The sequence below is a fragment of the Falco cherrug genome, chromosome Z (assembly GCF_023634085.1).
Source record: "Falco cherrug isolate bFalChe1 chromosome Z, bFalChe1.pri, whole genome shotgun sequence".
In the NCBI taxonomy this organism is placed as follows: Eukaryota; Metazoa; Chordata; class Aves; order Falconiformes; family Falconidae; genus Falco; species Falco cherrug.
In genome coordinates, this window is record NC_073720.1 from 73863825 (window position 1) to 74152182 (window position 288358).

General features: G+C 42.5%; 7 protein-coding genes across 11 annotated transcripts; 4 read left to right on the forward strand and 3 right to left on the reverse strand.

The window, feature by feature from the left end:
• The first annotated feature begins 33709 nt into the window (after positions 1-33709).
• LOC102048203 (thioredoxin) lies at positions 33710-42025 on the forward strand. Its single transcript, XM_055699433.1, has 5 exons — positions 33710-33912; positions 38706-38810; positions 39482-39541; positions 40235-40300; positions 41819-42025. The coding sequence occupies exons 1-5, from the start codon at positions 33889-33891 to the stop codon at positions 41879-41881; spliced, it is 318 nt and encodes a 105-aa protein (XP_055555408.1). The 5' UTR covers positions 33710-33888; the 3' UTR covers positions 41882-42025.
• An 8187-nt stretch (positions 42026-50212) lies between these two features.
• On the reverse strand, positions 50213-69371 carry PTGR1 (prostaglandin reductase 1). The gene is given in 14 exon segments (XM_055699434.1): positions 50213-50317; positions 51252-51391; positions 52415-52470; positions 52472-52515; positions 54081-54162; positions 54164-54222; positions 54501-54610; positions 61857-61860; positions 64590-64705; positions 64708-64751; positions 65978-66037; positions 66716-66761; positions 68721-68757; positions 68759-69371. Coding segments are annotated over 14 exon segments (972 nt in total). The 5' UTR covers positions 68828-69371.
• Positions 69372-78570: 9199 nt separating this feature from the next.
• SMC2 (structural maintenance of chromosomes 2) lies at positions 78571-99473 on the forward strand. Its single transcript, XM_055698320.1, has 24 exons — positions 78571-78799; positions 79681-79830; positions 80547-80669; positions 81582-81620; positions 81827-81937; positions 82105-82160; positions 82656-82890; positions 83592-83741; positions 84437-84670; positions 85522-85681; positions 87556-87673; positions 88504-88642; positions 88876-88995; positions 89319-89523; positions 90068-90203; positions 91232-91356; positions 92183-92376; positions 92673-92816; positions 93070-93264; positions 93809-94009; positions 94844-94960; positions 96365-96525; positions 97373-97520; positions 98481-99473. Exons 1-24 carry the CDS (start codon positions 78632-78634, stop codon positions 98640-98642), a joined length of 3591 nt encoding a protein of 1196 aa, XP_055554295.1. The 5' UTR covers positions 78571-78631; the 3' UTR covers positions 98643-99473.
• A 330-nt stretch (positions 99474-99803) lies between these two features.
• Positions 99804-171475, reverse strand: ECPAS (Ecm29 proteasome adaptor and scaffold). 3 transcript variants are annotated; one of them, XM_055698319.1, is made up of 49 exons: positions 171382-171475; positions 153984-154114; positions 150200-150316; positions 148473-148591; positions 147255-147407; positions 144991-145159; positions 144310-144449; positions 142779-142860; positions 142405-142524; positions 142146-142231; positions 141828-141906; positions 140670-140719; positions 140057-140123; positions 139830-139952; positions 138581-138684; positions 137460-137583; positions 135142-135222; positions 134169-134397; positions 133531-133622; positions 131646-131780; positions 129431-129596; positions 128846-129018; positions 128240-128341; positions 126044-126167; positions 124931-125076; positions 123798-123852; positions 122912-123026; positions 121909-121974; positions 121538-121655; positions 119080-119247; positions 118099-118178; positions 117225-117330; positions 115869-115916; positions 114718-114839; positions 113459-113609; positions 112619-112684; positions 110858-110947; positions 110285-110351; positions 109465-109556; positions 109309-109375; positions 108886-109077; positions 107732-107940; positions 107210-107253; positions 106460-106652; positions 105690-105834; positions 104925-105030; positions 104684-104772; positions 103475-103546; positions 99804-102653 (listed from the first exon to the last, which is right to left on the reverse strand). In XM_055698319.1, the coding sequence occupies exons 1-49, from the start codon at positions 171401-171403 to the stop codon at positions 102514-102516; spliced, it is 5535 nt and encodes a 1844-aa protein (XP_055554294.1). In that variant the 5' UTR covers positions 171404-171475; the 3' UTR covers positions 99804-102513. The 3 variants fall into 3 exon arrangements, with proteins under 3 accessions (XP_055554294.1, XP_055554293.1, XP_027664281.1); XM_055698318.1 differs by lacking the exon at positions 171382-171475 and adding an exon at positions 170970-171137; XM_027808480.2 differs by lacking the exon at positions 171382-171475 and adding an exon at positions 153273-153377.
• A 7557-nt stretch (positions 171476-179032) lies between these two features.
• DNAJC25 (DnaJ heat shock protein family (Hsp40) member C25) lies at positions 179033-186763 on the forward strand. Of its 3 annotated transcripts, XR_008730262.1 has the most exons (5): positions 179036-179374; positions 180789-180941; positions 182628-183098; positions 184215-185587; positions 185727-186763. XR_008730262.1 is itself a non-coding variant. In XM_055699298.1 (4 exons), exons 1-4 carry the CDS (start codon positions 179066-179068, stop codon positions 185847-185849), a joined length of 657 nt encoding a protein of 218 aa, XP_055555273.1. In that variant the 5' UTR covers positions 179033-179065; the 3' UTR covers positions 185850-186763. The 3 variants fall into 3 exon arrangements, 2 of the variants coding, with proteins under 2 accessions (XP_055555273.1, XP_055555272.1); XM_055699298.1 differs by lacking the exon at positions 184215-185587 and having other exon boundaries at positions 179033-179374; positions 183027-183098; XM_055699297.1 differs by lacking the exon at positions 184215-185587 and having other exon boundaries at positions 179039-179374.
• Positions 186764-189779: 3016 nt separating this feature from the next.
• GNG10 (G protein subunit gamma 10) lies at positions 189780-196093 on the forward strand. The gene is made up of 3 exons (XM_055699299.1): positions 189780-190051; positions 193360-193491; positions 195210-196093. The coding sequence occupies exons 1-2, from the start codon at positions 189971-189973 to the stop codon at positions 193483-193485; spliced, it is 207 nt and encodes a 68-aa protein (XP_055555274.1). The 5' UTR covers positions 189780-189970; the 3' UTR covers positions 193486-193491; positions 195210-196093.
• A 2044-nt stretch (positions 196094-198137) lies between these two features.
• Positions 198138-255309, reverse strand: SHOC1 (shortage in chiasmata 1). Its single transcript, XM_027808491.2, has 28 exons — positions 255265-255309; positions 251988-252117; positions 251340-251421; positions 245236-245426; positions 241141-241303; positions 239176-239278; positions 238561-238717; positions 237122-237229; positions 233426-233555; positions 232483-232577; positions 231224-231466; positions 229634-230089; positions 227146-227271; positions 224971-225147; positions 221157-221264; positions 219266-219453; positions 214085-214157; positions 212570-212639; positions 211848-212032; positions 211240-211345; positions 209375-209486; positions 208295-208413; positions 207211-207304; positions 206077-206208; positions 204587-204736; positions 203380-203527; positions 202579-203139; positions 198138-200233 (listed from the first exon to the last, which is right to left on the reverse strand). The coding sequence occupies exons 1-28, from the start codon at positions 255307-255309 to the stop codon at positions 200133-200135; spliced, it is 4353 nt and encodes a 1450-aa protein (XP_027664292.2). The 3' UTR covers positions 198138-200132.
• Positions 255310-288358: the final 33049 nt, after the last annotated feature.

Below are 288358 nucleotides of genomic sequence, written 5' to 3' on the forward strand. Positions count from 1 at the left end.
CATTACAGTACCCAGAGGCAAGCCAGGTGGAATATACAGCACCATTATTGATCTCTTTCTCCAAGGTTATTTCCACTCGTGCACATGAAGCAGAGCACTTCACATATCGATTCCATGTACAACAAGCTCCTCTCCCAAAACCAGGACTGCACTTCTATTACGCTTGCTTTCTAGGCTGATGTGTTGCTAGTGCCTGCCAATATCAAGGTCTGTGTGCTTGTCACCTCTCCTAGATGAGCTCAAAGCACTATAAAAGCTGATTCTTTTCACAACCTGATTGATAAGGTTCTTTGGTGCAAGCTGGTCCATCCTGCTGGACATTACTCACGTGAATGGACCAGCATGATCACTTTGTGCTACATGAAGCACCATACATGGCCTAGTGGATAGGACACTGAGTCTCTCCCAGCCAGTGGCAGTCTGTCTCACTGTAAGAAAGTCACTTCAAGTCTTCCTATTTTATGGGCCAGTTGAGCCCTTCCTTTTCCACCAAGGTGCTGCACATGAAAGCAGAGAGATGAGATTTAGGTCTTACCATCATTATTAATGGTAGCCCTTCTGCAGATGTCATCCACAGACCTCATTGCTAGCCCAGTGGACCAGCACTACCCTTAATCTTCCCAGTCAAGTCTCAGCTAAAGGTAAATCTTCTTCCTTCATATTGTTGTTTGCAAGCAACAGCTGCTGAGTAGATCATCCTGGAAATGTGAATCCCCTCTTTATCTCCAGAAGATTTGAGGCTATAACAACGTCAGCCAGCCCAGACCAGTGCCAGTGCTGGTTGCACCCAGAGCCTGCATGCATGGCTGCATGCACCAGAGCCTTCTGGGGAGGGATGGGTTGGCTCTGTGATGCTCCTCACCTGCATCACCTGGCAGGCCAGGAGCATGGTGAGGACTGATCATGTGCCGCTGCCCAGCACTCTTCTCTCCTTGATGATGATTTTACTGTATTTCATCCCAGCAACCTCAGGAAATCAGCCTGTCCTTATGCAACCAGGTGGCAAAGAACAACCACTGCACTTCCTCCTCATCCAAGCCCTGTGAACAAATCCAGGGCTTTCCCAGTTGGCCCTTGGCCATGCCTTCCCCTCCTTTCCCCTTCTTTCCCCTCCTAGCTGCTTCCTCAGCATAGTCCATTTATTTTGCTTTGTTTTCAATATCCTGGCTGTAATATTTAAGTTTCTGTTGGAAAAGGAGCCTCAAGATTTTTGCAGCCAAATCAGAAGTGAACTCATTTGGCATGAAACCAGCAGCCTCACTGGCAGGGAGGAGGCACAGTGTGCAGAGTGATTAAGCTGTGCAACTGCTGGTGCAGGCAGGGCTGGAAGCACACAGCGGCAGCCCTGTGGAACTGAGCACTCCTCCAGCTGCTGCTGCCTTGCCTTGCTGCCCCCTTCCTCTTGTACTCCCTGACCGTGCTTCTTAGTTTACAGATACAGGCAATGCTTGCAGCTGCCTGGGATGGAGGCTGGCCCTTGCATTTTCCAGGCAGATACCTAAAGCATGGACCAGAGGCGTATCCAGATCAGCTTGCAATAGGTGGGGAGAAGATGCTGCTCCCTCTCCCCCTGTTCCGCAGCAGACTGGGATATCCCTTTTCCCTGGCACCGGCTCCACTGGTATGACTCACAACGGATTTCTGCATCTGTGCTTGCACAGCTCCGAGCACAGGGCTGCTGCCTGATAGATATGGCCATGAGCAGAGTCCTGGGCTAGTACAGGAGGGAACAGGAGTCCAGTGATGTGCAGACACCCTGCCCACCTCGTGCATGCACGGTAGGCTGGTCTCAAATATTGCTGAGCACCAAGGGAATTATAAAGGGAATTACTGCTCTTGCCTGTTACTGGAAGGCTATAATGTCAACTGGGAGCTTCCAAGCCACACAGAGCATCAAAGCCAGGCTGCACGGCCATCCCCAGCTGATTCCCCAGGCAAACTCCAGGTTTGCAGCACCCTCTGCCAAAACCAAAACCTTGCATTGGGGCCTTGTCCTGGCTCTGCTGCTGCCTGTCCACTCCAGGAGAAGAGGGGTGTAGCCAAGCACTAATGGCAGGCACCAGGCATGGGAGCCCAGGAAGGGTCATCTCCCACCCCCTGGGAGAGAGGTGGGGGAAAAAATGCCTGCAGTTGTTACTGGCAGTGTCGAACAGGAGCAGCCCCAAAGCTCTGCCTGGGAACATCTCCAGACCCATGTGACCCAACACAGGGCATTTGAGGAATTCTGGTAAGGGGAGCACCCTGCAAATACCCTTTTGCCATGCTGGAAAAATGGGATGGCAAAATGGGAGACCATGTGGTATGACAACAACGGAAACATCAATAAAGCTGCAGTTCAGAAAGCACTTAAGTATATATTCATGTCATACAGCCATTAAGAGTACTTAGCTGCACCTATGCAGTTAAAAACAAGTTTAAGCGCTTTTCTGGACTGCAGCCTTAGTCATTATGGGATTATAATAAATACAAAAAACTGTGCCTGCCCTGCAGACACTGGTGAGATGGCTACTAAGTGCCTGGCACTGGGTATTTGCTGTCACCTGAATGCAGAAGGTTGATAAAAGAGGCAGATGCCCAGTCAGGTGTTGCTAGGCCAGATGTCTGATTTGATTTTATTAAATAGCTTGGTTAACAATGTGGGGTAAGGGATAAACAGCTCATTAATTAATCCTGCTGCTAATAAGCAGGGAGGTGCTGTAAGCACCTGTGGAAATAAATTACATAACAGAAGGATAATCATATTAAGGGAAATGACATGAAATTAAAGTTAGAAATGATAAGTCAGTGCTTCCTGAGCAAAAAACCCAAAACAAATGTGCCCCTGGGGAGGGAGGGAGGGAGGGAGGTGTGAAGGCATGCTGGTGTCCTAGCTATTCCCACCCTCACTGGGTGTGGGTTTCCTGCTTGGGAAGAAGCAACACTGGCAGAGTTCGAGGCATGAGAGAGAAGAGCAAAATAAAGACCAGCCCGCAGCACAGCAGTGGTGCAGCAACAGAGCCTGTGTGGGTTTTGGTTCATCTCTGTTTTGGTGCCAGCAAGGTTATGATTTCTGTCTGGCCAGCACCAGTGAGATAATGTTGCTGCCATTCCTGTGTGTGCTGGCATATGAAGCAAGTGGCTTCTGGCAGCTGGCTTCTGCACAGCAGGAGGAATTGGCTGGAGGTGCAGGGCTCTGAAATGGCAGATAAATAAGCAAAGATAAATACAGCCAGGCATGGGGAGCAGACCCTGCTTGTGCCACCAAAGATCATGCTGCACAGCACAACTCGGAAAGCCTGCTTCTGTTGAGAGCCTGGGCTCTAGCTTTTCCCTCCTGCTCAGAGTGCAACTTTGCAACCTAAATGTTCTGAAAGTATGGGGTGCTCCTGATGTCATGCCTGGCAGGACTGCCCAAGCCAGACACAAGTGGCTGTCATGTATAAATGCCATGTCTGAGAGGAGTCGCTCAGTGTGCCTCTGGGGATATATAAAGAAACAGGACTGAAGACAAGTGAAGCAGGTATTCCATTGCACCAAAAAGCATATGAGTTTTTTGGGATACCTGTTAGATAGGCTCTCTCTGAGAAAATCCTGGAATTCATCAGTTTACTTAGTGTAAAACTAGGTGTGATACAGCATGATGAACACATTGTACAGTCCAGAGAGCTTGCTCCAAAAAGTTTATTTTATTTCTGTTCTCAAGAAACTACCGGAGGGGGGGTGGGGCGGGGCGGGGCAGGGGGAGCAGCAGAGGGAAGGGCAGTTGAGTCTTTCAGGTTATTCACAGAAAGATGCAAAAGTAGTGAATGCAGACAGTCTGCCTGGGGGTATGTGACTCAGGCTACACTGACACTGGCACTTTGGAAACCACCAAACACTTAAGCACGGAGGATTAAAACAAGGAGCCATATCCATACACCTACGTTTGCAAGAAGAATTAATAACAGGGCCTTAGGGCAACAGAGATAAAGCTGAGCAGCAAAAGTGAATCATAGAATCATTTATGTTGGAAAAGACTTTTAAGGTCATTCAGTGCAACCATTAATCCAGGACTGCCAAGTCCACCACTAAACCATATCCTTAAGCACCGCATCTACATGTTTCCTAAACAACTCTGGGGATGATGATTCCACCACCTCCCTGGGCAGCCTGTTCTAATGCTTCAACACCCTTTCAGTGAAGATATTTTTCTTAATATCGAATCTAAACCTCCCCTGGTGCAACTTGAGGTTATTTCCTATTGTCCCGTCACTTGTTACTTGGGAGAGGAGACTGACCCCCACCTGCCTACAGCCTCCTGTCAGGCAGCTGTAGAGAGCAGTAAGATCCCCCCTGAGCTGCCTCTTCTCCAAGCTAAACAACCCCAGTTCCTTCAGCGGCTCCTCACCAGACCTGTGCCCCAGCCCCTTCCCCAGCCCCGCTGCCCGTCTCTGGACACGCTGCAGCCCCTCTACGTCCCCCTTGCAGAGAGGGGCCCGGACCTGAACACAGGGTTCGAGGGGCGGCCTCAGCAGTGCCCAGTGCAGGGGGACGGTCACTGCCCTGGTCCTGCTGGCCACACTGCTGGGGACACCAGCCAGGGTGCTGCTGGCCGCCTGGGCCCCCTGGGCACACTGCTGGCTCCTGCCCAGCCGGCCGTCACCCAGCACCCCCAGGCCCTTTCCCACCAGGCCCTTTCCAGCCGCTCTGCCCCAGCCTGTAGCGCTGCGTGGGGCTGGTGTGACCCAAGGGCAGGACCCGGCACTGAGCCCTGCTGAACCTCACACGACTGGCCTGGGCCCATCGCTCCAGCCTGCCCAGGTCCCTCTGCAGAGCCTCCTGCCCTCAGGCAGGTCAGCACTCCCCCCAGCTTGGTGTCATCTGCAAACTGACTGAGGGTGCACTCGATCCCCTCATCCAGATCATCGATAAAGATATTAAACAGCACTGGCCCCATTACCGAGCCCTGGGGAACACCACCTGTGACCAGATAGCAGCATGATGTAACTCTGTTCACCACCACCCTGCGGGTTCAGCCACCTAGCCAGCTTCTAATCCAGCATACAGCACACCCATCCCAGCCCCGAGCAGCCAGTGTCTCCAGGAGAATGCTGTGGGTGACTGTGTCAAAGGCTTGACTAAACTCAGGTAGACACCATCCACAGCCTTTCCCTCATCCACTAGCTGGGTCGCCTTGTCATAGAAGGAGATCAGGTTCGTCGGGCAGCACCTGCCTTTCATAACCCCATGCTCAGTAGGCCTGATCCCCCCGTTGTCCTGCATGTGTTGTGTGATGGCACTCGGGATGATCTGCTCCATAACCTTCCCCAGCAGCGAGGCCAGGCTGGGGTTCCCTGGATCCTCCTTCCTGGCCTTCTTGCAGATGGGTGTCACGTTTGCCAACCTGCAGCAACTGGGACCTCCCCAGTTAGCCAGGACTGTTGATAAATGATGGAAAGTGGTTTGGTGAGCAGTTCCACCAGCTCCCTCAGTACCCTCGAGTAGATTCCACCCAGCCCCATACACTTACGTGTGTCCAAATGGTGTAGCAGGTCGCCTGTCATTTCCCTTTGGATTATGGGGGCTTCATTCTGCTCCATGTCACTGTCTTCCAGCTCAGGGGGCTGGCACCTGGAGAACAACTGACCTGTACTATTAAAGACTGAGGCAGAGGTGGCGTTAATTACCTCAGCCTTTTCCTCATCCTTTGTCATTGTGTTTCTGCCTGCATCCAGTATATGATGGAGATTCTCCTTGGCCCTCCTTTTGTTTCTAATGTATTTATAGAAACATTTTTTTATTGTCTTTTACAGCAGCAGCCAGGTTAAGTTCTGGCTGTGCTTTGGCCCCTCTAACTTCCTCCTTGCATAACCCCATGACACCCTTGTAGTCCTCCAGAGTTGCCTGCCCCTTCTGCCAAAGGTCATAAACACTCTTTTTTTTCCTGAGTTCCAGCCAAACTTCTTTGTTCAGGTGCAGGTGAGGGTGCAGGTTTGCACAAGAGCTCTCCTTCACTGATGCCAGATTCAGGCTCCCAGTTTGACAGGAAAAGACTCAGCACCCCATCATTTTTTTGAGGTTTGAGATGTGCTCAGGCACACCATCTCCCTTAGCCCTGTTCTCATCACCAGTGGGTGTCTTTGGTCCCAAAAGCAGCTGCAGATATTTCTGGCAATTGGTGTTTGGAGTTGGACAAAGACCCTTCTGTGGGATTTAATGAAATTCAAATTAAACCCAGGATCAGATTCCATATGAGGCATCAGTGGGCTGGAGCAGGAAACAACACCCGCAGTGAATACCTGTCGAAGGACAACAAAGAGCACAACTGGATTTTCCACATTGCCCCACACCCCAAAAATTCCCATTGGACTTGGGCATCACTTCATCCAGAAAATATCTGCTATGAGAAAACCTTCATGGCTGATATATCCCATCACATGAACTATTTCACCACCTCAGTTGCGCACATGCACATGCACAGAGGCACAGTGTTTGCCGTGTGTGGGGAAGCAGCACCAGTGCTTGTGCTGGCTCTGTGTTTCCCTGCTCTGTACTGAGGCATGGATGGAGTTGCTGCAGGGGACAATCCAGATCAGCTGCTCATGATTAAAGTTACTTCTCCTAATTTAAAAACAGCCAAAGCCTGTTGGTGGGAGCTTTAGTCGTGCCCTGCCCATGCAGGCATGGTGAGGCAGGCATCTTCAGGGCTGCGAAGCACTGAGTCAGACCCAGAGCAGCTGGTGCCCTGCAGCCTTGCCCTGCTCTGCCCCACAGTAAGACCTCTTCCAGGGGCAGTGCTGCTCTGCACTGCAGCCATATGGAGAAGCAATGCCCAGCGCCTTGCCTTGACTGCCTCAGAGGACCTGTACAGGATGCATATCCCCATAGTGCTCATGCACAACCAGCCTCTCCAGGGAGGTGGTTTTGGGCCAAAAGTGAGTGCCATGCAGCCTGCAGGCATGCACCTGGCAGGGAGCGGGGCAAGTGGAACTCCAAGCAGACAACCTGATGGGCCTACAGAGGAAAGTCAAGAGCTTTCCCTGGGGGAACAAAGTTGCTGTCCCTCTGCAGGCTGATGCGGAGCTGCACTGACCCCTGTCTCGAACTAGCATGTGGCAGCTGACCCAAGGCTGGCCTCCAAGAGCAGTGCTGTGTCCTCTGTCGTGTCCTGTTGCCCCATGCTGGGACTACAGACCTCCTTGGTCCCCCCACACTCAAAGGTAGAGCCAGCTGCTGCAGCTGCAGTAGCAGCCCAGGCTTTTGCATAGGGGTGCCAGGAGCTCTGCCTCCTCTGCCATCTCCACCTAGATGTGCTGGTTAGATGGGATGGATACTGCTGCTGCTCTCTGTTACTGCCCAAACATTGCTGCAGCTGGGCTGGACTGACACTCTTCTGATGCCAGTACTATGCGTGGATGTCGCTCATTGCAGTGCCAGGCTGCAGGTCAGACCTGCAGATGGGCTTCAGCTTGGCCTGTTTGCAGACCACAGCTACATGTGATTAATTTCTGTAGCAAGGCTTGCAAGTACTGATGTCACCTACAGAGACGGGGAAACTAAAGTACAGGCACTGAGTAATGGGCCCAGCTGCGCACAGGAGATGGAGAGATACAGTCTAGGACTGGAGCTGGGACTTTCCAGCTCCTCTCCCGAGCTGTACTGCTGCCAGCCTATGACTGCCAAGCAGAGCTTGCACTCATCGGCTGCTGAGGCTCTCAGGGGTGTGGTGGGGTGTCTGAGGATGCAGAAGACAAGTCCCATGTCACCATTACCAGGGTACCCTCTGCTTCAAAGGCAAACAGAGGAGTATGCAAGAAACCCTGGGAGAGCCACATGGTCGATCACATAGGGGATCACCTGGATCCTAAAGGCAGCAAATAACTGAAAGCAGGGAGTAATAAGAAAGCTCTGCAATAAGTAGAAAAACCTGAGTTTTAGGATGCACTGGGTTTGGGCTTTCAGGCTAACCATTCCCTTGTGAAAGTTTCTAGAAAGTGGCAGGATTTCAGGTTCCCTCCTCCTCATTAGTCACTGCATCAGCAGCATTGGCCATCAGATCAATCTGTGAGACTGGTGCAACCAGACGGGAAGTACTGCAACTGCTTATCTGCTGCTGAAGAAGATACCTATTAGAATAGAAGAAGGAGAAAAAAACCTCAAAGGAAGCCAGCTGCATCAGAAGTTTGTTTCATGATGTTCAGGCTTGTCTGGAAAGATCCAGGTCAGACTTGACATATTCCTGCTTGCTGGGAGGAGGCACTCAGGCAGCAGCCAGCCTTGCCTCCACCTGCCCATCCTGGGGACAGAAAAAGTGGCAGGTGTAAGAAAAGGCTGTTGGCTCTGCTGTCATTTCCCATAGCCACAAAACCCCATTATTTGTCTAGTGGGGGTCCCAGCAGCCTGTGTTTTGCCTGCTGGTGCAGCTCCTGTCTCAGACCAGACTGGCAGCCCCATGACAGAGGCCTCCTCACCCTGTTCATGGAGTTTTTTGGTGGGAGATTGGACCCTGCATCCTTGCCAAGCAGTGCACTGCTGCCACACCACTGCAGAGAAGAGAGGTGTTCAATGGGCAGCTCCTCTGCCTTCCCCCCAAAAGCGGTGCTTGCACATCGGCACTGTTTGCAAATGGACTCCCCAGGGAGCTGCTAGGCTGCAGTTACAGCAGGTTGCATCAGCCCCCAGGTGTGAGCATGTTGCTTGCAGTTTTGCAGTGGGTACCAGCAAAGCAGCAACCCAAGGGCAAATGCCTAAACACCCTCTGCCTGCAGCGCAACCGGCTGACCCTGGAGAGGCCCAAAGAGGGACACCAGGGCTGGGCTGGGTCCTCCTGGACCAAAAGGGGACCCTGAGGAGCTTTACTACCTTGGATAAAACAGTCTTTTGAGAGTCCTTTTCTGAGGCATTTTTGCTCTGGCCTTGGTGAAAACGGTCTGACATATAGCTTCTGTTTTTTTCCTAGGACAGCCTGTTTTCAGTGCTCTTCCTTCAAAGTGTCCTGTGGGAGGAAGGAGTGCTTTTACCATATGAGCAAAGCAAGAGCACACATCTCCAGCTTGGCCAAAAGAGTCAGATGAAGATAGCACTGCTTCCCTGACAACCCTGTGATGTTTAGGCCGGGTTTTGATGCAGTCTGACTGACATGTCCAAATGAAATGCTCCTGTGCTGTGAGCTGCTCACATTCCTGGACTCTGCCTTCAGCCTCTCAATAGGGCAGTGACTCCCATGGGAGCCCAAAACTGCAGCCTGTACCCTGCCACTCTCTGCAGCATCCCCTTCACACACCCCTCCCTCGGTCTGTCCATGCCAGAGCCAAACCGCCCTTGCAGCACAACACATGGTTTCGCTTTCTCTGTGCTGCGCGCAGCTGTACATTTCTCCTCATCTCTGTAACATCTCATACACCTTTTTTTTGTTTGTTTGTTTTTTCCCCCTGCCTTTATCCTGTTTCTGCTTTTCTTTCCCCATAAGACCCAGCAAGTGTGCCCAGCTGGAACTTTTTTACATGTGGTATCAACACCTGTGCATTGCCACTAAATGCTTCAGGTGTTGCTGTTCAGGGCAATAACACAGCCCAGCAAGTTGGACCAGAGCTCACAAGACTCCTGCCAGCCCTGCTATCGGCTCAAGCACGTGCGTGGGCAAACCCCTCGTCCCCCATCAGTTTCTGTGTGGACCTTGGGCACCAGCTGCCTTTGACAGGCTGGCACAGACATATTCATACCGAAGTGTGGGTTGCGTAGGGACTTGCAGTGGGGGGAAGCCTTTTCTCTGTTGGCAGCAGGGTCCCAGCTGAATGCTAAAGCCTAATCCACACTCCCAGTCTGCAGCTCCATCCCTTCCACTGTCCCTGACAGTGCCTGCAGTGCTGGTGTTCCTCCATGGCTGCCATGACCAGAGCATACAAGCCCTTGTTGGGATGTGCCATCCTGTCCTCAAAAGCAGCTATAAACACACTTCTCCACTTTCTACTATATTTTTTCTGCAGATGCCAGAAGCCTTCAATACTCTAAAAGTTTCAGTGCCCCGGCCTGGCGCAGTGAGTCTCCCCCACCATGCTGGTCTCTGTGGGAAGGAAGATATAGCATAGGTCCCATGCCTTCCAAAATAATCTATGTTATCTATGTTTGCAACATCCCTCCTCTTTATCGTATCTGCCCATGGTCCCTCAGGGTGGTTTGTTTTTTTCCTGTTTGTCTTAATTTTGATTACACAGAAACAAGAAGAGCAGAAAGGAAGAGATTTGAGGAGGCAGTGAGAAGGGAAACATCTCTGATCTTCCCCTCCCCAGTGCTTACCTCTAAGCCCAAGCACGTCCAGTGCAACCCCTCCAGGGTCAGATCGTCTCAAGACCACCCAAGACTCAACATCCAAAGGCATTCTTGTGTCTTCACTTTTCACAGCTGAGCACCCACAATGGGAACCCTCATCCCCCGAGCCCCCTGCCCTAGACCACTGTCTGGACCATCTCCAGCCAGCACATACACACAGTATGAGACACCGTTTTTTCATGTCTTGTGCTGATAAAGGTGGGGTTTGTCTTCTTCCTTTTCTACTCTATGTGCCCAGTATCAGCTTGTCAGCCACCAGAAGGGAAAGAAGTTTCCCAGACTTGCTGCATGGATGCAAAGGAATTGTTTGCACAAATAAGTGTTTGCACTTGTGCTTTTTCAGAGTAATTCCTTCTATTTTCCAAACCTCTCTTCCAATTTGCCAAAATATTCAGTCCTACTCCTGTTCTCTCAGTGCCTCCCAGTTTAATGTCATCTGCTGAGGTCAGAAGCACATGCCATAGTCCAGCATCCAGTTCAATTATAAAAATACCAAGTGGGACCAAACTGAGAGAAAAACCAACCAAAAAATCCTAAACCTTGCTTGAAGCACCTCTGCAATGTGCAGATTGGCACTAGATGCAATCACCCAACAAAGTCTGCACCCACCTTGTAGCAATCTTATTCAAACGATGCTGTGGAGAACCTCACAGGAGATGTAAAAAGCCTTGGTAGTGCCAAGCAAAGTGCCAAGTATCCTGGTACTGCGTGTCAGCATCACCTCTTAACTTATTATAGGAGAAAATCAGGCTGGTGTAGTACAATATTATGACTGCTGTGCAGGTGCCATGATGCACTTTTTGAGCCTTCTGCCCTCTGCAAATTTTCAGTGGTAATCACAAATAGTAATTTGTATTTACTCAGCCTGGGACTGACTAAGCCAACTCTTGTATGGTTTGAAGATTAATTTTGTTAGGCCATAACAACCTGTAAGTGTCTAACAGCTGTGGGATTTTCCTCTCCTCGATCTTGTTGTTTGCTACTGCTATTTAACATCTAGCTCAAAAATCCAGCATGTGCCTCAAAATGAAGACTGATGCAAATACAACATTAATCAGTTTGGCCTTTCCAGCACCAACAGTTCCTGCCTTTTTTTTCACTTTGAGTCTCACAGGAGGCTACCACTATATTGACTGGGACTTGCAGTGGATCTGCTTGGACTGTAGTATTTGAAACCACATACGTACTAAAGATGAGAAAAAAAGACAGAAAAGAAAACACAAGCTTTGTTAGCCTTCTTGTGCTGGTGCTCACAAAATTTCCAGCACAAACAGGACAGGAGCATAATGACCATGATGCTGCATTTCTGGCAGAGAAGGTACTGTCATTGCACACTCCAGAAATAGCTGGCAAAACCATTTAATGAAGTAGGACAGGATGTGAACGCCAGGGTCAGAGGATGGCTCTGGGATTTGTCAGACATTCAGAAGTACTTCAAACATGTGGTACCACCAAAGTACACAAGTGGGATGGCTAAGACATTTGCAGAAAGGCCTTTTTGGCAGGTTAACAGCACTGCCGTGCTCAGCAAACTCCTCCTTAGCCAGAGTGGAAGGAAAGGTTCATATAGCCTTCACTCTTAGCTGGTTGTATTGGGTTTGCGTGACAAGGGTTTTGCTAGCAGCCGGGCTGCAGGGGTGGCTTCTGTGAGGAGGTCCCAGAAGCTGCCCCCGTGCCCCACAGAGCCAACACCAGCCGGCTGCAGGCCGGACCCGCCGCTGGCCGAGGCCGAGCCGGCAGCGAGGGCGGTGGCGCCTCGGGGGTGACAGCTGGGAAGGGGGAAAGTCGCTGTGCAAAGGCGCTCGCAGGCAGCGGGGAGCGAGAGCGTGAGCGCAGCCGCCCTGCAGGCACCCGGGCCGGGCCGGGCAGGGCAGGGGCAGGGGGGGCTCCAGGCGCCAGAGCAGAGGTTCCCCCCCAGCCCGTGGTGAAGCCCCCGGTGAGACGGGCTGTGCCCCCAGCCCCTGGAGCCCCCGGGGGAGCAGCCCCCCCCCCGCAGCCCGGGCAGGGCCCCACGCCGGGGCAGGGGGACGCCCCGAGGGGGCTGTGACCCGCGGGCAGCCCGCGCTGGGGCAGCTCCGGGCAGGGCCTGTGGCCCCGCGGGGACCCGGGCTGGAGCCGGCTGGGCCGGGGGGGCTGCGCCCCGCGGGGGGGCTCACGCTGGGGCAGGTCGCGGAGAGCTGCAGCCCCTGGGAAGGCCCCGTGCTGGAGAAGCTTGTGGAGGACTCTCCCATGGGAGAGAGACCCCAGGTTGGAGCAGGGACAGCGTGTGGGGAGCCTCCCCACGACAGGCATCAGGCTGAATCCAGTATATACACATTTTAAAGGTCCTTCACCCTAAATCGGCAATTACCAGGTTAAAACAGACAGTGGTAGCAGAGACACATTGGACTCTCCTTTCGTTCTTTTTCTGACAAAGGGCAGCACTGACATGAAAAGCTTGTGGGACCTTAACCGCCTGTCACCCCCTCAAGACCTTCAGAAGATGCTTTTCCTCCAGACTCCCCACTGTCAGAGGCAACGAGGTCCATCCTCAAAGCTCAGGCTGCAGGTGAGGGCTGGGATGCATCCTGATGAACCCTGCACCTGCCCGTTTCAAGGGGCATTGGTACAGTTATGGCAGCAAGTGAAAAGTTTGTCAGTGCTCCTTACAAACATGAATGACACATCAAAGCCACAGAAAACCTGCGGGCTGTAAAACAGCTCTGCGGTTTGCCTGATAAAGCTCTTCCTGAAGCTGTTAACTGTGCTTCTGGTCCTGTTGTTAGTAACAAAGCAGTGGAGGTGATGCATTCAAAAAATTAACTGTGTGTTTCATTTAAAAAGCCTTTGTCCCCATCAAGCTACATTTCTTAAGCCACTGATCCTCCAGAGGAGATGGTTTTCAAAGTCTATGCAAAGTCACCTCCCAGCTGCCTGGAGCTCTAGTCTAAGTGAGCTGTTAGCACTGATTATGACTGCTGGTCAATGTTGAAGACTACCTAAAACACCCTGCTAAAACATTTGGAGAGATGCTGTGCAATCAAGGCTACTTACCTGGAAAGCAGCAGTTTTATTTCTTTTAAAATATGCAGAGCACTGTCCCCAGGCAGCCCAGCTGTTCACCTCCTGTTGGAGCAGTGAGTGGTTCCTGGGACAACAACACTTGCTCCCAAAGCCTTCCAGGGTGCACCCCATGTTTCCCCCACACACACACAGAGCACACCTCCCACATGTGTACTTTCCACCTAACAGCATCATCACTCCTTTTCTGCTTCAAAGGTCCCAAGTATGGCTGGCTGAGCACCGAAAGGCAGCCCCCCATGGGGATGGGAGGGCAGCCCTGGGAAGAGGTGGGAGCCAATGGGCCCACAGATGTTTTTACTTTTGGCTCCCAAAGCCAGCTTAGGCCATGCAGCATACACAGACCTGACAAATTTAATTGAGACCCATGAATTTTAACCCCCTTAGTGCCCAGTACATCTCAGCAGAGGACTCCAAGTATTTGAGATGCATTTAAAACCAATAATGGGCACAAGCCAGCCAGTGTTTTCTGAGATGCCAGCCAGCAATTGCTCCCTGCCAGCCAGGTAAACTGCACAGTTAAACAAAAGTTTAACCCATGTGGCTGCACGGTGTGAGTAGGATGTGCTTTCAGCTGGCCGCTTTCCTGAAAACTCATCCCTGGGACTTTCAATGTGATGAACCACACTGCGAGAAAAAGGGTTTGCTCAGGAGCATACACAACAGAAGCACATGTCCAAAACCATTACCTGTAAAATAATAGAGATTCACAGAACTTGGTTGTTCTTCATACAAAGGCACTGCCTTGTTGTCTTGTGCCTGTACAAGTAGAGTAAGGTGACCCAGGCTTACAAGGAATTTGTCATTGAAGGATAAAGATGTGTTGCTACATTTGACAGACATTCAGATAACTATATAAAAATATAGTGATGGTGTAACTGTGGGTAATGGTGGCACTTTATTGCACTGTCAATTATCTGTAAAGTTAGCACAAAGTGAAATTTGTACAAAAGAAGAGAAAGAGGTTTGTCTTTTTTTTTTTTTTTTTTTGGTGGCAAAACAGCAAGAAATGCAGGTGAATATGGATGACAGGAGGGAGAAGAGAAATGTTCACCATCTTGGCTTTAACTTGGGGAGTTTCTACTGAGAAAAAAAGGAGGATGTTGAAAAGCATCCCAAATATTGAGTCTTACCTTTTCCTCCAGCCTCATGCCCTGTTTGCTCAATGCCCAGTTTGCTCGCCTGTACAGTCTTCTGGTTTTGTGGCTGCATCATGAAAAGACATTATTTTGCTTGCTGATTTTCATAATATGTGGCACTTTCCCTCCTCCATGCATGGCTGGGCTGGCCTTGCCTCCTCACAGGGATCTCAGCAAGGGCCCCGCACCTTAAACATAAAATGCAAAGAAGGGTATTTAATTTCTACCAAAAGCTGGGCACCTCCACTCAGACAACATCAACAGGGCCAGTGCTACAGGGAGCTCCAGTGTCACCACCCATCCCCGCTGGACCACTGCTCCCCTGCCAAAAGTGAATGGGATCAGCTGTAAGGATGAATTCTGGCACTGCGGTCCTGAAGACCGCCTGATGCATATGGCCACTGGGACCCAACAGCTGGCCTGAAGGCAATGAAGAGTGCTGCCCTTTACTGGCATCTTGGCAGATGCAAAAACAACAAGTGGAGTTTAAAAAGAAGAAAGCAAAGGACCTCAGGTGCAGTAAGCTGCTGAGATGCTGCTCCCAAGCAAGGGGATACTCTACCCACCAAAACCTAACGTAGAAAAGCTCCTGCAGAAGAGAGGTCTCCTCTCCACAGGGCGGGGTAGCTGTTTCTTTCTTAACGTGGAACCGTGGAACCGTGGCTTGAGCTGCACCTTTGGGCTGACTTAACCTGCCCCGTGCTGGGCAGTGGGAGCGCCAACAGGAGAGAGCAGCGTGCAGCCACCTCCAGCAGCACAAGGCTTAGGGGCCTTCACTTTTGCTGCCAAAGTCACAGGGGCTAAGCATCTCTGGCAGTCTGATGGGCTCCTTCTTAGTCTTTGCTAATTGCTCTTTTTTGTTTGGTTGGTTTTTTGTTCTTGTTCTTATTTTTTATGTCTCTGCTACAGGGCTTTCAAGTCTCCACTCTGAAGTGAATTTCAGCTGGGTGGTCACCAGGGAGTTTGCTGCCTGCAGACCCAGGTGGACCATCCTGTATCAGGCCTCCATGTCTGTTAGATCTTGAAGGCTTGGTGTTATAAATTAGCTTTCACTTTTGGTGCTGCAGCCTTGTGCTGAGGGGACAGCTGGCCAGGCTGCAGCCATTAGACAAGGCTGCTGCAGGTAAACTCCTCTTATGCTGTGCTTGGAGGAGTTGACTTCAGCTGATTTTTCATCTGCCTCTGCACCTCAGGCACAGGGAGAGGTCCCTGTGTGTGATCCACCCCGCATCTGTCTAGGCTGTACCAGGAATCGAGCCTTTTCCTGGGTGACAGCTGAAGCTGCAATGGCTAATCCAGCTGAGTAATGAAAGGATTATTTCCACAGCTGTCATGCAATTGCAATAGCATCCCCAAGGGTCTATAGAAACCCACAGAAATACCCACAACTGCAAGGCTGGTCCTGTACCCTACCCCTGGTCCAAGCACAAGCACAGTCTCATCCTGACCTGCTGAAGCACCATTGCACATCCCTGTCTGGAAGCACCACTGGCCACTGCTAGCAATAAGACTTCAAGGTAGCTGGACCTCTGATCTGGCTCAGCATGGCCATTTCTGTGCTCCTACCTCAGATAAGGGATTGCTGCAGACATCAAGTCATTCTTACAGCTCCATTTGAAATCTCCCCATTTTTCAGTATCTTTCTAGGAACTCCTGGAGACGGAGAAGCCACAGACAGTTTTCTAGGATAGATAATCTTGTGCCTTTAGTATTGCCCTATTTAATACTCCCAGTGCTTGATGTCATGGAAAATACATCTTTCTTGCTGAAGAACACATCAAAGAGCCAAGTATAAACAAAAATATCGACCCAGCACCTCTGTCTTCTGAGTCAGTTAGCGATTTTCCATCCTTTAGCTCTTTTCCACTCACAACTCCCCCATCTCTGTGTGACTCTGCATTTAAGGAGTCTTTCTCATTGTTCATTTCCTGCTTGCCAGAGATTTTGTTCATGAGTTCATCAGTCTTAATCAAAGAGCAGCTTTCCTAACTCCAGCTCTGCACTTGTAGTTGCTAGTGATCCTAGCTTTTCATTTGACTTGTACTGGATTGTTTGTAAATGCTGTTTTCTTTCCCTTTCGCAATGAAATTGGATTTCCAGGTAAGGAAGCCCCCTTACATCAATGCAGCACTAGAGGACATGGTGGAGTCTCAAAAGCCCTTCCTGGTCTCTCTTCAGCCAGCACCATGCTTAGTTTCACATTTTCTTTCATGTGAATTTGTGATGTGACTACATACAGGCACCCATACATACATATGCACATGCACATGCACATGTACACACACACACATATGCATATGCATGGTCAAATGAGGACAAGGGAAGATACCCACCTGAAGAGCGCCAGCCCTCCTGAGCCTGTAATTCAGCAGAATGCAACACCCCAGACCTGGAGACCTCGCAGCCCTGCGTCCCAGGCCTGACAGGCGTTGTCAGGACTACATCTTGCTGTGGTGTCAATGAGAAAGTGCAACACAGAAAGGCTGGTGCCAAAACCACAGAGGCTTCAGGGAGTCCTTCTTGTGATTGCAGGAACTCTAGGAAAAAAGTCCATCCAAGAAGCCAGGAGTTTGGCTTGCCAAACCCTGGGTACAGCCAGCTCCCAGCAGACAGGGCAGGTTGCCCCCAGTTCTAGGACACCTGGCAGGGAGCACCTCATCCCCAAAATCAAAGCGGCTGCAGGATGTACTATGGATGTGTGTGTCAGCACTGCAAATGTTTTACTGTAAAGCCCTCATAAAAGGGCTTCTTTAATACCTGAGCTGACTTCTTGGGCTGTCAGTCACAAGAGATTTCAGTGGTGTTATGGCAACCAAAACTGGAATAAGGGGAAGAAAGATCAACCTTATTTCCCTGCAGGTCTGTACTTTCCTGTGGTTGATGCAAGTTCCTCTGGTATCTCATCACACCTTACTTCACTGATCCTGACCTACATGTCAGGTGGGACACAATGTAAAAAAGGTCTGAATAATTTATTATTGACCCAGCATGGGAAAAAGTAAATAATGAACAGATTGTTATCGAGAAGCCTTTGAAGTAAAGGAAACAGAAATGTCTCACTGCAGATGAGACATTCTTTCTGCTGGTAAATGACGACCAGCTGTGACGACTGAAAAAGCCTTGTTCAGTCCAGTGTCCCAGCTCCAGGGCTGTCATGCAGTGTTGGTACAGTGGTATTTGTGGCACACACCACCACACACTGGATAACCGATGTGTGCAGAGAGTCACACGTGGAGGCACACCAAAGCACAGGGCATGCCCACTGGTGCAAGGAGGCCCTATGTGCAAAAAGCCTTGCCAAGTCCTATTGTCAAACTGGGACTCATTTTTTAGTGTTGACAGCTGGACAAAGTGCCTCGCTTGCAGCAGGAACTTTCCTGAGCATGGGTATCAGGATTTGTAGCATGGGGTCCCCATTAAAGAAAACATCCCCAGGAAACTTGCTAAACAAGAAAGAAAAGTGTTGAACTGGATCTGTTTTGCTGAGTCTGGATGATGCAAAGGTGCTTGAAGGGGACAAACACTTCTGAGTCATCTGATGAAATCATATACTCAGACTATCTCTTAACTCTTCTGGTGACTTAAACGGAAAATACTCAGTAGTTTTGTGAATTCCAGGCTTGAGCAGGCTGTTGGAAATACACTAATTGTCTGGTAGATGGGTGTGTGCTGTACATTGTTCCTGTGGATTTACTCAAGCCTTCTTTCTGACCTCTCTCACTTGCAAAGGAGGAGTGCCATTGCACTGACAATAAAGTTGAGCTGGTATAAAAGTGGGGTATGATCAGAGCCAGTCACCTGGGGTTTTGCAAAGCCTGGCTAGCGCAGAAAATTTTGTACCAGGACACCTTTTTGAGATATTGGGGCATTACCTTAGGATTATGCTACAGCTTGGTAAAGGCAAACTAATCCTGCAAATAGAATCATAGAATCATTTAGGTTAGTCCAACCATTAACCCAGTACTGCCAAGTCCATCACTAAACCATGTCCCTAAGCACCGCATCTACACATTTTTTGAACACCTCCAGAGATGGTGACTCCAGCACCTCCCTGGGCAGCCTGTTCCAATGCTTCACCACCCTTTCAGTGAAGTTATTTTTCTTAATGTCCAATCTCAACCTCCTCTGGTGCAGCTTGAGGCCCTTTCCTCCTGTTCTGTCACTTGTTATCTGGGAGAACAGATGGACACCCACCTGCCTACAGCCTCATTTCAGAGGTTCAGAGAGCAATAAGGTCCCCCCCGAGCCTCCTCTTCACAGACTAAACAACTCCAGTTCTCTCAGAAACTTGTGCCCCAGACCCTTCCCCAGCCCTGCTGCCCATGAGGGGCTCAAACCTCAACACAGGATTCGAGGTGCAGCCTCACAGTGCAGGGGGACAATTCCTGGTCCTGCTGGCCACACTGCTGGGGACACCAGCCAGGGTGCTGCTGGCCGCCTGGACCCCCTGGGCACACACCGCTGGCTCCTGCCCAGCCGGCCGTCACCCAGCACCCCCAGGCCCTTTCCCACCAGGCCCTTTCCAGCCGCTCTGCCCCAGCCTGTAGCGCTGCGTGGGGCTGGTGTGACCCAAGGGCAGGACCCGGCACTGAGCCCTGTTGCACCTCATACAAATACAGCAAGTTCCTGAAAAACCGTTGGTGTAGACTTAACAAAACCCTTAGGTCAGCAGTGTAGAAAGCAGGTAGAGGCTAGAGAGCCATCCTGCACACCCTCAGCCAGTGCCCAGGAGATCACTTCATCTCTTGAGGGCAGGTGGGCAATGCAGTCACATCAACAGCACTCATACATGTCCTGCACATCTTTGAATAAGCAGCATGGATTTTCCTAGGCAAACTTTTATGAGCCCTCCCCCCAGCACATGCTGTCACATGATTTTTTCTTATAACGCATTTCGTTTGCATTTTCCCTGCTTTGCTGTTTGCCTCTGTGCAGAAACAAGCCATGGGGTGAACCCATGCATTCATCCCTACAGCAAAGGCATGTCGCTGCCAGGAGTGGAGTCTTTTTATCCAGGCTACAGGGTGGTTTTGGGGTGGTATTGCATTGCAAGGGATAACATTCCACCAAGGTTTGTAGGAAGTAAAGCAATGGCTGTGGTGACTGCCAGGACTGTATCCACATGGGCAGGGCTTTCAAATTTGTGTCCTCAAGTGTAGAAGGATGTCTGTGTCCCTAACTACATATTACTCAGTTTTTCCCAGACCAGTATTTTATCTAAAGTGCATTTGCTAGCCATCTTTAGCCGGGCAGCTACATCAGCTTTTAGCACCCTTTTTCCCCCTCATGAAGAGTGCTCATCTCCCAGTGAACATGAAGGCTGCTGACTCAGAACAACCTGCTGGCTTCTGCCCTGGGAGCAGAGCTGAACTGCAGCAGGGAGGCACCCAGCAGAGCCCCGCCACAGACACTAGCCTGTGGGAGCAGAGACCCCCAACCCATCAGTCTCAGGGCATTCGTCAGAAACTGCTCTTGCTGCTTAGGATGAAAGGTAAGCAGAATTCCAGCTCCTCAGGGTTAATAACCAGCTGCAATAAAGACAACTAATGCTACAAAATAGTAAAACAACCATCAGTTAGGCTGAGAATGTCACTAACGGATATTTTTCCAGCCCTGCTTCAAAGCACAAAGATGGGCTTTCAGCAGAGCAATTAAAGCAATGCTCAGAGTGGAAATATCTCACATGCACCAAGTCCCTCTGGGTGGTTTGGCTGCAAATTGTACTTATGCTTAAGGTTCAAAGGATGTAAAAAGGGTTTAAATATTTGGAGAAGGGGGATGAGGGGAAAGTATGCATACTATCGAAAAATACCCTCTGGCTCTTCTTAAGAGGGACAACTCAGGGCACATGGTGCTATGGCATGCCGGAGAGGTGATGTCACCTAAAATCGATCCTCCAGAAGGAACAGATAAAACTACTTCATCCTCGTCTCTGTCCCGGGATGTTGCTTTTCTGTGTTACACCTCCATGAAAAAGGAGACTCCTCCAAGCAACCTGTAGCTGGTTTGGGGTCCCCTCACCTAACCAGCAGGTAGAGAGCACCAGGTGGACAACCCAGATTCCTGGGAGCACCTTGTGGTGCTGGGATGCTGTGCTGCACCATGTTCATCTGCTGCTGCGGGATCAGGCAGAGATCTGTTAATGCACAGCAAGCAACAAACAAAACATGTGATCAAGTGGAGGGAATGCCATTTTCTGGGGAAACCTCCAAGTCCTTGGGAGCTATGGCATCTTTCCTCCCGCAGCTGCTCTTTTGCTTCCACGCAGGTCAGACAAGAGCTGAGGGCTCCTGTGCAGTATTTAAAGCAGCAGTAGAGGAAGCTGACAGGGCAAATGCTTTTTTTCCCTGCTGTCCATCCACCTGCATTGAGCTGGGAGGGCCATGAGTGGTCCCCCCCTCTGCAGGAAGAGGTCAGGAGAGGGGACTCCAGCCCTGGTAATCAGCTTTGACCCCAGAGAGCAGCCCTGGCTGCCCACACTGCTCTGGGGGGGTGAAGGGGGAGGGCACTGTGCTGCAGTGCTCATCCTAGCAGCAGCAGCGGGAACCCTGATGTGGGGCGTCTGATCCAGGCACAGGCACAGGCACCTGGGGTTATTGCTCATCACACCAGCTGTACAAGGTACCCCAGTCCCGGTCAGCCCTCAGTGCAGCATGGGTCTGGCTCTCTCGTGAGCACTCAAGCCAAGCAAGACTGTTTTTGGGGCTATGGGATCAGATAAAGGGAAATGCAGGGTGAAATGCAGCACCTGGATCCAGGAGCAAATGCTGAAATTCCCCAAGGCTTGAGGGAATTTGCTCCAAGAGGTTTGTCTCCAGCTTTCCTCTTTTCTTTGCCAATAATCCCTGCCCCCCCCCCCCCCCCCCCCCAGCCAAAAGCAAGACAAGCATTTGTATGGACCCAGCTGTATTGCTTACAGAGAAAACCATTACTGGCAGCACCACAGACCTGCAAGGATCCTCTGTCTTCAGCAAGCACAGTGCAAGTGGTGTCTGAAGAAGCTTTCTAGCTGTCTCACTAGCTAGCTTTAGCAATAACCTGCCACAATCATGTCTTTCCTGGGGAGCAAATAAAATCCAGCTTTCAGCTCAAAGCAGATCAAAAGAATTTACTTCGGAGGAGGGTCTGGTTTGTAATTGCTATGGTTTAATTGCAGCAGAGCGGCCTGTCCAAATGCACCACATCCGAGGAGACCCTGCAGTTCTTCTCTGCCTAGGAGTCTATGGACTGAAGACAGCATGCTCAGATAAAATAGCACAGTTCCTGTGCTGTGGAGTGCTGGCAAGTGATGGGTTTATTACTTGTCATTATGGCAAATCCATTTATTCTACTTACTCCAAAAAATAACAAGCAACACAATGTTCTGTAATTTTGAAGTCAGTCTGGCGGTAGTTAAGCAACGGAAGACAGAGACTGAGTGACCTTTACTTGTAAAGTCCAACAATAATAGATCTTGGACATAAAAACCAAACTAAGCCACCCTCCCCAGACTGCAAGAATTTAAAGCATCACCAATTCATCCGGGTAAAGCAGTCCCGTTGACTGCAAGAGGATGCATTTTCAAGGGTCAGACTAACAAGCAAACTAAGTTTTGCGCATAATATTTAGTAACTTGAGTGTAAAGGAGATATAAGGGGTGAAAAAAGAGGCATTTCCATGGGCTGCTTCCCCTTCCTGAAGTTACTTGTCTGTCCTCCAGCCACTGAGCCTTGCAATAAAATGAAAAGGGAATCAAACTGCTCCTGGTTTTGATTCTTGCAAGACCAAAACTTCAGATACATTGGGATGTAAGTCGAGCACTAAATGCCCCAAATTATCCACTGATTCAGGTTTGTTGGAAACACATACTGGGCATCTAACGCAGTTCTTGTTTCACATCCCTGGAACTTACATCAAAGTCAGGCCCTACTCAGTAGAGATCACTCCTGGTACAGATATGCATAACAAAGAGGGGGTTCAATGTGCACTGGTAACGTTTTTGCCAATCCTTGTCCCTTTTGTTTAGTGGTAACTCAGTATACAGCAACTAAACAGTTAACATTAATATACCAAATGTAAAACACACCTTTCCTTTGGTGGAATAGAACACACCCTGTTCTATTCAAGTCACCAGATCCATGTCAGCTAATAAAGATGGCCAAGCAAATCCAAATCAAATACAGGCCATGATCTTTTATTATTGACAAAGGAGAGGGTTTCTGGTCAGCTGCTAGGAAGTTAATGTAGGATTAACTGGGTGTTTCTTGTTTCAAAGACCTGACCTTCTATCGCTGTTTGAATTTCCACCTTGGTATATGTCTGGGAAACGTGGTTGCTTCTTGCAATGAGGAAATCTCTTAATTGTGGCAAACAAGTAAAACAGGAAAGAAATCAGGAAATGGTAAGTCTCCTACTAGGAGTGGGGAAGCAGATTCTGTAAGACTGGGTGTGGACAAATCTTGTACTGGGGGAAGGTGGTATGTTTTCTCCAAAATACGCTTCACAGCAGCCTTTCATGGTCTCTGCATTTAGTGGGCACTTATTTCTACCTGTGCCAATGAGTAACTGAAGCCTCAGCTTCTCCAGGCCTGCATCTGGCTGTCTTGACAAAAACCTGCCTGCAGCTCAAACACACCTCTTTTGCCAATATTTCAATCCTGGGGGCCCAAAAAAGGCAGACCATGGGGGAAAAGGGCAGCTACCTTTTAGACAGATGTAGGCCAGAAACTCAAAAGTTTACACCCAGGGTCATGCATGATCTTGGGGTGTCCTGCTACAAGGGTGGTTAGTGTTAAACTCCAGGACCAAATAGACAAAGGCATCAGAGTAGGAATTTTCTTACCCAGTTTTTGATGAGACCACATCCCAGCAAATACCATTTTGCTCCTGAAGGCTTCAGCTACAGTGTTGAAGCATTACTAGTGTTTTGGTTTTAATCTATGTTAAAAAGAAGAAAAAAAAAAAAGAGGACTGAATTGTTTTTGCGTGGTCCTGAATGGCTTTATATTGTGTGAGAGCTGCAGAAATGAGAACCCTGAGCAGGTGTTAAAGACTGCCTGGCACCTTTCAGCCCAAGGTAATATACACCAGCTGGTTTCCAGCCTATATAACAGCCAAAAGCAACATGAGCTAGCCACAATAAAAGAAGAGGTATGAACAGAAAAAAGCAGGGTGCAGTTCAGTAGCCTTTGCCTCCTTCCCTGGTCATGCCCTGTTCAAAAAATGAAAGGCCAATGACCAGTCAATGTAAACTACGGCCAGAGGTCCTCTTGGAAACACCAGCTTAGTTTTGAGTCAACAGGCATCAGGCAATTCGCACCAAGTGGCCAGGGCTGGTCCAGAGATTGTTGAAGGCTGGAAATACTCCCAGGTATTGCGATCATTGGAGTTGGTTTTTATACTGGACATGTACCAGCCCAGGTCTGGGTGCCCTCGCAGTCTTGTTCTCTCCATTTCAGCTGCTTTAGCAAACTTCCTTTGACGTCCCTCAGCCAGCCAGCCACTGGCCTCTCTCTTCGGCAAAGCAAGCCTAACCTGGGCCCACAGATCCCAAAACCCAACAGCAGACCACAGCCTTGCTTTCTGCCCACACCTCCAGCTGCCTAATGAAGTGTGCTTGCAGTGACCCACCAGTTTCAGCACTTTGCTGAATTACAGCCTAAAACCAGTGTCCCAGACCACACTGTGCAAGCCTGGTGCCTAGAGCATTGCAAGGCTGGAGGAGCCTGGTTCCTCCCTCCTGGTGACTTGATTTTCATCAGGACATTAGGAGAAAATCTGCCACCACCATTTGGGAATGGGGCCAGCTTCCCACTGCATGAGCAGGGAGTCCCCACTGAACCAGTTTCTTTTTGCATACAATCCTCCCCCAAAAATAAAAGAGTTTGCTGCAATGACAGCATTCTCTCTGTAAGAGGCTGTTGACAAAAACTGGGCCTTTATTCCAATACTGAAAAGAGAAGTGAGTCAAGAGAGCCCTTAATCTTCTTAAGAGTTCAGAGGACTCCGAAACATTAATTGGCCTGTCTAGACCAACTCCGTGTCTGGACACTGTTATTGCAGTCTCTCTTGCAGATGTTGGAATTAGAGTGTGCAACCACACAAAAAACTTTAAATTTCCTTTCTTTACATTGCATCACCCTATTTCCTGCCTAAAGCCTTTTCTTCTTTCATTTCTTAACAAAAAAGAACAAACTTTTGCATTTCTATTAGTCTTTGTATTGCTAAGTTTCTGTGCTTTGTAGCTGCTGGGAAAAAGCTAGAGCTCTGATTGCATTAAAAGGAAAATACATAAATATGATGTTAAAGGGTTAGCCTAGGACAGAGTGTGCTCGGCTGGCACAGCTGCCATGCTGGTGTTGTGCAACACAAATGCAAGTGAGGAGCCCCTGCTAAGTTCCACAGCAAGATTAATGTTTACGACTTGAATTTGGGTCAAATCTGAAGAAAACCTCCAAATCTTAAAGCAGTTGTCACTTGTCACTGAGACAGGATCTCCCCCAGGCCATGGTGAGGGGGGATTCTTTTTGGAGCAAGGGATGCTTCATCTGTCCCTGTGGACTGGTGCTTGCCAGGTGCAATGCTGCAACACTGACAGGAAAAGCCAAGGTTTATCAGAAAGCTGATGACCATGCTAAAACCCACCAGCCCACATGGACTTCCAAGGCGGCCCCCCTGCAGAAATCCCTGCTGCACCAATGCCATCCACCAACACCAAACATGGGGTGGCCATGGAAGAAGTCAACGCCTATCCCTGCAGCAGGGCACTCACGCCCAGGTAGGGTGTCCAGCCCATTTGTCTCTGGTGGCAATAGCATTGCCCCCACCCAGAAGCATCTCTCATCAGGCACGGGGGGCCCTGAAGGCTGTTAACTGGTGTCACACTTCTCAGAAACTTCTCATAAGTCATTCCAGCATTGTCAGGAGAAGAAATTGCATGGCAATAAACCAGAATTGTTTGGTTCCTGTTAATTAGTCAGAAAGGTGGTAAACAGTAACTACACATGCGAATCATATGATGCATACAGGTGTTCAGGACCTGTTCTCAGCTGAACACTTTTTTTTTTCATTTGGAAATTTTTTTTTTTCATTCTGGAGGTGGGCTGTCTCATGAATCCTATAGGACACAACAACATACCTAAGGGGAGTCAGATGTGCAGCATGGGAAGGGAAAGCAGCAGCTGCACCTCCCTGCATCATTAATTGATGTCACATCCTTTGCCCTCCAGCAGGTCAGAGAGCTGGTACGACAGCTCTGCCCACAGCAGTGTTCACCTTTCCAACAAAGAAGAAAATGAAGGGGAAGTCCACACGTTCCCCTGCACCTTGACTAGGCATCCAGGTGCAGCTTGACTGGGCCCAGTAACCTGAAAGCCTCTGCCAGTCAGTGGCTGAGGTTCAGCCCGGTTATAGAGAGGGTGGAGAGTGACCTAGTGCTCCTCTCTCCATCAGGCACTGCCATAGCTAGGACGGGTCCCAGCAGAGAACGATGGCCTGCGCTATGCAGCTCCACACGTGGTGGGGAAAGCCAAACCAAAGCTTTGTCTTCTTAACACCCTGTGGGCTGCCCAGGAGGAGGCTCCCTGTCCTCCTCCACACCTATAAAGACACCTGATGCTGACCAATGCCTGAAACACATTGCCCACATTTGCATGACCTGCAGCCAGCTGTGCACTTCGGTACCTTCTGCGGGTGGTCACCTTGCCCCGCAAGCCCCACACACACATTCACCAAGCAGCTGTGAAATCCTTATGAAAGAGATGTCACCAGCCACCAGTATGAATGTGACACCATTTACAGCATATCTTCTGTCCAGATTTAGTAGTGGCTTGAGATGGCCGATGGATAAGTCAGACTAGAGGAGAGCCTCCCCCATCCTGGGACTCTGGCTGTGTCATTCCTCAAGCTTTCCTGTCATTGCATCAATCACAGCCACCTCCGAGCATGTGGAAGAGGCAAGTGAGCAGATGCATGTGTCATGAGGCAGCAAGTTAGTGTTGTTTCTTCCTGTCTGCTCTAGGGCATCTCAGCACAAGACAAGTCTTCAGCTTGTTTTGATCTGGCTAGCGATTTTGATTGCCCTGGTTTTCAAATGCTTTATTATAGGTACCTTCAAGCAGCCTAAGGTTTTCCAGGATGTGGTGGCCATCTTCCCACCCATCCCTGCACTCTAAAACTAGTCACAGTTGGACACTGCATAATTTGCACATCCAAAAATATAATTGCTTTGAAAACTGTCAGCTGGAGCGCTTCTGCAGTGTTAACAGGGGCTTTTCAGCATCACCTGCTCAGACACAGAAATGCAATTAAATATGTATTTTCAGAAACTGGAGCCTGTGCACATCTCACTTCAGTGAGGATTACATTTCCATTAATGAGCCTCTACAAAATCACAGACAGTATGTTTTTTAAACTTAGCTCCATGCCCACACACAACCATCCCCTGACCTGAGCCAGCATCAATAGTTGGAGTGCTCTTGGTTTTGGGTAAGGCAAAGAGACACCAGTGCTTTATGGATGTTTGAGTTTGCATGGCAAGGTTTTGCTAGCAGCCGGGCTGCAGGGGTGGCTTCTGTGAGGAGGTCCCAGAAGCTGCCCCCGTGCCCCACAGAGCCAACACCAGCCGGCTCCAGGCCGGACCCGCCGCTGGCCGAGGCCGAGCCGGCAGCGAGGGCGGTGGCGCCTCGGGGGTGACAGCTGGGAAGGGGGAAAGTCGCTGTGCAAAGGCGCTCGCAGGCAGCGGGGAGCGAGAGCGTGAGCGCAGCCGCCCTGCAGGCACCCGGGCCGGGCCGGGCAGGGCAGGGGCAGGGGGGGCTCCAGGCGCCAGAGCAGAGGTTCCCCCCCAGCCCGTGGTGAAGCCCCCGGTGAGACGGGCTGTGCCCCCAGCCCCTGGAGCCCCCGGGGGAGCAGCCCCCCCCCCCGCAGCCCGGGCAGGGCCCCACGCCGGGGCAGGGGGACGCCCCGAGGGGGCTGTGACCCGCGGGCAGCCCGCGCTGGGGCAGCTCCGGGCAGGGCCTGTGGCCCCGCGGGGACCCGGGCTGGAGCCGGCTGGGCCGGGGGGGCTGCGCCCCGCGGGGGGGCTCACGCTGGGGCAGGTCGCGGAGAGCTGCAGCCCCTGGGAAGGCCCCGTGCTGGAGAAGCTTGTGGAGGGACCCCGGAGCGGAGCAGGGGCGGTGTGAGGAGCCTCCCCCGGGGCAGCGTGTGAGGGACTGACCGCAGCCCCGCTCCCGGCCCCTGCACTGCTGGGGCGGGGGAGAAGGTGGAGGAAATGGGGAGTGAAGCTGAGCTGGGGAAGTAGGGAGGGGTGGGGGGAAAGTACTTTAAGGTTTGTTCCTATTTCTCACTATCCTAATCTGACTTTTGGCCGACAATAAATTAATTTCCAGAAGCTGCAGCTGTTTTGCCTATGACAGTAAAAGGTGAGCAATGTCCCTGTCCTTATCTTGACCTCCAGGCCTTTCACCATGTTTGCTCTCCCCTGTGCAGTTCAGCGGAGGAGTCATAGAGTGGGTTGGTGGGCGTGTGGCCTCCAGATAAGTCAGCCCACCGCACCCGGAAGCAAAACAAACACCAACATGCTTTTGTCCTCTAGTGCAGAAAACAAACGTGCACTTACTCCTTGTGGCTTACTTCCTCAAAGACATCTCCACATGTGCACCAACAAGCTTGTCCTAACATCCCAGTGTTTGCCTATGATCAGGCAAAACCAGCACATATTCTTCCCCAGACAAAAAGTTATAACCATACAAATGTCCTCAAGAAGGCAAAAATCTCTCCTTGCCCCCTCTCTAGGAGTCTCTTAGTGCAGCCCTGATGCCTCACTCAGCAGACACCCAGCACAAGCACAGCAACCACGAAGTGCAAGATTTCACCTTATGCTTTGGCCAGGCCTTGAACTCTTTCTCGCTTTGGATACTGCTGCGCTCCAGCACAAGCACTTTGCAATACTGCTGGGTGTTTACCCTCCTGCCCCACAAAAGGGTCTTGCTCTTTTGGGGGATGTGTGGTGCAGACAGATCCAGCAGCATCCCCTAGGAAAAACACAGGGGCCTTTAGAAAAAACACAGTGTCTCCTAAGCAAAATGCAGATCTGCTTGCTCCAGCCTGCCCTGCTCCCTGTTGAAGTGCAGAGGCTGTGAGGATGGAGGAGGTGACTGAAAATCACAGGCTGACTTGAGCTATTTAAGGCAATTACACAACCCGTCTAAGTCTCTCAGCTTGAGACCAGAATGCATGGATGAGTGTTCCCATGTTTGCAAATATCATGTCAGAAGTACCTTCCTCTCTGGAGACCCAGAGCGTGCCATAAACCCAAGTGAGCTCAGAGGTTTATTTAAAAACAAATGAACAGGTTAACTCTAATACAAGGCCCAAAAGTACCAGCTTCATCAGCTCAGGAGTGTTTTGAGATTCCCTTATCCAAAGAACTTACTAAAAATGGAGTGACAATGAGCAGGAATGAAAATGAGCACGCATTTTGTTCTTGGCTGTAGGAGGAACTGCTTGGTTAATCAATATCCCCGCTCGGTAAGGGGACATGAACTGTGGCCAAGATTCTCATTTTCCTTTTTCTTCCTCAGCTTCTCCTCTCATCTTTTAACCAGACGTGCTACACCAAACATTCAAAAGACTCTGGGTAATTAGGTTGGTAATACATAATCTTGGGAGAGAAAAGCATGTTTGCTCTGTGACTTATGCTGGCACAACACCAAGCACACCTATCTAATTATTAAATATTTATTGCATCCTTAATAGGTCAGTTACAAGAGCAAAATCTTCTAGAATAGCAGGCTGGAAGGAAAGGGAAAGTACAATTCAAGGCTGCTGCTTTTTTTCCGGTGTCAGGGCCAGGTGTAACACCCCTAATTTACATTGTAAGGCGCTGGCAAATAACGTGGCCGTCCTGTGATAAAATCTTATGCAGCTGTTCCTGGAGTTGTTGCCTCTAGCAGCTTGTTCATTTCTGCAACTGTCTGCACCATTGCTTAATACTGGACATGAGTGACCATCTGTGCCATGGCTGTAGTAATATTTTGCCTGTAGCTGTCCCTTTTACTGCATCACACATTTGAGAAGTCAGGTGACAGTGTTTTTGGGAGACAGAAGTTTGTCTTACTTATGTTCACGGGAGCTTGGAGGGGTTAACTTCTGAGAAGTTAGCACAGGCTGCTGGATCTGGGTCCCTGCTGTCTTTTCCTTTGTTCTTCCTCTTTTTCCCCCCTTATTTTTGGGTTTCCTCACTGTCCATCACAAGCCTGTAGGGAAATGGAACATGAGTGACCACTGTGTGCCAGAGCCCCAAGCCTGCAAGAACTGGCTTTCTGTTGGTGAACATTCAGCAGTGCCGCCCTTAGGATGTCTGGCTGCAGATCCCCAGCCCACCTTGAGTCTCACTGCTCGATGGTGTTTCCTCCAGCCACCAACATGCACTGGCTCACAAAGCAGAAAAGACAAAAATGAGCCCTGGAAAGCAGATCCATGTCTCCAGAGCCCAGCAGGTTTGTTTGCCCTCAACTGCCAACAGAGAGATGCTGCTGGAAAGCTGCTGGCAGAGGCACATGTGAGGTTACAGGAGCATCACACTCACCACATTCATACAGATGGATACCATGATTAAAGCCCTACCTAACTGGTTGTCCTGACAGGTATCACTGTTGCCCACCTTTCCCACCTCTCCTAGCAGCTTGGAAAGAACTGAAAACATAATTTGTCCAGCCTCTCAAAACTCCTATGGGCCTGACCCTGAGCACACTGAGGTTCACCACCCGCTATGGGCAATGCCCTTCCTCACTGCTCATGCATGTTACTCTCACCTAAAGAGGTGACAGAAATCAGCACAAGCTGAGTTTAAAAATACGGATGCCTTCTGTCACAGGAGCTTTAAAGATGATTAAAAGAGGTCAAATTTTCATGGTTTACCCAACCAGATGTTTGTGAGGGTCATGGTGGGCATGGGCTGGTCAAAATACAGACCTTTTTACTGGCCTGCATCTAAGTGGTGCTGATTAATTCAGCTGAGAGCACCTAAACTTAGACCTGCCAACTTCCTCTCCCACAGTCATTCCACACATCAAAGAAGTGTAGCAATTCATTCTTATAGTGCACGGATGGTATGAGCATTCTTCAATGTCTCCAGAGCTTTTGTAAGAGAAACTGTCTAAAGACTGATTTTTGCAGCATTTGCTGTATTTCTACCCTGTCCTTCCTCCAGCCACATTCTCTGACTTTAAGGAGCAAGCAAAACCACGTTCCTGAAGGGCAAAGACGTGTCTTTAAAAGTGCTTCCTGGTTCCTCCATGCGTTTGCCAAGAGCCTGTCTATTGGCTCACCGTCCTATCAAGTGACTCCTGCGTGTGACACAGCATACAGCAATCTGCTGAAGCACAAAATTAATTTCATTTCCAACCTCCCCACAGTCGACATGCATATTTTTAACAGCCACCTTCCCTCTCCAGCAGCTCAGGAGAGAGAAGTGTGTTGCATTTATGGCTGTGAGAAAGGCGGATGGGAGTGAGGGCACATGAGAAGAAAAAGCCTCCATAGTTGAGTGACTGTGTGCATGGTACAGCTCCAGCACTGTTGAGCTAAACTAGAGACACTCCATAGTTTACAAAAAATAATTAAAAAATTTTGAAAAAAATAAACTATGAGACACTCCATAGTTCACAAAAAATAATTAAAAAAACCACCAAAATAATAAGAAAACAGGGTGTGTGGGTGGTTGTTTTGTTTTCTTTTTCCAGCCAGAGGACCCAACTCCCCTCTCTGATTTCTACTATGTTCTGTCATGACAGTAAGTAGTACACTCTAAGGACCAAGTGCAGATCACATAAATTATATTACTGTCCAGTTATTTTAGGCATTCATACAACAATCGCACAGCAACTTTTCAGACTTCAAACTGCCACATGCCTAAGCTTGTACCTGACTGTAAGCACACCAGGAAGCAAATGGTCGTAGACGGGTTCTGAGGACAGGGGGCATGCAGGCACCTCTCCTTCTAGTTCATAGCATTTATCCATCCATGCTCACTTATAGGAAGCAGCACGAAGGAATTTACTATCTGTTATCTAGGTGAGCTGTTTCCTACTGTTTGCACTAGGTTTAGTGAGAGCTGGGAGATGCTGAGCTGAGCTGGGGTGCTTGGGAGCTGGGTTCTGAAAGTAGTCTGGGTTTCTCTTATCGTTTCATCCTGCCTGGCAGCAGGTTTCAAAGCATGGTGCCTTAGCTAATAAGGGTTTCCTGCTTTTCCTCTTCTGAGTCAGCCGCACCTCCCTCAAAGCAGCACCGGGCACATGCACCAAGCTGCCTGCCTCTGTCTGCCACAGGGGCACACAGACAACAGGAGCAATGGGGACCAGCTGGAAGAAAAAACAAAACCCAGCAGGAGCTACCAAGCTCTCATGGTGTTGCTTCTTACAGACTTCCTAGGTCCTCTGGTATTGCCACCAAAGGAAAAAGGGGATGCTCATGGCATGGGACAGGCAGGGGAAGGAGCATGGAGAGCAGGACCCAAAGTGCTTCAGGTAGGTAAAACCAGGGCTAGAAAGGACTAGGTGGGAGGTGACCCATGATGGCACACACAAAAGTTGCACCCACAAGCAGGAGGAAGAGCAAAGGGGATGGCACTGCAGAGTTGGAAAAGAGCCTAGTGGTTCTGCTGCTGTAGTAAGCCACACACTTTAATAAACTTCCAAAATAAAACCTGACATATTCTCATCACAAATTTCCAATGTATGAGATGTCCAGCACAAATCTCATGGGGCAACCGTTGAGGCTGTGAGGGATGTTACCATTTTTTCAGTGTCTACCACAAAGCAAAGCAACGGATCAAGGTACATCCTGTTGGGATAGATTGGTACCTGTACCCAAGCCAAACTATCTTTTATTTGCTTTTTTTCTTTCTTTTTTAACGAAGAAACATCTTTTTCTCCAAGATGTCCACTAGTCTTCCCATCCTCTCTGCTCAGCTACATCACAGAGCAAACCTTCCACAGGCTGGTAGCCTGGCTGTGAAAGCCTGCAGGAATGCTTCATTCAGGACATACCCAGCACCAAGTATTCCAAAACCTAACATCACCTTTCCTGTGTCCCGTGGAGTGGGAGCTGGAGTCAGTAGCCCCATACCCCAAAATGAAATCTTACCACCCCAACAACAGGAAAGGAGGGCTGTGACCACTCCATTTTGCACTCTTGCACGCTGGTGCAGCCAGTAGAACAACGGACTTCTCCAAAACAGGGAGAAATAAATGAGGTAAGTGGAAATTTAACTTTCTGTGACAGTCCCCTCAGCTGGGAAAGCTGAAAGAGTGTGTTTCTTAAGGGCTGTTTCTGATCCTGGCTGACTTCCTGCGAGAGGTGAGCCACACCAGATGGTCACGGTGTCTCTAGTCATCTACACTGGCTTCAGTGTTTGCCACCCGGCAAGGACCGCTCGTGTGGGCGAGCACTGCTGTGCTGCAAAGCCTGCAAAGCACAGAGAGGCAGAGCTGCTCTCCTGCCCTATCCCGCGCCTTTTTGTTGTTTGGGGTTTTTTTTTTGGGGGGTGGGGGGTGGGGGTGGGTTTTGTGGGGTTTTTTGTGGTGTTTTTTTTTTGTTTGTTTGTTTTTTGTAGACTGGGGGGAAGGAAGGAAAAAAAAGGCAAAGGCCCTCCCGCGCTGTATTCCTCCAACCTGGCCCTTCCCTGCCTTTTAGCTTTGCAACAGCCCTGCTGCCTGGGCGCCGTGGGCAGCGCCCCGCGCTCCGGCTGCCACGTCAGAGCCCGGCTCTGCGGCGGGGAAGGAGGAGGAGGAGGGGGAGGGGGAGGCGGGGAACCGTGCGAGCCCGGGGGACGGCGCCTCCGACACACTTCCTGCTCACCGTTACACAGCACTTTTCCCGGCGTCCACAGGCGGCTCGCTGCTGCTTCCCCCCGGCTGCCGGCAGGGACGCAAGGCGCGCCTTCCTCGCGTGCTCGGCCGGCCGGGCGGGGGCGGGGGGCGGGGCGGCGGGAGCTGCGCGGGGGGGGAGGGGCCTGCGGCCACGGCCTGGCCGCCCCGCCCCGCCCCGCCCCGCCGCTCACCGGCCCGCCGCCCCCGCCGTGCGCCCCGGCGCAGCCCGCGCGCCCGCCACCCCCCCTGCCGCGCGCGCCGCGGCGTCGCCCGCGCCCGGGGGAACTCGAGCGCCGCGCCATGGGGCGGGGAAGGCGCGGCAGGCGCATGCGCAGCGCGGCGCGGCGCGGCGGCGGGCATATAAGGGGGGCGCCGGGGCGGTGGCGGGAGGGCGCTGAGGCGGCTGGAAGGGGCGGAGGGCAGCGCGAGCGGAGCGCAGCAGAGCAGAGCAAGAGCGGCGCAGGGACAAGGGCCTCGGCCGCCTTCTTGCCGTTTCGCCGCCGACCCCGAGCCGTCGCCCCGCCGACCCTCCTCCCCAGCTCCGAGCCGTCGCCATGGTGAAGACCGTGGGCAGCCTGGTGAGTCCGTTAGGCGCGTGGCGGCCGCTGGCGCCGCGCGGACCGGCCGTACCCCCGCCCTGCCGGCGGCCTCCTCCGCCGGGGGGCCGCGGGGGCAGCGCGCTTCTGCCCTCGCCTTGGGCGTGGCGGCCGCTGTCCCCGGGCGGCGCGGCCTCGTCCTTCCGCCCAGGGAGCGGGCCGGGCCGGGCGGCGAGCGGAGCGTTCCCTCCGCGGCGCGGGGGGAGGGGGCGGGTCTGCTGGGCCGGCCGCTGGGGAGGCCCAGGCGAACAGGTGCCTCGCCTTGGGCCGCCGCGCAGCCCGGTGGGGCTTGGCCGGCGGAGGCGGGCGGGTGGGAGCCCCGCGGGGGTCGCCGTCAGTGTCCCGGGCTTGCCCGGGCGGCAGCCCGCCGGCCGCTGCGGGTGGGAACGGGGAAACGGAACGGAGGAGTCGCCTAGACCGGAGGGAGGGAACAAATAACTGTACGGCCTAACGCTTCAGATAGCCGGAATGAGCAGGGAGATGATGTGACTGCATAGCACGACACATTGTTGCTCGTCTCCACTTAAAATCGTAAGAAAATGTCATGGTTTGTTTCTCAGGCTGGTAACACTGCACCGCGGTACCCTCGTGTGGAAGTCCCAGCTTGCCTTAGGTGCTCTGAGTGTGAAGGGGGTTAGGCAATTTTCTTAGCAGAGATTGGCCTAAGTTGTGGTGTGTTTCTGGATAGACATTCATGGAAAACATGAATACAGCTTTGCTGACTTGAAAGGAATTACTAGAGCCTATTCCTGTACTTAAATAACCGGAGTTGCTGGCATAAGAAGCATTTCCCTCGTTATGTGCTGACTTGCTCAGTACACTATTGCAGCACCTCATTGTTTGGATGGCTCTATGAATACAAACACATCTGTGGCTTTGAGATACAGAGTAGTAATAAAACTTAAGCCAACACATGGAGAATACGCTGCTGGTGATGAAATAGTGCGTGGTCTTGTGCACAGCGGCTGATGCAGTTGTAGACAACAATAGAGTACTTGTTAGCTGTAAAGTTAGTCTTTTAAGTTTTGAACTTGAAATTCCCTTGAACTGCCAGATTAATCTGATTGTGAGGGGTTTGTAAGTAATGCTCTGTGGCATCCAACTCTGTCTTCTAGGCTATGCTCTTCTGCAGTCTGCTGTGTAAGTGAAAAAGCATGGCAGACTTCCCCCGTTAGACTGCTATGGTGTTAACATCAGATGCACGAGTATACTAATTCTTACGACCGCAGCTTAAATACCTGTGAATACAGAGAGCTCCTTAAAGTTAAGATGAACAAAATTTTTGCCTTATCATTCAGGTCCTGGAGATGGCACAGTGTGTGAGTTCACCTGAAATTCTTATTCCAGTCTGCATCTCTTCCTTTTCCCCTTTCTCTTATGGAGTGACAGAAGGGGTGAACTTTTGGAGTTAAGGTGTGAGATTTGTGATATAGGCTGGAACAGCTTAAAAATGGAGAGTCAATAAACCTGGCTTTGGAGGAAAAGCCTGCTCTAACTTACGTGGTCAGACTTCCACTGTCCTCCCAGCTATGAGCACTGATTAATAGTCTGCCACGGTTAAAGCATGGTTTTGTTGCTCATCCATGGAGAGACAACAATCATGCTGACAACAAGATTTTAACATCAGCAACATCCAGAGTATTCAAGTACAGTGCAACTGGGATTTCTGGATTAGTTCTGGTTTTCAGTAAAGTGGGTTTGTATTCTTACCTGATAGAAAGAGGAAGACCTCTTCCTCCACTACCTGCAGAAGATTCTGTGAGTGACAACTGTAGGGCAGTGTGAACATGGCTGCTAGCTAAATGTGGCCCATTTCCTAACACACCTGTTCAGAAACTTGACTAGCTTCTGAAGAGTGGCTGCTTTCAGGGTGCTTTACTGGTCCCTCTCAAGTCCCTGCTGGTAGACAGAAGGAGCAATACTTGAGCTGGTTTAAGTTTGTGGTCTTGAGATGGGTGACTCATGTAACTTGTAACAGGGTTTGAGTATGGGACATAATGCCTTTTATAGCAGAAGTTAATGGGGTATATGAGCTATTAAAAAGCTAGTGTTGCCAAAGTTTTTCTCTTCACACTAGCTGCCTCTGTTATTTGAGTCAAAGCAAATATTGTAAAATTGCAACTTGGGATGCAGGTGATAGTTTTAGAAGTGGTGTCTGCTAGAGAGTTCAGGCAGTTAGACCTGCAGTCTGTTTATGCTGGCTTCTGTATTTAAAAACTCTCAGACTACTAAATTATGTAGTAATGATTAGAAATCACCTGATTGGGTTAATCAAAGGTTCAAGGGTGACTTGATATGTGTTGGAAATCATGTTTACAACTAAGGTCCACACCATCTGGCAGATTTGATTAAAGCCATTTTACTTGTTGCTGAGAGCCGTAGACATCTTTCATTACTAGAGCCTTTTCTCTTACTTGGCCCTTGGAAACAGAGGCCCGCTACCAATGTGTTTGTTGCATTCGGTGTGCATTTTTCTGTTGGAGGACAATACAAGCAAAATGTCTATGCTCAGAGGGGTTGTAGTTAAATCTTAAAAAACCCAACCAGCTAACTGGTAAGAAGTGTTCCCCAGTAAGGTGCTACCTGAAGAAAATACTGGTTAACAAAGCTGTAAGATCTTCTAATAGTGTGGCCAAATGGTCTTGCGGTGGGAGGTTCCCCTTCTGTTAAGAAAGATGTTTGGTTTTTATAAGAAAACATGTCACTTCACAGTTAACACAAGTCAACTATGGAAGTTGATCGGACAGGTCAAGTAGCTTGTTTTGCCTCCACTACTGTCTTCGTTACTCCAGGGAAATTAAGTTATCTGGGAAAACTTTCAGGACTTGCCCCCTGGTTCAGTATTTCTTAACTTGCAATAGTAAGCACCTTTGGACCCTCTATTTCTTCTCAATCTCCCACAGAAATTTTAGCTGATACTAGAGATGACTTGCAAGGTAGCACCTGATTGTAGTCAGGACCAGGTCTCCAGTGATGTATGATGCATAAACAACTGTAGGTATCATGTCCTCCCACGTACTCCTCATTCTGTGGAATAGCAAACCTGAGGGGTTTTGCCATATGACACACACATCCCAAGGCTGAACTTTCTTTTGCAGAATATGGTAATTATGCAGCTGCACAGAAGACTTTAGGGTAAGAAGAGGATGGTCTCACTGGCAGGTGCAGCAAGTGGAATTGATAAAGAGCTGGTGATGTTACAGAGCAGACATGTGAGCAGCTATACCAGAAAACAAGCTGTAGGATGTGAAGGTGGGGAGGAGTGAGGCTTGACTGAGGAACTTGTGGTGTGAGCATCTAATGTGGGTTGCTGTGTACAGGGACATGGAACTTCAGTGGAAAAGGGGTACTTCAGGGACTGGGACCCGGGAATGCATACTATGTCAGCACAGGAGTTGGGGGAATGTGGGGAGACAGGAAAACTTACTGTTCCCATCTCTTTCAGACAGAGTAGTTGATGTGGAGTGTTAGCTACTGATCTTACAGCAGAGTAGTCTGTGTGAATATCCAAGGTGCAAGCATGGAAGAGCTCATCATGTGGAGGCTGAGCTTCTGAAGATAGCTACATTGGGAGGGAACATGTCTTACTAACAGGGAGACTTGGTGGTTTTGAAGTTACAGGAAGCTATAAAGACTTAAAGGTTAATATATACACTTATATATGTATATATCTATATAAATATTGCAGAAGCTGGCATTAGTTAACTCCTGCCCTACAAAACTAATGACAGTGTACATGTGGCCGTAACCGTGTTGCTTTCAGTTAGCTTCTAATGCTCTGGTCTGTGAAGCTGGGAGGAGTAAAGCAGCTACTTTTAATATGCATAATCTGAAATGAAGTTTGTATTTACAGCTTCCCTGAAGCTTGCATTGCCATGAGGACAAAATTGAATGTTGAAGTAGCTTGTACTTGCTTTGGAAAAGACACTGTCAGGAAGTAGCTGATTAGCATTTTCTGCTTCTGCCCAAGAAACTTGTCTTTTGCTAGCTTGCAAGTATTTATTGCTTTTATTGTCTTTCAGTTCTGCTAAAACATTCACTGTTGGACCAGAAAACATGGTTGATGGCATGTAAGGACCTCTAAATTACAAAGAACATTGTGTAAAAAAGATTGGTGTGACAAAGTGCAACAGATAGACTCAAAGCTCTAAATAAATATTGGGTGTTAGATGTGTAGCATTGCTTTGGCTGGTGATGTTCCATGTGGGTTCACTTGGCAAAATAAGTAAAATAACTATCCTGTGAGGTTGCTTTAGGAAACATGCTGCAGAGTAAACAATACAACATCATTTTGATTGGAAAAAGCATCAAAATGGGGGAGTGTTACAAAGGTTTGTGTCCTTTTCAAATCCTACAGAGGAAGGTCTGTCCCAGAAGAAAATGGCAGTCTTCCTGCTAAGCGAGAAATGAGAAAATGGATTATTGAAAACCATAAGGATCACATTCAGGGGGTAACACTAAAACAGTTGGCAGAGTTGAATATTGTAGGCTAGATTAATTTCTAGTTTGTTTCCACAATTCAGTGAGTTGCGGTGGCAGAGCATTGTGGTCTTTCCTAACTTAAGAGTCATAATACACTGGCTGATCTAGCACTGATGAAAACAGTTCATACTGAAGCACTTGCATGACAGTACAAATACCCCAGTTAAGCAAAGTGTTTAAAGAGAGCTACCAAAATGGTTAGTGTCAAGGCTGAGAGCAAGCTAGCTTTGTGATTAGTCTAAACCATTTTGGAAAGGAGGGGGAAAAGCATCAATATGTTCTTTTTCTTATAGGTTCAGTTTGAGGAAGAACTGAAATCTGCTGGTGACAAGCTTATAGTAGTTGATTTCTCAGCCACATGGTGTGGACCATGCAAAATGATCAAGCCCTTTTTCCATGTAAGTAGCCTTTCTGTTTTTATTGGTAACTGTATTGGAGTGCATAGAAACATTTTTTGTGCTGCTTGACAGTAACATGGAGGAAACTTCTTTTTGCCACATGTGATTGCCAGCCTTTTCTGGAAAAGGGAGAAGTCACAGAAGTACCTACTTTGAAACTGTCAAGTTTAATATACTAGCCTTTAATATAGCTTGGAGCTCCAAGGTGGTTTAACTTCTACTGTCCTAATGCTTACATGTATCTCAGGTCTATAGGGACGTAACAGTTGCATTGCCTTAAGGGGTGGGATATAGAATGGAAACAATGTTTATCCTTCTGTACACAGTTACTGTAATCACTCTAGCTGTGTTTAGGTGGCAATATAATCTAGTAAAATATGAGAGAGGCTGTAGCATTGTTTGGTGATCAGCTGAAGGCTGCAAGACAAGACCTTTTACCTATGTCTTTGGATATTTAAGTCTTCTCTGTGGGGAGTATGTTTGAACAAGTTTGAAGAGACTTCCAGGTACTGAACAAAAAAAATATTTTGCACTGGTCAGTAAAACAGCTGCTTTAAGCAGGCAAGTTTCACAGTGGGTAAGCAGCACCAGCTTTATAACTTATATGAATGTGTCTTTTAAAAGAAAGCTTTCCTGGAACACTAACTGCATAGTTTCTTGTTTTATTCTAGAGTTTGTCTGACAAGTATAGTGATGTGGTGTTCATTGAAATTGATGTGGACGATGCCCAGGTATGGTCCAGGGGGATGCTGAGAGAGGGCAGCTAATGAGTTTCACACAAGTGACAATGTATATTTTTTTTAATGTCCTTGCACATACTGAAACAAAATGAGATATTACTTCAGCTTTGAGAAGCAGAGGGGTTTAGCACTTACACTGGAATGAATTATTTTTTCTAGGGGACACCTGCATAGAACAAGCTGTCTTGGTTATTTGCGCACTTGAAGCCTTATGGCATGTGTTAGATAATTTGGGAAAACTGACCCTCTGCTTTGGGAGGAAGTGTTAGTCTAAGGCCTTAAGCTGCTTTGATGCAGTCTTCCCTAAAACTAGTGGCTCGCAACTGTCTGCTGGTTAGTCTGGTCTCTCCACTGCTCTCGGCACTGTTTCCCCTTTCATGTCTTGCATTAAGTGCAATAAAATGTCTGCTGTACAGCAGTTCAGCAGCGTCACATAGGTACTTGAGCAATGTCAGGTTGAAACACAAGAGTTGCCATAGGGCTCTGAGCCTTACAAAGAGTCCTGTCTGTTTTGATTCAGAAGTCAAGCTGTTCTTGCTAGTGCTGGACTACCAGAAGTGCTCTTGCTTCAATTTGAGCAGGATCAGCTTTGCCCTATCACCTAAACAAAAGGCAACTTAGTGAGTTCCAAATGCAGCATCCTTCAGACATGCACAGCTGAAGATTGTTTTCTGTCTCTTCCAGGATGTTGCTGCACACTGTGATGTGAAGTGCATGCCGACGTTCCAGTTCTACAAGAGTGGGAAGAAGGTAGGCTCTGCTCTTTTGGAGCTGGAGCAGGCAAGCTAAACACTTGAAGACTGGGAACGTGTAGCCTGCTTTCTGTTGATAACTTATCTGGGGCACCCCTGGCATTAAGACACTCCTGAGAGTGAGTTCATCTTGGTGCTGCAGCAAATGTAATGTGGACCAGCAGTTAACTGATGAAGTTGTTGTTCACAGGTGGTGAACTGAATTAGTGTTACAGGTCAGTCTTACAGGCAGAGCTTTGTGAGGTTAGTGGGGTTAGATGTCTGCCTAGCACCCTGCTTTTTGCTGATCTTGTTTAGTATTTGTTGTCTGGATGCAGCTCACATTCAAGCAGAGACATGACTGTATGTGCCTATGGAATCTCACCCAAACAGAAGTCTCTAACATGGTTGTATGTACACATGGCTGCAACAGCTGCTTGGATGCTTTTACACAGAGGCTGCATAACCTGTGAAGTGGTGGTCCTGTACCTGTCAGAGGATTCAACAGACATTGTGCCTGCTCTGCCAAGAGGTCAATGAGATGGCATGCAGACCATGCTCTGGCAGCATACTGTGCAGCCTGCCTGTGCAGAGTAGTTGTGAATTGCTTTCTGCCTGAACTAAAGAATTGCTGAATTGCTAAGAATTGATAAAATGTGTTCTCTCAGGCTTTTGAGTTTGCTGAGAAGGCTGAAGGTAGGCTTTTATAACATGAAACAATGCCTGAATGGAAGTTTCATGGCTGCAGGCAATGGAATTGTGCCTTGAGTGTCAGATGCTGGGTGACTTTAAGTTCAGTTTAATATGAGACCGAATCTTGATTAATAGTGAACCATTGACAGCTTTTGCAGGGTCAGCTTCCACAGCTTCATAATGTAATTGGAAAGAATTAAGGTTATGGTGTGACAGTGTGAAGGTGATATGCCTAACCCTGTTGTGTGGCTTTTTGTTTTGAGTGACCTTGGCAGTTCTGTGGACACATGACTATCAAGCAAGCAATTTCATGGCCCATAGTGTAGTCCAGCACTGTAGGTGCTGGAGCTGATGTTATTGAAACATTAATGTTGTCTTTCTCTTTCTGCTCTGTAAGCTGCAACAAGAATAGTTCTCACAGGAGAAGCCAGGCTCAGGGACAGGTGATTTGGAGCAATCCTTCCAGAACTTGATTGGTAGGGGACCTATGCAACTCAAAAGTAACTGTGAGCTACCTCTGCTGTGCGTTGACTTCCAGAGTGTCTTCAAGCCTGTATTTGAGTCTTACACAGCATTGGTTCAGGATCAGTTGTCCCTTTTACATGTAGAAGGCTCCAGCGGTGGTAGTTTGGAAGTGATTCTTGATAGCCTGCTGTCCCAGTTTCTGTAAGGGTTGAGTGGGAGATGAACAGGTGAAAATCTACAAAATGCTTCCTGTTCTGGGAGTGAAAAAATTTTAGTTGTAGCAGGGTTGAACAGATGTATGTGTTTGGATACTATGCAACTAATGTTATGAAGCACTGAATGCAGAATGCAACAGTTCTAAAAATCAATTTCTTTACAGGTGCAGGAGTTCTCTGGGGCCAATAAAGAAAAGCTGGAAGACACCATTAAAAATCTAGTCTAATCTACAGCTGTGGAGACATTGAAGCATGATTGCTTTGGCCTGTGACTTTTCTACTTAAAAGATCTAAACAAGGTAGCTAGGTTAAGTGGTGGAAACTATCCTCTTGATCTATGTAAATGAGTACAATAAAGTGTAAGTTCTTCACTTTTGGATATTACCCTGTGTTTGAATGAAAATGTGAGGAATGTTGTGATGTCACCAAGGTGTCAGGTTTTGCTGTGTTAAAGGCATACTGACTAGATACAAAGGCTTGTCAAATGCAACCTGATCTGTTGGTGTGTTATTGCTGTGGGTGGAAAATTGTGTTCCCTGGGATAGCAATGACAGATGCTTTAGGAGAAGTCTGCTGCCCTTTGACTCCTCAGGTGGTGGTGACCAGGCTATAATCTGAAGAGTGGCAGTCTGGCTTGCAGATACAGAAAGGGGAGTTTAGTTGTTGAAAAGTGGGTAGTCACAGGGTGGGATAAGTTCTTTCTTTTGTTACCTCTTCTTAACTAAAGATTCTTTCAAAATTTGTCAGGCTTCATTTTAGATTTCAAAGCTAAGGCTTGGCTTAACAGAACATAATACCAATCCTACCATGGAATTGTAAGGTAGGACTTGGAGCTGATGCCCTTTTACCCTTCCAGTGTTGCCTCGCCACTGGTATGCCTTCTGGTTCTATTAGTAGCAAAATACATTTAGTCTCTTGAGTTGGGCTGCTCTGTTCCTAGGCAGTAGTCTGGAACGTGTGACTGAAGAGGCAGAACACATAGTGTCTTAAGCCCAAGGTACTTCAATTTATGCGTTCTTGTCATTTTAATTTGACTGCACTATTGCATTCTGAGAACATACTGACTTCCACATGCTGGACAGTAAACTGGATTCTGCAGTCCCCAACACCTGCATAAGGTTGTCTAATGCTAACCTGCCAGCCCCTGTGCCATTCAGCTGCTCTTTCTGGTGTTGCTGAGAACTGCATTGTTTTTCCACCATATCAAAGTGGCTTTCTTGCTGGCTTGGGTCTTACCTGGGATAAGAACTCTGTAAATAAGGAAGCAGGGCTGTAGCTAGCAGCTATGCCTAGTGCTGTGGTTGTGGCGAAGGTGAGCTGCGCTTTTCCTTGAGTATCACTGATGAAGAAGCAAGACTTCCTGCTACATAGGCAGACGACGTGGAATGAACAAACCTCTTGTCTCTGTGGTAGGGAGTTCATGTATGACTCAGCCTAACACTCATTTCACCAGCATGCATGAATCTCCTGGCTCTTGAGGATTGGGGGCCTTTGCCAGCTTGCTATGCATGTTCTGCATTGGAAACAAGATTTTTCTTGTCCAAGAAGTGACCACACCCTTTAGCTGAGGATGAGCCATCAAGGATCTTGGATGTAAGCTCTGATTTGTTTGTAATCATGCAATGAGAAGGACATGCAAAATGTTTTCTGCGTAGCTCTAGCTGTTTGACTGGGAGTGCAGCAGGATGTTTAAAGGACTGTTCACACAGGTGAGAAACCACAACCCCAAGTGGTACTGTGGACAGGTTCATGGGGAGAGAATAAAATGAAGCTGGAGCAAGAATGCACCATTAACATTACAGCACCTGCAATAAGCATTGCTTTTAAAAGCAGTTTCTGGGTGGCCTACTTATTCTGTCTGGGTAGTAGCTGGGAGCAAGAAAGTGAAGTTAAGTAGGAGGCTCTAACACATCCAGTTTCATCTTTAAGAAATAATGAAGCTAGTAAGATGTGTTGCAATATACAGTATTTCTCCTGAGGTGAGGCCAGACCAGGTTGCTACTGATTACAGCAGGGAGAGATGCAGTTAATGGGAAATGCTCCTTGGGTGTTGAGTTTGACTTCGCACTTTGTTTACTCCCTTAATAAGATGCCACTCTGCAGTAGCCTGGAAAGATCCAGGTGACAAGTGACCATACGTTAAGGATAGGATTGGGAAAGATCAGAAAGGCTGGATTAACAGGATCTTGTGCTGAAACCAGGGGTGCAGAGCAGTTCTTTCAAGTGCAGTGACTGGTATCCTGTGCTGCAGTACCTTCCTGTTCCGAGAGCTGGCATGTAGGTATAGCGTGCCTGCAAATAACTTGCATAGCCTTGTTTGGAAGGAAATGTTCTTTAAGGCTAGGCTCTTTGAGGAACATACAGGGAGGATCTGTGTGTTAGGTAAGCTTTCCCTTCAAAGGAACTACCAAGTGTATTACCTTCAAATGTGTAGTTATGCCAGAACCCGAGTGTGTGAAGGTGGTCGTTGTCATTACAGGTCATTCAAAGCAAAGCCTAATGATTATACCTAGTTGAAGTGCAAGGAGTCCTAGTTCCTACAGCAACAGTGCCCCTGCTGGGAGAGAACACCATTTTGGGATGGGAACCGGCCCGAGTCTTGCAACAGGAAAGAACTTGGGGTTTCAGCAGTTAACAAAGCCTAGATATAGTAAATAGGTGCTCTGCCTGAAATGGAATGGGTGCAAGTAGCCTTGCTAAAAATTTGGGCTATATGCCCTGCCATGTGGCCCAGGTTATTAAGGAAAACCCTGGAGGGCTCTGTGTGTGTGCTTTTTGGGTTTTTTTGCTTGCTTGTTTTTCCTGTGAAGGACTGAGATCAGTATTGCAGTATGCCAGACAGTAGTGCAGCAGAGTCACTCTTGCTGAACTCTGCTGCTTGCATGAACAGAAACGACTGCTTTGACCCAGTAACCTGGAAGGATGCCTGCAAGAGGGAGGTGGTAGATGACCAACGGACATAATTGTTTGGAAACAACTTGATGTACATAGCAGAGAAGAAATAACATACAAAGGTTTCTTTGGGAGTAAGGGCTTCAGGAAGAAGTTCCCCCCTCAGGTAATGACTGCAGTCTCATTTGGCTGTGAAATGGTTGGGATCTGTCTTTTGCTGTCAAACCAGCAGAGCAAGATACTTCTGTCTGCAGGCCTGTAACATAGCTTGCTTTCTTATAGTGGGCTGGCCAACTGGAAGAGAAGTACTTCCTTGAGTACAGCAGTTGGAACACATGGTTAGAATAACTAGGCTTAATGAGAGAGGACTAATGATCATGAAGGGGAGGGCCAAGGAGTCACAGTGAGTGGATGAGGGAGCTGTGTGTGATTAGATTGCAGTGAAACAGTGACACTCCTTAACTCCATCTACATGTTCTGAAACTGCTGTCCTGCACTTGGGCAAGGATTCTCATAGCCACCTGTATATCTCTTCGATGTATTCTCTTGTAGCAGTCAGCCTAACTTCAATTCCCATTAACCATCTGTTTTCCATTCTTTCCTTAACCTGAATGAAGTTAGACTTGGATTCTCCCCTTGAATGATTCCAATTTAGAGTATTTATAACTGTAACATTTAAATTTTTACTCTTCATTCATCAAAACTAGCTGGATCTAGTAAGGCCATGAAACAACTGTTGTTTTACCAGTGCCAACAAATGGTGGCATAGCAGCTCTGTGCTATGCTTTGACAAGCAGCTTCAAGCCACTCAAGGAACAGGCTTGAGGAATAAGCTGGTGAAATCCTTGCTAAACTAACTCTGTAGTGCTGACCCCTTACCTCTGCTGAGGGGTGGGAGAGGTTGACTGATGTGTTGACTTTGGCTAGCTGCCAGGTGCCCACCAAGCCCCTCTTCACACTTACCCTCCTCAGCAGGACGGGGAGAAAATTACAGAAAAGCTTGTGGCTAAATAAAGATGGGGAGATCGCACAGCAATTACAGTTGCAGGCAAAAGAGACTCAACTTGGGGAAATTAATGTATTGCAATTAAACAGAGTAGGATAATAAGAAATAACAAATCTATAAACACCTTCCCCTGTGTCTCCCTTCTTCCCAGGCTTAGTTACATTCCTGGCTCTTCTACTTCTCCACACATTAGCAGCAAGGGGGGATGGGGGTTGCAGTGCATTCATAACATGTTGTCTCTGCTGCTCATCCCTCCTGACACTCTTCCCTTGCTCCAGTGTGGGGTATGGCCCTTTGGGAATGGGCTGTTCCAGTGTGGGTGCCCCATGGGTCCATAGGTCCTGCCAGGAGCTGGATCCTCTGGGCTGTCCATGGGCTGTAGCTTCCTTTGGACACATCCACCTGCTTTGATGTGGGGTCCTCCATGGGCTGCAGGTGGATATCTGCTCTGGTGCCTGGAGCACCTCCCTTTGTGCACTGACCTGGGTGTCTGCAGGGCTGTTGCTCTCATACTCCTTCCTGTCCCCCTGCTGCTTCTGTTTACTTTTTTCTTTTTTTTGGACCCTTTCTCAAATATATTATCACAGAGGGTTCAGCTTTGGCCAGCAGCTGGTGTCTCTTGGAGCTGGCTGTCACTGGCTCAGTCTGATGTGGTAGTAGTTTCTCATGGAATCTGACCCCCAGCACCACCCCACACCAAACCTTCCCATGTAAACCTGATACACTGACAAGAGGCAGTGCAGGACTGTGAGGGCACCAGACTTAGCAGTAGCCTAGCCATGGCACGGAGTCTCTGCTCTTCATCTGAAGCAATAACTTGTATACAGACTGCTACAGCTGTGGGTCTTCTGCAGTCAGAAGACCAAGCACAAAGCTAAGGCAGGAAGAAGAGTCTTATAAGGAGCTCTGGAGAGGCAGTGGGCACGGTACTCGGTTTAGCTGTGCTGAGGTTGAACCATACTGTGGCATCCTTATTTTCAATGGAGGTTTCACACAGACGAGAAGTGCACCCAGCCAGGTGCCTCCAGATCTGGTAAGGATCAACTGGATGAGTTAGAGGAACTTGCGGGGGAAAAAACTCTTCTGGAGATGTTGAGGAAGTGCATCCATGTGAAATGTGGTTTTTCTTCTGGAAAGGGAAAGATGGTCCAAGTTGGTAGATAAGAAGTGGTGAAGAATGCATGGGGGCTATGTGAAGCCTTAGCTCTAGCTGCAGCTGGTAAAGACAAATTTGTGACAGATGCAGGTCTCCAGAAGGTGGCGGTGACTGTCTACGTTTATACATACACTTAGACACACACTGGCTGTGGGGATGCCTTGTGCTTTTCCCTCTAACAGCACTGGTGTCATGGTAGTACCTCTAGGTAATGGGCTAGAGGAGAATGCATGGGGGGTGGGTTCCTGCTATCCATGTGGCACCATCTGCCTGGCCTCCTGGAACTTGAGCATCGAGGGTGGGGTGGATGTGGCAGAGGTGTGAACAGACTGTAGTGGAGTGGAGAAGCCAGATATTGGGTCCAACTGTATCCACAGAGGAAGAGTTTTAGACCAAGTTCATCTCCCTTCCACCTGAGTCAGTTGATGGCATTTCCTCGGGGAAGCAATCAAGTCTGGTTTTTCACTTCACATCTGTTTTTAGTTCCTCTGGGAGAGGAGCCTGGGGGAAGAGCAATGGCTGGCACCACGAACAGTCCTCGGAACTGTGAGGCCTGCCGATAAGGGAAATGCAGTGGTTAGTTTTAGCACCACCTAGCCCGATGGCCCCAGAGGCTTTCAGCTAACCAGGAAGCAGAGCCCGTGATCAGATAGTGATGAGGAGCTGAGGATATGGGCAGGAGGAGTCTCCCCATGCTGCAGGTAATAGCCAGCAGCAAGCTAAGCTGTGAGGGAGGGATGTATTTGGAGCTGATGCTGGGGGGGGCTGGGGTGTGAGCGATTAACAGCTGCAGTCAGGGGACATGGGAATAAGGTGAGGGCAAAGGATCTGAGGTATGTTTTGCTTGCTTCGATACAGGCTGCATCACAGGTACACCTCTGATGCTGGGGGGGGTTTAAAGTTGGGTTTGATTCAGCTGGGGAATGGGTCAAATGAGAATGGATGCTGTGGCTGGGCCATGTTGTCTTGACCCATCCTGTGGACACCTGTCCTGGATGACCATGAGAGAAGCTCAGCAGACATCAATGCACTCCAGGAATAGCTCCTTGGTATCAGCAACCCACAGCTCTTTGCAGCGATTTCCAGGGCTCCCTGAGGCCACCCTTGGTGTGGCAGGCCATGGAGAGCTCCTCAAGGCTGTTCCCCACTGTGTCCTGAGCTCAGGCAGGTTAATTCCACCAGCCCCAGAACAGGAGACAAAAATTGCAATATTTATTACTGGAACACCTCTAACCTAGAGCCTGTTTCATTTTGCACAAGCAAGCATAAGGCATCAAGTGGTTAAACCACTACTCTAGAAGTAATGATACGTATAAATAAAGAGCTATTTAGTCAACAGATGATGAAGCCTGCAGCTGTTTACGTTTAAGATTATGAAATAAACTCTTCCTCTTGCTCTCATACATTACATCCTCAATGAATTGGGACCCTAAACAGTCTCAGAAATCCCACTGTCAAGCCTACTTCCTAAGTAAGTGTAACGTACTTAGGTAGTGGAACAGATACAGCCACGTGGACTGAGGAAAAGCAGCACAAAAAGACCAGAGGTGGCTATCGGCACAGCCCCAGCTGCAGGCCCTGCAGCCTAGGCAGAGCCTTTTCACCTTTGCAGATGCATGCAATGGAGGACCGATGCAGTGCTGGGGACCTAGCCCCAGGCAACATCTTGCACACCTGACAGCCACTGGGGCCACCAAGAGCTCACTCTTTCCCGGAAAACCTTTAGGCTCAGCTGCAGAGTGATAATGTTAGAGGAAGGGTGTCGGCAGCCAGTATTTGCCACTCACAGGCCTTGTGCAACTGGCTGGAGGATTAGCTTCACCTCCACAGCACCACCAGTGCTCTGCCTAAAAGCACACATGATCATGTATTGGCAAAAAGGGCCTGTCCCAGCAATACATCGCTGCGCCTTTGCTTGCTTTTGCTGGGCGTTGGCACCTTGTTCAACTTCATTACACCGACTGTACTCGTAGAGTTAGCTGCTTCTCTAGAGGGGAAAAATACAGAGGGTTTTTGTGAACTTCATCCTTCCTTGTGCTACCAACACTCACTCCCATGACTGTCAAGGAAAAAAGAAAACAAACTATGTTTTTAATACTCCCTTTTTGTTTTCATCAACACTGTGGAAAAATTCAGCTGTCTCTCCATAGGCTTTAGAACTTAGAGAACAACCAGGCTCACAGTGAGAAACTACTGCAAGACCTCTAGACAGTGGCAGACAATAAGGGATATTACTGTCATTACTCACATGCTTCCAGTGTTTCCAGTGTGTAACAAAGAACTTGGATTTTCGGGAGGAAATAGCTACCTTCCCCAGTGAAGCTGAGAGGTTCAGGGTGGAGTTTGGTTTTACAAAAAAGTTATATTGTGAGCATAAAACAGCCTTGCAAAATCAGCTACAATTCATGAAGTATGAAATCTATACACAGTGAGGGGAGCTTACAGGTCAGTATTTTATGAGAAAGCAGGCCGAGCCGGGATTATTCTGACTGACATCTCTCTGCAACTCATTAAGGCCACTTGGGATCCCTCTTCACAGATTGATAATGAGACCTAAAAACTACCAAGAAGTCCGCCACAGTCGTTGAAGATGGATCACCTTCAATGCCTGTCTATATCCCCTGGTAACAGGTGCTTGTTCTGGCTTTTTCAAAAAATCTAAGGTATTTATTGTTGCTAATCTGTTTGTCTCCTTCGCTTGGTGCCGTGTGGGTCCTGGTCACCAATTTAGCATGGCTAGGGCAAGCATATTGATCTCACCTTCCAGGAAAGCCAGGGTGAACAGGATGGCAAAATCAACTCCAGAGTTGGACACCAGTGGCCAAATTACTCAAGGAAATAAGCAGCCTATCTATATCACCTGTACTGGGAGACCTGCTGGGATAAGTAAGTGCTTGTAATATTTTAGCCACTCTGTGTTAACCACAAGGTAGTGGAGGACATTCCACAAACAGGACTATAACACAAGGAAAGCATCCATTAACAGAGTTATTCTTTCTTCCCATAATCTCAGAATAACTGAGATATGTGCATTTCCTGATGAAAGGGGGGGGGGGGGGGGGAGGAAGCTGGGGACCCCCCAGGTGGTGGTAGCCTGTTCTTTGCTCCTCAATATTAGTTAAAAGTCCCTCTGGGCCAGGTTCTGGGCCAAACCAGTGGTTAAACATGAGTCATGAGATGTGCCATCTGCTGGCAAAGCCTTTAGAATTTTTTTCCTTTCTACAAGCCAACTTGTGGAAAGGTTCAAGCTACTATTAAATTTGTTACAGTTCTGATGAAGTTCAGCAGATTTAAGGCACTTTTTTGTGTAGCTTTGAGTAGCAGCTTTTAAGTTCTTCAAGAGCAAAGCAACGGGCATATACTTAACCCCTACTAGCCCAATTATTAACAGAAGTTATATCACCAAACATCCAGCAAAAAGACTGAAAAATACCTTTCAATCGGTGAGTTAAAAACACTTAACAGAATCGTATTCTCCGCCAGTCTCCCAGGAACATGTAATCTTCAGACATTTACAATGGCTTTTCCAAGACTTTCTCCCTTTAACATTCCAATGAAAGCCATTGGCACATTCTCAGATCCTTCAGTAACTTGTTCATGGCACTTTCACTTTGCCCTGTCAAAAGTAAGACAGGAAATTGCTGAGTTTTCATTCCCCAGATGCCTAGTTTTTACCATCTTCTGGGGACTAAATTGCAACCAGATTTTCTCCAGCTTGTACGTTTCATCTGAAACATGCAAGCTGGCATGCACCAGGGTAACTAAAACTAGGTAGGCTGTTGTGAGGATCAGCTTTTGTTGCACAGCTTTCTACTTGGAGTCATAACAAGGAGCAAAAGTCACTGCTATAAAAACACACCGAGACAGATACACTGCTACTTGGTCCCCGAAGAATGGATAGGTAGGGGATTATTGCCACAAAGCCAGACCTGTCTCTACCTGTAGGGAAGTATGGAACTGCAAACCCAAATGGTCACAAGCTGAGCCATCCCAAATCCCCATGTTTGTAAAAGCTAGAGCCTCTTAGCCTTTAGTGTTCACACCCACAAGCTTTTCACAGCCATGAATCAAGTGTTAAACTCAGCATCCATTTAGAAAAATAAAATTTCAGAAATTCCCCATTAAGTCCCTTTAAAGCCCAGCTCTCAATTCCATAAAAACATCCATTCTTGTCAGTAATTTCAGCACACCACTACAATGGAAATCCTTGCTCATACCACAAATAGAAGGAGACTTCTGAATGAGAAATAGAGGCACTGCTCTAAATATGACTCTTCATTGCCAGAGAAGTGTTTTGAATTACTCTGGAAGCATCTTTTTTCAAAGCCTACATGTCTTCAGGAATATATCTAAGTCCACGAGGCAAAGTACAAACAAAGCAGAAGGGATCAGGCATGTTCACTATGGTTTGAGTGACCCCAAAAGGCTCAAAAATTCAATCAGGTGGAAGCAAAGTATCACACTGGGACCTCACCTCAACAGTTAGGACAAGAGAACGCTTGCAAAGAGGCAAGCTGTGATGTGAGTACACCTTACATAAAACTACCCCTTCCTCCCTTATCTCCACAACCCATTTTAGCAGCGCTTTCAGACTTTCCTCCCAGCAGTTATTCCAGTGGGTCACAATAAACCCTTCCATTCAAAGGTCTTTGAAGATCACTGGAACCTGCATGGAAGGCCCTGCAAGAGAAAGGAACCATCACACCATCTGTAATATCAGTTTCATTTAAAATAAGACCCAATGTATAAAGTGATATTTTAGCCAGTAAAGACTGCTGAATCACTGTTCCAGCCAGAAGCAACTGCTGTTTTTTCCAAACAGAATTTCCAGAGCAAAAACCCAAGGATTCATGGACAGACAGCCACCCAGGGAAACAAAGGCCTGATCCATAAGGCTGTGGGACCAAACACCCAACAATTCTGAAAATAGTTTCATTTAGAAGTGGCCTGAGCTTCACCTGAGGGGCTTTAGCTGAATCCTGGAAATCCTATTTTGACAGCTTGTTTGATAGCCTGCCAAGTTCTCGTGCTCTTCCTAAATCTCAAAAAAAAGTTATACACATTAAAAAACAGCTCCCTCAATCATAAAAATGTGTGATAGACTCTCCACTCTCAAAAGCCTGTCCCATTTTCAAACTAATGTGGGAGTCCAAAGCCAGTCAGTTGTCAAAGAGAATTCAGACCTCCCATTCCTTCTAGAAGGCAAATCCGGAAAACTTGGTGTTATTGAAAGTCAATAATTCATCTCAGCCACACTTCCCAGCAGTTCCACCAGTAGCTGAAATCTTAGGGGAAAAAACCCCAAAGCCTAAGATGCCTCATCTAAAAACCCAAGGGAAATCCATCCTCTCATCTGAAAGTACATACTGCGTAAATGGCATCATGCCACACACCTGTCTTCTACTGATCTGTATCTGCTTAGAGCCCTGGGGAGTGCTGTTTTCAGTAGTTCAGTCTCCTTCATTTCTAATCAGCTGATGTTCTCCATCTGATATGAGTGTGCACAACGGAGGATGAGTGCATGCACACACAGGGAGTGTGGCCACACTCCCACTGTCCCAGAGCAGCGGCAGCGGTTAGTCACCCAAATGTACACACGTACATATATTCAAACGGCATATGGAAACAACCAATAAAATGTCAAGAGACACCTATTACGTCTTTCTTTCTGCCATCACTGAACAGGAAATAAATTTAGTCACAGGAAAGCAGGCACAGCGTCAGAGTACTGAGAGATGGCTCCACAGACTGCAATCCTTCCATTTCTTCCTCTGGTTGATAGCAGTACTGGCAAATTCTCCACCCACCTACAAGAACAAGAGCATATGCAGTGTTACAGACAATAAAGTGTGGCATTGACTGCCAGAACCTGCCAACCTTGCATTGTTGCACCAACAGGTTCAATCAAGAGGTGAAGAGGTGAGTTCCACTACTCCAAAGACTTGGTGGTTGCAGAAACACTTACACTTAGTCAACACCTGTGAGGGCTAGATCTCACTGTTCTAAAAATTAGTTATGGACACAGGGAATCAGTCTGAATTCCAAATCTGCTTCTTCACAAAGCTTGGATTGGAAGCATCGGGCAGGACTTGCCCTTAGTTCCCTTCTCCTAAGAAGCACCCACCACCTCTGCTTTTCCCCCACAGCGTTCTGCACTTTTACCTCTTCACACCATGCTGATGTCAAGTTTTTACTTAATGATTCTCTTCTTCCAAATAGAGATACGCTTGTGCTCAGAAGCTTTTAATAGAGAAAAGCTGTGAGAAAATTTACTGCTGTGGAGGGCTCTGCACAAAAATTGGAAGTGAGAAGGAAGGGAATGGATGTGATCATAAAACCTATTTAAGACCTTAGCAGCACAGGACATGAATTTTGGAAGGGTAAGGCAAAGCAACCAGGAGTTCCTGCTGCAGGGGCAAGCGCTTTGCCCTGGCACCTTGTGCTCACATTGATTGTCAGGACAAGGCAAGTGTCTTGCAATCCACACAGAACTACAGCGCCATTGCCCATGGGTTGTTGAAAGACCTATTAAAGGGGTGATGATGGATGCCCTTTAAACCAAGTAGCTAACCAGAGAATTTTAGGCCAGTGTCTCAGCTAATACCCCTGCGCTATATTGTCAGGTATAATGCATACATTAGTTGTACTAGAAAATTCAAAAAGCCAGCACTTGTGTACTGGCTTGAGGGTGAACTGACACTGTGTGACTGCATCCATACTGTTAAACTCTCTTAGCCTCCAAAACAGGATGATCACATTCAAACAGCCTGTTGAGAACAGCCCACAGTCCCCATAAACCCCAGCCGTACTTAGGAGAGCTCAGAAGCCACTCCTCCGATTTTACAAGTGTGCCTCGCAACTGTTGTGTTTACAGGTACTGGTGTAGCCACCTAGATCAGGTAAGGTGGGGCTGTCCACACTCAGCCCCTTCCAGCAACAGCAGAGAACTGCCTGTGGTCCAAGGTGGGGCCAGGAGTGGACTGGAGCTCTCTCTGTTCAGCATCAGGTAAATGTTCACTGTGACCCTCACCTCCATGGTCAAAGGATTATGACAGACCAGGGACTCATGACAGTATGTGTCATACTTTCCAGAGAGTGAAGGTGAGCTTCTCTCTCTCCATTCACAAACAAGGCCAACAGTCCAGCTTTGCCTTTGCACCTTTGTTCTGCTACTGCCCAAGTCAGCTGCAGAAGTAAGTGTGGGAAGTGAACAGGAGAGCAGCACACTTGTGGAGGCCATTTCTCAGCTAGATGGTACTCCATAATAAGTTCCTGGTGTAGTCTTCAATTAGATATATACAGTACTGAGTTCCTGCTATAGCTTAAGGAAAATGATGGTCTACTCAGGGCAGGACCCTCTCTCTGAACTCACATTGTCAAGGGAACAGTCAGAGCCATCAGAATCTTTATGCAGTGCTTCATCCAGAGATGTAACAGTCTTGTAATTAAAGGCTTATTCTTTTCAGATAAGCAACCTTGTCATCTGAGCTAGCACAGCCAACCACTTTGCAACCCTGCAAGGAAAGAGGAAAAACATTTCCAAATAACCCCTCACAACACAGGCTGACACTTGGAGAGTGCTGCACCCTTAGAGTACTCGCCACACAAGTTTCTGAGCTCTAGGAAACATTTTAACTAGCTTTGCTATGACATCAGCAGCTTGTCCCATCTCAAGACCTTACAGTAAGGCATGCCTTCAGGATGCTTACCCTTCTGATCACCCATGACCTTGTTCCCCTGTCTCCCAGGCGAGCCTTCTGAGGAGCAAGTATGAGCAATTCAAGCCACTCACCCCAGTTTTAGCAATCTGCCCCACCACAGGGCCCACAGCGCCAGCTGCAGCATTAACCAGCACCGTCTCTCCTGGCTTCATCTTGCAGACCTCCAGCAGACCAAAACATGCTGCGAAGAAAGGAATAAAAGTGAGGAATAAAAGATACCAGACACAGAGATGCAACTTGACCACACTGAATTAAAATATCGTCACAACCAGAACAAGATTCAGTTTTTCTGATTCTTTATAAAATAAAAAAAATAACCCAAACTTCTTAATCTGGCTTTTTTACAGTCATCCCAGAAAAAAACCCAGATACACTACTGGGAAACAGTATGTTATGGCAGAAGTCTGCTTTAGGTGAAAACAGTTTTCTAGCTGGAAGAGAAACACATAGAACTCTAAGGTGGCAAGTCAGTTACACACTGGAAAAGAGAGTAAATGCAAGCTAGACAGAGGTCAGTAGCCAGCTGGCATCTATCAGATTGAGGCAAAGATTAAATGATACTCATCACAAATCAAAGCTGGCAGAAAAAATGGTGGCAAAACCTTGCTGAACTGATGGACACGCTGCTCCTGGAGACTGGATGAACGGTAATCGGTTTTAGGAACCACTGAAGCTCAGCTCAGGCATGTTTCACTGATGGCATAAGTACTGAATGACATCAGGCTCTGCAAGCTTCCTGAAGCAATTTGATCAACTGGAACAGAATCCAAACAAACTTTTCTTCTAACTTCTAAATTCAAGCTTAGAGCTTCCCACGTGGTCCAAACTGAAAGGGTGAACTGAATCCATTTAGCAGCTGTCTGGGAAAAGATGCATGAAATTTGAGAAGTTCTACATCACACGCAATACTGCAATCATTTTGAAAGTCTTCCATGTCAACAAGACTGACCAAGTCCAGATCTCCTAATACAACCTACAGAGAAAGAGAGAAGAAACATAAGAAGATGACAGACACTGCAGCAGCAAGCAGGAATTCTGAAGCACTGCAGCTCTGTCTGCTGCAGTGCAATTTAAAGGACCTCTATTTTTGTCACAATACGACAGCTGTCTTTTGCCATTTGGGGGGCAATTCTGGAAATATGGTGACAGCAGAAGAGCCCAATCAGGAAAAGCAGACTACTCCAGGTGCCAGTGAAGTCTGAGTCTTTCTACTGAGGTTAATTCAGATTAAACTGGATTCTTTCCAGCCCCTCCTGGATTCTCTTCCTATCTTATTACAACTTCTGAAGCAGAATGATAACATAAAGTCGGTCATGGAGAGAAACCCTCTAAGACTGGATTTGAAGTTTTAGAAGACAGGCAGTCTTTATTACAGCGCTGGGAGCACGGGGGAATGTTTCCCCCAAGCGTGCTCTGCGAGTTACTCGAGGATACACGTTATACGCAGCAGAGTACCTGCACATTGCTAGTACATTACATACGCATTTCCATTCACACACAGGGCTGGTTACGAGTTTCTCGCCTCTAATGCGAACCGGCGTGCACCCTCCGATAGCGCTGCTGGAGTTTGTCACCACCTGCACGTGCTCCCCAGGCCGGGGTTTGCCCTCCCTCGGGGGGGCTCTTTGGGTCGGAGGTCACGATCTCCCACCACCACAGCTGCCTTTGTCCCACTTTCAACCAGCTTTCTGTGGGCTGCAGCGCTCCATCAGCCTGTCCCCTCTTGCAGCCAGACCTCCCTCCCTCCCTCGGAGGCTTCTTTCTGCAGAGCTTCAGATAACGGCACTCTTTTCGCCATCCACTGTCTTTCTCGTCCTTCCCCGGGCTCGCTCCCTTGATGGGAAGTCCCTTCATCTGTCACTTTTAACAGCTGTAGAGGGGGGGGGGGTGTCAGATTGCCCCAAACCTTGGGCACAGGTTTGTTTAACATGCAGCTAAACACTGAATCAGAGTTTTGTAATTCAGGAGTTCAGACATCTTGTCCCTCATATGGCAAAAGTCTTTCAACGTAATCCTGAGCAGATCGAAAGGTTAAGGCCTTTTGCTGAGCCAGCAACCTTCCCTTAACAGAATACTTTGGCATAAATGCATATACAGTGGTATCTACACAGTGGCATCATTCAGCTCCCCACCGCCACCACCACCTTTTTTCTTGAGGCTTTGAATTTTTTCAAAATCAAAAGCCTCACTTAGATCAGATAACTGTAATATTACGTCATGTTACAACATAGTTTTCCAGGGAGGTTCCATTTTATATAGCTACATGCTATGAACAATACTACAATGATTGTTATAACAATTACAGTTTGCAAGAGATTAGCTAGCCATCTTCTTATTAATCACCCACCTAATTCTTGAAGCAGCTCATCAAGCCAGATTCCTTCTGCTGTTGCCTATAATTCTCATCTGGCCTTTGCAAAACTTTGCATCTCCTCAAGATGTTTCTGGAGACCCTCAGTGTCATGTGGGATATGTGAACAGCAGTGTTCAGTGTCTACTTTTAAGTACTCACATACTCCATGTTCTTTGGCTAGTAATAAATTTAACACTATCTGATTCTCTAAAGTATTTTTGGTATTTGCTTGTACTTGTTTATCTATCAGTTTGAATGCTCTTCCTGTTGCTTTAGTTAGTGTTTCAACTTGCCGTGTTAAACTTTCTAGCAAGTATCTATTCTCCAGTGCCATCAAGCTCGGTAAAATCAAGTTCTCAAGTCCCCAGATCACTAGTACCAAAGTGGAGGGTCCATGCTATGGCTCTTCTGCATTTTGAGCTCTTTTAATTTTTCCTCAATATTTAGATTTGACTGATTTCTCTCTCCGTGTGGGGCACAAGGTCAGTAAACCTAAGGTTACTGGTCGAGTTATTTTTGTAAGCTCTGGTCTAATTGTCCAATATCCATCTCCACTTGCCCATACTAAAAGTCTTGGAGCAGAGAGTGCTAGGGAACAAGATTTTTGTTGATTTTGATTTTGCTTACAGGTATTCATTACGCAGAATCCCTCTTGAAATATCATGGTTTTGCTTTATTAATAACCTTAGTGCAGTTCCATTCCGGCAGGGTCACACTATACATGGTTTAAAACACCATTGAACATACGGGATGCACTTTATTGCCCTTCAGTTTGTTTAGACCATGTTTTGAGGACCTCTAAGTTTTCACATCCTGGCAGGCTGATTTTACTTCCTTTGTAGTCTTTTCTATACAGAATTTTAAGTTGCACTATATCAGTGCTTCCTGAAGCGATTCCTAAATCTAGGGGTTGTGAACTGAGCAGAGACTCACCAGTTCCTGGTGAAAACAGAGTTTTATTTCCTTTGATCAATGGATCTTGAAGGACTTTGCTTCCTTGCTGTTGACACTGGCCCCTTCTGTCAAGAAAATAAGATACCGCAGCTTTGCAGGCCTTGTCGGTGACATTATCTACCCATTCAAAATTGAACACTGCAAGGTACTGGGTCTCCCACAGCCTGAGGTACAGGAACGCAAGCAGTGATGCTAGTCAGATTTCTCATTCTTCCGAACCCTTGCACCAGTTTCCTAACCAAATTTTCCTGTATTTCACTTAGGCTTATTCTGATCAACAGCAGGATGAACAAAACTTGTTAGTAACTACTGAAATAGAAAACACTATACTGTGCTACAAATGCCTATACCTGTTGATTTAACAATTTATATATAATTCTCTGTTGTCTCATTGAACTTCATTCATTAATCCTGTTTCGTTATTTTATTCATTTGAGAGGGGCCAGCTGTTCTGCTGTCCATGATGGAGCTAGTTGAATTCTTAAATAATGTATCCAGGGTCCTTTGCCCCAAACCTTGACTGCTATACAGGTTGTTAAAAGCATTTGATGTGGTCCTTTCCACTTTTCTGTTAGAGGTTCCGCATTCCATGACTTGATATACACCTAATCTCCAGGCTGGAAAGGATGAGCCAGTGTATTGAGTTCTAAGGGTCTACTTGTTGTCACGTACTTCTGACGTTCCTGCAAAACATTCCCTAAAGACACTAATAAGTTTTCAAAGTTAATTCCCCCATTATATGAATATCACAAGGTGTATGTGAAGCCTGATAGGGCTGTCTATACAATTCCTATGGGCTCAAATTACCCTTCCCTTAAGGCTGGTTTCTTATTCTTAATAATGCCAGAGGCAGTGCCTGAACCCAAGTCATAGATGTTTCCCAACAAATTTTTCCTCGTTGTTGTTTAAGAGTACAGTGCATACGCTCCACTTTACTGCTAGATTGTGGTCTGTATGGAGTGGGGTAGTCCCAGGTTATGAACAAAATTTTACTCAACTGTTTTATGATTCCAGCCAATAAAATGGGACCCATTAGCTGATGACGTTCCTAAAGGTATACCAAACTGGTGAATAATTTCTTTTAACAGGATTTTAGCTACCTCCCTTGCCTTGTTGGTTCAACAAGGGAAAGCTTCAGGTCATCCAGTGAAGGTATTGAGTAAAACCAAAATGTATCAATATCCTTCTCTTCTGGGTAATTCAGTGAAATCTATTTGTCAATAGTCTCCAGGAGAATTTCCTACCTTAGTCCCCACAATGATCAGCTTACTAGTAGTATTTGGATTGTTTCTAAGACATATTTCACACCTCCCTGTAATGGATCTGATAATCTCTGCCATGGCTCTATTTATAATTGTCTTCCAGAGGTTTTTCACTAAATTTCGAGTTCCTCAGTGTATGTTCTTATGCATGTCCTGGGCTATCTCTCTCATTACTATAGGTGAAACAATTGTTCTGTGGCTGTAACTGCCCATTCCTTTACCCATTCTTTGGCCTGCAACTTAGTTACTAACTTACTATCCTTTTTATCATATTTTAACAGTGCATCTGGCAGGACTATTTCCTTTTCAGGTAATAGAGTTAGGATACCTTTTTCTGCAGCTGCCTTTGCAGCCATATCTGCCAATTGGTTTCCTAATTGCAGAGAAGTTTTACCTGCCTGATGTGTTTTGCAATGCATAATTGCAACTGCCACTGGTTTTTGAATGCTCTTTAATAATTCCTGGATCTGAGGTGCATGTTTGATCACAGTTCCTTGAGCAGATAATAGTCCTCTGTCTTTCTTAAATAGGTTCATGTGCATGAACGACTCCAAAGGCATACTATGAATCTGTCCGTACGTGGGCTCATTTCCCTTCGCTCAGGTCCAGTGCCCTGGTAAGGGCAATCATTTCGGCTTCCAGAGCAGAGACCTCTGGGGGTAAAGCTTGTGATTCTGTTACCTTGTCAATAGTAGTTACAGCATATCCAGGTAATTGCTTTCCCTCTTGGACATAGCTGCTGCCATCAGTATACAGCTCCCAATCTGGTTCTTCTAATGGAGCAGCCTTGAGACCTGGTCAGCTGGAGTAGGCTTCCTCTAATAGTCCGCAAACAATCACGTTCTGGGGTTCCTTCCGTGTGGTCAGCCAAAAGGAACACAGCAGGGTTAATAACTGAAGTAGTTTTAAGACGTATGTCATTTTGTTCTACTAATACCACTCGATATTTTAACATTCAGCTAGGGGCCAGCCAATGTCCTCCTTTTTGTTCTAATACCGTGATTACCACATGTGGTACATACACAGTAATCTTCTGCCCCACGGTGAACTTATGGGCCTCCTGAATCACTAGTACAGCTGCTGTTACTGCTTTAAGGCATCCAGGCCATCTCGAGATCACATAATCCAGCTGTTTGGAGAAATAAGCTACAGCTCACTGCTGAGGCCCTAAAAATCGCGCCAGAACTCCCCAGGCAATACCTTTTCCCTCATGGGTAAAAAGTTCAAAAACTCTTTGCTAATTCAGGTAATCCCAATGTGGGGGCCTCCACCAGAGCTCACTTCAGCCACTTGAAAACAGCTTTTCCATCCTCTTCTGTCCAGTCAGTATACCCACTGTGGGAAGTTTTCAACAGTTCCTGCAGAGGGGTCACGAACAATCCGTAATTTGCTGTCTGAAGGCGACACCACCTGCCCACGCTGAGAAATGCCCGTAACTCCTTGAGAGCTTTAGGCTCCAGGAGGTGGCAAACAGCCTCTTTCTGTCCAGATCCCAATTGACCTTTCAGGATTTCAAACCCCAAATACATAACTGAATCCTGGATAATTTGAGCCTTATCCTTTGACACTTGATATCCACTAATTCCCAAGGAACTAAAAGGTTTAGGGTCAGGGAAAGACTCGGTTCCCTAGTTTCTGCTGCAATCAGAGTATCGTCCACAGATTGTAGCACTGTTCCCTGATTGTTTTCTTTTCTCCAAATTTCTAACACTTTTGCCAATTGATTTCCAAAGATTGTTGGGCTATTTTTAAAGCCTTGTGGTAAAACTGTCCAAGTGTATTGCATTTTCCTTCTTCTTTCTGGGTTATCCCATTCAAAAGCAAAAAGCTCCTGATTTCCGATGTCCAGGGCAATACAGAGAAAGGTAGCCTTTAAATCTAAAACTGTAAACCATCCCTGTTCCCCTGTAAGGGTTGTTAACAATGTGTACAGATTTGCTACTACAGGGTAAATATCTTGAATTATTTGATTTATTGCTCTTAAATCCTGCACCAATTGGTAATCTTTACTGTTGGCCTTTTTGAATGGCAAAATAGGGCTGCTGTACGTCAACTTGCATTCCACCAACAAGTTGTACTTCAAGAATTTCTGAATTATCAGTACCAACCCATTCCTAACTTCTAGTTTTAGGGGATATAATTTAATTCTTACCAGGGATGATCCAGGCTTTAAGTCAATCCTTACTGCTTTTGCCCTTTTGTATTTTCCTAGGACCTCTCCAGCCCATGCAATAGGAATCACAGCATCTTCAGCCTCCCGGGCTATCTTGTTCCTTTCAGGGGACATATCCTGTAACAACAAAGCTGCTGCCTCAAGATATTTAGTTTCTAGAATTAAAATTTCTATTTCCCCCCTTTTAAATCAGATTTCTGCTTCCAGTCTTTCAAGTAGATCTCTCCTTAGTAATGGTTTTGGAGAATCTGGAAAATATAAAAACTGATGAGTAACCCACTGTTTTCCCAACTTCATTGTTAAAGGTTTAAAAACTGGCTATTTCACAGGTCCCTGGCGCACCAACAATGTTTATGTTCTTATGGCTTAGATCCCCTTCTAAAGTGTTCAGAACAGAGTAAGTAGCCCCAGTATCTACCAAAACCTCAATTTCTTGATTTCCCAGAAGCAGAGGTTCTTCTAGGAGAGACTCCTCCAGTTCCCCTCATTCCTGGCTTACTGGGAGCAAGGTTGCAGCGGGGGTCCGACTCTTAAGAGGACACTTCTGTTTCCAGTGTCCACCCCTTTTGCACCATGCGCACTGATTATCACCTAGCCAAGACCCAGGCCAGGGACTGCCTCTTGGTGGCCCACCCTGTCCAAGGCCCCTTCCTCTGATCCTAGTATTTTCCTCCAATACCACCACCAGTCTAGTATTTACTCTTTCCTTTCAACCGTCTCTATTTCTATATGCAATCCAAGCAACATGCAACAACCTTCCCCAATCTCGAGCATCATTTCCTTGTCATTTTTTAAATTTTCTTCTAATATCATCTGGGGACTGCCCCACAAATAGAGGGACTAATTGACTTTGTCCCTCTTCTGATTCAGGGTCAATATTTGTATATTTGCAGGTTACCTCCTTCATTCTATTCAGGAAATCTGTGGGGACTCTTTCCTATCTTGCCTAACCTCACGCAATTTAGACATGTTTATTGCCTTAGGCACAGCATTTCAAATTCCAAACAAAATCCATTTCTGATATTGAGTCAAAATTTGCCTGAGTCTGTTAATATTCTAGTTCCAGTTCAGATCAACAGAAGGCAAATGATGCTCCACAGTTCCTTGTAAGGTTCCTGAGTTAACCTGAGCTTCCACATGTATTCTAGCTGCTCGATGAGTCATCTCCTTCTCAGTACTACCAAACAAAACCTGCATTATCACTTCTATACTCTTCCAGTCTGGATCCTGTGTTTTAACCATCATTTCAAACACACTAGCCACTTTCTTGGAGTCATCCATGTAATTTCCAGAGGTTGCTTACTGGTTATCCAAGACTGTTATTGAAAATGGGACCCTGACTGTAATGGGTCCTTCACTTCCCACGGCCTGGCACAAGGGAGCCTGTGTAACTTCTGTTTGGCCCATGTTTGACCTGCTACTGGGCTAAAACCTTCTGCCCCCAGCCCTTATCCACTCTCCTGATCACTACCCATTAGTGTTTCCCTGCTTCGCCAGGCCCATCATCTCTAGGTCTAAAATGTCTCTCAGGAGCATTCATTGATTCAGTATCATCCTCCTCCTCTTGTTCATATAAACATCTCTGTCCTATCCAACAAGCAGAACAGCACCTTTCCAAAGACCTGTTCTTATCCTCTTCCAAAGCTAAGACAAAAGGATCACTGGGAGCTAAATTTATACCATGCTCTTTTTGCCATTCAGGGTGGTTCTTTAAAGTGAAAAACAAATCAGCATATATATGAAACTTCATCTGACTTCATTTCTCGCCTTAAAAACAGCATCAGCTATAACATTGTATTATACTTCCAAGTGCCGTTCATCGGCCATTTTTCCTTGTCATCCAGTTTATACAACGGCCACCACTGCCTACAGTATTTAAGTAGGTTGCTTTTAGTTAACATTTCCCCCAGAGCAATCCCCTGTTTGTTTCCAGTGTCCCAAAATATATCCCAATGGAGATTTCTGTAAAATACGCCTTTTAGACTGACGGGTGCCCATTTTCTTTTATTGTGCTTAAAATCTTATAACAATATACATGTATATAAATATATTCAGAGTGCGCTATATCAGACAGAAAAATATATATATATATATATACACTTATGTATGTCAGGCAGAAATTTTACCAGACAGATTATTTCCAGGAAAGCCCTCAATAACCCAGCTCAGCGGGGTTTTCAGCTCGCCTTATGGGCAGGTATCCCAGCCCAGAAATAATGCCTTACATCTTACCAGGGAACTTTGCTTTGGAGCCTTTGGTCCGGGGATCAGAGGTCTTCCCTGAGAATCCCTAACAACTGGTGCCAGCTGGAATTCCTGTGATCCCACAGATCCGCTGATGCTCAATAGCAGTGTCCCATCTGGGTCACCAGAAAATGAAACCATAGTGTTGTTCATGGAGAGAAACCCTCTAAGACTGGATTTGAAGTTTTAGAAGACAGGCAGTCTTTATTACAGCGCTGGGAGCACGGGGGAATGTTTCCCCCAAGCGTGCTCTGCGAGTTACTCGAGGATACACGTTATACGCAGCAGAGTACCTGCACATTGCTAGTACATTACATACGCATTTCCATTCACACACAGGGCTGGTTACGAGTTTCTCGCCTCTAATGCGAACCGGCGTGCACCCTCCGATAGCGCTGCTGGAGTTTGTCACCACCTGCACGTGCTCCCCAGGCCGGGGTTTGCCCTCCCTTGGGGGGGCTCTTTGGGTCGGAGGTCACGATCTCCCACCACCACAGCTGCCTTTGTCCCACTTTCAACCAGCTTTCTGTGGGTTGCAGCGCTCCATCAGCCTGTCCCCTCTTGCAGCCAGACCTCCCTCCCTCCCTCGGAGGCTTCTTTCTGCAGAGCTTCAGATAACGGCACTCTTTTCGCCATCCACTGTCTTTCTCGTCCTTCCCCGGGCTCGCTCCCTTGATGGGAAGTCCCTTCATCTGTCACTTTTAACAGCTGTAGAGGGGGGGGGGGGGTCAGATTGCCCCAAACCTTGGGCACAGGTTTGTTTAACATGCAGCTAAACACTGAATCAGAGTTTTGTAGTTCAGGAGTTCAGACATCTTGTCCCTCATATGGCAAAAGTCTTTCAACGTAATCCTGAGCAGATCGAAAGGTTAAGGCCTTTTGCTGAGCCAGCAACCTTCCCTTAACAGAATACTTTGGCATAAATGCATATACAGTGGTATCTACACAGTGGCATCAAGAGGCACCATAATCTCCAAGGCAAATCTCTGATCTAGAGGATGGGCCAAACTTCAGGCCCTTCACAGGGTAAAGGCATTCAGAAGCACACTTTTTTTTATCAGAGTGACCAGACAACACGCTGGTGGAATGAGATGAGGGGGGAAAGGTCATACAGGTAGGCAGAAACATCCTGCACAGCAAAATCCAGGGGATAGTTGCCTTTGCATCTCCAAACTCACCCTGGCATGCCAACCACCCCAACGGTCAGAGATTTGGGGAGTGATTCCAGCCAACTGGAAGGAAGGAGTTGTAGGTCTTTCCCATCAGAGATGAAATGAGTCCTCCAGCCACAACAAAGGCCCCCACGGTGAAAGCAGGATTCTTGCTCTTTACAATCTTGTTTAAAAGAAGAAACAAACAAAAAAAAAATAATAATACCTTGTCAGAGACAAGGTATTACTGGCTCTTTCCTCCTTTATTCCTGTTGCCCTGTGGTGCAGGGGAAAAGAAGTATTTCATGTCAGGACATCTAGCCCATACCTACAGATGCTGAAGGCTTCAGATGTCTTTTCTAGAATGTCCACAATCTCCCATCACCAGGGGGATATTTGACAAGATGATTCTAGACTCAGCCCTGCCCACAACAAATCCAATGCTCCCACATGGATGCTGACTTTTTTTTTACTAACACTGGTCTGGTATGAATTCAGGCTAGGTTTCTGTGAGTTAGAAGGCAGGAAAGGGGATGCGGGATTAAAGGGTGGAAAAGAAGGAAGTCACAGTTAGGTTGTAACAAGCAGTTCCCTTCTCAGACACCTGCACCTCATTTAAATGTTGAAGATTCTGAAGATGGAACCTCTTGAGGTAACAAAACCAGACGGAAAGCAGTATCTAAGAATAGGGAGAAGTTCATACTTGCCGTGTCTCTATTCCAGATGAAAATTCAACTCTCTTAGCCCAACAGGAAAACTACATCGGGAAGGGGTAGGTAAGCAGCTTTGAAATGGTGGAAACAGTTGGCCTTTGTTCAGAAGACTTGGTTGGTTGTTCATTTTTCCCAACTCTCAGTGTTACTGCAGGGAAACACAAGAGTCAAAGGCCACAGAGGTTTCTGGGAAGAAACCTGGAGGCAGCACAGCAGGGACAAGCTGAAAAAGGCAAACATCTGTGTAGCTAAATTACCACAACCTCAGGAAAGGATGGATTTAAGGTTAGATAACTGTTTGGCTAGAGCTGTATCTTAGGTGATGATGAGGTATTCTCAACTGGGGTAGGCAGCATGCATGGTTTAGGGCATGCAATTACTAGCACATCAGATTTTAAAATATGAAGCTGACATGGCAAGTAAAATAGTCAGACCTTCATACCTCTGCTTGTAAAAATTTCTCTTATTATTGCCAAAAATAACATATAGTTTGTATCAGAGGACTTAATGCTCTCCAAGAAGGCAAAAGAGGCTCTTAGGGAAAAACACATTCTAACCAATTACAGATAAGAATACAGAATTGCATGAGTATGTAAACTCAAGCCAAGAATAGTCAGTGCAGGCTGCAGATGTCTCAAATGTCAGTACATTCCTTTGAGATCTGCATGTGTATGGATAACAAGAACTGAAGCTCTTATCTGGCAAGCTGTGTGCCTATCATTATGCCCCCTTCCTTCATGTCTCTTTGACTGTAACACAGGCAGAGATGGTTTACTGTAAGCAACTTTAATGTTGTTCCAGATACACTATGAAGTAGTAGCTGACCTGGAAAGACAGCATAAATAGTGATCTTGAACAGATTGCAAAGAGCTTGCCATTGTAATGACATACCTGGATGCTTCCCCTAGCCAGCTACTTGAGCACCCTGTCTTGACCAAATACAAGGGTCACAGTAGCACTAATCTTCCCAGCATGGTCCACCACTACAAGAAGGCTGAGACTTCAAAGAACTATCTCTGACACCAATGTCCACCAGGCTTCTTCCTGTCTACCTGTGCTTGAACTACCACCTACCCATTAATATGGGCATATCAGCAATTTCCTACTCAGAATATGTATCCTCACATACAAGCAGCTACTGCAACAGGGCTGCAGTCTCATTTGACCCCATCGCACTCCAGTGGAAGAAACATGACAAGGAACAACAGCAGGGTCCAAGAAAAGTCTAGGGCTGCAGCCCTGTTATCCCAATGCCTGGCTAAATCTGGCACAGCTCCATACTGGGAGTCGTGTAATTTACACAAGTTTTATCAAAAGCAGACAAAGGCACCAGGGACTCTGGCATCAGGGGGTGCTCCCAGTACGTGTTGTTTTGAGGTTTAAGTGGGGGTTCAAATGAGGTATCTTAGCCAGCAATTTAAAAAGAAGAAAAATACCTCATGTAAGTATCAACACTGAGAAACACCTATTTAAGCAGCAACTCTGCAACAAAAGACAAGGCAAATTCCTGGGCATTAGCAGTGCAGTAAAGCATAGTTTCCACAAGTCAGTCTTTCAACAAAAGCAACAGGAATTCCTGACAGCTCAAAACCCCTATATTCATTCCATCATCCTTTAGGGAAAAAACTACCAGAAGCCACTACTATGTTCATCAGCTTTGTCTGGATCATTGCTGTGCTGTTACAGAAGACACTTTCTGTAGTGTCTCTTTAGGAGGCTAGCTTCTTCTCAACCCCATTTTTCTTTACCTGTCTCCTCTCTCCCCAGAAGGCTCAAGAGGCCAGCCCCTATAAGCAAATCACTAACTTACTTCGACCCATATATAAAATGCCTTCCCATGGTTCAGCCAGCAGAGGGCGGTAAGAAACCTTGCCACCGGTCAAATAAAACCACGACTGTGGCTGCTGTAACAAAGCATTAGGCTCTTTTCTAGGTAGCCTAATCCACCTTTACTGTCTCTAATACCACTACTTCTTGTGAAAGACATCGCTAAACAAATTTTAATTTAAATTCTCATTCACACAGCAGTTTCAGCTGTTCATCTCCACCTAAAAATACTTTCCATTGCCTGTGCTGCAGTGGTCTAGCTAATACAAGCTAGAAATATATTCAGATATAAATATTTTCCCATTATTCAGAGTAAGCAGGAAGCATAATCAAGGCAATGTAACATAACAAGAAAGGCCATCTCCTTTAACAGTGTTGCTCTAATATGAAGTTTTGCCTTTTCTTGTAGTAGGAATTAAAATGGGAAGGAGGAAATGACTCCATGCTTTTAAATACCCACAGGCATGAAATATTTAAGTGCATCTGAACACTATAGAAGTGTACATGCTACACAAACACTTGAAAGTATATATATGAAGAAATCACCTTTCAAACCTTTAAGTTGTAAACAGAACTAGTACTTCAATGCAATTTCTTTGGCACACCTGCTAAACTGGAGTAGATTTTGTAAAGGACAAGTGGTGGGGTGAGGTTCAAGACAGCATGGTATTGAATGCCCATGTGAAGTCAAAAATCAAGGTTCATTCTTTTATCAACAACTCTTGCATATAATAACTTACCATATTCCCTACCCTTTTCAAAAGAGAGGAACACAGGATGTGCATTTCTTTCTCTTTTTATTCATTCTCTCTTGCTGTCACAACAGGTCAAATATAACAGACAAGCACTGGGGTAAAAAAAATAGATGTTGAATATGGATAGCAGTCTTGACTCGTTGCTTCTTAAAATGAAAGACTGACTTCATTGCCAAAGCTTCCAAGATGCAGGCTCACTCCCACCCCAGTCATTCTCCTCTCCCCTGGCACTATCCTCAATACCTTCCCTATCAGCATGGAAAACTCCGATGAAAACCTACTCCCAGAGGCTGATATCTTGCCCAGCTTTCTCCAAAGGATGAAGTATATGAAAAGGATGAAGTATATGAAAAGCTTTCATCAGTGAAGCATGTTTGGGTTCTACTACAGTTACCTTGTTTCCTCTGTGTCATGGTTCACATCTCTCTTTCTAAATTAAACAAATTCTGTTTCCTTGTGGTGGTCAGTTTCAGGGGCCTATTGCTTCGGCAATTTTCTCCAGTAAGCTTTATTTGCAAACACATTCTAATGCCTTTGCTACCGAGCACCATGTGTGATTAGGCACTGTGAGACTGTGAAAAGCATGCTGCAGCTGCTGCTGCTTGAGTTAGAAGAGCTCAGACGCTGTTTCTAAGGGTATTATTGGAAGTCAAGTGCCTTAAAACCCAGCAAACCCATCAGCACACATGTTCCTAAGCATTCGCCTTTCTCTGCCTAAGGTGCATGGCTTGTCACAAGCTGTGCTAACCCATTTTTGAAAATCCAAGCCAGAGAAACATACAAACAGTTCTACAGACGGACAGCCGTTCCTCATCAATCAACAAACTCTGGAAAAAAACCCAGGTGGCACTCCTCTCACCTCCATCCTTTAGGTTTGACAGCTCTATCTTTTCCAAGGTCAAAGTCGCTGGTTTTGGGGAAACCCTCAAAATGCTTCTTCAGAACCCACACCTTGGCATTCACCATCCTGCACAGCAAACAGCACAGCCAAAGAGATGCCCAACAGTGCTGGGCTGCTCATGAGGGCTAGTTTAGATTTCACAAAGCAGAACGGTATCTTGATAACATGCCATCACACAAGACAGCCTTTGCTTGCATCCTGTGGCAGTATTGCCAGATCAAGAAAACATTTGAAAAGTCCTTTCATTGTCCAAACAACCCACAGCTTCCTATCACCTGCTGGACTGCCCTGCCTGCTGGCAGCAAGCCCTGGTGTGTGAAGTCAGCCCCAGGAAGATGTACAGCTCCCGCTCTAAAGAAACTGAAGAGGGAAAATTTACTAGTTTAAGGAGATTAAAAAAAAAACCTGGAAGGAAAAAAACCCAAACACTTAAACTTACTCTTGTGTCCCAGTTACATGGGATGAGTACTGAACCTGAACTTCGACAGGTTTTTTTACAGTGCAAGTGAGAAATACAAAGGAAAGAAAGACCTTTTTTTGTGACACCCTGCTGAAAGAAAACGCTTCTCCAGTTGCTAAGCTAAGGGCTTGGAGCTAGGAGCATATTGTCACCAGCATTTTCCATACAGGATGGAAACAAATTACTTGCATTTGTTTTACCCTTACAGACCCTTTTTCCTTCCTATAAGCAAGCACATGAATAAGGCCAAAGAAAAATAAGTTTATACTTAGAGCAGGCTGGTGGGAAACCATGCCTTCTGCTGACAAGGTCAGTCAATAACCTTCTGCATTTGACTCAGTGGCTGGAGTCCCCCAGCCACACAGACCTCCTAAAAGGTGAAGATATCTGCTTTTATCAACAGAGCAGGTACTGCCTTCAGTCCACTTCCCCAGGAGCAAGTGTAAACCCCTAGTAAACTTAGTACAGAGCACACCCAACGTGATTCACCTTTCTCCTATTAAGATCTGAGATCATCCACACAGAGCACTCAGCTCTGCCCAGCCATTTGCATAGGAATGCTCTACAATATGCCAAACCAAATACAACTAAAACCCACAGTTCTAGAAACCACAAAATACTGGAGTCTGGAGACTAAGATTATCTCCCAGAGCATCCATTCCTTCAAATCGTATTTTACCAGTCCAGCCCTAAAACTCTTATAGAGTTCTGCCACTGAAGAAAACATATATAATTAAAAATTAACATAAAATTCACAGGTCAGTCTGTTGCCTAAACTCCCTAATTACTGAACTCTGATTTAGTTAAACAAACCTGTGCCTAAGGTTTGGGGCAATCTGACCCTCTAAAGCTGTTAAAAGTGACAGATGAAGGGACTTCCCATCAAGGGAGCGAGCCCGGGGAAGGACGAGAAAGACAGTGGATGGCGAAAAGAGTGCCGTTATCTGAAGCTCTGCAGAAAGAAGCCTCCGAGGGAGGGAGGGAGGTCTGGCTGCAAGAGGAGACAGGCTGATGGAGCGCTGCAACCCACAGAAAGCTGGTTGGAAGTGGGACAAAGGCAGCTGTGGTGGTGGGAGATCGTGACCTCCGACCCAAAGAGCCCCCCTGAGGGAGGGCAAACCCCGGCCTGGGGAGCACGTGCAGGTGGTGACAAACTCCAGCAGCGCTATCGGAGGGTGCACGCCGGTTCGCATTAGAGGCGAGAAACTCGTAACCAGCCCTGTGTGTGAATGGAAATGCGTATGTAATGTACTAGCAATGTGCAGGTACTCTGCTGCGTATAACGTGTATCCTCGAGTAACTTGGTTACGTGTACATGTCAGGAGGAAGTATCTCCCATGCACCTAGTGCTGCGATAAACCAATGTCGGCTTTCTAAACTATCAACGGATTTGGAGAGTTTTCCTGGTTACGATTTTTGGAAAGAGAATTTGGTGACACAGGTGGGACTTGCTCTCTGGAATCTCAACGGACCAGAGGAGTCATAAGGACTCCAAGCACACACCAGAGTGTTTTCAAGGAGTGTCTCTAATTCCCTGGCCAGGTGAGTTGCTATGACAGCTCCCTCTAATATTAACAATATTGGTCATAAATCCTTAGGTTGCTTACAAGTAGGTTGTATTGGAGAGTGGGTAGAGTCCCACCAGAATATCTGAATACATGTTGTTAAGCTGTTGGTATTGTGGAGGCAGCCTGGGCTGCAGTGATCATGCACTGGTGAAGTTTTGCAATTCTGATAGGTCAGATGAAGACTAAATTCAGGATCCTGAATTTCAGGGAAGCAAAACTCCAGATGTTCAAGGAGTTAGTCAAGAGGACCCTCTGGGAAACTGCCCTCAGGGACAAGGCAAGCAGAAGAGAGCTGGCAATTCTTTAAGGATGTTTTCCACAGAGTGCAAGAGCTCTCAGTCTCCAGGTGTAAGAAATCAGGGAAGGATGGCAAGAGACCAGCAGGGCTGAGTCAACACCTACCGGTCAAACTAAAGGGCAAGAAGGAAATGCACAGGCAGTGGAAGCAGGGATAGGTATCCTGTGAAGAGTGTAGGGATGTTGCCCAGTTGTGTAGGGATGGGGGGAGGAAGGCCAAAGTGCAGCTGGAGCTGAACTTGTTAAGGGATGCAAGGGATAACAAGGAGGGCTTCTATCGGTGTGTCAGCCAGAAAAGGAAGGTCACAGAAAGCGTACCCCCTTTGACGAATGTGACTGGCAAGCTGGTAGAACAGATGAGGATAAGGCTGAGATGCTGAACGACTCTTCCGCCTCAGTCTTCGCTGGCAATCTCCCCCAAGGCAGGGACTGGGGGGAGCAAAGCCCCTCCCGCTGTAAGAGAAGATCAGGTTCGTGAGCACCCAAGGAACCTGAACATACATAAGTCTATGGGATCTGATGAGATACATCCCAGAGTCCTGAGGGAAGTGGCTGACGTAGTTGCCAAGCCACTCTCTATCATATTTGAAAAGTCATGGCAGTCAGGTAAGTCCCTGGTGACTGGAAAAAGGGAAACGCTGCACCCATTGTTAAAAAGGGTAGAAAGGATGACCCTGGGAACTACTGACCTCACCTCTGTGCCTGGGAAAATCGTGGAACAGACTTCCCTAGAAATCTGTGGTACGGCACGTGGAGGACAGGAAGGTGATGTGAGACAGCCAGCATGGCTTCACCAAGGGCAAGTCCAGCCTGATCAACCCAGTGGCCTTCTACGGTGGAGTGACTACATCAGTGGACAAGGGAAGAGCTACGGATGTCATCTATCCAGATTTCTGTAAGGCCCTTGACACAGTCCCCCACAACACCCTTCTCTCTAAATTGGTGAGAGATGGATTTGATTGGTGGACTGTTCAGTGGATGGCCACATCCAGAGGGTAGACAGCTTAATGTCTAGGTGGAGACTGGTGACAAGTGGTGTCCCTCAGGGTTCTGTACTGGGACTAGTACTGTTTAATTTCTTCAACAATGACAGACAGTGGGATCAAGTGCATGCTCAGCCAGTCTGCAGATGACACCAAGTTGAGTGGTGCGGCTGATGCCCCTGGGACAGGATGCCATCCAGAGGCACCTGGACAAGCTGGAGAAGTGGCCCCATGAGAAAGTCATCAGGTTCAACAAGACCAAGTGCAACAAGGTCCTGCATGTGGGTCAGGGCAACCCCTAGTATCAGCACAGGCTGGGGATGCAGGGACTGAGAGCAGGCCTGCAGAGAAGGGCTTGGGGGTACTGGTGGACGAAAAGCTGGGCATGAGCTGGCAATGTGTGTTTGCAGCCCAGAAAGCCAACTGTATCTTGGGCTGCATCACAAGCAACATGCCCAGCAGGTCAAGAGAGGAGATTCTGCCCCTCTACTCCATTCTGCTGAGATCGCATCTGGAGCACTTCCAGCTCAAGAGTCTTCAGCACAGGAAAGACACGGACCAGTTGGAGCAGGTCCAGAGGAGGGCCACAAAAGTGATCAGAGGGCTGGAGCACCACTCCTATGAGGAAAGGCTGGGAGACTTGGGGTGGTTCAGCCTGGAGAAGAGAAGACTCTGGGGAGACCTTATTGTGGCCTTTCAGTACTTACAGGGGGCTTATCAGAAAGATGAGGACAGGTGTTTCACTGATAGCACAAGGGGTAATGGTTTAAAAATAGAAGAGGGTAGATTCAGACCAGATATAAGGAAGAAAATTTTTACAATGAAAGTGGTGAAACACATTGCCCATAGAGGTGGCAGATGCCCCATCCCTGCAAGCATTCAGGGTCAGGTTGGAAGGGGCTCTGAGCAACCTGACCTAGCTGAAGATGTCCCAGCTAATTGCAGAGGGGGTTGGGCTACGTGACTTTAAAGGTCCCTTTCAACGCGAACTATTCTATGATCTTTCCCTCCTGCTTTCTTCCTTCCCTCCATCTATATGCTTGCTTGCTTGCTTGCTCCCTGGGAAAATGTTCTCCTGTGTCTCATATAGCCCATATCATCTACCATCAAGGCACCTGCAGGGCTTCTCTTTCAACCCTTTTCCTGTATGCCAAATGTGGTTTGAGAATTGCACCCTTGCAGACAACATTCACTTCAAATGAAAGGCATACACATATAGCTTGCACAGCATGGACCTTCCTCCCCTATAAAAGCAGAAACACGGTCCCTCGCTCAAATTCATATCCAGCACAGCACAAGAAAACTTGGGAGAATTAAAGCAAAGATTACATCCATCACAGCAGTTTAAAACACTGTATCTGCGGGATTGAAAAAAAAATATCCTCGAGCTCCCCACCACATCACATGTTCTTAGCCTGCCTGCCTTTCCTCCGGTGCTTTGTGAAGATCAGCACCTCTCCATGTGTGCAAGATGGAGAGCTGTCACAGTGAATCTCAGAGGGAAGCTTCACGGAAGCTTCGCGCATTTTTTACAGAGACAGCTCTTCTCCAGTGTTCCGGTTTCTCTGACTAAAGCTTTTCCCATGTGAGAACCCCAAGCACACACCAACCTGCCGCCCTTGTGTACTGAGGAAGATTGCCAGACTTTTAGGGTCCCACCTGTCCTCCAGAACCCTTCTTTCAAGGGCTGTAAACCCTAATGGGAATATCAGCTCAAGAGGGACAGGCTCCAGCAGATACAAACCTTCAACGCCACAAGGAGAATGAAGTATCATCTCACAAGGAGACTGCAGTATCACCACAAAAGAAATGACATCCAGTGAGTATTCAGCTTGTCTAGATTAGAAATTTACTTTAGCCTCAGTTACCTGACAGAAGGAAGGTCTGAATTTCTAAACTGCCTGCTTAATATTTTGTCTGGTATTTAACCTTTGTTCTTGGTGCCATTCTCAAACTGCAAGATTACTGAATTTCAATATGCTAATCAAGCTTTCAATAACTTACAGGATTTGCCAGTTCACCTGTGGTCCCAAATTTCCCAGGAAACTGAGTCATAACCTGCATTAGTTGATCTCGGATGCTACTGATTGGTGCAAAGAAAGTTGTACCTGCTTTAGGTTGAGACAGGCATGGTTTTTCACGGGAAGAACATTTAAGCAAATAAAGCTACACAGACACAGCAAAGAATCAGATAGGAACAGGTCACTGACACAATTTCTCGTAGTATCCTCACAGCCAAACGGGTGAGATGAATTGGTGCATAAGTAGGTTTGAAGGTACAGGATTGCAGGATTGTACTCAGTGGGACAAAGCCCAGTTGGCAGCCCATTATTAGTAACCTCCCTCAGCGGTCATGTTGGGCGCCATAATGTTTGATGCCCTTACAAAAGACCCGGACACTCATGACCTGGGAGGACAGAGACTTTTCCACCACCCTGAACTCAGACCCAGCTGCATCCAGAGCACTGTGCTGAGTTCTCAGCTCCCCAGTACGTGAAAGTCACTGACATACTTGAGTAAGCCCAGTCACCAAGATGATGAAGGGATTGGAAAATGTTACAGATCTGGAAAAACCTGAGAGAAATGGCTTTGTTTAGCCTCCAGAAACAAATGCTGTGGGAAGACTACAGCTGCTTAGTGTGCATAACTGGCTAGCTGAAAAGGGTCACATAGACATAGTCCAGCTGGCTGGACAAAAATGCACATCACTCTCAGCTTATCTGAAGTAAAGCAAAAATACACTGTCTTTGGCTGTTTTTGTTACACAATAACAGGAAGATTTCGGTGGGAAAAGAATGTTGCAGGTGGGAACAGAAAACTACAGAAGAGAAACTAGGGGCGGGCTTGGTATTTAGGCAACTAACCAATAATGAGCTTAACTTTTGTAATATGTATGAGCTAATTATAGCAAGGCATAAAAGGTGACTGTAAGGTACAATAAACGAAGTCTGCTGATCACTCATATTGAGTGACTGTGTCTTCCCTCCGTCGCAACAGCTTAGTAAGACAGTATAAAGAAAATAGAAACCAGCTCATCTGAGGGGGGTGTGCAGCGACAGGGTAAGAGATGATGAATGCAGTTTGGAAGACAGTCTTTTCCAATGATAATGGAAAGTTGTGGGATTCCCCCACCCACTCAAACCATGGCAGGTTCACATATTGGAACAGGTTGCCTGAAGAGATTATGGAATCTCCATTTTTCAAAATGTATACAACTTCACATGCCTGTGAGCAATCTGACCTATCTGGTCTGGCTTTGGTCACGTGTACAGACTACATGACTTCCCCAAATCCCTACCAACCTAAATTAATCTGTGACTATATAATGGCAACCAGCACTCTGAATTCATAATTAGCTCTTGGTACAACAGGTGCTTATTTCATAGGAAAAGCTGTGGGCATGAACTCCTTAAGAATGAAATCACTGTTAGGAACAAGTTACAATTTCATATTTATCATTATTTGTTTTACTTATTCTTTAATGCAGGTTTCTAGAAGATACTCTTCAAAATACCTACAGAAGCAGAAAACACTCATGGGAGACTTATTCAGGACATACATGCCCTAACTTCTTTCACCAGAACTGAGTTCCGAGAAGAAAAAAAGAACAGTTATCTCCCCTGAACCAAGAACCAACAGCACTATAGCATGATATAGCAAAAAACCCCACCAACATCAAAAAAACAACCCTTACAATACTTGTCTACCCAAAAGGCTTAGTGTTAAATCCCATAAAAGAAAAAGAATCAGGCATCGCTTTACCAAAATAGAACACCATCTTTCATGTATCTGCTGTGACTATGCTTTCAGACTTTGGAGATTCTAGTGAACACTGGTGAGTTCCAAATATGCCACCTCTTTCTGAACTGACTACATCATTAATTTTGCGCTTTACTAAAACAAAAAATTACTAAAATTTTCCAAATTCCTAAAATATTCCTTTCACAAACCAGTGAAGCTATACTATATATTTACCTTTGCAGAATGTGTACTTGCGGCTTCAGAGGTAGGAAAGGTATGAGATATATTTGGTATAACTCATATTATGGTATAATAATACTGCAAATTCTCCTAACTAGCTGCTAAAAAATACCCTGTCCTTCCTCAAACCACATACTATATTCATTCAACACGCTAAATGCATGCCGAGTAGCTGCAACACTTTTTTCTATTCCTTAAAATTTAACACAATCATTAAAATAGCACATCTTACCATTTTGCCAAAGGAAGCACCCAATTTTTAGGGCCTATGAGGTCAAAGCTATGACATAACCACTTAAGAAAGGATGAAATTACTCTCTCTTTCATGTCACATGCAAATAAGAGAACATACACTACTATAGCAGATAGTCTCACATCTGAAGCGTGTGGTGGTGGTTTTTTTTTTTTTTTTAATTTTCAATTTTCTTCTTTCAGGCTGCAGTTAGCCCGCATGGAAAAGGGGTAGCTGCAGCAGGTACAGCACTGACTACTCAGCTGCCAGCTCCATCAGCCACAAAATGAGAATCATTTCAGCCCTTTGAAGGGCAAACCGGTGCCATCTGCAGCGTAATCCAAGCAGCCACCTCTCACAGAAACTCATCAGGAGCTCGCCCTCAGGCAAGAAACATGTAAGCATGTTTGCCAGAGACTGCACATTTTTTGCCAATGAAAAATGATTCAAAAATAATTTGGGAAGATTTTCAATTCCCCAAATAAAAAGTGGCATTTAGTGGTGGCTGTATAGTTACGTGACATCAGTGTAATTGTTCCCCATACTTGGAACACGAATTTTCTCACTATGTGTCTCAGTAATGAACAGCTAACGGGACACCATCACGTGCTATTCCATCCTGGCTACAGAACCCCCAGCATTAGTGCTGTCACATTAGTCGCTTCAACAGACCAAGCTGCACGCAACGTAACTTCTGAAGTGTAAGAAATTCCCTATAATGCAGGAGCGCAGCCTGAATTACTTCAAAGGATTAAAATCACCTCAGACTATAGGCCAGGTAGTTCAGTGCAGCGAGTTTTACAGCAGCTCCCCAGATCTCGGGAGGTAACACGTCCAGCTGACAGGCCAGCACTGCCCTCCTGTAGGATCCCTGCCCGCTCTCACAGCGGTTACAGCCGCTTCAGGAGCGGGCGAGGGCACCCACCGAGCGGCTGTCCCCCCCCCGGCCGGCGCAGCTTCTTCCCGTGACATGCCCTCGCAGGTTCTGAACCGGTACGCTGTTGTGCTCGAATCAAACACCTCTGTAAAACACAGCAAGATAGCTGAACCGCCGCAGAGAGTTTTGAGGATGGGGGGAGCTGAAGTCCAAAACTGCACTTGCTTAATTTTAAGGTAATTTAAGGGCGGTACAAAGACGCGCCCCGCCGTGGCCTGGAGTTAGCGCTCAAACTCCTCTGCGCCGCGCGTAACCCCACGCTACCGCCCAGGCGCCTCCTCACCCGCTCTGACCGCGGGGGCCGCGGCCTCACAGCTGCGGCTCCGCCCCCGCCCCTCACGAAACCGACACCCGCCGTTTCCCCGACGGCCACAACCCCGCCCCCGCCGGGCGCGGCTGGAGAGGCCTTTCCACACCCGCCTGGCCCGGGCGTGCGCACTGTGCGTCCCGCCCGCGGAGCCGCCCTGCGGCCACGCTCAGGCCCCGCCTGCCGCGGATGGGGGGAGGCCCCCGCCCCTGCCCTCCCTCGGTGGGAGGGGCGCGCCGGGCGGCCGGGGGCGGGCGGGGCGGGGTAGCCGCGATCAGGCGCCGCCTCCTCTAACGGTCGCCGCCTTTTGGCGCCGAAATTAAACCGGCGCGGGCGGCTGTGAGCGGCTGTGAGTGGCGCGGGCGGCTGTGAGCGGTGAGGGGGGGGGGGGGTCCCGCCGAGGGGGGGGGGGTGTCCCGCCGAGGGGGGGGGGGGTCCCGCCGAGGGGGGGGGGGGGGGGGTCCCGCCGGCGGTAGAGGCGGCTTGGCAGGGGCTCCCGCGGGGCTGTGGGGAGTCACGTCGCCATCGGCGACAGCAGCGGGGCAGGCGCCGTAGCGGCGGGGGCTGGGGAGGGGGGGTGTGGGGGAGGGGCTGTGCTGACGGCGCTCCAGAGCGGAGGCTGTCGGTTTCCGGGGCTTCAGCCCCCCGGCGCGGCGGGGCCGAGCCGGTGGCAGTGCTGCAGGCTGGAGGGAGGGGTTCCCCCCTGCCCGGTGCCGGGAGAGCCTGGCCTTTCCCTGCCTCTCGCGGGCTGATGGGCGGACGGCCAGCTCTGCGAGGAGCCAGGGTTATGCCACAGCCATCGTGGAAGTGTTGTGATGAGCGTTGTGTGAAGTCACGTCGCTTAAAAATGCTGAAGGGCAGGTTATTGTTGGGGTGCTTCCTGAATCCGGGGTCTGCTTGGAATGTGCCGTTTATAAAGGCATAGTATTTTTGTTATAAAAGGCATGTGTTCTTTCAGCTTTTCTCACACATTGAGCTGTTTGTTTGGCATGATATGATTCGTTTGCAGCTGCTCTTTTTCTCCTTTTCTTCGAAATATCCAGATACCTTTGCTCATACTCATTGGAGGGATACTTTGCCTGGTCGCCTGGGAACATACAGAAGATGTACATCAAGAAAATTGTTCTTGAAGGATTTAAGTCATATGCTCAGAGGACAGAAATTCCTGACTTTGACCCATTATTCAATGCCATTACTGGCTTGAATGGCAGTGGCAAGTCCAACATCTTGGACTCAATCTGTTTCCTCTTGGGTATCAGCAGTCTGTCACAGGTAAAGAGAAGGGAGCGTTTAAGAAAGGGCTGTCTTGTGTCAGCAATGTTTCATCTTACTCTGTTGAGTAATTGCCACTGGAAGACCTGAAGTGGTGTTTCTGTCCAAAAAAAAGAAAAAAGAAAAAAAAAGGTTTTATTTATTTGGATTTTCATTATGTGAGACCTTTTCTGTCATTCTTGCTCATTCTTACATTAAGATTGAATTACAGTTTCTGCAATATACTACAGTAGCTCAAAGTATACAGCTTAAGTGGGTATTTTTAGTTTAATGTTTAAAAGGCAGCAGTCTCAACTGAAGATATTTTGCAGCTAAAGGCACTAACTTGTTTATTTGTAGCAAACTTTTTCACTTCTGAATTGGTTCTTAACATTTGGCCAACTGCTTCATCACAAAAAAAGAAAAAGCTGGTTTTCATGCAATACCTGCTATTTGAAAGATGATACATCTGCTTTACTTTTAGGAAAAAATTGTGGGCTTTGATGTTAATTTGAATCTGTCTTCAGGCGATTATTTTTTTTTTTATCCACCCCACCTCCCAGTTGTAGACAAATCCAGCAAACCTCCAAGAAACACTTTCTGATTAATTTCCCTGTGAACTGCATTATGAATAGTACATGCATTATGAATAATAAATGTTCTTGGTTTTTTTTTCTTTTAAACATCAGGTTTTGACAGGAATCTCGTACAGAAGCTCACTAAAACTACAGATTTTGCCAGTGGTTTTACAGCACTAGCACCATACAGGTCCCATATGTCAGTCTTAAATTGGCAGCTAGATTTGCATTTTTTTAATTAATTTCTCCAAAACCTACAGTAGTGCACTGAACCGGTGTAATTAATTGTTTTAAAAAAAATATTTGCCTGTTCTGTGGATTTAGGTGCGTGCTTCCAACTTACAAGACCTAGTTTATAAAAATGGGCAAGCTGGAGTTACTAAAGCAACTGTGTCTGTTACCTTTGATAATTCTGACAAGCAACTGAGTCCACTGGGATTTGAAGCTAATGATGAAATCATCGTCACTAGGCAGGTGAGTCTTAAGTATCTGTATTGCTTAGTACCCTATTTTTACCACGCTCAGCAGAGTGACTTTTCAAGATTTAAAAAACCCGTAGTTTTTAAAGTCCCTGAGTTTTTGCAGTTAAGGCAGTGCTTCTACGATGAAGTTAGTAATGCGAACTATAAAAGTAGATCCAGTGTACTAGATAATATTCACCTGATTTCCCATGTAATTCCGATTTTTTTTTTTTTGTTGAATGTATTATGTCAGTAATGTTTTCTGTGGACTTGCACAGAAACAATAATGAAATAATGTTTCTAAAGCAAGTTCCAATTTTCTGTTTCATGGCTTTTTCTTCTGCTTTAATATTTCCCTCTTAATATCTGAACTGTGTGTTAAATTTGGTCTCCAAGAACAAAAGAGCCTTTATATTTCTGATTTTCCGATGAAGATGTCTCATGATTTTTTTTTTTTTAAAAAAAAGTGAAAACTTGCGGACTTTGGAAATTTTCTTGTCCATATTGCCCTCGGTGATTGATCTTTCATGTTTGAGTTAGATACTTTAAATGTCTTCAGTCTCACAAGATCTGTTTGGATGTTCTGTATAGTAGGTGTATATGTGTGTATGCAAAGATAGAATATATGGGATTTGCTCCAATTTTGTATCCTGTTACAGTTTATATTCTCATAATGCCAAGTAATGTTCAAATCACTTGCAGTTTCTTCCATTTCTTTTCCTCCTTCAGATTGCCGTTGGTGGTAGAAATAAGTATCTTATCAATGGTGTGAATGCTACCAACACTCGTGTGCAAGATCTCTTCTGTTCTGTTGGACTTAATGTTAACAACCCTCACTTCCTCATTATGCAGGTATTGTGCGCATCCTTATACAATTCAAAAGGAATAGAAGTTGTGTTAAGTTTGAGGTGGGTAGATGGTGGAAGATCATTTAATTTCCTAATCGGAGAAAAGCAACTTCTTATCAAGTAAAAATCAAATGTCTGAAGTAGTTAAGGTTTCATAGTTTGACTCTAAAACATGTGTCTTGTAGCACAAGATGTTGTGTAGCCCTTATGTAGCAAGCTTTTTCTGAAACATGGTCTAATTTTATTTTCCTCTTTTGTCTCTGTAAGAAAGGTCTTGCATTTATTATTATGCTAAAAAGGCAGATTTTCTTTTCTAATATGTGTGTTCCGTGTCAGGCAATTTTATATATTAAGTTGACATACCTGCCGCCTTAAGCCACGGTTAAAAAAGAGAGAACTGACCGGCTGAAAAGACCCTTATCAACATCAACACAGGGAACAGACAATTCCTGAAATATTTGCAAGGAATGATAAAACAGAGCAGGATTACTGTCTCCAGTGGAACTGTCCCAACTTGGGGAGGGGGTGGGGGAAGGCAGGGAAGGGCAATTTTGTGCCTTTTCTGCTTCCTATTCCTTACATATGAGCTAACTTTCCAAAAAGCCAGTTTATGATTAATTCAACATCAGCAACTCAGTAAGACTCTAGAAGAAAACATGTATGTTACTCCTTTAAGATGTAATCAGGAATGTGGATGATAAGCCATTTCAAACATGCTGAGTGAGGTGACTTGTTTGAACTTCCAAGAGCAAAACAGCTGAGTAAACCAGATTATCCTTGAAGGCGGAAAAAAACCCTCATATTTGAACTTATTAATGCATAAAAATGAGTGGGGTTTTTTGTTTGGTGTTGACTTTTTTTTATTACTATTGCATGGTACACAGACATGATTCTTGTTTTATCTTGCTGTCACCAGGGTCGAATTACCAAAGTTTTAAATATGAAGCCACCAGAGGTAAGGAAGTTGTGGGAGTTTTTTGTATCAAGTTTTACGGATTCATTTTGAGTGACAGGTATCAATACTTTCGGGGTGGGGCAGGACACACAGACACACACACAAAAAAAGTGTCAGAGGGGGATGAGATGTTCAGCTCAGTTCTGAGTTGAACCTATCTAACATAAGAAGAAACGTCAAATTTTTGTTGCGTTGCTGTATTTCAGATTTTAGCTATGATTGAAGAAGCAGCTGGTACTAGGATGTATGAATCCAAGAAAATAGGTGTCCAGAAAACCATAATGAAGAAGGAAGCCAAACTGAAAGATATTGAAACGGTACTGTGTTGAAAGTATACTGTCTTTATTTATTGAAGTTAACTGAATAACTAGTGTAGTTTTTAACTTGTAGAATATTTAATTTCTGCACCTAGAAGTAGGTATTCATGCTTAGACATATGAGAGTTTTGCAAATTGGAATATAAATGTTTTGTTTTGTGTTTCAGGTCTTAAATGAGGAGATCACTCCAACTTTAGAGAGACTGAAAGAGGTATGGAAAAAGTTGAAGAGTGGTAGGGCCCTTAAAGTACTAAAAAATACTTTCAGCTACTTTGAACCAGTATATGGTGGCTAAAACAACAGCGTGTTTTCAAGCTTTATAGAATCTTTTAAGAAAGATAAAATTTTTCTTCTGTCCAAATACAGATGAAGTGACATTCAGGACTTCCAGGAAGTCCTAGAGGGTGATGTAGGGAAAAGCAAGAAAACAAGAGAACTAGGTAAAACTAGAAGATAAAAACGTATATTCGTTCTTAAAAAACCCCCTTGTGCCAAGTGGTATTTCTGCTGTACAATCAATTGTATGAGTAGTGTTTTATGTAAGATTTTCCTAAGCAGGCCTGCAGTGTACAATACTGAATATTGTAACATGGATAATCCTTACTCTTATCTAAAATAATAATGTTAGTAGAAGTACTCTATGAGATTTCTGTAACAGTCCTGTTTAATATTATTTTTCCATGAATATTTAGAGATTTTTTATTGTTGCCTTTTCAGGGACCGAACAGCATATCTAGAATACCAAAAAGTAGTACGAGCATTAGATCATTTAAGCCGCCTCTGTATAGCTTATGAGTTTGTTCTGGCTGAAAAGACAAAGACAGCCTCTGCTGAATTATTAAAGGAAATGAAGGGTAATATAGAGAAGCTTTGTGAATCAGTGGCTGAAAATGAAGAGAAGATAAGACAACTTAATGAAGAAATAGTGGGGATGGAAAAGAAAAGGGATGAGGTAAGTGAGAACAGTGTTGTGCTTTTCTGAATATCTGGCTACAAGGAGTTAGATGAGAAGTGAATTAATTTTATATAAAATATACCCTTGAATTTTTATCTTCTTCTGGTGTGTTGTTTAGATTATACACTGTTGTCATTCTTAGCTGTTGACTAAAAGACATCCATTTAAAGTTTTGTCTGAAATTGTTTACTTCCACTTGCTGTAGATGAGTAATAACTGAAGAATAGAAACTCTTTGCCTTCGTGTTTCCACTCTGTATTCAATGGTAAATTTTACCGAAGATTTTTTTTTTTCCTCCTTCTTTGTTGATGTATCAAAGAAACACACTTCAAGTGGAAAGTGCTTGTTCAACAAAAATCGGTACTGACTGATTTTTGGACACAGTAAGTTTGATATTTGGATGCAGTAAAATTGGTTAGATACAGGATGGCCCGTAGGGTGTTTGGATGCCTAATGTAGCTTTTGTGCAGGGACAGTGTCCCATGGTATGGAATGGTGTGGGTCTTCAAAATAACTCAACACCACTACTGGATAATGGAGGGAAAAGATGTTCTGACCTGTTTGCATTGGAGTCTTAACTGCCCACTTGGTCAGCTATTTATCTTCTCTACATACAGCTGTGAACAGAAGATGAAATATTGCAAATATTTCTACTAATTTCTTAGGCTAAATTAAATTTCCTTTATTTCTGATTGTAGGAAGTTGGTGGTAGGCTCTCTTCACTGGAAGATGCTCTTTCAAAAATTCAAAAAGTTGATACTAAAGCACAAAGTGCCCTTGATGTCAAGAAGCAAAACTTAAAAGTTGAAGAGATTAAGTACAAAGAGTTGATAAAAAGTTTGGAGGAGGTAAGAGCTCTGTATATGATTTTCTTTAATTCAGATTGAGGGGGACAACTTTTTTCTTACCTATTACGATAAGAGAAATCCTATGATTGGCAAGAATTACATCAGGAAAGCAGAAACAAATGGTAAGGGCATTATTTGTTTTGTGCAGCATAGGTAGTAGCATCACATTTGTTTCTAATGTAAAGCATGTACAAAGAAAGTGCAACTCTTCACAGCTGCCAACCTTCCATTAAGCTCGGGAGAGATCCCTGTAGCTTCAAAAGGATTATGCTCGCTGGACATGGGGTATTCTTTAATTTTGAGAAATTTCTACATTGCCTATTTCTGACGGTTGATGGGTTTTTTTTTTTATGCAAGAGGGTGAGAATGAATATCCGAAAGAACTGAAGAATACCTTCTAGATATTAGGAAGAAAGAGCTATGTCTCCTAGTTCTTGGGCTGTTGTCATCTCTTCCTTTATTTTGTCTTTCTGTAGATCTTCACTGCGCTCATGGGGCAAGTACACACTTGAAAGCATGCAAAGACAAATTATAAGATAACAAAATCTGACAAAGGGTCATAGAAATTTAGGTGATGAAACTAGTCACAGCTCCTTATCTAACTGGCATGAATGCAAAGTTGATGGGATGGATGGGACTCAGGTTCTTTCCCCTCCCCCCCCCCCCCCCCCCCCCCCCGATTTGTTTTGCTGAAGGAGTCTGAAGTACTAGTGTCAAAGGAGAAAGCGGTAAAGGAGGTACAGAAAGCACTAAATACTCTACAGGAAGCAAGTGAAAAAGATGCAGACGCTCTAGCTGCAGCACAACTGCATTTTAATGCAGTGTCTGCTGGCTTGTCCAGCAGTGACAGTGGTGAAGAAGCTACTCTTGCTGGGCAGATGATAACCTGCAAAAATGAAATCAGCAAAGCAGCAACAGAGGCTAAACAGGTAAGAATAAAAGCTCTGCCTGTCTTAGACCAGTCTTCCTGCTTCTTTTGAGAGTTGTCTGAAAACCAAATGACACGCACAAAGGTCAGTGAAAAGATGTGCAGAATTATCTCTACAAGTTATTTTACAAGTTAGCTTATACATTAAGGTGGCTCTTTGATGAAATAAGTCATTAGAAATAATAAAATCCTTGCATAAATAGGGAAAACCTGTAACACCACTGAGGAAGTACAGAAACTGACATTTGAGACGTAAAGTAGGACTCGCAGTACTGAAGTGACTGACAGTCTTGGGTAGGAATAAATTAAGACTGCTTTCGGTCATGTGCATTCATGCTATAGATATTTCTACGGTAAAACTTAATGGAATCACAACAAAGATGCCTGATACTGTAAATGGAAAGTTCAGAAGAAACTATTCTCTCCTCAGTTAAATTGTGTGCTAGTCACATAACTGAAACAGACACCACTTCTTTTGTCTTAAGATAAGAAACCTCTGCTGAGGTAGTTTTTACAGTGGAATTTAAATTTTCAGAGTTGAAAAGTCCACCTTGCTTGTCTCGTTAAGGAAAAAATCTTTTGGGGAAAATAACAAGGGCAGCTGTGTCCCACCTTATTTTTACCTTGTTTCTCCTCTGACTCTCTTCTTGTGCTAACATGACTTACCATATCCAAATACGTGATTTATGTTTTTATTTCCAAAACACCTGTGCCCTTACCTTCAAAATGCAAGGCTGCTTTTTGGCATTTCTGCAACCAGTGGAAACATGATATTAATGTAAGTGTTCTAAATCCACACCTGCAAGGATCTCTTTGAAGATCTTTGATTCCGTGTTTTCTTACTCCTTACAGGCTCAAATGAAGTTGAATTATGCATGCCAAGAATTAAAGACAAAACAAGCTAAAGTTAAAAAGATGGACGAAGGCTACAAGAAAGACCAAGAAGCGTTTGAAGCTGTCAAAAAAACAAAAGAAGTACTAGAGGACCAAATGAAGAAGCTGAACTATGAAGGTCTGTACAGACTTCTGGTACATACTTTTGGGGGAATCTGAAGAGGAATATAGAAGTGTGGTGGATTGACCCCAGCTAGAGGACAGGTAGACCAAAACTGTTTTATTGCTCCCCTCCTCAGCTGTACAGGGGAGAGAAAATATAACCAAAGGCTGGTGGGTTGAGATGAGGACAGGTTGATCACTCAGCAATTACTGTCACAGGCAAAATGGACTACTCGATTTGGGGAAATTAATTTAATTTATTACCAATCCTATCAGAGTAGGATAATGAGAAATAAACCCAAATCTTAAAAACACTTTCCTCTGACCTATCCCTTCTTCCTGGGCTCAGCTTTGCTCCCGATTTTCTCTGCCTCCTCCCCCCCACATGGTGCAGGGGGACAGGGAATGGGGGCTGCGGTCAGTCCCCTCACACGCCATCGCTGCCACTCCTTCTTCCCCAGGGGAGGCTCCTCACACTCTGCCCCTGCTCCAGCCTGGGGTTCCTCCCATGGGAGACAGTCTTCCACAAGCTTCTCCAGCGTGGGTCCTGCCCATGAGCTGGGGTCACAAGTCCTAGCCAGGAGCCTCACAGGCTTCCCCCAGGTCACAGCCTTCTACAGGGCATATTCACCCTGCTCTGGTGTGGGGCCTTCCATGGGCTGCAGGTGGATGGCTATCCACCTCCGTGTAAACCTCCATGGGCAGGCTGAGGGGCACAGCCTGCCTCACCACGGGCCTCACCACAGGCTTCACCATGGGCTGCAGGGAAACCTGTGCTGTGGTGCCTGGGGCACCTCCTGCCCCTCCTTCTGCACTGACCTGAGTGTCTGCAGAGTTGTTGCTTTCACATATTCTCACTCCTCTTTCCCAGATGCTTTTGTGCAGCAGTTTCTACCCCTTCAGGTTATCACAGAAGCACTGTCAGCACTTCTGATGGACTCAGCCTCAGCCAGCTGTGGGCCAGCTGGTACTGTTTCTGTCAGACACAGAAGCAACGGAAAATAAAAAGATAGTCTCTGCTTCTGATCAGCAGCTGATGTCCAGACACTTCTGCGAAGTAGGGCCTCAGTATGCGTAGCAGCTGTTCTGGAAGAAAAATGCCTTAATAATGAATGCTCCCTCCCCTCTTCCTCTCTCTTAACTTGTATTGTTATGCACACCTTCATATGGTATGGACTATTGTTTGGGTCAACTGTCCTGGCTATGTCCCCTCCCGACCTCTTGCCCAGCCCCAGCCTACTGCCCTTTGGAGCCAGGGTTGGAGAGACAGCTCTGATGCTGCGGGAGCACTGCTTGGTGTAGTCAGAACACTGGAGTGTTACCACCATCTTTCTACTAGAAGTACAAAGCACAGCATTATGAGGGCTGCTGGGGGGAACGTAAATTCCATCCTAGCCAGACTAAACACAAGAAGGAACTGAAAAACCAAGTATGCTGCTTTCATACACAAAGACATTTCTCTAGTTATAATAATAGTTTTTTGCAAAGTTTAGGCCAAATGCTTTAAAGTTTGTTGGCAAATTTAAATTTGATCTAAAACGTGGATGGAAAAGGTGACTAACCTGCCTATTCATTCATGGTTTTCTCTACCTTAAAGCACTTCTTAAAGTTCATTTCTCATTCCAGGTAACATTTGTTGCAGAAGCTATCAAAACTGTAAATTGATATTCCAGAATGACATTCAGAAGCACATTAGACTTTAAACTCTCTCTTTGGCATATTTGGTATTGTGATGCCATTATTTTGTCTAAACTGGAAATTTACAAAGAATTTTAGAAAGTGTTAAAGTATTCTCTACATCTATGTAGATACAGTGTAGCGTACCAGTTTTTAAGCTAATAGGTTTCTGTGCCCTGGGTATTTGTCTGCTGCTTGTGCTCAACTGTTCAGAAGAGAAAGAAGAAGCCCTTTTAGCAGAGAAAGTGGCATTGACTCGTGACATCAGCCGACTGAGAGAACACCATGAAAGCTTAATCGCAAAGTTTCCTCATCTACAGTTTGAATACAAGTAAGATCTCGGTGTCATCCTGAAAGACACTTCAAAGTGCTTTTTGGGGCATTTTATTTGGCTTATGGGACTTGCAGGATAATTCCAGCAATTGCTTAGCTGTTGCTTTCCTTTTAGTACCAGTGAATAATGACTATCTTAACTTGATGCAGTTGAAGGGGGGAGTGGGGCAGGGAAGTCAGGAAATGCTACTTGATTTAATGGGCAGCAGGGAAAGTGATACAGTCGTTCTTAAGTGACAGACATAAAAATCACTGGAATTTAAAAGTTTTGTATGATGGTGTTTGCAACTTCAGTAGCTGAAACCAAACAGAATAGAATAGAACCCAAATAGTAGAATCCAAAGGCCTAAACTGCAAAAATGCATAATCACTACTTTTCAGAGTCCTGCCTGAGGACTGTGAGTAGACTTGTGCTGTGGAGGTCAGCATTGTATCTGTTCCTGCCAATCAAATATATATACATACATACATATATATATATCCCTATATGTATTTGCTTACATAATAATCGGTCTGAACATATTCCTATAACTGTGCTAATAATAGAACCTGCAGTTAAAATAATTTTAAAATTGCGTGAACAAATTGTACCAAAATCAGAAGTGCCATATGTTTAATGTACCATATGTTTCTTTGTAACTGATATTTTATTGGGAGGTTTCTTGCCCTGAAGTACTTAATCTAATGATTTTCTGTGGGTTTTTTCCTGATAGAATTTAGAATGTCTTACACCTGTATAATAAGCAGTATGATTTATTAAATATAACTTTTTTTAAGATGTGTGGGACAGAAACAAATGTGATTATCATAACTTAAATTTATTTTAAGGCATCCAGAAAAAAATTGGAATGTGAATTCTGTGAAAGGCCCTGTTGTGCACCTTTTTACTGTGAAAGATCTATCCAAAGCAAAAGCCCTGGAAGCGGTGGCTGGAGGGAAACTCTATCAGATTGTTGTGGACACAGAGGTATATTTATTACTTCAGTACAGAGATTCAGTACAGATTGTGTGATTCAGGGTTAGCCAGCATGTGAATTCTTACTGAATTCTGTAAGAAGTGGTTGGGGCCCATGCATGTGTTTGAATTAGAGTAAGTGTCGTGCATATGTAGTGGCAACGATAGAGTCCTCTTGCAATGCCCTATTGCCTTACTTGACCTGAAGAGGTAACTGATTCTGTATACTTTGTCTCTCATTTGAGGTTACTGGCAAAAAGCTTTTAGAAAAGGGTGCACTAAAGTGTCGATCCACCATCATTCCACTGAACAAAATTTCAGCCAGGTGTGTTAAAGAAGAGAAAATCAAGTTGGCCGAAACCTTGGTATGTAAATAAATATACTGTTTACAATCTTTTGTTTGTGTACCTTTTTAGTTTTGTTTCTTTACTAAAAACATGAGCTTCTTAATGGTAGTACTGGTAAGAATTTCTAAAGGCTTTGAGGATTTCTTGATTTTTATTTTTTTCCTTTGTATCCTTTCAGCTACATGATGTTTCAATGGATATTCATTATTCCATTTTTAACTGAAATGCCTTTAAAATGTGATGATGTTTTTAGAAAGTGTTTTTATCAAGAGAAGACAGAAATTCAAGTTGAAAATTCTTACACCTTAAGGGATACTAATTGCATTTCATTTGATTTCTAGGCTGGTCATGGTAACGTGTATTTAGCCCTTTATCTGATTGAATATGAATCTGAACTGCAGAAAGCAATGGAGTATGTCTTTGGAACAACACTGGTCTGTAATAACATGGAAAATGCTAAGAGAGTGACCTTTGACAAAAGGATAATGATGAGAAGTATTACATTTGATGGAGACGTGTTTGACCCCCAGGGCACTCTGCGTGGAGGCAATTGCTGGTTTTATTTCTAGAATAATACTGTGTGTCTGTTGATTTGTTTACTTCTCTGCATGTTTTTCATAAAAACGAATGGTAACCTTTTTGTTTAGACTCGTAGTGAGGCTAATATCTCTTTGAGCAAAGATTTGTTGGTCTTGAGCTGAAGTAAGATTTGATTAGACTAAAAAAATGAATGGCAAACTATTTGCGTGAAGTAGTTTAGATTTTAAATACTTAAATCCTATTTGGCTACGTAATTCTCCTGGAAGAAGTGCTTTGAATTCAGGTACTTTTTGAAGTAATTCATGATTAGTTTCAGGTAACTGCATAAATTATGAAGTTAGTTGATTTCACAAGAAATGCACAGTCAGTCTGCAGAATTAAATACTTTAGCAGAGGAGGTAGTCTTTTTCCATTGAGAACTTAAGCTGCCTTTCTGTGCAAACAAATTTTTCTGCATCATTATTAACATTTAGAATATGCTGTTTGCCAGTGGTGTATCCACTAGTCTACTTCCAATTAGCTTGACTTGACTTTTTTTTTCACTGAACAGGTGGGTGCTTACAGTTTACATCAGTGTTGTCTAACCTTCAAGAAATGAAAAATGTTGCAGCAAAACTCAAGGAAAAGGAATCTGAACTTGGGACTGTAGAGGATGAGCTGGCAAGGTTGAAGAAGGTTGCTGAAAAGTAAGGTTTGCCTTACAAAATAAAATGTCTGTAACTTCTCTTACATGACTGAATAACTGTAATACAAAGGTTTTATTGGAGGGCGTAGGGCCTGTTGAGAATGTAATATGCAGAAAATTATTCTCTTCCTCTCTATTCCCCCGCCCCCCCCCACCAACAAAAAAACCCAGTTTAATTTGTAAGTACAGCAGTCAACAAAATTCAGTTTTTAGATAATACATGCAAGAAAACTTGTTTTTGGATACGACAGGGGGAAAAAAAAAAGGCATACAATGATGTCTACTTGAAATCACTTAAGTTTTCCAAAGTTTCATGAAGTCTGCTGAAGAATGAATCTGTGCCAGCCGTATTTTGTAACTCCCCATACAAAATTTCGGTTTGTGATAGTTCTTATTTTTCTCCCAAGAAAACACAAAGATACGAAAGGGGAGTATCTGAGTGATACTGTAAGTAATTTTAAGTTTATTTGATTTTCAGCTACCTAATTACTGAAGATCTTATTAAAAGACGGAATATAAAAATACGTTTAGTCAGTTCTATAAAAATCCCATAAAGAGACAGTGTTATGTAGCATGCTACCTACCACCTGGATTTATTTTTCAGATTGTTTTGAGTCATAATAGACTTCCACAAATATGACCAAAAGGAAGAAACGAGTTTTACCTTTAGGTATTTTTTTCTTTAATCATTCAGCCTAGCATTTGCCATGCTGCTGGTTCCAAAAAAATACAAGCTCTGAATTGTTGCCAAATTCCATGTGTTGCATTTGTTTGGTTTTGACATATTGTATTAGGGCTATGTAACCAGGAGTTACATATATAATAACTTAGATACCTACAAACTTCACAATTACTATTTAAGAAATTGTATCGGGCTTTCTTGCGTTTAAGCTCATTTGACCTACAGTTGTCACTGTTTCTGTCATTAGAAGGGGAATGTAAGTATTTATCTGCTCACTTTTCTATCTACTTATGTCAACTTTGAAACTGAAGTGCTGGGTACTTTTCATATCATTACTGTCTTCAAAGGTACCGGCAATTGAAACAGCAGTGGGAGATGAAGTCTGAGGAAGCAGAGCTGCTGAAAACAAAGCTTCATCAAAGTGCTTATCACAAACAAGAGGAGGAGCTGCTTGCCTTGAAGAAAACCATTGGTGACAAATGTGTTCCTTATCTTTTAATTGCAAAATAATTGTTGAGAATGAACTGGGTATTTAGCTGTTTGAGTAGCAGAATCCTTGCTTAAGAAAAAAACATTTTTTGCTTTGAAAATACTGTGTCTATATTTTGGAACATGTAACAAAATACAGAATCACAGTAGACTTGCATAAGGTTGGTCATTCCCTTGTAGTAAAGGTTATATCCTTAGGTGTTTGATATACTTTACAACAAAAGGAAAAACAGCTTTGCCAGGGAAGTTTTAAAATGGGTTTGATCCCATATTTGAATAATCTTTACTTTTTTTCCAAGCCATCTGTTTCTGTATGTATTTAAGGTTAGCAATATTGTTTGTGTAACTAAAAGTATTGGAAAGAAGTACTGTTCACATAGCTAAGGAAAACTGTAAAAGGAAGCAAATTAAGCAGTAAGTAAAACACCTAAAGAAAAAAGAGGGGCAGACGTGATGCATGTGTAGACATAGTATTCTAGGGATGAGGTGATAGCTTATGAGGTAGCAATCTGATTAATTACTTCTTGATCATGTGGTTTGGCATATACTTGCCCCTGTCAAAAAAAAAGAAAAAAGGCTTGTTTTTATTAATTTTAATGACTGGTTGTCTGTTTGGTGCCCTACCAATAATTGGTAACAACACATACTGTCTTAGGCTAATCACTGAAATAGCTGTCTTCAAGTGAAATAAATCCATCTTCACCGCTAACAGAAAGAAGCGGTTGTACATTTGCTAGATACTGGAGTTTATTATGTAAATTTAAAGATAAGAACTACGCTCAATCTCAGTACTGTACTTCTTGATTCAGTGGAGTGTGAAGAGACGTTAAAGAAAACTGAAGAGAGCCAAAAGAAAGCAGAAGATAAATATAAGGTATTAGAGAATAAAATGAAAAATGCAAAAGCGGAATGTGAAAAAGAACTAAAAAATGCCCAGCAGAAACTAGACGGTGCAAAGAAAAAGGCAGAGGCTTCAAGCAAAAAAATGAAAGAAAAGCAGCAGGTAAAACTTAATCTTTACTGCAACCACTTTTGACATTGAGAAAATTGCCAACAATCAGAAAGTTTGATTCTTCTTGAAGTTTTAATACTGTCAGGTTTGGAACTTAATTATATTTATTCCATGGTCCCTGACATCTGACATAGAAATTGCTGATGCTTCTTTTTTTTTTTTTTTGTGAGATTGCCCCCTTGCTGAAGAATGGGTACTGTTAATATTCTACAGCATTTACTATGTTACACTGAATCTTAATTCTTTCCAGTTAAATACAACTAATAAATTTGGAAACATCTCTCTAGGAAGTTGAAGCTCTAGTTCTGGAAATTGAAGAGCTAAAACAAGAACAGGCCTCCTATAAACAACAGATAGCAGCTGCAGATAAAGCAATCCAGTCCTACCACGAGGAAGTTAATGCTATGGCAGCTGAGGTATCCAAGATAAAGGTAAAAATGAACACTGTGTTTGATTATCTATTTTGATGTTACTGAATTAGAGCTTTAGGGGATCATGTCTTATAATGTGTGTGTTGTTGGATTGTCTTACTAGCACTCAATTGTGTCTAGCCTGGGTAGTTATTTTTTGGGTTTGTTACCACATGTGAATTTTTTTCTCCTTCCTTTCTGTGTCCTTCTAACAACTGTCTTAACACCAGCCTTTAAAAGAAGCTAATAAATGGCTGTTGGATTTGCTTTTCAGGAATCTCTAAAGAAATCGCAGGAGGAGCTGGCCAAGGAAAAGGAATTAATTGCGTTACAGGATGAAGCAATTAAAGCCAAGTCTGCAGAGAGAGCAAAATACACAGAACAACACAATGAATTACAGCTTAAGGCTAAAGCTTTAGAACACGACATCAGCAAACATCAACAAGAGGCTGCAGGTGCTGCTACCAAGGTATTTCGGAACTGTGCCTTTCCTTAATCTTGTGACCAAGAGTGGTCATTTCCCTTGCCACATGCAGAGGAAATAAGCCTTTTTATCTTAATAAGCACCGTCACATTTGCAGCTCTTGATGTGAAGAGTTTTATCCTAGGAAGAAGGGGTGGAAACTGTAAATTGTAAGACAGCTTATTTTATGGAATAATAGAGTAGATCACAGTGAGGAGGTGATCATTGAGAAGAACATTCTGACTGTATGGACAAATCAGATAACTAATTAAAGAAGCTAATCCCAAGATATAGGGACAGTGGCTTAGTCCAGATACAGAAGAGTGTGTTCCAAGGAAACATGATGGGTATATGTGAAAGCTTCCTTAAAATCCTGCTTCATCTATAGTGCTGGAAATCACATGAAGTATTTTAAAGGTATGCACCTGTGCAGTGTTGGGCTAGAAGAATTAATGTAATTTCAGGAGGTTGGTTGATAATTTTTTTTTAAATTCCTGTTTGAGAAGGTGAGTGGGGAGGAAAAAGCCTCAATGTATCTTCTTGTTTCCAGGTGACCAAAATGCTGAAAGAGCATGAGTGGATAGCTTCAGAGAAAACACTTTTTGGTCAGCCAAACACAGCCTATGACTTCAAAATTAACAATCCAAAAGCAGCAGGTCGGGAGATGCAGAAATTGCAGGCAAAGAAAGAGATGTTGGGAAGGAATGTGAACGTGAAAGCTATGACTATGCTTTCTGAGACAGAGGAAAGGGTAAACACTCCGTGGTTTAATGTATAAAGATTGGGCAGCTTGGGTATATGGTATTATGTATAACATAGCTTTGTCTTTTCATATGCTCTGTTTCTGAATATACTGAAAATAGAACTAAATCTTCATGAGATAGCAGGAAACCTTTTGTTAGGTCTTTTATGCTAATCTTATATCTTTCAACTAGTCACGTGTGCGTTAGTTTTCTAAGTTATGTGTAATCTTTACTTTGGATGATAAAAAGAATTAATTCCATTGTTCCCTACCCCAGTCCATCCTGAGTTAGCAGCAGCGTTAGGCAAGCTTTCTGGTATCCATTACAGTAGCTGAGAATTATATGCTTTATTAAAGGTTGCAGATCAGAACACTGTTCATCTTCAAGCATGATAGCTTGAAGGTGTTCCAGGGTTGTCTCAAATTCATCTGTATTTTGAGGCTATTCCAGGATTGTCTCAAAACTGTCCATTGAATGATGCTCCCAGCTTTTCTACTATTTTCATTAGAATTGGCTTGTTCTTCCTCTCAGCCTCCAGAAGCACCCTTTCTTCTGTGGAAAAGCAAATGAAACATGATTAACTTGAAATGGAAGTGCCACTTTTCAGAGTAATGTTGGTCTTCCCCCTTTGCTGATTGTTGAAAATCCTGATGCTTTAATTTGCAAATAATTTCCTAAAACTTAAGTCCTGTGTACAGCTAAATGAATTATTTGGATTTCAATCTTGCAGTTAATGGCTATTTCATAGTTAGAAAAAAGGTAAACAGTGAAACTGTTAAGATTGTGCTGAAATACATTTTGTGCCAAAATTCACTGAAACTGGTCTTTTCTCATTGCACCAGTACAATGACCTAATGAGGAAAAAAAGAATTGTAGAGAATGACAAGTTAAAAATTCTTGAAACTATTGAAGAGCTTGACCAGAAGAAAAATGAAGTTTTACAAATTGCTTGGGAAAAGGTATGTGACACTTGAAATCTGATCTTCACATTCTAGCAGAGGACCAGATTTAGATAGGATTACTGTTTTGTGTATTTCCATGGGGGGAAAAAAAAAGCCTGTTTCCAGAACTGATCTCCCTTGTATTTAAATTACAAAACAACCATTTCATTTCTCCTATTTCATCTCACTTTTGAGAAAAAGATAGGAATTCTCTGAGAATTGTAAAGATGTAATCAAACCTGCAAAACTACTTTTATCATTACTTTCTAGTGACCACAAAAATTTAAAGAAGGTCAAGCTACTGGCATGCTGAAATCACTGTCTCTCACATGGAAGTTCAACAAAACAGTAATGCGGTGTATTTTGCTTTTTGTTTGCTTAAACTAGTGTTTGACCAGAGTTAAAATCTTCAGGTTCTGTGTAGCCCCATACAATGGGGGCTGTGGACCTGGGCTACTACTGTGCCTGTCACTGATGGGGTAGGTAATACTGGAATAGAGCAACAACTGATTAATGTTTCTGTTATCTAAGCACTCTGCCTTCTTGCTAATTCTCTCATATCGTGAGCTATAACAAAATTATAAAACTTTCCCTTTCTATACAGAAAGCCTGACACATTGTTTTCTGCTGTACCAGGAGAACTTGTACTTTTTGGCCTTTGAAAAGATCAGTGATATCTAAGATTAAATTGCTCACAAATGAAGTATCAGTTTTAATTATTACTGCCCATACCGAAGGTATCGCTGACAAAATGGTACCTTTCCATTGCAAAATCTTGTTTGGCAGAAATTAGTGAATTGTGTTTAAAAGCATCATGGGTGGTGGAGAAAGTGCGTTCTCGGATACAAAGTGCGTTCTCAGATACATTCTTTGACCTAGGAAACTACGCTGAGTTTACAAAGTTGCATCCCATCCAATACCTAGGTATTGTTTAAGTAATCATGGGAAGAAAAAGAGGGGGGAAGATGCTAGTGTGTGCCTTTTGCAAGGTGCTTATATACTTTCAATAGTTCTTTAATTGGGAGAAATCACAGTTTACCAGTTAATAAATCTGAGACGGGGCATAACCTTTTCCCTGGCTGATAGCATAAAAAAGCCTTCTAATATTTCTTCCATTTAATCCTTCTAAAATGCTTGGTATAAGGTGTTGCATATATATATACACACACACACGTGTATTGGTGTTGCTTTTTTTTTTCAGTACAGAGAGAATTCTGTACTAATTCCATATGCTAGTATTTTCTCACCGTCCTCTGCGTGTTAATCTTCAAGACATAAGAAGTCATGGGGTTAAACAGGGCAAGAAGTCTAGAGCATAGTGAAGCTTACCCCACTAAGTTTTTAGCTGTTTGTGCTCTTGATGCAAAGCATGCACATACTTTTTTTTTTTTTTTTTTTTTTTTGTTGTGGTCTGACTTCTAGGTGAACAAAGACTTTGGTTCAATTTTCTCAATGCTTCTACCAGAAGCCAAAGCTATGCTAGTACCCTGTAAAACCCAGGATGTCTTGCATGGCCTGGAGTTCAGAGTTGCCTTAGGAAACACCTGGAAGGAAAACTTAACGGAGCTTAGCGGAGGACAAAGGTTGGTGAACTTTGTGTGGTTTTTTTTTTTTTTGTTTTCCATTGCAGTTGTGTATGTAATATGTCTAGCTAATTATAGCTCAGAAAAGCAAAAAATTAGTATTTTCCATAGTCAAAGTGGGGACTTCTGTCTCCTTCCAACCTGACTTAATATTGAAAGCATTATTAATTCAGCTCAGCTCAAAGAAGCATCCAACTTAGAAAGAATGCGTTACTTGGCATACAATATTGTATGCCAAGATAGATTTTACTCCGGAGAAGTGAGAAAAAATTAAGTAATGAGAAAACTGCAGTTAACTCTAGGTAGTACTGTGGTACTGTTGAATAAAATGCTCCAGCATTTGAGTTGTAGTTTCAAAAACCTATGCAGACAGATTCTGCCACGGTGTCAAAGGAGTGTCACGGGGACAGTTCTCTTCTCCAGTGATTACAGCTGCTGTGTAGGGGATGTGCTTCTTTGCAACTGCTAAGGGAAAAATCTAACAACTTGAAGAACAGAAATGGAATTTAGGAAGAGGCGAGACGGAGAACTTTCACAAGGACAGAATGCTTCAAGAGCTGTACATTAAAAAACAGCATTAAAAAATTCAGAATTGAGAATAGGTAAAGCAACAGTGTGATTTTAAATATCACCACAAATCTAACCTGAATCTGATAAAAGAGAAGTAACATACGTCACTTCAGGCTTCGCATTTTGAAATCAGAAGCTGTAGCAGAAGCTGTCATTTTGTCTCTTCAGAACTCACAGCAGAAATCTGCTTTTGAGGGAGAATTTTGTTACTACCAAATTGTTTTCAAGTCAAAGTCTCTCAAACGAGGGCAAAACATAACTTTCTTCTCTGTATTAGATCATTGGTGGCTCTGTCCTTGATCTTATCCATGCTTCTCTTCAAACCTGCCCCAATTTACATCTTGGATGAAGTGGATGCAGCTCTTGATCTCTCTCATACTCAGAATATTGGCCAGATGCTTCATGCTCATTTCAGACGTTCCCAGGTATGAACTTGAAACTACTGTGATCATCTGTTTATACACTTTAGTTATTTTCAGAGGCAGTCTGCCACTGAGGAGTCTCAGCTGTCTGAGTACTTTATTCCAGAGTTGTCTGTTGTATGGCTAGGTTATTTAAACTGCAAGTTACACTGACGATGTGGCAACTGTGAATCTTCTAAACATTGTGTTTTAATGTAAGCTGTTGCTGCAGTGGCTAAAAACTGTAACTTATATTATTCGTATTAATAGGGAAGAGTATCTGTGATGCAATCAATTTCAGGCATGACCCACACACTGTGATTTTTTTCTCCCACCCCCCAAGTTCTGTAACCTGAGCCTTAAAAATACTTTAATTTTTGACCCTGTTGAAGTAAGCCAGGCACTAGTCAAAAGAATCTCTGGATCACTGTGGCCTGTGCATGAAGAAAATCTGTAGGAGTGAAGAAACTTAGTTTCTGTTTGGTGGTAGGACATGACCTTTCCAAATTAATGAGAGGAGGGGAACATTTGTTAAGCAGTACTGTAATATAATTTGAGCAGTATCTTTAGACTATGAAAGACCCTGAATCCTTACAGAATCCATAGCAACACTTCTTTTCCAGTGATGGATGCACCATGAACTGGTATTCTGCGTTGTGGCCTGTATCCCAGGCCAAAGCGCTGGGATATGGACAGACCCATACATCGCTAGCTGCAGAAAATGTCTCACATGTGGGTGTATGTTAACCTGCTTAGTACATTCTGTTGCTCTTCATCTAAAGTTTAGAATACTTTTTGAGGAGTTATCTGATTAATATCAAGATATTAGCTGAATAAAGTAAAAGGAATTCCCTTTTGAGAGCCTTTTCCAATATTATTTAAAGTCTTTATTTGGATGGCAGTATTTACTTTAATGCTATAAATGCTATATATACTTCAATAATGTATATATATAAATAATACTAAATTCTGCTTTGTTTTTAGTTTATTGTGGTGTCCTTGAAGGATGGAATGTTTAGCAATGCCAATGTCCTCTACAAGACCAAGTTTGTGGATGGTGTATCCACTGTCACAAGACACAGTCAGCTTAAAGAAAGAAAGAATGCATCTGTCCTTGAGAAAGCCCAGAAAGTACCTAAAGAGTGACAAAAGAGGGGCTGCAGAACCAGGAAAGTTACTCACTGGCCCTTCATGTGCAGCAACAGCTGCTTAAGTGTTCTCTGTCTTTCTGTCTGTAGCTAGGCCAGGAAGACACTCTTAATTCTTTTTTAGAAGTACTTTAAATCTTGAAATACTCTTTTATGTCTCAGCCTTTAGTTCACATCTGTATCTTACATCAGTGCTGTAAATTATAAAAATTCTAAAAATTAACTTGGGATTCTAAAAATTAATTCTCAGTATTTAGCAGCATCTCAACATAAACCATCAGGTTGTGTTGTTTGCCTTTCTCACTTTTTCATTGAACAGCACCTACTCTGAATTAAGCACCATGTTGTATTTCTCAGTAATTTGATTTAATTATGTATTTTAAACATCAGAGGCAAGAGAATCTGTATTTCTATGACCATCTGTGCCTAAGGTCAGATAATGCTGATGTCTTTTTATAGTATGTATTTTTTTTTTTATACTTAATTTCCCTTGTCTTCCTTAAGTAGTGAACCCAAACAACATAATGTTATCCTGCTGCCCTTGCTAGTGGAAACCTGTCTGCAGCAGAAAGCAAACTTTAGTCACGCTGCCCGCATGGAGGATCTTCACTCACTGCAGCAACCTGCACTATGACAAAGGGATGCGGACCTACCACGAGCAGCAGCAAGGTTCTGTGTTTTGGGGGTGTATGGTGTGATAATGTTCACCTTTCCAGATGGCGGCCAACATGCACGAAGGAGGTATTCCCTCCTCCCCCCTGAGGCAATTTCAGAGATAAATGTAATTGAGGTTTGCGGTGGGAGGCAGGGAATGTGTCTGTCTGGAATAGTTTGGAAATGTTATGTTCTTAAATATCATTAAAGTAAATGTAAACTTTCAATCTCGTGGTCTCATCTTGCATATATATATACACATGCATATATATACATAATTGTATTCCATTTTCTGTATACATGTTCTGTAATTAACACTGCTGGGTTGCAAGAGACAAAGCTGTTGCTTAAAAGGCAACCTGACACAGTTCCTCCTAACCAGGTGTTGCAGTCCGCAGCACATGCATTCTGCCCGGACAGCTGATACCCACAGTTGGGATGGCCCAGTGCTCCACTTGAATACTGTAAAACACTTGCAGTGGGAGAAAAAACCACTACCAGTCACTTCAAAGAACAGGTCATGCAGCTTTATTTAGTTTTACCTTTTTGGTAAGCAAGAGGGTTTTTCTTTCAGTCAGACCATTCACATACTTTTGACAGCACAGATTGCAGTGAATTTGATGGAGATCTTGCAACGTTAGAAAACTTTTCTCAATATACATCCATTTAAGCAACAGCTTGTAAGTCAGAATGTGAGTGCTAGAGTCAAGTCTGCGCACTGCACTCCAGGTATACAAAGCATTGCAGCAGCACAAGAAATGCCCGCACTGGGCAAAGTACAGTGTGTTTTACATAGTGCAATCACATTTAGAGGAAAAACTCTAGGAAGGCCACATCTATTCATTATTTATTTTTTTTTTCTTAAATCCTGTCAAGTTTACAAATGTGAGGGGGGTAGAAATCAAACCTCTGACTGAATTAACTTTTGTACAGGTAGGTTTTGTGTATAGGCACGTGCTTTAGAGAGGAGCTCTGAATCTGTTCTGTAATCACGAGAAAGACATATTGCTTTGTGACTCAGAAAGTGTTATACCATCTCTAACCTTCCTAACACTCTTAGCCAGAGATGTTAATCCAGCTGTTTGTAGAGTTCCTAGAATATGCTCTTCCCTCTAGTGTAAATCCCCAATACAGAAATTCAGGTTGCTATTGATAGCAATTACAGTTATTCTACTTGCGGTCATCTGACCGTGTTAGGCATTGCCTCTGATTACTCCAGTCCACAGTGAAAACTCAGATTACCAGAGACATGGAGGCTCTTGCTTTTCTGTTACTGTCACTCACCAATACGAAAAAAAACCAAGTCAGACAATGAACTGCTACAGCAAAGCATAACTGGTAATACTCATCTAAAACAAAAAAAAAAGGAGCACTCATGACACTGTCATGGTAAGCAAATTTTTAAAGATACCGCAGGGTGATTTGCCCAGTAAAATTTTAAAACATACACTGTGCTCAATAGTTCAAACTACACATAAACAAAGAGCAGCTCCCTGCAACAAAGTGTAAATCAAAACGTTATAGCACCAGCTCCCAAGCACCAAGGAGTTGCCCACTGACCAGTTCTAGTGTACAATGCAATAGTGCTCGCTGAGGTTTCTGCTACAGGAGAGCCACAGTGGGACAGCTCTGCCCATTTCTTGCTGACGTGTTCTTAACAGGTGTGCACAAATTACATTCCTCCCTTCCCATGGAGAGCAAGTCAAGATGACGAGATTGTTACAGTACCAGAAAACACTGAATGGGAAATGGCACCTGAGGGAAAAGTAGGTACTGCATACCTGATTTTGAATAAATGGGCATGGAGGAAACGTGATGTTATCTGAGCAGTCCTCTCCCTGACAGATCGCATCTGGAAGGAGCTGCAGACTGTAAGAAAAGAAACAAGCCTTCCTATGCTGAAAGCCATTGCCCACACTAATGATTGTATTTCACCATCAGCAAAGCATTTATCCCCAAAAGCTGTACACGTACTGGTCAGATTATGGTGCAGTGCTATACTTTACACTGTTAAAAGTCTGTTGCTATAGTGGTCAGGTTTGTCTTTTATCTGAGGAGGGCAAAAAGGAAACAGGCAGCATGGCCACATCATCATATAGCAATTTTACTCCACATTAATGCAGGTATGATCTTTCTTCTTAAGTGCAAATAAAAAAGTATTTCTGAGAAACCAGCATGACTTGGGCTGCTGAGAAATGACAGGTGATTCAGTTTCTTACAAATACCGACAAGTTTAAATCATTACAGGTTTCCAAAGCAAGAACAGGGTTACGAACAGGAAGGGAATAAAACATTACCACTATTAGAAAGACATGTCATTGGAAACTTCAAACACTCTTCAAAAACATATCTAGAAAAGATTGTTCTCCTTTTTTTTTTTTTTTTTTTTTTTTTTCTTCCTGCAGCTGAGGAGTGTCCATGCAAAACAATTTTGAGAAGAGCAGTGTTCTGCCTGGGTACCAACTAGGCCCAACTTTGTCCCACACAGCTCAGTAAAGTGCTCTCTTGTGCATCCTTTCAGGAAAAAAATTCTCATTTAAGTTTGGGAGGCCGAGGTTGCTAGCTGGGGGAGGCATAGTCTCGGTCAATCCATGTTGAGGTCAGAGAAGGAGGAAGGAGTGAAGTTAACAGTACTCTGCCTTTCATAACTCACAGACAACGGGCTGCAAGGGAGGAGCATGCAGGAGAAGCAGTGGTGGGTATCAGAGGAAACCCTGCCCCTGGGAAGCCACAGAAGTTTAACACAGGCTTCATCAGGGAAAGCATTTCATTCTCTAAAGATAAAAGCACTAGCTCTGCTGCAGAGTCCTGAAGATTTACTGTTCAGACACCAGGTAACACATGACATAAGTGAAAATCAAATATGCTTTTCACTTCCTGTGCTGGTCATTTTTCAACAATTCCTTTGAAGTACAAAGGGGATCCGAGTAACATTCTTTTGCCGATGTAAAGAAAAAAAAAGCATCTTGCCCTCAACATTTTTTATGTTGCACATTTATAAACATTCTAGGGCAGATTGTTAGAGGTATTTACTGATAAAAGAACTAACCATCAGCTTAAAAGAGTAAAACCAACATTAATGGGGAAAAGAATAAGGCATTTTCTATTTTGGCCAGGAATGATGCATGCTACAGAATAATCTTCATTTTTCCACTTGGTTTTCAGACCACTGCACTTTTTCTTTTTGTTTTACATGGCACTTTGTGTTTTACAACTTAGTCAAGCTTTTCAAGTGTTTTCTTCAATATAAATGCCTTCTCTTGTAGCTCGGGTCTGCTGTCTGATGCCATTGTAGACAACGAATGAATGAGGTGCTCTCTGCTTTCTGGTGTCAGGCTTTCCCACTGTTGAGCTTCTGTGTAGAGACAGATAAGACACTTGACATAAATACCAGAATGCCAAAAAAACCCAAAAGGCCATCTCCATCCCCAGACAGGCTGAAAGAGTGACTGCTTCAGCATTTCACCTGCAGTCCACGCTGCTCTTCTAGGAGCAGGCAAATTCAACTGGACGCTTGGGTGCACGGTGCTGCCTCCTGCACAGGGAGTCAGGTCTGTTCAGACTAGGCTTACTGTCTTAGGACTGTAATGTGAAAACAAGGGCCTGAAAACCCAAATGTTTCCCATTTCACAACAGCTCCATGTAGTGTAAGATTTTTGCTGGAATACAGGAAACATGAAAAGCGTAACAGAAATCCAAAGGAAACGTTTACCACAGAACGACTGCGGAAATGCATGACCTTGAGACCTAACTAGACTAATTCTCTCAAGTTCCATGAGGTTTAAATCCTAAAGAATGAGGAACTAAACTTGGCACTGAAAGGGTAGAAACTACTCTTCTGCACAAACAGCAGCTCTCCCTTCTGCGGAGCTCGCACACAGAGCAGAATCTGACTACACGCTCAGTCCTGTGTGCTCTCCCTGGGACCCTCCTTGCTGGATGTTTTCCTCACCCAAGGAGTATCCAACAGTACTTCAGACCTTGAGTTTATCCACAGGTACTTCAAACCAAGTTTCCGGAGTCACCAAGCACAGAACTCCAAGTCCCAACCACCCTAAAACCACCCAGTGCTGCAAGCAGAAGGTAACACCATCTCTCCAGGGCTCCAGGCCACACAGCCAAGTGCCTTCTTTACCAAACAAGAGGCTCTCCCAGGTGGCAAGCAAAAAGTCTCACCTTGCAGTCTGGTGAGCAGCAGCTGTATCACAGACAAAGCTTCTGTTCTTATGGACGTGTAACTTTTGTTTTCTGAGGGATTTAAAAAACAAACAAACAAAAAAAACCCACAACCACACTGAGAACCAAAGGCACATTAACTGTACAAAGAGCAGTCACCACCGTAGTCTCCAGACCACTCCTGTCAGCACAGCTCACTGAAGCTCATTTGTGCCGGCAGTCTGCACTGCTCCCCAGTTAGACACAGCTGAATGGCAGCAAGTGACCAACTAGAGGCTGATGAGTCAGCTAAACCTTGTGCGTCTCCTCTGCCTCTACTGCAGTGCTTGCATGGGTTGAAAGGGAACAATGCTGGCCTAGCTGCAGCGTGATGACACACAACTTGTGCGCTAACAGCCTGTTCTTCTGGTGAGTTGTAATGGCTATAAACCATCCAAATTTTAACAAGTACCATTAAGTGAGGGTACTCTATGCCAAGAAGCACAAGCTTGACACAAAAAGTTATTTGGTCTCCTGAGGTAAAATCTTGCTTAGAGTCTCATTCCAGGAGGACTCATAGCTACAAAGAAGCTTTCTCCAAAGGGGTCTCTGGATTGGTAGCCACATGTGGGTATGAGGAGACTTGGGACACTGTTACAGTCACAGGACAAGCAGAAACACTACCAAAGTAATGAAGAGCCCCACAACCGTCAGCATTACATGGCAGCATTTACAGCCCCATGGGCACTTGGCCCAGGAAGAACACAAACTGCCTCAAAGCCTCGGAGCTTCATGCGCTAGCTGTCTGAGAAAATTTTGAGTCTTTCCAATGCATATGTATCCAAGAAGTCCGAACTGGAGCAGAAAGCTTGTGATTCATTAAATCAGTAACAGCTGGATTAGGTGGGGTCCATCTTCTGCATTCTGAAAATTACCATGCTTCCAATTTGCATACCTGAGAGGTTGCAGTTTGCTGTCTGCCTCTCCTTCCCCTTTCAGAACTCTTTTGCACCACACCAATTTACTTCTCTGTGCACAGCACCCTGCACAGTACTGTCCTGAACAGCTACTGCAACACCGGAATAACCACAGTGCAGTGCAAGGAAAAGCAAAATGTCATCTCTGAGAGCTTATGCTTATGCTGCACTCCCTATACCAGCCAACCCCCGCAGGAGGAATGTATTAATGAGCAATTAATTATCAACCACAAACCAGGAAAAGTCCATTTACCTAAAGAATGTGTGATAGACGAACAAGTTTCCAACAGTATTTCTGTCAAAGCCACAGGGTCTGACTGCTCCTCCTCAAACAGCATAAGCCTGCCAAATACAGAAACTCTGTCAGACATGCTGTATCACGGGCAGAAGTCAGCTTGACTTCCTCAAGAGAATCCAGCGTCATCTTCAATTTCATTAAACAGTTTGAAGCAACAAAGAAAAGACACAAAGTGGATTGCAGAAAGGAGAATTACCCTTGAAAGTATATATTCATGGCTTGTAGCACTCCAAGCTGCACTTTCCATGTGCTGAGTTTCAGACGGTCACACATTAACTTGCAAAACTCTTGGCGATAGCAACCTACAGAAAAATAAGAATGTAATTGTGTTACTGTGGGGAAAGGCAAAGGGAAACACTTCCTGTTCTGTCTCCCAGGTGTTCCTTGTGCTCCTCCTCCAAGTGACATCAAGCTAGTCACTGCATATGACCAAGTCAACATCCTGCAATGAGGGACTCTGAAAGTCTCCATCACATCAACACTCTCCTTACAACCACTGGAAGATAAACAGCTGCATTACACATTCTGGCATGCTAATAAAAGCAACGTATTTGGTTTTTTGGTGTTGGTGGTTGGTTTTTTTTCCCCCAGAACACCCAGTTCCTCCACCTTCTAACAGCTTTAATGCAGACATAAATGTGAGCAGCAAAACTAGGCTGCTTTTGACTAAGCAAGCCACCTCAGGCATTCTGCATGTCTCCATACACTCAGAACAGTTTGGTGAAGTGAATTTAAGACATTAAAGCAAGCTCCCCAAGGATGGGCTACTCCGTGGGAAAGATGTTGAGGCAACTTTCTCACTGAAGATCTTGCAAGCTGCAGGCAGCAAGAACCTGCAGCTCCTCAAAATCTTCCTTACTCCTCACACCATCTCCAGGTCCCTCCCTCCTTCCCTTCTTAATTTTAAGAGGAAACAGTTTGAGCTGAGAAAATTTGCTTCGCACACCATTAGCTGACTTACGCTGTGTCTCTGGGCTCCTTGGCCAAGCTTTGCCCAGGGTCTCGAAGGCACAGATCAGGTACTCCATCTGCAGCTCCTTCTCCCTCATGTCCTCATCCTCTTCATCATGCTTTGGTAAACTCAAGCCCATGCTCTCCAGAGAGTTCTGCAGAGACCACGGGGGGCAGTATGATTGACAGAAGGAGGATGGCAGGCTAGCCACACACTTCAGTGCATTTCAGTCTTCCCTTGCACTCTGTGCCCACCAGTCCTGTAACCTCTTGGTGCCTCCACACAGATGCAGCACAGGCTCCCCACAGCCACCGGCAGCTCTGGCGCTGCTGGCAGCCTGCAGAAGTGCACGGTAGGCTCTCTGGCCTTGCACCCAAACTATATTGCCTGTGCTATACCAGTCCCACTTGCAGAGCTGTGAAGCACTACTGATACTAAACAGAAGCACCCTAACACAGCTTCCTACAAGTCTCTTGCTGCCTGTAGAGCAGCCAGGAAATAACTTCCAATGCTGTATCAGAGCAGCACTGTACATCAGAGGAAGGGCTCTGCCTAGAGAACAGTTGGGCCAGTTCAGAATTTGGGCAGCACAGGTACAAGCCCTGATGGGGCTCACAAACAGTCTTTCAGTTGCACCAGGGATCTAGCTGAGTGTGGGGTATCCCTCACACCAGCAGCCTCCTGGGCAGAAACCTGGCATGTGTCCAGCATCAGATGGACTGTCACCACTTGGGTCTTTTGCACCGAAAGAGGGCAAACTCAAGAAACTGAACCGTCACCTTCTTTATCATGGGAAAGATGATCTCTGCCAGCTCCTGGAACCGGTCTTCGTTCGTTGCCTGCAGCACCCCAGCCACACAGCGCAATGCCACCATCTTATACTTTAGATTCTCTTTCCGACATTCTTTCAGGACAGCCTGGACAATATCATTGACAGTGGGCTGGCCAGGCACTGACTTCTGCAGCTCTGCACTGAAACATGGCACACAGAAACTGTCAGACCCACATTAATCCCTTCCCAAACACCACTCCTCTCCCAGACAGGAGGTAATTCCTGTGTCCAGGCACAGGGCTTCCTACCAACAGTTACAGCAGAAGTTACACTCCCATGCTCTTCTTCGCTCTTACCCTGTCTGTTCTCCCTGTTTCTTTCCTGTCTTCCCTCATATGTTTCCGACGTACTTTCCCCCTCACTCTTCTATTTACCTCTTCCTATCTTTTCCCCTTTAAGGTGTCCATCCTTCCCCTTAGGCTCTTCTTTCTTCTTTGCAATTCTGGCCTCTCAGCACCCTCTTCCTTGCCCTACGTTACCTCTGCAGGTCTGTCAGAAGCATCGCTTGCCCCTCCCAGCTCTCACCAGTGACCCACATGTTGACAAGCAGAATGGAGAGAGACTCCTCACATGCCGATACAAGGTCAGGATGGTGCTTTTCAGTCTCCCTAACACCAGACAGGCAACAACATTGTGCAACAACCTCCTTCTTTGAGATGTCACTTTCTGAGACTACCGCCTCTTTCAAGACACTTACTTGCATGCAGAGACGACACTGGCAATGGCCTTTAACAGCTCCTCCTGCAACAAGTAAAACAGATAGCACTGAGAAATGCTACACAGACAAATGGCACAGTCCTGCTGTACAAGCAAAACCTTTGTACTCTGCTGTGAGAGGTAGTGGGGAAATATGCCTATGACACCAGCCTAGAGAAGTGATGTCTGGCTCTTACCACTTCTGCTGTAGTGGACTTGGCTTTCCATCTGCAGTAAACTGGCAGCGGAAAGGAGCCTTGCAGCACCCCTGTGCAGCACAAGCTAGTACCCCTCAAGGCTAGAATATGGTGCAATGCAAGTAATCTAAGCAGGAACCCAACGACTAAAGCCACATGAACTCTATCTACTTATCCTCCATGTCATTTTTATATCTGCTAAATGCAGGGCATAAGGCAGACTTCCTACACATGCTGCTCTGCAGCACAGAACATCGCATTTCCTGGCCCAAGGGTGGTGTGCTGCTGTTCACTGTGATCCACAAGGTGCCAGTCTCTTTTTTTACCTTCCCAGTCCAGGTTCTCCCTGGCAGGCCTTGCAGCAGGGCAGAGATAACTATTCCCAGATGTGGCGGTACAAGGGAGCCTGTCTGTTTGGCAATTGATGCCATGGCAGCTGCTCCCTGGGCTTTCATCTTCCAGGACTGGGACTGCAGAGCCTTCTGGGTAATGGCTATCAACTCCTGCATATACAGCCTGATGCCACCCTGAGTACCTGTGTGGCAAACAGAGAAACACCATAATGCTGCCACAAACCCAACAAAAATCTGATCTTATTTAAAAAAAGAGGCAAAAAGAAAAAGCAATTACAGATTTATCTTTTTTTATTTTGGCTATGAAACATATCAGCATGGCCTACTTCAGGCAAAGGGGTTAAGAATTCCTCTCAGGCCGATTTGGTTCTGTTTCCCAGGTGCTTCCAAAGAAAATCTTTAGCATACATCTAACCAAGAGCTCATCTCAGTCCTTCCATATGGCAGACACCAGACATTGTGTTAGCCTGTTTATAAGGAATATAATTTGTGGGGTTGTTTGTTTGGGTTTTTTTTTAACGAGAACAGGTCACCAGTAAAACTTTTTGCAGCTCCTTTCTGAAGTTCCAGAAAAGTGATCTCGTCACTGAGGGACCAGATCCAAAATCAGGTCAGAGAAGGAGCCAGCAAAACCATTTCACCATGCACGCAGATTTTCCTCTACAGACAGACAGCATGGCAAAATAGCCCTTCTACAGCAGACTCATTCACTGAAGTTAAAGACACAGGCATCAGAGAGATCTCCACAGAAACCAAGGCCAAAGTCCCCAGTAACTTCAGAGTGTACAGCAGCCCATAAAGGCTTGCATAAAGATTTCCAAAGATGTCCAGCTATCTGCACCACAATCATGGCCACTACAGTGGCATTCAGTACCTCACAGTCTTAAAATACTTCTGACTGTGTCTGTGTATCCCCAGCTATTAACACCCCCGTTATTATTTTAAATACTCGTAAAGAAGCTAGCGTGCCAAAACTCACACAGGATATCTTTAGCAAGGAAGAAAATGTAAACAAGCTTCCCAAATTTTTTACCATGAGAACTCTATTTCCAAAATGGATTTCCAGAAAGCATGGTATTTCTCCCTCCCTGCTTCCCAGAAAGCTTTCAGCACTCAGCACAACTTACCAGGTACATTTTCCTGCCAAACTTCAGTCCACAGAGTAGAATTCTCTTTGTCTCCTTTCTCTTCATCAGGAAACTCATGCATGCCAAGAAAAGCCAATGGCAGCACATGTTTGGCATGGTTCTTCACTACGTCTGGACTGTAGCGTCCCATTGCATGCACAGTTAAAGCACAGCCTGTTCTGTACACTGGCTCTGAAGGAGCAAAACAATCACACATTATGACTGGGAAGCAGGATTTGCCTTCAACGGCTTGGTCTGCCTCTTGAGAAGCAAAGAAATGCAGTGTATTATATAACAATACATGGGAATTAGCCAGTGAAACCAAGCACCACAATATAGCAATGTTTCTTTACTAGCTTCTGCTATCAACAGGAACTTTTTCTGCACTGTATTCTGTAGCTGAACGCCCCCAAAGCAACATACCTTCCTTCTCCATGTACCAACTGCTGAGTTTGTGCAGCAGCTTCTCAGTGCTACTGTCCCTGGAAGTCTGTAACAGGGAAGAGACTCAATTCACTCAAAAACTTCAAAAAAACCCCAACAACAAAAAACCTAAAACAATCTCAACCCCCTACTCACCCGGACTAGATGCCCCATAGCAAAGGCAAAAGACTTCTGTACCACGCTGTTGCGATCAGTCAGGCCAGTAAGTAAAGCACTCATAAGTTTGCCTGTTGGAAGAGACTTTGCTTTATCAGAAGTATCATGTTTTCATTGCTGTGGCAAGAATTACAACAGCCTGCATTTCATTAGATTGCCTGATTTTATGCCTTCTTACTTGTCACATACTTGTGGGGTCCTTACGTTTAAACAAGTGCATAGCACAACACAGCAAGCCTCAGTGGAGGCTAGCGTTTTGCCAGCCTCAGCCTGCACACCACGACTGCTCATATTCCTGAAAGGAAGCACCCCAGCTAATCATGCTTTCAGCTTTATTTCTATCTTGCAACAGAAAGGTGACCTTCTTTCTACTATCAAATCACAGTAAATTGTAAAGAGAAGACTGAGACACAGGGAAGAGACGTCCCTGTTTCTGTTCCTCCCATAGCTCCAGTTCAAGGAACAAGTGCTTATGGACAGCACTGCACTGACACAGGCATTGTTAGCCCGCTCCAAGGGAGTCTAGCAATATTTCTGCCTGTTCTTGCCGGGTATTATTGAATTCCCTCAACTCCTTCCTCTGCCTCTTCCACCCTGATGAGGTATGTAACAGCCCCTGGACCTACCCCCTAGCATGCCAGTCTTACACGGACAAGACAACTTCAAACAGCTCTCCAAGGAAAATATGCATCTAAAGATCATTCCTGTGATAAAATCAAGGGCCAACAGGGAGGAAATACTACCTACAGAACATCAACAAAAAGCACTATTAAAACCTAACACTAGAAACAAACCTTACCTGAATAAGGTGTTAAGTCCTGAGGACACTGTGTGGTTAATGACACAATTACACTGGCACAGCCTCCCTGGAAGATTGCGGGGCGGGGGGGGGGGCGGGGAGGGAAACAAAAAGGTAACATACAAGAATATTAGCCCCTGGCTATTACTGTCAATACTTGCTGCGGGGCTACATGCACTTGTATGACATGATCTAGGCCCACCTAGCCTCTGCCCCGATATCCCAGGAGCCAAGGGCAGAAGCAGAAAACCAGTCTGTAACAAATGAGTAACAAGAATTGAATTAGGAAGCGAAAAAGTTACCGGGACCCACACTCAGGATAGATGGTTCTCAAAGACTTACAGCTATCAAGGGCAGCCTTCCCCACTGAAGTGTCACTGAGCCCAAGAGCCATATTGTGGCTAACAGGGGAGGTTAAGGCAGCACACGTTCAGAAAATCACAAGTATGACTCCAGTATGAATGAGCCCAAGCTGTCACTTTAAAAGAGACAGTCAAAAGAACCATATTTACATTGACACTGCTCTGTGTTCCGTCTCCATTTCCAAATAGACTATTAAAGTCACAGACATACCTTTGTGCCAAGGCCTACTCCACTTTTGATCAGTTCACACAGCCGAGGAACCAGCTCACCCAGGACAGACACATCCAAATACTGCAAGCCCTAGAGAAAGGCAAGGGATAGGGTGGGGGGAAGAAAGAAAGACAGAAAGAAAGCAAGAAAGTAAGTAAGAAAGGTAATGGTAGCTGACGTAAGCTGATCTACTTCCAGCTGAGGCATGCCTCAGTTCTGCAGGCTGGTCTCTTCAGGTGAGTCATGCAAGTTTGCTGCATGGTGGGAAAAAAGCACCACATACAGATTCTCCGGTCCCACTCCTGTGCTGAGCTGACCCCGCTAAAATTATCATTTGCTGGAAATGACATCCTCCTGCACTCCAACTGTTCTGAAAGCAACACACCAGCAAGAACTCCTTCTGGGGAAGTAAACAGATGCAAAGGTGTGCATGTCCAAGGACAAAAGCCAGTATTTCCCCAACTTCCTGAAACCCTGAAGCATTAACACATCCAAATGAGACAATGAAATTAAACTAGTCAAGACAGTTTTTGAACAACTCAAGACAAACAAGCGGTATAAATGACATAAAGGTACAAAAAGGATGTTACTGGTATTGTTTCTAATCTCCCATGAATAAAATACCACTGGGTGAAACAGAAAGCCTCATGTTACCAGCACTCTGTGAAGTGCTGCTGTAGGGGTAGGGGGAGATCCATCCTTGCAAATTCAAGCGTCACAAACAAACTGAAGGTAAGCCTCTCCTAGCTTCAGAAGTCCTATCATCTGTCACTTCCCCCTCCTGCACTGGTATGGTGAAGAGAATTAGATCATTATATATTGATTATATATTTATGATATATATATATATTTATGATATATTTTTTACATATATATATATATGGGGAAGGGAAGATTATATCATATAATCTCCCAGCCAGCCCCAGAATATACAGGAATAGAGAGAATGTTGCTCATAAGCCAGGACATCTTCATGCTACTCCGTCCTGTTTCTCTTCTCCTCCAGGAAGCACAGCCACCTCCTGCAGGTCTGGCAGAGGCAAGGCATGGCCTGGGAGGAGGGACAGCAGCAGCTGCTGCAGCCTGATGCGCGGTAGTGAGTACGCTTTTTCATGGAGCCTTCCATTCCTAGCTGCTTTACACACTATTTATAGAGAGCACTCCACCTGACACCAGAACACAGCTCCACATGCTGCTATGTACAAGAAGGCTTGCTGTTGATAATTTTCCATAAGCACAAGAAAGAAAGAATAGCTCTGGTGGCTATGCTTCTCCTAAAGCTCAATGCTCACACACCCAGCCTGCTCACATGCGCCTCGCTGTGTGCAGTGCCTGAGCAGAAAAGTGAGTTTTCTTTGGGAAGGGACAGGCTCTTACAGAGGGCAGAGCGCTCTGCCAAGACAGACGCTACAGCACAGTGTCTGTGCATCAGCAACTCCTCCTCCAGCAGCAGGAAACTATGGTGCCAAACACCAGCTCCTGACAGTGCTTGCAGTATGCCTTCTTTATCAGAGCAGACAGGTCTTGAGGTGGAGAAATAATCCCTCCAACTCCAAATGGAGCCAAGGTTATTCACAACTGATCTGAGGAGTAAGTTGTGGTGACAGGATGAAGGAAGTCAGAATGTGAAAAAGAAGGTGGACATCTCCATGGAAATGTGATGATAAAATGAACCCTGAAGAAGTATTCTGTAAAGTTCCCACTTCGATTCATCTCCTACAACATACCTTACACTGGAACCCTTCTGAATCAAGTACTTACCATGTTAATGGTTTCCATCATAGGAGATGACTTGACAGCACTAAGTCTGGCACTATCCATTGCAGCCTAAAAAAAAGGAAAAAAAAAAGGAAAAAACCAAAACCAAGTGTAAACTCAACATAAAAACAGCAAAAAGGACATAATCTGTAAGTTACCACCTCACGTATTCAACCCAAAATCCATTCCTGATGCACACAGGGGAGGGGGGGAGGAAAATTTCCTCTCTGACCTGCTGGTCACTCCTTTCTCATTGGCAAAGGACTGAGTTTGCAGAAGATGGAGTCCCTCCCCACAATGAAATTAGCTATATTTGCTTCTGAACAGTGGGTTTCAGTCACTTTCCTAGAAGACCACTACTGATTAATAAGTTTCTTTGAGACAGATTAATGGACACCGTGCTGACAACGTCCACCTCCAGCCCACAGTACTATGGCACACCTTCTAACTTGTGTTGTGAGCTTTGCAGTTATCCCCCTGTGTAAACCAGAAAGGTTTGACAGTACAGGTATACTGCAGATAATTATTAGAGACTCTCTTCACCTGTTTCACAGTTGTATATGGTGTTGACATTTAACAACGGGTCTTACTAAGATTGCTCTTCAATTTCTGAAATATGTGGTGGTCTAGTCAATAAAAAAACAGCCCTAACTCTTAAAAAAATCCCCACATTTATCCAGTCATATTCCAATGATGAAACTTTTTTTAATAACTTACTAGCTACTTCTCTCTGCATCTTTGAACACCTCTCAACCAAATCTGCTATTTTTCTGTTCACTGAATGAAGCTTAAATCTTTGTTATTTTTGTTCTGATGGTACTTTCTCATTATAATTGCACTTACCTTCTCCTGATCTGTTGCACAAAGACTCAAATAATTAAGGACCTGAGGCTCCAGCACACTCAAGGATTCCAGCAGGGCTGGGATAAGTTTTGGTGCATGAGGTTTCAGCATAGACCCAGCACTTTTACTGATCTTCACAAGAGTGTTAATGCTGGAAAAAGATCAAACGGAAGGTCAACAGAGAAGCACACAGACTTAGCTGAAAAACCTCTCTGGTGTACTGTAATCCAGTACCAACAAGGCCAATCCAAACCTGAGATACACCAAGATGAATCTACCTGCAAACACAAATCTGTGTACTTCTCTGCTTAAGCAAAACCATACCCTAGCCCTGAGCTTCCAACTGATGCTACGCTTTGCACAGAGGCTGTTTACTTTGGCCAGGGTATCACAAAGAGAATGGGCAAAGAGGCAGTACTATAGACAGACACAGGAAGAAATAACCCATCTTCATGTTTTAAAAAAGCTCTGGGCACAGTCACCCCAGAGGCATCCATTGTTTCTGCCCAAGAAAAATACTACAATCATCTGTTCAAATCTCACTTGTCAGCTTCAGACTGACCACATCTCTCAGGCTTCATTTTGACGAAGGGTTTTCAGATCTTCAAAAGGGATGAAAAATTCAAGGAATATTCACTATAATTTGTTAGAAGCTTTCTAACCTTCCTGGATAATCATGTTCAATAAAATAAAATTATTTTTTTGCAAACATCAACTACACTCCAGGTCTGAATTTTCCAGCTTTTCTGTCCTTCAAGCAAATGAAGGAATAAACAGGGTTACAAAGTGACAAGTCCCAACACATTAAGGGACATCCAATGGTTACAAGACATAAAATGTATTTGAACAGTGAGACTAAAGGCAGCCACCTCTGGGGTGTGAACTGTCCTTACTCACAACCAGTCATGAAGTGAGACCTGGCAGTTTCAAGAACTATGGTGGGATTTTCTGTTTACAGGTAGGTGAGGTATGCTAGTCCTGAAGGACAGCTTCATGCACAGCAAATCAGAAAACAACTTCCTGCTGGAAACTCAGTCTGGGCTTTTGCAGAGAGGCCAGATACTCCCAAAAAATAGGCAGAGTTCCCAGGGCGGGGGGTTTGAACTCTCTGAGAAGAGGACTCAGCAGGAAAGCTGTTTTGGGGAGAGATATGTCACTTCAAACACAAAGAACTTTCTGCAACTCAAGTGAACAAGCTGGGTCTCCCGGGGACAAATCATGACACAACTCCCAGGCAACACACATGATGCAAAACTAACCTGAGAGATCGGACTTCAGCAACTGTGCTTACTATTCCTTTGCCTAGGAGGCAAGGGAGCAATACAGCTATCGTCTTCTGACCTGCTGCTCCTTTAGAGGGATCACACATTTTCACACAGACCTGGGGACAGGTGAGAATCAGTGTTGCAGTTATATACAAAGCCCCTGCTCAAATTACATTAAAGCACATTCTCTGTCAGACAGAAGACAGGAGCAGCTGCTCACAGCCAAACCCAGGCTCTGTTAACACCTTCATTATCCTCTCCAGGAGGTACTTAAGCCCTAAGCCACATCCCTGAAAGGAGTTTCAGCTATGGTCAGCTTCCAGAAAAGACAAAAATTCAGACCCTAGCAGGCCTTGGTCTGCATCTGGATGAAGAGAAGGACCAAAGGACCTCTCAGTTGAGGGACAGCCTATCTCAGCCACACGGATTCAATCATTACATGAGGCAGAGCAGCAAATCTCAGATCAGAACAGATTCTGCAATTGCAACAAAATTTTTGGACCAGATCACAATTTTTGCCATTGAAATGTCATGCTGCATGCACTGTGAAGGCTGTGATTTTAAAGACAGCTCTTAAGACCTATTTCCATTTCCACTAATAAGACTTTTTGAGAGGAATACCAGACACAGTATTAAGCGGTATGTGTACTACACCCAAAGAATCTTGTGTTAGTAACAGCACTGGTAAGTGAAGTCCAGTCAGATCACTTTGTTTCACAGCAGTGAGGTTCCATAACTTAGTCAACTAGATCAGTTGAGCTTGATCAACTGTTAGAAGTTACAGGAAGTTTCCTTAAATCCCACCCCCAACTGGGAAAAAAAAAAAGGACATCGGGGGAAAAAAACCCCAGCACCCCAGTTCATTATATCCCTCCTTCGGTTGTATAGAACTTAACATTGCACTACCCTCAAGCAGCAGAACTTCACCAGCATCAACAAAAGTACAGAGCAGTATGTGGTCAAGCTATTATGATTGCTTTCAAGGGGGCTGCCCTGTTTATCACAACCCCTCCTTGTACTACAGATCTTTTCCAGACAACAGTCCATGGTGAACAGGTCAGTCCTGCAGATATGGTAGTGAACAATTACCTGACATCAAAAACACACACAATCTCCACACTCAAATGACAAAATTAGTGTTTTACCTTGCTTAAAGTTTTTAGGGCTAGTTCTGCTGCCTTTCGCACAGTCTCCTAAAAAAGAAATCAACAATCCATTGTTGCTATTTTTAAATCTTCTGTAGAATGATTCATATTAACTGGTAAGTATAACACTAGTACTGACAAGGTTATATTCATGGCCAATACTTAATATGATACCTTTCAAAGAAATTTTTGCTTTGGTCCATTGGAGTATCTGGTCTAGTCAAATACATAAACAAACCTGCCTGACACTGCCAGGTTCTCTGAGCTTCTGTTCACATTTGTGCCTGTGATAATATTTTATTGGTTGTCCTTTTCAAAACAAAAGGACACACCAACAAAAAACCCACAAAAAAAGCCAAACAAATATCAAAAACCCAAAACAAACCCCCAGAAAACAATGGAACTTTCTACTGCAAAAAGCAGTATACCATGCCCTGGGTTTGCTTTACCCACTCCTCAGTATAATGCCTGTTGCTTAGTGATGCTTTAGTGAACTGAATGTCTAGGACTAGAGAAAGATGGGACTAAAAGTAAACAGTAAAATCAGTGCAGCTCTAGTGGCACATGACACCACCACCAATTAGACTCTTTACCTGTATTGATGAATTAAGCTGTATCTACCAATACAGCTAGATAGCAGTTACTGGGTACTGAAACACAATCACCTGGACTGGTAATGTCTTAGGGTGTTCTTGGAAAAAATCTGGCCTGCCACAAGTACACTTTCCCAAACAATTTCAAGTAAAATTCAGGAATTAACCCCTTCCCAAAAGGCAGTCTGCAGGTGGTTGCTCTGTTCTGCAGGCTAATACAGCCTAAGGAAAAACTGCTCAGTTGGTTCCAGTTCCCAGGCACATTTCTGAACACACTAAATCTACTAGTATGGAAGCAACTTCCTGGTACACAGTACACTTTGGAAAACAGCTCAGCTTTTGCTTAAGCTTGACCAGGGAAGTCTGGATTCAGCAAAAATGCAGCTTGGAAAGACCTGACAATTCTGACTTTGTATATGCAAGATATTTAAGCACACAAGCAGCTCAAAATAAGTGTTTCTAAACTTGAGAGTTAAGCATATACTTAGGAATTCTTGTATATTCACGAAAAATGCTGAACCGTCAAGAATAAACACAGTACAAATGAAAACCAACACTTAAAAATGTGAGAAACATATACAAATAATTCCCAACGTGGCATGGAGATTTTAACTGCAAGAGGCTTTTAATTTCTAGTCTGATTAATACCCAAAATTCCCACTGGCTTCAACTTTACTTCTCACAGAATCTCTCTTTAAACACCTCAGAGCTTGATCACTGTATTTTCTGTTGAAGATTCCTGTTCAATTGTCAGTTCCATTACCTTAATGTCATCTTGCACTCTGAATAGGATTTCCCAGATCTCTGGAAGCTTGTCTATGATGTCATCCAAAGGTCTTCCTCTTAGCAAGTCATTCAGTGCCAGACAGCTGCAAACAAGGAATTTTCTTTCTTTCATATGGTGTACTTATTTGATATAGGTGTATATAGATACATTTATAAATGTAAGCAAGTGGTTAAAAAAAACCCTAGAATATTTCACATTCCTTATTTTCCTCAAATCCTCAACCTACTCTGTCATAAGAACATCTCCTTTAGCAGAGGAAAAAAGATGTTTAGCCAGTCAGGTGAAATCTGAAACAGGTGACAGCAAGTGAGAAAGCAATCTTCACCACAGCAGCCTATGCAAACATTCCAGTTACAAAATTGTTCCCGATTTCTTTTTTGTAAGTATAGGATAAGAACAAAACAAAATGGTCTAAAGTCTAGAACTGAAACTAAAATGGAAGTTTCCAATACAGCGTAACTACAAACCACTATAAACGAAAAGCTTTATTAAAAATACTATACCAACTGGCATCCTGCTGCCAAGTATGTATTTAGCCAGACTGCCAAGATTTTCTAACATTAAGCAATATTTCAGGTCCAAGAATATGCAAGAACTTTGCAACCACAAATCTCCTCCTTCAGAGAATGTTGTTTAGTATCATGCTCAGGCTACATGCAAAAAAAAAAATTCAGGCTCAACGAAGCAAACAAGATTGTACCACATTTCAAGTGCAGACTACAAGACTGGGCTCTATCCTGATGAAAGGATGTGTTCTCTTCCCCCCCTCAACTTCTTCAGGTTAACAAGTTTATGGTGAAAAAGAGAAAAGAAAGTCTGAAGAAAAATCTGTTACTTTTCCTAGCAATACCTGGATTCCCTGATCCTCCACAGACTGCTGGTTAGGTTACTGATCAAATCCTCAAGAATTTCCTTCATGTACTTATCAACCTATTATTAAAAAAAAGGAAAAATCATGAAACAAACATGGGTCATGCATCCTCATTCTGTATTTTGGGTGGGGGGCAGGGGGTGGGGTAGAAGAAAAAAAAAATCCTTTTGGACAACACAACTGCCTTCAGTCACAGCAGGTGAACTAATGCTTGCCAGAGCTTACCCAATGCAAACTTACTCTGACTTTGCTTTAGACACTTTCTCTGCACTGCTTCAGGGCTTAATGCTGTGACATAGATGACAAGAAAAGAGTTCTTTCCCAGCTGAACTGTTTAGAAGCAGCACAAAACACACATTTACAGGAGAAGCAGCTGCACTCTGATGAGGTATCAGAGCAGATGACTTCATCCTAAGATCAGCTTTGCTAGGAGAAAAGATCCGCAAACCCAGTTCCAGGCCTTTCACAGCAAAAGCAAGGCCACCTCACAAAAATCACTTATTTCTGAAATTTGTCTAGGAGAAATTTCCCTCAGACTGATGGAACAGCTTCTTCCCATGGGTTTCCTCCCACTTAAAAACTGAGGAACCATACTTAAGATGCTCTTGCTCTAGGAAGCACATCTTAGGCCACAAGGATTCCTGAAGAGCTTCTCATAAGCAATGTCAAAGCAATATCAAAGGGTGGAAAGACTCCCTTAAAGTAAAGTAAACCATGAACTCTTAACACTGGCTGTACAAACAAGGTCTGCGATATGCTTTCACATGTAAGGGGCAGTACAAAACCTGTGCACACACCCCAGCTCACACATGGATTCAAGCACCTCTTTCTCTGTAGGACAATACTTCCCCCCTTCCTGCACAGCCCCTCCTTTCACAAGATGCAACCGTCCCACAAGGATCTTTGAGATGCTGCTGGCTAGCAGCAAACCCACCGCTATGCACTTTGCTGTTCACTCACCATTGACTTGTCCATGACCAAGGCATTCCAAATACTGGTCATTGCCTGTCGAATGCCCAGGTTGGGGTCAAACTGGTAACGGTAGAGCCGGGGAAGAAGCTGGGGTAAAAATGGAGCTAACTGTTCTCCAGCCTTGGCAGCTATCACATTGAAACCAAAAGCTGCTCCCTGAAATGATGACAAAGGAGTATTTTTTGAAACAATCTAATCACTCACTCAGTTACTGCACCTGAGCACACCAGTCAGTGGCAAAGTTGATTGATACAGTTTGGATTTAGACTAAACCAAAAGGGCTAGAATGGTACCAGAATTACGTCCACCCATCAGCACTACAGTACCACAGTGTTCTCAAGCATACAAACACACTCAGCAAACATAATACTTCAAAACTTCTTTCTCTTCAACCTTCATTTCAAGATACTGATTGACTCCCTTTGCAAAAGTGGTGGTGAAGAATTAAAACTATCAAGACTTGAATATACTCTTCTGAAAGATTCTTTCTCCGTAAAACTGGTGAGGGTGGGCCACTGCTTCCCTACAACTCTGCTGTATTTAGAACAACTTAGTGCTGCGGGCATTTCGGGCGAGCGGGAGTCAGATTCAAATACTCACAGAGTTCAAGATCTGATCCGTTTATTGTACAAACCAGGTAGACTTTTATAAGGCATTCTATAAGCGTGCAATAATGTGGTTGGCTATTTTACAAGCGTATAATGATATGATTGGTTAACAATTGTTTACTGGGAAGATTTCTGTTTCTGCTTGTTCTGGCATGTAGGCTCCTTTCTGCCGTTTCCCAGCTCCTCTTATCACGTCCCGTTGGCCTTGGTTTTGTGCCAACATCTGCAATTTGTTCCTCTTTCTTCATCCCACTGTTCTGGTCGTAACCTCGTCTTATTTCTTCAGTATTTTTCCACTTGCTTCAGAGTTCAGTATAATCGTTCAATACAGCAAGAGCCCCAACAACTTAGGAACTGAGAAGCTAAGACAACTTTACCTTACCTCTACAACCTGAAACTTCTGTGGATTATCATTTTGCATCTGTTCATATTTACTTTTAAACGCAAGTACTCTTCCATACTCTTTTCCTTCTCCAACACTGTCAATCCCACTGTCAATTGTAACACAGTGGAACTGATGCTTGCCTGTGAAGTCCCTTGGGATTTGGGAGGACAGCCCAATAAGAAATTGTAGTGCAGTGACAGCCTTTAATGACTTCATGTCAGTGTCAAAAGCTGCCACTCAAAACCCCATGCTAGGGATTTCACAGTACAGGGATGTGCTGTCTGGGTTAGTCTAGAAAAGGAAGACTAATAATGACACTCTCAGTTAGGACCACTGCTGTGATGAGCAAGAGGCTGCAGAAAATAGAAGGAAAAGGGAGGCATCATCTGCAAGGCCCTGAAAGGCCTGCTCTGCCTAGCTCTTGTGTGGAGGCTTGGAGCAGAGACTTCCAGATGCCCCTTTCAACTTGCATGATTCTGAAAATTCCTGAAATGCTAAAGCTCAACCTACAGTTGCTGAGTGGATTTTCTTGACTCATCCTGACTGCTGCAATTCCACAAGGGTCAGGAACCTAACCATGCTCCTGTCCTTCTCAGTTCCCAGGCAAAGAGCGGGAAGTCTTGAGAAGCATGCTGATTTGTCACACTCTGGATGAAACTTAATGCTGGGGCTTGTTTTTTGCATTAGGTGGTGTTGCCAGACTTAAAATCTCAGGTAGCAAGGAGGAAAGAGCGTGAAAGGTGCAGTATAGTAGGTGCAGCTACTTGGTTCTTCTGCATGAAAGCACTCAAAAGGTGCTCTGCCTGCTCCCAGGGTCACAACCAGTTTTCCATGCTTATCTAAAGCCAGTGAACAAGTTCCCAAGTTAAGCTCTGAGAAGTACACCTGAATCTTCAAATTTATGATGTGACTTTTTTTGGCAGGATGTGGATCCCGTACTATTTTGGCTTTGCTAGAGTTCCTAGTAGCTTTAAAATACCAAGACCCAGTTAAAAACGGGTACTTCTGGCAGCAGTGATTTAACTGGTATATTGTCAACTGGCTTAGCAACAAGTTCCTAAACTTGTTGCTGAATACTTTTTGCTCTGCCTTTTTACATAACAAAAGTCACCTTCTCTAGCATCTGAAAACTCATCCTGTTTTGAAAATATTACCTCGCTGTTTGAACATGTCAAGACCTGGCCTCTAAGCACACTCAAAAGTAAAGGGAAAGGATCACAGTTGATTCAGAGAGTAATGTAGAACGATATGAACCCTACGATACCAATGTTTTGTTGTAAGAATTTCAAGCAATCCTAAATCTGTTTTTCAGGCTGATAAATTTCCATTGAACCTAACATCAAAGCCTTCACAAGCAGTTACCCACAGATCCCATAACCAGAGCTAGAGAAATGCAGTTATTGTTTCCAGAGTTCATGGTGGGAATGGAAGTGGTACGAAAGCAGCAAATTACCTTCCGAGAATTCCACATGGCATGATGGTTGGCCAGGTTCATGAATTTGTACACCAGGTCTGGTTGATTGAGATCACTAGCCAGAGAACAAAGCTCCTTGTAGGTAGACAGGCCTTGACTTTGGAAAACAGAAGTGAGATCAGTGTCACTATGTTTAGCTACACAAGTGCCATAATAGCTAAAACTATAGTCAAACCACAGACTAAAGCAGACAGAGATAAATGAATACCCTATCTGTATCACAAGAAAATAGTTAACGGTAACTTAAAGAACAAGAAGGAACAAAAAGCTCAGGAAGCCGTTTTATAAGCAAGGGAATACTCTTTCAGCACTGATTGTGCGTCTGTCACTGAGACTGCCAGTAAACTTACCCATCTGGGGTTTTGCTCAGGCCGCCCTGAAACACCACAGTTTCTCCAGTCATCTCATGTTTGGCTCTGGTAGAAAAGAGGTCCAGAATTAGCTTTACCAAACTCTACCCCTGAATGGACCACACTACAGAACGGAAAGTTAATTTGGTTTGCTTTATTAACTCAGTAATTTCCCATTCCTTCAGGTCAAATCCCACAAAAAACGTATAGGTGTGAAACCACACAAGCTGCAAGGAATCTCATTAACCCGTATCATGTGTAATATTAAGGAGATGCTGCAGAAAGTGAAGGTTCTGCTGTGCAGTCAAAAGGTAAAAAGTCAAAACGTGAAAGGATGGCTTTTTATTTCTGCTCACACACAACCCATATAATGGTTTGCAATTCTCTACTTCAAAATGAAAAAAATCCAATTTCCATTCATCTAATCTCTTTCAGTTTACCGTCGCTGGATGCCCATACTCCCAGCCTAGGTTTTTGTCATTCACAGTGGCCATACTCATACAAGATTAGACAGGAGTAGGCTGTTAGAAGAACATTTCCAGCACCCATGAACATAATTACTAGCCAGGAGTCCTGCAGGACCAGCATTGTTTGCAGTGAAGCAGACAAGCAACCATTAAACAAGAATTCCTCAGCAAAAGGTACATTTCAGGCACAAGCAAGTCCCTGCTTCTGCAACATTCACACTGTGCAGAGTTGCTGCAAGTGGCCATTGTCTTTTGCAATTACACAATGCAGCAAGTAGGAAATCTAACCCAACCCCAACTGATCTGAACTGCTTGAACAGGAAAGAACCATTATTTTGAAGCTTTGTTGAATGAAACAAAATCAGAGCAATTTCAGTTACTACAAACTAAGCTGAATTAAGAAATGTCCCAGTTTACCCACTGGGAATATACACATATTGGCTTGCCCCTGGCCACAAGACATCTCTTTCCACACGCAAGAGAGGTACACTTTTGTTGCCATCAGACACATAGCTCAGAGTACTCCCTCACTGTACCTTTTCCCAGTCATAAGTGTATCAACAAGTGTGGTGACTAGCTCTTGCTGATCCTGTTCACTTCCTAGTTCATATATCAGTCCAAGACCTTTTGAAGCAACATCTTGACTAAGCTCTGCAAGAAATTTTACAAAGTAAAATTAAATACAAGCATGTTATAAAGTAACATACAAATTTCAAAAATAAGTCCCAACCAAAAGATCTCTGTGCTGCAGTTCACAACTCTCTGTTTCAGACAAGATCTAGTCTGGCAAGACACCAGCTTTGAATTCTGAAACAGCTATTTGTTTTGAAAGCATACCGCCATCATTCCAGGTGACACCTTCATATTAATATTGTCAGTGCAGGTTTTAAAATAGCGGAGACAGTTCCAAGAGCCCTAAGTATTCTGACACACTGCTGGCCCCTGAAGTCCAGCAGAGTTAATAGTAATACTCTCTTCAACTTCAGTGAGCTTTGGATAGGCTGCCACATGCCACCCTTTCCACCAGCTGCAATGGGGAGAACTACCAGCCAAAATCCGGTAGCTTAAAGATGGCTTAGAGTTCCTGTCCATGCAGAACTCTGTTATGCATCCTGCTGCTCAAAGCAGTCCAGAAGCAGCACCACTGAACAGCTTCTGTCATTGCAGTCTGAAAGGGCAAATGCAGAAAAAGATTTGTGCATGGTTAGCAAAGAACAGAAAAAAGCTGTGCTTCTCATGACTACATGTGATGTCTAGAAAAGAAATCATTCCTATTACATCAGAAATAGGATGTTGCTACAGTCACCTTTTAAGGCTGACTGACAGAGAGAACGTAGGTGACTTTCTGCCTGCTCAAACATTCCCTCCATTCCGTTAAAAGACCACCAAAAGACACAACTCTTAAGATGCGATAGTACTTACCATCACTATCTGACAGAATTGAAACAAATGCACTTTGAATATCCTTGAGATGAGACTGTAAAGTGAGAAAAAAGGACATTATTTTTATCTCAGGTTTTGGATCCTTTGTCTGGTCTCAAGGCAAGTTCCTAACAGATAAACAGAGGCTACTGTACCAGTGAGGTTGCCTATTTGAGCTGCACCTATGACAAGAACTGCCCTCCTTTCCAGACAGGTAAGCAGCAGCTTTACTGACATTCACAGAAGGTAACAGTTATTAGTCCAGCATCTCCTTACAGCTATCATGCCATTAGTAAACAACTTTTATTTTCCTTATCTAATACAGAGGAGTAATGCAGCCAGATGGGGCTGTCTTTTGTGCAAGGACATCTTTACTTCATCCCCAAACTAGTGGATTTTGCCACCTCCCACAAGGTGCATTGTTTAGATCAGTGTAAATATGATCTTACATTTGCAAAGCACTTATTGTCCCAAAGCTCTTTATCATTACCTGGAGAGCAGAAAATGGTTACATGGTCCCATCACAGCCTGTAGTACCTCTATGCAGAGAGCAGACATTTTGGTTGGGAATGCTTTATTAAGTCCTTGCATGGGACCTTTCACATTCTCTCATTACAGACAAGCACCCTAAACATAAGGTTTCCATCAAAGCACATCAAAAATACAGAGCACATGAAGGACATCGTAACTGCTCTCAGGTACCAAAGTTGTGATAAACTCTGTGAAACCGGGTCCAGGAATTCCATCTAGTTCTCCCCCCTCTTCCCCAACTAGAGTGCCTTTTAATGTTTTCCAAAAATAAATCCTGAAAACTATACAGACACCAATCTCTCCTTCCCAAGGGAAGACGTACTATTACATGTTGCAACAGCTGTTCACACTAAGCTCACTCTGACTTCAGTGCAAGTCAGATGTTTACAAAGGTGCCAAACAGCCTTGTTCACCTGCCAGTTAGTATGTACCCCTAGTAACAGAAGATAAGGCACATCTCAAAAAGACCTCAATAAGGTCTCAATAAGTGCAGCACTGGGGGAAAAGAGTCAATGGAAGTGAAGGAGAAGGAAGGCACAGAAAGGAGGTGAGACAAAAACAGGGACAAGGAGCCAGTGTTGGGAAAGGAGCCTATTTCTTACCTTAATTGCTTTGTGTGTGCTCAGCTTCTTCACCATTGACAGAAGCCAGATGCAAGCTGCCTGCCTGACGTGTGGGTTGGGGCTGATAATGTGCTTGTTCAAAATAAGGTCTAGGACCCAGGGAACCACGTCATTCACTTTCAAACCTATATGGAAGAAAGAAAGGTGAAGGGGAGAGGGGGAACTTTGAGAATTTGCTGCACCTATTTTTTATTTCAATAATGTGCAGTGGCAATGCAAAACCTATTCAGGTCATAAGTACTCAGATGACACCTTAATCTCTGCTTACCTAGGAAAAGCCTTCACTGGAGTCACTGGGAAAGTATTTCTCCTAACAAACAGTGAACAGAATCCTCCTAACCCTTCCTGAAAGTGTTTTGGAGCCTGTGGCCAAGATGAGGTAGCACTCATACTGCGTGAGACCCACTGCACTACTGTTAGGACTCAAAATTTCTGGAGCAATGGCAGGATTTGGTTCCTATCCCATTCTGCACATGCTCAGCTTTGTGAACAACAGATATCTAAGACCACTCTTACAACATTAAAACACCTGTTTGCAGATCTAAGGCCAATAGGTGCCTGTTCTGAAACTAGCATTTTGTCATGCTTGTATTTCAGTGGGTACCAAATCTTAGTCTTCAAATAAAATTTCTGCATTTATTGCATGCAAATGTAATTTAATCATATCACTCCAAGTCGTTGGAAAAATACTTGTAATTTAGTTTTATAGTGCCGTTTCCCTGTGCAGGCTTCAAAATGCTATTTTAAAAGGTCTGTGTGTCTCAAACTTGAACTAATAAAACATGGCAGACCAAAATGAAAAAACCCGAAACAAATGCAGTGTCAACTGGCAGTGAATTAGATTTCATGAAGAAGCTATTTAAACAGCACATGAGACAGTCTTCTACCCTCCGAGTAAATGGACTTGAAGAGGTGAAACGACCCATATATAATCAGCACAGCAGAACATGGCACTGTGCTAACAGACAAAAAAGGCTCTTACTTCTACTGTTACAAATCAAACACCACAGAAAAAAGTTATGGAGCCCAGTGATTTTACACTGTATGATATTTTACATTCCTCAGCCTAGCCCCTGTATTAGGAAGGCCTACCTGAAGGAGGGATATATTCCTCCTCTGTGACTGTCCATGCATCACGTGCAGCCACTGAGCTGGTTCCTACAGCAGCACTGGTAATAGCTTCACCTACAGTGAACTGCAGTTCTATTTGTTTGGCCTGAAAAACACAACAGAGCCTCACTGACAGTACTAATTAAACACACCCGAAAACTTTTGGCACTTACTCCACAAAACCACAGTCCCTCTTCCAACCCCAACTCTCAACACCAATTTTCAGTAAGATCAATCCTTTGGTGAGCTTCTGAAACTATGTGGCACCTAAGACCCACTGAAATTCACGGAAACTGAGCAGATGTCGAACTCTCCAAGATATATGGTAAAAGCTAAAATTTCCATACTTATTTTTTAAAGTGTACCTCCTACAAACTATTTGCTAGTCTCTGCAAAAGTTCAAGTTAGTGAACAGAAAGAATTGGAGAGGCAGGATGAAAATAAAGTTAGAACAAGACTGCCAGTCATTAATGAAAATTACTGTGGCTTTGTTACATATGCAATAGTAAAAAGATTTTCCTGTAATTCCCCAAGAGATGCACAAACCTGTTTTTCACATTAAAAGAGTACACACAATGCTTTCCTTTGCTTCTTTGTTCTATTTTCACTATTCTCTAAGCTCTCAGGAACAGAATGTGCAGAACTGTGCCACTTTTTGTCATTATTTATGATGAATCTTGAGTCGTAAGAACTGATTTCCATACCTTCTGAGCACCTTCTAGATTGCTTTTCTTACTCTCTGGAAGCATGAAATGCTCAGGCATTTGAAGAAGCCCTTAGCTTCCTGCAATCTAAGATAAATTGTTTTGTTTTTTCAAGTACACATTTTAAAAAGGAAGCTGTTAATGTCCCTAAGCAGTTAAAGGAGGTAAAATTACGTTTCTAACTGCTGTTTCTATGTTCGTGTACGCAATGTTCTTACGATTACTGCTTGTTTGATCACATCAGATTGAAGGACTCAAGGTCTGTCTGATATATTCAATAGCTGCTTCTACAGCGCTGAACCCTATGTCAGTCTGAACAAGAAAGGAAGGTGAAGCAAGCTGTAAATGAAGAACACTAAAAAAAGTTCCCTGACTATTTGATTCTGCTGTCTGGCATACTGCAATATGTACATCAGCTCTGAAGTACTGCTAAAGAATGAAGTCTACTACACTGATGCATTTAGACTGACAGCAGATACATACACATTCCTATAAGGAAAGCTTCTAATTCAAGTCAGTTGTATCAGCTGAAGTAGTTCAGATGAAAAAAAAAGATTTATTTATGTTATCTACTTTTACGGTTCTTTTGAAGAACCAAGTACAGGCCTACAGTTTCACTACTATAAGCTCTTAAGATTTTATACATACAGATAGTTCTCCTGAAGGGGAACACATATTCACCTCAGAGACTGGGGCAGAGACCTCAACCGACAAGTTTTTGAACTGTGGCATAAAATGTTTCACAAACCCCAAGCCTACCTCTGCTCTCTATTTCAAGGCAGTTTTAAAAAACCCAGAGGCACAATTACAAAAAGACAGCTCACCTTGTAAACCTGGCCCTAAAGTATACAGAAAACATTCAACTAGAAATACTGTCCTGGTTGCAGCTGGGATAGAGATAATTTTCTTCTTAGTAGCTGGTGCAGTGCTGTGTTTTCCATTTGCTGTGAGAACAACATTGATAACACACTGATGGTGTTAGCAACAACTAAGTTGAGGACATTTTAACTTCTCAGGCTCTGCCAGTCAGAGGGCTGGAGGGACACAAGAAACTGGGAGGGGACACAGCCAGGGCAGGTGACCTGAACTAGACAAAGAGGTATTCCATACCACGGGGCATCACGCTTGGTGTATAAACTGCGGGGGCTGGCCAGGGCCTGCTGATTGTTGCCTGGGGACTGGTCAGGAGGTGGTAAGCAGCTGCTGTGCGTCACTTGCTTTCTTTTCATTCCTCTCCCCTTCTCCCTCCTTTCCATTATAATTATTATTATTGTGGGGTTTTTGTTTTATTTTATTTCAGTTATTCATTTGTTCTTACTTCAACTCTCGAGTTTTACATTCCTTTCCAATTCTCCTCCCCATCCCTCTGGGTGAGGGGGGAATGAGTGAGCAGCTGCATGGTACTTAGTTACCAGCTACGTTAAACCACGACAAATACTGCCATATAAAGAATAATAAATTGATAATGCCTCACCTCCACAGAATCCATTAAACCCTGCAGCAGTAGCTTCTGGTGGGGAAAATCTTCATCTCCCACTGGGAAGTAACCTAATGTTTGTATTGCTCGTTCCTTCATCTTAAATACAAACAAAAAACCAACACCATCACATAACCTTCCTCCTAACTCCAGAAGACACACTTTAAACCCACTCCTTCTCACCCCTGATGAAGTTTCACTTAAGGTACCAGAAGTTAGACATGCAAGTGACTTATTAGATCAAGCAGTGCGCCTCTCTTCCAAAACACAGATCAAAACAAATGTCCTGTTACCTTTGAGATTATTTCCAGGTAAAAGAAAATACTCACATTTTTCTTGAATTAAAATTACAACCATTCACAGTTTTCATCCCTTAAGCTCCTACTTACAACTGCAGAAAGCACAGACAATCAACAGCTAGACAACACTGGAAAAATCCTTAGCCTAATTCTGAAAACCCTTAGCATAACCCTGACTCACTGAAGCCAGCAATAAGCCTAATTCCTTTAAAAAACAAGGCTCAGTTTGGCAGGTAATACATAAACCTGGGGACAAAGCATTCCAGAAGTGAACAAGAATCATAACAATACTACAAAATCTTGCCTTATTTGTTTCCTTGCTGGAAGGGATGCGGGCCAATAAACTTTCAACAAGTTGCAGCTTTGTAAATCCTGTTCCTTCGCTGGGGATTGGCAATGGGCCGTTCCTGCCAATTTCCCCAAGAGCTGTACAAGCAGCCACCACAAGGAAGGGAGAGGAGCTGTCCAGAAAAGAACCTACAGGAAAAAGCAAAACAGGGTAGCTTGGATTTTATATTAGTATTTAACTGTAGGCAGGCAGGCACTTATATTTTAAATACTTTGCTTCTTGCATGGGTATCTATCTCCTTTACAGCTGGTAGAAAGCATTATGCTAGAACGCAAAGTGAAAGGAGATACACTGAGGAGCCTAGGCAGTGGCACCAGTCCTAATTGTGCAATGTTGGTATATGAGCTAAAAGTCCACCTAATTCTTGTTGAAAAGTGTTATATCCATACATCAGATGACATTTTTGAAGGCTGTAAATTCTATAACAGAAAGTGAACTCAGGATTACAGTATCTATGGGCTGAACACCTTAGAAAATTCCTCAGTCTGGGGTGGTTAAAAAAAAACCTGTTACATGCAGCAGTCTTAAGTAGGAAGTTACCTATTGTCTCTGTTGTCGACTTTATGAGTTGTTCTTGTTCCGGCATCACTGCAGTGTTTGGGTGTTCTATGTCATGTAGCTCCATTGTTCTGATTTTTCCTTTAGCCAAGTACCTTCCTACTGTAAATCCCAAAGCCAACAAGGATCCGTGTTGGACCTCCGGGCTCTACAGACAACACCAACAGTGCAGAAAACCTCATTGTCAAAGTAAGTAACCCTTTGCATGAAGTTTAAAAACATATATGGACAAGCCAGATGAGAAGGCATCCTGAATAATGCAGTACTAACACACAACGCAACAACAGAGAGTTTGATATTGCTAGTGATCTCTGACGGATGGAGTCCTTTAAGATAAATGAACAAGGCTTAAAAGAGGCTTAGGAAGACAGATTAAGAACTTATCACCAGCACTCACATTCCTGAAGCCTACCTTTTGGTAGCTAGGCAAAAAAACCGACCCCAACAATCACATTTAAAAAATCCAACTCACCTGATTTGTAAGTAAAGACTTATGAAGGTGAACTAAGTTAAAACTATGCTGTCTCTACTTAATAACTGGACCTTCTCAGATTGAGGGGACAAAATGTGCCCTTTGGTAAAAAGCAGTAAAGGGAAATTAAGTCTAGATTTGCATTGCTAAGAACAAGAACACACTTGGCCTATAAATACTGAAGGCAATGCCTCTACACAGTTTGGTAGGCCACAGACTGTGAAACCTAATTATTGCAATTAAATGTCAAGAACATTAATTTCTCCAATGCTGATTTAGTGTGGAGACTATCTAATGACGGTGCTCATTCCTACAGGTGAATTCTAGCAAAAAGATTTTGTGCAGAAATAAGGCTGTGAGACTTACATGTTACCTTAATTAAAAAAACACAAGGAAGGGGGCAGGAACTTAAAACTCAGATTAGTTAAGTCTACCTAGCTTTTATCACAACCCTGCAAAAAGTTGCATCAGTGCAACTGGGCTGCCAGGACAGAATCCTGAAACTAGCTTGCCCAGCAGGGACTGCTCCTTGTCGCGGTCTCACAGCTGCAAAGCCAGCTGAAGATGAGTCCTTCCCCTCTCTTCACTTCGGCTACTCATTTTCACTGCAGTGAGCCACTAGAGATCACCACCACCCACCCCTGGCTGTATTGATTCAACTGGTTTGGTACACTTGCAGCAAAACAGAGTTCTAACTGACTCAAACTCAAAAATGCATGGGAACACCCTGCTTTTTTTGTTTCGTGATTGACATCTCTCTTCATTCTCAGCCAGTTTCTGCAAAAGGTTTCACGTAAATCTTAACAATGACAGGGCTTTAGCTCCCAGACAGAGCTTTGAGAGAGTTAAAATAAATTGTGTTTGCTAATTACAGCAAAGTGATCAGCACCTCTAGTCAACATTTGAGCCTGCTACCTGCAATGTAATATGGTGGCCTGTTCAGTCCTTCAGAGAGACTGATATAAAAACGTCTTTGGGAAATGTAACCTAAAAATACTACTACTTTCCCTGCCTTTCAGGATTCAAGACACACCAGCACAGAAACCTGCCTGATTTGTTTTCAGGAGTCCTTCTCCATGCCTGTAGTGGCAAAATGCAGAGATGAGGATCACAGGGAGTGGAAGAGGGTGCCCGAGGAGAGAAGGCTGGCGAACCCACCATGCAGCGACACAGCAACAGAAGGCTGCTGAGCAGTCCATGTGGGGTGGGAGGGAAGAAGCCAGCCCTCACCTGGCAAGGGCTGCTGGCAGGACAAGACCCTGAGGCAATGAGGAGCCAGGAAGCGTTTATGGCTCAGGAGGGGATGGGGGAGTTAAACATTTCACAAATTAAACATTTTCTTAGTTCTGTGGGTTCCCTGTAGTTGCTCATGAATAAGGAACTGGTAAACTGAGGCAGTGTGATCTATTGCCACTCAATGGGATGAGGAATATTTAGCTGGCTAGAATTGGTTAAATATCTGACAGTGCTGGCTTTGCTTAGGAATTGCCTCCAGGAAACCTTCCTACTGACCTTAACAACAGCTTCAGGGATTAATTTATTTAAAGATCTGCTGAACTCACCTACAACAAAAATCCCTTCTCACAGGCCAACTGGAAGTCAGCTGGTTAATTTTACACTCAGATTAAGGCTAATACATCTTGGGCACACTATGAGATTCAGATTTCTTATTAGTTACATGACATGAGGAAATCAAAGAAGTAGCAGACAAAGGAAGGTAGTTACATGGTTGTCTTTTGTCATCTTGATCAGCTGCTCCAAGGAGGTCCTAAGCTCATCTCCAGACATGGTAGACAGCACGACAGAATAAAACAGGGCTGCAAGCTCACGCATTTCTTCTTTGTTTGTATTCATCAGGCTCTGCAGGAGTTTTTAAAAAGAAACATAATATATGGAAGCAGCTTCTTATACCACCTGTTCATAGAGAGCTTCAATATACAAGCACAACTGTCATGCAGCTACACATGTAGTACTTAACTCAGAAACCACTCTTTAAACTGACAGCATTATTATTTAGTAAGAAACAAAGTACTCAGTTCAGCAAAGCATTCATTACACACTCAGTGTTTAGGAGGATGGTTACCACTAGCCACAAGAGGGCTACCCATCAGTTCTGTGTTAAAACACGCTAATTGAATGCTTGGCCAAGTTTTGTCTTCAGACATGAGCTTCCACATTTTGCACCTATACTGAGCTAAAAAAAGCTCTAAAGAAACTATTTCTCCTGAGCTACTGGAGGCTTCCATTTCTTTTTATTAATCAACGGGGGAAAAAACCTGAGGTTAAACCAGTTAAATCCAATGGTGACAAAAAAAAGTGTCCAGGAAAGCACAGCTATCAATGCAATTTATGCACTTTATATTAGACGTTGTATTATTTAAATTGTTGAAAATTTGAATTTGGGAAGCCTCAGGTCATTTGTTAAGATACAATCTCACCTCTGTCATTAATTTGAGGTGTAATGCATCACATGTAAAAAATTCATACCCAAATTTGAATGGCTTGGGCCACCACAAAGGCGGCAAAAATGAGCCAAGCGAGAAATGAGATCTGGCAGGCATGAAAACGTAACTCTAACTTCATCTCAAAACTTGCATCAGATCATGTAGCCGACAAACTCCTGGAACTGTTCCTTCCACTTGGCAAAGTGATATCACACAACAGATGATTTACAACAGTATTTCTGGAACTAGGTAGTATCGGTTACCACTCCTGGAAGCTGAATTTTGCAAATGGACACCAGATCAAAGAAAAAGAAGGGTTTTCTGCAAATGATGAGCAATACTGAAAAGCAGAATGATTTTAAGTCCTTTCCTTTGAGGTTCATACCTGCATTTAACTGAGACATGATAAACTGTATACAGTCCGAAGCAGCACAGAAAGGAGCAGGAGAAATTACTAGAACATATTCTGATTTTTCTTTAACTTGACCAAGTATTTTTTTCTGCCAGATTCCCCCAATGAAATGAAAGGCAACCTGCAAGAGCTTAGCAAATCCTGGATGCCTGAAGCAAATCAAAAACATTAAGTTGCCTGAGAAAACAATCTAGGGAAAGGAGAATTCACTTTGGTTTATTCCCACGCAGACTTCAAATTATCCCTTTTTTTTTGTTCAAGGACAATAAAAAAAAAAACCAAGAAAACCCCAAAACTCCACAGAAAGGGCTCTAAAACAGAGATCTAGTTAATCTCATTTTCTGCAAAACCACTCACATCTTCCCACTGGAACATTCCCATTGTTAAACAATTCCTTGAAAAATGTGCAGAATTCTTTTTTCAATTTTCTTTTGCTGTGTAATGGATTTTCTTACCAAGGGGGAAAACTGACTGACTATACCAACAAGATCAATTACATAGATTACCCAAGAAGATGTAGGTCGATGAAGAAAATCAGTAACAGCAGACAAGCAAAAAATAATTTTCCCTATCCTGCTATATATAACACGTCATGAGGTGCTGTAAGTAGAAATACCAGATTTCAAATTCAGTGCATGCTTGGAAATAATACTCCATTCCACCATAGGAGAAAGCCAATTTTTTCTAATTCAAACCATCTACATCCCAAAAAACCAAAAAACAACAACAAAAAAATGGGGAAGTTTCAACATACCTTTATCCAATCCATTTTGTCTACAAATCTAGTGGCTAGTTTTTCTGGATACACTGAAACAACTTCTAGAAGACAATACATGACTGGCAAACCTAAGAAGTAATTAAAGAATCAGGTTATTAAACAACTGCAGTATTTACAACAACCTAACAATCAGTGATAAAAAGAGGTTAAGAAGTATGAGGCATTTCAAAGCACTCATTTGCAATTCACTAGGGATAACAAACAAAACAGAAGAACAGGGTACAGTATTTCTCAGAAATATTAGGAAAAACTAACAGAAGCAAACATTCTGGTAGCAATTTATTCTAAAGGTATTCCAGCACTTTAAGACTACGCTTGTCACAGATGCGCCATTATCAGAGTGAGGAAGACATAGCATTCACTGGTGAGGAAGCTGTTACAGGCAATGGCCTCACAATTTTAAAGCATTATGTCAAGCAATGCTGTAATTTTACTGTCCTGCTTTCTCCCACCTACACAGCAGCATATAAAGGAACAAGTTAAAACTTCTCACCATATTGTCAATGTCACAGTTCTGTGATTGCTACAGCCAAGTTCAAAGCATTGGGAGTGGCAACTCATTTCTAGTAATAGAAGACTTTTTCTTTAAGATGATGCTGCACACAGCTTCTTACCTCCAACACCGGCTAAGACCTGCTGAAGAAGGCCAATATATACATGTACAGGGTTGGTTTCTGCACTTTTTGAAGAGGAGGAGGAAGAGAAAGAGATGTGGTTGCCAGACATGAGGTTTCTTATGTAACGTCCAATGGCTGGAGCATGATCTTGCATATCTGCCAAGCTCTGCGAGGCTGGCACGACACCTGCACTGTGAGCAAGACACATCCGCAGATACAGAACTATCTAAGTAGAGAAGAGAAAAACACAGGATACCAAGTGCATGAGCGCTTGGAAAACCATGGAGAAGACCAAATAAAAGAGCATGGAATATGCTGTATTTAATGTAATCAAAACAAGACAGTTTCCTCTTTAAATCAAATCTAGACAAAGAGTCAGGAGACAGGAACAAATACAAAGCGTAACAAATCTTAGGACCAGTTAAGGCAATACACCTGCATAAGCAGACAACCCTACAGTGCTGGCAACACTCTCAAAAGATTAAATTATACACAGACTTCTGGTTTACCATCAGCGGATGCAACCTTGCAGACAATTCAGCCTGTATCGCGCACTAATTTGGCATGTATACGAATGCAATCCAACACACTGCTAATACAGACCTTGCATCACATCTGAATTTGTGTTTACACATCACTGAAGCCAGGGAGTCTGCTATGAAAAGAACAGCCTCAAGAAGCATAATGGGACTTCTGCACAGGATTGCCAGTTTCTCCCTCTGACAAGCTATTATATTAGGTACGCTGCAGAAAGCAGCCCTCTCAGGAACATTCCTCTCAATCCTCCATGACAATCCTGTTCAGACTGCCCTTCAAGGACAGACAGATACAAGATGGAGAGTTAATCCCAACATCTGTCTCTAAGAAGAATTTCAGGATGTAGGGCAACTTACGGTAAACGTTAGTTTCTTATACTGTCCTCTAAATAAATAACGGTACCATATCTGAGGAAGTAAATCCAGACAATTACCTCTGCAAATGTGGCAGGATTGAAAGGCAATGCTGCAGTTCCAGTCATATATTTAGCTGGAGTTTTCATTCGGTGAGAGGCCTGAAAAACAGAGTATATTAAGAGTGGAACATTCAGACCTATGAACAGCAGAGATGTTGGAAAGGTCAAGGAAATTTTGCTGATGCAATTATGTTTATCCTCCACTTAGCAACTGAAAATGTACAACAGTTCTATAACAAGAAGGGCACAGTGCACTTGAATAGTACAGTTTAGGTCCACCAACTTTATGTCCCTATCAACTCAGAACGCAGAAACTCTGAATTCACGAGAGGGAACGGCATGGGAGGCTGGACGAGGACAACATTCTTTCTTCCTCCCAGGAAAAAAAGAAGTGCTTTAGAACTGGAAACCAAAATACCTCATAAACTTCCAAACTCTAAGGCATCCGAGCTGACAGGCAACCAGGAAGCTTGGAGACAGCAGCTCAGCCTGGAGATGCTGCAGAGCAGCCAGGCTTCCCCAGTACCAAGAGTTGGGCAACTTGTGCTGTACCAGCCAAAACCAGGGAGCCTCCCAGACCCTACCACCTGCTAGGTAGAAGGCCGCTGCAGCAAATGAGTAACTCCTTTCCATGGGAATGTGAGGTTTGACAAGCAGGAGTATTCCAGCAGAAAACCATCCAAGCAGAAGGTTTCCAGTAACACCCACTACAAATACTGCAGAAAAGCATGTCTGTATTCTCTAGGTGATACGCACATCAGTGCTAGGGCTAGATTCAGCAAGGAAGCCTTGCATCTGAATAAACACACAAGGTAGTCGCACAGAAGTCAACAGATCCTCACATCTCAACATGCTCAGGTCTTTTGCTGCACTGTAACTGCAATGACATCCAGAAAAATTCATGAAAACCCGAATTAATGAACCAGAAGATGACCCTCTTGAATACATTCCCATCATATCATGCAGATCAGGTCCTACTCTTTCATGTACACTTTCTTGCAGAGGGAGACAAGGATCATGCTAATGCATGCAGGAAAGCCCTTTTGCATCTTGGTCTACTGTGCCAAGCAAAGCATACAAACTTCTTAAACATCTTCAACACTCGCAGAGTATTCGTATGTGAAAATTCACACTTCAAGACAACTAACCAAAGAAATGTACCTCTGAAGATTTTTTAACATGCCTTCAGGACATGTAAAGAAGATCTGAAAAGTGCTCAAAGAAAAAAAATTTTAAAATTCAGCCAGGAGTGAGGGAATCTTGTTTTTCTCAGCAGTGATTAGACTAGGCTGATCCATATGTATTTAGTGACATTACAGAAGTCAAGGAAAATTAAAAAATTAACTACAAGGGGACAGGCATTTAATAGTGTTACCTAAAACTCAATCTTTGTTTCTTAATTTTTCTGTATCAATTTGAATAACCAGTATTTTGGACAAAAGCAAGTTTTTTCATAAAGCTTCACATACTGTGTACACCAGCAGAGTACACCGTGTTTCACAAGAAATCTCTGTTCTGCTACAACAGAGCTCTTGCAAAGCCAGATGTGCTCCAACACGTTAAGACTCCTGATACTTTTAAAAAAACAAAAGTAGACTATCACAGGGAAAAGAAGTACCGTCAGTGACCCTCCACATCACCTTTATAGCTTATAAGCCTAGCGTAGCTACTACAGACATAGGTGTGTAATACAGACTACATTTTAACACTTCTTCAGATGATCTCTCAGTGCAAACAGTGAGGGTAAACTCAGTAGTACAGGTTTCAGTATATCATTCCACTAGACTCGTGAATGGTTATTTACATGGTCATTATTTCCACAGATTTCAATGAAGATAAATAATCAAGCCTTTAAGTCAACAAACCAGACTTCTTCTCTTGTTACAGCATCTCCTTTCCTAGCCAGGAATCTTTTTTGGTTTATGTGCAATATTAATTTTCATCAGCCCAGCTGGAGCGCCATCTTCCTATCCCTTCAAGAACATGTTTGTGAGCGAACTGTGAAACACACTGGATTATCACTCTTGAACACTGGATTCCCCAGTCCACACATCTTCTGCACCAACAGCACCAAAGCAAAATAATGCCTTTGTTAAAGGTCCTGCCTCCTTGTTACCTAACACTTGGATCTCTCGCAATTATGGCCAGCAGAAGGTAACAATGAATGCTAGCTAACCTTGCCAATGCAATACTATGTGTGGTCTTCACTGTGACTTTAGCTAACTTTATTCCGTGGGGGAGGTGAGGGAGATGGATACAGGGAAGGGAAGACCACACCTACTACAAGCCTGAGCATCAGGCATGTACTTTTATATACTGGGGCAGAAGCACTGTACCTTGTCTTGAATGTAGTGGACCATTTCAGGGAAGGCAGGCATCTGCTTCCCAGAACTCTCCTTTTCATTTTTACCAGGAAATGTTCTCAGCACCCGCTGGGCTTCTCCATGTACCTCCTCCCGCCTTTCAGAAGAAAAGATAAGACAGAGGTGTTATTTGCACAGAACAAATTACCTGTAATGGGCAATAAGGTATCTTGGGAAGCTGGGGGAGAGATAACACTTTTTAAGTAAGAAGTGGGTTTTTTTGAAAGGAAGGGAAAAAATGCTTGCATTAGAACTTCTAGTGATTTGTTTATTTTAGAAGGGTAAGAAAAAGGATAGTGATGAGTGGCCTCTACAAAAGAGGCTGGATAAGCCCACTTCTGCTCCTCTTACATCCTGCTAGTGTTCACTGGTTCCTGGTTACCACACCCTTCTTTTCCTATCTGCTCCTCCTCTCCATCACTTCTACATTCAAGCTTCAGCTGACACCCGTCAGGTTTATCACTATCTACTTAGCAGAAGGTCAACTCCTGAAACAGTGCTGACACTGCAACGACAGAAAAGTTTGTTGCAATTGATCTATTTAGCTTTCCTTAGTTACATAATAGCTAATCACATCAAAACCCAAGCAATTAAGTAAGCTGGAAAAAAATCCACCACTTAAATTGCAGTAACAGAAAATGGCAGATGAAACTACTACTGTAATTTAATGAGTCAACTACTCCTCAGCAGAGTGGCAGCTCTCACAGATGCATGTTCCTGACTCAAGCTAAAAACAGACTGATAGAATTTGCCAGGAAAAAATAATTTTTAGCCACTGTAAAGATTATTTCAGTTAATGCATTTTTGCTTCTCAACTGCAATTGATCATTAACATGAAGTGCTTTAGTGACAGTGGTTCATCTGAAACAAGAATCCAAGCCAAAGACTACCATAAGGCACAGCAACAGTCCTCTACAGAACACTGTCACAGAATGCCCCTGTGTAAAGGATAATTTCCAAATCATCATACTTGATTTTAGTAAGCAAGTTTTTATGTACATATGAACACACATACAGATGCACTTATATTTCATCCAAATATATACTGGATGCAAATGTGTGTGTGTGTGTGTGTGAAAATTAAAACAACTTACGGGTCTCCTGCAGCTAACAGGAGTAAGTATCTGGAAGGGATATGATCTGGAGGGAATACCGTGCTAGCAAATTTCACAGCCACTTGACGTACTTGAACTTCAGGCTTAGAGAAAAAAAGACACAAACATACTGTTGAGTTTTAAAATAAACATGCTAACGACCTGCATTCTCCCCTTTTAAATCATCAGTCATCTGCTTTGTCCTTTGGTATGAACATGACCCAAAGAATTTTGACATTTTGAGACACTGCTCTTGCTAACTCTTCATATTGCAGGAGACAGGGAAAACAAAAGCTAGCTTCTCATATAAACATATACAAGTGGAAAATAAAATGTTTGATACATGCACGTGTTTTTGAATCACAAATCAGGGCTATCACTAATTCTTAGACAGCTCAACTGCCCCAGCCAGGCAGTGCTGAAATGAAGAATGATATACATCATCGATCCACACAAAACAGATCTGCACTTAGGAGCAGCACAGCCAGAGGTGGAAAAGAAACGTTAGGTTAGGGTCGTCATTCTCTTTGCTGCATTCAGATAGTCTCAAAATGGTATTGCCTAGTGACTTAGATTGCTCAAGCACCCAGGCAAAAGAGTCATCAGCATGAAAATAGTCTCTTACACAGTTACTAGTGCAACCACTAGAAATACCTCTACAATCACCCTGAGAACCCATGCAAGCACAGAGTATGCAACACCTACTCTTTCCGAAAACCCAGACTTCTGGGGAATTCTGAACACAAGATGACACTCAGTAAGAGAGTTAGTGAAGTGTGGTTTCCTCTGGGTTGGTGTCTCAAGGCTGAGTTCCTGGGGAGGTTCTCAGGTGCCTTATAATGTTAGAAATCTCGCAGCACACTGAAAACCCCACTTAGCAGTGAATGACCCTTTCTACCAAGCTCTTGCTTTCACAAAGTATTTCACAAGATACAGTCCCTGAAGTAAGGATACTTCTCAAAAGTTTTCTTAGGAGACTATGAGAGACACACAGTGTAATCACAATGGCTTTGTTTCTTTGCAAACCAGAACACAAATAGAAAACTGCATTGTCTCTCTTCTTGCAGCCACAAATATTAAAAATATTTCATCTGAGCATACACAACCCCCCTTCTCCCAGATCAGCCAATACATTCAGTAAGAAAAGGGAGACCTGTTCCAAAAATACACCACAGGAAGTGTCAGGAAACAGAAAAACAACAAATAGCTCTTTTTTAAAGGTACTTAATTTTGACTCCACTGAAAATACCTTTATTAAGTATGAAGCTACAAGAATTTCCATCAGGGTACGCTGGGCTCCTTCCAAGTTACTGTATGCTCCAACCATCATAGACAAAGCCTCCTGAATGGCAAGCCTAGTATCAGCATCTTCCTGCAGTACAAAACCAAGAGTTTTCACTTTACAGCGTACAGTAACAAGAATTAAGCAAAACCAGCATAAAATTAATAATTTCCCAAAACACCATGAGCACCCACCTTGCATAAAGCTTCAAAGAACTGCTGTACCAGTGCTATATCCTTGGTAAACAGCTGAGGCATTCGGCTGAAACGAGATATTTTAATCCATGAAGTTTTTGGTTTTTTTACATTGAAATGCTTCACATTTCATTGGTCTTCCCCTCATCCCACATTTTAACTGCCAAACAAAGCAAAGTCAGCACAGAAAGTTTGCTCTATCTTATCCATTTCCACCATGGAGCAGTATACCCACACTTAAGACAGTTTGGGAAGTGAGGTATTCTACGGACAATCCTTCAGATCACCAGCATATCACCAAACATGTCACTTGTCTAGCTTTATGCCCTCTGCTTTTTGCTGTACATTCCTTAAATTGACGTCTTTAACAATCCAGAAAATGGAACATTTCTTAAATTCTGTGCATAATTCATGAGCAGCCACTAATCACTGTTAGAGAAACTATCGGCTAAAAACATTTCTTTTTGCATCTTTGGAGATGTCACCAGAAGAATGCTTTTCTCTGCACTGTATACTCAATTTGCAGGTGGCATAAAGCTTGCTGCTGATAAATCAACAGATTACTCTGGAAAAATTATGCAATGCTCCAGTGCTTAAACGGCGCTTCAGTTACCTGGAGAGCTTTCCAACCGCTGAATATGCCATTGACAGCAGTTTTGAATCCTTGAATGATAAAACAATAAATAAAATTCAGCAAAACCAGAAAAATATAATGGTGTATCTTTTATAATTAAATATTTACTTTAAATTCTGTCTTCAAAGCGCTTGAATAGGTTTTCATGGATAAAGAATCCTGGAACATAAGATAATCATACCCGAGAATAAAAGCATCAGGTAGGAACAGAGGGAGCAAGCTTTTCCAGCAGAAACACAAAATTGCATATGGTGACAAAATGTAAATCTTCCTTCTGGTCTCAGCTAATCACATTTTATTTCAAAAGAGACAGCTAAGTAGATTCAGCAAGTATACGAAACAGTAGCAAAGACACAGAAACCTTCTGCTGGCCCTGAACAGCAGCTTTACCCATAGGATGCTGTCTGCACAACAGATGCTACAGATGACCAATGCAGCACATTTATATGTGGGCTTACTTCCTCCTGAACATTCCTTTTTCATGCCCTTCCCAATGGCAGGGGAGGCCTATACTTTGGAACACCGACTCAGGCCAGAAGGTCACAACCAACAGTTCAAATGAACCAGCAAGAGGATCAAAGCTGCAGCAGGTGATCTGCAACATCAGCCCTTTGTCAGATATATGTAGGGGTACTGTGGGGAATTTGCCTTCTGAAACGGCAGCGGAAAGACTTCTTCAGGCCAGACTGGCATTTGCAGTTTTGTTTGTAACACTGTTCCCACAGCAATACCATCCCTGGACAGAGAGGATGGAAGGTATTACAAGCAGGCCTATACAGCTGCTTATCACAACAGGATGTATGCCTGGAGCTGAGGCCCCTGTATGCACCAGAGTAATGAGCAACAAGAGCAAGATGCTACTGTGCCCTCACTCTTCAGATTACCAACATGTCGATTTCATGAGACTTTGCAAAGTGTCCAAACACCTATCCATAGCTGTCAAACAAATAAAACAGTTTTCCTATATAGCCTTTTATAGCATTTATTTCTCTTCAACATTTCTTAATAGGTATCTTTTGATAGCCATCTCGGGCAACAACAAGAACACTTTATCAGTTTCCATCATAAAGGTATTTGTCTTTTGCTTGTATTCATATGAAGAATTATAGCTCTACAGCAAAGGATCTTTCAGCTTACCTCTTTGTATTCATTGATCAGCTTTGTAAGTCCGTTTAAAAGCATTGGGCCTAACGGCTTTATTTTACTTTCTGGACAACTGCAATTAGAGACAAGAATAAACAAAATACTATCTTTTGCATCCCTTTTAGGTATATACTGTCAGTTTCATTTTTTCCTCAACTTTAAGCTGAGAAATTACATTTTAATGTGTGCAAGCACACACACACAGATTTCAGGATTAAGGAAAAAAACCCTACTTTCTATGAGTTTTACATAGGTAGTAAACAGGCTTCCAGACAAATAGCTAAAAAACCACTGCGCTCTCTAAATACTTACATGATACAGATATGATGCACAAACTGCAAGGACAGATTTCTCAGTTTTGCATTTGTGTTTGCACCAAAAAGTCCATCATAAACCACCTGGCCAAAAGGAATAAAGAGCAGATCAGAAAGGTCTGGCTTCACTTTCAAAGGTTTTCTAATTCCCCTTCTTTAAACACTATCATCAGTAACAGCGCTTCCATCCCCTAAGTACTAAGGGAACTGTAATATCAAGCTCATTGGGAAGAGCAGCTTTGCAATGTAAACATTACCTGAATGTTAGCTGGGAATGTTTCTGCAGCTTGCCTGGATCGCAGAAGATGAGGAACTATCTTTAATTTAACACGGGTGCTGACTGACTCTCGTTTCATTTCTGGTTTCAGAACAGATCCCTGTCAGAAATAGAGTTCAAATAATACAGAGCATCACTGGACAACTACTTTTAAGTTAGCTAAATTACTTTCCATTGCAAATCAGAACACACTGGGACAGAGAAAGAAAATTTATTCAACAGCAAAAATGTTCAGTGAGAGCAGAAATCAAAGGAAGTGACAGATTTAAGAAATCTGTGTCTTCTCCAAATAAAATAAGGCAACTAAAATTAAAGCTTCACAAATTAAGCAGGTATGGCACTTTGAAGGCTTACCTCCTTGGTTTTCAGTGGTATATCCCCAAGATACACTTTATACATTTTGTTGATGATAGCAGGATTGTTCCAGTCAATTAAACTAAAGAAAAAAACATATTTAACACCAACATGTTGTGATTCTGACCTTCAATTACTTTTAAAAATATGTATTTCATAACGTTTCACATCAAATTCATATTCTTTGCTGAGTTTTAATAGATCTAGTTTGACTTCTAATCACTCCTCCCACATGAACATAATATATAATCATGAAGAATGTGATTACAAATTTCACATACAAATTATGACAATACAATTCCAAATAATTTGTGAGAAACCTACATGCTCCCTTCTCTCCCACTGAAACAAGACATATAAACAATGGTAGCCTACTGACTAAATACAGAATGGTCATCCATTAACAAGCTTCTCCATCCATTTAAACATCTAATACATAACCATCTAATGCCAGCTATTGATGAGACTGTTTGGAACTCACACATACATCCAAAAAACACCCCAGTGAAAACAAGAAGTTAAACATGCATGCTTCAAAAGAAGTGGAAGAGATAAAACTATCTCTTTTCTTTCAGATCTGTGAACAAGTGAGCTAGGAAGTAGCAGGGTTTTTCTCATAAAAGACATCGAACATTGCCTATTAACATGCATTTTGCCTACACATGTAATTTGCTCTCTGGGCAAAGAAAGAATACCAACAAAAAGGGAAAGATGAGACAAGCAGCAAAGGAGAGACTGCCTTCCTTAACCAGGCTGGCAACACCTACTAGAATCACCTCCACTGCCACAATGGAGGCACATGAATAGACTCGAATGGAGAAGATTTCCCATTGCGTATTTGACTCCAAGATAAATAGCCCTGTACTTGTAGTAATACAGAAGCCATCTGCACATTTCAAAGGCAGGTCTCTCTTGCTCCAAATCTCCTACATGAGCCAGCAAACCTTGTACGATCAATGACTCAGCAAATAGTACCACAGCTATTACTCTGGCCTCTTGATGGGTTAGACAGAAGCATTGTCTGTAGCTGACGAAAGGTGGACTGCAGATGAGCAAAAGGTTTAATAATGCAGAAAACGGTGGCTGCCAAGCTTCCTAGACTATAGTCCACTTCACAGTTACAGTCTCTTTACCTCCTTAATAAATCAAATGAAAGTATACTTTTCTGGGAAAGACAATATAGGTAAGCTGACCAGTTGTGAATCACTTATAATGCCTTACTGACAATCTATAGTCCACAGAAGGTAATTTGGAAACGAAGGAGTAAGAAAATGGCTCAAAAGCAGTACCAAAGATGATTGAAAACAGCTAAAGCTGCCAGCTTCACAGCCAGGTGATGCTCCCAGCTACAAGACTGTGAGCCACACCATTCCCAGCCCTGTGTGGATACACAGCAGCTTTGCAGGTATGCAGGGAGAGAGACTGCAGCCTTCTCTCTTTCAGAGCACAGTCTCTCTGGAGCACTACATTAATTGCAGCTAGCTCTCCTAGGAACACTAGCACCAACATTTCCAAACATCCAAATCTGTACCTTTGTTTGCTCTTTAGTTCAAGGTCTGCTGCGGTGGCAACACTGTGTCTTGTATCACTGGAGGCTACAACCAGGTGTATAACAGCTTCAAGTTCTGGCACTTGCTCAGCTTCAATGAACTTCACAATCCCCAGCTTACACTATTCAACAGTGGGGAAAGTAAAGGCAGTTACTTGACAAGAAAGCATTACGTTACAGCAATGGTAGCACTAGCAGTGCAGCTGTATGAAATGATGGCTTCTGCTTGGTAAGGAAAAGTTCATATACTCTCCATCTCTTCAGCTGTACCCTGCTCTTGCCTCTTGCAAAGCAGTCACCTGCAGCAAAGTATCAGCATTACAATTAGGGCTATTCTGCAACTTCTCTACTAAATAAGGATGATTCATCAACAGGAGAGAGTTTTGCAACCTTACTATCTTTAGGAGGAAAATGCAAGAGTAGGCTGCAGTCACAGTTGCCTCCTAACTAGCTCCAAGAACTGCTGGCACCTCCCACCCCATCTCACTATAACAAAGTTCCTTACGGCATCATGCAAAGTCCATCAATAAATTTATTCTGGGCAACAAAAGGCCTGATCAGAATTAGTTATGTATTCTCCCACCAGCCTTACATTCTTCTGCCTGTAGCGATCTCTGTTACCAACCCCAGTTCGTCAAGAACCAGCCCTGCAGTTTTAAGTACCTGTTCTAGCAGCTCTGGTGTCCACGGACTATCTCCAATTATCCTTTTAGCTGCATAAAAGCTCATCCCTGGAGGTGGCTGAGGGATTCCAGGACCTCCCACGCTACTTGATGAAGAGCCCTGGGCCGAGGGCACGTTTTGTCGACTCTGAGATTCGTTCAATACGAACCTAAGCAGGTGAGAAAGAAGTTTCTTTAGAGGCTTTACCAACCCATGTTGCCAGCTCTATTAGAAGCTGGAATGGAGGAATAAACATAATCTGTCCAACTTTACATATTCTTCCTGAATTAATCCCATGGCTCTGACATGACAGAATTTTACTTAGTTGAGACTCAGTTACCAGTTATCCCAGCATATTCTGCAAAAGCCGTAACAATCTCATTTTAACTGCCTGAAAACAAACCTGTTAGGAAAGGGAAGGGTTCACTGGCATTTCTGAAAAGAGTTCTCAGGTTACGAAGCAGAAAGAAAGATCTCTTTCGTATTAGAAGTGACTGCTCAAACAGTACTACATTTGATAAACTTGTACTACAGGCTTTAACAACACTTGGTATGATTTCTATACAAAATGCAAACCTAACAAGGGAAATAATGAAGCATATGCAACAATGAAGTGGCAGGAAACAATCCTTGATATAAAAAAAAAAAAAGAATAATGTATTGGGAAATGGCAATTTTAGTGCTGGGCAGGGAAGGAAAGCAAAAACCATGAAGGTTAAGTTTACAGATCATAGTCTTCTCAGAACCTGGCTAGTCTAGCTGCACTATGCACACCTCCATACTCCACAAAAGCCATTCCACTTCTCCCTGGATCCTTGGAAGCTGGTCAACACATTAAGGCATCAAAACTGTAGTGCAGAGACCAGCAAGAATTACTTTGCTCCAGACAGCTATAATCTGCACTGCATTCAGCACACAGGTAACAAAAGGAAGTAAACAGTCTCATCAATATGGATAAACATTCATTCCAAGTGTCACTAGTTAAAACATTAAAACACTAACTTGATGATGGGCTTTAAGCCCTACAGTTAGGTTTTAGGGTTGTTCTACTGCATGCAGACTGGCAATGATTGAGCAAATTCTACCAGGCATAAATTAGCTGTAAGTGGCTGTCTCACCGGAGATAGACATCCAGAGCCACACGCTAGCTGAAGACGCTCTCAGAGCACCTTCTGGAAAGAAAATGAAACCTTCACTCCTACCCTCATGGTCTCTGAGTATTTAAGAACTTGTCATGCTTGGCCAGAGTACAAAAGCACGGAAGGCAATGCAGTGTCACTGCAAACCCTGAGTACTTGAAACAACAGCCACAGCAGTGTGGGGGTGAAGCTAAAAGCATAAATCTGGGCAAACTAAAGAACGTGAGCTGTGAACAGAGGAGCAAGCTAGGCATTTTAAACTGTAAGACACAAGCCTCTACACACTCAAATGGTAAGGAACTGGCCCCTGAAATGCTTGATAGGAGCATGGCCTCCAGCAAAGCTACATGAGAAACATCAGATGTTCACTATTTCAAAAAGTCACTCTTTTAGGTTAATCCACTTGGGTGAAAAAAAATTAGATGCTCAGAAAAATCCTACGGGAATCAATGCACTGTCAAAAAACCCCCTGTTCTCCCCCTAGCAATACAAAGACACTAGAAAAGTTGGTGGAAAATAGATTTTGAGAACACATTGATTTTAGACACTGTAAGATTCCTAACAAGCAGTGATCAGTACATTCAAGTTGCTCTGTAAATCCTTCTTGCTCTCAGAAACAGTGCTCACACCAAGACATGTCATTACATTTAAAACATTTTTCAGCAGAAGACAGATGAAAGACAAATCTTGTTATTAAAGGTTCAATTCTGGAACTCAGAAGTTTTCAGATACTATGCTTGCTTAAGACCTTGGAGGAATAAGCCTTAAAACTCAACTGCAGGAAGATGAGCACATATTTTGATTTGGCTTCTATTTTAAAGATTTAGTTATTTAACAGATAGTTCACGTGTCTCATAGCTTCACTTTGATCCCAAAAGAGGTCAAGGACAGAACAGCGTAACACCTAATTAAGTAGAAAAAAAAGACATTTTATTAAATAAGGAAGATGGTGATCCCATTCTTAAAATTAGGGTCCTGCTCTGTGTCTTACTGAAACTCGTAACTGGCTTCATTCAAGCTAGGAAGTAGCAGCTTATTTTAAATGAGTTTCCCAAGGTACAACTCATGTTTCACACACAAAGAACACATCAATACTAGAGAAGACTTGGATTAACTGTTACTTACCCATAAGGCATAAGAAGAACATCCAACATGAAGTCCAAAAGCAGCTGTACAGTCTTTGGTTTTTCAGCAAGATTAAATGGGTAAGAGGCTGCTTTCAGTGGTTCGGCAGGGTATTTCATGTGAAAAAGGGTTGGTATTAGAAGATGCATTAGGCTGAAAAACAATTACATTTACTGCAACCATTTAAAAAAAACACATCTGTTTATTCTTAACATTCAAAAGAGAAACTTAACAACAAACATGGTCCTTAATAGCAAAAAAATGGTTAACAAAAGACAAACTGATTCACAATATGGTGGCCTCTATTTGCTACCTGATGCATTTAAAAATGGAAGGCAGAAGACAAACTAGGATTTGTTCTTAAAATAGAACATATATGTCTGCATGCATGCACACAGGCAACCATCTGCAGATGGTGTATATATTCACAGATGAATATACTGATTATATACCAGTATAGTAAAATTTCCCATCTCTTCACTCATGTACTTGCTTTTCACAGACAGGGCAAAACCATGGTCCCTGAGAAGACAATAAAGTATTTTCACACTGTTCTCATGAATGGAAGCAAGATTTTACTGCAAGACCTTTCAGTAAGGTCATTTCAAAATTAGCTTTACACTGTCATAGTGACATACAGTGAATGAAGATATGATTTTTATGCCATTTTCCAGTGCCAGCATGGTGGAAACTCATCTCAATGTAAGAATCAGGTCCATAATGAACAGTTTTCTCAAAGTTCTTTGTACACACCAGTTCCCAACTTCAGCCTTTTTTTTTTTTTTTTAATTACAACTTGGTGTTTCAAGTGAGTAAGTACTTTGGTTATCTCACAATTTAGAGTAGCCAGTCTGAGACATTTACTGCTGTTCCTGTTGCTGGACAGAGGATTTAGTGAAGGTCTGGCCTTAAGCGGGAAATGAGAAATTGATGAACAGTGATGGGGAATATGGACAGGCATATCTGTTACAACACAGACTTCTTATCATGCAGGGAGTCTGCTGCTGAAGATCCTGTATATTATTACAACATTAGACTATATGAATTCTTTGTACCACACAAACTACTGACTTGCTGATCCAAACTGCACCAGCCAAGAACATCCTAAACAATTAGGATATCACAGGGGGAGAAAAAAAATAATCTTTTAACAATTGATACAATTTATTTTATTGAAACAATACCAACAGAATTCACTCCAAGGATAAGTAGTTATACCTGTCTTGCTGCGGTTGAGGTTTCCCCTCCATTGCAGTGAGAAGAGTTGGAGCCAATTCACATTGTTTTTCCACAGGCAGACGAGGGTATCCCATCTTAACATAAATTATGGTAAAATTCTAAAGGAGTAGAAAAAGCACGTAGTATTGCAACAGTGCAAAAGAAATACCTGCTCTTTAAACTCTTTTTGTATGTTGTGTTACATAACTGGGTGTTGGAAACAACGTATGTTTTGGGAGACCAATTTCTTAATTCTAAGGCTCATCAGACTAACAGCTATTAAAGGGGAGTCTCAGCAAAACCCAGTCAGAAAACCTAAGAAAATTCAGAAAGGGTTTTCTGAGTAGGTCCTGCTAAACCTCCACTTTAAAAGGATGAAAACAACAGTGCAAAAACCTTCTCTAGCTTCTCTTATTTGCTGCTAATTACACCAAAACCAGCTTTACCTGAGCAACAGCTTCAACGAAAGCAAATGTAATGTTCCCTCTCATCTACTTCCGAAACAAAATAGAAAGCAGTATTGAATAAATAGAAAGTCAGCAGCATAGGCAAGGTTTCTCTTGAAAATGTGTTTCTGTACCATCATGAAAATGCAATCCAAACACAGCCCAGTGATAGGTCAACACTGCAGAGCCATACTGAATACTGGACTACCTAACTGTTGCCATGTTGATCCAAATTCAGCCAAGGACTGTAGAGATAAGAGTTACGCATTCAGTGACCTGGTTGAAACAAGTGTTGAAGTGGGAAGTATGATGCTTCTTTGCAGATGGCACTTGTTAAAATTGTATGAAGCCTCATGGCACAAAACAACATGCATCACTCAGATACATGAATGAAAACAAATTTTTGACATGCCCAGCCAAAAGCACAGTTTATCTTCAAACAAGATCTTATTTTTTTTACTGCTCTACAGAATGCATGCATTCTAGAAGCCCTCAGCTATTTCTAAAGGGTGAACTCCAGATAATCCACTTGCTTAAAGACAGTATTACATTTTTTCTATGTTACTGCTGCTTAAAATCTAAATATTTCTCCATCAGTTTCTAAGACACTATGTTTTCCATTTATGCTACTTAGGAACGAACAGTCAAATGAGAAGGACAAAAAAAAATGCCTCTGATTTTATCACTTTTTTCATGATGGTCATTTGCAATAGATCTACCACAGCTGAAATGAAAATTGTCTTCACAGACAAAAACTTTTTTAAACTATTTTCACTCTTTAAACTACACTGAAGGAATCCATCTAGTAAAGTTTCCCCATCTACAAAATAAGGGTTTTTTTCATCTTTTCTTCCTTGGCTAAGCTCCTGACCCTAAAAACACATAAAAATATGGGTTCTTAGGTGTTCAGAGAAATACAGATGTTTGAAATAAGACGGATCCTGCATGTATCAGGATAAGGGTTAGTTTGCAAAAGGGAGCTTCTAACAATGAATTGACCCTCTACAAATACAAGCAAGGGCAATTCACGCATTCATGAAATATCAAGCACAATTACCAGTACTTTGGACAGAATCAATAGTGCAGCTGCTTTATGAAACTAATTTTAACCCAAAACAGACTATCAAGTTTAGTTTAGTTTAAAAAAACCTCTTAAAACATCAACCTCATGACAATAACACACTTGCTAGGAACAATGACAGAGCTAAAAACAGAGTTTCAAAAAATATTCTGCTTGTTACAAGTAAATCAGTAACTGTTCTTGGAAGAACAGACACTTACAGTGACAAAGGACACTGCAGAGGGATCTTGATATTGAACTAGCAATGTCTCTACTGGAAGCTGAATTTTTGGACGACTTTTGATGCGTTTATTCAGATGAACCAGCAGCTCCATGACCTGACAGGAAGAAAACAAAAAACCTGAAAGAGTCACCATTAATTTTACTACATTGAACTTTGCACATCATCCCCAGTCCAGAAGGCAGGCCTATTATAAACAAATCAGGCCTGAGCTTCATGATTATTCAATCTCTAAGAAAATGGCATCCATCATTTATTGCATTATCTTGAAACCACTCTGACATGTCTCAAGTCACTAAGACAAACACATAAAAAGTCCCAAACCACACCACAACCAATAACCTCCATTAACAGAAATGTCAATAAGAAATGATTACTGAGGATGACTACACAGTTGGTTACCATCCCCTCAAAACTGAGCCTGCCTTGGAAACCCACACTGCTGCTCTGTCTTGGGGCTGTACAGTAACTCCAGTTCACAACATGGAACAAAAAAACCAATGAAAAAAATGCACCCATGATAAAGTTTTCAAGTAAGCGTATGAAGACAATGCTTGGAGTGGAACAATACTCAACTGAAACCCACCAGGCAAAAGAAGCCAAAAGGAGCCCTATGCATGTCAGGCAGGAGCAAGGCACAGCCCTGGCCTGGGCAGGCAGAGCCCCAGCAGAAACGTCAATGGGGCCAAACAGCAGCTCTGGGGGAATGGCCCTGGGCTCTGGCAGACTGTGAACTGAGCAGAGGCCAGACTGCATTGAAACAAGAGAAGTGCAGAGTGGTACATTCTCATGATGAGGACTCTCAAGTAGTCAAGCAGGGCCCAGAGAGTTTGTGCAGTCTCTATCCTTGGAAGTTTCTAGAGACTCATCTCTATAAACCCTTCACCATCCTTGCCAGAACTTGTAATGGCCCATTTTAAGCAGGAGGTTAGTCTGGAGAACTTCCAAGTCCCCTCCAAGATGAATTACCCATGATTCTACAATCCCATGGAATAGTTTCTCAGCATAGCATCAGCAAAGTGCCATTTGTAAATCCACTAAATGAGATACCATAATTGAATGGAGGAACTCAAAAAACTACAGACAGCATCCAGTATGGCACAATAGGTTCTTAGAAATCACACAAAACACCTGCATCTTGCCTACAAACCCTACCAGGTTCTCAAGTGACGCGATGCAAAAATGCAAGTAATATGAAGTGGTGTCAGCTCAACTTCAGTAAAACCAGACAGAGCCCGTCCTAGATGCATGTTGACTTCAAGCAACGGAAGTCAAAGAGCCATGGTGGGCATGCTGTCCTGTGTTTTTCATGGCTCATTACCTTGGTATGGTGAAAAAGCAGCTCAATTACTGTCACTGGACTTTGTCATGGAAACTGCAGAACCATATGCTTATTGAGCTGCATATGAGCTAAGACATCACCTTCATATCCACTCCAGGACTAAGTATCAAACAAAACAATGTCCAGCTATAATCTAGAGCAACTGCATAGCTGACCACAAGCATGGGATTGAGACCAGATAAGCCGGCAAGCTAAGTAATGCTGACAGCTACCAAATTTTGCTGCTGCAAAATTATTATAATAGCAGTCACAAATTACTATTATGTTAGAGAGGAAAAAATGTGTCTGCACACACTTTTTTGTGAAGGAAGAGAAACACACAACTACAACAGAGCTTGAGGAACCTGTTCAAGTTACCCACAGTGGCTGGTGAAAAAATACGTGGATGGATTTGGGTATGTGTGAGAGTTTAGCTCATGTCCTGCTTCTCTAATCATTAATATCAGATCAGTGCACTATGGAACTCATCCAGAAGTACTCATGTGACCTGAATCAGGCAAATGTCTGCACATCTGAGTATGACTGCTTCTTACGGTTTTGCTGGCTTCACATGGGTTGCATAAAGCGACACAGTATCCAGTCTGGCACAAATGCTGCCAGTGCATTGCTTGCTTCTTGGAACACATCTGAACCCACAGAGTGAACTCACCCCAGATTAGTTCTTTGTGTGACACTGCTAGGGTAACTGATTCGGTAAAAAAAAAAAATCCTAGAGTTGAATCTGTCAAAATGTCGCCTGAAGAGGGATTACCTTTTCAGAGTAAATGGACTAACAAGGTACAGGCATTGCAAGTTTATCCATATAGCTAGACTACATCCTAGATCTGAAAACATATGAGGACAATCGGGTTCAAATTACTGAATGCTGCAGTAATACTGACCTGACAGTCAAAAAATTAAGAGCACCCATGAGACCAACAAAGCAATATGTTAAGGCAGCAGGAAGAAAAATGGAATTTTAAGTTACCCTTTCCATGTTAGCAGTACAAGCTTGAGTGGAAAGTTAGTCTGGGGAGTCAGAGTGAAAAATGTGTAGTCAATCCATGTGGTGTACTGAATGAACTACACTGTGCTTCTGAAATTCAGTGAAAGGAAGTCCTTGAGCAATGGCATTGATCTACCTTCAGCAGCCTACTGGCAACACACAGATGTTCTTTTTTGCCCATATGCTATGAAAAGTCAACATTTTTGACTACATTGTCAATTCAATCAAGATGATTTAAGTTTTCAAATGACAATTAACTATGTTGGTACATTTTTTCGTTGTTGTTAGGTGTGGGTTTTTTTTTTAAGTCATTACAATAATTGCAGAGGAGACATGACATGGAACAGCAGACATCCGTCACTGCCTGTAGTCAGTCACTGGGTCAATAAGGAGTCTGTCCTTCTCTTTCCATTCTATTTCATCTACTTCATAAGTCATTGTTAGATTAGCTTTCCAATCACCTGAGTGCTCATGTGAGGAGACATACACTTTTGTTTTATTTCATTGCCTTAACATGATTTTGAGGCTGGAGTTGAAAAACAGGCACATTCTTTGTTGTCCAATAGGAAAAATTAGCGCTGGAAAGAAAGTCAGGCATTTGTGCTTAAAAGTCATTAGCATTTGAAAATGCATCATACTTCTTAAGACACCTACCCACATTAACAACAGAGTAACCTGTAACCGGGCTAGGACCAAACAGTTTTGGAGGTGGAATTTAATATGTACCTGAATGAATTCTGTGATAAAGCTGCCTTCTGTACCAGGGGACTGAATTCCTTCAGATAGATATCAAAGTCCATCTTCAAAATTGTTTGGTCCTTGCTCCTATTCCTGTTATCAGACAAGTGAACGACATCGATGAGCATGTCTTCATGAGTCTTTCACACACAGAAGCAAGCTTGCTCCATATGTGCCGTATGTAAGTCAGGGGAATGCACAACAGCCCTAACCTGGAAGCCACAGCAACCGCTGCTATGGCAGAAAGTCTTGGTCTCAGGCTAACTCACAGCTAGGTGGTCACAAGTGGAAACAAATGCAGCCTCCACAACCTGCAAAAGCCACACAGTTGCAAAAAACCTTGCTGATGCAAGCAGTAACTGTTTCCTTTAAGCCCTAATAGCTGTGATAAACCCATTCTCTATCAGGCTCACAACAACTTTTCCTCAAAAAGTCAATTTCTTCACTGAGAAGAACCAAGCACAGTAAACCATGATACACTGGGGCATTTCCTTCTCCCTGATCTGGAACATACTGTTACAGTAAATTGCCCAGAGAAGCAGCTGAGTCACTATCCCTGGAGGTATTTGGAGGGAGATGTGGTGCTTAGGAACATTGTTTAGTAATTGACTTGGTGGTCCTGGGTTGATGGTTGGACTCTAAGGTCTTAAAGCTCTTTTCCAACCTAAACTATTCTATGATTCAAAATGGCACTCTTACCTTTTTACGAACTCCTTCCTGTGTGCTGGACAGCTTGAGGAGAACAGGGGGTAGGAATTTGGAAATAATGTTCTGTAACTGCTCGTCTGTTTCTGCATGGCCAAGACGCAAGAACACACGCTCAAGCTGATCTGCAGTTTAAAAAAAAAAAAACAAACAACAAAAAACCAAGACAAAAACCTGGTTGAAACTTGAAATTGCTGTAGCAAGAAAACAACTTTTTCTCAACATTCCCTAACAGGCCTGTAAGAAATGCTGTACATGATTCTCAAAGTACTTCCATCTCAACAGCACTCAGCAGAGAGCCATCTTGTATTTTTACCGTTAACTGAGCCAACTGTTGATGGCAGAAACCAGTCTGATAGCTTTGAGTACTAGTCTCCACAATTACAGAGAGACCAGTCTTACCAAAGACAGGAGCAATTAAGATTTTCTTTGCTTCACACTGTGTTTCAAGTAGAGGCTAGAATATCTCCAAAAGTGAAACTCAAGGTTAGGATCTCAAGTCATTCCTGCCCTTTCTGCTTTGACAGCAAAGGTTTGCAGCTAACTTTTGAAAATATGCTTGCTGTGATCTGCATTCAGACCATGATGTTCTGTATTTCCTCTAGTTAATCAGAGGGTAAAAAGATCTGGCCAATTCTTGCTATTATTCTTGTTAAACCCAGAGTTCCGGTCATGCACAGCGATCCCATTGTTGTAGATATTGTGTCAACAGAACAAAAACACCAAGCACTTACAACAGAACCCAAGACTGTTAGTATTGCAGAAAGGGAAGTGTCTAGGCAAAGTACAAGTTATAAGCCAGGGGCAAGCCACATCATGGCAGTTGCCTACAAATAAACAGGCCACACACTTGAAAGCACCAGAAACAAGCTACAAAGTGAGAAATAAATCCTTTGAAAGCTTGAGACTATTGTTCCCAGACAAATTTGATACTCATGGGAGTATTCATAGGACATCTTGACACAGACTAATCTGTTCTGCCCACAACTTTCTGTTATGGCACTCAGGTCTTCCAGGAAATCTTTACAAAGCAGTACAAATGTTGACTGATTCAGTTACCGATTTGTTAAAATTTGTTGTTCTTTTTTTTCCAAAAGACAGCCAGTTACTGATTTGTTACAATTTGTTGATCTTTTTTCCCAAAAGACAGCATTGTCATCAATAGGAGTAAGATCATAAATGTGAAACTCTGGACATATTGCCATAACTTAAAACACAAAGCTCCTATTACAAAGCTGCTGGAGTGTTCTAACAAATTCCTCTAACAGCTTCCTCTAGCCAGCAGGTCACCTCCCCAAACCCAGGAAGGAACAGGGAAAAAAAAATATATTTTAACATCTGCAAAGAGGTAGAAGTTGCAATTCCTACAAGATCAAGAGGAGGAGTGGGGCATGGAGAAATTACATCTGCTTTCTCAGGAAACTAGCAGAAGATCATTTCAAGGAAACAGATGACACTAAAACCTTCTGTCAGCAGCTCAAGCACAAGGGTCTGATGACCATACATCTTTATAAAAAGAATGGGAGAGCCCCCATGTCAAATGCCAGCATGCAGCTGCCCCAACAGCTAAACCAGGCAAAGCAAAACGTCCCTGGCACAGCAGCACTCCCAGCCACCAGGCTGACAACAGTCCTTGTGCACAGGATCACGAGCATCTCTTCTCCATACTGCAGCACTGCGGGCCAGACCTACAGGCAGCAAGGCCCAGGGCTTCTGAAGGGACAACAGGTCTTCAGACATCCTACAAGGAGTAAATCATTCCCCCTAAAACTAAAGTGACCTGCTGCAAGCTGAGATTAGAGGGAGACCAAGGAGAAACCTCCTTCAGCAGAGTAGGATCACTAGGCTGGCTGTAAAAGAATACAGAGGCAACAGAGAAAAAAGCACTGGTAGAGGGCAGAGGGAATGATTGAGGTGAATGGATATGGTTGGAACCTCAGTGAAGAAAAAGGATGTTCAAATGCAAATACAGCTCTAGCCAGCAAACCTATCGCGACGTAGCTGTAAAAGCCTTTACTGTCCTGTTTTTTTAAAGTCTGTGCTATCCCTGCACTGAGTCCTCACAGCATCATTCCTCCTCTGCCAGCAGCAGATTAAACAGATCACTTCCAACATCTTATTTTCTGCTCAGCAAATATGACAGGCAGCTGAAAAGACAGAGGACTATGAAATTTTACTCTCAGGGAAATTGCAAGCCGAAATTCTGCAGCACCTACAATGCAAACTGACTTGCAAGTCAATCTCTTGCTTCAGACAGATTTCATTGAACAATCAGGCTTTCAGCTAGTTTACAATTTCACAACATTTATCTCATACTCCAATTTTTTTTTTAATTTAATCCTAACGATTTCTCTCTTCACTTTCCTCTTCAAGTCATGCCCCTGTTATCGATTTGTTAATAAGTAAAGATTGATTGACTTTATTTGATTGATTAATTGATTTTATAGAATTATTTTATAGAATAGAAATATAGAAGGATAAAAATATATTTTGAGGAAACTTATAATTGCTCAGTAAAAGCTGCTATGAGACCCTCTGTACATCCTGTACCAAGGCCAGAAGAATGGGCTGGAATTATTGTTGAAACTTAGGTAATAATTTAGGGTTTAAAAGGTTTCTTTGTATCTGACCAGTCTTCTGCATGTAGAAAGTGTATTGAGATGTCAGAATATGAGATTAATGGAAATTGGGAAGAGTCGACTGGAACAGCTTGTAGGTGACTGCCAAGAAACCGTGAACTTTAGTGAAAGGTAATTCCGGCAGGGGGAGATTGCGACCACCGACCCACATACCACCTACCCAAATCGTACCCCAGACCCATTTCTAGACCTTTCTAAGCTCTACTGCGCAGAATCGGATATAGGAGGAGCCTATGTTAATGATTTACTGGAAATATTATCATTATGTATGAATAGTTAATGAATATGTATGAATAAGTTCTCTATATGGTATTTGATTTTGAAACCTGGTGTGCGTTGATCGTGAGAGGACTCGCTCACGCACAATAAAGAAGTGTCTACTTATCTACATCACATTGGTGTCGATAAGTTCCTCATTCCGAGATTGCGGTAACAGTTTTGGCACCCCAGATGGGACCTCGCTGAAGGAGACCGGAGGAGTCGGGGACCTGATCGGTTCCAGCCGGCACCGAGGATTTCTCGGGGACACCCATCGATCCCCGATCTGTAAGGCTCTTCGCGACGTTCCCTGGATTTTTGGTAAGACACTTCTTTTTTTTAATTGTAGTAAGTGGGTTGGAGTCCCACTAAAGTAAGTAAGTAAGTGCACTAGAGGAAGTGGGTAGGAGTCCCACTATAATAAGTGTATGGTAAGGAGTGGGATGGAGACCCACCAGTGAGTCTGAGTCTCACTGAGTAAGTCTGCTTGTCAGACGCAGTGAAAGCTGCGCAGGGTTGGACTAAAAGGATCCTTGTGGAAGTGGAAGCCTAGGCGTCTGCCCGTAAGACATAAGCGAGAGCTATTGCAGGGTTGGACAAAAGTGGAAACAAGAGAAACTATATGCTATAGTGTTCTCTAAGGTAGTGCCTCTAACAAGAAGTTAGAAGAAGTTTTTGGGGGTTTTTGTTGTTTTTTGAGTTTGTGTATTAGGAAGAAAATTAAGAGGTATAATATTGTGTTATATGTTTGTTTAAAGTAACTGTGGGAAAGTGTGAGTGTGGCTGTAAGGGTGAGATGTGTAATTGAGAACGAAAGTGAGTGTGGAGTGTGGATCCGCGGATTGGAGTGACAGAGTTGAATAATTGTGTATTGTACTGTGAGTAATTACACCATGGCAACTAAATTAACTCGGTTGTTTAAAAGTAAAAGCATGGGTAATCTCGCTGTAAATGACAAAATCCCGAAAAATTCTTTGTTGGGATGTTTATTGGCACATTGGGGAAATTTACAGGATGATCTGCAAAAGAGCCAGATGATTGAGTATTGTAATAATTGGTGGCCTTTGTATATATTGGATGATCAGGAAAAGTGGCCCACGAATGGGACACTGAATTATAACACTATTTTGCAGTTAATGCTGTATTGTAAAACAGAAGGGAAATGGAATAAAATGCCAGATGTGGATTTGGTTTTTTTTTACTTAAGACAAAGAAAGGATTGGCAGGATGAATGTAAGCTAACTATTAGAGATAATTTGGTAATGGCTATAACTTCTGATAATAAGAAAGTGGAAAAAAATGTTCAAATTGTGAGATTGGGAGTAGATACAGGAGCAACATTTTTTTTATTAAATACCTGTAAAGGAAAAATTGGAACAAAAACAGGCCATTCCTGCAACCCCTGGATTTGAAATTTGGAAATAAGATAATTACACATGAATTTTTGTATGTACCAGAATGTCTGATACCCTTGTTAGGAAGATATTTGTTATCCAAATTAAATGCACAGATTGTTTTTGACGAAGGAGAGCTTTTCTTGAAAATACCGGAGTCAAAAACGGGAGAAATCCTGATGATACAAGAAGAGGTAAAGGAACAAGAAATTCCACCGGAGGTGGATTTGGCAGTGATCCCTACTGTATGGGAAACAAATATTCCTGGTAAATCAAAACTAGCAGAACCTGTTAAAATAGATTTGAAGGAAGGCGCAGGAACAGTGAGAATTAAACAATATCCAATCAAACCGGAAGTGAGACAGGAATTGAAGAAATTGAGTGATAAATTTTTGGAGTATAAAATTTTGGAAGAATGTGAATCTGAGTATAATACTCCTATTTTACCAGCCAGAAAACCTTCGGGTGAATATAGACTGGTACAAGACTTGAGAGCAGTAAATCAAATAGTTAAGGATATTTATCCTGTGGTAGCAAACCCTTATACACTGTTAACAGCATTGAGGGAGAACTATCAGTGGTTTACAGTGCTTGATTTAAAAGCTGCTTTCTTTTGTATACCTTTGGAAAAGGAAAGCAGAAAACTGTTTGCTTTTGAATGGGAAAATCCTCAAACTGGGCGAAAGATGCAGTTGACATGGACTAGATTACCCCAAGGATTTAAAAACAGTCCAACTATTTTTGGAAATCATTTAGCAAAGGAATTTGAAATCTGGAAACAGGATAAATCAAGACCTGGGCATTTACTTTTACAATATGTGGATGATATATTGATTGCTACAGAATAAAGATTTATCTGTGTACAGGTGACTATTGACCTTTTGAATTTCCTGGGACTAAATGGGTATAAGGTATCCAGGAAGAAAGCCCAAATAGCCTGCCAGACTGTGATACATCTCGGCTTTGAGATTTCAAAAGGACAACGACAATTAGGAAAAGATCGCAAAGAAGCTATTTGTGGTATACCTGAGCCGAGAAATATTCATGAACTCAGAGCATTTTGGGGAATGACTGGGTGGTGTCGCCTTTGGATCATGAACTATGGGCTAATAGCTAAACCGCTGTATGAGGCCCAAAAGAATTCCCCCTTTGTATGGGGCCCACAACAGCAAAAGGCTTTTGTAGAGTTAAAACACGCCTTAATGTCTTCACCTGCTTTGGGACTGCTGGATCTAACCAAAGATTTCCAGTTGTTTGTTCATGAAAGGCAACACCTTGCACTGGGAGTGTTAACCCAGAGGATAGGAAGCTGGAAACGACCAGTCGGATATTTCTCTAAACAACTGGACACAGTGAGTAGAGGGTGGCCAAACTGCCTTCGAGCAGTAGCAGCAACAGTGATGCTCATACAAGAAGCTCAAAAGTTAACTTTGGGAAGAACAATAACAGTCTATGTCCCACACATGGTGATAACTGTCCTAGAACAGAAGGGGGGACACTGGCTGTTCCCCAGCCGAATGATGAAGTACCAAGTGGCATTGACTGAACAGGATGATGTGATTCTAAAGACAACTAACCTGGTAAATCCTGCAGTGTTTTTAAGTTCCATACAGGAAGAAGGACGACTGGAACATGATTGCTTGGCTGCCATCGAGTATGTTTACTCCAGTCGTGAAGATCTGAAGGATGTGCCCTTGGAGCGACCAGACTGGGAATTGTATACTGATGGAAGCAGCTTTATGGGACAAGGAGTCCGATACGCCGGATATGCGGTAACAACAGAGACTACAGTTATAGAAGCAGGAGCATTGGCGAGTACCACATCAGCCCAAAAGGCGGAACTCATCGCTTTAATTCGAGCCTTAGAACTAAGCAAAGACAAGAGAGTAAATATTTGGACTGATTCAAAATATGCCTTTGGGGTAGTGCATGTCCATGGAGCTTTGTGGAAAGAGAGGGGGTTATTGTCCTCTCAAGGATCAAACATTAAGCATCAAACAGAAATTTTATGATTATGGCAAGCAGTTCAAAAGCCAGATCAAGTAGCAATCATGCACTGTAAGGCACACCAGATTGGGAATACAAAAATAATAGCTGGGAATAATTTAGCTGATAGAACAGCAAAAAAAAAAAAAAAAAGGTAGCAAAGAAACAAGCATTGCAAATGGCAATAATTCCTTCTAAAACAGTAACCCTTCCTAGGGAAAAACCGAGATATTCAGAGGAAGATGACAAATTGGGTCAGTTATTAAATGCTAAGAAAAACTTAGCTGGATGGTGCATAACTCCTAACGGACAGGTAGTAATTCCACCTCTTGTGATGAGAGAGATAATTCAAACGAGGCATCAAGAATGTCACTGGGGAGCAGAAGCTTTAGTAACATCTTTATGAAAGCAAGTAATATCAGTTAAGATGTTGGGAATAGCTAAAATGGTAACTGCAAAGTGTGAAGTATGTTTGAAAAATAATCCAGTGATTAAGAAAAAGGTTCAAAAGGGTAGGCTGAAGTCTGGTACAGAACCTGGAGATTATTGGCAAGTAGATTTTTCAGAGTTACCTAGACAAAATGGGTACCGGTACATCCTGGTAGGGGTTGATACTTTTACAGGATGGCCAGAAGCCCTTCCCTGTCGCACCACACAAGCAAAAAGAGGTTGTGAAGTGGTTAATACAAGAAATAATTCCGAGATTTGGAGTTCCTATTGGAATTTCCTCTGACAGAGGTCCACACTTTGTTGCTGAAGTAGTCCAAAGTGTTAGCAAAGTATTGGGTATTAATTGGGATTTGCATGCGTCTTGGAGACCGCAATTTAGTGGAAAAGTGGAGAGGATGAATCAAACTTTGAAACAACAAATAAGTAAAATTTGTCAAGAAACCAGTCTAAAGTGGCCTCAGGCACTTCCATTGGCATTATTATGAATCAGGGTACAGCCAAAGAGCGGAACCTCAGTCAGTCCTTATGAATTATTATATGGAAAACCATATGAGTCTCTAGAACCAAATCTAAACATACATGTAAAAGGAAAACAAGATGTGTATAACTATTTGCTTTTTCTAAGGAAAACTTTGGCTGCAATTTGGAGTGTAGTAATTTGGAATAGACCTATACCCCTGGAAGATTCAGTGCATAATTTCCAACCAGGAGACTATGTCTATGTGAAGACCTGGACCTCCGAACCTTTGCAGGAGCGCTGGAGAGGACCTTTCCAGATACTGTTAACCACTTTTACAGCTATCAAGATAGCAGAATCAGATGCTTGGATACATTATACTCGAGTGAAGAAAGCACCTACTCCATGGAAGACTGTCAATCATGACCCAGAGACTTTAAAATTGACACTGAAACATGTCTAATTTTTATATTGGATTTTATTTTGGTCGGTAGTGTTGGTGGGATCATGGGCCGGCTTGTGGACAGGAACAAAAGACAAATAGAAACAGAACAAGTAATTGACATTCCCAAACAAATGGCTGAGGAAAATTTGATGGTAGGATTGATTAAAGAATTTGCCAATTTACAAAATGTCACGCAGATCACTGCTTGTTTGCCAATACCGAGGGCAGTAGGTGAATCTATTCCATGGGGAATTTTAACCGTGAATCCGACCAATCTGGAATATAAAAATGAGACCACCTATTGTGAACAAAGGCCAGTAACTCAATGGTATGAACAAGTAAAGGTTATTAGAAAACAGTGGAAGTCGCCAGGTAAAGAAACAGATTGTAAAAAAAAAACCAAACTATTGAATTATGATTTTATAACAGGATCCCGACCTAGTGCCATAGCTTGAGTTCTTCTTCCTGGGGGTCCAAATCTCCAGTTAGGATGGTGTTCTTACGATGAACAACTTAAAACCAATGTGAGCAGAAGTATCATGAAATGGAAGTGTAACAAAACTGGCCAAGGTACCCAATTAGTAGAACAATGGGACTCTATATGGTCTATGCCCATATTTTCTCATTTTCAGTATATGGCAAGAACTTCTTGGTGTTTTACCTGGGATGGAAAAGTTTTTTCAGTATTACCCTGGGTCAATGATAGGTCAACTTCATCGGGAGAGAAGGAAAATAAAATAGTGCCATGGTGGAAATGGGAAAAAGTGTATGATTGCAGTAAAGCAGACTTAGTAATCCAAAGAATTCCTCCGTAGGCCACTGTTTTAAAATATGGTTGTTTTTGTCGAGGTCTTAAGAACACTCTCAATTTAACCAGCACTTTTATAGTTAGAAAAGGAACTTTGTTTAGTTGTAGTAAAACTACTATTTGCAGTCCAGGACATTTAGTTCGGGCATTGAGATGGAGCCTGGACCACTCATCTACCATTAGATGGTAAAGTGAAACAAATTATTTTAAGCATGCCAACATTGTGTCCGATTTGGAAGAAATCACCATTTAGAGGATCCCTAGAGAATATAGAACTGAAACGAATAAAGAGATCTGAGACAAATGATGATAATTGGAATGAACCATCTACAGGAGTGAAAATTGGCTGGGCACTTGAATCACTTTTAAATCCTATAGCATCATACAGGAACAGAGCATGGCTTTACAAGTTAACTGGTCAAGTGCAAAAATTAGCAAACGTTACTAAAAAGGGGTTTAAGGAATTGAACATACAATTACAGGCGACCTCTAGAATGACTTTACAAAATAGAATGGCATTAGATATGCTCTTACTTAAAGAACATGGAGTATGTGGATATCTCAAGGATAAACTGGACCACTGTTATATCCACATTCCAAATGTCACTCAGGATGTGGAACGTGATCTAGACCTATCAGGAAAAATTGAAAAAGAAAGTGAAACAATTCAAAAGGATATGTCAGAAGATTGGCTTGGAAAATTTTTAACAAATTAGGATGGAACTTGAGTGTTGACGGCGAGGGAAGTCAAGCGAGCAAACTCAATATGAGTGATAAAGCAAGCTTCGATTTATTACGGTGCGATTATGTCTTATATACAGTTCCAGTTAATTATGCCTACTAGTCATCTGCTGATTGCCTAAGCTCTAAAGGGTTACATTTTCATACATCCTCCCACTTGCGGTTTCTGCGGATAGCTAGCTACATATTTTTTTTCTCTCTTGTCTACGTGAATTCCTCAAAGTTATTTACAACATTAGGCACAACATCAGTCTGTTTTTCTCAGCTTCCTTATCAGCATGCCTCAGCACAGCTGCAAGGCCTGCTTCAGCTAACTTACACTAACTTTGTTTCACAAAGACCTTTAAGGGAGTCATGGCCGTGATCACACAGCCATTCTGCAACACTTGAGCTCTTGGATACAATCCATAATCAAAAATTTGTTTTTGTTACTGATTGTCTTTTTGATGATCATGCTAGTATATGCATGTTTGAAGAAGCAGTTTACCAATAGGATTGCAGTCAATCGTATGATTATGAGCGAAGTACCTACTAGTCCACCAAGGTATAGCCCACCACCAAAATATGTTGAAACAAATGATATGTAAATAATGTGAAAGTATTGAAATAATGATTTTCAACACTTTCAAAGGGGGGAAATGTTATCGATTTGTTAATAAGTTAAGATTGATTGACTTTATTTGATTGATTGATTTTATAGAGTTATTTTATAGAATAGAAATATAGAAGGATAAAAATATATTTTGAGGAAACTTATAATTGCTCAGTAAAAGCTGCTATGAGACCCTCTGTACATCCTGTACCAAGGCCAGAAGAATGGGCTGGAATTATTGTTGAAACTTAGGTAATAATTTAGGGTTTAAAAGGTTTCTTTGTATCTGATCAGTCTTCTGCATGTAGAAAGTGTATTGAGATGTCAGAATATGAGATTAATGGAAATTGGGAAGAGTCGACTGGAACAGCTTGTAGGTGCCTGCCAAGAAACCGTGAACTTTAGTAAAAGGTAATTCCGGCAGGGGGAGATCGCGACCACCAACTCACATACCACCTACCCAAATCGTACCCCAGACCCATTTCTAGACCTTTCTAAGCTCTACTGCGCAGAATCAGATATAGGAGGAGCCTATGTTAATGATTTACTGGAAATATTATGATTATGTATGAATAGTTAATGAATATGTATGAATAAGTTCTCTATATGGTATTTGATTTTGAAGCTTGGTGTGCGTTGATCGTGAGAGGACTCGCTCACGCACCCGGCCGTCAATAAAGAAGTGTCTGCTTATCTACATCACATTGGTGTCGATAAGTTCTTCATTCCGAGATTTCGGTAACACCCCCTCCCCCCAAGGACCTCCACAGTGTCTCATGACCCCAGCTGCATTAGGTGACTGCTTACACCATGCCAAGCAGCCCTAGTAACTCAAAAAATGAATGAAATTACCAAATCTTTCCCCTCAGACCCAGAACTCCAGAAGATCACTGCAGACCTACCATCCTCAAGCAAGCCAGCTGAGGAACCTTCCCAACAACATGTTCTTTCACATGGTAACAGATCAGGTTCAAGTGTGAGGAAACACGAGCGGTCATTTCCGAAGCCATCTGTTGTAGCCATGGGATGACACACGCCTTCCAAAAGCCACAGAAACCACTCTGCACATGCCCACAGGAAGCGCAGCAATGTGCTACATTTCCAGCATCTATGCCATTTCCAGCTTCCTCCGTTATTCTGTTGTTATAAGCAGCAACCAGAATTGTAATAATAATAAAAAAATATCAGGAGAAAAAAGGCTACCTACTTGTTTATGCTGCCTGTGACATATTTACTTTTCCCATTATCTCTGCTGCCTAGCCAGTTAATGCCATGCTGCCATCATGCATCCCTCCCTTAACCATAAGCATGACAGGACTCCAGAAAATTCAAGACTAGTCTCCTGGCTGCAGTCAAGAAACTGCTCAGGAGTTTGTCAGAGCACTCTCCTGTGCTGCCAATGCAGGCTGTATCCATAGCAGTGGGACAGGAAAACAGAGGTATAAACCCTCCCAAGTACCGCACGCTATTTTCTGCTCAGTTTTTATTCTACTAACAACTAAGACCATCTCTCAAGCTGACAGCATTCATTATGGGAAAGCATAAACCCCTGAGATTTAAAGCACCACACACAATGGTCCAAGAGAGGAGCCTGATGCTGTGTTCTACCTCCATGCGTGTTGCAGACTCGCTTGCTGGCGCAGGGCAAGCTCCTTCCCTTCCCTGCCTCTTCTCCTCACCTTCACCTAGCCTGCGCGCCCAGCCTGCACGCCCAGCCTGCACCAGTGAGCAGACCACCGTGTATCAGACATCAAACCAGACAAAGGGTTTGCTCACAACCCGTCTCACATTCCCATAGCACGCACTCCACAACTTTTTAAGAATGAAGCCAAACCCTTCTCCATCTAATTTTACTGCCCCTACTGCCGACTACAAAACCGCATAGTTGTAACTTCACGGGTAAATGATAGGTTATATGATAACAAAAATAAGTGAAGCAAGAGGTCTAACTTGCTTTGCTATATACACCATAGAAAAAAAAAATTACACAAGACACTTTAAATAAGGTTTAGCAACTGAAATTGACTACTACAGCAATCTTACCACAACCTGACAACAAGAGCACTGAATTTTAATCACAAAGCTTTACGCATCTCAGTCTTTATAGCCAATACCGAACTTAAAATGCAGTTCAAGCAATGACACACTTCCTAGTTGAGTAATACAGTTAAAGGTATTTTTAAAGTTTTTGGAAGCACTGAAGAAAGAAGTAATGGGAGGCGTGGCATTTAGTAAAGTACACCGTTATCCCCACCTATAAAGCCAATACTTACGAGACCTGAAATTTTACAAAGGCTTCTCCTTCCTCGGTCTCACATTAAACCCTCATCTCAAATTTAGGACTGTAATATTTCCTTGGTATTGGTTCCCACCTATAGCACCCTCTGCATTAGCTAATTATGTTTGTTTATAAAATTCCTTCCATAGTCAATCTACCACAGTTCAGCTCTGGTGAACATGGGGCTGGGGGAACAATATGCTGTCAGAGGCAAAGAACCAACTTTTAATGCAGTCCAGAGAATTTACAAATACAATTAAAAAAGGAGGGGGTGGGGTGGAATTACAGTGTAGGAATTTGCCAAAGAAAGTCAAAGTGAAAGGGAGAAAGGAGGAAAGGAAGGAGACTTCACTAGAAACAACTGGAAAACCCTGTGCCCAATCCTGCAGGATTCTACAAAAACCACTACAAGAGCAAACTTGCACTTCAGAAACAATGGAAAAGCGTAGGGCACACTGAGATCATTGCAAGCCCTCTAGATTTGCTCCATTGTGAAGAGCTCCTTGCTTTGCCAGGGAGTGTTGGAAGGAATAACGCAAGTAAGATTAAATCATTACTACCCTTCAGTGCATCACTGAATTCATCTTTTTGGGGATACTCTTACAAGTTTCCCTTCAGAAACATGAAAGCTGGAAGCAGTTTCTTGAAAAAAAGATGACTGCTATGCACACAGCTCATAAGCAGATTCTGGGCACCAGCCACAGTCCGTCAGACTTCCCCACAGTGTTAGAAATCACCTGAGAAATCATGTCTCGTTTAATATGTAGTCTTAGAAACATTTTATGTGTGACACAGCTATGACAGTCAACATTTTACTATGGATTTTAAAAAAAACCAACAAACCAACCAAGAATGAACTGCGTGAGTAGATTTACTTTTAAAATACATACAAGTAAGTCCATGCAAAATTTGTAACAGATATTCATGTATTTTGGTACAATCACAACTTCTTTCCATGCTGCTGTGTAGTATTTTCACACAGTATTTCATTTTTTTGTAGCATTTTCTTGCTGAGGGGGCAGCATTTACAAAAGGATGAACATAAATATGGAGAATTTAATAATGGGCATTGCATACAAAGACACATTTCCTTTCACTGTATGTAAATGAGCCAAAGTGGCAGGAAAACAAGATATATCTTTGTACCCTTGTTATCAGCAGCAGTGTCCAATTTGTGTCAACAGACATGGTTTATTTGGAATTTGAAATCCCCAAGTTACCATGGCAATGTAGCTACCTATCTGTCAGAAAATGCATGTTTCCCTTCTGGTTCTTTCCAGTCTCCATTTAAGACCACAAGGAGGAATATAGTTTTCAGTGCTTAAAGACCACACCTCATGCAAAAAGGAAAGATTTCAAAACACAGACAATGTGTACTGTGATTTTCTTGTAAAATTTGTAAGAACAAGGCTCTAACTTGTGCTTTATAAACTTCCAAGTCCTACAACACTGGCCATAAAAGGGTCACAGATTTCTAAGTCTTGTTATTTCAGAACTGATCTTGCAGTCTCCCAAGCCAAGAGCAAAAGCCAAACCTGCTCACTGAAACACACCCCTTCTTCCCATTCTGCTATTACAGTAGCTTGCCAAAGAGAACAACTGAGAGGAAGACACAGAAAGGATGAAGTAAATAAACAAACATCTTAACATTTTCCTTCCGTTAGCAAGGGTGTCTCCCTCTTTTTTATTAAAATCATGGAAGTGAACTCTTTGAATGTTTTGCCTTACTGATGTAGCTAGTTCACTACATGTCGTTCTATCTCAGAAATCTGCTCTCAGTTCAGCTAAGCACCATTTCACGTGCACAGGTTCTCCTCGTCTTTATGCAAGATAAAGAATTAGATCCCTCTGGCATTCATAAATACTGTGCACAGTATCTCAGCTGTTCTGCACAGATCCCTCAGCAATGTAAATTTGTCTAGTTGAGTATCAAGCAAAACACACATTGTTCTTACAAAAACTGACTCAAGAAACTACTGGGGCTAGGACATGTCAAGCTAACTGTACTTCATAATTTAACTGATCACCACAAAAGCATCCCAGGAACCAAAAGAGAGAGTCAAAGTCCTCAGCAAAACAGAGCAGAGAATGGGGCTAGCAAAATGCTGTGCACAACGCCAGAATTTATCTTCACTTTCCCATAAAGTGTTTGTTTGACAGATTAGTGGTAGCGCTACATTAAGCATTTCTAGAACTGTTTCAGTAAATTAAATTAATTAAATCAAGTAAATCCTCCCCCTCCATTACCTAAACTCTGTAGAAACATTTAATCACGCTAGCATCCCCCACATTTTCTCCAAAAGGCTCTATGCCAAATCAAGAGTACTGGACACAGGAGTTTTTCAACTTTGCTGCCTGGATGGCAGGGGTAGCTTTAGGGGCAAGTTTCAGCTAAAGCAAAGGCTCAAAGACACTCTTCAGTCCCTCCAGAGCTAAACAATTCTTTTTGCACTATTCTGCATGCAGAATAAAAAATAAAGTTCTCATCTACTGTGCCACTACTATAATAGGAGTCAAATTCTGGTTCAAATGGTATTACGCTTTGGGAGAAAATATATCTAGTATGATTACAGCAGCAAACAGTGAGTCAGGATTTGCTGATGCTATTCCTGGCTCTACGAGTAACCCATTGTGTGCTTACAGCCAAATCACTTAAGGGGGCATGTGTAAAAGTAGGCCAGTCACTGGGTTATTTCACAGGATCTGACCGGAAAAAGGCCGTGAAAGCCTGAGGGAAAGGGGATATATTCTCTTCTTTCATCCTATTCTTCCATTTTATAGGAAAGCTTATATAAAACCTTGAACAGCATACAGAAATCCAAATGTTTGCACTATGCCAGGCTTAGGCTCTCCATTCAAGTGGCTGACTATTCTTACGCAAAATTAACTTTCCTTTCCCTTGCATCTGAACTCTCACAGCTTCAGGGGCAATTTACCGATTTTGCCCCTGTGACATTTTAAACTGTCACATCTCCATTCTTACACTGCCTTCAAACAATCTGTCCTCTAAAATGGTAAGCAACCTTATACAGAATTTAAAGAAACAGTATGCGTTTGTGTTTGACTGGAGCTATAGATCAAAGCTTACTATAGTCATGTGTATATAAGGCAAGGAAAGCTGGTTTTCCAATCTAAAACTAGTAGTAACTATTCTTTTTATTTTGGGGCTACTCATGATCCTTAAAAGGAACAGACTTCTTTCCAAATATGCTCAAATTTAACTGTTTAAATGTATCAAAAGACAGTAGGCCCACACAGAGGCTGTTCAGTAATATCACGTAGAGAAGGAGAGGCAAACTTTTTCCATTAGCTTTAATTTTCATTTAAGACTACAAGCACTTGCTATTCAGTGACAGATGAGGTACCAGGGAAAAAAAAACCCCAACCAAAAAAATATCTATTCTTCCCCCACCCCAAGATTTCTGACCAAACCAATAAAAATCTCTCAATTCTGAAGGACACAGTGGTCAAATAACCTGAATGACATCATGTAATTATTAACCTGAATCTCAATCTAAGGACATTTGTCCTTTCAGTGCAGCTTAATACAAAGGGCTGCGTAGCAACCAGCACATGGCCAAGGACTAATTTTTTGCAGGATCAGATTTGGAAGCTGGGAAGCTAGATTACACATAGATAAAAGCCAAGGAGTTACAAGCAAGAGCTCTCACTGACTGGTTTCACCAAGGACAATAACATTAGCATTATAAAACTGACAATAGAATCTCTCAGATGACAGCGAGGTCTTTCACGGTCATGATTACAATTTATCCCACTTGTCAATGGCATAAATAGCTCGGCATTTGTGTCCTCTGACTCAAGCACTGGTGTAATTGAAAGATCCTTCTCATTCCACCATGAGCTCCTGGTTCTTTGGCGACATAAGGGCATCCCCACCATTTACTGTATGCCTGTTCTCCCTCGGCCTAGTTCCAGTAACATCTAACGAAGAGCAGAACGGGGATGTTACTTACACAGCAGCACACCTGCACCACCACCAACAAAAAAAGCCAAGTGACATATCACGCAGAAACGCCTTAGAGCTGAAAGCCCACAGCACAATCAAATATGCTACAAGTATGCCTTCTGTCCTTCCTCTCTGGTGGTTGCCAAGTACTATTTCAGGGCAACCAAGGGCCCTCTCGTTTGGCTGAGTCATACATTATCTTGCCATTAACTCCTCACTGTTGCCCAAGAACTAGCTCTGCTCCGAGACAGCAGGGAAAAGCAGGGGAAAAAAAAGGCGTTCTTCAAACTTTCATAGGCTTGTCCAAAGAGGAGCGGGTCGCTGACAGCACCGAGAAGGGACCTGGAGGTGACAGGCTGGCAGCGCGGTGCGGGCCCCCCGCGCGGCCGGGGATGCGCCCACGTAGCGGCGGCGCGGCACGGCACTGCGCCTGCAGCACGGAGCGGGGCCGCTAACGCCTCGCACACGGCATTTCCACACGCGTTCTGCGGCCAAGAGGCGGAGATCGAACAAAGGAGAGCGAGCGCTGCCGGGCGAGCGCCGCTGCCCGCCCTCCCCGGCGGCGGGGTGCGCCCCGCGGCCTCTGCCGGCCCCGCGGCCTCCCTCTCGGCCAGGAGCCGCCGCCGCCTCCCCGCCGAGGCAGCGGGGAGGCCCCGCAAGGTCATGCCGCCGGCCGGCGGAGCGGGCCCCGGCAGGCTACAGCGAGCCCTCCCTGCCCGCGGAGGGTCCGGGGCGGGGGAAGGCCGCCCGTGCCGCCGCAGCCCTCGGTTTCCGCTCCGCGACATGGCTCTCCGGGGCGGCCGCGGCCCCGCCGCCGTCACCGTCTCGCCGGGCCTGGAGGTAGGCCCGGTCGCAGGGGCCGAGGAGAGCCCCCGGTCCGCCCCGGCCCTGCCGCCGCCCCGCACCCTCCCGCCCTTCGCGGGGACGGCGCCCGATCGGGAGCCCCGCGGGCCGCGGCCACTTACTGAGCTCGTCCTGGGCAGCCGCGGCGGCCGCAGCCATGTTGCCAGCTGGGGAGGGAGAGGAGGCAGCGAGAGACGCGCCGCAGCCGCCTGGCCCCAGCCGTTCCCCGCCTCCCGCCCCTCTCCTCCGCCGGCGGCTCCACACAGGCACAGGGCCGGCCGGCTCCCCGCTCCTCCTCCTTCTTCCTCCTCTCCTTCTTCTTTCGCCCCCTCCTCCCCGCAGCTCTCCCCGAGGCCAACCGCCGCGAGAAACTGCGGAGCCCGGCAAGGCCCGCCCTCCCGTCACCGCCGTCTTATATTTAGAAAGAGCCACCCACGCCGCCGCCCGCCCCCGCCGCACACAGGCACCGGCCCGCCCGCCCGCGGCTCCCGGAGGGTCCCCAGGTGCGGGGCGGAGGGGGGGCAACACACTGACCCGTGTCCGCGCTGACCTCCATAGCGGCGGCGGCGCGGGCCGCGCTCACGGCAGGGGCAGACGAGGGAAGCGGCGCGCGGAGCCGCGGGCGGCGCGACTGCGCCCTCTACCGGCCGCCGGTGCCGCCAGCGGCCCGCGGGCTGCGAGCCCCGGCACGGCACGGCACGGCACGGCACGGCACGGCCCCGCCCGCAGCCCCGGCCGCTCCTCGCCTGCCAGCCCGGGCTGCGGCGGCCTCGGGCTCAGCACTCGATGCCCGTGGGCAGCAGCCGGCCCCGCCGCTGCCTCCCCCGAGCGCCTGCCCTCCCCTGCTGCCCCGGCTGTGGGTCAGCATGCGCGACACGTATTTAGGAATGACCTTTTTTCTCTTTTTTTACAGTTCAGTACTATTGCTGCTGAGCTACTGTATTCTAAAATCATTCGCTAAAGGGAGAAAGTTGCATTGTAAAATACTGGTTTGGGGTTGCTAAGACTGTGAGAGAAAGGCGTGACCACCACACAGCCTCCCGAGCTCAGGAGTGCCACATGCCAGGTCCGTAAGGAGCATGTGGGCAAGAGGTCAAAGCAAGGCATCCCCGGAGCACAACTGGCAGCAGGCAGCGCGACGCCTGCTTGCCAGCTTTTGTAATGCTGCCTGCAGATGGCATGGGGGCAGCTGGTGACCTCCCCCTGCAGCTCCAGGGCCAGCTCTTCTTGGCAGAAGTGAGCCCCAGGTAACACAGTACCATAGAACTAGCTTCCTTCTCAACTTAAAAAATAATCGTAAAAAAAGGTGGGTGGGTGGGTGTCATAAAACTGTGGGCAATTTTTGCTGTATTTGTTAAGCTCAAGATTTGTGGAGTTGACCGTTAGCCTCTGATGCTGACAGGCTGGACACTAACAAGTTGCAAAGAGGTAGAATTTTTCTGAGGAAGCAGCAGATCTGGGACTCACCCATCTGTCAAGGAAACGGTAAACACTTAATAATGCAAAAAGGAGACACACAGAGGAGGCCCCGAAGTATGACCTGCATACTCACTTTCAGCGGGAGAACAGCATGTGTTCTCTGATGAGCTGGGCATTTTTGTGGCACCTGCTTCCAGCATCAAGCATAAATCTGATTTTCCTGGGAAAGCTCCAAGATCAAGGCAACGTTCCTCCTGGTTACACCAAGGCAGAGGTGTAGCCCTCCTTTCCAAACCAAGCCCTTGGGTAGAACAGACCTAAAGGCAGCAGCCGTAGGGCCTCATCTGAGGATTTCAATGCTCTGCCCTTTGCCACCGCTGCCCAGGGCACGTGTACGGATATCCCTTGGCCAGTTGTGGATCCCCTGGGCAGCTGTACATCCCCTGGGCAGGTGTACATCCCTTGGCCAGTCGTGCATCCCTTGGCCAGCTGTGCATCCCTTGGCCAGCTATGCATCCCTGGGCAGCTCTGCATCCCTTCAGCAGTCGTGCATGCCCTGGGCAGCTATGCATCATCTGGGCAGCTTTGCATACCCTGGGCAGCTGTACATCCCTTGGCCAGCTGTGCATCCCCTGGGCAGCTGTGCATGCCCTGGGCAGCTGTGCATCCCCTGGGCAGCTTTGCATCCCTTGGGCAGTCGTGCATGCCCTGGGCAGCTATGCATCATCTGGGCAGCTTTGCATGCCCTGGGCAGCTGTGCATCCCTTGGCCAGCTGTGCATCCCCTGGGCAGCTGTACAACCCCTGGGCAGCTGTGCATCCCCTGGGCAGCTCTGCATCCCTTGGGCAGTCGTGCATGCCCTGGGCAGCTATGCATCATCTGGGCAGCTTTGCATGCCCTGGGCAGCTGTGCATCCCTTGGCCAGCTGTGCATCACCTGGGCAGCTGTACATCCCTTGGCCAGTCGTGCATCCCCTGGGCAGCTCTGCATCCCTTGGCCAGCTGTGCATCCCTTGAGCAGCTGTGCATGCCCTGGGCCAGTTGTGCATGCCCTGGGCAGCTGTACATCCCTTGAGAAGCTGTGCATCCCCTGAGCGGCTGTGCATCCCTTGGCCAGCTGTGCATCCCCTGGGCAGCTGTACATCCCTTGGCCAGTTGTGAATCCCCTGGGCAGCTATGCATCCCTTGGCCAGTCGTGCATCCTTTGGCCAGCTATACATCCCCTGGGCAGCTGTGCATCCCCTGGGCCGCTGTACATCCCTTGGCCAGTTGTGCATGCCCTGGGCAGCTGTGCATCCCTTGGCCAGTCGTGCATCCCCTGGGCGGCTGTGCATCCCTTGGCCAGCTGTGCATCCCCTGGGCAGCTGTGCATCCCTTGGCCAGTCGTGCCTCCCCTGGACAGCTGTGCATCCCCTTGGGTAGCTGTACATCCCTTGGCCAGCTGGCATCCCTTGGCCAGCTGTACATCCCCTGGGCAGCTGTACATCCCTTGGCCAGTCATACATCCCCTGGGCAGCTGTGCATCCCTTGGCCAGCTGTGCATTCCATGGGCAGCTGTGTATCCCCTGAGCAGCTGTGCATCCCTTGGCCAGTCGGGCATCCCTTGGCCAGCTGTGCATCCCCTGGGCAGCTGTGCATGCCCTGGGTAGCTGTACATCCCTATAGGCAGCTGTCCATCCCCTGGGCGGCTGTGCATCCCTTGGCCAGTCATGCATGCCCTGGCCAGCTGTGCATCCCCTGGGCAGCTGTACATCCCTTGGGCAGCTGTACATCCCTTGGCCAGCTGTGCATCCCTTGGCCAGCTGTGCATCTCCTGGGTAGCTGTGCATGCCCTGGGGAGCTCTGCATCCCCTGGGAAGCTGTACATTCCCTGGGCAGCTCTGCATGCCTTGGGCAGCTATAAATCCCTTGGCTAGCTGTGCATCCCCTGGGCAGCTGTACATCCCTTGGCCAGTCGTGCATCCCCTGGGCAGCTGTACATCTCTTGGCTAGCTGTGCATCCCCTGGGCAGCTGTGCATCCCTTGGCCAGTCGTGCATCACCTGGGCAGCTGTGCATCCCCCTGGGCAGCTGTACATCCCTTGGCCAGTCATGCATCCCTTGGCCAGCTGTACATCCCCTGGCCAGCTGTGCACCCATTGAGCAGTTGTGCATCCCTTGGGCAGCTGTGCATGCCCTGGGCTAGCTGTACATCCCTATAGGCAGCTGTGCATGCCCTGGGCAGCTGTGCATCCCTTGGCCAGCTGTGCATCCCCTGGGAAGCTGTACATCCCTTGGCCAGCTGTCCATCCCCTGGGCAGCTGTACATCCCTTGGCCAGTCGTACATCCCCTGGGCAGCTGTGCATCCCTTGGCCAGCTGTGCATCCCTTGAGCAGCTGTGTATCCCCTGGGCAGCTGTGCATGCCCTGGGCAGCTGTGCATCTCTTGGCCATCTGTGCATCCCTTGGCCAGCTGTGCATCCCTTGAGCAGCTGTGTATCCCCTGGGCAGCTGTGCATGCCCTGGGCAGCTGTGCATCTCTTGGCCATCTGTGCATCCCTTGGCCAGCTGTGCATCCCTTGAGCAGCTGTGTATCCCCTAGGCAGCTGTACGTCCCCTGGGCAGCTGTGCATCCCTTGGCCAGCTGTGCATGCCCTGGGGAGCTCTGCATCCCCTGGGAAGCTGTGCATCCCTTGGCCATCTGTGCATCCCTTGGCCAGCTGTACATCCCCTGGCCAGCTGTGCATGCCCTGGGCCAGCTGTGCATCCCTATAGGCAGCTGTACATCCCCTGGAAGGCTGTGCATCCCTTGGCCAGCCGTACAGCCCTTGGCCAGCTGTGCATCCCCTGTTCAGCTGTGCATCCCTTGGCCATTCGTGCATCCCCTCGGAAGCTGTGCATCTCCTGGGCAGCTGTGCATCTTCTGAGCAGCTGTGCAAGCAGCTGTGCATCCCTTGGCCAGTTGTGCGTCTCCTGGGCAGGTGTGTATCCCCTGGGCAGCTGTGCATCCCTTGGCCAGTTGTGCATCCCCTGGGCAGCTGTGCATCCCCTGGGCAGCTGTACATCCCTTGTCCAGCTGTGCATCCCCTGGGCAGATGTGCATTCCTTTAGCCAGTTGTGCATCCCCTTGGCAGCTGTACATGCCTTGGCCAGTTGTGCATCCCTTGTCCAGTTGTGCATCCCCTGGGCAGTTGTGCATCCCTTTGGCCAATCGTGCATCCCTTGGCCAGCTGTGCATGCCCTGGGCCAGCTGTGCATCCCTATAGGCAGCTGTACATCCCCTGGAAGGCTGTGCATCCCTTGGCCAGCCGTACAGCCCTTGGCCAGCTGTGCATCCCCTGAGCAGCTGTGCATCCCTTGGCCATTTGTGCATCCCCTCGGCAGCTGTGCATCTCCTGGGCAGCTGTGCATCTTCTGAGCAGCTGTGCAAGCAGCTGTGCATCCCCTGGGCAGCTGTACATCCCTTGTCCAGCTGTGCATCCCCTGGACGGCTGTGCATTCCTTAGCCAGTTGTGCATCCCCTTGGCAGCTGTACATGCCTTGGCCAGTTGTGCATCCCTTGGCCAGTTGTGCATCCCCTGGGCGGCTATGCATCCCTTTAGCCATTCGTGCATCCCTTGGAAGGCTGTGCATCCCCTGGCCAGCTGTGCATGCCCTGGGCCAGCTGTGCATCCCTATAGGCAGCTGTACATCCCCTGGAAGGCTGTGCATCCCTTGGCCAGCCGTACAGTCCTTGGCCAGCTGTGCATTCCCTGAGCAGCTGTGCATCCCTTGGCCATTCGTGCATCCCCTCGGCAGCTGTGCATGCCCTGGGCAGCTGTGCATCCCTTGGCCAGTTGTGTGTCTCCTGGGCAGGTGTGCATCCCCTGGGCAGCTGTGCATCCCTTGGCCACCTGTGCATCCCTTGGCCACCTGTGCATTCCAATGGCAGCTCTGCATCCCCTCGGCAGTTCTGCATCCCTTGGCTAGTTGTGCATCCCTTGGCCAGTTGTGCATCTCCTGGGCAGCTGTGCATCCCTTGGCCAGTTGTGCATCCCTTGGCCAGTTGTGCATCTCCTGGGCAGGTGTGCATCCCCTGGGCAACTGTACATCCCTTGGCCAGTCGTGCATGCCCTGGGCAGATGTGCATCCCCCGGGAAGCTGTGCATGCCCTGGCCAGCTGTGCATGCCCTGGGCGGCTGTGCATCCCTTGGCCAGCTGTGCATGCCCTGGGCAGCCGTGCATCCCCTGGCCAGCTGTGCATCCGCTGGGCAGCTGTGCATGCCCTGGGCGGCTATGCATCCCTTTGGCCAGTCATGCATCCCTTGGCCAGCCGTGCATCCCCTGGCCAGCTGTGCATCTGCTGGGCAGCTGTGCATGCCCTGGGCGGCTATGCATCCCTTTGGCCAGTCATGCATCCCTTGGCCAGCTGTGCATCCCCTGGCCAGCTGTGCATCCCCTGTGCCAGCTGTGCATCCCTATAGGCAGCTGTACATCCCCTGGAAGGCTGTGCATCCCTTGGCCAGCCGTACAGCCCTTGGCCAGCTGTGCATCCCCTGTTCAGCTGTGCATCCCTTGTCCATTCGTGCATCTCCACAGCAGCTGTGCATCTCCTGGGCAGCTGTGCATCTTCTGAGCAGCTGTGCAAGCAGCTGTGCATCCCTTGGCCAGTTGTGCGTCTCCTGGGCAGGTGTGCATCCCCTGGGCAGCTGTGCATCCCTTGGCCACCTGTGCATCCCTTGGCCACCTGTGCATTCCAACGGCAGCTCTGCATCCCTTGGCTAGTTGTGCATCCCTTGACCAGTTGTGCATCTCCTGGGCAGCTGTGCATCCCTTGGCCAGTTGTGCATCCCTGGGCCAGCTGTGCATCTCCTGGGTAGCTGTGCATCCCCTTGGCCAGTTGTGCATCCCTTGGCCAGTTGTGCATCTCCTGGGCAGGTGTGCATCCCCTGGGCAACTGTACATCCCTTGGCCAGTCGTGCATGCCCTGGGCAGATGTGCATCCCCCGGGAAGCTGTGTATGCCCTGGCCAGCTGTGCATGCCCTGGGCGGCTGTGCATCCCTTGGACAGCTGTGCATGCCCTGGGCAGCTGTGCATCCCCTGGGCAGCCGTGCATCCCCTGGCCAGCTGTGCATCCGCTGGGCAGCTGTGCATGCCCTGGGCGGCTATGCATCCCTTTGGCCAGTCATGCATCCCTTGGCCAGCTGTGCATCCCCTGGCCAGCTGTGCATCCCCTGTGCCAGCTGTGCATCCCTATAGGCAGTTGTACATCCCCTGGAATGCTGTGCATCCCTTGGCCAGCCGTACAGCCCTTGGCCAGCTGTGCATCCCCTGAGCAGCTGTGCATCCCTTGGCCATTCGTGCATCCCCTCAGCAGCTGTGCATCTCCTGGGCAGCTGTGCATCTTCTGAGCAGCTGTGCAAGCAGCTGTGCATCCCTTGGCCAGTTGTGCGTCTCCTGGGCAGGTGTGCATCCCCTGGGCAGCTGTGCATCCCTTGGCCACCTGTGCATCCCTTGGCCACCTGTGCATTCCAATGGCAGCTCTGCATCCCCTCGGCAGTTCTGCATCCCTTGGCTAGTTGTGCATCCCTTGGCCAGTTGTGCATCTCCTGGGCAGCTGTGCATCCCTTGGCTAGTTGTGCATCCCTTGGCCAGTTGTGCATCCCCTTGGCCAGTTGTGCATCCCTTGGCCAGTTGTGCATCCCTTGGCCAGTTGTGCATCTCCTGGGCAGGTGTGCATGCCCTGGGCAACTGTACATCCCTTGGCCAGTTGTGCATGCCCTGGGCAGATGTGCATCCCCCGGGAAGTCGTGCATGCCCTGGCCAGCTGTGCATCCCCTGGGCAGCTGTGCATCCCTTGGACAGCTGTGCATGCCCTGGGCAGCTGTGCATCCCCTGGGCAGCTGTGCATCCCCTGGGCAGCTGTGCATCCCCTGGGCAGCTGTGCATGCCCTGGGCGGCTGTGCATCCCTTTGGCCAGTCGTGCATCCCTTGGCCAGCTGTGCATCCCCTGGGCAGCTGTGCATGCCCTGGGCAGCCGTGCATCCCCTGGGCAGCTGTGCATCTTTTGGCCAGCTGTGCATCCCCTGGGCAGCTGTGCATGCCCTGGGCAGCTGTGCATCCCTTTGGCCAATCGTGCATCCCTTGGCCAGCTGTGCATCCCCTGGGCAGCTCTGCATGCCCTGGGCCAGCTGTGCATCCCTATAGGCAGCTGTACATCCCCTGGAAGGCTGTGCATCCCTTGGCTAGCCGTACAGCCCTTGGCCAGCTGTGCATCCCCTGAGCAGCTGTGCATCCCTTGGCCAGCTGTGCATCCCCCGGGCCCCTGTACACGCCCTGGGCAGCTGTACAGCATCCGGCGCCCTTGTACACCCCCCGGCAGCAGCAGCAGGGGCGCTTGCTAGCGTGGCTGTTGCGGCGCGGGTGATGCGTGTATGCCCTCTGGGGCTGCCGGTGGAGCCCGCCGATCCAACACCGCACAAAGCAGAGCGAAGCCCGCCGAGCCCTGCCAGGCGGAGCTGAGCGGAAGGGCGAGCCCCGGGGGCGCTTCCGAAGGTCCTTCCTTGGAAGGAAGAACAAGCCGGGCAGGCTGGAAGAAACCAGGCACAAGATCGGTGTGTCAAGCCCGGGCTCTACCGCCACCGCAGCCTTCTCTCGCGCTGCGGGCCGCGCTCTATCGCGACCGCTTTGTGCCGCGCGGCCGCTAGAGGGCCCCAGCGGCGCGCGCTGAGGCCGCCCCCCGCCCGCCGGCCTCGCCCCCTCCCGCCGCGCGCAGGCGCCTTCGCACGGGGCGGGCCGCGGGGCGGGGCGGAGGGGGGAGGGCGGCTGCGATCGTCAGCGCGATGGCGGCCGGCGGCGGCGCGGGGCCGGGGCGGCGCTGGCTGCTGAGCCTGTGGCTGTGCGCGGCCGTGCTGCCGCGGGCGGCGCGGGGCCTGACGGAGGGGCTGTACTGCGGGCGGCGCGTCTGCTACGAGGTGCTGGGCGTCAGCCGGCAGGCCAGCAAGGTGGAGATCGCCCGCGCCTACCGGCAGCTGGCCCGCAAGTACCACCCCGACCGCTACCGCGGAGAAGCGGCGGCGCCGGGCGGCGGCGGCCCGCAGGCGGCGCACGAGAAGTTCCTCCTCATCGCCACCGCCTACGAGACCCTCAAGGTGAGAGCGGGACCGCCGCCGCGGCCGGAGCCGCTCCGGTAAGAGACAGCGCCGTGGCGGGGGGCGGCGGCGGGCCGGGGGGCGCGGCGGGCGGGCGGGCGGGGCGCCTGACCCCGGCCGCGCGTCTGCCCGCGCCGCCGTTTCCCTCGGCGGTCCCGTTTCGGGGACGGAGGCGGCGCCCAGGCGGGTAGGTGCGGGGCGGGGGCCAGCGCCGGCCCGGGTGCTGCCCGCCCCTCTGCCGGTGCTGGAACCGCCCGTCTCGGCGTGCGGGCTGCGGGGCGACAGGCGGCGAGAGCGAAGCGGCCGTGTGCCGCGAGGAGAAGAGCCGCGGCTGGGGACGTGCGCCGGAAGGCCCGTGGTCCCCTCCGAGTTCTGCTCGACGGCTGCGGCTCGTCTGCTGCGTCCGGAGCGCGGCGAGGGAGGTCCAGCGCGGGGACCCTGCCCGGCCGGCGCCCGGCCGGCGGTGGCTGCCCCCGGTAGGACCGTCGGAGCCCCTCGGGTTGACACCTCCGTGTCTCTGCAGCTTCGGTTTGGCGTTCCTTTGTCAGCACTTCGCCGGCTTGCCTCCCTCCAGCAGTCAGGGAGGGGGAAAAACCAACCTTCTTCAAGAGCCAGTCCAAGACCGCAGGGAGGAAGGATGCAGTTTTCCTGAAAATCCCTTTGTAGCTAGAATTTGTTCTTCTGAAAGTGCCTTTGCATTTAAAACGAGCCAGTTTGGCTTTATCTTTGAGGCGTACCATTAAACAAAAAAGTGACAGTAGCGCATGGGATCTATAAAGGAGGCTTATCGGGCCAGATGTGTGGCTTGGCAAAGGTGGAACTCGGGAACTCGGCAGAAAGAAACCTGTAAGTGCGTTAAGGCTACAAGGGAGAGAAAAGGGAACTTTTTTGCGGGTAGGAAAGGAATGCAGTTGAGGCTGACAAAATTCGATTTCTCATCTCTTAATTACATGGGTGAAAATGAGAAAAACTCCAAGGAGCTGAGGACAATGAGATTTTGAAACAGACTTCCATTGGATAGATTCCACAGCCCTGTAAGCTAATTCTAAAACATTTGTAAAACAATCTCTTAATAGGTTCTTCATCAGAAAACCTTATTTATTCTCTGGTCCATGTGGATTCACATTCTGAAGTTAAAAATACGTAGATTTTAGCTGCCTGTCTTTATTTCAGTATTAAAGATCTTTGTGCAGTGTGTGCATGCATATGACCCCATATGGCAGATACATGTGAGAACAAACTAATTGAGAATATGAGAAAAGGACCAAAGATTTTTCTCTGTACTTCATACTCGTTTGGGCTATTGCCAATTTTATAGCAGAATGGCCATTAATAAGATGTAAAACACAGCTATAACAAGAGTAAGTGAAAGCAGGAATCTGAACCTGTGCATATTTTTCATCTCATCCTGCAGGATGAAGAAACACGTAAAGATTATGACTACATGTTGGATCATCCAGAAGAGTATTACAGGCATTATTACCACTACTACAGCAGGAGATTGGCACCTAAAGTGGATGTCAGAATAGTGATTCTTGTTATGGTGTGTGCCATCTCCGTGTTTCAGGTAAAATTTCATGTTTACATGACACTGCTTAATGAGTTTCTGCATGGAAGGGGAAGTATCTGCAGCTCTCATGATGTGCCAGGTATTAAACAGTGGCCATGAGGAGGCCCCTTCCCATCTGCTTTGGTAAACTTCTGTGTGGTCTCCATAACAAATCTGAAGTCAGGATAGACTGGGCAAGATTTTTGACTGTCCTTGGTACCTTGGACAAAAGTAGAGATTAGTTTCTTTTAACGGTAGGATATTTCATGGAGACCAGTGCAGCTTTTCTGAAGAAGTTCTTCATGGCAGGCTCAGAATAGCCTGTTCCTGAGCGCTAGCAGGACTAGCGCTCCCAATTAGCATGTGTCCGTTTGTCAAGCTGGATAAGTACTTTTTTAAAAAGAGATCAATTACATACTACATTCAAGACTCAATTCAGATGATAGGACTGAATATCAGGAGTTTACTAATGTGTGAATCTTACATTGCAGTGTATTTTGAACACCACAGTGAAGTCAGGAGAGAAGCGAATTGGGTTTAGCGAAGTTTGCTCTGAAGGTGGTAGATCCAAGGTCAAGAAAACAGCCTGCGTTTTGGATGAGAAAACTTGTGCTATTGCTGACAAATACTTAAGTGAAAGAAGATGCGTAACTCTTTTCTTTAGGATTCATTAGCTTACTTGTTCAAAATGTCATCAAAAGTACTCCAAAAATTTAAGACATGTAGATACAACTTATTCTGTAGTACAGGTAGCTCACTTTTTAGTGGGATATCTGAAGTTAAAACAAAAATGTGTTGATCAGAATGTCAGAGCTTGGAAGATTAAATTCCAGTGGCATATGCAGCCAAATACTTGATTTCTCTTCTGACTTGCATCCAGTGGCAGAGTTTCATTTCACCTCTTATTTCTTGTTTTGGCTGTAAGTGGAGGTGATCGCTTTTCTGCAGTCCAGTTGCCAGATGTTTGCAAATTCAGTGTAGATGCCTGTATAAACTGATCTGCCTCTCTTGCTTTCTGTTTTTTCTGCTTTTTGGCCTTTGTTAAGGTTGTATTATGTGTATATGCCTGCCCTTTGTCTTGGTGAACAGTGTGAAATACTGCTTTTTTAAAGAAGTTGTCCCATTAAGACACATTCATCCCAGGCACTGTATTTCTGGTTGGTTTGGGGGTTTTTTCCCCCTTGAAATTGAGAGGGTAGCTGGAGATTAGAGAGGGATGTTGAGAATCTTGTAAAGTGAATCCTGTCAGACTAATGAGATGTCATATTCTTAAGTCATGTTTAATTAATGTTTTAAACAAGTAAAAATTTTATACTGAAATGTTCACACACCAGCTACTTTATTTATAAATCCAAGGGGGCTTCTGAGAATGGGCAGCACCAGCCTAGCATTAACCTTCAGGAGATTACCATCTTCTTGTGAGCAAAACTGGTCTGAACAGTGTCTGCTTGTCCTTCTTTGTCACTGTATATGGCTGTGAGATATATATCTATATATCTGTTTTCCAGGTGCCTTACGAACTGTGGAGGAATAATTATAGCTTCTGCAATACTGCGGAAGTACTCTTACCTTCAGGTTTTACTCTTGCTGTAATGTGATTTTGGTTAGAGTTGTATAGCAGCATTTTCTTTTTTCCTGGCAAATCTCCAAGTAGGATTGTGTCTGTATAAAAACATGTTTTCTACTTTTACTCTTTAATTACAGTTCTTCAGCTGGTGGAGTAGTTACAACGAAGCTATCAACTACCTAGCTACAGTGCCAAAATACCGTATACAAGCTACTGAGATTGCCAGGCAACAAGGTTTACTCAACAAGACTAAAGAAAAAGGCAAGAACAGGCGCTCTAAAGAAGAAATTCGCGAAGAGGAGGAAGAAATCATCAAAGACATTATTAAAAATAAAATAGATATAAAAGGCGGTTATCAGAAGCCCAAGATACATGATATCCTTCTATTTCAGATCCTTCTTGCTCCTTTTTACTTGGGCAAATACTTAGTTTGGAACTGTTGGTGGATTTATTGTTTCTCTATTAAAGGGCAAGAATATGGTGTGGAAGAGAAGCTGTATATCATACGAAAGTACATGAAAATGTCTCCTTCTCAGTTTGACAGCCTAGAAGATCATCAAAAAGAGACCTTTCTTGAACGGCGACTGTGGATACGAGAAAAGTATGAGGTGGGTAGCTCTGGTGGAACAAGCTAATGTTTGTTATCCAGCACTTCCAGAGTAAAAATAGCTGTTTTGTGATACAGGGCTATGTGAAGCAATGCTCCAGTTTTAGCTGTTGCTTTCTAAATTGGAAACTGTTAAACAACCACTTGATGTGTTTTCTTTGACTTATTCTCATGGTCTGGTAGACAACAGCTCCTGACCATGCCCATGGATGTAGGAAGAGATTTGCTTGGTCAGGGGACGTCCATCTATGCATACATGATTTAGCTGAATCTGATGAAAGGCTTTCTTATAACAGTGTGGTACATGGCAAAGTTATTACAGTAGGTTGAAGACTGTTCTCCAAACAGTAAGAATTTGTAATGAGAATTACCTGGATCATCTGAAACTCCTATTTCATCAGTCTTCTAAACCATGAATTCCTAGGTTGTGGTTTTTAAACTGTCCCTTGACAGTTCTTTGGCCTTCAGTGAGCCAGGGACTGTTGTTGCTGTGCCGTGAGCCCATTCAAGTAAAGATGGCATATGAAATACCACTGGGCACAGCTGCGAACTCTTGCCACGGACAGCCCCTTGCTAAATAGTCAATGAGTGGGTTTTTTTAAGCTTCTGTGAGAGCAGTGAAAGAACATCAGCCACAGCACAGAATTTGGAGTCCACAAAGACTGGGGATGCTGAGGGGTGGCAGATGGACAAAACACTTTGATTGTTCCATAGAAGCTCATCTGTGGCCCATCTGGGTGGGAGGTTTCTACAAGAGAAACTGACAGTACGAACTTGGCCTGCTTAAGGGGAAGAGGAGACATTGCTGCTGCTCTGCATATGCTGTAAAAAGAAATGGAATGGTGGCAGGACTGCCTTTGCTGCTGGCAGACCACTGAAGATAGGAGAATGCTGCTTTAAAAGTAGGCAGGGGTGGATTAATCTAGAAGCTTGTAAAGGAATATAGTAAAATTCATGCTAATGTGAGGAAAGGGGTAGCCAACAGGTACATACACATGTTAAATTATGATGGGTTTGCTAGAAAAGAGTCTGGAAGTCCAAAGATGGAGTAATGTTACTAGTCAAAGCAGGTGTTATATGGAAAAAGTAGGATAGAGTGAATTTCTTTTTTTTGTAGAGAAAAAATGACATGATTTGGATTCCTTACTGTTTCTAACTACTGATGTTTTGGTCACTGAATATGAAGGAGCTGTGTTTGCCAGAAGTGAAGTCTGTTTAGCCCAAACGCATCTCCTGGGGTGGTCAGCAGTTGATTTTTAGTGAAGAATACATGAAATTTGCACCTATATAGCAATATTTATCCAGTATAATTAGCGGCTTTGGGACATCCTGAAAAGGAAGTGGTATCTTTGTAGGTAATTGCTTTAGTGAGTTTTCCTTTAATAAACTTACCTAGTCACTCCTTGAATGCATTAAAACTTCCATTGTCTGCTGTGCCATCTGGTCATGAGTTCAACAATACATGTAGAAGATAGGTTGGGGGTTTTTGAAGCCACCCAGACACCTGTGTGTTCTTGCATTATTGGAGGTGGGGAATAATTATACTTTATTCTCTTTCCTTGTGCTGCCTGTGCTCCTGTGTACCACTTCCATATCCTTACTTGAAACTTAACTATGTGTTTTCTAAGCTGAAAAATATGTTTAGGTGTTTCTCCCCAAAAGCTTCTTTGTTCTTTGATCATTAGAGGTGCCTATTTGCATGTTAATTAGTTTTCTAATGTCCTTTTAGCATGGGAAGGACCAAGAATTCAATACACATGTACATCATGAAGCTCCACAATATTCTGCCACCCCCCACCCTACCCTGTTACCTTCCTAATGACTCCTAAAACCTGTATGATCACTGAACATTGAGCGGTGTATTTATAAAGCCATCTATAGTATTTTTAAAATCTTGTTCATGCTTAGCAGAACCTTAGATTTAATTCCCTTCTTGGAAGAAGTCAGATGATGCTGAGATGACTTAAACCTGTACGGTGTTGAGATTTACACTGGCTGTATTATGTAAACTGCCTTCCAGACTAAAACTGCAGATACAGTTGCTTTTTTTAGATATTTAACTCTGCTGATAATTGTAGATTTCATTAAGACAACACCATTTCTTGACAGAATGTAGTTACTTGTCATTTGGTGCCCTGAATAACTAATGTAGAGATACTTAGTTGAGAAACTTAATTAGGAATAAAAAGTTCTGTAGCAGTATTTTGTCTAGGTGATGACTTTGAAAGAGGAAAACAACTTAAGTGAGGAGCTGAACAACTGCATTGAACAGTATGTGTGCGGGGAAGCTATTCTGAGCATTAGCGGTTCTTTACTGTAAATCTTACTTTGTTGAATGCATGAGCGTCTAGTTCTTTTAGCAGAAAAAGTTGTGGAGCTTGCAGCAACATCTTACAAAGAGATAATTCTGCTTTCAGCAGAATGCAGAGCATCTCGACCACAGCCAGTAGGCTCCTCCGTTGAAGATACTCCTACGCTTTGTTGGCCAAGGTCTGCTTCTATGTTGCAGTTCAGTCTTGTGTAAAAACAATAAGCTGGTGAATGGTTGAACTATGAATGCTTCATGTCCCCCTTGAGGTTCACTTAACTGTTTCTTCAGCCTTATTAAAAACTTTCATCTGTCTGTCAGATCTATAAACGAGAACAAGAGGAGGAGTTAAAGAAGAAGATGGCCATGGATCCCCGATGGAAGAGGTATCGGCGGTGGATGAAGAATGAAGGACCTGGAAGACTGACTTTTATTGATGATTGAAAGTTGCTGAACAAAGTGTGTGCTGATATTGAAAGTGATTTGCAAAACTTTTCACTACATCATTCAGAGTTTTGTCTGCTGTGGCTCAGCAGTGATCTAAAACTCAGGAATTATTAAATCAGGCCAAAAAATAATACAGGTTTACCATTTTTATAAATCAGACCTATTAAACAGGCTCAGCTAAATGTACATATGCCACTTACTTGGGGATCTCGGTGTGGAATTCATTATTCCAAACAATTATTTTCTCTACATATTTCATATTCATGATCAGTGGAACTGTAACTTTAGTCTTTCTGAAAATATTTCTAGATCAGTCCTTGAATGTCCCGGTTCTCCCTTCTAAACTGAAGCGTTCCTGCACATGGACACTTGAGCAAGGGCCATTTTCTGTTTTCCCCTCTCTCTTCCTCCCTACTTTTCAATCTAATGTCTAAGATGCCAAAATGTTTTTTGATGTAGACAATATGGGGATTATACCAGACTTCTTTTGCTATTTCTGCTGCGGTTGGAAATTAATTTTATTTTTTGTGGGAATAAATGATGCATGGTTGATCATCATTGTGATGCAAATAAGCCTTAATTCTTTGTTTTACAGAGTAATTAATGAAGTAGTATGTGTAGATCTTTTGCGTTTGGGTTTTCGTCTTGTGTGTTGGATTGTACCTGCTTGTTCAGAACAAGTATACCAGTGAGTATTAATCTACTAAATGTGACATTTCTTTCACCAAAGTATTGGTAAAAGGGAAAATGACCCTTTTGTTAAAAAGGGCAATTTTGATGCCTTATGTAAATAAAAAGTTTATATAATATACACACTGAATTTATTTTAACTTCTAAATCTAAAGTATTCTTTGTGTTTATCTCTTCTGATCAGACCTCAGAGTACTTGGAATAAATAATGCACAACACCATGATGTGGTTTCCTCTGTAACTCAGCCCAGGTCAGAGTTTCCATGATTTTCTGGTAAAAGGGATTCTGTTACCGTATTTCTATTCAGGAATTCTACTGGGGAGGTGACAGGTGGGGAGTGTAGCCAGTTTGGGCTGCTTTGTCATTTATCACATCTGTAAAAACAAGTTCCTCAAAAGTGTTTCTACTGAAAATGGTACCAGGTTAGCTTGGCTCCTGTTGAGATCATTCTGGGAGAAAAGCTCTTGAACTTACTATTCCTGCCAAAGCCGGTAATAACGAAAATAATCTAAAACTCCTATTTCATCAGTCTTCTAAACCATGAATTCCTAGGTTGTGGTTTTTAAACTGTCCCTTGACAGTTCTTTGGCCTTCAGTGAGCCAGGGACTGTTGTTGCTGTGCCGTGAGCCCATTCAAGTAAAGATGGCATATGAAATACCACTGGGCACAGCTGCGAACTCTTGCCACGGACAGCCCCTTGCTAAATAGTCAATGAGTGGGTTTTTTTAAGCTTCTGTGAGAGCAGTGAAAGAACATCAGCCACAGCACAGAATTTGGAGTCCACAAAGACTGGGGATGCTGAGGGGTGGCAGATGGACAAAACACTTTGATTGTTCCATAGAAGCTCATCTGTGGCCCATCTGGGTGGGAGGTTTCTACAAGAGAAACTGACAGTACGAACTTGGCCTGCTTAAGGGGAAGAGGAGATGTTTTAAAAGTTTTAAAATACTTTTTGATTAATATTTGAAGCAGGATGTTTCTGATGCTGCAAAGGTGACCTGTCCTCATTCTTTGAAGGAGGAGTTTCTATTCCTAAGCCCCTTCTGGTTAGCTTTTACTAGTTCTTGGAATGTCTCATTTTTCTGTTTAAAATAATACACATGCAAAAGTCTGTTAGAAGTATTATGCTAAATTACTTACATCTGTGTGCATTAGTAAAGTTGAAGAGTAACTGCTAGATCTGTCCTTCATCTCTGCTGTGTGAGATGAATTAATAAACTTAATTCACCTCATATTTAACGGTCAATTCAAATCTAAGACTTGTTAAAGAATATATCTTGCATAAGCTGTACTTACTTTCCTGAAGTAGGTTTGGGGACACTAGTGGTGTGGCAGGGACAGTGCAAAATGTTCACGTATTGCGAGACTCACAGCTTGGGTATATTGCTGCTTCATCCCCCAAGACAGCCAGCCTCCTGTAAAAGTGGAGGGGGGAAGACTGAAGTTGCTGTAATAGAAACAAAGGGAATAAAGGTAAGCACAAGTGAAATGGTACTGGTTATTAGGCGAGACAGTTATGTCTGGAAAGGAACCAGTCAAGTGCATGCAGGAGGATCCAAACCTGCAGTCACATTTCTCACAGGCTAACGGCTCTGCTGCGTTTGCCCTTGTGCCTCATTTTGCTCCATCCTTTCCCTTCCAAGCCAAGTGTTTGGGTTATGCAAATAAGAAGTCAAAACACAGACCTGTTTTCCCTTTTTGCCTGGGTTAGTTCTAATTAAGTTTAACTTCTTGACCTGACACTGTGGCAGGAAATTGGTGCAATGGAGGGGCGGTCCCTGGGGAGGACAGAACAGTGTCTTTCAGCAGCAATGGTGTCTTTGTCTTTTAAACTGTGGCCTGGTACCGAGTCAGTGGAAAAGGGAGAGTCAGCAGGTATTGTACAACCTGCTCAAAACGAGCTATTCTTAACATATGAGTCCTCTGAAAATAATTAGGCACAGGCATAAATTCGTGGGCTGCAGCAAAAATGTGCTGGGCAGTGACACTGCAGTCGCATCTCTCTGACAAAGGATGGAAAAAACTCGTGTCTTTACAAAGCTAGCAGCGTTGCAGTGACACCTCATTAGCTGAGCCTACTGACCATTCCTAGCCTAACATCTCATTGTACTTCTACGTCATGTCTGTCTGCTGGAAATAAGTTTTCAGGTCCTATTTTGTCTTGGAAATAAAGTTGACAAAGCAATTACATAGGAAAAAAAAACCAGGAATGAGACTGCTGACAGTTACAATGCTGTACCTAGTAAAGTCTACATTGAAGTGACGAGAGAGAAGTGTTTGCATGAACAAGTGTTGCTGGTACTGGGTAGCGGTGAGATCTTCGTGTGGAAAAGCGTGGCAAGGTAACAGGGTCTTGGAGAGGAACCGCGTTACGGGCCCATCAACTCTTTTCAAAGAACTGTATTTGTTAACATGTATGTACTTTCAAATATATAGTGTATCTAAGGTGAAACTATATGTTTCAGTCAATATGCAAAACGTATTTGGAGCCAGGGCCTTTCACGCTCAGCGCGGGTCTCTTCCATGACCTTGCCGAGCTTTGGCTGAGGCTGGAGCATCTGCGGCGGCTGCCTCTGTGTTCAGAGCAATCGTTTGAGGCGATGAGCTTCATCCCACTTTTTAACAGCCTGGCAAACCGATGGCTGGCAGAGCCCTGCCAGAAGGCGAAGGGACCCCAAAGGGGCTTACAGTCCCTAGCGAGACAGCCACGGACAGTGCGGGGGGACGCAGCAATGCTGGCAGCGGGGCAGTTTGAGCCTGACAGCTGCCTGGGCCAGAGCGCACTTTCTGTCGAACCTCTGCAGGCCATTTAGAACTCCCTTTTCGATTTTTTTATCCCCTCACTTGCTATCGCCCACATTTTTTTTATTTTTTTCTCCCTCTTCCTCCCTTTTTTTTATTTTTAACCCTCCTCCCTTCCCTTCCCCCCCCTTCCTTTTTTCCTCTTCTTCCTCTTTTTTTTTTTTTTTTTTTTTTTTTCCTTTCCTGCCCTATTTCAGCCAACGAGATTTTCTGGCCCCGGAGCAGCCGGAACCCCCAGCCAGGGCGGCTGCCGGGGCCCTGCGCCAGGGCGTGGCCGGTGGGGCGGGGCGGTGTTGGGGGGGGGGTGCCGGGTGTGGCGCGGGGCGGAGCCGGGGCGGGGCAGTGCTGGGCGGAGCCGGGGCGGGGCGGGGCAGTGCTGGGCGGAGCCAGGGCGGGGCGGTGCCGTGCGGGGCAGTGCTGGGCGGAGCCGGGGCTGTGCCGCGTGCGGGGCGGTGCCGGTGCTGCTCAGGGCGGCGCGGTCCCAGCCCCGGCCCCGGCCTCTCTCCGGGGCGGCTCCGCGGCGGCGGAGGGAGCCGCGCCGAGCCCAGCCCAGCCCAGCCCGGCCCGGCCCGGCCCGGCCCGGCCCGGCCTGTCTCCCTGCCTCCCTCCCTCCGCGGCCTCGGGATGTCGTCGGGCGGCAGCCTGAGCACCATGCAGCGGCTGGTGGAGCAGCTGAAGCTGGAGGCGGCCGTGGAGCGGATCAAGGTGAGCCCGGCGCGGGGGGCCGAGCTGGCCCTGCCGTGTCCTCCTTGCGCGTCCGCGGCGCCCGCCCTGCGGGAGGGGCGGGGGGTGCGTGTGCGCTGGGGGCTCCGAGCCGCGGCTGCCGGCGCGCGGGAGCCAGTGCCGTTCCCTGGTGGCAGGAGCCGTGATAAATAATGCAGCGGCGCCTCGCTGATCCTACGGAGGCAGGCGCGGCAGTGGGGACGGTCCCTCAGCTGCGCCAGCACGCGGCCCCGCCGCGGAGCACCGGCCGGGTCTGCGTGTGCGGGCGGGGGCGGGCAGGCGGCTTCTCCGCCTGCATGAGCCTCCTGCTTGCCGGCCTGCAGACAAGGGGCGGCCCTGGCATCTGCCAGCTCCTGAGCTTCGGGGTGGGGTTTTGTCCCCTTCTGGCAGGCCCCGCTCACCCTGCAGACCTGCGCGGGGCAGCTCTTGGTTCCCAGCAGGCGCCTGTGCGCGTGTCTCCGCAGCTGCTCTGCGCAAACAGCACTTTCCAGCCACGCACTAAATCCAGCATAGGCTGTCAAGTGACGAAGGTCAAATTAATTTGTGGCCTACATTTTCCTCTTCTCTCATCACTTCCACACATCCACCATCTTTCTCTGGCCAGTCACAAAACACGAGCTTCCTCAGCCTGACGACAGTGCCAGTATATTGAGCTGCAGGAACTTAGCTAATTGTTACAAAAATAATTTAGAATACCTTTTCTCATTGTTCCTGCCCGGGGTTGGTGAAATTTTGAAGTGCCCCATTGCAGGGTGAAACCACTGTGGCTTTTGGATGTCATCCCGATTGATTCATTAATGTTACTAAGGTTTTTTTAGCAAATACTGAATCAGCAGATGTTTGATCCACGGGGAGTGGCTGCAGTGTATCACTGCAGTGATGTGTGGGAATCTGTGAGAAACGGCACCATGCAGAGTAGAAATGTAGGCTGTTCTGGAAAGGGGGATATAATTTTAACGCAGAAACGATTGACCAAATATTTCTGTTTATACCACCAATGGTAGCCTGGATCTCTGTTCCTGCTCATTTCGGGGCTTATACCTTCTCCCTGCTCTTTTTTGTGGGTGGGGAGGAGGTCTAAAAAATATGGTTCGTAGTTTATTGGGGGTTGCTTTGTAGCAGTAACATATCCTGGAGCTGGACTTGGACCTGATGAGACCTCAAGTCTCGTCTTTCTTGCAGCATTGTGTGTCACAGTCTCTTTCCAGGTCTGCTGTTCTAGGAACCTGTTCAGGTCTTTTTCACAGGAGAAATAATGAATGATTAAAAACGTGTCCTGTAAAAGGTGTAATCTGGGTTTCTTGACATGCAGTGTAAAACCAGTAAGGAATGTATTCAGCTGAAGAAAACCCTTTTGTATCAGTTTTAGCAGGCACTGAGGTAGGAGAAAACATTGTTTTGGCTTTGAATAGACAGTGTGTTTTCAGACGGAACTGGATATGAAAGGATTTTTAAAAATACATACATCCCATACTACAGAGTTCCGATGGTGGTTTTGTTTACACTGCCAGCTGAAAAAGCAGACAGGAACAATATTTTCAGAAAGAGGAAACCAAGTAGGAAAGAAGTACCCACAGACATCTTGCACACAGGAGGCTGTCACAGCGAGTGTGTTTGTCCTGTGATGAAATACAGCAGGAACCCTTGTACTTTCTGTGTGAACTAGAGGAACAAAGAGTGTTAGAGGGGCACAGGTAGGGCTAAGAATAGGCAGATCTGTCCTGAAACAGCAGTCTGCTGCTATACAGATAATTCTAATACAGATGCCAAAAAACAGATCTGTAGCTTTCCAGGAGCACCAGGATATGCGTAACTGAGTACATGTTGGAAAGTTCAGCAGCAAAGTACAAGGGAGATGCAGTGAGGAACTACTTACTCTGCTGTGCATATAGACCAGTCTGTGCCCTGATTGCTCTCTGCTCATTTTCCATGCAGCCTTGGCCTGGTAGCATTATGTCTGCCTGAAAGCTGTGTGGTGCGTAGCTGGGTACCAGCAAGGGGTTGGCACTGTGGTTGAGGCAAAGGGTGCTACAGCTGCAGTGGGTCCAAGAGGCTAGGCAGGGCAGGAGACCTTTGCAAGCTTCCAGAAACATGTTCTTCTCAAGGAAGGGAGGGGTGATGCAGCTCTTTGACTAGCAGGGGTCCTTGGTGCAGATGTTTCTCCATGTAGTCCACTCAGGAGAACCTGGGAGGCTGTGGGAAAACACAGAAAAACTCTTAACTCCCTGAAATGCTGACAGCTGCTGATAAATTCAGGCAGTTACTAGGATGAGTGTCCTGGAGGAGAGCTGGGAGGCAGTGAACAGGACAGCAGTAAAATAGCAAATGAAAGCATGCGAGATTTCCCATGCACTTCCAGATGCTGCTAGATGGGATGGCCCAGAACCAAAATCCCATGGGGGTTCTAGGTAGCTCCTTTAATCAGGAGGCTGGGAAGCATGGATGGTCCTTCCGGCTTTTGTCTTGTTCCTCCACTGGCAGCATTGCAAAGTTGTGTAGGAAGAAAAATCAGTATTTCAGGAGCCCTGTAACGAAGTCAGAGGTGAGGTCACGGGGGAACTTGAATTCCCACCAATATGCCTGGTGTTTCCTTTTATAAAAAGAAGTGTAGCAGACAGCATGGATTTTCACAGTTCCTGTAGCTGTTACCAATGTGTGTCTGAGAAATTGGGAATTCCACTATGTTTTCCTTCAAAAATACAAGCACATGACTGACTTGCCATCCACAGGGAGAGCGGAGGAGTTCAGTGCTGGAGGCATCTTGCCTTTGGGTTCCTGGGCTTGTTCTGCAGCCCTGGGCTGTCCTTTTTGGGGACCAGAGTGTGGATGTGAAGCTCTCACTTCGCTGCGAGGCAAAGGTGGCGATTTGGCCTTAAAAAGCTTTTCATAGTCATCTTTTTGCTTTCATTCCTTACTATGCTCTGTGTTGCTTAGCAGTTTGGAAATTAAACTCCTTTTTATAAATGATTTGAGGATATTGGAGTTCAAATAGAAACCTGAAAGCAGTACAGCAGACTGGAAAATGTTGTAGTCATGGTCCTGTGCATTTTGATGGGGACAGATTCCATTGCACTTGCGTCTCAGTCCTCTGCACTTCTCTGGCTCGTCGCTGACATGGCATTTTGTGCATGTTTTGTTGGAGCTTTGTAAATGTGTGTCTTGGTGTTTCAGAATGCGAGCTGACTTGGCTGCTCTCCAGCTGTTTGATAATGGTTCTTGAAGAGGAAATGCCTAATAAATGCTTGTGAATTAATTAGTTTCCTCTCTGGATTTATTTTTTCTTTTTGCAGGTCTCTCAGGCAGCTGCCGAACTCCAGCAGTACTGTATGCAAAATGCCTGCAAAGATGCCTTGCTTGTCGGGGTTCCTGCAGGGAGCAATCCCTTTCGAGAACCCCGATCCTGTGCTCTACTCTGAAATCAGGTAATAAAGTCACAGATACCACAGTAATGACTCTGATTTTAAACTCAAGCCCTAGGAGGCACAAGGGCACATGGTGACAGCCATTTGAATACCTAGCTCTTGGCAGAAGACTTTGCCTGTTTCTTTTAGGTGTGGCAATTGAAGCATGTCTCTTTCCTACAGCTCTTTGTAGAGGTGTTTTGTTTATGGGTTAGAGGTTTTTGTTTGGTTGGTTTTTCTGTTCAAGCAGCTCTAGGGTCATTAGCAGCATCCAAAATAATAAAAATTGTAACACACAACTGTGTTTGACATAGACATAAAACCCAGTTATATAGCCAGCTTGAAGTAAGACAAAACTGTGTGAGTTGCATGGGTTCTGATAACTAACTCACAGCCTAAACATGAACATCGTTAAAATACATTTTGTCTTCGATGTCAGATTGCAGTTGATTTGGCTTTGTTTGTGCTTAGGCTTTTTCTGGTTTTACTGTTGGTACAGCACCAAAAGCGGTGGAAGCAAGAGAGGAGCTGAGGCAATCTGTAATCACATCCTTCAGTACCTTTTTCATCACAGGTCTAAAGGATGAGATGCTCCCTAAATGCTTGTCTGCCATAGTGCTCTGCATTGGTTGTAACTGAGTAACACCTGCAGGCTGGCAGGGTGACTGTCCAGCCCTTGCAGATCTTTGGGATTCAATTCCATGATTCCCATTCTTAGCTCTCCCGTCTTGTCACACAGATACCAGTGGTTGCAGCAGGAGGAAGAAAGGCCATGTGTAGTGGTAGTCCTAGGCAGGATCACACCATAACTTTTGCTGTAAAATCTTAGTTCTTCAGCATGACAAACAAATGTGAAAGTAGGATGTTCAGAAGGGGTTACTTTTCTTTGGAAGAAAAAAAAAAATGGTTCCTGCTAAAGAGCTGAAAAAACTAGAGAGAGAGGAAGAACCACTAAATTCTGTTCTTTCTTTGAGAGTGCTATCAAAGTGAAAATGATGTTATCTCTAAGGGCAGAATTTAAACAAGAATGTAAAGTACTTGTAAAATCTTCCCCTTCTTGCCACCAGGGTTCCTGAGCTTGCAGCTGTGCTTGTGCCTCATCAAAAAGCGTGGTTTTGATTGTGGCTACATAGGTTTTGACAAAACAGGGTTGAACTTGATGAGAGAGAACAACTGAGCATGAGTCCTCTTCTGGAAAAACTTTGAGGCAGGAAGGGGAAGCACAAGCAGAATATTTTCTTAATTTAGTTGCAACCCTTAATTCTTCCTGCAAATAAGATAAAATTTATAGTGACTGTTGCATGTGGTGTTCTGTTATTGAAGCAGCCTCTCTACTTTTTCTTTTTTTTGAGTATCTGTTTGTGTATGTATGTATTTCTAGGATTCAAGTTTGATTGCGTCATCCAGACAAGACACAAAATATTTTCTGAAATTAGTTTGATGGTTAATTTATGGTACTTTTAGAACTGCATAGGTCAGCCTGAAATGCCATTTAGTCATCTTTTGCTGATAAATCAATTATCTAGTTTATTATTACTTAGTCATCTTAGGATCAAAAAAAAGACAGCAAACTCAAAAAGCCAATTAAAAATTATATAGTATTCAAGGTTGCAACATCCAACAAAGAAAAGTGGCTGTTCATTTTTTCTCAGTGCAAAGGAGATTTGTATTATAATTTATAAGAGAAATCTATCACCTTAGGAAGACAGCATTTAATAAGCCTTTTTCTCCTCTTACAGGGAAGATCATCAGAGAGCGGCCTTCAAGCATGACATGAATAACAACTGCCTTTCCTTCACACTCTCTGTGTCCTGACTTTTATGTGGCTGTCTCCTAGATATTTATGTGTTTGTTCCATATCTGTACTTCACTATCTTTTGCTAATATTCTTAAAGTTTTTTAATATAACTCTTTTAATAATCGTCACCATTGTTACTACACTATGCTAACTATACAAGTATTAGTTGGGAAGTTTACATTTTAGAAAAGAAAAACACATGAATTTTTATCAAATTATTTACTCCTATCTTGGTAAACTGTTACACTGGAACGATAGTAAAAACTATTTGTTTTTTCCAAAATAAAACACCCAGAAAGTGAATCATTAAAAGCATAAAACTAAGTGTTGTTAGTACTGAAGTAGTGTTCTTAGGGGACATTTTGCTTCTGTAAGCAAGACCTGGAAGCAACTACTTCCCCCCCCGCCCCCCACCCACCCCTAGTGTATCTAACTCCATAGATAACACGTACTAGAAAGTGCTGGACATAGTGTGTGGCACAGGCTTGATTCCTAAGACAAGTTTCTTACAAGACTTCTAATCCATAATACTTCTCCTAATTTGTATTTGTAAAGGTACTGCCACGGTGGAATTTCCTTGACGTGCTTAAAATCTGACCAGACACTAAAAATTCATGAACACCCAAAGATAGTTGCATGCATAATTGTTAAGGTTTGCATTACACAAAACTTACTAAAATGTGCTTGGTCATTTGCTTTCAGTTTTTTATAGAGCACTTTTACAAGGATGACTTAACTTTTTTAATAGGTTTTTAATTTTGTCTACTTTCTATTGTTTGTATTAATCTTTTAGAAATTTGGAAATAAAAATTCCTTTCCCTGCTGGCTTTGAACTAATTTTTAAATTGTAATAAAGAGCAGATATTTTAAGGAAGAGGATGCTTTGATTCTGCAGTGGGAGGAGAGGCCTCAAGCCATTGGCTTTTTGGGAAGATTGTTGGATTTTTAGGAAGTGAGTTTTATTAATAGAACAAACCTATTGATAGCTATTTACCATTTTTTTTTTGGTAATGAGTAACAATGTTGCCAGGCTCACTTAAATGTTCTGAAAATAGAAGGAAGAACTTTCCAATCTAAGTATTTAATTTTCATTAACGTTAACTGCAATGGTGTAATGAGTGTCATCCAGGCAGTTCAGTCTTTGTAAAAAGATTTTCATGCTGCTGTCCTGCAGGAAAACACCAGAATGAGAATCATAACCCTGCCAATATGTATTGTGCCTCTAAATACAGAAGAGAATGTCTGTCCTTAAGGGCTCTTTTTTGCATGTGGCTTCCTTTCATTGTAGGCTATTTGAATAGGGCAGTTTTTGTTTTAGTACTCGACACATGCAGTCACTGTGGAAATCTAGAGGAAGCGTGGTTATTCTTCCTTGCAGAGGGGTGATCTGAGGCTCAGATTGAGGTGAGAGTGCTTGAGTCAGGGAGGGAGGGAGAGGGATGAGAGTATGCATCAAACGCAGCGTGTAGCTGCTGGCCACTGCCTCCCAGGCAAGCCCTTCAATATTTCTTTTACCTTCCACAATAAAACCTCCCCATGTCCCCACATCTGTTCCTCTCCCTAGGCCCACCTACTGCATACGCTTTCCTGCTTAGTGTCCTCACTTGGAGCTTGGGTTGTGGAGCGGCTGCTGAGCTGGCACAAGGAGCTGCCCAATTAGTGTGCAGGAGAGAGCAGCCAGTGCTAGCCAGTCAGCTGCTGTTGTCTCTTGGCTGCCCTGCCCAGCTCCATGTGGTGGTATCTTTGGTCTGGAGGACCATGGTCAGCACATGTCAGAGGAACAGCACTGTGAACACACTCCAGGTCCTGACTGCATCCACATCTTGCACCAGCAGCGGACAGAAAGACCTGTGCAGCAGTTTGAAGGATGGATTGGTGTACCTGTGAGGGTGGTGGTTATTTTGCAGTCTCATGGGAGGAAGACACAAATTCCAGTCTCTTTAGAGGAGCATGCTTGCTGCACCCCTTTGCTCTGAGGGCAGAGCTGCTGCGTAGAAGCAGGGGGAGGGATGACAGCCTGCCCTCCCGAGGCATGTTCTGTGACAAAAGTCGGGTGTCAGAACGAGCTCCGGAACAGGGTTGGTTGGCGTTAAGGCTCTTGGGTTCCTGCAGGGAATCAGTTTTATGAAGCTTGCCACTGCCCATTGTTTTGTGTTGGCTAAATGAAGCAGCCCGCATTTTAGCAGCTCAGCTTTTGCAGGTCCCCTTTTTTGATGTAACCAAGGAACCTGACAAACAAGCCTGGGCAGCTCTTTGCTTCCTGTAGGTGGCGGAACAGGGTGTCTCTTACCTGCCCAGTCAGCAAGACATCTTGTCTCCAGCTGCAGGTGTACCTGGGTTTGCAATGCCTTGCTGAACTGAACTCTGGGATGGCTTAGACAGGGGGGCAAGCATCCCATTTTGCTGCCCCCTGCAGTTGATTGGGCTACATCATCTTAGCTTCCTTTACCAAAGACCATCCCAGAGGGCTGTCTGCTGAGGTCTCAACTCTCCACACACCGCACAGAGGCCTTCATACCAGTGTCATGGCAGCAGGTCCCACAGGACACCCACAATAAAGCAAATTGAGTGCACACATCTGTACACTAAGTGCCTCATGTGACCCGCAAGGCCCCGTTTTCTCACTGTCGTCTCTCACAGTCTGTCGGCAAGGCTCTCATCCATCTATGGCTGCCACCTGCCGGGTCACTAAGCAGTTTACAGATTTGATCCAAGAACTGAGTGTCCCTGCCTGCTGACGGAGGACTGGTGATTAGTTTATGTATTTGTGCATTGTTTTGCCTGAGAATTAGCCACTTCCTAATTCATCTTAGTAATAGATGATTTTTTCTTTGGGGGGGGAAGTGCATCTTTGTAGAGCAAGGTAATTTTCCTCCACATTAAACATAGAAGGACATGGGGGGGAATGTAACATGATAAATTTGTCCAATATGTACTCATCTGTGAGAGATTGAGTCATACACAAATACAGTGCAAAACAACGGTGATTGCAAGCCCTTTTCCTTATTTTCCACTACATTGCAAATAACTGTTTACTGAGATTTTTTCTAACTAATGGAAACTTACTGCAGACAGCACTTGAATTCTCTTTACTTATTTAATGTAGGCAACATGCCTTTGTTTTCAAAGTGATCTATAGATTATCTGCGCTAGTCTTCCATGAGTGTTCATGTGGAAGTTCTGGTGTCTGCTTCTCCCTGCGGGAAGGGAGGACATAAATAATAGCTTGGCAGTGGCAGCTGTAATCTTCTCTACTGTGGTCATCTGTGACTGAGACTGTACCCAGAGCTGCACTCTTAAAAGAACAGATTCCTGGGCCTGGCAATTTGGGAGACAGTTCTGAAAAACAGAGCCAAACCCATGATGCAAGAGATGGAAAATGGTTAGGTCAAGTGACCACAAAAATGGGCTAGAAATAGTTAGCAAACTGCAATTTTTATGTAAGTCTTCCTTTCATTCTGGGCAAAATAGGGAAATGCTGGCTTGTTCACAATTCAACCAGAAGTCTTTTTATGTTACACTTAGAAGGTGTTTTCTAAAGTCTTGCAAACAATTTGGGTACAAATAATTTGGGGATATTACTGCGAACTAAACTTGCTATTAGTGCTGTCATCATAGCTCTTAAGAATTCTCAGCTAAAAACCAGCATTCCGTTTTCTCTGAGAGACCAAAGCTTTCTCCCCTGAGTGCTGGTTTTATTTATCCAAAGTGACTATGTGCTTAATGAAGGCTCAATATCAAGAAAGTATTTTACTGCAAACATAAACCATAAACTTGGTGGGGATTTTCTTTTTTTCTTTTTCCTCCCCCCTGCTCCCATTATTGCATCAAACTTAAAAAGGATTTGTGAGTCTGAAAACTGAATCATCTCAGCTGAAGGCTGCTGAACAGACACTGACATTCTGGAGCTGGCACACATGCCTGTGCTAACTGTGTATGCATTCCTGCAGCAGAATGGAGTTACTGTCTGTCATTGCTCCCACACGTTTCCAGTTTCATTGCCAAATCTTTTGATGCAAAGTGATGGTTTGGGTACTATTCTATCCTCACTCTTCTGTAGCTTGTAATTGAGATGGCGGGGGTTTTTTTTCCCTCCTCCACCTCTTACCCATTCAAGCTGTAATCTACAATACCTGGCAGCGCCTCCCAGATGACTCTCATCTCTCTACTTGTCAGTGCACTGTAGTAGGCTGAAAAATGTGGTTGCCAACAAACTGCCTCCTCCAGATTATGCAGAGAGCTAGGGTCACAGCTTAGTTCTCTGAATCAAATCTATTAGAATCCTAAATTTCAACATATCTTTCACGTCTTGTCTGCAAAATAAATAGGTTGTTTCTGTAGCTTGGTTATGATTAAAGGCAGTTCAGGAACTTATCACACAGTTTCTAAAGGAGCTGTCAGAAAGAATAAAATGGAACTGAACCCAGAGGACAAATACAAAGGGTAATAGCTGTAAGCGCAAGAAAGCTCTAAGGCAATGAGCAGCCTTGAGATTCTGGCAGATCTAGCCCATCTTCAAGTCTGGAAAGCTGCATGCTCAAGGAGCAAAAATAGGTGCCTTTAAAACTATGAGCTTCAGTGTCTGGCTTTTTTTCATTCACAATTTATTTTTTTGTGTAAAGAGGGATCAAGAACTTTAATATCATCCATGAGAACAAACATAGAAGCAGTAATTCTCCAGGTTCAAGCAACTAGTTTGCTTAGTAAAATTTTAAAAACATACAAAAGAATCCTGAATTAGTAAGGATTCCCAAACCCTAATTTCTCTCTAAAAATGAACAAAAAAAATTTAATCCAATCTATTTCCCTTCAAAAAGTTTAAGAATTTAAAAAATTATGTGTAGTATGCAGAAGCCCATTCCATTCAAAAGAATTTAAGACGTGTTTGTCCATCACTTCTTCCAGGGACTCTTTCATAGGTCAATTTCCTTTTTTTGAACTCTGGTGCTTCTGCAAATCCTGAATCTGGAAAAAAAGTGGAAAGAAAATATATGCATGATAAACAACAAATACAACATGTATGCAGACTTAACTATGTGTTTCTCAGAAGCAGTAACATATTTTAGTTTTAACCAGTATGCTCTGTATGAAAAGCACAAACTGTCATACGATTAAAAGTGTACAGATTAATATTAGCTACTACTGATCAGTTTTATGCATACTGTCCTGTAAAAATAATACAAAATAAATATACCCATATGCACTATACTTAACTACAATATTTCAGTAAATATTTTAATGCTTATTTATATTTCATTAATATTATACACATATTATTCAGTAATTGTGAAAGTTAATTCTTTTTAATGAAAGACACATTCCTGTTTCTAAGTTGTTTAAGAAAAGCTACTTACATTCTTAAGATTCAATTATTTTTACAATAACAGCTGCTTATTCAAAATAAGTGACTGTAAGAAAATTCTGTTTAGTCTTTACAAAAGCTATTGTAAGAAAACTTTAACACTGACCTAAAGATTTAATATCTTCCAGTGGAAATACTGCCTTGGCATATTTAGATTAATTGTTTGTGGTTTAACTAAAGTTTGATCTGAAGTCTGAAGAAATCCCTGGGGATCCCCATGTGTCTTTTTAACTTGAGTCTGTACACATTTCTTAAACTTGAGATTTCATATTTCTTAAATTTGGGACTTCAGAAGGCTTTCACTGTATTAAGGTATGTTTTTGCATTATCATGCACAACTATTTAGTATATTTATTTTTCCCCTGGCTAGTGAATAATAAAGTAAAGTAAGTCTATTCTTCCAAAATCTAAAACAAAAATCACTTTTCCTTTTTTGATTTGATTCAGATTTAAGTATACCTTTGCTCTACTGGGCAAGAATATTACAGAAAGCTTATCAGTCAGAGATTACAGTCTTTTCAGAATACTGTAGAATATGGTACTAGAAGAATCTGCCTTGATCTCTGCTGAAACTATTTTATATAGAACTTTATACAATCAGTGCCAGTTACAGGTTACTGAAATACTATTAACTACCCACCAACATTCCAGGTCTCAATTTTAATCTCAATGGAGAGGCAACAGGTCTGTTTATAGTTTTTGTATGAAGACTTTAATTTACATAGGCTGAAAAGTAAAAGCAGTTCACCATATCCAAATAATTTTTCCTCTCTTTACTTCCATAATTGTCTTAAGCAGCCCATGAAACATGATATCAATAAAGTTACTTGTGTTTTCTTGAATGAGTCTGATCTAAGTAGTGAAAGCATTTTAATGCTGCATTGACCTTGCTGTACCACCAAGAGATTTAACAGGCAGCAACAGAGAAAACATAAATTAAATCATCTGTACTAGGAATTAGGCACTTTATCTGGGAAGCTTAACCTTGGATTTTTAAAGAATGTGGTACCTTATCTATAAGGAAGCAGCAGAATTAAAAAAACACTACAATATATGATACAGCAATACTTAGTGTGACAGGGACTAGAGATACTTTCTTACTTTTAAGACTCCATGGGTACATGTTATGACTTATCAAAAAAAGGTCTCAAACTAACTGTATTTCAGAAAGAAAACCAGGGGTAAGAAAGAGAAAAAAGAAAAGCCTGAAGATTTTATATAAGGACTGGACACAGTGTCAGGGTAAACAAATTTTTGAAGTACAGACTATACCATCTGTTTGAAGAAATATGCTTTGGAATGATTTCAAGTGGAAAGTTTAGCCCTGGAGACATTAGCTAAAAAAAAAAAAAAAGTATATTCATATATTCCAAGAATAGGTTAACTGTATGAACAGTTGTCAGAGTGAAATTCTTACTCCATTAATACCAACAGCAATACAAAACTGTTAGTAGCATTTAAATTTCACTCTATGAATTTTCTAAATCTACTTTTTGTCCTTTAGAGAAAACGCTTTCTAGTCTTTTCTTCCCCCTTTTGTCCAAATCTATGTTTACAAAATAATCTTTCCCATAACTTTTAAAATAATTCTGGCATTTTTATTATGCACATTTCAGGCAGTCAAAGAGAGAAGAGGTTGATGCATACAATATTGGAGAACTACACTTTTCAATATTTTACCAAGGAAAAATAATGGCAATAACACAATTCTATTTTTAAAAATAAATATTCTTTATGTTCAAAATAGAAAATAAATGTTTAGGAAATTTTTATCACAGAAGAAATATATATGCAAGGAAGTTTTTTAGTAAAGGAAACATGCAACTATCAAGTTGGATTGGATTTAACAACTATTCGAAGAAAATATAAAATCTAGTCTTACAGATACTCCTGTTTCCAGTCAAGTTACAAATAGAATTTCAGCAAATTCTGCTTTCTTTGGACATACCTGTTCTATTTTTTTCCTTTGTCCATAAGAATGGTAGAATTTGTTTTTTCTTTCCTTTAGATTCTTTACTGATTTGATGAAAATTCAGACTTTGAAGCTCATCTAGGTCAACAAAGAAATCAGGAAGAAAACCATCAGGTGCAAATGAATCACATGGGCCTGTGGATGAAGAGTCATTCCATTGGGTCTGGTCAATCAGAATTTCTGGGCTCTTAAATGTTGTGTCTCTAAATTCTTCTAGAAAACTCATAGAGCTCTCCTGAGCTGCACAGTCACTAGATGTTGCAGAGAAATCCTCTTTTTCAAAGATTTTGGAAGAATGATCAGAGCTATAGCGTGTCCTGAAAGGCTGCCTTTGAACATGAACAGAATTCATAATGTCCAGATGAGCAAAATCTTCACAGTCCTGCGGCACAGCAAAGGAATTCTGCTTCCTCCTTGTAATTACTTCTGAAGAACATGACTTTTTTTGCATATAGCTTGGAAGATGAGAGTCAAAAAACCCCTGATGACGATTCAATGGAGGAGTTAAGGCTTCAGAACTCATATGAGATGTTCCTGATAGAGAAAAATTTGAACAATTCTGTTTGGAGAATGAAAAATTAGTTTATTTCTTTACATTTTACAGAAAAACAAGATGCCATTGAGCATTCTGATTGCAGTTGGTCTCCTCAAAATAACTGAACTTTCCATAATTAGAAGATAAAGATTCTAATACACTCAGATTTTTGCTAGCTTTCAAAGGAGACACATTTTCCTAGTAATTCAAGGTATTACCTGTGCTGTTTTGTGCCTTATCAAGCAGCAAAAGAGACTGATCATTTTGTTTATAATCCAGATAGAGTATGTTGAAGTCATTCTGGTTTTCTGGGTGTGATGCAGATTTCCCTGCTGTTTCCAGTGGAGCAGCAGCATTTAGGTTGTATGAAGACATCATCTCACTAAAATGCTGAAACAAACAAACACAAAAAGATACTTGAGAAGTGTTTATAGTACGTCTACACTGTCAAATAGGAAAAGTTAAACCAGCTGTTGGGACTCTAAGGTGTATATTTTTTTTGTTTCCTGGAAAGGAAAAAAGAAGACTTACCAGTAGAGAAAAAGAGACATGTACAGTAGTACAGTAGACAATGTGCCTGACACCTGTCCTAGATCTATAAACACAGTAATAGCCTTTCTCTTGAAACCCAGAAAAATCAATATCTTAACACTTTATTCTCTTTCATTAGTCCAGGACTGGAGGAAGTAGTGTCTGCAATGGATTGGCACATATCATACATCATAGAGGAATTAAGCCAACAAGATCTTTTTCTGTTTTTCAGTCACTAAACATGGCTTTATACACATGCAGTTATTACAGCAATATGTACAACGTGATACTCAGTGCCCAAATATGTGTTTGCTTGCTCCTTCACCTTAACTGAATGTTTCTGATGTTGAAGTTTGTCCTCCCGCTTTCTTGACTCACGAAAGCTGTGCATTTTTTATCTAATTAGCTGGCTATAATCAGTCTACAACTTTCCCAGACTTGGCCCAACTGAAACAGTAGGAGCACATAATTCTAACTGTAGGGGGGATACTTTAGCGAATGGAATTCTTCACCCTAACCTCTAGGGTTCTTCTTTATAAGTGGTGGGCTTATTACTGTGTAAGAAGGCAGCCTTCTTACTTGCTTGTATGCTGATACAATACTTGAGAGGATAAAGCTTGAAAAGGAAGCTGATCAAATGAGTATTTTTCCAGTCAAGGAAATGTTCTGATCATCTTCACATGAACATAACAGTAACTTGACAAAATCTGCTGAGAATCAGCAGGATCAACATTTTGTATATGAATTATGTGCTTTAGCATATAACTTAAATGATTACGCTTTAGCAAATAATTTTCAATGATACCAGCAAATGTGCATGTAGCATCAGATACACGCACCCCCCACCCCCCACCCCCTACCCCCCTATTACAACAGTGCAAAAAGATTGATCTAATACAGAAGTTAATTTTGGCCAACCTTTAAAGCTTTTTTTGGAACCTCTGGCAGAAATTCGTGAAGTTGATCAAAACTTGCAAGAAACAACCTGCTCAGTGAAGATCCCTTCTTTAACATTAACTGAGCAACCAGAGGGTTGATACAAGGAAAAGTAAGTAGGCGTTCTTCTGTCTGGAAATAGAAGTTATTTTGTTAGATTGATATCTGACAAACAACTTTTTCTTTTTTTCTGGTTCTACAGAATGACTCCCTATGAATAGGTCATACATTATGCCTTTCAAACAGTGCACTTATATAGGCTGAAGAAGACTTTCTGCTTTTTACTACAGATGTAATGGTGTATCATTTTTGCAAAAGAGTAAGTTCTGCATAATAGTTCGGTAACAGGGAAGCACAGTCTAAAGATGTTTCTATTCTAAAGGATGAAACCTGTGAATCATGTAACCTTGATTTGAGAACACATCACCAGATTTACAATTTACTTGCCATTTTGAAGAGAATTACCTAAGTCAAGATAAACTGACAAAGCTGGTTTTGTTTTGGAGAAGTTACATTTGTAAACAGCAATAAGACAGGTGGTAAAAGTAGGAGTTGCTAGGAGGAGGCAGAATGTCACACAGAGAGCAGCAATTTGAGAGCTGTAGCATTGTAAGAATGTCAGCTTCCAGTTCCTGACATTTATAAGGGCTGGCGCTCAACTGATGCCAGGATGTAATACCTTTGACAGAGACAAAATCAATGACTCCTCTAAGTTTTTTACCAGTATCTTTAATCTCTAAATTGGAAAAGCTACAATCCAGTATCCCACACTTGAAAGGCCATCCCAGTACGTGCTTTAAAATGCTTCTGAATTTTGCTGAAGGCAAAAAGTATCTTGGCTTTACAAGAGTTCAAAGCTTCCACATACAAGTAACAGATCTATATGTTTAATTTGAAAACCTTACTACACAAGTTAAAGAACATCATATATTTGACTGTGTGATTGATGGACCTGTTCCAGCATTTATTGTAAATATTCAGTATCAACTACCGTATGAGGGGTTAAACTACTTTCTATTATCTTGTATTAAAGCGAGTCTGTTAGCAATGCCATTTACTTCAGGAATAGATCAGCACTGATGTATTTGTCTTCCTGCCCAAGCAAGACATTGTATATTTTTATTTTACAATTTGGGTATTTTTTTTAACTTAGTGCATAGAACTGTAGAACTATACACATTGGCCAGCGGTTGTGGAGGATAAACCTCTCTATTGGTTAACTGTGAAAGCACAGATAAAGTCCAAATTGCATCTAATTGTGCTGGCAAGGATGATGGAAACATTATATATGTGTGTATATATTTTCATATGTATATATATAAATATGGATGTGTGTGTGTGTATATATGTATGTATATAAAATTAATGCTTATTTTAACAACATATTTTCAGAGAGTAACAACCCCCCTCTAGAACTTTAGGAGTCTGAGAAATTAGAGAAAAAATGTAGTTTAATGGAAAGATAAGCAAACCTCAGACGGCAAGACAGAAAGCCAGGATTTGTCCAACCACTCATGAGGACTGATATTAGATGCTATCAAAATGTTGTCAGCAATCTGACGAATTATCAGTGCTGTCTCTTTAATTCCTGGCGTAAGAACTACCTAGAAGTGAAACATAATATTTTGGTTAAAACTTATACTAAAGAATGTCTTAATTTGCTACAGAAATTAAATGAGAAAGCTTAAAGGTGACCCCAAACACAACAGCTGGTAATGTGGAGTAATTAAACCTGAACCATGATTATTATGCAGAGGAACTCCAACCTCTGACCACTAGCCTGGCCACAAATTACACTCCTTATTTATGCAAATCCTCTACAGGTGAAATGAGTTTCTCCTATAGTCTTTTATCTGTATCAAGTTTATGGGTACAATACGCGTTCATAAAAAGCCAGGTAATTCTGAGATGCCTAATGTAGTTTAAGAAGATGTGTAACACTTCGAAGGTGTGATTTCCACATGAATTACACTGCTTAGTACATGCAATGAAAAAAGTTCTGTCCTCTCTTTAACCTTCATTTAACAAGATAAATCTGAAACAAATTTTAATACACAAATAAGTAAAAAATGGCCTAAAAAGATGTCAATTCATCCAAAAGAAGTAAGTTACAGACATCAGCTTGGTAAGACAAGTGAAACTTCTGCCCAGTTTTTAATGCTGATTATTCTAGATACTGCATTTTCTGATTTATAATAAAAAAAGTTAAGGTATCTTGCCATATTAAAAAAGAAAAGCAAACTAGCTGACAGCAAACTACACTATTTTTTGTTCTACTACATTAGTAACATAATATTAATTTTAAATTTCAAATTAAGGCATAAGCAGGATTAATACACATTCTAATAATTTATAAAATTAAAGGTACAATCTCATTTCTTGACTCCTAGTCTTTCATAGAAACACTTCAGCTGCTATTCGATTCGGATTGAACTTGTGCTGGAGTCAATAGTCCTTTCACTGACCTCAGCAGCAGTGAAGTTTCCCTCTTATTTTAGTGATTTTGAGCTATTTCATTTTTTTGTTGTAGAATGCATACTTACTAAGCACTTCAGAAATAACATACAGTGAAGACTAAACCAGAAAGGTTGTTATCAAAAAATTACCTTCACTTCAAAATCTTCTGACTTTTGTGTAAGTTCAATTAGAGTGGCATAAATTAAGACAAGGTTAAGCAGAGTGTCTCCCCTGAGACTGTACCTATAAAACAGTTTCATTGGACTGTTAATATTTAATATGCATATATAATAATTCAAAAACATTTGTTCGATATGTTAATAGATGTCTGTTTCATTTCCTGGAATTCAGAATACCAGTACAGTTTCAGCATTAATATCTGTGAAGTTAGAACTAGGACACATTAAATGACTGCGTGCTGCAGGATGCACTGTGAAGAAGAAAATGCAGTCAGCCCACAGCAAAGCAAGCCTGGCCTGAAGCAAAAGGACTGGATCAGGGTCAGTCACTAGAGAAAAATCATATGGCGAGGAAAGGTGATGCATGGAAAACTTACCACTTGATCGTAGAAAAAAAATCTCACAGTAGGTAGTAAAGAAATGCTTATGAACTATATCAACAAAAGCTGTGCTTCCATAGAAAGGAGAGATGCTGATGGATTGGAAGAACACTTGAAGAATGTCTCCCTGTTGCAAATGATATACAGTGATGCTAACACAGTAGTTCATAACCATGTAGTTGTAGGGGTTAATTTACTTCAAACAGTTACAAAGAATAATTCCAGTGGCTAAATAACCTTAGTCTTGTGAAACTTCTGGACCTGCTGATTTGAAATACATCTCACATTAGTATTACCTGCCTCAAATCTTGCTATTTTATAACAACCATTTCTTTATCTCTTGTGTAAGACTAAAAAGCTCCTAAGACATAAAAAACCATCTTTTCTAACTTTTTTGGGGGTCTCCGGTGATCACTGTTACTTCTGTCATTCCATGGAGTTTTTTAGTAGGTGCATGATAATACTGTAACTAACTGAAAAGTTCAAAGTACAAGAGAAATATGAGCTTACAATATTTACATTGTTCTAAGATAAATGTGTTCCTACAGAGTAATTCTGTAAAGTAAAGTAAATAAAGTAAAAAGAACAAAGAGCATTAGCTTGTTCTAATAAGTAGCTTCCTTTAGTGATAAGTTTGTTTCAAAATACCAAGATAAAAGAATTTCATAACTTACTCTAAACTCAGTCCTCTGGAATAGAAAATGATCCAACAGCATGTATATTGAAGTGATAATGCCAGCAGCTTCAGTATCACATTGTCACAGGATTTTTCATAATTTAGGTCTTCTATACTCTACCATAAAATTAATATTAAAAGTAAAAAATAAATTAAAAAAAAAGCTCTGGTCTGTCACAAGCTTTTAATTTGCAATGCTGTATTATGTAGAAGTTAGAACAAACATAAATACAGCTAAATAATACAGGTATTAAAGACACATCTGAGAGTCAGGAAAACTAGGTGGTATTCCCAACTTTTATTTTATTTGACCTTTAAAAAGCTGATTCACAGCTTTGGGACTCTTTTCCCCTCCTGTAAAAAGGAAACACAACTACTAACTTTTTAGGATGTTCTTAAAGATTTTTGAGAATTTAATAATGGAAAATATTATTGTTAAACTCTGAAATTTTAGTTAACCTATAGAAATCATATTATACCTACAATGAATATATAAAATACATCCCTAATTGCAACAGCATTTGCAGCAACATGTAGGAACGTTTCTCGGTGTTGTGCTTGCAATATTATTTGATTAATTATCTATCTTTCAGTAGCAGTTCTACCTGTCATCTGTCTTGCTGCATACCAGAATTTGAGTATTATGGTATTGTCTAAACAATTACTTTTAATTAAAAGTAGGACAAATTATTCTCTAGACTAATTCATATAACTCTTTGAAATGGGAGCAGTTAACACGCACATGGTAAGAGAATATAGTCACAGATACATTTAATTGCTTATTATAATATTCCTTCATACAACCCTATTTTCAAGTATGCATCCTTTAACTATATTTGATACAATCCAATTACAGGTCAAATGTTACACTTCTGTGAAGAAATGTAGGTTTTAAGTCAGTCAAACTGGCACAAACAGAATTTTGGTGTTAATGAATTTGGAAATATTTTGTGATGTGAAACAATGCATGAATTAAACATGGTTATAAGGAAGAAAAGGTATGTTAGAAGGCTGTAAATATGGCCTAGAAGTGACCCAATGCATAACAGAATTTGGGTGTAGTAGTTTCATTTTGTACCTGCAAAAAGACAGCAGTACATTCATCTATTGTCAACACAACATATGGAGCTGTACTTCCAAAGAGACTTAAGGAGTAACTACTGCTTCTTTCAACAAAGGTAATGCTGTACCTGAAGAAGTCAAATCATTTTGTTAAATCTCAGTTAAGCAAAATAATATTTTCTTAAAGGAAATGAATAACACACATCTCAACACAATTTAATACACAGCCTGTTTGTATTTGTTCTTTCTCAAATTCTCAAGTTCACTTTAAGACACATTTGAAGAATGCACATCAGTGTAGCAGTGACTTAATGAAATATTAGTGGATAATTTAATTATGTTGCTAATTGCACCAAATATGACCTTGATATACAGCCTCTGAGTTCACCAAAAAAAAAAAGATGTAATACAGAAACTAAGGTAGATCAAACAACAGATACTCCTTTTGAATAATCAAATGTATACTGCATTTCTTCCTTTCATGACTGTGCAGCACAGGGAAAGAAAATGGAATGAAAACTCCCTGATGGACATTGGTATGATCCTAAATTTTTCTGAGTGGATGAGAAATGCCAACAGAACAGCCTCCTGTTAACAGCGGCGTTAGCAAAGACTCACTGAATGAACATCACATGCTTAGGGCTTTCAGGGAGTCTTGGCTGACTAAGGAGGGAAGCTGAGAAGAGACAATGATCACACTACTTGGCCTCATCCCTAGGAACACAAGAGACCTAAATCTGAATCTGTCAGCAGTAAGTCCTCTAGAAACTTGCATGGACAGGGTATTCAGACGTTAACAAAAGAGTGAACGGTAAGCTTTTCTGAAACTATATAGTGCGTTGCTCATCTATTCAATTACTTCACCAGTGCTAAAAGGAGCTAGTGAGAAAGTAGCAAAAAGCATTCTTGGCTATTTAGCTTATGGTCAGGCTCAAGAGAGAATACGGACAGGTCAGAATTTAAAAGTGCATGTCAAATAAATGTTCAAATTTTAAATGTCAAATATATATGGGGGGTTTTTTTCCATATTGAACTGTCATTAGACACAGTTCAAAATTGGCTTCAGAGCTCACTTGAGGATACAGCAAGGATCAAAACTGGCATGTCTCTTCAGCAACATGGTGAAATCAACCATCTGTGTTCTGGCACTAGGTTTAAAAGATGCTGCTGCTCTGTCCCCTATTTATATTTTTTTTCTCCCCATGATAACAGCCACTTTCATCAGGTATTTATTACAGTGAAAGCAAAATGCAAGAAAATTATGTCAAAGAAAATAATGCACATATGCAATTATTTACAAACATGAAAATTTTTGCACAAGTTAAAGAGTATTCAAATCCAGTGTATATTAGATCTGAATTTTAGAAAGAAAGTCGTTTTTGTTTTTAACTTAGCCTTTCCCAAAAGCTGTGATGCATCAGAAAATGTGTCTGTTTTATTGTTGTTTGGTTTGGGTTTTTTTGCATAGCTCCAGTAGTTAAAAACAAAAACTCCAAAAGCAATTTTTATGAAGAATTGAATACAAAGTCTTCCAAGCGCCAAGAAGCACTAAAGCAAAAAATGTTCTGGGGTAACATCACGATTTTCAGGTAAAAGTAAACAATTTAAAAAGTTGTTTTGATTAAAAGTGCCAACTCATTATTAAAATAAAGAAACTGGCCAATTCCATTCTGGTTGACAACTGTGTGAATCTATAGAATTAAGCTATCAGCTTCAGCAGAAAAATTATCTTCATGTCTCTTAAAATGCTAATAGTGTAATTGCAGTAATGTACCTTATAGTCAAGTAGATGGCTACTACATGGTATATTAGGACAAGATACATGTCCTGGAAAACTGAAAATAAATAGTCAATAAGATTAAATATATTATTTTCACTCACTTGGATTCCAAAACCTGAAGAATATCTGGCATATTAAGAAGACCTTCAGTTGTCAGAAATACGTATGGAATCTGTACTTCCAGAAGAAAGGAACCACAGTGATGCCCTGAAACATTTTGTGTATGTAAGATAATAGTTTCATAAGCAAAAATCTAAACATTTAAGTATTTAGCTAGATGTGTTTTAAAAATGCAGCTTTTATTAATCCCTAAATGTTTCCATTCCATGCCTTCCTGCTCCCCCCACCCCAAACTCTTCTGTATCTCTTTGAAATTAAGCTTTAATTTATATTCCTTTAGATCTACAGCAACATACACTTAGGATGGCGAAGGGTGGATACGGCTCGTAGTAACTGTAAACAACCTGTGATCTTGGCACAAGTCTTCTATCAACCAACATTTAGTACTACATCCTGGCCAAAACTAACCTCACACCCTAAGAAAAACGCCTTCCTGTCTTTCTGTATAGATAAACCAGCTCTGTTTGCTTAGCTTTAGCCTTCATAATTTGTTACTCATTCTCTTCCACAGACACATGAACGTAGCATTTTAGGAACCACAGAATGCTTTCCTTTCATATTGTTTGTTACAGTTCTGGAGGGCACTTACCCATTTGTATTGTTTCAGGGAGGGTGGTTTTAAAAGTCATGTAAGTAACATTGAGATTTTTGCACAGATCCTTCCAGCAAGAGTTTTCAGAATAATCATATTCCATTACTAATGAGAAGTGTGTCCAAGGGAAGTCAGCTCCAATTTGCTGATTATGTACAACCACACAGGAATATCTACTAAGGCTTAAAAAAACAACAAAGTATTAATAAAATTAAGTTCAGGTAGAACTACTCTGAGAAGAAAATAAACACGTTTTCACTCTGAAGAATTATCACTGTTTAAAGTCTGTTTATAGAAAAGTATTTACCCTTCCCAAATTTAAAACTATAATATCTCTAAAAATTAGTTTTTAAATTAAAAGCTGTACTTCCCCTCCTCCAGTTATCTACTTGAAGTATTCGTGTTTTCCTGCAATGTCATAATTTGCCATTATCTCTTTTATGCTCTTTCCTCCCCACCTTTTCCTAAAACATGCAAAACAAAACAAAAAGTTAAAAACATGCAATTGCATGTTTTCTAAAAGTTCCTCTGAGCTTCACAACTAAGCATTTTAGCGGAGTGTGAACAAAATTCTCCCCTCCCAGAGTGAAGATGTACAGCCATACTCTCAAATTTTTCCACCAGACTAAAATCCCATGGAAATGAACAAAAGTAATGAAAATTTCCTGTGTTAGTCCTGAGTAAAGACTTTGTTCTCAAAAATCAACAATTTAACTTACTTGCTTATGATATCTTTGCAACTTAAAACAGTTCTTTTTTTCTCAGAATTCAAATCCCTAGCTTTTAAACCTGCATAAAAAGAGTTGAAATATTAATCAAACAAATGAGTCTCTGCAGGTATGAATCTACGCACAGCAGTAAACAGCAAATGTGGAATAACACAGAATATTAAAATTTCATGTATTTTGTTGTCTGTCTTGATGAAATTCTACATAATTTCAGTTTGTATTGCACTGGTGGGTATACTGATTTAGAAACTTCTGTTTTGAACCCAAGGAAGAAGTGAACAAGTTTCATGTCTTACAAACTCACAACCTGATTACCTTAACATGAAAATTAAAAGGCTAGTGCAAGAGGAAGCATCTTTTCCCCTTTACAATTTAAATTCCTTTACACTTTCTGTACAGCTCAAGTTTCACAAGTATGAATGGAAGATATGGTTAAAAAGCGATATTTGCGTAACACAAATGACTCTTTTCAAAAGTTTAGTTAGTTGGATTGACCTGTGTTTACAACCAAGTCTTAAGATCTTAAAACAAATAAAATACTTTTCATTAAATATTATTGTTATTAAAAGCATTGTGAACATGCCTCTTCCCTTTCAAAACATTCTAAAAGACAGGCTTTCTTCTTTTAAGAGCACAGGAAATTTAACTTTACTTCTAAAGGCAAAAGAACGATACAGTACATGACACTGTTGATAAGGTTCAAGCAAGAAGGAGTTACAAAAATGGGTTTTAAAAAGCACTATGAAAGGAATCTGTGTCTTCCTCTAAACATAAGTACAGGCTCAAATAACAGTCTTCCTGAAACATGTTTGTTTTACAGCTGAATCTGTAATGTTGACCAAGCTTTTGTACAAAAAGTACAATTTTTTGTACTACAAAAATTACTCACAGGTAAAATCATGAACTGATGAAAGTGTTGCTTATATAAGTGGGGGCTGCGATACTGGAAACTTTTTTTTTTTCCTTGAGTTTAATAGATTGCTACAGCTTATGCTTACATATTTAGTAAATTAGCAAACAAAGTCATCAACAGATAGCTAAGGGAAATCATGATCTGTACCAAACTACTCATTTAAGGTCTTATGCCAGGGAACTTAGTTAAGACTTCTAAATGCTAACTGTTCTTAGTAAGTTTTCAAGGAAGAAAACTTTCGACCACCCATCAGCTAAAAACAATGAGACAGTCTGACCAAGACAATAGGCAATGGGCTACCCACATCTCCTTTGTGCTCTGTTAAATAAATCTTTCACCTGACAGATGAACTATCATTCTCTTGCAACAGACACCACACCAGAAATCTTAATCAGAGGAAAATAAAATTACAAGAAAGAAAGAAGGCTGATGGAAGATCTAGGAAACAAATCAGTGAGAAAAGTATGTAGAAAGGTTCCTGATGAGGAGAAAAGGGAGAAAAACCTGCAGAAAGCATACAACAGCAATGCAACAAAGCACAGAATAACAGCCACTTTTTCTTTCGAAGATGCACATAAAAATTATTTATTTACCTTCTACTCTAAATAAAGTCTGAATGAGAGCAGCTTTTTCCATCTCAGAGTCCATCCTTGTTATGATTAGTATCTGGAAGAAGGCAAGTAAAAGAAACTCTAGTATTGTAAAGAATTTGTTCTTTCAACCTGCATACATCTTTCTTTCTCCTTTGGCACAGAAAGCACAAGATTGACTAAGCAGGTGGCAAGAATGGAAACCTTGGGGTCTTCCAGAAGAGCAATCATAGAATCACGGAATCATAGAATATCTCAGGTTGGAAGGGACCTGTAAGGATCATTGAGTTCAACTCCCTGCTCTTCACAGGACTACCTAAAACCAAACCATCCAAAAGCATCATCCAGATGCTCTGCGAACTCTGACAGGCTTGGTGCCATGACCATTTCCCTGGGGACCCTGTTCCAGTGACCAGCCACCACCTCAGTGGAGAACCTTTTCCTGATGTCCAATCTGAACTTCCTCTGGTGCAGCTTCATCTCCTTTCCTCGTGTCCTATCACTGGTCACCAGAGGGAGATCAGCACCTCCCCTCTGCTGCTACCCTTGCAGAACCTGTAGGCTGGAATGAGGTCACCTGTCAGCCTTCTCTTTTCCAAGCTGAACAGATCAAGTGAGCTCAGTTGCTCCTCCTAAGTCTTGGCCTCGAGGCCTTTCACCACCTTGGCCATCTTCCTCTGCACACACTCTAATAGTCTGATGGCCTTCTTATATTGGGTGCCCAGAACTGCAGACACTGCTTGAAGTGAGGCTGCACCCGTGCACTGTAGGGTGGGACAATCACCTCCCTCGGCGAGCTAGCTGTGCTGTGCTTGACACATCCCAGGACATGGTTGGCCCTTTTGGCTGCCAAGGCACACTGTTGACTCATATTCAACTTGCCATCAACCCAGATCCCCAGATATCTTTCCGCCAGGCTCTTCTCCATCCTCTCCTCCCCACATTGGTATGTATAACCATGATTACCTGGTCCTAGGTGGAAAATCTGGCACTTGGTCTTGTTAACTTTCATATGGTTGGTGACTGCCCAGCTCTCTACCTTATCCACACCTCTCTGTGAGGCCTCTCTACCCTCAAGGGAGTCCACAGCTCCTTGCAGTTTAGTATTGTTGGCAAACACAATGTACACTTAATTCCTGTGTTCCAATCATTTATAAAAACATTAAAGAGCACTGGCCCTATAACTGAGTCCTGGGCAACCCCACTGGTGATTGGCTGCCAGCCTGATGTAACCACATTTACTATAAACCTTTGAGCTGACCCATGAGCCAGTTGCTTACCCAGCATATGATGAACTTGCCTGTGTGCTGGCTGTTTTACCCAGAAGGATACTGTGAGAGACAGTATCAAAAGCTTTATTAAAATTCAAAACCACTACATCTACTGGCTTCCCTTGGTCAACTAGATGGGTGACCTTGTCATAAAAGGAGAGTAAGTTGGTTAAGCAGGATGTTCCTCTTGTGAACCCATGCTGACTATTACCAATGACTGTGTTGTGTCTCAAGTGTTTTTCAATAACTCCCAAAATAACCTTCTCCATAATTTTATCATGCACTGAAGTGAGACTGACAGGCCTGCAATTGCCAGGGTCTTCCTTCTAGCCCTTCTTGAAAAATGGGACAACATTCGCCAGCTTCCAGTTCACTGGGATGTCTCCAGACTCCCAAGGTTGTCAAAAAATCATGAAGAAAGGTCCCGTGATGATATTGACTAGCTCTTTCACTACCCTGGGATGAATCCCATGGGGCTCCATAGATTTATGCCCATCCAGCTGGAGCAGCAAGTCTTGAACAAGTTCAGGGCTGGCTGAGAGTTTATCATTGCTCCAGTCACAGCCTTCCAGGCCAGGGCTCTGGGGGTCCCAGGGCCCATCATCGGTGTGAAAGATAGAGGTAAAAGACAACATTAAAAGTCTCTGCTTTGTCTACATCCCTGTTTGTGAGGGATTGGTCTGTGCAACAGACCAATGTTATCTCTGATTCTCCTTCTGCTGTTAGCATATTTAAAAAAGCCCCTTTTGTTGTCCTTCACAGTGCTGGCCAGCTTGAGCTCTAATTGAGCTTCGGCCATATGAATTGTCTCCCTACAGTGGCAGTGTCTCTGTAGTCCTCCCATCACCTGTCCTTGTTTCCAATGTCCATACACTTTCCTTTTCCACCTAACTCTTAGAACAAGATCCCTACTCAGCCAAGCCAGCCTTGTGCTCCAGTTGTTTCACTTCTGACACTTTGGAATTGCCTGCTGCAGCGCTTGTAAAATATGGCCCTTAAAAAACAACCAGTGTTCCTGCACCCCAATACTTTCAAAAGCAGATTCCCAAGGGATCTGCCTAACTAGCTCCTTCAGCAGCCCCAGGTCTGCTCTCCCCACATCCAGGGTAGAAGTTTTGCTCTGGTTTTTCTCCTACCAGCAATGATTAAACTCAGGTGTATGTGTGCATTATTGCATGAGTTGAAGAAACAATATTATAGGAAACATCAGTATTGGAATTCAGTTTTAGGAACAAAGCTGTTCTAGAAGAAATCTTAAACTGGAATATTTGAGTCAAAGTAAAAACGCTAATTAGAGATATTATCTAAAGACATTATACCACATTATTACTGTTGCACTAGACAGATTATTATGGTCACATTAGAGGCATTATCCCTATGGAGGCAAAACTTAAACTGAAGATATCTAAATTCCGCCTGCAAGATGGTGATGTACTGGAGGGAGGTCCAAGATGTACTGCTGAACTCATTAGAAAGATTTTCCAGACCATAGATGGAGTACACTGAAGTGTTCCTGCCAGAGATCGCTTATCTATGAGACTCATTAAATACTGCTTAAGATGAAAACATTGAGAAGGATTAGAATCTACCAAATTGACACAGTTTAAAAAAAACCACACTATCAGAGAAGGTGTTTACCTTGTCCAACATTTCAAGACTGAACTTGTGCTACATAATCAAAGTATGTAAAGAAGAATAGGCACACACATAGAGGATTTACACCATACTTTCAGACAGGATGATCTCTGAACCTTTATGTATAGACACTTTACATGGTGCACACAAGATAAGATTTTAAGGAAGCACATGGCACTGTCTAACTCTTAAATCTTACAGATGCAAGATAATTGTATAAGTAAAAATGAATAGTGTGTTAAAGCTTGTCAGAAAAGAACTTCTGGATATCAGTCAGCCTGACCAGCTCAAGACAAATTTCTGTTTCCATATGTTGGTGCACAGAACAACCATCTGAAAACCCACTGGCTCCTTTCAAAGCAGTTTTGGACAACTGCATTTTAAAATGCAGAACTGCTTTTTCACACATAATACAACAGTGTATTTATTACATGTTGTTGTGAGCTAGGTGACATTTTCTGTCTAATCATGAGTACAAAAGATAATGAAACAATGAGTAAAGTTCAGGTTATTCTATTCTGTTAGCAACTTCTTGCTTACAAAGAAAACATCAGATTATAATCCTGCATCAATAAAAATTTTGGCTAATAAAATTATAATCAGATTATTATATCTGACATCATATTAACTGATGCTGATGTGATGTGATAGAACAGGAAATGGCTTATTCAGTACAAATTTTACTTCTTATTAAAACCACAGTACTTCTGCCTATCCTGGCTCATTAAAACCTGTCTCTGAATGCTAGGGAAAAGTAAACAATTTCATAATTGTGAATAAAATCATATATATATTTGTACATTGTATGTGTATGTGTGCACGACCTTAAGTTTAAGTCAAGCAAACAAGTCAAAACTCAGGAGAGTTATAGTTAAAAATTTTACAAATCATATCTAGCTGAGTTCAGAAGAAAAGCAGAATTGTCACTGAGCTGACAGTAAGATGACAAAGTTGTCATATGTCTCCTAGTGCAGCATATTCCTAGTATCACAAAGCAAAATATGTAACTATTTAAGAAGATCATGCTGAAATCAGTTTAGAGCGTCTATGAAGGACAAACACCAAGACCATCAACACCACTTTGTTTTGGTTGCTTCATTTCCATTTTAAATTCTAAAAGGGTGTACAATAAGATATTATATTTTTCTTCTCAGGAAAATTTAATCAAAAGATGTTCAGAGCTCTTTGTGCAACTCTTAACAGAAACAAAAGGAGAGTGGTGAGGCACTGGAACAGGTTGCCTGGAGAAGCTGTGGATTCCTTACCCCTGGCAGTGTTCAAGGCCAGGCTGGATGGAGCTTTGAGCAACCTGGTGGAGTGGAAGTGTCCCTGCCCATGGCAGGGGGGTTGGAAGCAGATTATCTTTAAGGTCCCTTCCAACCCAAACCATTCTATGATTCTATAAGAAAGCTCCAGGAAGTGAAATATGGAAAGAAATTAAAACAGATGAAAGTAAGCTTGAAGATTCATCTTTTTTGGCTGTGTGTTCAGTAGCATAAATTCTATTCCAGTCAGGACACAAAATATTACATATTTTATCCCTTCTGTTTCATTGTACTATTAATTTATTCTGTAAATAAATAATAAATAGTCTGCAAAGGAAAATAATGTTTTTCACTGCATGGTATCACCCAAAATATTCACATAACCCGAAAAAAAATTATCTTTGGATACTTGAATCTCCCCTACAACTCTATCCTCCATGCCATAACTATCACTCATGGGTATTTGCTTCCTACATAATTATAATGGCAGGAGATTGGCCTGATACATGGGTTAAGCAGAGGTCGTCTATAGATAACAATACCCACACAGTCCATGATGTGTGAGCTTTGAGCCACACTGTACAAGTACAAAATACTGACTTGTGCTGTGATTCTCTTTGCACCAGAAGATTGAGGCCTTCAACTAAAAGGTTATTATACACTTCTCAGAAAGTGATGTGATACAATATACTTACCAGGGAGACAAAGCCACTTGCACAAGATGAAGGCCTGGCAGTGTTAAAACTCATATGCATGTTATTTCAGGCACGAACCAAGGGGAGATTTGATCAAACAGAAACCTGTTTGATCAAACCTATTTGCTGGTTTACAAAACCTGTTTGCTGGTGGAAGTCTTAAAACTTTGCTACCCTTATTTAACAGATACTGTGAGTTGGAAAGGTAATTATAAGCCTTTCTTCCATAAACCAACACTTGTTGAAAGATGGTTTTATAATTATTCACATAGTTTGGAGCAGTTTTGTTTGCTTAGAGAAATTGTTTATATTTTTAACCTTAACACTGTGTTCCTCCCCATAAATTTGCATCCAATTTAAGATTTGATGCTGAAGCTCTGTTATTTTGGGATTTGTTTCATGCTTTTTCTGGCTGCTGTACTGTACAATCTTCAACTGCCTCCAGACATTATTCAAACAGGATTCTAAGACGGTTTTATAGATGTCCTTTGCCTTGGACAAATAACCTGTTAATAAAGCAATAAAAGAAGTAATCGCAGTGACGAAAGATAATTGCCAAGGTTTGTGTTTAATCTACACGTAAGTTTAAAATTTATGTGACAGTATATTGTGCAAAAAAGATTAAAATTTACTGGCTTACCAATCTGGAAGGACACTGTTACTACTAATCAGGTACATAAGTGGCCTGTATAAAACTGCTATACCTCCAGTAGTATCTGCTATGTGACTCCAGCTAGAATTGTTGAACCTTGCTTTCTATAGCTGCAAATACCACCATCAGCACTGTTATATTTAACTAATCTATATAGTTTATACTAAATAACAACTTTCTTTTTATTCCCAAAGTCCAAAGCTTTATTTGTCCTGTGTTTTCTCTACTCTTCATGTTATTATAACTATCACCTCAGAATGATGCCTTTTGTATATAAATGGTGAACAATGCTGGGGTTTTTTGAAAATGCATGAAGAAAAAAATACATCCAAGATAACTATGTGATGAATCACATAGCAGAGCACAAAATCAGAACAATAGTGAGGACTACAGGGCCTACTTTTTGAAGATCTTTTTTACTTGTGCAGTTTCCTGTGTGAGGTGTTGCTGGGACCTGGAAGGACAAGAGCTGTGTAATTCTGAAATATCACCTAGGAGTGCTTTTGCTACAATAGAACAGAGGAGGAAGAACTGCACATTTGTCTCCCTCCCATCTTCCCACATTGTTTATAGTAATTACAGAAAAGAATTCTACTTAGTATTCTACTTATATATGCAATCTGTATTTTTCTTTCTACTCTTTTAATTGCTAGGAATATTTAAGCAGACAAAAAATAATTTCCCAACAGTTTGGTTTATGACCGATGTCTTCCATTTTACATCGATTTTAAGGAAACACCCTCCAATAAGTATAATTTAGAGCGACTGAAGTTAGATGCTCTGAACTGACTTATCTCCTATAAAGACAGAGGGAGCCTGACTTTCCCAGAACACTCATAAAAGTTGACTTCAGCTCCTTATGAATGTATTCCAATAGATCTATCTGAAAATTGACATTACACAACAATTAGAACTTGACAAGCAGGGCATTATCATTTCAGGCATAAAACTGGGTTACAATGAATTTTCATACTCCAAATCTGAATAGTACAAGACAAGAAAAGCTTCTGTGTGAGTCCAGTGCTAGGATTTGGACTGTAACTTCAAACTCCCTGCCTTGTGATGGGTTAGATAATATTTCAGATTTTTCTTAAAATGCTCTCTGTTTTAAGTACAAGGAGTCTAAGAATATAGGTGTTCCACACCCATTCCACACTTGCGGAAGGCAGACTGTAAACAACAAAGGACCTGCCATGTTGCTCAGTTTCCACACAGAGAATCCAAAAAGAATTTGTCATTCTGGGATACAAGGCAATACATTATATATGTGGAAGCTCATATGAATGCTTCTTAGGTAAATCCAAGTAATAAAATAAACAGTGGTATATTACTCATGAAGTGAGCATATATGCTACCAAAGTACAATCTGCAGTTAATTAATTTCTAATGATGGAACAGAAATAAGGAAGCAAAGGGGGCTGGATATCGTATTGAGGCTACTACACTGGAGATACACTAATGGCAAAGAACCACAGCCTACAAACATGAAAGACGGACTGCAGAATACACACAAAGCATTGGGTTTCTGGGTATCATTATTCACTATGAAAAACTAACCTACTCCTGTGTCCAAGCCACATGCTAACAGAAGATCTCGAACTGTCACCAGCAGATGCACCAGAGCAGCATGTCTGAACAGCATGATCTCCTTCTCATTTATTTTACCTTTACAAACAGAAGACACAGGTGTGGTCTGAATAAAATTTCAGAAATCACGCTATATATATGTAACCCATTTAAAAGATCCTGGTATCAGAATTTTCATTAAACACACACAGACATAACCTCCAAAGGTTGGATCTGGTGGTCTTGGCAAATAGCTTATGATATAGCATAACTTTTGCCATGTCATCTGACCCAGAACAAGTGGCACACAGGGAAGTGTTTTTCAAAGTGTAGGGATAGATAGTCCTTGCTGGAAGAAGGGTAACAATTCCCCTAGGTGTGTCATTAAACCCACACTGCCTTACTGATTTTAGTAAGGCAAACTTTAAATATACATGGAAACTGATAAATTTTCCATATTTTGGTCCATCATACAAGCCCAGCTGTTCATAATACTATTTCCTCATCTGACTAGTCAAATCACTAAATTTTTCAGCAGCGCTGTAACTCCATCTAACACATTTTCCAAACATTTCAGAACTCTTTCCAAGAAATCAAAATGGCAGATTATCTACTAATCAATAAGCAATTTTAAAGCAGTGACAACCTCAAATTGAGCTTTTCACAGAATCTTTCCAATAAATTTTAGACTATAAAAGCCACATTCTTTATGGCAAATGATTTGGACCCAGATAGTCATCACACATAAAATGAGAAAAAATTCCTATTGTCTTCCAATACTGATCCACTTAGAGTCTTAACTTCTGATATTACCTTCCCCCCACCTAATTAACCTCTCTGGATGAGAATCCTAACCTTCTTTGAGAAGATAAATTTGGAAGACATCTGCTTCTTCTTGGACCCACAGAGTAAATCAAACAATTTATTGTTGTTATTCTGTATTATGTACCTGTTATCAATAAATCTTGATGATTTGACTGAACAGGAAGGACTTACTAGTCTGAAGAAGTCATTTTTGAGAATTGCACAGAGGGAGTGGTGCAGTTTGTTATCTCAAGAAAGGAAATATGTCACTGCTGCAGAGTAAGGAGAATTAATAACAAAAAGCATACTTCAAGATGCTAAAAAATGGTTGAGCAAAAATAAAGAATAAGTGACTACAGCTGATGAAGAAATTAGTGAATGAGATGCATTATACAAGAAAAATATTAGCTAGTTCTGTGTACTGGTATCAACATAGCTTTTAATTCAAAAAGGAAAGTAAAGCCCTCAGGAAGGAAAAATCAAACTTATGAACACAGCATACAGAAGAATTAACTGGATACAGCATAGAAAACAAAGATCTTGCCACTCTTCTGTATCAGAGGACAGAAAGTGACTATCTCTGTCAGTGAAGGTACTGAAACTGAAGAACTATGTCCAGTTCTTGACACTACTCACCGTAAAAACTCAGTGACGAATACAGATTATTTAGAGTATAGCAAGACAGTAAGAAACCACGTTTTATGATGAAAGACTGGACATTTGATGAAGAAAGAAAAGACCAACAGGGGAATAATAACCTTCTAATAGATCAATACCATCACAGTAGGTGACTGTTCTCTGTGTTCGCTGGGGGATTAATGAGAAAATGCATCAGCATACTCTGGAGTAAAGCAGAATGAGGTTGGGTATTGTGAAACTATTTAAAACTAGGAAAGCATTAAAAGAGTAAAGTTAGTTACCTGGGAGGTTTTGGAATCTCCTACACAGTTAGAGAAATATTCATTAGGAATGGATTGGATATGTTAGAATCTTTCTCATTTCTAAGTTTCTATGGACCTTTCAGCAATAAAATTCCTATCTCCTTCTGCTTCTTTAATTGAGGACAAAATGCAAGACCTCCCTTGCACTTTTCTGTCTCTTCACTGCAGACAATAGTAGCTAAATCAACCTGACTTTTTTTTGTATTTCTAACCAAGAGCAAGATTTTACTGCTTTCCTTGAACTGTAGTCAAAGATCCACCTGCTTCATAGGTCAGTTCTGCGTTCCACAACAGCTGTTTTTGTATAACAAGGGACAGGTAAATATTATCCATTTCTCAGAAAACACTTGCCCTTAAAAGGAAGGTCCAGTAGATGACTATTTGCCTCATCAGTATTTCAGCCATTAAACATTTTCATTGATTTCACTGCTCTAATTTTAGTAATTGATAGTATACTGCACAGTTAATCTACAAGCAAAGAGGGCACTGAAGTTTGAATAAGCACACAACTCAGCCCAGCACATAAACTGCATTTGAAAGGATGTAAGTTTTCTTAAATTAATCTTGCATTAAAATGCAAACTCATATATTTTTCCTTGATCCTGAGTCAAAGTAGTAGTAGTAGTTCTCTGTTTACTTTTCTGAGCAACGTTTTCCTTTCTGTGATCCACTGATACAGATAGGGAGTTTCTCCCTCATGTTTGTGAAGATTATGTTTCCTTATATGTAAGCTCCCTCAAACTAAAAGAACTCTGCTGCTGAGTTTTCATATAGTAATTCTATAGACCACAGGCTGTCATTCTGTGGAGACCACTAAATTTGTGTTGCTTGCCTTCCCTCTTATTTGTAATTTCATTATCGTTAGTTTTGTTTTGAGAAAAATACATTCAGCACAGAAAGCAATAAAGTTGAGATAGCTGAAGTTTATCATGTAACTTATAGAACTGTAGAATCATAGAATCATTTATGTTGGAAAAGACCTTTACAATCACCAAGTCCAACATTAAACTAGCGCTGCCCAAGTCCACCACTAAACCGTGTCCTTAAGTGCAACATCTACAAGTCTTTTAAATACCCTCCAGAGATGGTGATTCCACCACCTCCCTGGGCAGCCTGTTCCAATGCTTCACCACCCTTTCAGTGAAGAAATTTTTCCTAATACCCAGTCTAGGCCTCCCCTGGTGCAACTTGAGGCCATTTCCTCTTGCCCTCTTGCCACTTGTTATTTGGGAGAAGAGACCATCACCCACCTCACTACAACCTCCCTTCAGGCAGTGATAGGGAGCAATAACATCTCCCGACCCTCCTTTTCTCCAAGCTAAACAAGCCCAGTTCCCTCAGCCTTGTGACATAATATAAAAATGTGGCAGGTAGTAGACAGCCTGCTACATTATGCTTACAACTAGCTCTCAACTATGAGCCATACAACTAAAAAAATAACCCAAAATACCCAACAACCTTCTGAGACTTCCTCAAACAGTCTGTATTTTGCTGTGAGGTTTTCCTGACCTTTTTTTTATCTATAGCCAAAAATCTTCATAATGGGTCACTGATTCTGCTGGCTTTTGTTTTGATTTTTCTGCTTTTATAGGGTTTTTACATGCCATGGAGGAGAGAAATGAAGCCAGAAAGAAACAAAATTAATAGGGATTTTTCTTCTAATTTCTAACATGGGCATAACGTTTTGCATCATGCAGGTGTGACAAACACTAGCTACTAAAAGGAACAAACCAACAAAAATATATAGACAGTTTTTAATTTTATAATTGAGCACGAAAATATTGTTTGGTATAAACCCAACATTTCTGAAGCATATCTAGAATATTTTTAAATGCAATTCAGCTAGAACAATTTTTGTATTACAATATTGAAGTTAATAAATGTAACGTTGAAGAACTAGGAAACACTATTTTAGAAATAAAAGAAGAAATTCATTACTGTAATTACAAAATAAACTGATGAAAGTTTTATCATCAATTTATCAAACATCTTGAACCTTGTATCACCAATTGAACCTGTATCAGTATTGAAGAAAACAAAGATTTTTTTGAAAAACATACCTTCTTTAAAACAATCGCATATCACTTTCTCTTGCTGTTTTAAGAAAAACCTTGTATGATCAAATTTAAGGCTGTCAAAGCGCCATTTTACAGCAGCAGGTTCACCCAGGTGTGTCAAATCTTTTAGAACAGGAGCGGCTGCTTCTTCCAAGAGGCAGTATGCCTGCCATTGGCTTTCTGGATAGCACAATAAAAAAACTTCATAATAATAATGTTTGGTTTCATATATTACTACTGGACAAGAATATTGAAAAGACCTATCAAAACACAAACAACACTGACTTCTTCAAGAAAGCTGTAACATTAACAGGAAAACAGTTGCTCCCCCTGGCAGCCTCCTGGGAGGTAGGATTAAGCTGATCTTCACAGCAGGCAACAATGTTATTCCATGCATTTCATAAAGTGATCAGACTCCATGTTGAAAAGTTAGGATTTTCTACTCTTGTGACACCTGCTAAGATTATACTATTATTCCGTTGCTTGACAGCTGCCTTCTACTTTGTAGTCTAAACGTAGACTTAGTTCCTTTATATCCACTTGTTACCAAAATTTCAACTTAAATGGCCCTTCTCCTTCTCTGGTATTTAACTTCTAGTATCTTTGTCTAGCTAGACTAATAAGTCAGTCTCTTCGTACTTTAATACTAACAGTTCTTAATAGCTTCGGAGTGGCTGTCCTACAGTTCTTTCCAAATTACAACTGAGTTTCTTGCTATTAGCATCCATGACAGAGCTGTCAATTGCTGAATGAGTTGAAAGAGATGTCTTTTTCCTCAGGTAAGAAGGTGAAACTCTTCTGTACCCATTTTATAAAATTACAGTTGAGTTGATCACATCAACAAGATCAAAACTCTATGATTCTTCATTTTCAAAGATCTACTTTTGCTTTTGAAAAGTATTTCCAACTGATCTATACAAATCATTTGATTAGCAGCTGACAACTCACTTGGTCAATGCATTATTTCATAACAGCAATTAATAACTTCAACTTTTTAAGCATTCTCAAAAAAGGCATACTATTATATCCAGTTTTTCAGCCTTTAAGGAAATAAGCCAGATGCTACTATAGTATTTTGGATGCCCATTGTATAATTTCATTCAGCTATTCCTGTATTACTGTATTAATTTTTTTAAGGTGTATGTTTCATCATGCATCTTCAATGTTCCACTGTTAAGTAATATGCTTGTGTGAATCTTTCTAATCTTTGTTTTAGATAGAGCTTGTTTTTGATAATGATTCCTTTCTTTCATGTGCAAGGTAACCATGGTGAAAAACACTTTACTTCAAAGACTCTAATGGCACATTCAGTCCCAACAAATATTACCTTTGCCAAATGCTGTTTTTTGTTTTGACTGCAGAAAAGCTTTATATTTTTTTCCAGTTGCATTAAAGGAGTCTTGCTTCAAAATTATTTAAAAGAATAAATAAAAAAATATGCTTATAGCTGTTATAGGAGTCCCATCTCAGATGGGAACATGAAAATACTGTTACACTCTTTCACTGGTTTCATGAGAGGCTTGCATTAAGCACATGGTTGGAGTGAATATATTTCCATGAAAAAACAAACTAACCTGTGCTAGGCCTACAACTTCCTAGCACTGGGCATGCTTAATTTGAAGCTGTAAACTATCCTGGATAAATATCTTCTAGGTTCTTTCTCACCACTTCTACTGCATGACAAAATTGTTGTCAGCACATGTTCTCTCATACAATGCCTTGAAAAGTACAACAGCAATAGTTCACAGGTTAAGGCTCAGTCATGTATGAGAAATCCATAGTGGATTACTACAGTGTTAAAGATATTTCCTACCAAAATGACTGTCAATCCCTTCCATCTCTAATTCTCTTATTTAATCTGTCAGAGGAAAAAATACAGAATAATAATTTGAGGGTACTGACTGGCATTAAGAGGTTTCGTATCCACTGATTTAGATCAGACATGACTCAAAGTCCGTACTTTTTAGTTTGCATGCTATTTGCTTTAGTTTTAAGACAGAATTCCACAGCCTGCTGTTACACCTGCATCAAAATAAATATCCTTCTATTTCGAATGTTTTCAGTCACAAGAAGCAGAGACTAAGCCTAATAATTTCCATATTTTTCTGAGTAGTACTATTTAACATAAAACTATATTGCAAAAATATATAAAACAAAGCATATCCAAAAACAGTATACCTGATGCTTGAATATCAATTGTGACACTGTCCTCATTCTCTCGTTCTTTTTCCTCTGTTCTTACAGTCTCAGAAACAGAACTGTCCTCTTTGTGAACATGCATATGCTGTTCTTCAGGTTCTAGCACTACATCATTAAACCACAAGTGAATATTTAGATACAAAAATCACAAAACCAGCTCAATGAATAAGAAAATAGTTCTATAAATCATTCTACATGCAAAAATATTTTCAGATTAAGTAGTTTCTATGACACATACATTTTCTTTTCATTAATTTCTTTACTGTTTTCATGCGCTTATATAGTATGGGAAAACCATCAAGACACAGAGAGAGATGAGGCCCTGTCAGCCTTCACAGCCCAAGAAGTCAGGCATTAGTTCCTCTTCCTTAGGGCAGAAATACAAAGCTGGGAAAATTAAGGAGCTGGTACTACAGCTCTATAGGAAAGCTCATATGTCTTTATGTGGAGGAAAAACCATATATGACAGGAAAGATGTTGCTGACTATAAGGAGCTCGAACTATGAAAAATAGTAAGTGTGAGTAGAAAAGGTTAGATAGTCTAAGTGACACAGAAAGAATATGGAAGTGGCAAATGGCAGAAAAAAAGCAAAGAGAAAATAAAAAATGCTTATTGAAAATAACTTTTTCTCCTGCCTTACAGCTATTTTTGCAACCTGTTAGTAATTCTAAGTCTCCTTCCCTTATTCCTTATGAATACTAATGCATGAGCTACAGCTTCTGCCTGCGAAGTTTCTTTTGGCAGCTCTACCTCTTAATTTCTGAGAGCAGTTCTGGCCAAATAGGTGTCTCCTAAATATTGCTGATTTTTTCTAGTTAAGAATGTCAGTCCCCTCAGAAAAAAATTTGGTCATACAGACACATAAAAAAAAGAAAAAAACAATTTTTATTCTAGTTAAGTTACAAAAAACGCTTTTCTGAAAACCTATACAAGCTTCAAAACTGGATCAATGAACTGTTTCTACTACTTCCCTCCTGTGTATTTTCTGAACTAAATATTATACACAATGATGTCTTTAAAATGTAAGCCAAACGACGAAGACAATAAAGAAAAAGCCCTACAAGCAGTGCTGGCATTTCTTACTTTCAGTTAGATTTAGAATGACCCTTAATAAATATTTTTCATTACTATAAAAGTATGCAGTAGTTCACACAATTTCTGCATCACTGTGGTAAGACCTATACATTTTAATGGGTTCTCTATATATCAGACGTAACTGATGTGCAACACTACGGTCTACCTGTAAACTGCTGTAACTTAAACCACAAGCCTATTTGTAAATGTTACAGCTTGTTTCAGTCAATACATTTGGATTCTTGTTAGGCAATGCAGTTCTAGGTGGTAGCATAAATCTTCATCTCAGGTTCCTTGATCTAATTTTAAATTGGAATTGTTGCTTTCTAAAGCCATGGAAGTGTTTTAGGCATGTGTAGCACTGTCAGTAACAGATACGAACTTTATCAAGAAATAACTTCCTCCACAAGATTACATATGCTTGCTATTTAACAAGTATTCCAATTCTATTCTATAAGGAATTACTGATGAAAGCTTTTATGTAAAAATTTTAACTTTTTTTTTTTTATGGGACATGTAACTGAAATACAGATAAAAGTTATTGTCAAAATTCTGCCATACAAGTCAAAAATTGAAAAACATTCTTTTGTTTATACAACTTTACCCTGAAAATGAATCTGGAAATATGTCACTGTCTCCCAATATTTTGCGTCATAAATATTTCTTTTTTAAAACAAACAAGGAATTTCTTCTACTTCTTTAACCTCTCTGCTATTTGGCATTTCTGCAATGTTCAGTGCATAGCCTGAGATTCTTTCATAAGTGTTGTCAACAACAAAAACAGGGCTATCAACAACTTTCTGTTTTCCTTAAGACCTGTTCTGCCTCATTGTCTGATGGGGTTTACACCAAGGTAACTGACTCAAATGTTTTTTTCTGGAGAAGAACTTTTAACGATTGTTCATTGTCTAGGCTATGGTAGTTCTACAAAAATAACTGTATTGATAATTACTATTTGATAACTACAATTGATAACTACTATTTCTCCAAACAGGCCAGGAGATCTGACTCAGAACATACAGATGGAAGAGAACTTCTGGAATAAGTACCATTTAGAGTTACTTTGTCAGAATAGGAATAGAGACATATTTATTCTATTAAAAACCACTTCCACCACCAAAAAGACCCTAAACCCAAAACCAAAGCACACACACACACCCCGCAACCAAACCAAACACACAAAATCCCCTAATGGATTTAATGGAAAAAACAAAAGGCAAGTACCTTAATTGAAAATGCAGCTACATTAAAGATCGTAAAAATATTAACGTTGCCTTCAAAGGACTTTCCCCCCCCCCCTCAATCTACTAGCACGAACCAGCATCTATTTTAACTGGTATAAGAGAACAGATTTAAACCTGGAAAAATGACAGAATGACTTGGTTCACATACCTTTTCCAGGACTACCTACATCACTTTCTTCCATTCTTTGGGTGAGTATATGTTTAAATCTCAGCATCATAAAGTTGCTCAGATCAGAATCATCATTGTTCCATTTTGTAGCAAGTGCAAATGATGCAGAATTTTGACTGTTGGATGAGTTGTTTTGTTTAGAAGACACATCTTTACAGCTGACTGACTCAGATGATTTGGGGTTCTTCTTTTCTTGGTTTAAGAAATCAACTGCCTTTTCTACCTTATTCTTTTTTATGCTACCTCCAGGAAGCCCTTCTTCCACAGATGTATTTGTACTGTCAATTTTGGCAGATGATGCAGGACTTACATGCAGGGCAATGTACTGCTTTTGAGTCTGTGGTGATGTGTGAAGATTAATTACTTTGTCCAATTGACGTCTTTCAGTAGAAAGATCCTCCTGGTTTATTAGGGAATTCTTCTCTTTAAGCCATCCTACAAAATAATATTTAATTTCTTCAGTGCACATAGATTTTTTTTTGTTTTCTTTCTCCTGGTTGGAATACTTCGGATAATTATAGAAAAAGCATTTCTTTATTCTTTCTGCCTTCCCAGATCATTATAATCCACTTTTAGAAAACTTTTACTGATTAGACCTAAGTAAAACTGTACAATGTTGAGAAACAGAAGGCCATGATACTGTTTGGAGAAGTTTTCACCATCTGCATGGTGCCTACTGGTGTCAAGATTTCTATGAAGTGGGATGGATGCAACACATTTAATCAGGAAGAAAGACTGAAAGATTAACAGATTTTTTTTAAAGAAAAAAAAAGAAGCAAAGTATGAATTAGTTCCCTCTAAAGATGTGCTTCACTAGAACTGCAATTTTTTGCATTGCTTCTGCGCATCCATGTTAAACACAGCACCTAAACACTTCACAATACGCAAAAAGCAGTTAAGTGGCAACATTCTTTTATGAGTGGTGCCTATTCATTTCACAATATATCATATTACTGTAAATTCTTAAGAGTTCTACAACTACAACTGATGCCTTGCAGCCAGGCCATAGTTATATAATGAAATCTAAATAACTTTTTGCATTTTCTATTGAAGCTTGGTTGTAAGTATTCATAATGGTCCATGAGAAATTCTGCAGCTTCTGAGTGGCTCATAATTTAAACCATAGCCAGCATAACTCCCCCCCCCCTCCGAATAGCATTATAAAATAAAGAATTTTCACTGTAACATACTCTCTCCACTGACCTTCTGCAGATAGGACTATATTAATGTCTGCTTTATTAAAATATTCCAGTACAAAATTACTATTTGTTAAGAAATTCTCCTGTATGAAACTGTTTCACTAAAATAGCATGACTGGTGGAGGTTACTTTTCATCTGCACATTAGCAAAAATGATAACTTGGTGTAGTTAAACACTTTTGTTCCTACAATTTGTTCTAAGTTTGTGAAAATACACTTTAATTGTAGTAGTTGCTACAAAACATTTTGTTCTTGAGAATAAGAAATCTTCCACTTCCTTCCTTCTTGGACGTATGTAACTGTCACTGTGTGATTCTCTGTTACTTATCTTTGACTTCTTATTACTTTCCTTAAAAAAGAAGATACTTACTTTCTAACTCATATGATGTAAATTGTGTGAATGTTTCTACTTCTGTAGGAAGCTCAATGTTTGCATTACTGGCATCCGTATTTAATTGCTCCAAAGTTTCTATGGAGACTGGATTTAAACCCAAATGAAGCCACCAGCCCTCCTCTAGTGAGCTAGACATTGGTGCTTCTACCTCAGCTAGTAGCATTTCCTTCAGTTCTGTAAGTGAATGATGCTGATATGCAAGTTTAACAGTCTGATGCTCTACAAAAACCAGAAATCAACATATAATATTAATAATATAGAAACATAAAACCAGAATGACATTTTGGAAATAAAAGCTCCTAAGTATTGATGACCTACTACACATATCCATTGTTTATACTTCCATTTGTAAAACAGTATCCTTTAATAAACTTCGGAGCAAAGCAGTTGCTGTTACCAGAACAAGTGTGCTTTTTATTGAGTGTATGAGTAGGGGAGGGGTAATTTTTTTCCAGATCTAATAATGTGTAGCTGGTAGCTGCATTACAAAAGTTACAAATTATCTTATCATCTGTGAGCTTACTTGTCATGCTTACAAAGACTCAACATAGTCCTTACCTGAAAAAAGTAAAGAACGTAAATAGTAATGAGCCTACCATACATTATTTTCAACTATAAATGAATGTACAAATGAATCAGACAACATAACAAGTCAATATACCTAAGTCAGTGAAGGCAAATAAAATGAAATGAAAGAACAGTGGTAATGTGTATTCTGGTGCTGTCAGAAATAACCTGCAGCTTATTTTGGTTTTGTGTATTTTGCTTCCTTATATGAACTCTGCTCTTGTCAAGTTATAACATTATTTTCCATTAACAGTACTTTTCTATCGATTGACACATATTTTGAAACATTAAGGAAAAATAGCAGACAGAAAAGAGTTCAACAGATTACCAAATTTCAGTTACCACAGTTACTGAATGTAACCAGTAGTTGTGAGCTGAACATTTTCATAATGAAACAAAACTCTTGCTTCATTTAATTTACCTCCATAGAAAGATACATGACGTATCAACTCCCATGTTGCCATACTGTGAATTTTTATATGTACTATATGAATCAGATAATCCAAACTTCAAAGGATTACATTAATTTGATAAACTTCATGGTTCAAAAGATGTGCTCTGCAATATAATGTCATCTTTTTTTGCTATATTTTGCTATATACATTTCTCCATGTACATGGAACTCTTCAACACCAATTAGAAATTGATCATCAATTAGAAATCCTTACCCACAAGTAAAAAAGAGTTCATATTATCCTGATACTTCTCTGATTGCCATACCAAAGATTCCAAGTATTCCCTAGAGGGTTCTGTAATCAAAATACTACAAAGAACATAAAATAAGACTTGGAGGTATGAAGTTTAACAGCATTATCTGTTGAATTTTGATTTATATAAAACTACCTTTTACAGATCTAATTTCTCTCTAAATTTTCCATTCATTCATTCATTTACTTATTAAAGTTTTTTCTTGTCCATATAGAGGGTCACATCATGCAGCACCACAGTGAACAGGGAAGACTGAGAAGAGCCACCAAGGCTGGTTCATGAAGTAAAGAAGCACTGAATGGGAATACTCTTTAGACTATGGTTCCCTCCCCAAAAAGATATTTAAATACTTCATCCACAAGCAAGAAAGACAGCAAGGCAAAAAATATTAGTCTCATACAAGATTAGAAGTAAAAGATGAAGCAATCCTGACCCCATGTCAGCATGAAAAGGCTTAAATTCCATTGTTGGGGGATATCCCCAAAACACAGGCAATACTTTCTTGTATCTCTTCTGGAGATTTAAGTAGGTAATAATTGTTCAACATCTGTGTCTGCCATATGTATAAATATATGCATATACACACATACATACTTGCTATATACGTAAATGTTTACTGTTGCCTACTCTAAAAAGAAGATTGGAATTTCAGGCTATTAAGTCCCCTAGAAGAAAGAGGTTTACAGTATCAACTGTCATTTCCTTTTGCAATTTCCCCTGAAAAGCCACATATATGGATTAGGCACTGTTCACTCTTTCATGCAAAATACAAAATATATACAGCTTTCTCAAAGAACATAACTACCAATTCACAAATAGACTAAAGTTATTTTTGCACTAATTTTGAGCATTTATGATTTAGACGATTTTTGACAAGATTTATTACTACAAAGTTTTTATTACCTGCTACCAGAAAGAGGAATAGGTTCTTCTTGAAGTCCTGTGCACAGAAAATTAACCCATGATCTTTGTTGTCTGCATGGAGGAGTTAAAGGTACTTCCATTTCATCTTTCCAATATGGAACATATTTAGCTAGAAATTGCACAAAGCCCCATGCAAAGTAAACAAAACCCCAAATTTAAATTACAAAGCAACTTGTGAATGAAACACACATGGTTTAGGAATTTTATACTAGTGAAATTTTGGACTAAAGTACAAAATACTTTCATGGGACAATTCACTATGTAATCAATAAACCCCAAATACTTCACATTTAATTTCCAGACAGTTTGGGGACAATAATGTGTAGATGACATTCCTTTATTCATTCTGTAATGTAGTTATGGCTACTCTTCCTATGTAAGATTAATTTATTATTAAATTACCTGGCACGATGACTGAGGTTTTGATATTGTGTTCACCCCTGTTGGGCTTCTTAGATAGTTTCCACATAAATGAAGTTAATTAGATGGGAGAGAGACTTTGAACAATACTATGGTGGTGGTAACATTCAGATGAAAGGACTCAAGGACTTCAGAAACAGTCAGGATTTTACAGACAAAATTACTCTTTCAAGCAGAATTAATACAGTAATTATTAGGGATGACCACTGAAATTAATTACTACACTAGTGTTTTTTGGTTTTTTTTAAAAGCAGTACACAAAGAAACTTGGCATGTTAAAAGCCCTCTGCAAGTCACTTTTCAAATCCTTTTTTTTTTTGCCAATCATATTAAATGCAGACATTTTAAAGGATTATTGCTTTTTATTCAAATCTAATACGCAGTTTGCAACTTCATTGACTTTGGTTTCATTCCACAAAAATTGGCGGTTTACATGATCACCTTGTTATTAATCTCTGGCATTATTCCATAATATTTCTCACTAAGCTTGACCAGAAAGTAGAGGTCACAAAAAACACAGTTCCTCCATGGTCTGTGAAAACTAACAGCCAGAAGAATTGTAAGTACGTAAGTGCCTCCATAAGGAAAACCACTTGGAACAATTTCCCTATTCATTCCAACAGGCAGTAAGCAGCTGCAGACATCATACACACATTGTTTGGTCAAGTGGCACACAGCAGGCTATGAATCAGCCACCTGCCCAGCTGCTTACAGCTGCTCCTTGTCTAACCTAACAAGCAGATTGTACGGCAGGAAGGGCAGGAAGGATAAAGGACAGTGTTAGAAAGTCAAAGAATATACAGCACACATTGGAGAAAAAAAAAGAGAGAGAAAAAAACCCCAAAGAAACCAAACTTAAGAAATAAAGGTGGTTGCAAAAGAAAGAAGCAGACTTCCAATCAGTATAATTTCTTTCCCATTTACTTAGAACTAAAAAAAGCCCAGTGAACTTCTGCTCACAGACAATTTTTGGTGATGAGAAACAAATTTATCACTTTTCTTTGAACAGGACAGGAGCTGATTGCAGGACAGCAAAAATCCCTGACACATCTAAAAAGAGCAATTATTTCTCTTTGAGCAATTCTGTTCATATTCAGTCTGTTCATATTCAGTCATAAACTGCCTACGCTCAGGGTGCCATTCCCCTTCTCAGAGCACTAATGACTGAGTGAATCCTCTTATCTGTCAACACTTTCATCAATAAACAACCCCCACAGCTGGCAGGAGAGGAATGCAAATGATGAAATGTTTACAGAAAAAGCCATTATTTTATGACTGTTTCTTCTCAGAGTTCAAGCAAACATATTTCACTTCTGGTAAGTCATAAATAGCAAAACTAATTAGAAGGAGAAGACTGCAGGGCTGAATTTTTTGCCAAATGCTGAAATTTGAACCCTAATACAGGAACTTCCATTAGCAAACAGTGTCTTAGCAGTGCATGTACAGGTTTGCAGGTCTCTATCATATAGATCTGAGTATATCCTACAAAAAAAAAAAAAAAAAAGAAAGAAAAAAAAGCATGGAAGTATGGAAGTTGTCTGTGCCCCAATGACTGAATCTTGCCTGACTTAATGGCAGAGCTGAGCCAGAAAACTGGCAATAAAGTTCAATGCTATCATTTTCTTTTTAAAACAATCCAAGTTGGTTTGACTACTCATCTACTCCAGAAGAATGGACAATATCCTAGATAAGATCACAGATACATAGAATCACTTGGGTTGGAAAAGACCTTTAAGATCATCAAATCCAATCATTAATCCAGGACCGCCAAGACCATCACATCACAGTCAGCTTGTTATTACTGTATATCGAGGAAGGTCTCAAATCTGTTCAGATTTGCTGCACTTAGGCTCCTCCTGCTTATCATACGCTTTAGAAGTAAAAAGCAGTCAGATACCTCACTAGATACAGTTAATCATGCTACGCAGTAATCTCCACATTGTTTTGGTGGGACAAGATATGGTGGGTGTGCCTTGAGCTTTCGTATCAGACACTGAGCTGACATGAGTGCTCCTACCAAAAGCCCACTACAATGCAGTATCAGGACTGTGATGCTATTAGCTTGAAGGAGACAACCATTAGTTAAGTTTACATCATACTGAAACTAAGACAAGAAGAGGAGTTTTGGTCTGGAGAAAACTCAAAATTTCTCAAGGATTTTAGTAATTGCTGGGTGGAAAACTATCAAGTGAACATGCACTGGAGGATAATACTTCTATTGTCCAATGCAATAATGGACAGATTTTTTCCAAGATAGGATACACACTAGGATGAGAGGTACGTGTTTATTCAAGTGTTACCACTCTGCCCAGATCACATCCATTTGTAAATGGCATTCTTTGTGCAGGCTTTTCTGCATGGAATTAAAGGTGAAAAATGTCACCAGCACAGCCGTTTTTCTGCCTCCCTTAGCCAGTCAACATTAAGCTGTGAAAACAGTAGGGCTGGCAAGAACATCCATTATTTTGAGAGGTTACACCTGAAACCTGAAGAAATTTTAACTGAGGTTGGATAGTTAGTTTGAACAGTCAGACACCAAACCTGTCTGGCATTGGTATGCATTGTAACCAGCATGTCTCACTGAGTTTTCAAGCTATTGAAGGTGGGTATGTATGAAGGATTTCTTTATGCTAATGTAGGAGAAGCCAGGATTCAATGCACACATTAGCAAATATTCAACACTTTCAGTTTATTTCTGCGGGGAAAAAAGCTGTGGTGACTATGTGAGTTAATGTCACAATCACAAAGCTGTACTGAACCATTTGCAAACCAAAAATGTCTGCATAGGAGTTCTGAATCTGTAGAAGTTATAAACTCAGTACTTCTCCCTGGTTTGTCCTCCACCACCCTCTTTTGAAAGCATTTACATAAGACACTAACAAACTTTAAACTGTGCTCTCTGACTCCACAATTTTAATCAATCTGTCTCAGCTTTCCTCTGCCCTCTCTGCATAGATAAATTGTTAGATAAAACCCTTAAATATCTAATCAAGTGCCAAAGATATAGACACCACTTGCAGCCAAAAGCAAAATGAAGGAACTGTAAAGTTGGTTGTGTTCAGCTTTTAAAACTGTTAAAAGGTGTATGGCATTTCTGCCTGCTGATGGTGCAGGTACAAAATAGCAGATTACACAAAGCAAATGTTCTTATCTTTTATCTATAAGGGGCATGTACTCCCAAGAACAAAATATGGGGACAATCACTTGAAGGCTTTATTTTAAGTATCACCCCTTGATTTACATACATCTTCCTACCTGACTCACAGAATTCCAACATTCCTTTGCTGTTACTGGCACAAACCTCTTGTGGCATGGGACAGTACTTGAAAATTTCTATTTTGTCTGTAATTTCTGCTTTCAGATCTGAAAACAGATTCAAAAAGGTGTCATAAATGAACCATTTATTGCTTTTTCTTGTGAGAGCAATTTTTTTCTTTCAATTTTTTAATGGAATCTCCATAATATATATTATGAAAAATTACAGTTACACTTAGTAACCCCAAATCCCATAGCTGATCTAAGCAGTATTCAGTCTTGTCCCTTAAAGGTGCCAGAAAAAAAATAAAATATAGTATAGTCACTATCTGAACTATTCAAGGTTCTTATGTGATCACATAATCACAGTGATGTGATTTCTGGAACTAGAAGGTAGCCTAAGTTTAGTTTATCAGGAGTTTGTGTAAAAAGATTTTCTTGCTACTAGAAAGGACTAAAACAGAACAAAAAAGAATAATAGGTTGACATCTATGTGCAAAATCCTCAAATCTCTGAGTGGACGTTGGTTCACTCAGCTTAGAACATGGCATGTAGGTTGTGGTGTACTAAATGTATCAGAGGAATGAACATTAAACTGCCTTAGTCAAGTATACACTTAAAATTTTTGTTCCTTTTTTCAATAAGAGACTGGATTGCTGCTGCCCTATCAGGAACAGAATTCAGCACACCTGCTTCATACTCAGGAGCAGGAATCTTCCTTCTTTGAGCTGCTTTCTGTCCACCAAATAAGTGGTTTTCCTCACTTGTTTGCCCAAACCAATGTAAACCGGTTTACTTAAATCAAAATTTAAAAATCTCAGGCACTGTATTTAACTACACAAAATACTGTCATAGATATCAATTCAATAGCCAGTTACTGTCATTGAAGTTGTACTTATCTGTAGTATAACAGCATTTAAGTAACTTTAATTCCTTTAAAGAAATTACTACTGTAATTTAGAATATTCCTATTATCCATGGAAATATTTAACCCTTTTTTCTAGAAATCTGCTTTCATGTTTGCAATTACAATGCAATATAAGCAATTTTTATTGTATGACTCCACTGCATATAATCCTCTTAAGGATGTATCTGAAAGTAAATCTAATTACTGATAAGAAAACATAACACTGAATTATTATATTAATGGTAGACTGGGTATCATGAATCATGGCTCATATTACATTTGTTTCCAAGATTACAACCCAACCACGGATTGAACCAAATGGGAAATAATTTATTTCCCCTTGTCTATTTAAGAAGACATTTCTAACACTAAGAAATCTGTGTTCAGCACACTTCATAATCTCATACAGAGAAATTCTTATTTATAGGCTGTGATGTAATTCGTAAGTGAACTGAGTATAAAGGACCTAGATTGTGTTAGATGTGTGCAAATGAAAGAAAAATCGGGTGGATTGAAGCAAACCAACTCTCACCTTCTTTGATCACTTGTTTGCACACGTCTTCATCAGCCGTGGTTTCTGGAGCTAAATTTAACAACTCTTTCAGTTCCAAGTATGATGGAATCTTAACAGAATCTGATCTGCCATTATTGTGTTTGCAGAATTCTAACTCAACAGGCAGCATGAAATACTGAAAAATATTAATCACACCAGAATTGTAAGTAATTTCGGTTTTAGAATTTTGGAAAATGCGAGCAAAAAAAAGATTTTATTTCAATTAAAAAAAGAATCCAAGCTAGCCCCCCAAATCCCAGAACATGTCTTGGTACTTTCCCATTTCCATGGACATGTCATGGCTTCCTGTTCTGGTTCATTTTTATTAGTGTAGCAAGTACCTACATAAAACTGCCAACACATCAGGTCCCAGGAGAAACAGCTGATCAGAGTGGAGATTCCCAACAGCAGCATCCAAAAAAGTAAAAACCCACAAATAATACCAGTGTTTTCTAACCTTGGTAATATGAAGGCTACAAATATTTGGCAAGTGTGAAAAGAATTCAGTAAAATGACTTGCAGATGAACAAACACTCATGCATAACGTAAATCAATCGCTAATATAATATCTAGCAAGGAACAACATGGTGATACCTCTTCATCTTTTACAGGTATGGCACAGAAGCTCTCTTTAATCCACTGCAATTCTTTTTTACGCTCTTCTATTTCCATTTCCTTTTGGAAAGTCAAACATTCCCTTTAAAAGACCATAAAATAATGCAAGTGACTTCTTTGTATTACTTTACACCTAAGACTGAAAGTCTTAATAGTAGCTTTGATAGCCAAATGCGTGGCAAAAGTTTTTTCCTAAATCTATGTTTTTCTAAGAAAGCAATTCCAAAGGATGCAGTAACAATCTGTGTAATTAACTGAAGTTACTTTTCAAGAAATAATACACTATATGCAGAGTTGAACCACTTAATAGTGGGACCTGCCTTAAAAAAGTTACAGAAAAACCACAAGCATATTAAAACTGTTCATCATCTCAACACGTATGTCCTGTCATGTAAAAATACTTTCTCCAAAAGCTGCTGACTTAATTTTCTTCTAATGTCAAGTTTTTATGCCATATACAAAATTTCTGCAATCTATAACATTCAGATTATTTACCTTTTGTCACCTTTAACTTCTGTTTTCAGGAATGATTCAGCTCCAAAGGTGGCAAAGTATGCTCTCTACTAATTAAAATGAAAACTAAAAGTATGTTGCCTGGTTTAACCAACACACTTCTAAAATGCCAAGTAAAACTCAGGAGTGAGCCTACTACTTGTCTTGTAAAGTAAGGATACAAGCAGAAAAGGGATGAAGATTTTTCAAGTAGAAAGAGACCATTTCATTAGGCTTGACCCTCAAGGCCATTACAGGCACTAAATCTATAATGACTTTTTCAGGGGGATAGGAATACTTTAGACTGAAGAGTATAAATTGTTCCACACCTAGCCTTGGGCTGCTCACTGAATTTTATCTGAAGTAGAAGTCTGCCTAATTGTATATCTTTGTCTAAATGAGTTTCCCTGTGTGCTCTACTAGGAGATTTGGACTCCCACGTTTACAAGGCTGGTGGCTTTGCGAGTAAACTGCAGATCAGCAGGTCAGAGTTATTTCTGTCACGGTTCACACTAGCATTTTTTTCTTTTGTGACTGGAATTTCTGAAAGTCACTACAGAACTTGGATCATGTTCTCTTTGCTGGATATTTACAGTATTTACACATGCACATAGTCTTATGTCCAAGGCTCACTGTGAGATCAGGGCTCATGTTTCAAAAAACCTGCAAACAACCCCACTCGTCTCTGCTCTGTTACTGTATAGGTACAGTTAAATCAGGTAAAATTGGCTTTGCCTTGCTTGTGATTCATGCAACCTATCAAGTGCAAAGGAAGCCATACAAGTCATCCAGAAATGGAGTAAATCAGCGCAAAATTTAGCCAGACTTTATGAATGTATGCATACAGATTACTACATTCACAAAATAGTAGGCACATTCTGAATATAACTTATACCTGTTCTAATATACCGGTTTGTTCAAATTCCTGACATAACATTAAATTAAATTAAATTAACCCAGTGGTATGAAAGTGAAGAAAACCGTAAGAATAATTAATATTTGAACTTAAAGAAATACAATTCAGTAGGATAAGATCATGTATTTGCTAACAGCGCGACTGAGAGGCGAGAAAGAAGGAACATGGAAGCATGTGTAAAATCCTGGCCTAAGTAAATTTAGTGGCATTTTACTGACAGGGTATCAGTCAGTCTGAGGAAGGACCAGGTTCCTTAAAGATGAACATTTTTTCAGTGTGTCAAAACTAAACTCCTAAGCACATTACACACTTACAGAATGTAAAAATGATTCAGCTTCATTTATCCAGTTTTCTTAAATAATGCATATAAATTTTACCCTACTCGTTTTATTGTAGGAAAGAAGAAAAGCTGAATTCTTTACCTGCTGCCAATATAAATTAGTTAAAAAGTTAACATGCAACAGATGTTAAAATGTTAATAACATTATATGCAGACTATTATTTATGTTTAATATTATACAACAATTTGTCGATACCGGAAAATACTCTCTTCTGTTAAATTCTGTCCTTCAGAACCTAAAAGGGGATCTTTCACTAAAATAAACTGTAGTCTGCTCAGAAGTTTAGATGAAGTAGGCAGTTTTTTATGAAAATTTTCAAGATTATCAATAAAAACAAGTTCCTCTTCCATATATAAATCTGAAGAAAAATAAAAAATGCATTAAAAAACAACATAAACATAAAAGGAGTTATCAGAATAAAGAGAATTATTGAGCAACTGTTGGAATGCTGTAAATGTCAGCAAAACAATAACTACTTTTTACTTTAAATATTTTAGGATTTCTAATCTTTAAATGCAACAAAGTCTAGACTTCCAATGGTTCACGTGCTAAGTTTGATTTTCTTTTGCTTTTTCCTTTGTCTCATGTAACACCTGTTCAAAAGAAACTGTTTGCATTGTAAAGTATCATAAAGGAACTTCTGAAGTAAGTTTTAGCTGAAAAATGTGGCTTGGTGCAATTTTTAAAGTAGAAAAGAAGCAATCTCTCTATACACATCTAAATCTAAATGCAGATTCTCTAATTTTGAAGCAACAAAAAAGTTATTCACAAAACGAGCAGACAAAAATATAGGTTACAAATTACTGTGATTTCCAGAAAGGTGAAATTATGGACCTTAATTTCTTTCGCATCTAGGCTACTACTCTCAATGAGACAGAACAGATGCAGTAATCATAACTCTATTTGATGTAATCCTTTATATTGGCAATATAATATACACATATATACACACACATTATACACAGAATTATATACAGAAGGGTTCTTCCTTATTTTTTACCAGTGCAGAAGTCTCCTCATTCCCACATCCCCCTTTCATTCCCTGTATGACTCGCTATCTGTAATCACCTTCCTTTCCTTCCTAGTGGCTGCAAATGATAGATAATGATTATGTTCCCCCCAAACTGTTTTACGCTGCTAACACAAACAGATACCCATAAAGAAACCTTTCAATTAAAAAATAAAGGCCTTGTTATAAAATGCCTGTTTAATGAGTTCAGGAGAGGTTACTAAAGCTTCTAGTAGCCTACAAAGCTTAAAGTACCTCCAACTGAAAAAAATGACTTCTTTTCTGATACAATTTACAAAATTCCTGATCTGTTCTTCCTTTTCTTCAGGCATCCGGGAAAAGTAGGAAGCACCTCAATAGTCAGGAAAACAGTAGTTGCAAAATTAGGTGCTAAGATCAATCAGAAAATAAAGATCGCTTCAATGGCATAGACTTGATCATGCTGTACTCAAATAATATCTCGTTTAATTTTTGTTAGTTCAAAGAAAGTAGGATAAATCCTAATGCTAAATCAGATCGAATAAGGCACAATTTCACCCTTAATTTGAATTTATTATCACAATTTAGCCATACTTTTTATTATTTTATTATTATATTCATTTGTATTGTATCTTTTTATTGTAAGGGGCTCCAGTACTTAAAGAATATGAAAAAATGAGGGTTTTTTTTCCAATTAATATCATTAATCTGATATGTTTCGAATATTTTCATTAGTGCATTTCTTTGTTAATTTTAATGTGTTTTAACCTGTTACTCCCCACCTCAGGAAAGCATGCCTATGCAAGAATGCATGCTCTGAAGTACCCTCCTGAAGCAGACAGAAGGAATCACATACCTAACTGCTTTCCTAATACATACTTTTACAACTGGAGCAATAGGTAGAGTTTGAAATGCACCAATGCCAGTGTTTGAAATCCATACAAAACTGAAGTGAATTGCCACTTTGTGATTTCTAGGAAGTGCACATTTTTAAATACTTTTATTTTCCAGAATTGTAACTTGAATGCAGCATCATCACTTTCTTCAATTTAGTAATTTCTGATGATCAAAGCACTCAAGAAAAGAATTTCAATAGGCTTAATCATGTGCTCAAGTACTTTATCAATCAGGAAGCAAATATTCAGTGCATGTTTGAATGGCAGTTTCACTGCCAGTGCTATCATGTGCTAGTGTAAAGCTAGTGCTCTTCCACTTAATGATACAAAGATGGTTGTCATTCCACTGTGACCTCTTTCTCATAACAGACAGCCTATGAAAAAAGAGGCTATTAACAGCATGCTAAATATTGAAATGTTTGTAATCTGATATAAATATAATGTAATTAATTAGACGTTTAGAACTCTACAGTTACTAGACTGAATCAAATTTGAGTTTTCAACTTCTGCGTTCAATGTGCTTTCAACTTTCTTACTGTTTTCCACTGCTATAGTCCAGTAACAACTTACTAGACACATTTTAAATGTGTGCATAACCTACTACGCTAAATTTGACAACCTTATTGGAAACTTCTTCGCTTTAAACAAGAACCTTTAAATACTACAGCTCTTAGTAAGTATTATATGCAGTATTTCTTATATTACAGCTCAAAAAGTGAAACGACTGAAGAAATTGGTTTTCTTCTCTGAAAGGAAGAATAGGATTACATTAACAGAAATAATAATGAAACATTTTAATATGCACAAGCTAGTGGAAAAAACCTCCTGCAGTAATAAACCAAGCTATTTAGAATTCAAATATAGCCTTTCTGTATTGGAAAAACAAGACTTAAAATGATCATTTGAAATCCTATATCACGTTCTTTCTTTTTTTCCAAACAAGTTAGACAATTATGCCATATCACCCACAATATTCCACTTCTGACAATTTTTATCTATCAGTTAACTTTCACGTTTTTGCACTCTCTGTATGTATAGTCAAACTTTTAATGAAACCTAGTCAGTTTTGTGCTGTTAACAGACTACCTGGCATTAGCAGGTTCTCAATCATACAAAATAGCTTGGAAATCTTTCAGAGTGGCAGCTTTAAAAAAATGTTAGAATTAATAATTCCCTCAAAAGTCAGCAGACTTGGGCTAACATTTCCTTCTTTAACGCAAACAGAAAGTCAGAAAAAGGGTTGGCAGTAACACATCAGTTACTTTGAAAGATTATTGATTGGCTAATTCAGTAAACCAGTCATCAGAATCGTAAATAATTTCATGTCATCCCATAAAAAACATTATGAATCCAGTCTCTTCAGTTGCCTTTTTATGTTTGTTTAAGTGCAACAGTTATCTGTAACTAGGAAAAATACAAAAAGTTTTATGATATTTATATGGTTTTTTTTCGTTTAGACTCCTGTCCATGGAAATTTAGCTCTCTTGATTGTTCCTAAGAAAGTCATAATTAAGACATGGGAAAGCATTTCAATTATTTTTATTCTCTTTGTAAGCACACAACATAGAGTGCTTTATTAATTATCCAAACCTTCTGACATTTGCCATCTAACTTAAAAAAAAAAAATCAGGTAATTACTTAATCATATGAATTAAGATTACTGACTTTCAACTGACTGCAATACACTTGCATTGTTGATACTTTTTACTAGTAAATGTTAACTTGTACAATACTGTACAAGAACCACCTGTCTCCTCGCTGTTACCATGGAGAAAAGCTCTTAGTAAATGATTACATTACTTTCCTTTTCCAAAGTAATATAATTGACAGATATATCAAAAAACCTATTGAAAATCTGATAGTTTAGCATAATAAATCATAATACAGTTGAATGAAACACTTGCTCAGCATTTTGCTTTTTGTGATCAGAATTCATTATAACTGTTAGGGAACTAATAATCATAAAATTTCAGAAAACACATTGGAGCACTACCCAGTCTGAACTATCTTTATCCCAGCAACAAAGCAGAAACTGCTTACTTCTTTTGCTTCTTGATATGGTAAAAGAACATGACACAAGGATCTGATTCTATTGAGGTACAAAGGATCATTGGCATTTTGATTAATGCCTGATAAGACCTACTTATTGTGATACTTTTTGACACCTCCTGCCATATTTTTGATCAGCCTGAAACTTCTTTTGGTTTGCATCTGTCTTCAACTGTTAAAACAAACCCTGCTTCTCCAGGGAATCAATCTCTCTTCACTGGTTGTGTCTTCTGTAATTGCAAAGGCTGTGATCACCCAAATTATCTCTTCAATGTCTATGGATTATGCACAAAAAACTATGGAAGTTCACAAGCTGAGTCCACAAAAAGTAAGAAAACAGTGAATTAAACACTTTACCTTGACATTGTCCTTTAAATTCAGTGGCATAGTCAGTCTTCAAATATTTGTCTTGGGTGTATGCTTCCTTAAAAACATCCTTCATATGTAAAAAGGGTCCTTCTATGTCAGTCTGAGAATAGGGGTTTGAACTTGGAATAATTTCTATTAACTCATTACTAATATGGAAGTCTACAGAGGACATAGGTTTCCTATAAAGCAGAAAAAAAATCTTGATGCTTAAGCCATTGTAAAAGCACTGTTATAACTTCCCTGATGGTTTAGTGAATCGATGGCACTCAGAAAGATACTCTAAGAACTTTGACAATCACCACATTCACTGAACAATATTGGAAATTACAGAGAACACTATTCACTAGATCCATGTCAAATTACATGTTTAATACCGCCAGCATTAAAATGAATAAAAGGGTTATGGATGGAAAAAAGCATCAAACCTATTAATGTCATAACATTTACAACAAAAATTTTCTGCTGAGTTAAATGTATACTTGTGTTTCAAAAATCATGAAATTTCAAGTAACTGCAATAGGGAAAAGACAGGATAAATGAAGAAACAAACCCACTTCTCTTTCCTGTTACTCTTCATACTAATCTCATTATAACTATTATTCATCAGGAAAAAAACCTGCTTGTCAAATAGCAAAATCATTTGACTACAGAAAAAAAAATCATAGTCCTGAGCTAATGATATATCTTGACAAAATATTTGTAATTTTTAATTAAAATATGATTGTTTTAATGCTACGTTATCCATATAAATCGACAGGAACAATAGATTGACTCCGACTGATGAGTGCTGACATTTCTGAAGAACCCAAATTTTCTGCTCAGCTCCACTTACTGAACTTTATATTCTAATTTGAGACAACTGATTTCTCAACTGTGCATCCTATTGATTTATTCAGTTTTTAAATAATCCTTTGCATTACATAATTTTGTTATTTGCTAGCCATCTGGAGATAAATCTCATAAATGGAATCAGTACAGGAGTGCACCTCTGAATTTCGATATAGACCTTCATAAACATGAAGCATTTTAAGAGGCTACATATCTTTAAAAAAATCAAGTATTTTACAGTATTTTTTAGTGTAGCTCAGAAGTTAATTTTGAAACTACAAGTAGTATAGTTCACAAGCAACAATTATGCAGTATGAGTAATAATTAATGTCCAAACTTTAATATGACATAAGCCTTTGAAAATCCCAAAACCCTGGAACACTGTGCCAAGTTACATGTGGGTAAAGTTTACTGAGATCAATGGGTTTCCCTATAGTTTTATAGACAGATCGTACCTAAGGGAGTTGCAGATTTTGAGACTACATGGGCCAGCCTTTTCCAGATTCAAGCCCAGGTAAGGCTGTTCTGGAGAACAGTAAGTACTTTAAATGACAGACTACTCTTAAATATGGAAACATATATTCCAAGTCATATAGCTATGCTTGTACACTGTTTTGAACACAGAAGGCACTACATTTGAAATATGGAGAGTTGAGTCCCATTATCAAAATAAGTATGGTGATTAAGTGCATGCACTAAAGCTAGTAAGGGGTTTATCCAATCAAGTAATTTGGAAGTTCCTAGGAATTAGAGACTCACTTGCTTATCTCCTTTCCTGCCAGGTGTCCCGTCACCACTGCCTAGGCAGCCTGTCTCCTCAGTGTTTTTCTCCCACTCTGGGGTTTTCTCCTACCTGTTTTTTGTCCTCTTTCTGTTTCTCAGCCTCTCCAAAGAGATATTAGGCTCCCTGGCACTCTGAACTAATTTTCCCTGATGTATCAGTCCACTTCACTGATCTCTTTGATCACACAGTCCACACTGGCTTACATGAAGAACTGTTAACAAAAAACTCACAAACCCCCAAGTTGACAAGCTTATGTCAAAATACCACCTCTTCTAATCTAGTTACCTAAAGTTTTATACACACAGAAAAGTATTAAAAAAAAAATCTACAAAAAGTGCCTATTTAGCACAAAAAACTTGTGCCTACTGTTAAAACAGAACAAAGGCATCTTCTGAGCAGAGTCTTAGCATAGAATGTATTGAATCTTATGACAAGCAATCTAAAGACACTGAACTCAATTATAACCATATTACATATCAGCACATCTGGGACATACTTTGATAATTATTATGCCAAACCTTAATTAAGTCTAGAATCTTTTAACTAGACAGTTAATACTTTTTTTGTACAACTCCAGGACTACAGTCCTCCTGTGTGCCATACCCAGCAGAGAATATTGTACTCCAGAGAAAAAGCCTACCATTTGTTTAAATGACAACAGCAGAACATTTTAATGCTTCTTCCTAATCAGTTTTGAAAAGATTATAACATCTTGCTTATTTCCTGTCATCTGTTGTTTTAACTATTAGAAAGAAATTAGTGTTATCTATGAATTTACTCATCACGCTGTTCACTCCCTGTTCCTTACTAACAGTAAACCTATTGAAAAACACTTACTGTAGGTCAAGCTTTAAATATCCAAAATAAGCCACCTACCCTATTTACTGCTCATTCCTGTCTTTTCTCTGTGTGTCTTGCTTTGCACATACGTGGCAGTATATTACATTCCTCACCAGGAATACTTAAAATTATTTGTGATTAAATAAGTGTATTAATACTCCTTAGTCCTACCCACAGGGCATCCTAAATCCTAAAATACTGGAGTTATTTAAATTCTCTTTACTTACCTTAAACAGAACGCAAAGCACTTAAAGAATGTGAAGCACAAAGACATCTTCTCCTCCTAAGTTTAACTCCTTGCTCCTTATTCCCTAGTCTCATTCCAATTAATATTTCACTGGTACACAGACTAAGCCCACTTAATTCTAAAATATATTACATGAAATAATCTCAAATTCTCTGTAACTCAAGTCTAATACATGCACTGATTTCCTCAGATTTATCTAGATGTTATGATTAACTTAAGTGCAAAAACAACAGGTAAAAGTAAATGCTGCCTGGTCTAATAAACTTCATTCTTGGAATTTAGTATCCCTTGAGATGGCATCTAATTGACTCTTGAATTGCTCACTGTAGATATCTAAATGACACTGTATCTTTATAACAACTTTTATTTGGCAATTTCTTTTTCTGTTACTGTTATTAGTCTAGACAATGTCATGGGTGATATCTTCCCATGTGTTTTGCAGCATCCTCATAACATTTATCACTCTCTGAAGGTGCACAGATTATTATATTACATAGAGTAGTCTTATTTTTTCCTGAAGATGCAGATTGTAATTTCAGTTTTCTTCAGTGCAGCTTCCAGCATTAATCCAAACCTATAGTTCAAGCCTGTTATAAGGCAGAATCATTTCAGATACAGTTAATGTCATAATTACCTTTATATCGTAAGATCTCAAAATCTATATAATTTTCTTTTAAAATGCAGTGGTGTACTCACTATGTTGATAGATGCTGGACTGAATTAAAACCTGAAAATATAATCAAATGCTTCCACTTCACAGGATCACAAATCACAAAACGGTTGAGGTTGGAAGGCATCTCTGGAGGTTATCTAGCCCAACCCCAGTTAAGCTATTCAAATGCAAGTCTCCAAAGTAACATTTCAAGGTTGGTTTTGGCAACCTAAACAAGTAAGTATATTTTTTTACTTTGATTTTGCTGTTTCTATAGCACAATAAAATTTCTGCATTTGTACAAAACCATTCTTTTATTTGTTATTTAATTTTTAATATATAATATATAAATAATATAGATGTAATATATTATATATTAATGATACATTTTGAAATATATTTAATTTTTAAAATTTTTCCTTTTTTTACATTCAGCAGTTAAAATCACCCAACTTTCACATAATATGCATTCTTTATAGTTCAATTGTTAGGGGAGAGAGAGGGCTTCAAGTCCAAATTTTTAAAAGTACTCAGACATTTCTTCATTTAGTACCACATGCCTGAGGACAAGATGCAGAGGGCCTATACAGCTAAAAGTTAGCCACTTCAACATCTGTTAGTTACCTGAATCCTAAAGAGACATGAAATGACAAGAAGAGAACAGTTGTTAGCCTAAAGAGCGCATTTCCCAAGACAGAAATGCAAGCATCACAAGGAAACCCACTCAGTTCTCCTACAAAGCCTTACAAAAGGCTTTCTGTCATTATTGTTTTCAGAAGGTGAAGACTTCCAAAGGACCAAACCTGAAAACATTTTACAGTTACTTCGTGCTTCTTTTTGTTTTTCAAAAAAGAGAAGGGGAAGTTGTATTAAAAATCCCTGTCAAAATAATGTTGAAAGTTACAAAGGAGGTCGCTGAAAAGTTAGAAAACTTTCAAATAGACTTAGACCCTTCTTAAAAATTTGTACTATATTATGTCCTACTGGGTACTGTGTTTAGTAAAGCTGTGATCATAAATAATTTTTGTTTCCAATCTTCTGGTTGACTGAGTGATGAAAATTGCTCATTGCTATGATCTTCACTATTGAGCATATGGCTGTAGGCCATTTAGTAAAACTCAAGTTGAATACAAATACACTATCTTGGATATTTCTAATAGCATTGTGAGAAAACCAGAAAATTAACTCATTAATATTCACAAGATTTCCATTAAAATGCCAATATTGTAATCTACATTCTCTAGAAAAAACCTGAGATACTCATGCTAGATGCCAATCCAAGGCATCAAACTCCTAGCCTTTCACAGTATTTGGCATTTTGCCATGTTAAAGCACTAGTATTTTCCAATCAGCTTCAGTTATGAGCACTCATCTTCTTTGGATCTGCCAGAAAATAAAGAGGAGGACATTCAGTGGGTAACTGCAGAGGTTTTGGTTCAAATGATTTGCCCAAAATCACACAGGAGTTTTGACAAAGCCAAAACCAGAATAATTTCTGCAGGCAGCATTCAACTTACTTAACCAAGCTCCAGGAATTATGTAATACTAGGAAAACACAACCTATCCTGGGTCTATTATGATCATTAACTAATGATCGAAGAACTACACAGAACACCAAGAGAGTTAACTGCCCTTTTAAATTAAGGACAAAGATTTTTTTTTCCCCAGAAACCTCCCATTATGTGCTTTTTATTCTAGCTTTCTTCTCCTGCAGTAACCATGTGTTTGTATGTAACTATGTACTTCTGTACTTCCTTTTCATGAAATACCACTTGTACAGGAAAAGCACCTCTCTATTGCTACAAAAGAGGCCATATTTCACAGACAGCCACATCACTCTCTGCACAGCCTTGATCCATTCTATAAGCATGGTATTTCCATACCATGCATGAGCAGAGTTAAGCCAAAAAAATTGTATGTAGCAATGCAATTAAAGATTGTATCACAGTGAAATCACAGAGTGCCAATGTAAGGTCCTGGCAGGCCTGGTGCTGACATTTTCTGTCATGATTATTCTCCAACCACAAGTTTTATTCACAACCACTTTTTAATGGAGATTTGAAGATAACATAGATTTTACACTGGCCTGTAAAAGTAAAAGTAATTCCCCTATTAGTTTCACTCTGATGACTGACAGAAGAAATACACACAATTTACTGGTTTTGTAGAACAATTATGTTCTTTCACATCTTAATGTAGGCTGTAAAGGCTGTGTTGCAAACCTAGTTTTAAAATGAACTATTTCAGAGTTCATTTGATGTATTTTGACTTTATACATGTAATTTTAAAATAAATACTTCTCTCTTTAATTGCTATAATGCAAGTTTGTCTATTTATAGCTGCCTTTTACACCTTTTCAAAAGTTTGTAAATACTCTTCTTTGAATAGGTTCATCTACAGTTACAAGAGAGAACTGTCTTGGAGGGTGGGGGACAGAATGTCCTCATGGCTTATTTTCATGTTCATGCACACATTTCAGAGACCTCTAATGTTACAAATAGATTACACAACCATTACAAAAAAGAGATAAAGAAGCAAAGAACTCCATAAACACACAATACTACTTTTACTTAAAAAGGCATCTTTAAGCTATCTGCTACAGTGTACAGCTCCAGGGCACTGCAGACTGCCTACCATCAGAAAACCTTTCCATATTCTGTTATTGTCATTAGCTTACCATTCACAAAGTACCTGAATGATATCAAAGGAATCATATGCTTTTTTAACTTAAGGTTACTGACTTTTCCAGGAAATCCTCCACAGATAAACTTTTCTTCCACTGATCCAATACCGAAATAGTGATCATGTTCTGTGTTGAAGTAACTGAGACAAAAAAAGAGAAAAAGAATTACACAGAAAATATTAAAATTTGATCAAACTATTCCAGAGGCTAACCAAACTTTATGCACATGTGCAGAAGAAACAATGGTTTTAGTTTTCATTAACAAAAGTAAATGCAAATTTACTTTTAAAATATATATATGCTTACCTCTATGCTTGGAAAGCCCCAGTTTTTTCTGCAGCTCAAGAAATCAGCATCAACTTTCAAACCTCTCTCAAAACTAATCAGATTTAGTATTTTACTTATCTCTGATCATTGCTTTTCTTCCATAACCACATGTCCGGACAGAAAGTTTTCCGGAAATCTCTACAAACTAATCAAATATTGCACTCATTTATGATGCCATACACAAATAAATATCCATTACCCATTTGTTTCTACTTACACAATGAACACATTCTACCTTCAAGAGCTATCTGAACTGGCATACTGCTACTTCTAGAAATAATGTATTTTTAAATGAAATTATCATGTTATACACAAACACAAGCTTTTCCTTTAATCCACAGTAAATGTAAACTAAAACTTAAAGGACTGTATAACCTACTTCTAGTCCATGGCTTCCTATACTTATCATCAGCAAAGAGTCCAGTGAGATGATACTTTTCATCTTGATGTAAACTGGGAGGCAAGCAAAGTGATAACTTCCAGATGGAAAACTTCTGCCTTGCTATGATCTGCACAAAAAAAGGCATATGATAAAATTATGAGAGAGACAGTTCCATTCTTTTCCTTTTTGTGCACTACCTCTTTAAACAGTCCCACTATTTTCAGGTGTTTTCTACTAGAACATAGTATTTTATAGTTAATTTTTTATTTTTTGGTAAAACTGACAGAGTCCAAATTAAGAGAAGATATTAACATTTACCTGACTTGATGGTTAATGTTTAATCTATACTTCTGCATATGCAAAATCTCACATACCCTTAACTACACTTACCTAAACTTTGTGTGTGCAATTACAAGTGCTTATCTTAACGCTTCCATTGATGTCCTGAGCTGACGTGTATATAAGCTGATTTAAGTGCTCATAATATTATAAAGCCTCTCAGCTTTCATGTGCCACTACAAGCTAACAAAAGCCCTTTATAAATCCTTTTATCTCAATAAAAACAAAGAGGGAGCATGGTAGTAATCAACTGAATTCTAGAATTAAATAGGCAACACAGCGACTTCAGTAACTCTTCACTGAAGACCACCTTCAACAAACTATATAACAGTTCTTTTGTCACAAAACCCCATGTACAGTACTGTATAAATACCACAGAACTATGGAATAAACAGTGAGTTTAGGAAGCAGAGAAATATTATTATTACATAGGGGGTTGGATTTAACAAGTTTATAGTTTAGAAAGATGTCCTCAAAACTTCTGGGGTGTAAAAGTTATATTGGAAAAGGCAACTAGTTACAGAAATGGAGGAAAACACCATGAATGAGACTAAAAACTTCTTTCTAGTTGTAAGTACATCACTTGATTTCAGCTTTGTTGCTTCAGGTTCTAGAAATGTCCACCCATTTCAGCATATGCTGTCGAGCCAGTTATAGCTTGTACCATTAGGCATCTCAGGTGACAAACTAGAAATAGTTCACTGACTTGGACTGCTACCAGAACTACCATGCTGTTGGTGCGCTTTTCAAACATTTACGTATCGGTAGAGAGAAAAGGAAAGGAAGGGGAAGGGGAAGAGGGGGGAAGGGGGGCAAGGGAAGAACAGGGGAAGCAAGACAAGGCAGGGCAAGAACAGGACATGGGGAAGCAATGTGAGCAAACAATGTCAATTCTGTGAAATGTCACTGTTACAGATCCTTTACCCATTTCAGTTTAATTCTTTGTGGGATAGTTACAGGTCTGTAAATGACAGTTAAATTTAACATCAAAGGCAAAAACTACTGTCATCATAGCATCTTTTCTTTAGAAGCTTCTTCTAAAAAATTTGTTCCCATCATACTGATCTAATGCATTCCCTCTTGCCCAAATCAAAGTATGACTTTTCCCCGGAAGAAGGCAGAAACAACTACAAGCAACTGGACCTACGTCTTCTACGTATTACTGGCTGTACATCAGTTTAAGTAATCTGTATTGAACTTAGTGCTAAAACAACTGCATTTATCATAATATAAAGCACAGCTAGTGAAGTTCCTGGTAGAGATAACCTTTCTCTTCATTTGAACAAGCTGTAAGGACTGTGACGTACAGCTCCCAAAGTACTCTTAGGTTACGTAAGAATGACCTGCTGGAGTCTAGGTAGAAACTACTGAACAAATAAATACAAGCTATACTATCAGAGATGAGAAAGAAATTTTTTAAAACAGTATGTAGTTTTACTGAAGCTAACTTTAGCTTGATAGTTAAAATTGTTTCCAATCACTGATGTTTGTAAAGTGGAACAAATACATCCTAGGGCTATCATCACAGATAATGGCCTTAAAACAGGAAAATTGTGCATTTTACAGAACATTTTAAATGAATTTGTTCTAAGTGTACAGTTTAAGCTAAATTAGTTCCGTTTACAAAGCCTGCTAATACACAGCCTTTCCTTCCTTTCTCAAATATATAGAAGTGTTTTTCAAGGCCATTATTAATGGCTATGGTATTTAACCAATGCATATTTACCCCTGTTTCTCAAAGAAATGAAAAGGTCTTTGCAAAATTCTCTCTTAACTGCAAGACATTATGTGCATTTTTATAGTTCCATACAGCTTGCATATCATACATACAGCTTGTCACTATCATATAAGAGAATACTGAACTTCTAAGATGACTTTTAACCACACCTACAACACAGCATGAGGAATCTAACTCACGTCTCTAAGTGACTAAAAAGCTTCCCTTCTTCAAAGGTGTATTTATACTGGGCAGCTGGAAAAAACATATCCAGGGTTGATAAAAATGCATAACAAGTACATTAAGAGCAGGATTCCACATCCAGTTGAGCCAGATGTGTGCAGAAATCAAAGTTTGAGACGCCCGTTGAATACTGGCATTTCCTAAGAACTGGAAGCATTAGGCAAGTGCACTTGATATAATCAGACGCCTGAAAAGGAAATGTAACTATCATGTACTTTCTAGAAGGAGGGTAGAAGTTAGGCACAAGAGCTGAACAAGAAGTTGTGGTGACACTAGAGATGTCCCCTCTTGGCAAACTGCCAGAGTAGTTTTTTATTTAGCTCATAGTCTTTCTTTGAAAATGTAAAAAAGTGAATACTCAATTAATAAGAGAGTATGCTTCAATGATAAGCAGTTGGTAATATCACACAGATGTAGACAGGAAGAACAGGACTTCATAAGGTTTCTGTGTCTTAACTGATCAACGTCTATAAAGCTAAAATATTCACCGAAGGTGTGAAAAAACATCTGCTTTCCATGAATTTAATCTAAAACATTATAAAAACTCTTTCCTACCATCAGTAGGGAATACAGTACTGTGTATCACTATCCTAATACATATTAAAGTAGCTAGAAAATGGGATTTGTTCTCCAAAAAGTCATTAATCAAATTTTCTGCATTAGAAGGCACAGTGCACCCTCCAAAGAAAGCTCTAAACAGGAAACTGGCTATAAAACACAACTACAAGTGCAGCAGACATTAAAAAAAAATTGATGCTCTTCAGTTTTGGCAAAATTTTACTTTAATATTTTATTAAAAAAACCCTGTAAATCACTTCAGTATATTCTCCCAGCAAGTGCAATGCAACAACCTCACCGAAACAGAACTCCTAAGAAAGTAGTTATGGATATCGTTTTTTTAAATGTGCACTCAATCTTTTCTTCAGTTACTGCCATATTTGTTGCAGAATATCAAGAAAAATATTAAAACTATACCTCATATAAATAGTCTGTTGAGTGGTATTTTAAAGCCGCAAACATCTTGTTTTGTGATGTTTTCAATGCTTCATCTAGAAGATATACAGAATATGGATTAGTTAAAAACTTCCTATATCATGCAAAAATACTGAAACAGAAGGTTGAAATTAAGGTTCAACAGATGTAACTTCCTAATTTCTGCTAGCACATAACCTTGGATTGAATTTCCTATAGAAGGCAGCTACCCAAAGCATTCAGTATTCTTCCTTTGGAGGGATGTAACACACTAACTACAGACCATGGACACGATTTTTATCCACAGGAACTGGGCTTTTGCGTTGCTTTTTTTAGCTGTGTCTTCTGCTGTTTATTTCATACAAAAACTTTCAAACCATTAAGTGAACATAAGCAATACAAATTACCTTCCCTAAGCAATACTTTTGAGAAACTAACTCCTTCAATTAATTTTTATGGATTCTAAATTAGCTTTTAAAGTTAGTAGTTCCACTGTCTAAACTATTAACTTTTCACTGCCTCATGTATTTATGAGGGGACTTTTTCACTCTCCTTCAGTTTTTCCTTCAGGGAAAAGGTGACTGTATAGACTAGCTGTGAACAAGAGGTCCTGTTGGAACACCTGGTCTCTAAATTAGTTGATGTTTCTGATGGGAACCAGGAGCGAGATGAAAATTATAGGACAGAGATATGGTGTGAGTGCAAAACAAGATATGTTGTTGCTCAAGTATGCATAAGGTAAGAGAATACTTGTTTTTAATTAAAATTAGCTAGGAGAGTCAAGGCTAGAAAAAGAGAATTCTATCCCACAACTGTACTATGTAAATGAAATATAACCAACATGAATTGTAAGGCCATAAGGAAAACCTGTGACAGAAGACTGTCTTCATATACATACCAGCAGGTATCAGTAATATGATACTAGGCCAAAATTGTGTAGGTAATAATGCTGGAAATACCAGACTTGGGTATGGATGTTAACAGAACTAGGACCAATGAGGAAAAAGGAATTAGGGCTGTTTGCTTGCTTAAAAGGAGTCTGGGCAGGGAAAAGGAAGTGCAGGGGTAAAAAGGTAGGTTCAGAAAAATAAAAGAAACAGGGAACAAAGTATAAAATGAGATGGAGAACTAAATAGAGGGGAACCTTCTGACAGGAGGAAGGTGGATGGTTAGGGACAGTGGTGAACCCAATCAGAGGACCAAAAATGCTGGGGATGTTAAGCAAAACCTTTGGGTAACCTGCTGGATCCTCCATCAGGTCTATGACCAACAGACTTGGTGTGGGAGGGTGGTGCAAGGACGGTTGTGTTTGTAAGCAGGGCTAGATTTGTACCTTAACACTAAGTGCAGGAGGACGGGGAATAGAATTGGCAGTCCTGGCCTAACAGTTAGACTTTATGATCATAAAGGTCTTTTCCAACCTGAATGATTCTATGATGTGTATCACTTATTAAGGTTTCTTTATGGCAATATAACCATACATTCTTAAAATGCTGAACAATGTAATTGTAACTATTATGTGCAGCAATGCAGCTGCACATTAATACCACTAATAGTAGTGAACTGCTTAGTTGCCACTCAAGGTACTACTAGTTTCTTAAGGGGATTTCACTTAATCAGTAAGCATCAAAACCATCTCAATCAGGTATGTTTCAAGTTTCCAATTTAAAATAGGAAAAGCAATACTTAGAAATGGTAGTATGTGAGGATACAAGGAAAACCGCAGAAAACCATGACCCTGTTTCATTCTCCAAGGACTCCAAGGCACACCAAGTAAGTGAAATACGCATAGGACATATTTTTGCCGGCAGCAAATGTTTTTAAATCCGCAGTTTTCAAAATCGGTGAAGCATCGGCTGCGGCTACGTGGCGATGTATGACGGAAACGGAGAGCAGAAAAGACATAAACCAACCTGGCGCGACACGCCACACCGGCACCCCCCGGTCCCGCCGCCCTCACCTCAGGAGCCGGCACCCCTGCCCCGCCCCGCCCTCCGCCCGCGCGGGAAGTGGAACCCGCACCTCTGATTGGCTGCCGCCCCTCCCGCCCTCGGCGCCCACGGCCGCGCGGCCGGCGGGGGAGTCCCGCCCTTTGCCGCGGGGCTGCGAGCGGGCGGCGGCCGAGGGGCCGGCCGTGGTGTAGCTGTGGGCCGCGCCTGTCGCCTCTCGGGGACCGGGACAGCCGTGTTACCTCAGGAAAGGGTTATTGACTCAGCGCTGCCGCGGAGTTGTACGCGAGAAGTCTCTGGCGACTGACCGGGGGAGCTGTGCTATTCTTAGAATGCTGCAGCCTGCCCTTTACAGGCAGCGTCGCCCCGCGGTCACAAGTAGACAGGCCCTAATCGCTATGTAAAATAAAAACTCTCAGGAGGAGCAGATAGGAAAGCTTGCATGATCTTCGAAGCTGAGATGAACACGTTTCTAATGCAGTTGATGCCACTGTATAGATACTGCTGTATATACATTTATGTCAAAGTATTCTGGAAGGTTGTTAGCATTACACAAAGCTGTGCATAAAGTTTGGGTCAAGCTGACTCACTTTCTCAAGTATCCACCCTCTCAAGTTGTCAAAACTGATGAAGGAAAGGACATCTAATCAAGGGAGTCTTGGGAAACAAAGAATAGATCATGATAAGAACACTGTTGCGCAAATTATGTGGAAAGAAGCCTCCAAGGGAGAAAGTTCTGGCTGCAAGAGGAGACAAACTGATAAGGGGCTGCAACCCACAGGAAGCTGGTTGAAAGTGGGACAAAGGCAGCTGTGGTGGTGGGAGATCGTGACCTCCGACCCAAAGAGCCCCCCCGAGGGAGGGCAAACCCCGGCCTGGGGAGCACGTGCAGGTGGTGACAAACTCCAGCAGCGCTATCGGAGGGTGCACGCCGGTTCGTATTAGAGGCGAGAAACTCGTAACCAGCCCTGTGTGTGAATGGAAATGCGTATGTAATGTACTAGGAATGTGCAGGTACTCTGCTGCGTATAACGTGTATCCTCGAGTAACTCGCAGAGCACGCTTGGGGGAAACATTCCTCCGTGCTCCCAGCGCTGTAATAAAGACTGCCTGTCTTCTAAAACTTCAAATCCAGTCTTAGAGGGTTTCTCTCCATGAATGACATTACGGTATCACAGTAAATGCAATTAAGTAACTAAATTTCATCATCCATCCACTGGTAGCAGCTTGTATGGGAGAAGCTTAAAGAAGAGATAAAGGTAGTTTTTAAAGTGATTTTGTCTAAAACATCTGCTGACTCTTTATCTGTTACCTCAGGAGCAGAAATAGAATGAGGCCAGAATTTAATATCCAGCAATGTTTCTGCTTCATATGCTCAGCAAGTGTATGAAATGTCAGTTTCCACAAATAGCTGTCAACTTTGAGAGGTGCTTTGGGTTTTTAATTTTATTCTTTTTTTTTTCTTCTTTTTTTTTTTTTTTTCTTCTTTTTTTCTTCTAACTGCTTATCTAAATTGCTCCCACCTCAGGCTGTGGAGCAAATAGTGTTTCTCAGCAGGCAGTTCAGCATCAAATTTCTGCTATGGTCCAGGCTCTGACTAATCCCTGGACTGTCAGAAATCTCAAGACTAATTGTGAGAATGCTCTCTCTTCCTGGCACATCCTCCCTTCTCCCTCCCCCAACAATACAGATCCTAGCTGCTGCTAGGCTCAGTTCTGCTTGCTGGAATGGCACCTTCTTTACTGTGGTTGGCACCAAAAGCCATTATATTGCATGTCCTTACCTCACCTCCTTTTACCTGTGGAAGTGGATATCCACAAAGGATGCATCAGAAGAGTGGAAATCTTTGGTAATGCTGCAGCAGGTGGATTCAGCCTGTTCTTATGATAGTATTGGGACTCTGGAAAATATGGGTCCTCCAAGAGCTCCTTGCAGGTTGAATCCCAGATGAACATAGATTTCCATGGGCAAAATAAAAAAAGACTTTTCACTCAGGTTTTAAGAGCTCCACTAGCTTTTGTATATCCCAGTGAGTGTAAAAGTTAAGTAAAAAGCATATGAAAAGATGCTGTCTTTACCACTACAAAATACTATTATTTTTTTTTAACAGAGAGGATAGGTTTACCCCAGCATTAGCATAGAGCTTTTCCAAGCACAGGCATATTGCAAATGTTTTTCAGACAGGTGTTCTATGAGAAATGCAAATCTCAATACTTCATTGTTCTCTCAGTATTTATATTTTAAAAATTTATTTTTTTTCTGCTCTCTAAGAAGTAGAAGACAAATTGGTGGGCTAAGTAGGGATAATACACAGAACACAGGATCTTCCAATTAAAGTATTTCAGAAGCAGTCCTCTCCCAGATGGAATATAGAAAAATGTATGCTTTTACCCCAGACCAGGAAAAAAAGTAGCAGTATATTATGCGTAACTGAAAAAGATGTTACCCTCCAGCAGCAAAGCCTTTGAAGTACCTGGAAAAGGTAAAAGTAATGACAATTACTAGAGCAGATCAAGTACTTTACGCAGCAACCCCAAGAAGCAATGCAGCAACACATACTGTAATTAGGGGATAGAGATATCCTATGAAGGTTATGGTATCTCCAGTTTTTCTTCATCAGATTGAAGAGTTTATGGGGTACACATCCTGCAGAAGAAAATTGGCAGCAATTCAATTCATAGTTACCTCCATGACTCTTTTCCTCAGATATACCTGTAACATGGGGATTGTTTGTGTGGCTGATAAAAAGTGGTAAGTGGTACATGCTAGATATGTTATTGCTGTTACGATTAAGATCACAAATGGAAAAAGTCTTTCCAGCTCACTGCCAGAATGCAGGCAAAGCCTTTCTCTGTGCAGGATGCCAGCTGGGGCTACACGAAATCGAAGTGGCAGCTTTGGTACTCATTGGGCAAGTACATACTTTCTTAGTAAGAATACATGCTGCATCTTGGTTGGATTTCTTGTGAGTGAAGCTGATAATGTTATGCATGGGAATAACATGAATGCCAGTTAGTGCTGTCTATCAGGGTAAGGAATGTGGGGAGAGATGAGATGAAATCTGGCAGCTGCATGTGTTTCTCATCCTCATCTTTTACAGTCAGGCTGCTCTTTAGAATTGCCAGAAACAATGATAAAATGTTTGGTTTTAGCCCTGACCAGTGCTACAGAATCTAGCCTGTGCTCTTTCCTCAACTTTCTTAAAATTTATCAGTGAGCTCCAGAGAGACTTTTTTTGGAATATATTGGAGGGATGAGCAAAAGACAACTATGTGTACACTCATAATCTTGACTACATCTCCTTGTTCTCTAGAAAATAGTCTATTTTGAGCTGGATCACAGCTGGTCTAATTCAGCTTAACCGTATATAAGTGACACCAACTCTTGTTAACTGAGAGTTTAGTCCTGTGCCTTTGTTATGTCTCTTCCTTTCTTCCTCATTTCATCTTGTTTTAGTAATAGAAATCAGAACTGAATGTAAAATACTACTAAGCAAGAAGGCAATGAAGTTGTAAAGAAATATTTGTATTTGGAGAAAAGAAGTATGTTGCCTCATATTGCTTTGAGATCAGAAGAGATTGAAAATGTGTGAAGTTGCAGATTTGTTTTTTCTAGAGGAATCAATCATTTTATTTCCGAGGTTTTATTTACTTGGATAAAATGTAACAGAGTTATGCCTGATTTGTTCTTTCAGTATGTGTATTCCTCAAGTGCAAGTTATTCAAAACCTCCACAGACATGTAAACAGTATACTTTCTGTGTTACTCATCAAGAATTTTTATAAACCAGCTAAAATGAACAAAACAAGTGTTCATTCTACAAAAGTAGAATTTGAAGATGGCACAATAAACTAAGGCATCCAGAAAAACAGAGAAAAAGGTTAGCTACACAATGTAACTACATAAATGTACCACAGACATTCGTTTGGAAGTACACCTTCCTATGATGCCTTTCATTCAAGTTGCTGCTTTGCATCACTACTCTGTTGTAACATGTAATAATATTTATATGGGAAATGTATGTTGAAAGAGACATACTTTTCTGCCTCAGCCATTGGTGGAAGGCTGGCAAATTTTGGGAAAGATGCAGCAGCTGCTGAGAGAAAAGTAGGGGGAACTGAAACACACATTCAAAGCATGTCCTTGGGTCACATGTTTGTACTTGACCTGTGATGCTTAGATACTGAAATGAGAATAGTGGTAAGAAGTTGAACACAATACATTGCTCTTTTATTTGCTTTGTATTTTATATAAATTTTATTGGCTGTAGAGGCCTTCTTAGCCTTCCACGTAGTTGTTTAGGGGCTAGAATAAGATGCCTCAGCTCTTTTAGGTGGAAATGGCAGCTCTGATTCGTATTTGTTTAATACAGAGTTTGTTAATGATGAGGAAAGCAATATAGGCTCATAGGATAATTTAGTTTAGAAGGGACATCAGGAGGTCTCTAGATCAACCTCCTGCTCAAAGCAGCGTCAGACATCAGATCAGATGAGATTGCTCAGGGCTTTGTCCAGTTAATGGGCAGTCTGGAAATCTCCAAGGTGGGCATGGCATAACTTCTTTGTGTCCCAGCTCCACTGCGTGGCTGTCTTTGTGAGTGAAAATCTTTTCCATATCTCCAGTCTAAACCTCTCTTCTTTGAGCCTATATGGGCTGTTGCTACCCAGTGTGCTGCTAGCCCCTGCTCAGCTCACTGCCTGCCAGGGCCCAAGGCTGTCCCTTCAGAGGTGCTCCCTGGTCCCACTGGCCCCAGCCAGGATCACTGCTGGGCTTCTGCCTTTCCAGGGCTGTGCATTTGTCTTGGCTGAGGTTCATGGGGTTGATGTTAGCTCCTTCTTCCTGCCTGTCCAGTCACCTCTGAATGGCAGTCCAGCTCTTTTGTGTATTGACTGGTCCTCATGACTTAGTGTCATCTGCATAGCTGGTGAAATTGCACCCCCTTGCCTTGTCTAGATCAGTGATAGAGACCTTGAAAAGGACAGGTCCCAGGATAGATCCTTGGGAACTTTTACCTGCCTCCAGGTTGAGTATGACCCACTAACCAGCACCCTCTGAGCCTGACTATTCAACCAATTTTTTACACATCTATTTTTTCATCCATTCATACAACAGCTTTCCTTTACAAACTCCAAATTGAGACATTATTTTTTTTGCTTTGTTTCTTTTCACAACAGAGAAGCTTCAGGAGCTCTTTATGCCAAATTCTTTCTTGTGTTGTATAAGAAGAATGGGGCAAGCAAAATCATCAGTTTTTTTCACTGAAAGCTGAAAAGGGCTGTCAAATAAGCTTGTGGAGCTGTGAAGCTTAATAGATGACTAACTATTCCTCTTGATTTAGGAGATTTTAAAACAACTGGTTCCTAACCATCATTGGCTCCATTCCTGGGCTTTCCACTGTAAGATTATAAAATCATCATAGAACTGTTTGCGTTGGAAAGGACCTCAAAGATCATCTCATTCCAGCCCCACTGCCATGGGCCAGGACACCCTCTACTAGACCAGGTTGCTCAAAGCCCCATCCAACCTGGCCTTAAACACTTCCAGGGATGGAGCATCCACAGCTGCTCTGGACAACCTGTACCAGCACCTCACCACCTGTGAGAGTTACTGTGAGAGTAAAGAATTTCTTCCCAATATCTAATCTAAATCTATCCTCTTTCAGCTTAAAACCATTACTGCTCATCCTGTCACTATACTGCCTGATCAAGAGTCCCTCCCCATCTTTCCTGTAGGCCCCTGTTAGGTACTGCAAAGCTGCTGTAAGGTTTCCTTGGAGCCTTCTCTTCTCCAGGCTGAACACCACCAACTCTTCGAGCCAGTCTTCATAGGGGAGGTGCTCCAGCCCCCGATCATCTTTGTGGCCCTCCTCTGGACTCACTCCAACAGGTCGAATTTCTTATGCTGGGGCCCCCAGAGCTGAATGCAGTGCTCCAGGTGGGGTCTCAAGAGAGTGGAATAGAGTAGCACAATCCCCTCCCTCGACCTGCTGGCACACATGTTTTGATGCAGCCCAGAATACAGGTGGCTTTCTGGGATGCTGGTGCACATTGCCAGCTCGTATTCAGTTATTCATCCACCAACATCCTCTGCAGGGTTGCTGTCAATCCACTCATTGCCCAGCCTGTTATCCATGTTTGGGATTGCCCTGACCCAATGCACAGGACCTTGCACTTGGCCATGTTGAACTTCCTAAGTTTCACACAGGCCCACCTCTCAAAGCTGTCAAGGTCTATCTGGATGGCATCCATTCCTGCTAGAGTATCAACTATACCACACAGCTTGGTGTCATCTGCAAACTTGCTGATAGTGCACTCAATCCAACTGTCCAAGTCCCTGACAAAGAGGTTAAATAATATCAGTCCCAATACCAACCAGCTTGTCACTGGTCTCCACACAGACATCAAGCCACTGACCGCAATTCTTTGAATGTGACTATCCAGCGAATTCTTTATCCACTGAGTGGTCCAGTTGTCAAATCCAGTTCTATTTTAGAGAAAAGGATGTTGTGTGGGACAGTGTCAAATGCTTTGCACAAATCCAGGTAGATGACATCAGTCACTCTTCCCAATGGAATCATTCTCCAGTGCTGTAACCCTGTTATAGAAGGTCACCAAATTTGTCAGGCACAATTTTCCCTTTAGTGAAGCCATGTTGGCTGTCGCCAATCACCTCCTTATTTTCCATGTGCCCTAGCATAGTTTTCAGGAGGACTTGCTCCATGATCTTGCTGGACACCAAGGGAGACTGACTGGCCTGTAGTTCCCTGCATCTTTCTTTTTTCCCTTTTTAAAAATGGGGTTATGCTTCCCCTTTTCAAGTCAGTGGGAACTTCACGAGTCTGCCATGACTTTTCAAATATGATGGATAGTGGCTTAGCAACTTCCTCTGTCAGTTCCCTCAGGACCTGTGGATGCATCTCATCAGGTCCCATGGACTTGTGCACCCACAGGTTCCTTAGATGGCCTTGAACCTGATCGTCTCCTACAGCGGGCAGTACTTCATTCTCTGTGAATTGGATGGCATGGGTCTTCTGATAGAACCATCTTTTGTAAATATGGCTGTATAAACACAATCAGTTGTGTGGATTTTAGAGGCTGAACAGCAACAGCTGAGAAAAATCTTGCTTATAATTACAGTTCATCTAGAAGAAAAAAAATGCAGAAAAATCACTAATGTGAAGAACAAACAAAGCTTTCTTAAAATTCTGTGGTGGTCTAATTGCCTCTTATATGCTGTAAAGTATGCAACTGAGTCATTAATGAGCTGTCTGTTTCCTTGTGAGTGAAGTGATTAAATTAATTCAAGGTAAAATACTGTTCTGTGCAGGGGGAGGAATGAAGAAGGGAAGGAGAGCAGGGAGAATCCATCTTACAGACATTACAAAGTGGTCTCTATCACAGTATCTTGAAAGTGGTGAAAGTGGTAAGCACGCATTTCAGAATGAAAACTACACTTAGGCGGTTAGTCCTTTATGTCCTGCTCTTGCTCTCTCACTCATGTTGCAGACCCCATTGGTTTCAGTGGAAAGAATTCTTTCTCAGTAGGGTAAATATAGGGTTGTACCATCTGGGTTGTACCATCCCTGACTGTGTGAGCAGACCCTGTCTGTGCACAGTCTCACTACCTTCTGACTGTACAAAATTTTGTGTGAGTAAGGCTTTCTTTCTGTGATGAATAGACTTAATCTGGGTGTGACTCCATTACTGGACTATTAAGAGAGAAAATGCTGCTAATGTGTACTCAGTTCCAGTTAAAGAAACCTGAGTTCATCACAGGTGAGTGTCTTAATGCAAAGTCATTCACAGCTTTAATACATGAATATAGCATTGAAGTTGCTTTTGCAGATCTACTTCCAGTGAGTCCAGTGAAATCAATGTTTCTACTGGATTTTAAATGCAGTGGGGTGGAAAGCCTTTTGATGCTTCATAATTTCATGGAATTAACAGAAAAAACTTGGAGCGGATATGCTAATGAAAACCTGTGATTCTGTCTTTTTGCAATTACTGTAGTGAATGCATCAGAGAACAAGGTATTTATAGATCTTTTTGGTTGATTCTATGAAAAATGAAATAAAACAGTAAAAGTTAATAATTATAAAGTAGACATGCAAGGTAGAATAAAGCATTGAAGGGATTGATCTAATCTGCTGTGACCATGAGTTCAATCAGCTGTCAAGTAAACATGTTTTAAATGATGTTGGCAAGTGGCCAGCCCTGACCTGTGGTATATGAACAAGCCAAGAACATGAGAAATTACAGATCCTTATGGATAGAAAAAGGCCAGTCATAGCTGACCAGCCTTCACCAGTGGATACAGCAATATATATATGACGGGGATGAGAAGCACTTAAAAAAACAAAACAAAAGGTGAAGTCCAGTGGGGCAAGGCTAGCAGGGGAAGGGTGGTAAAGGCAAAGTATTAAATGAGGGATTACTTGGAGCTCTCTTCCAAACATTGATAGGACAGACAACAGTACTGTCACTTCTCTTCCTCTCCTAAAAATTTACATTTTTTTTCAAATTTTACTTAAGATTTTTTTAGAGAAAGGTTGATCAGCATGGATATTTTTCCTGTTTATTTTCAAATAAATGCAGTTAGTACATGATGATTGATATTTTTTTCCACTGAAAAAGCGTTTATAGGGATACGTATTACATGGTCTTGTTTGGATTCTTCATTTTGATTTTGGTTTGCAGGTGGTAGGTGATGCTTTATAAAATGTGTGACGGATTTTTCTTGTTGTCTCAGGGTCTGTTTGGGTAGAAACTGAAATCCAATAAATTGTAAAAAACTTTTTTGTTCTTTGCCATTTGCAGTGCATTTGTTAAAATGAAGGAGTCATCTGTGAATTGAAGTGATGGTTTCTAGTTTCTAGTTACTAATTCCTTCAACATACCTCTACTAGTAATATACGTATCTAATTCCTAATAACTTGTAATAGGAAAAGGAATTCCTGCTCCTTGAAGTCCTTAGTTTTGTAGAAAGTGTTCACTGCTCTGTGAAGAAACAAGGAAGAGGAAAGCTTTCGGTACCTACCACAGAGGCTCCTGATAGCAAGAGATGTCTTTGCATTTCACTGCAAGTGTTTACCAAGTAACTTGCACTCATTCACTTGTTGCCCCTTGTAAGTAAGCATGTGCCTAATTTTATTTAAACTGTATTAATATTAAATTTGGATCTTTATGTGGGTTGCCATCATTATACGTTACATCTTAATTAAACAGGGTTTTTCTGAAAGAAAATGCATTAGATAAAATCTCCATTAAAAAAGCAAATTGATTCTACCTATGTTGTTAGCCACTTAAATGGTCAAACTGGTAGGGCCATACTAGCTTACCACTCTTTCTTTCACAGCTGTGAATCTAAGTGTGTGCATTTATTAATTCAACCATAGTTGTAATGTGCTTTACACCACATTATTTAATTGGCCATGATTTTTATTAGAAAAAGGGGACTTTTTATTGATGTCTATCAATGTACATGCTGAAGTGGCATTTGTGAAGCCAATGGGACTTTTCTTACCAATCCCAGTGGAAGGGTTTTGGCTTCTTTTATATCATTTTTTAAATCTGTATTTCTGCCTCTACTGCAAAGTATTTATCTTAGAAGAACAGTGCTTTGCTAATCAGACATCTCCTGCCATTTTTGCCTTTTTTCTGCTTATTTCAGTAGTTGCCTGGACAGTGTCCACTGCTGGTAGGCCTGTTTCAGTGCTGCCACATATGCGATGTTCTGACAGTCGAAAGCTTAAGCTAAAATGCCTATTTAAGACATGAGCCTTGGAGTTAACCAGCAGTCAGAGATTAGGGCAGCACCAAATAAATCTGATAGTCTTCCTGTGCTAGTGACTTATTTTTACTATATTGAGGTTTGGAAGTTGCAGTCACAGTGGTCCTGCTATTTAATGCATGATTCTGAGGGAGGTTTGTGGTCGATATATCTCACAGAAAATGAAAAAAAAAAAATTATCCATGACATATGTTACAGATGCACTATAAGTTTGGAATACTTCTGCAAGCAACAGCTGGTGAGTGAATGTAAATGTTGTTATCCAAACATTTTTTATAAAAATGCTAGGATTCAGATTAAATCAATTTATGCAGTTGATTTCTGCCTATCCAGAACAATGGAATCTTTTGATACCTGCACCCTTTGGAGGTGATCAGGAAGGGCCTTTCAAAAGTTTTCAGCACCTCTGAAGATTGACTAATGCATTTCCTGTACCTGCCATTTTGTAGGCATACTATCTTTCAATGACTTGTTATTCTGCTGACATCCTTTCCTCCTGATCATAGTTTGTTTCCATGGCTTGCTTTCTGATTTACAAAAGTACAGACACTTAATAATGGTAGAGTACAGACAAGTCATGGCACGGTAGCCACATTTTCAAATAGATGCTTTTCTTTTCTTTCCTTACTTGAGGTTTATTTGCGATTAAGTTGAAAGAAGATAAAGCAAGGAATGATCTATCCTTTGCAGAATGCATACAATCCATGTGAACCAGGTTGTCCTCTCTCATTTTAAAACCTATTGTTATATGTCTATATGTTAGCTTGCACATTTATGGTGTTCTCCTTTCAAGAATAGGGAGGAAAGGCATGAAGAGAGTTCATCTTACTAAGTAAGTACTGGGTGATTTGTATTTTAGCGTTAGGGAGGCTCATCCCATTCAATGTAAAGGCTTAAAGCCATTGTGACTGGAGAACCCATTGAAGTTGGTAGTGTGGTTTGTACAAGGCAATAGTCTCATTTCCCTAATGAAGTTTTTTGGCTCTGGAAAACCACCTTTGTAACTTCCTGTCCAAGCAAAAAGGAACAGTGATTTGTAGAATCAAATTGCCCTGTTCCTATGGAGACAATATTATAGAGTTCTGTGTGCTTCACTGAGGAAATTGGAAGAGTTTAACAACAAGAAATGTGGAGTCACTGGGTTTGTACAGTCTTAGTGCTGTAGTTACATCAGGTATATAATGCACCTCTAAATTTGATGCCTCAGTATGAAGAAATATAGGTTGATGAGATTATATTTACCCCACAAGTAATCCTATTCTCTATTTTATGATTTATTATGGTTTGTTAAATTGGCTTTTGTTTTGCAACATTGCTCACACCTACAATAATATTTCAGTGTTTACTTTTTAATAGGTACTTTGAATCAGATAATAGGGTTAATCTTACCATGTATTAGATCCTTCTAGTCATGAAGACACTGATTTTTGTCAGAACATCTCAGGCAGAATTGCCAAATTTCATCAAAATGGTGATAATAATAACTTAAATCAAGGTAGAATTCCTGCTTATTGGCATGAAGTCATGTGACATTGACAACTTCATGAAGGAGAGAAAGGCAAAAATTCCACTTTCAAACAAGACAGCTGAAGACCGCAGAGAAAAGGAAAGGTGTTAAAGATACCTGGTAGTAAGTAATGCTGTGCCACCTCAAGTGAGAACAAATGCCAAATAATTTTTTTTCACTTGTCAATCAGAATAATGAGAAAAGCAATACAAGTTTTTACTCACTTTCATTTCAGAAAAAAAAGTAACTGGAAAATACAATTGGTACATCTAGAAATGATAAAGGGAAGAAAATAAAACAATTTGATGAACCAAAGCATGTAGATAATACCTAGTTAGAGTCCATGAAAAATTAAGAAACTTGTGGTCATATTGATTCATCACCAGCATTTGTAGAAAAATACACATCCAAGTAAAATCATGCAGTGCTTCTGGAAGAGGTTTTGGGAAGGGCAGCTGTGGGTGTAGTCGAGCTCCACTAGAGGCTGTCATTGTCACACATCTGGCTGTCAAACAGCTACCACTTGCTCTTCAATGCATAGGCAGAAAAACTCCACAGGGACTGAAAAAGAAAGGCTTCAGCTGCAGGTATCCCCAAACAAGGGATCTTTCTGTCGGCCTGAAGAAACAGCTCCTCTGTCAGAACAGAGGAGGCTCAAAAGGGAATTGGCTTTAGTGGTAGCCCTTGAAATAAAAGTGCAATGCTTTCATGGAATTTTGATGTATTTCATGTGTTGTTTGATTTACTTGCTTCCAAAGCAAAAAAGAAAAAAAAAAAAAGGAAAAAAAAAGAAAGTTTGTGACAATTATATTATTATGCTGCCACAGAAGTTTTGTGAAATTAAATATTTTTGTTTAACAGTTCCTGAATACTGCAAACTATCATGTCATCTACTTTGAAAAACTATATATGTAAGGTATATTGTTGTTCACATGTAACACTGAAGATTTTTGCATTGGTTTTGCACATCCTGTTGGTTGAGGGTGAAATATCATGTAATATTTTTACATAATTCTTTTTTTGGTATGAAAAGTACTTCTGTCATACGTGTCTCAACGCGGCCCTGAAAGACATTCAAATAATTAAGTATTAATAATATTAAGAATGTTTTTTGAAATATATTTGCAAACTTTATCTAACAGTAAACAAAGTAGGCATCAGAGTGACTGTAGAAGATGACTCCAGTCTTGGGCTGTTTGCATGGTGGAGGAAATCCATTTAAAATTAACCCTATGAAGATGTGCCAGCCCCAGACATCCCTGGAGGTACATAAAATCTTTAGCAAGATGAGAGAAGGGGTTTTATTCCCACTGATTTTTTTGTAAGATTGAAGTTTCATTATGGTTCATTTACAAGTTGGACTAAGATATTCTATAGCATGATATTGAGGTATTGTAACATGCCACAGGTATACTAGCTGTGGAAACTTGGTGAAAGCATAAAGCGCTACCTCAGGCAATATTTACCTTTTGTCTAGCTGAGACTTGGTATTCGAACATGGTTTCAGTGAAAAGCACAATGCAAAACAGCTGGAATGATTTCAGTGTTTCTCAGTGAAATCATAGGGGTGATGCAGATTAAACTTTTAAAAATTGCAGATGAAGGTGGTTATTGATGAAATGTTTCAGTTTGTTGACTAGTCTTAACTAATGAAACACTAAGCAAGACATCATCAACAGCTTAGGTGATGCTTCTCCCGAGGTTCAAAGATGACCTTATAAAGTTCTGTCTCCCTGACACCAATTTCTATTTCATAGGCTTTTAATGCATGTCTTGTCTTTTGAGCTGTGTTACCTGCGATGCATATTTTTCCACTCTGCCTTCACTGCTTTTGTTTCCATCCAAGCTTAATTTCTTTCTCCTGCCGTATACATATACTATTGACTGAGAGTATTATCAATTTTAATCTTAGAACTGAAGGGCAGTTCTGAAGTGTGTGTTGTTACCATAAAGGCATTGGTGTGAAAATTGTGATTGTTTTGCAGTTTCCTCATGATGACTCATGGGCCACTGTTTTCTCTTCAGACCTCTGGAGACCTCATGGGTACAGTTCTTTACGTGACAACTTGCAAGGATACTGTAAACTTTAGAAAAGGAAGGCATTGAGTGGTAGGATGCATATAGTTTTAGAAAAGAGCTTAGCTTTAATTTACAGGATTGTTTTCTCTTGGGACTCCACAGGAACCCAGAACAGGAACATTCCTATGCTGGAGGTGCTGCAGAGGCTTCAGCATCTTAGGCAGGTGTCACGGTCCACTCGGTTCATTTACTATGATCTCGAAGCGCAAAAAATCAAGGGGACTATGCCAAGGGGTTATGCTTTCATCAAACAGCATAACTTTATTGTTTGCCCATAAAGCGGTGTGCAATAGATAGAGTGACAGGAAGGGAAGAAAAAATAAAGTAAAAAAGGAAAGAGGATTATAGCTACCACCACGGGTCCAAGGCTTCCCTATGGTCCCAGGTCCAGACAGCGTCCCGCTGGTCCTTCCGATCATTGTGATCCTTGGTGGGGAAGATCTCCAAAGTTCAGTTGCTAAGGAGCCATCTCTTATGCCATGCAACACCTCCTCTGGCCCATGGATTGTTGCCAGTCTTGGCCTTCTCGAGCCAGGTTACCAGCATGTCCAAAGAGGAGTGAGTGCCTGAGGTGTGGTTTGCCTTAGAGGCGGGTGGCTTCAGACCAGGAGGTGTGGTTTTGTATTATAATGATATTAGAGTGAAGAAAGTTCACCTGAAGTTCAAGTATCCTGGTTCATTGCTATGACCATGGTTGTGATCCATCTTCTGGACAGCGGTTATGCGGCCTTATCGTATTGTTCCTTTCGGTCCCAGGTAGCAGGGAGCGGCATAGTACTCCTCGTACTGTGCAGTTCTCCTTCCCAGGGTCTTTGTGTCTTGTGTCCATGAGGACCACATTCCATCTCCAGGTCTCTGCTGGCAATGTTGAGACAATATCGTTCTCTTTGGACCAACTCTTACAACAGGTAATACGAACATTGCCAGTCTTGTTATAAATTTTGGGTGAGCTCTCACCTTTCATGTTTGGGAGAGGATTTTGACTATAGCACTCCCCCTCTGATCATTCTGTTCAAAACTATGGACAATAGAGGGAGGGAAAATTCAAACCAGCAATTTTATAAGGACTCAATAAACACTACCTTCTTAATAAGTGCACACATTTAGTTTTAAAACCTGAACGTCTTGGAGCCATATCCCAGCCAAAATATCAGTTGCCATAAAATTTTCTTTAGGATTGTTCACTACCATCCCAAACTGCTTGTGTGTTAAGGACGTGCTGTGACTAATACAGCAGATCTTCTTGCTGATCTTCCCCCTCTGTCCAGTATGGAGACCTGATAGGAAACTGGTTTTCAGTCAGTCAGAATCCTAGCCAGGCTGAAGTATTCATTGCTAAAAGAGCAATTACAACGGCAGTTCTTTCCATTCACCTTTCTTAGTTTGTCACAGACACAGAGATTTTTAGCATGGTAAAGGATAGTCTTGACTATGATACCTTTCATTCTAATGTCTGAAGCATACCAACACCTTGTAAGTTTTCAATGGCTTAAAAAAAGATGTGGTGTAGTCATTGTTGCTGTTTTCTACTGACTGCTTACTTCAGTATATATTATTTCATAAGACATTTTATGCATTTCAGGCAGGAGTGTGGTGACTAAGAACAAGAGACTAGAGTTTTTCTGAGGAAAAAAAAATCACTTTTCTGTCATGGCTGTATAGATCAAGAAGAAAAAGGAAGAAACCTAGCATACCTTTTAATTTGTTTGTCTGGAACAATGGCAGTACTTCTGATGAATTAAGCAATACCAGGGACCCTTAATTTTGGGTGTGGTCTAAATCTGAAGACAAAGCAGCAGAACAGAAATGACAAGCCCCTTCTGTTCTGCACAGTTAGAAAGATTACTAAGTTCCTGGCCTTCCAGGGGTCATCATGTATTTTTAATCACAAAGGAGGCGCATACATTGTTTAATTCCAGGTGTTTAGTCAGGCACCCTGTATAGTCAGTGACAGAGGTACTCTATATTTCATTGCTCTGCGGAATTCTCAGTATATTCCGTTGTTCAGACTTATGGAGGTGTATTACTTTTCCCTTAGCTATCAAACCTGTCTCCTAATTCAGGCATGTGCAAAGTGTAAACTTAGACGGATTACTCCCAGCAGTCCCAGGTTGCATTTCTGGCCTAGAAGCACCATTCTGCAGTGAGCATCTGCCATTAGAACCAGCATCAGTTCAACACACATGTCTGCTTGGTTACTTTATGTTGCTGGTGTCATGCTGCCATCCCTGCCTACGCTGTCCTCAAAGCAGCCTCTGCAACTTTTGTCAGGACTTCTTAGGCAACAGTTCATATAACAGCATGAAGCTGAAATACTGTCCTCCACTAAATGGTGCAGCTCTCAGTCCTGGTCATTAGACCACCTGCCCTCAGTGCTTAATGATACAAGCTATCTCTGCACCTGGATCATTTCTGGGCAACACTTTGTATACTTAATGTTTCCCTCAGCAGGCTCAGTAGTACCTTGCTCCACTGTGATGTGTGAGTGGAGGATTCATGATGCAGGACTTTGTGACACCTGCACCACAGAACCATAGGATTGTAGAATGGTTTGGGTTGGAAGGGCCCTTTAAAGATCATCTAGTCCAACCCCCCTGCCATGGGCAGGGACACTTCCACTCCACCAGGCTGCTCAAAGCCCCATCCAGCCTGGCCTTGAACACTGCCAGGGGTAAGGAATTCACAACTTCTGAAAGGTAGGTTGTCTTTCGCCCAGTCTGGCAGTAGGACCAGTGGAAAGGTGAAAGGTGGAAAAGTGAAAGGGGGCAACATGTTAACAGCAGGGTGGCTGAAAAGGTGCAGGGAAGACTATGCTATGTATAGTGTTAGCAAGGGCTCACTAGGTCACATAGCCAAGGCCACAGTAGAGGACTATATTTTGTGGTTTTGTAAAATTTGCAAATCATAATAAGATTACAATACTGTGAAATATAGAGGTCCAGACTCAGGGAAGACACATCTGCAATGTCCCTGGGGATGTACTGAATCTAAAGAAAACTGTCTAAAGGTAGATACTGTATCTAGGTGAAGGAAATCAAAGAGAAAACTGCAGAAGGAAGAAGATGAACATATTGTCTTCATGTGTCATCAGGTGGCAGTTAATACAATCTGTTTTCTTTTCCATGCAGACACTTTTCCAGGTCTTGGTGTGGTTATTACACCAACTAAGACTCTTAGGTATTCTTTCACGCACATTTCCTACACTTGCTAACTATTGCTAGTGGTTGCTACTTTCTGTGAGCTGATTTGATGACTGATTTGAGGCATTGACATTTGTTTTTCTCCTGTGAATCCAGAGTTGTGAGAAGTTAGATATTAATGAAATTTGTAATGGAAAAGGCAACAGTCAGGCTATTCACAACACTGACCTGAGGTTACTATTAGCTGTGGTTTTTTGTTCTCTTGGCTTCAGTGGACATTTGTAAATAGCTTTTATAGTTCTCTTCATGATAGGTCTATAACTGGATAGAACTGCTCTACGATCTTGGGTAGCTGTCTTGAGCAGCTAACCTCAGGTGTCTTGGGAGGTGGGTATGGAGAACCTAAGTGCTTCAGCACTGACCACAATATTAATTGCTGATGTGGCTGGGTTTTTTCATTAACAGCAAAATACGAAGTTCTGAATTATACAGCTGAAAAGATAATTTTTTAAGTAACTTGTGATGTACTTATAGATTGGGATAGCAAATAGGATGCTAAGGAAAATCTGTGAAGCTTGTGCAAGTTATCAAGTTGCATTCCAGTGTAAAAGTTTAGTAAAAATCTGTTTGCTGTGTTTACATATTGACACTTTTTTACTTGTGAGGCTTACATATAGGTTTAAATATGGAGAACTTGTCTAACTGAACGTTTTTGCACATAAAATTAAGAATAACTGTGTAAAAGAGACACAGTAATATGATTTGCATCTCTAAACATCTAGACCAGCTAATGTTTAGTATTTTGTTGCAATAGCACTTCAGTGATACCTGGCAAGCTACATTCACTAGGACAGAAAATCGTAACAGAAAGGAGATGCTGACAGTGGGAGGAAGCATTATAGCTCATGAGGTGAAGTTTTCATAAGTCTCCTAAACAGGGGGAACATCTTGTTATAGCCTGCTCTAAGTGGCTTGAATGATAGTGTGCACTAAATTATAGAAAAGATAATTTTTTCCATGCAGGAACTAGAGGAAGGTATTTCTGGTGTTAGAGTGAAAAGAAACATGGGTGTATCTAGACAGTGTCTGAACTTACGGGCTTTTGTAATTATGGTTGAGCAGTTTCCCTTGATAGATGGGGTTGTCAGAGACTTTTGACAGTTCCTCTGGATGCTTCTTTATCACAGTCAGACTCAACATCCTTTGGCCTGCGCTGAAATGGAGCCAAGTGGTTGACATTCTGCAGCATGCTGGGTTTGACAGGTAAGGGCATCATCCAGCTGCGAAGACTTGAAAGCCAGGTAACTGCCACCTTCACAAGTCTAGTTCGGATATAATTTCAGAAGTTTCTACTGTGGTTAGGAATGATGTACAAATGGGAAAGCAGGGGGACTAGTTTGAACATTGAATAATCTCATTTCTGCTGGAAGGATGGCCTGCTGTTTTCTGTCAAGCCCTTCAGACAATAATAAGAAAAAAAATAGAATGGATATGCTCTTTCCCTCTGCCAAAGGAATCAGCAGCCCTCTGTGATAATCAGGATGGAGGGCCTTGGATAAAGACAGCAAAGCTGTAAGGAAATGAGGGAAGCAGTTGGCTCAGGACAATATGATGTCCTGAAAACTCACTTCCAAAGAAAAAAGCAGTCAGAAGTTTGGAAACACTGATGCTTTTGACAAACAGAAGCAGGAGGAGACTGAGCATGGACTTTGAAATTTGGGTGGATGTTGTGTACTGAAGTGCCTTCTTCAGTTACATGACCATATCAAGTGCTATCCATCTGGCTAGAAAATGTATTCAAAAGCTCTCCCTGTGGTCAGTGCAGACTTCAAACCTGATCTTCTCTGGGGTCATCTGTGCCTAGATGGAGTGTCTGAGAAACTGCCATGTGAAATCATTTGTGCATGGGGTAAGTGTTCCAGTCCATACTACAGCGGGCAGTGAGCAGGCAGTGACATCAATGATCTCAGGAGGACTAGCAGCTGGTGGTGGATTCCTTTTTTATAGGCTTAACTGTACACTGAACACTTCCAGAATGATAAGGTGTTGACAGCTTCTTGGACATTATAATCCAAAACAAATGCAGCTTTTTTGGAAGGCCATGACTTAATACATTAGATAGCACACTAGTGGGTATTTGGAATGCACTCAGGAGCTGTCATATCTGGTATAGGGAAGGACCCTTAAAGAACGGTCTCTGTAAGATGTGATTTTCATGCAGCTACAGTAAGTAGAGCTCTTAAATGTTTCAGTGATGGTTCCGAGGAGAGATCAGTTCTTCTAACTAGGCAGAAGAAATGACATAATGATCAGGGTCAGAACTTACCTGAACTGAGGATATGTCCGTATCAAGCAGTCTGCCTTAGGACTATGCTGATGCTATTTCTGCTGCACTTTGATAACTATCCCTCCAGCAGGTGGTGGTGGTGAAAGGCAGCACTGTGGTCAGAAAGCCTCACATACACCCGTAATGACAGACTATTCCTCTTCCCTTCACCTTGCACCTTTCCTTAGGTGTTTCTACACCAGCCAGGTATTATCCATTTAGTCTGTCCTCAGCAGTATTGAATATTGGTAACTTCTGGAGGAGGCGCTAGACCAGGCTGGATATAATAGTGGTTTAAACTACAAAGTTGCATCTCATGTTTCAAGACATCTGTGAGTCTCCAGGCATTTTTACTGGCACTTTCTTCAGATTTTAGTTAGTCATCTGTTGGTTTCATGTTCCACACCTGATGGAGCGCAGAGTGAGGCTTTGTTTTGGACTGACACTAAAGTGCCATAAAAGATTACTGAAAAGCCACCCTCCGTGGTTTACTGTAGTATCACTGAAATGGTAAATGTTGTTGAGTAAAATATGTTCGAAATTGTGATATTTAGATAATATCTGTAAACACCAGTTACTTCACTTTATGTTGGTCTGTAAAGTCTAATAACAAGGGTTTTATTTTTTTAAGAAAAAAAAAAAGAGATTAACATACAGAAAATAGATTCTATAAGTACTTCATAAAAAGGATAGATTGATTTGAGGAAAAGGTCCAGTTCTTTTAACACGTATGTTACTGTTATTAGCCACAACCTTTGATTAACACACAGTGACTAATGTACTCTGGGGGACTGGCAATTTTGAGGATGTTATTTGCTCAAGAGCCAGAGATAAACATAAAAACCTGCAGTGTGCTTTATTTTATCTGTTAAGTGCTGCTGTCTCCTCATTTCTGATGCCAATTCTTATCACTGGCTCCAAGCCTAACCTTGGGTAAATTATTTCATCACTATGTACTTTCAGGATCATGGACCAAAAGTTTCATAATCATTGCAAAATGTCGGTTTCTGCTTATGACTGTATTTGAGCAAATGATGTGGTATACTGAGACCTTCCAAGGGTATTTACCACCCTGGGCTTGCACTCCTCCTTCCTATCTTTGCTGCAGTGCATAAGGACAATCTTTTATATTGCAGGAATTAATGAAAGTGATGTTGCCTGGCTTCCTGCTGAAACATTACACTTCATTGTTAACTACTGGAGGCATGGAAAAGAGGGAAAAGTTAGCTGGTGCAAGTTCATAGCATTGTCAATGTAGTTCAAACAGCTTATAAACAGAATCTGTCCCAATAGGCTGTAATCATCCTGTAGTCCATATGTAACTCATGGAAATGGTAGAAGAAACACAATTTTGAAAGCTGTAGCAGTAGCACTAGCAAAAAGTTCACATGGCAACTGCTGTGTGAAGGTTACTCAAGAGAAAGTGGGAATCCTGAGGTGAAAAAATTTGAGGATCACCAGGATATTCTTCTGCAGTGAAATCACAATATTCCTGTTGTACTACAACCCATAGACAGGAGAAGGTTATGCAGTTTGTCAGGTGTCCCCACTACCACCGGATTATGCTTGCAGTGACAAGCAGCATTTGCTTCTGCTTCACAGGGGATATTCTAGCAACATGATTCAGTCCCTGCTATGTGTGTTATCCTAGTTCACTTTTGTGCTGGAGGTGCTATCAATCTGAGATTAATTTCTACACAGTTGTGTTTCAGTTGCCTTCATGATGACGTTTTGTTTACCCTCCTTTGGGTCTGTGTGTGTTGCACTGTCTAAGCCCATTTCCTCTACACACCTGGAGACACCTGCACTGTCAGTTGTGTCGTGTGGTCATTTTTCAGTTGACAGAAAGTCAGGAGGAGAGAGCAGCTTCAGTTAGCGTGCTGCATCATTAACTCCTGTTGCTATTACTATCTCCTGTCCTGGGCCTGGTTAGTCCACAACGATCCATACTACCACCCTTTTTTCCTCAAGAAGGCCTAAAACACCAAGCCCATAAAGGAATAAGATTAAAAATCAAACACTCTTTCCCTAACCTCAAGATCAGAAAGCTACCAAGGCTGGACCCTCACAACATGCCAAGTAATCCCATTCTGACATCCGTTTCCTGGCATCTGTTCATTTTCATGTGTTACGCTTAGTTTCCCTGCAGTGCCACAAAGCAATGGTTGATTATAAAATTAGTAAGTCATTTCAATAATAAAGCTTCTTACAGTGCATGATTTATAACATACAGGTGTAAGAATGATAATGTCATGTAAGAAGTGCTTTGCATAACACAGGTTACATTATATCTCCAGAGCGTAATTGCACATTCTATCAGTAATGTAGGGAGGACAGATGCTACTTACAAGACTCTCTGCCACGTTTGTCTTCTGCAATGTTGATATGTCCTGTCATGCTCTTGGTGTCTCACAGGATCTGTCGGAAGTTTCAAGATTGTCAGAATTCCCATGTAACCAATATGACATTGATTATAGCTTTTGTAGAACTTCGGAAAACTGAGGAAAGATTTTCATGATGTGCATTGTGTGGCCCAAGAAGTAGGCCAGCTGAAGTTTCAGCCCAGTCAGCTCTCCATACCATCTGATAAGCAGGATGACAAGCAGAGAATTAAATTTCTAAACAGAGAAGCAAACCTAACAGTGCTTAATTTGTATTTTCATAAATGAAGCAGAGAGAAGCGAGGTAAAACACCATGTAGAGATGTTTTTGATGTGTTCACGCCCCTTATGAGTTTATCTAATGTGAATTAAAGAAGAAAGAACAGGTCTTCGATACTTCCGTTGAAAGGCAAATGAAAAAACTTCAGGCTGTATTCAGTAAGCTGCATCCCATGCCTGTGTCCTGTTTTGTAATGTGGCATTTGGAGGCTGTGGTGCTCCTTTTAGGAATGAGACCCCCAGCTGTGAAGGCTGAGAAGCATCCCTTGCTTGTTCATTGACACCACTCACCCAAGTAAATTTCCTTGTTAGTATGTGCTATGAACTGAAATTGTATGGGCAATGCCACAGTTTCAGAGTTTAAAAAAGTATTTATTTTTCTTTTGGTTTATCTTTATTTGCACTATAATAATCAGCTACTTAAATTTTACTTGAATCAAAAAGTCTCAGTCATTCTTTTTCTTAAAGCTTGTCCTGTAAGAAGGCAGGAAAAGAGCCAACAGGCTTTTCCTGTTCTGTTGGGGTGGATTGGTACACCCTTGAAATAGGTATCAGGCAAAGTATCTTCTGGGATGTTCAACACTTTCCTAAAAGCTACAAGGGCAAACTTAAGGCAATAAAGTAATCCCCTTTAGAATTTTTTTGGCAATTAGCCAAAAGCAAGTAAGCAACTCACAGCTATTAAGAACTTGAAATTTTTGGCAGCTGTGTTGTTTCCAAGATTTAGACACCCCAACACAATTACACTCTTTCTTTTATACTAATTTTGCATATGTTAACTTATATAAGTGTGCTTTATATATTAAGTTACTATGTACTATTTACATCCCCTCTTGTTTTCTTTATTCTTAACTAGAATTTATTTACAAGCAAAACCATAGTGTTTTGGCAGGGAACAGAGAGCCTTTGTTTCTGCTGGGAAACTAAACCAGTAAAGGTTTTCTTCCCTATGACAGTCATTTTCTGTGGATAGCTATGTCCATGACTGCAGCTGATATTAGAGACACTAAAATCATAAAACAGAAAGATAAAAATCCCCTTAAAAATAAGGCAGCTACTCCATTCCCTGATCTTGACATGGTATTTCATTGTGTTTTATCCAGTCTTACATTAACCAAGCAATTTGTCTTTTTTCCCGAAGATGAACATTCTCACTGTGAGTGATACATACTTGTTCTAGTAGTTAGGAGATACCAGTGCAAACCAGAGCACCATTATGCTGCACTGGGCACATACAGTCAATAAAAGAGTGAGCCTTGGTTCCAAATTTGCTTATAAACAAATCAGGTTTTTCTTAGACTCACTTTAGTATTAGACTCATTTTAGTATTACATACTAAAATACTTACACAGTAGGCTCTGTTTGGAAGAGAGAAACATTTTTAATATTACAAAACTCTTCATGTTGCTGATTCAGCTCCCAGTGATTTACCTTTCACCTGATTTTGACATCTGCAGAACCGTCTCGAGATCCTGTGTCTTGAGACGGCACTTTTACATGGCTGGGAGATTTATCACTGCACTGTGACATTTATCACAGGACAAATGCAAGCCAACTTGTTTTTTGCCTTGGCCTGCCAAAATCTACTCCCACTCAATGCTTAGCTATGTGAAACTTGGTGACTAGAAGCTCCACCTCTGGTTTCGTGACTAGTTCTGCATTATTTTATTATTGTCACTTAAATGAATAGATAAAGGAAGGAACCCATTCTGAAGAGCCTGCAGGTTTAGTTTGGATGTGATCTAAAGAGGTGGCACTGTACAAGGAAATGGAAATAGGATGGAGGATTACTAGTAAAAGATAATAGGCTTGTTGCTTACTAGTAGGTGTATATTAAGCCTATTAGTATTTTTAAAAGAATACTGTTTGTGTGGACACAGATTATGCCTTTCTAACTCATGCTGAATGGCACTGCACTCCATAAGCAGTTCCACTGACAACTGATCAGGAGTTAGCAGGACACTTGCTAGGGTTGGGAATGTGCCCAGCAGAGACCCGTTTTGATTTTGAGGATGCATCACCTCCATGAGGAAAAGAAGAGGGTTTTAGATGATGTGATGGACAAGACAGAAACAAAAGTAATTAGTGAATCTGAAAACCCCATGTATGATATTAAAGCATGTATGATACATCTTTGAAAGAACTGTCACCACAAGAAATTACCAGAAAGTCAGAATGTTACACAGAACATCACAGGAACTGGTACCAAGGACTTTCAGGCTGAGGGGGCTTTTTCTGACATTGCACCAGAGCTGATCTCTAGCAACCAATAATCAGGAGGAAATACAGCCAAAGGCCTCCCAAAGACAATTCTATCACAATAAATCCATAGGAATAATTCCAGTTGTGAATCCATGCTCAGTACACTAGCAAAGGCAACCACAGAGGCTGAAAAGTCTTACAGAAATTTTTGGGCTCAAGGATATTTATTTTTTTTCACACAAAGGTCTTAGACTGTTCAACATAAAAGCATTCACGGAGTCATTCAGGCTGAAAGTGACCTTGGGAGGACACTAGTCCAACCTCCTGCCCAAAGCAGGGTCATGTGCCAGATCAGACCAGAATACTCAAGATTTTGTCCAGCTGGGACAGAGATGGCACAATCTCTCTGGGAAACCTGCTCCACTGCCTAGCTGTTCCTGTGGGGAAAAAGTCATTCCTTATCTCTAGCTTGAACTTTAATTTCAGCTTATGCCTGTTATTTCTCACCCTCTGCCTGCCAGGCACCACTGTGAAGAGCTTGTCCCTGCCCACTCTGTCCCCTCCCCATGGGTGCTAGGGTGTTGTTAGGTGTCTCAAAAGCCATATATGCTGCAAAGCTGAGCTCTGCTCATACTGCTGCAGGTTCTGCTGGTCCCCATTGCTGATGAGATGCACAGACTGGCCCTTGCTCAGCTGGTGGTCCACCAAGGCCCAGGACCTTCTCTCCAGCACTGACCTCAGCCCCACCAGCAGTGCTGCCAGGACTCCGCCTGCCCACGGCAGGGCTGCATGTTGCTCCCACCCCAAGTGCATGTGGGCCTTATGGGACCCTTTCTTCTGCCTATCCAGGTCCCTCTTGATGGCAGCCCTGCCCTCATGCATTATCAGCTGGTCCTTGCAACTTTGTGTTAATTGCTAACTTGGTGAAACTGCACTTCATTACCTTGTCCATCTCGTTAGTGATACAGATCTTAAAGAGAACAGGTCCCAGTACAGACCCATGTGGACCCTACTTGTTACCAAGCTCAAGGCAGAGTATGACTCATTATCCACCAGTCTCTGAGGGCTATTGTCCAACCAAATGTTTACCCACCTGTCTGTCTACTCACCCAGGCTGTACTATCCCAACCTGGATAGAAGAATATTGCAGAAATAGCATTGTAAGCATAGCTAAAGTCAAGGTAAATGACATCCACTACTCCCCCCGCATCTGCAGTTCCAGTCATTTTATCACAGTAAGACACCCAGCTGGTCACACATGATTTACCCCTAGACAGTCCATGCTGACTGTTCACCATCACTCCTTCTTCTCCTTCATGTGCCTAGAAAAGTGCTTTAAGAGGACTTGCTCCAGCCTCAGTGAGGTTGGTTGCCCTGTGATTCCTCAGTGCGTTCTTTCGATCTTTCCTGAAGGTAGATAAAGATAGGTTTCTGTTTCTTCAGTTGTCAGGGTCCTTTCAAATATTTAAGAAGCCTTGCAAGGACACTGGTCATCACTTTTCAGGGCAACCCACTGGGTCTTATGTGCTGACAATTTACAATCTCAGGCTGGGATTTCAGGCAGACATTAATATGACTGTCAAGCAAATAGTCCTGTATCTAAGGTGGTGTACCTTCCTCTGTTGAACTGATCTTACAGTGTAGTTAATAGATCTTATTTTGCACCAGGTCTCTTTCATGCAGAAGTGACAGTCATTATGTGACACCAACTCACAAATGGTCCACCGCATGTTGGCAGCATGACTTTTCAGAACAGTGCATAAGGATTCCAAAGAGCAGTTTACAGAATGTGCTGGCACACTGTGTTTCACCTGTGAATGGAAGTCAGCAGCTGTATTGGTTATGTGTACTGTAAGCGTAGCTGAAGTTGCCAGTTAAATTCTGTCACATTGTACATATATACTGTGACCATGACTATGTCTGTGCAGAGTACTTCCCCAGGTCCCTGCTCTCAAAGGACTATAAACAGTGCATATAAAGATGAGTATTACAGAAGTCACCACAAAAACCAGATGACTGGATTTGGGCTTAGCCTTTCTTCATGGAATCATTTCCTCCACTGCTGTAGGAAAGCAAAGCTGGAAGTGAAAAGGGCAGGATTCAACTTTCCTGCTAAGACGGGGCTGGAAAGGGCATTTGTCTTGCTGCTGCAGGACATGGACTGTACAGCCTCAGATCTCTTTGGGGGCGATGTTGCTGGTCAGCCTCCGGTAGAGCTTGTCCTATGAGTGAGTGTGGTGAGGCTCTGGGGTAGTAGAACAGGCTCACTGAACCAAGATAGCTGAAAGTTAATGGCCTGGAAAATTCAGAGGGCAAAACTGGCTTACTGTCTTAACACCTGCAAGGGCTGTCCTCCCAGCTGCTGCTGCTAGTGAGCAGCACACAAAAGGAGGCTCAGCATAGCTGGCTGTGAGAACGCACGTGTGTGCGGCTGCATGGGGCAGCTGTTTTCTACGTGTTACTAAAACCTAGAAATCTTACAACTGTAATAACTCTTACTAAGCCTTATAGCACACAACTTTATTTTAACATGGTGAAGATTATTTCATAACTAATTCATAACAAACATGAAAGCTTGTTAGGTATTCCAGAATTTTGCTTCTTAAGGGAACTTTGCACACAATTGTATTAGTTCTTTATTATTACATATGATTTTATTAGCTATATCATATGTCTACATAGGGATCTGTGTCTGTTTATGTGCATTACATTAAAGGCAAGATAATTTGCAAAGTCTTATTGATATTTAAACCTAAAAAAAGATGCACTCTATAGAATTTCTTTCTGCTTTTCCTATGGGGTTCTCCCACTGAGTGTCATGTATGTCTTTTGCAGCTCTAAGGCTGAAAAGGTGGGCTTTGTGCATGGAATTTGAATGCTTTGAGAAAAAAGCTCCTCTCACAGGCTTGGAGGCTTGCCCTGTTGCCCTTGCAATAGATGAGATTCTAATGGAAAAGCCACTACTACCAACCAGGGTGGCTTGCATGGCTGCCAGTGCCAGCCAGGACTCCTTTCTTCCTCTGTTCTCACTATGCATGAAACCACACCGACCTTGTAAGGGAATTGCCTGGATGACATATGCCCAGATGATCCAACAGACTGTTTATCTTCCTGCTGCAAAAGAAGTATAAAATCAGCTGGTCATTCCAGTCAAACTTTAGAAAAATCATGCCAGATTGTAAGTCTGCTGATGCGGTTGACAGATAATGTGAGCATCCAAGAGCAGATAGATATCTTGGCATCACTCCTGACCAGTGGTCTCAACCATCTGGTGTCTCTTCTCCAGCTGTGGCCATTGTCTAGCACATCAGATAATGGCTAAAAAGAAAAATCCATAATGCACACACCTGACTGTGGTGTTCTGAGAGAAACAAAATCGTTCCACGTTTTTGGCAGTTGACTGCATGAACTTTGTGACAAATGCTATGGGTGCACTAAGGTGTCTCTCCGGACAGCTCTCCCCAGAGCCCTTAGGAAAGAGGTGAAGGTTACAATATGAAGATTCACAGCAATGTACATCAGCAATATTTGAGACTGATAGTGAAATAACACTTTAATGAAGCTGCTTTTTCTAGTGCTCTGTTGCTGTAGCTGCACAGTATGAACACCATTGTCAGGGGACCAACAGTATAAGAAGATCCACTTGCTGGAAGTGAAAACTAATCAAATTCAGGCTGGAAGTGAGGCATAAATTTTTAACAATGAAACCAATTAATCACTGGAAATTGCACTTAGCCAGAGATTCTTCATCTCCGCCAAGATTGGAGATCTGCTGAAAATAAGCGTGGGAATGCTCAAACAGAAGGTACAGGCTTGATGCATAAATTGCTGAGTAAGTTTCTATGAACTTACAGAAATTCAGTTTTTCTCCTGTCTGTCCTCAGAAGCTCTGTGCCAAGTCATCCAGCAAACACCTCCTCAGCATTACATACTTTTAAAGATGTTAGCCTCAGATCAAATGCTAGAAAACCCAGAAAAATTAAACCACTACTTTCTGGTTTACACACATCTAGGCTAATGGTGATACTTTCTGGTATCTGAGATAGGACGCTGCTGTCATGATTGTGGGGGTAAACACTGCACAACAGCTGGGACCCGCTGCAGGAGTCGAGTGGGTGAGAGGTGTCAGTTTAGGAAGCTAAACAAAGATAAAAGTATTCACTTATTTATTTGGTAGGGCTGGTTTTAGTAGGTCAGTTTAGTGCTGTGATCAGGCTGGTCAGACAAGCAGCAATAGTGGTGAAAGAGCAACACAAGCGCTGAAGAGGGGAGAGAGAAGCAGGGCAGCTGGGTAATGTAAACACTGTCTTCGGCAGCAGCCCAAAATTAGAGTAGTTCATCTGTACCGTACCCTAACCCTGGCAGCTGTTTTTCCTTAAGCTGACGAAGTGGTCACTTGAATGCATTTCCTCTTTTATTGTGGCAAAGATGAGTAAGCGCTAATGTTATTTTTGTTAGTCTTTATCATTTGTATTGCCTCATGGGGCATCCCGTGCGGGCGGCCACAGCCCACCTGGGGATTACCCCTCACACACTGGAGTTGCTTATGATAGATATAATGACCGGTGAGTCCCACCTCTTAATTCTGGCAAGGTGGAACATATGTAAGGCTTGCCAAATGACATGGCATTCAGACACTACAATGACAGGGCAAAGTGTAATCACATAAACAGATATGGAGATCAGATTTGCTTCTGAAATTATAAGCCCTCTCAGATAGGAAAAAATGGTTATCCTTAACCCAAATAATTTCTTAAGTACTCAGACAGCTGCACAGTAGAGCCTAGGGGTGTGGGAGGGCCATGTGATGTTCTTAAAGGTCTTTTCCAACCTAAACAATTCTATGATTCTTTGAGTGATGGGCAGGAGGAACAGGGAAGCAGGAGCTTCTCAGGCAAGCTTCATCACTGGAGTAAATGATTCACTGAGTCATCCCCCTTTTTTTGTGATGAGAAAATACCAGAAGATATTTAATTGTAGGGTGTGCTATCCAAGTACAACCACTGTTTCTGTGACTACAATTGTAATAATGCATCACAACTGAACACAATGCTTCAAATACCGCAGCTACACAAAGACAGGCTTGATGGCCGTGTGCTTTCCCAGTGTGCAGTACTGTCAGTTGGTATGTCATCTAGTTTTCCTAACTGTTCATTATTCTACCAGCTTTACTGTTTTATTTTCTTACAGAAAAGATTTAATCCCCTGAGTATTTAGGAAAGTATATATCTCAGCTCTTTTATTTCTTTGTTCAGAGTAAGGAACTACCTCTCCCTTTTATGGTATCTCTCAGTTTTGATGTATTTCCCATAGCTGTCCTTCTGCTTTCAGTATATATCAGCTTGGAGCATTCTCTGTTGGAACCACTTTTCTATTTGAAGGAAATATCTGTTCTTAGACATGTCTGCAAATGTGAAAGTCTGCGTCGTAAACGGCTAAACATACTACATATGTTTTCTTCATACCTACTGAAGAATTGAATCTTCAAATCAGGACATTTTTCATCACCATATAGGGCTATATATTAGCGTTGCAGAGTTCTGTAGGGTTATTTCACTTATAAGGGCTGATTATTTTCTTGGTTGAGAAAGGAGTTGAGAGGTGGCTTTAAAAGACACTGACTGCGGGAGCAGTATCAGCTAACATAGACCTCAGCTCCAAGACTCACTGCACAGTTTGCTTCCTCCCTTGTGAAGCTATGGAATTAGTCTGTTCAGTGTTAATACTGGTGAGCACTGTGGCACAGCATCATCCTAAGAGAGAAGCTTTCTTTTTTTCTTTTTTAAGGTTATATGTAGTTAACTACTTAAATGGGTATGTATCAAAGTTATGTATAAAATCAAATAATAAGATTGCCACAGTCCTGGTTGGACTACCACCTAAGAGTACCTCCCAGCTCTTCCCTTTTGCCAGCTCTGGCATCTGTTGGACCCTTTGCTGAGGTAAGAAACTTGCATCCCCAGAAAGGACAGCCCACAGTCGGCTTTCCTTACTCTGCCTAACAACACTGTTAACTTACTGATGCAGTTTCTTGCTTTGGCTGAAGCTGTCACCAAAAAGGGAATTCTTTCTCTCCTTCTTCCCCTTAATCTGGGTTCCTTGTGCTAGTTGTCATGTAACCAAAAATCATAAACAAACCCAAGACTGGTTTTCCATCTCACAGTGAGTGGTTAAAAGAAAGACTGCCAATGCAAGAGGAATGTGAATGTTGCCTGCTTTCTTGAAGAGTGTTTAGGCCACGGCATCCAGAGCTTTTGGTGGATGAAGTGTGTGTCTGCTCAAGATGTTAGAGGAATTTCAGTGCTATTTGACATACCCACTACCAAAGAGTCTTTCTTCTGCTTTGCAGAAGAGTGCTCCTTTCTGTATGAAGAATTTGCAAACATGCCAAGAATCTCTGCTTGTATTTTCTCCTCTTTGGTGATGCCTGTACCCAATTATGCTGAGCCTCTTATTTTTTGTTATCAGGATGGATTGAGTTATATTGTAGGACAGTATTAGCAACTTTTATCAGGGAGGTCAGTGGTTATGTCTATTTTAGTACAAGAAAAATTGGATCAGCAATGTTTTATGAATGTGAATGTATGAAGAAATGGAGGAATTAATATTCTGAAAGGATATCTATCAATTGTTTCCATGTAATATATATGGTATCATATGCTTAAAATATTTCAATACTACATTTGAAATATTTTAGCAAGGAAAAACTGAAAAAAGTAAACTCAGATAAGATGAGAGTTTCTGGCACATTTTCAAGAACAATGTTACAGTAATTGCCATGCACCTTGAATAAAAGGAGAAAGAAAATTATTACAGAACAGCTACAATTTGGGAAATAGCTTTAGCTATGTTATAAATAATGTAAGTGTACTCAGTGTTCCTAAAAATGGTTTTAACAAATGAAGGCTTTCACAGATGTCCTGTGGGAAACATAGAATTAACATGTATTTGCTAGGGAGGCTCAAAGGTAGGGTGTTGACAGAAGAATGGTGACAGGTATATGGTGAAAAAATCCGCACGAGGAAGGACAAGGACAAGGAGACATTGGTATTTTAAATTCTGTACAGTATTTTCCATTTGTTGATCTTTTGACAGGGTCTTTTATTATGGCTAGGTTTAAGATTAGATTCCACCCAATGCTTTGCTCAATAGCTTGGCAGGGCAGTTTCTACACAAATATTTATTGGCTGCTCTCCATGCCAGGATGTGAAAGAACATAGCTGTAGTTCAGCACAACCTGCTGCTCATAATTTTGGCTTGTGTGTGGAGAAGGAGAAGATCCCTTCTGCACTGATCTTTCTTTGGCCTTTGAAGACCACTTCTCTTATGCAACGTATCTTGAGGCCTGAAAGGCAGTGCAACACATCAGTGGTAGAAAAGGAAGGCTCTACTTGTTCTTTGCAAATACACTGACAGTGTTAGAAAGTTCAAGGCCTGCCTTCCCCT

Excerpts from the sequence above, each read along its gene's own strand:
- LOC102048203 (XM_055699433.1), top strand. The coding sequence starts at position 33,889 with ATGGTGAAGACCGTGGGCAGCCTG. Across the intron at positions 38,811-39,481 it reads TGATCAAGCCCTTTTTCCAT|AGTTTGTCTGACAAGTATAG; the intron begins GTAAGTAGCCTT and ends GTTTTATTCTAG. Across the intron at positions 39,542-40,234 it reads TTGATGTGGACGATGCCCAG|GATGTTGCTGCACACTGTGA; the intron begins GTATGGTCCAGG and ends TGTCTCTTCCAG.
- SMC2 (XM_055698320.1), top strand. The coding sequence starts at position 78,632 with ATGTACATCAAGAAAATTGTTCTTGAAGGATTTAAGTCATATGCTCAG. Across the intron at positions 81,621-81,826 it reads TAAATATGAAGCCACCAGAG|ATTTTAGCTATGATTGAAGA; the intron begins GTAAGGAAGTTG and ends GCTGTATTTCAG. Across the intron at positions 82,161-82,655 it reads CTGAAAGAGGTATGGAAAAA|GGACCGAACAGCATATCTAG; the intron begins GTTGAAGAGTGG and ends TTGCCTTTTCAG.
- ECPAS (XM_055698318.1), bottom strand. The coding sequence starts at position 171,006 with ATGGCTGCGGCCGCCGCGGCTGCCCAGGACGAGCTCA. Across the intron at positions 145,160-147,254 it reads GTTCTTCTTATGCCTTATGG|GTTCGTATTGAACGAATCTC; the intron begins GTAAGTAACAGT and ends TCACCTGCTTAG. Across the intron at positions 107,941-108,885 it reads TTGGCAGGAAAATGTACCTG|GTACTCAGGGTGGCATCAGG; the intron begins GTAAGTTGTGCT and ends TTTGCCACACAG.
- DNAJC25 (XM_055699297.1), top strand. The coding sequence starts at position 179,066 with ATGGCGGCCGGCGGCGGCGCGGGGCCGGGGCGGCGCTGGCTGCTGAGC. Across the intron at positions 179,375-180,788 it reads CCGCCTACGAGACCCTCAAG|GATGAAGAAACACGTAAAGA; the intron begins GTGAGAGCGGGA and ends CTCATCCTGCAG. Across the intron at positions 183,099-185,726 it reads GGATACGAGAAAAGTATGAG|ATCTATAAACGAGAACAAGA; the intron begins GTGGGTAGCTCT and ends TCTGTCTGTCAG.
- GNG10 (XM_055699299.1), top strand. The coding sequence starts at position 189,971 with ATGTCGTCGGGCGGCAGCCTGAGCACCATGCAGCGGCTGGTGGAGCAG. Across the intron at positions 190,052-193,359 it reads CGGCCGTGGAGCGGATCAAG|GTCTCTCAGGCAGCTGCCGA; the intron begins GTGAGCCCGGCG and ends TTCTTTTTGCAG.
- SHOC1 (XM_027808491.2), bottom strand. The coding sequence starts at position 255,309 with ATGTTTGCGGCTTTAAAATACCACTCAACAGACTATTTATATGAG. Across the intron at positions 245,427-251,339 it reads GTGGAGGATTTCCTGGAAAA|GAAACCTATGTCCTCTGTAG; the intron begins GTCAGTAACCTT and ends TCTGCTTTATAG. Across the intron at positions 227,272-229,633 it reads TGTAGGTAGTCCTGGAAAAG|TGCTAGAACCTGAAGAACAG; the intron begins GTATGTGAACCA and ends TTAATGATGTAG.